The following is a 288358-nucleotide window of genomic DNA, read 5'->3' as shown; positions in this document are numbered from 1 at the left end:
TGGAGCCTTATCTGGCCATAGGTAATAAGCCCCATCACCGTTTTCTCCTGACAAGATTGAGGTTTAACCTCTTACATTTCCTACTAGCTGAATCTTTGGACTGGTTCAAGATAGAGGATCTGGGACCATGCCCTTGCGATAATTTCTCGAGGCAAGATACTCTGCATTATGTCATGTTTTGCGACTATTATCTGCAGATTTGCAAGCGTTTTAGTCTCCCAATTTTAAAGGACAAAGGCTTCCTGCACGTTAGGCTGGCCCTTACTTATCTGCAGATGTTAAATAGTCCTTGGGAAACTTTTAACATCACTAGCTTTTTAGCAGCAGCAGTGAGAGCAAGGAAAAGAAGGAAATAATAAGCGTACAGGCTTACGGGCTCTGATCTTTTATTATGTACATTTATTTTATATTTCTGTGATATTTCTCTTTTTATCATTTCTATTTTTTAATATTAGACATATGTGGCATTATATTTTTAATGTGCAATTGTTCCTTTATTTTATAATATGTATCCTATATCAAATTGTCAAATTTTTTGACATTTATTTTTACCTTTGAGGGATTAGTGTAAAATTTGTTTTTTTGTGATGGGTATTTTAACATGCTTTTCTGGTTTTGAATAACCGATTAAAGTGTTTTTGACTGACTTTTTGCAATACATCTTTTAAAATGTTCTAATTCTGTCTAAGATCTCACCTGTCCTTACTTAATTGATTGCAATTTTTCATTATGCTTGGTTGTGCCTTATCTTGTGACATATTGCCTCTTGAAATTGAGGATTAAGACAGTCCATGGCTTACTCACCCGTGGTTGTGCTATTGAGGTATGTTTTGGAGTATAAGAATTTAGGAGTTCCTGACGCCCACAGGTATATAGAAGTCAATACTTTTTCATTTGATACTTTAGGCAATTATATTTTTGCATCACATTACCTTTCTGATTGACACTGTGACATGCAACTGCCACAGGCTACTCCAGAAGAGTCCACCATCTAGACATATAATGCTAGGCACCGAACAATAATTTACATTCTACGGAGTTAACTTTAAAAGATAGTTTTTAAGATTGCTTTGAAAGGTAAGCAAATAAAACTAATGTATAATAGAGGATGACCAGGCCACAGCAGAAAATCAATAATTAAGAAAAGGGAAGCTACTAAGAACACTATAATTATTAAGGGGGAACTCTTCAATTATATCAAGGAACAAAAGGACCAAATGTACAGGCTTACAACATTAAGGTCCGCAATACGAGTTTTGTGGAATTCGGTGTAAGAGTACCGCGGGCCAGAATCTCTGACTCTGGCCGTATCTCCCCATCAAATTCTAGCATCACATGTTCCCTCGCCAAAATGGGGAACAAATGCACAGACTAGGAAATACAGGGTCCTGTTTCCAACATTCTGGGGAGAAATCCACTGACATTTTCTGCCCACTCAGAGTAAATGGAAAGTGTCAACAGGAGAGTCAGTGGGTGGGTGAGGTGAAGGGAAAGCTTGGAGCATAGGTCAGGCTCATCCTGTTGTACAGCTACTTACCCTCTGCATGCGTTCTCTGCTCAATTCAGACTGGCTTTCTCCCAGCTAATCGAATATGTGTGCCTAGGCTCTTGACAGTGGAGGTCAGCAGTGGCACACCGTCTCCCAGGCATCTCTCTTCAGATGCCTGGAGGCTGCAGAAGTCACTGACTTGGCCGTGGCATGGGTTAAATCCTTCCTGATGAAATATGCAGCTTCTGTCTGTATGGCACATTTGCTGCAACAGAGGACCATTGCAAAAATCACAGTTGATGAACAGAATGCAGAACAATGTCATACAATGTCACCCCAGTACAGAGATCTGGGCCTAAATCCATCGTTTTTTTGCACTCCACACCACCCCAGTTCAGACATGGCCATATGCAAATCAGTCTGACCCTGTGCCTCATGGGAACAGTCCAGCCCGAACTGCCAAGCCATGCCTTCCCTGGACCGGAAACAAGCTTCCGAGGAGCGGTTTCTGGCATTCCAGCCGTCTTCAGCCCGGCCTGCTTGAATCCAGTGGTGTGGAGAGCATGGGACTCACGTCTGAGCATACCCATCCCACTCGGGGTGACAAATGCAAAAACCACAGTTGATGGACAGAATGCAGAGCAATGTCATACATTCACCCCAGTACAGAGATCTGGGCCTAAATCCATCGTTTTTTTGCACTCCACACCACCCGAGGTCAGACATGGCCATATGCAAATCAGTCTGACCCTGTGCCTCATGGGAACAGTCCAGCCCGAACTGCCAAGCCATGCCTTCCCTGGACTGGAAACAAGCTGCAAACAATATGCAAATCAGTCTGACCCTGTGCCTCATGGGAACAGTCCAGCTCAAACTGCCAAGCCATGCCTTCCCTGGACCGTAAACAAGCTTCCGAGGGCCGGTTTCTGGCATTCCAGGCATTTTCAGCCCGGCTTGCTTGAATCCAGTGGTGTGGAGAGCATGGGACTCACGTCTGAGCATACCCATCCCACTCGGGGTGACAAATGCAAAAACCACAGTTGATGGACAGAATGCAGAACAATGTCATACATTCACCCCAGTACAGAGATCTGGGCATAAATCCATCGTTTTTTGCACTCCACACCACCCCAGGACCATTGCTATCCCTGCACCTCTTCAGCCTGGATGTTGTATCATTGGCCAGGCTCATCCAATCTAGTTCTATATGTACACCGACAATACCCAGCTGCAGGTTCAGCTCTGTGGAGTTCCATCCCCTAGCATTCAATTCCAACAATGCATACTGAGTATCTGGAGTGGATATTGAATAATTGCTTAAAGCTCAATGTGACAAGAAGACAGAGGTGTTAGTGGTGAAAGGGAGAATAGACCTGTGGACACTTGAGATGGGTGCTTCTTCAGGGACAGCTGACACAGTCCGCATCTTGAATGTAAAAATTCAAGTTATTCAGAGCCAAGCCACACACATGCGTACTGGAGATGATCATGCCCACCTACTTTTTGGCCTCTTGATTCGGCTTCCAAATAAAGAGGGATTCTCATCACGACCTTATGGTGCACTAGGCTATTTACGGTCAATCACCCAAATATATTCACATATGTGTTATTCACGTTTTAGCCTTCTAGAACGTTGTGTTCCTCTGCTACTAATCTCCTGCTTTTAAATCATAGTATTTAGACCTGGGAGAGAGGTTGTAGCTTTTCTTTAATTGCTGCTAAAACATGAAACTCTCTTCAAGTTTATCTATGATCTAAAAATCTAAAACTTAAAGGTGAACCCAAGACTTGGCAGTTCTGCCCGGCTCATTACTCGGATGCTGGTAATGTAAATAGAGCTATCTTGCCATGCACAGTAGACAGATATAGAAGGCAGAGGCGTGTCCCTGGGGTGTGTCGTAACTATTATCGGGCATTCTTCAACATTACACAGACTGACTTTAAACTGGAAAACTGGAGAATAATAATTCTAACTTTTCATCGGAATGTATCGGTTGGTGCCAAAGGAGGGACCAATTCATAAGGCTTATGACTAGTTTTCTGAAGGCGAGTGGAAGGTTTTACATGATTGGCAGAATTAAATTTACAGGAATGTGATGAAGGAAATTTACCAAGTTCTCATTTCACTTGAAGTTCACACTCGCTTTGACATATATTCATAATTGGGATGGCAATAAATGTATCATTAATGGCTTATGCGATATGGACATGATGATTTTACATGATGGCCATTAATTGGCAGACCATAGATACCGACCTCACTTACAGATGAGTGATTAAGCACTAGCTGATAAGGTATTCAGCACAATGAATTGCCTGTGATTGAATATAGCATGTAACTACTGATTAGCCCTGAGGAAGTCAATGTCTTAAAACTAATAAGATGAAACATGTGTATTGAGAAGCATTAGAGAAGTGAGGCCATAAAGAAGACTTATACACACACACACACACACACATGCATGCATGTGCACACACAAACACACACACACACACAGGTATATCAGAGACTTCAAGATTTAGCGCTGAATACGGGTGCGTTTCAGGCAGTGACTGGGAGGGGATCCATCAATCTGAAAACATCTAAAAACGGGTTCGTTTTCTCAGTTGGCGGTATGCCGTGGTTAGGTATCCCTCCTCCGTTAGTTCCCGGTGGCCGTCTGTCGTGAGCGCTAAATCTTGAAGTCTCTGATATACCTAATAGGGCGGAACATAGCGGATAGAACGCGATCTCGCTTCTGACTCCACTGGATATTCCACCCCTACCTACCTACTATTTGTTTTGAATCTAAAAAACTCAGTGTCTCTCTCTAATCCACCCACGTGGAAAATTACCATAACTTCCAGACTATTCTGAACCCACATCCAGAAGTTGAGTCTAAAGCCCTGAAGAGTCGTGTTGACTCAACGGCACACGACGAAACACGTGTCGGCATATTGTGACATTCCTCAAGTCTGGATACAATAAATCTTCACCCTGCTGGGACAAGAAATACACCAAAGAATCTGCTTCTATTCAATTATTGATACTTGTCTATTGTACTCAATTGTGTAACACTTTATTGTAGTTGCGAGAGCACAGCTGTATAATTATCGTATAGTCTCTGACTTTTTAGACGGTTAAGGGTGTTTTTCCGCCTGCTCTTCACGCACTACACAGCAACCACTTTTTGAACTACACACAGTAACGTAGAAATTGAGGTAGTGCGACCTTGGTATCTGAACTTCTAAAAACCCCCAAGCAGTTTACTGAAATGATAATAGAGTTGTAGAATCCTATGTTTGAAATGTATGTGGTGTAGCATTATTACATTTGAGGAAAGATGAAGGATGTAATATGATAATGGGTGGTTAATGTAAATTACATGAGACACGAATACGAAGACAAGCAATGTAAACCAATAGTCCATTGATAATCACATGTGTACTAATCACTTCAACAAATGTAAATGTATTCACTTACTAAATAAAACCAATAAAAAACATATTTTAAAAAAAGTGAGTCTCAGGCGTGCATGGTGCGCGTCGAGGTGCACAGGAGGCGTTGGTGAAGAAAACGCCTGATCGGCGTGTTCATCGGAGATGAAGGGAGTCTCGGACACGCAGGGTGTGTATCGGGGTGAACCGGAGGCGTTGTTGAAGAGCGCCTGGTCATTGAGTGCAATGGAGGAGAAGTGAGGCTCTGCCACGGTGAGCGTGTAGGGGTGCGGCCGAAGGCATTGTTGAAGACCGCCAGGAGATCGGGGCACTGGAATTGGAGTAAGTCTCAGTGAAGCAGTGTGCGTGCTTTGGACTGTGGAGGTGATCGGCTGATCATCGTGTGCACCAGAAGAAAGTGGGTCTCTGCAGCGCGGTGTGCGTGTCTTGGTGCCAACTGAGACCAAAGGAAAGAGTGCCTGGTGAACGTGCACTTGGAGTCGACGTGAAGTCCCATCCGTGTTGTGTGTGTGTCTTCATGCCAGAGGAGACCCAGAGGGTGCTGTGGTGAACGTGCACCCAGAGTAACGTAATCTCAGGGGCGTGGGGTACATGTGCCCTGAGGCTGCCTGAGACCTTCCTAACAGTCGCAGCCCGAACAGGCAGCCCAGGAGGAGCTGAGCTGCCATGCCGAGCCGCTGAGCCCATTGAGAAAGTTCTGCACGGAAGACCCAGTTCGATGAAGAAGGAGAGGAGAGTGGGGTTGTGCCCCCAAGGTAACGTGGATCACTGCCTGGGCAGGGTGTGGGCTCAGAGGGACACTCTTTTGGCCTCTCAGTCCTTCTGGCAACGTTAGCCTTTGCTTCGGCTCAGATTGGGGCCCGTACTGACCAAAGGAGGGGCAGTACTGGGGCCAGAGTGAGAAGCTGTACATTATGTCATCTTTGATACGTGTGGGGGAGCAACTGTTATCGAAGAGGCTGACTGTCGTAATACCCATTGCCAATATTGCTGCTAATGAACTGCCGGACCGTCTTATGGCGCCTGTCAATATTTCTGCATAATGAAGTAGACGATTGTAGAGCTACGCATTGCCTTATTTCTCCATTGCAAAGTACAAGATTGTAGCGGCCCGCATTGCATTATTTCTGTATTGCAAAGTACATGATTGTAGCAGAGCGCATTGCATTATTTCTTAACCCTTTCGATGCTCATGACGAGCTCAGCTCGTCATGATGCACAGTTGAGCTGTGCTGATGACGAGCTGAGCTCGTCATAAATAAAGTAATAAAGCATTTTCCAGCACAGGGGGGGAAAACGCCTAGCAGCCAAGGTGTTAATTGCAAAGTAGGTGATTTGAGTGTGACACATTGCATTATTTCTTCATTGCGCAGTACATGAATGTAGCAGTACACATTGCATTAGTTCTCCCATTGCAAGGTACCAGGGTGTATCGTTACGCATTGTATTATTTCTCCTTTGTCCAGCACAGGATTGTTTTGTTACACAGCGCACTATTGTTGTCCATTGCAACGTGTGTGATTCTAGCATTACGACCAGAATAGCATTTTGAAAGCGGTGGTTGGGATTTGAACCTACCAGCCAGCCGGAACCAATATTATCCTTTATTATATGTTGGCTTTTGTATCATGTGGTCTGATCATATATCTTTTTACATAAAGTTTATACTTATTTTTATCAAACTTGTGTGGAGTCCATTTGTGGTGTTACCAGTGGGTTGCTGTGAGTGTGGTTGTACACACAGTACACTCGTGCCTTGGAGATAGGCCTGGCTGCTCCTCCCAAGCTACTAAGGGGGTGAGAAGGGCTATCTCAAACGGTGTCCTTACTTGACCTAACGTTGAGTGGGGAGCCCTGGGTCTCGCACTTGGTGACAGTAGTGCTGAACTGGGACTCCGGCTTCCAACATTTGGTGGCAGCATCGGGATACAATCCTAACGTAATTGAAATGCGTGTGTGCAAAACCACACAGTAATTGGTGTACATCATAAATTGATAGCAGACCACAACGCAACAACATATTGTTTTGAATTGTTAGTTCTAGTGTTGAGTAACCTTTAAGCCACACATCATGTCTCAGGGGAGTAGCCAGATAGCCGGTGAGGCTGCGGCTGTAGAATTAGAGTTTAACATTGAGGCATTGTTTACCTACAAGGTTGATCCGTTGAGGAAATTCTGCAGAGCTTTGGGATGTCCCATAAGAGTAGTGCCAAGAAGGAGGAGCCGCAAGTAGCCTTGAGGGTCTGTTGGGAAGCCAAAGAGGCTCAGGAGACAGGGGAAGGTGAGGTGGCTGAGGATGACCCAGGGAATAGATTTGGTCCACAGGATTTGCCGGTGGAGGGACCAGCCGCAGGGGCTGTCAGTAGCCATTCAGGGAGGAGTTTTCACCAGAGGAGTTGAGGAAAACCAAAGGGTCAGACTGCATGAGTTGGAGGTGTTAAAACTTAAAACTCAAGCAGAGGAGAGCAGGAACGCTCTTGAGTTGGAAGAGAAACGGATTCTCTTCGCTCATGAGTTAAGCGTGATGGAACTGGACATTAAGGGTAGACAAGCCGAGCCCAGTTTGAATGGTGGCAGCGCACCGCCAGAGCCAGTAGGGAAGGAGTACATTCCAAAGGATTTAGTGCGAGATTACCTGAGGGGTGATGACATTTATGCATGGTTCACGGCATCTGAGATCGCACTAAGGATGAATGAGGTGCTTGAAAAGCATTGGGGGCGGGCCTATGGAAACACTTTGGGCTTCAGGGAGGGACATTCTATCACCTTTAGAGAGGGCGGGAACCCTGACCTACACCAACATGAGGGAGGCTTTATGCCTCATGTATGGGCTCACTCCTTAACAATACCAGCAGAAGTTCAGGACCTCCAAGAAACTAGAATCCCGTGCTTGGGTAGAATGTGTGAATGAGTACACACGGGCACTGGATGGTTGGATGCTGGGTAACAAGGTCAATGATTTTAAGGGCTTATGCAATTTAATCAGTTGGGAGCACTTGAGTAGTCTGTGGGTTCCAGAGCTGCACCAAAATCTATTGGATAGTAAGATGACTGATCCCAGTAAGCTTACTGAGGAGGCGGACCGCTGGACTAGTACCCGGGTCCACAAGGGGTTTGGGAGTACCACTGCTAAGAGTATGCAGAGTCCCTGTTGAAGGTGGGGTAGGACAAGAGTAACCATAAGGAGCCCCTCTAAAGGGCCCCAAGGTATTTCTCACAAGGAAGGGTCCCAGTCCCCGAAGGCCAAGAGGGCCTGGGCCTTCAAGGGCAAGAAGGAGCCCCAAGTTCTTCCTACGTATTACTTCTGTGAAGAAGTGGGTCATATTTCCCCTAAATGCACCAAAAAGTCATCTGCACCCACTGGTGCTCCTACACCTGGTTTAGTGAGTGTAGCGTTGGGGGAGGAATTTAGTCCTTGGAATGGGGAGGAACAAGCAGTTATGATCCTGGTCTCCTTAGAAGATCGAGAGATGGTCAAGGAAATCCCTCCACCTGAGAACACAAAAAAGTACAGGCAGGGGGTGACCATCAATGGACGGAGTGTCTGGCTTTAAGAATGATGGTGATCCTAAAGTTAAGGGTCTAGTTACTTCCTTTCCCTAAGTGCAATTAACCTTTAAATAAATGCTTGCTGTATATTTAAATTTTTTTCCATGTTAGAGCTGAGTCAAGTAAACGGCAGCCCAGTGCTGCTGCTGCCTAAGGGGCCACATGTAAAGTTCAGGAGGGCCGCATGCAGCCCCCGGGCCGTACTTTGAATATCACTGGCCTCGCTCTAGGTAATGTAACAGGGCCCCTGGTTCTACGCTAAGCCTGAGCTCCATCATTTGGCCTCATGTGTTATCTCATGGTCCATTTATTGGGTTCTCTAGAGAATGAACCTAACCTTGTGCCTCCAGCTCACAATCCATTCAAATGCCCCATTTTTGCCTCGGTAATCTAACAGCAAACAGTGATTTGGGAGGACCAGGGCCAAGAGAGTTCCTGGAGGCGAAAGCGCTTTCTCTATCCAGGAGCTCGGACACACGTCTATGTTCTGAAATCCTTGTTTGATGAATCGACCAGCTTTCACTCCACAAAGAACACAGATCACTCCTTGTTGGGTGCCTGAAGCCAGACACCAAGATTGATTTCAGAAAATGTTTGCTTTTATTTATTCTGTATAGTTTTGTTTCATAGGAATTGCTATGCAGTCTCAGCCATACATATCCAAGAGCTACAACACCAGAGATACCACTCTGTACTCCCTACCCTTTCAAAGTACGAGCAAGGGAGTCTCCATGTGTAGGTCTGACTTGGCAGTGCCTCTGTCTACATTACCTATTGTTACCAATTCTTTCTAATATAGTTATAGTGGGTTATGGCACTACCCAGAGCGTCATTTTTCGATCCCCTTTATGCTATTGGCTGAATGAAGTGTCATTCGGCCTCCTACGAAGCGCTTACATTGCAATGTACTGGGGACTATTTTGCAACCCAAAAGTACTCTGAATCCTCACACAATGAATTAACTTATAGATGTAATATGTACAAAAAAATCTCATTTTATTTCCTTTCAACACTGCACGAGGCTTTTCAAAATGTTTTCCTCGAGATTCCAAATGCGGGCCAGCACTTGCAGCTTTGCAGATGCTTGTTAAGTACCAACAGCAGAATTAGCCTTTAAATAGCCCCTTTGAGCTGTGCTCCTTGACGCCCTTCTATGGTCAACTGACAGCTCACCTCCAATACTTAGACTCAGGTCACCATATTGAATTATTAAACAAAGAATCAAAAGCGGGAGTGAAGAGGTAGTGCTAAAAAGCACTTCGGTGGGCGCACCCTCCTCCAGTTAATGGTATAAATAAACAACAAGGTCCACCTCTAGAAGGTATTCTGTGAGCAAAAGTATATCAGGCATACACAGTATTTGTTAAAATACCCCTCATACACCAAAAGGGCCCTTGGTGTGATTCTTCATCATCCGGGTCTTCCTGCCCCGCTGCGGGACGGGGCCTGCTACGACTAGCGACCACGCTGGAGCACTTAGATATTGTAAGTGCTATGTGAAGTTTATTGAGTGAGTGTGAGTAGGGTCAGGAGTGATATAGAAAAGTGAGATTTAAAAGAATACCTGGACTGAAATTTATGACATTTTTTATTTCAGTTTTTAGAGAGCAACCCTGGCCCACGTGCATAAGAGAGTTTTACAATTGAATCTGACTATGATATTTTTTTTCTTTTTAGAGACAGGAGCAATACATGATTTTATCCAGAATCACAGGAAGTTGACATGAAGCCAGGATCTGACCCTGGTTCCCGATGTTGTAAACTCAGCAGCCACAGTCAGGACACTTCTCCTCCCTTTGCTTTGCTGCTCACAGCTGGTGGAGCCCTGGGAGGATGTCCAGAATCAGTGTATTACATGGGCAGGTAGTGTCAGGTACTGAGTGCCTGCACTTCTGTGATTTGAAGGGGAGAGTAGATGCACTTCCCAGCAGGGGTGCAATACTTAAAACGGAAGAATACCGGCACTTCTGAGTAGCAAACAGGTACCCTAGCATAGTAAGTACCTGCACTTCTATATTCCCATTTCAACCCTGCTCTAGGATGATGTTTCAATAGATGCATCACCAACCCCTTAATAAAAATACCTTACAGCACCACTACAGTTAAATGAGAAGCACAGTTGCTGCACCACATTGGCTTGGGCCTAAGTGATAGATTCCGTGCACTTCCCTGGATCCCAGTCATGGAGTGTTATTCCAAGAAGAGCAGGTTTATACCGTTGCTTTTGATGTTAGAAAACAGAGCACACCTTCTGTGACACTGTCAGAGCATCTGTAAGGGCTGCTCATATGGATTCACTACATGGCCACTTGTACCACTACTTCGATCAAAATTGGAGAACTGCTATTCCTGGTTATTGTAGCTGTTAGAAATTGAGGTTTCTGGTTGGCAGAGTATACACCCTGTCCAAGCAGGAGCCACAAACCTAATCAGGGTAAGTCAAATACACAATCTAAATTAACCTGTGCTCACCCTCTGGTAGGTTGGCACAGAGAGGTCCAGCTTAACTTTGAGGCAATTTGTAAAGTATTCGTGCAACATTACAGTAACTCAGAGAAACCCCACAAAAAGATTCCACACCAGTTTAGAAAAATAGAAAATATATATCTGAGTACAACAAGTCCCAACAAACATTCAATAAGTAGAAGTCGAGATATGAATTTTTACAAGATTAAATCCCAAAACAGGTCTTTGAAGTCAATAGAGTTAGAAGGTTACTTGATGGCACGCTAGACTGAGGTAAATCCAAAGTTCAGGCCGACCACAATGGAGGGAAGGCCGGCTACAGAACTTAAACAGGTCCTGCTGAAGAAATACCTGGGCTGGCGCAAGTGTTGACGTCGAGAGCCTGATGCGTCGTCGTCAAGCCGCGCAAAGGGGTTCCCTTGTCATTGTTGAGCTTTATTGAACTGCAGGCACTGTGTCGTTGTCAATCGATTTCGGAGATAGGCTCGCTGTCGTCTTCGAGCCACGTCTTCAGTAGAAACACTGTTGTCATGCAGCTGCAGCATCAGCATCGATTGCCGATGCATCAGCACCAATCGACTCAAATTAGCAGAAGCGTTGATGTAGAAAAGCTGCAAAACTCACTTCCGAGGCCCTAGGACTGGAGTTGATACCTCAGGCGAGAGAGAACTCACAGTTGGCGGACTCAAGCAGCTTGAGCAGGATTGAGGGAAGTCTTTTATGGCCTGTACTTCTCAAGGACAGGAGAAAAATCAGCAAGCACTTAGAGAATCTGGGTGCACGAATTTTAGAGAACAGGACCTGCTCACTCTCCTGCAAAAGCAGCAGGCCAACACAGCAAAGCAAGTACCAAAGTGGCAGTCCCTCCTGTAACACAGCAATCAGCAGGCCAACTCAGCAAAGTGGCAGTCCCTCCTACAGCACAGCAGCTCTTCTTACAGGCAAAATGCCCTTGGTTTGAGCAAAGTTCTGATTTAGTGGTGGCAGGGTTCTAGTACTTATACCCAAATATGCCCTTGAAGTGGGGAAGGCTTCAAAGAGGCCCACCTTTCCTGTACTGGCTCCAGACTCACAGCAGGGGGTATGCAGCTCTTTGTGTGGGGACAGGCACAGCCCAATTCAGGTGCAAGTATACAGGCCTTGGGCACACACAGTGCACTTTATTAGGGACTTATAAGTAAATGAAATATGCCAATTGTGGACAAGCCAATGTTACCATGATTTCAGTACAGAGCATAGGCACATTAGCACTAGTTAGCAGTGGTAAAGTGCACAGAATCCTAAAGCCAACAAAAACGAATTAAGCAAAAAGAGGAGGTGGAAGGTAAAACATTTGGGGTTGACCCTGCAGAAAAGGCCATTTCCAGCAATATATGTGAGTAAAACCTAGGCCGTGAAACAATGAGGTGAACAATAAACCTATACCAGTCGTATAAGGAACAATCAAGGGAATACAAATTTACATAAAAAACATGTTTTTAATTGTCATATTAAAAATCATATAGAAACTGAACAAAACATCAGACTATATGATAACACATATATACACAAAATTAGTGTGACTTGAATGCACAATTTGAATTCTGATGGAGGAGAAAACTCCCCACATCAGAATTACAAAGTTGGCCCTCATTTGTGCACCAATAAGTACAGGTACAACTGGCATCTTTAATTCCAGGAAGTGAAATTATGCATGTAATTACACTGCTGTTATATAAGTATTTCACTAAGGAGCAAGGCCTTTGTCTCTTCTCTTCTCCTACAATTATTGTTTACATTATGTGTTATAATAGGCACACAAGAAACATCTTGACCTCTGCCAGTAAATAGTTAATTTAATTGTTCAAAATGTCCAATGGGTTTTGGGCATCCAAACAAAGAACATATTAAAAAAGTTTAAGATTTGTAAAGCGCCGCTCACAAACTTATCGAACATGATAAACAGTGCTGCGAGAATATTAAGCGCCTATCTGCCTGCCCATACTGAAAGGCCAGCAGGTTAGCAACTTGTGAATGAAGACAGCACTACAAAGCTGATCCCTTAGGTCTTGCTTTATCTCTAGAGGTTTATTGTGAACACAACACAAATCAAACTAGAGTGCAGCCAGCCACACAAACTACCGACAGTGCAGTGCTTGTACTGGGCCTTTTCTGCAGCCAGACACACATGCTCACCAACTCTCTAGGCCTGGCCATTTCCAGGACTTCCTGTCTTTAAATCTACTCACAACTAAACAACGATCTAGATAATGATACACAAATGGGCAAGAAATATCCAGATTCGAGCCTGAGCAAGGGGTTCACTGCGACCATCCTGAAGCAGCACAGATTAGTCCAGTTGCACACCAAGGAGAGGTAGTTTTCGCAAGGCTCCCTGCAATTTTACTTGTCAAAAAGAATCAGCCACACTTCAAAATAAGGGCCTGGGTGAAGTTTTAAACCAGCCCACTCCATAGTAATGAGAGAGAGAGAGAGAGAGAGAGAGAGAGAGACAGAGCGGGAGAGTGAGTGGGAGTGAGAGAGAAAGAGAGAGAGAGAGAGAGAGAGAGAGAGAGAGAGCGAGAGAGAGAGAGAGAGGTAGAGAGAGAAAGAGAGAGAGAGTATAGCGAGAGAGATATACTCTCTCTATGTACTTGTGGCTATGGGAATACTGATAAGGCATTACCACTTGACAAACAATTTGAACTCAACTCGCAATTAACCTCATCATCTGTTATTGTCCTGCGTCAGCTTACTCAGTCTTAGGTTGGTCTTTAGTGATTGGCTCATCAAATGCGAAACAAATATTGAGCTGCCATAAACATGCTGATCAACAATGTGGTGGAGCCAATCTTTTTATACTTCTTTTTTTCGGATATCTGGAGTGCACCTAGCATAGCAGTTATATCATTTTAATAAAACAATGGATGTACTTTGCATGAATTATGCTTGTCTGCTGGAAACTTAATGTGACGCACCTGTAATTTTGGTTAAAACTAAGATTTTTGGTTTTATATCATGCTCATCACTGCATCAACCACAATAATGGACCCAGTAAAATAAATCATTGTAATAGTTCCTACAGTATTGTTAGACCTGGCATCCTTGGCGTGGTTTTCCCTGACTTTTTGCCTCTACCTCTTGTGTTTTTGATGCTGTGGTGGATTTCATTTTTGCAGGTTCCGATGCTTTGGGCACTTTGCCACTGCTGATCAGTGTAAAAGAGCAAGTGCTCCCTGTGTAAATTATGAATGTAATTGGTTCTCCCTGATTGGCATATTTGATTTACTAGTAGGTCCCCAGTAAAGAGACATAAGTGTGCCAGGGCTGGTAAATAAAATTCTACACATGAGTAGCCCTGAAAAGGTGTCTCAGGCCTGCCACTGCAGTGCCTACGTGCAGTTTTTTAACTGCCATGTCGACTTGGAAAGTGCACCCACTTGCCAGGCCCTAACCTTCCCTTTCCTACATATCAGACACCCCTATGGAAGGCCCAAGGTCCCCCCCTGGGCAGGGTGCAGTGTATGTGAAAGGTAGGACATGTACTGAGGTGTGTAACATGTCCTGATAGTGAATTGCTGCTACTTTCATTTTTCACTGTTGCAAGGATACCTGTTCCCATAGGGCAGAATGGGGAATTTCTAAATAACATATTATAAACATAACTGCCCCTGGTAACAAGGTAGGAAAATAAAGTTTAGTATGCCTGAGCTCAGAATGTTCAGATACATTTTTTAGTAAGGGTGATTTTAACATTGTATGTTTGAAAATACCACTTTTAGAAAGTAAGTATTTTTTTGTTTAACCTTCCAGTATGCCGATGCTGAGATGTGGATTGCCTGTCTGGGTTTGGACTGTCAGGGGCTGGGGAGGAGCAGTGGCTTCAGAAAACCTGATGAGGCAGGGCTGGGCTGAATAGACCTGGGCTGCATTTAGAGTAGTGGGAGGAGATTTCCTTTCACCTGAATGGGCCTGGTCTGCCTTCCACAATGCTGTCTCCACCTCCTACCTGGAGGCTCAACCAGAGAGGACAGAACTGGTTTTGGCTGGGTACATGGCTTCTCTGCTACCAGAGAACAAAGGATTTTGTAGTATAAATATTGGGGCCCAAACCCCAGAATTTTTGATCATTCCTGGAATTCAAGAGGACCCTTTGCCAAGGAGAAGAGCTGGAGAAACTGCCTTTGCTGTGTGTCTGGGGTTGACCTGCAATTGCTGTTTCTAGGAAAGGAGAAGGACTTTGCTGTTTGCTGTTTCCCCTGCTTGAAGAAGATCTCTAAGGGCCTATGTGTGCTGGCTTCCTGTTCTGAAGTCTCAGGGACACAAACACTTCACCCCCAGCTCCCCTGAACTTTGATGTTGTGAGTTCTGTCCTGCGTAGAGGTGTGTGTGCCAGTTTTGGGCCTCTGGAGGTTGTTGCAGCTGTTTGGGAGCTGGAAGAGAGAAAAAATGTGAAGAACTGCTAAAATCAATGCCTAGCTCTTCTTGCGGCTGTTTTCTTGACGCATCTCCACGGCGCGAGAAGAATTTCCACGCATCACCGTGCCACTGCGAAAACCGTCGCAGCGCCTGTCGCCGCTGCACGAACCGACGCATCGATGGATTGCGGCTGAAGAGGACCGATGCAGCGCCACCTGACGCCATCGCATCCATCGCCGACGCACCCCAAAGATCCCCATATCATACCTGTGCAGCATGCTTTGCAGATGCATCACCTGCAAACCAGAACCAGCCCGAAGAATCGACACATCACTCTCCATACAGACCAGAACCGACCATAACCGATGCAACTTGTCCTGCGGACTGTAGAACTGTCACATTGCCTTCCTCAGGTCTCAGGAGTGTCACATCTCTTTGTTTTCCGAATTTGCAGCTGTTTGGCTTGGGAACTTTTGACGCATCTACAGGTACTTTGGTGAAACGTCACAAATCCATAGATTTCTATGGAACAAGTTCTTGAACCCTTTTGCAAGTCATATTTTTTGACTGTGTATGTTGGATTTTTGTCATTTTGAATAGATAAAGATACTCTATCTCTATTTTTCTAAACTGGTGTGGTGTCCATCTGTGGTATTATAACTGTGTTACTGTGAGTGTTGGTACTAATACTTTACAGATTGCCTTTGGGATAAGCCTGTCTGCTTGTGCCAAGCTACCAAAGGGGTGACTAGGGGTTATCTAAAGTGTGTATCTTCCTTACTCTAACTAGACACAAGGGTCCCTATTTGGACAAAGGTACCTACCTCTGCAAACTATAGACCCCGATTTCTAACAAGTATGAGCTGTCATGCAACAAAACACATTGAAGTGCCACAGTTGCAGTGCTTAATTTGTGCCGGTGCTTTCCGGTGCTTAGCACCAGCACTTTTCTCTCAGGGCAGGGTCTATGTCTCCGGGACACTGGTTGAGATCCCCAATGCTTGTTGGCAACCGCATTGGAATTTTCATGGTCCGTTTTCTGTTTCCTACATGGTCCATCCCGCTAATTTGTCTCTGCCTCGGTCGGAAGCGGAAGTTGAGTTGCAGTTGAACCGAGGCCAGGGTCAAGAGATGTTCTGCTGTTGGACACTGTGCTCGTTCGGGCCGAGCTAACGAGTTTGTTTTGAATGATGGGAGAGAGGGAAGAGGCATAAAGTTACTGAGGCGGTGTGATTTTTGCTGCCTTCCTGCACTGTGAGTACTCTGCAAACGCCGAGATGTTTTTCAAAGGTGGGAACTGCCGCTCTGTTATGCGACGCTTCAATATAGTGCAACATTAGTGAAAGCTGTAGTTGATTTAAAATGAGGACGAGGTTTCCCTTTACCATTAACACGCTTCATAACGCTCCAATAGCATACAGTGGAGTATGGTAACAACGTAAGGAAAAGAGCTGGGCTGCAGTTTGAATAATGTTAACCATGTATTTAAATTCAGGGGCATGGGAAAGCAATAAAGTTAAATTCACGTTTCGCAGTAGTACTTCATAAATCTTGCTGCAAGGCTGTATGGAAATCCGGGGTGGGGTGTTTGCGGGACCTCTTGGACCTGCCCTGGGTGTGCACGCTAACTAATGAGAGGCCAGTGAGCTCGAGGTGGCCAATGAGCCGAAAACGTGGTTTTCATTTCAGTTATAACGCTGTTCCAGCTGGAGGCTTCCTGTGTGCTTTTTTGTTTTCTTGTGTTTTTCTGGCCTCACACTCCATGTGTGGATCTACCTCGATGTGCCCTGATTAATTTAAGTGCAAAGACCCTAAGCTAGTGTTAAAGTTTAAGGTATAGCTGTGAAGCAATAAATCAATAAGTTCTTTGTTTTCTTTTGTGTGGCTTCCAGTTTAAACACTTACACTGTAATGAGATAACGCTGGGAAATTCTACCTTCACTGGTCTTTCTCCATCTCGCCCGAGCAAAGGGTTGGAATGAAGTTCTGATTCCTGATCTGGGCCGGCTTTTACCATCAATGACGTGGGGCCCAAATCCACCAATTTAAAAACGAGTGCACATAGCTGTCTCAGTAAAAGTCCTGCACACAACAACATTCCTCTTGATTTCAGTGATTCATATTAAGCTACTTTAAAATATATTTCTTACTTGCCGAAGGTGCTGTTTGACACCCCCTTTAAACCCCCTCCCATCTCCCTCTTACCCTCTGCTGCCACGCACCAGCACTGCTCTGTTCTAATCCTGTCTCATGCTCAACACATTCTGCAATTGTAAGCAAATCATTGTATTCTCCATGGTTGCGATACTACTGCAATTACAGCCTGATTCCTTTCCTACAGGTTCTACTGCCCCACATACATTTCTATTTATACCTCATGTTTGGGAAGCTAAAACTACAATAGGTGTTCTCTGTACAGTGTTTCATTGCTCTTTGAAATTGGGCTTCTCTTAGTATCAAGCAAAACAAAATAAGCACTAACAAAACCAATAGGTTGGACTTTTAAATTGTGTAAGCACAAATGCATGCAAGCACACAATATTGATTTGCATATTAAACACATGTTGAAGCAGACAGACCAATGTCTCTACAAAAATGCATGCATATACAACCAACCAAAAGAAAAAGGGTACACTATCAGCCCAGTATGCAAGTAGTGCCCCCATGACTTGAAGCAGCAAAGTTCCTTCGAAGTGAAGTACCAGAGCGCGGTATAACAGGAAAGTGCTTATATGAAGTGCCAGGTCTTCAGCTTTTTGCAACACTCAAGAAGTGGGGATCTGGCTGTGATGTGTTGAGCAATGTGGGTGGGGCCAATAAAGGAAGTGGGTGGAGTCAGTGGATGAAGTGGGTGGAGCCGGGAGAGTGGGTTTGGCCTCCTACAAAAAATGTGAGCACCAGCACTTAATATTTTACAAATTAAGCACTGCACAGCTAGTACCTGTGCAGAAAGAAACTCTCGAATCCCACCAGTCTTTCCAATTTGAGACCCATCTCCCTCTTCCTCTGTTTGAGTAAAATTGCCGAGAAAATAGTTAATGCACAACTGAATGAGTTTCTGGAAAATACAAACATCCTACACCCCAAGCAATCTGGTTTCAGACCGGGACATTCAACAGTCAGTACTGCTCCATACAACAGACACCCTTAAGTTCGCTCTGGACCAGGGCAAGGAGGCAGTACTGATTCTGTTGGACCTCTCCGAGGCTTTCGATACTGTCTCCCATTACATCCGGTTAGATAGATTGAAGCACGTCGGAATAAACAGCAAAGCTCTCACCTGGATAACATCATTCTTGGATAAGAGAAATCAGATTGTTACACTCGGCAGCTACAAATCTGAAGGAAAACTGCTTTCCTCGGGGGTCCCTCAGGGATCCGCTCTGAGCCCGACCCTCTTTACCCTGTACATGTCCCCTCTTCTCTCGCTAGTTGATTCCTTTAATATTGAAGCAATTGCTTACGCAGATGATACGCAATTGATCCTCACCCTAGATAAAAACTCCACCGCAGCAGAAGAAAAATTCCACCTCTGCCTTACCGCGGTAATGAAGTGGATGGAATCAAATCATCTCAGATGCAATAGCTCAAAAACGGAAATCATGTTGTTCGGAAAAGCCAACGCTTTCAAACCCACCCTATGGTGGCCCTCTAATTCAGACTCCCCGCCCACCACAGTAGACACCGCCAAAAAACTAGGTATTAAATTCGATCCCACACTTTCCTTTCATAAACAGGCACTTACTATTGCAGGCATGTGCTTTCAAACTATAAAAACCCTAAGAAAATTCTTTGACCTACTTCCTCTGCACGCTAGGAAGACCGTGGCAGTGGCCCTGGTCTTGTCACACTTGGACTACTGCAACAGCCTGTATGCAGGAACAAAAAAGACGGTGGTAAAAAGACTGCAAGTAGTCGCAAGGCTGGTACTTGGGCTCCCAAAGCGCTCTCTCTCAGCTGAAGTACTAAAGATTCTCCACTGGCTGCCTATCCACAAAAGGATCTTGTTCAAAGTCCTAACCATTACTTATAAAGCCATAAACGAAACTGGCCCACAATACCTGAGAGGCAAAATTAGGCCCTACAAAACCAAACGAACCTTGCGGTCCACATCAGAAAATGTACTCACCATCCCCAACTTCAAAATGAAAACCCGGGGAAGCAAAACCCTGGCAGCACTTGGTACAAAGGCCTGGAACTCCCTGCCTACTCAACTAAGGCACACCCACGATGAACCCACTTTTAGGAAGCTTCTAAACCGTGGATCTTTGGTACTCCAGATCATCTAATACTGTCGCTAATATGATCCTTTCCACCAACCTCTTGCTGCTCTCCCTCTCTCTCCCCCTCCCCCTCCCCCCTGTCAATCCTTCTCCTGATGTCCTAAAAGCGCCAAGATGCTCCCTGGAGTGAACGTTGCGCTATACAAAACCCCTTTCATTCATTCATTCATACCTACGGTGTAACCTCTTCTGTGTGTGAGTCTGAATATTGCTGCTGTTGCCACATGTCCTATATGAGTTTTTGTGCTTTTTGTCTTAATAGAAATATCTCTGCTGCTGGCTATGCTATATTTGTGTTTTTACATCACTGAAGCATGAAAAAATATTTTCACTACACAGAAACCAAAATGATTTTTGTCAATGTCTACTCCTTTTCAATTTGTCCTTTTGCTTAACATATGGTAAGCACCATTATCACTCATAAATCTATTTTGGATTGTAAATTACATTTGATTCCCCTAATTGGAAGATACACCATGTAGTATCTTTATATAAGATAGTACACATTTCGGTAGAATTAATACACAACATAGGTTAAACATATTATTGATCTTCCAATTCTCCATCAATATCACTACTTTGATAACATCTCTCTATCTCCTCAGTGCATACAGCTCCAGGCCCTTACATACTCTACAGTAGTCACTGCAGAGTATGTGTGGGCACCAAGGGGTATTCACTGTAGTGTATTTGGTATCTGGCAGCGCTATTTCATAGTGCAATATGCATCCTCTCATCCATTTTTCGGATGCAAGGGTGCATTTTGTGCTACTCAAATAGCGCTAAATGCCCACTCCACCCCATCGTGGAACTCCATGGAATCTCACTGACTTTTAATGTAATTCCGCGGAATTCCGAGGAAACAATTTCCACAAATTTCACCCACTCCTACTTTCTACCTTTGCCACTGTTTTCTTACCTTTCTCTGCCTCCTTGTTTGTCCCTTTTCTGCCCAGTCTGTCTCTTACTGTAGGCCAAAGCGTGATGAGGCCAAAACTGAGTCTGAGTACCAAAGCACTCCTTAGCAACCAGTAGTACAAATTAAGCAGTGATGCGGGGTTCAGACTTCGGCTCTGAAAACCTAGCACGTAAATGTGATGTGCTAGCATAGCACCTAGTATGATTCCAAGGCTCTACGAACGGAAGAAAGGGCAATACATATTTGTGGAACGAAGAGTAACCAATGATTCAGCCATGCAGAATACACTCCTCTTACAGTTCTGATCAGACTGACAGAAGTCAGATCGGAGGAACCAGGCTTCTTCTCAGACTGGGAGGAGTCAGGGATGATGGCAACTGAAGTAAGAGAATGGGAGGAATCATGGATCTTGTCAGACTGAAGGACGAAAAATGAGAGGAATGCAGGAATCAGTGATCTCGTCAAACTGAAGGATCTTGTCAGACTTAAGGAGGTCAGAGTGCAGGAATCAGGGACAAGACATATGGCAAAAAATATAGAATAGGGAACAATATTGCAATAACCGAAATCTGGAATATAGAAACATCAGCGTACAGGAACAACTCTGGGACGAGTGAGCTTCAAATTATTCAAATACCTTCAACCAAATTCCAATTTAGGGTATTACCCACAAAACTCGTAGAACTCCATGTGCCACCAGAGTCGGTGCAGCCTGATGAAGACAAGATCCAGGCTTTAGTGTGCCTGCCGGCTCCACAAATTCGTATGGATTTACTAGTAATCGGGGCAGCAGATCCCTTGCGTGTAGGGCTCTCCTGGGGAAACGCCTTTGCAAAGATCCACATCAGTATTACATTCTTTGATATTGCCAAGAAAGCCAACATTGAGAGTAGTGGATAAATGTATGATATAAGACAACTACCCTTTCAGACTTCATAAAGACCATTGTCCAGCATAGAGAAAAAGTGCAGTCTGCGTGGAAAGAGCCTCTAGCAACTGTGTCCATTAAAAGCAACTTCCAATAATAACTTAACCATAATATATTCCTCTAGCATGGTCTTAGCATGGCCTACAAAAGAGATGCAAAATGGACTGTTGACATAAATATATATCAGAGGAAAGAGGATTGGAGGATCCAGTATGGGTTGTAAAACTTACTTTACCCAACAACTTAATTATTGCACGTCTATTTAATCCCTTACATCATTGATGCCCAATTTAGGCCGGGTCCAAGCCAGATTTTCAAGATGACCATTGACTATGTAAATTAGTTCAATGTAAATAATTTGTATGTAAATCAAAATCTAACATGGATCCGCCTTTAAACCTATCACATGCTGCAACGCATGGCCTGAAACTAGGGAGAGTTGTTGTGTCTGGAAGGGGGTTCGAGGGTTAGAAAGAGCCACAGTAACATGCAAACAACCTTGCATAAAACGTCCAGTACTTCTCATGGCTTCCTACGCTCTTATCATTATATGTCTATACAGAGTAGAAGCAAACGGCGACCTTGTGCAAGACTGCGCGGGCAGCCGATATCTGTTAGCGCATCTACAGGCTGCAGGGTAATGCACTCTTGTTAGTCCTAGTGGCATGTCCGTTGCTTCTCTGGTTTCCATAGAAACAAGTCAATATTGCCCGTCAGACGCATGTCGTGCTCATTTACAGGTCAATTGCATTTTCCTTTCACCCGCGCCGCCAACCTGAAGTGAATTTCTAGGATGCTTGAATTAGCGTCGCAACGCTGTTGTTACGGAGTGGCTGCTCCTGGCATCGATCACCTGGGTGTTGAGGGGGGGGAGTCGAACTGCTCGTGGCCGGCCCAGCTTGCAGCCTCTGCCCTTGTGTTTCAATGGTGGTATTACAGTTTACATTGTCCCCCAATTGTTTTAACTAATCATTCACTGACTTTGACTTACGTCTGGTCTATCACTGTCGATGATCAGGATCTTTTGGTGACGATTCCGAATTTAACCAAGCAGTCTGATAGGTGACCCGAGTACGAGCCATGAGCAGTAGTAGGCGGGCACTAAACATGAGGTGTGCCGTATCGTGTGTGTGACGCGTCCACGTTCTGCTGCGTGAATGTGACGCGTGCCTCTCAGCCAATCCAGACGTTGCTCCAGCAACACCAGGATTGGTTTGAGCAGGGGATACTCCCCGTTCAGTAGAAGACCGGGGGCTGCAGCATGAAGCAACCCTCGCTCTCCTTATGTGCAGGCTAGTGCTCATGTTCGGGCCGGTCGGAAAAATGACCAGCCCAAAACTGAACATGTACACTATTACTGCTGCACTTAGTGCGTTAGACCCAACATCACCACTCTTAGTGCTGCCACATCCCCTTCAGCGTCCTGATTGCTCCGGCGTGACCGGTCGACTGGCCGGGCCGCCCGGAATTCAAGTCAATATACTGCTTAGAAATTTGAATGAAGCAGAAGCAGTTAAGTTTACTTTACTGTATTAACCATGTCGGTGAATGGGGCCATGTGCATTAGTGGGGCAACGCCACAGTGCCCCAATGGACGCACCGCCACTGAATGAGGCCATAGATGGAGTTGCAGAAGCGGGGGCATGGTCCTGGTGGTTTGTAGGTGAGGGTGCTGCTGATGGTGTTTTTAGTTGTCTGTGTGGAGTTGGAAGTTGAGATGCTCCATTATCAGGATCGAGTCATCTGAGGAGGTTGTGCAGCAGATGGTGTCCTTGTAGATGATGGAAGTTCCACCTCAGTGTGTGTTGCTTTGGTCTCAGTGTGGTATCTTGTAACCTTTGGGGGTGGCGATGGTGATGTTCGGTGCAGAGGCAGGGTTCAGCAGGGTCTCTGTAAGGAAGATCCTGGGAGGGGCGCTGGAAGGCAGGAGGCGGGATCAGCGGGAAAGCGGGTGGCGGGGCAGGCTGGCTCACTGCACAGGAAAATAAACTCACGACATACAGTGAAATGACAATGCTCGGACTAAAATAACAAGGCACAGTAGCAATGAAAGACTATAAAAAGAAAAACACAAGTTACAAAAATACGAGTGCTCAGACTAAAATGACAGGCACAGAAGCAATAGCATTGAAAGGCTGGAAAAAGAAGTTTGCAAGCTACAAAAATATCAGGGCTCAGACTAAAATAACAAGCACAGAAACAATGGCAATGAAAGGTTGGAAAAGGAAAGTCACGAGTTACAAGAATACCGGGGCTGAAACTAAAATAACAGGCACAGAAACAATAGCAATGAATGGCTGGAAAAAAAAGTCACGAGTTACAAAAATAACGGGGCTCAGTCTAAATAACAGGCACAGGAACAATAGAAAATGACACAAACAGAGAGCAAACCACGGAGGATAAGCACTAAGCTTAAAGCAGTGGATGGCTGGGGACGGGGTGGAACAAGGACCTGGGGAGGGGGTCGCACTGCGGTCTCCATAGTAGGTCCTGGGAGATGGAGAGGTGCTGGGAGAAGGGAAGCGGGAGGCGGGATCAGCGGGAATGCAGGCAGCTGCACAGTCTAAAGAAACTCACAAGGTAGAGTGAAATCATATCACTGAAGGTCAAATATTTCCTACATGAAGGTGGATCATTTGTCCTCTTTTCCATGTCTGCATCCCATCCCCTTGCTTCTGCACAAATGAAGTTCAGGTCATGTATGGTCATGTATTGCTTCATGAGACTCACTGCTGCCCTATGATGTTTCCACTCCATGATTTATTTTATTCAGCGTCGGGTGCTTGATGCTTGCAGACTCTACTTCCCTCTTTGCTCTACAAATACAAAGTGGAACAATGCTTAGGAAGATTGACATTGGCTTGGATGCATCCCTACCCTGGTGCCCTCTCTGCACTCCATTACTTACCTCTTGATGGGGTTTGATTGGCATGAGACTACTCAGAGATTTTTTTTCTCCTTCCTGTTCTCCTGTTCAGTCTCATAACTTCTTCCAGAGTACAGAGCTGCATGTGCATATTCCAGCGCTGGGGGAACTCCAAGGGTTACCTTAGTAGACACAGGCATACAGAACCTGTTTAGTAGCTCTTGACAGCTCTGGATACAAATGTGTCTTGTTGCACACAGGCTTCAAGGACACTTTCAGGTCCCCTGTTTCTCTCTGTTCACTAGTTCTTATTTTCATAATGTGAGCAGCACTTACTCCAGGCCCAGGTGGGGAATTCATATGTGTGCCCCTGCATCCTCATCTTCCTGCATGCAGTGACAGACGACTGCCAGCAACAAGGGTGACACGTAGTAAACGCAAACAACAAGGCATGAAAGCAATATGCAAAAAAGTGAAACCATCAAATCTGAAAACAAAAAAAGAGTGGCCCTCTTAAAAATAAAGCAACGCTTTACTGTGTGCTTCGAAGTATTTTCCAGCTACTAAAGTTGCATTCAATGACAGTAACAGTTGAGAAGAACATAAAAAGTACTCAGACTGAAGAACTAATTAAAAAGACTGACTGCAGAGTGGCAGAGGATGGTTGAATTATTTGTGAGGAGAAGAAGCTCTCTTTTCATACTGACCCTGGTATTATACCCAATCGATGTTACCTGAGCTGCTTGCTTCTGCCTCGTGGGATCCAGGGCACAGGCTCTGAGAGCAGCCGCGGCTACCGTGAATGAGTGCGATGCTGTTCACAACTCACCCACGCCGCTGCCACCTCAGCAGCATCATCTCACTCTAGGCGTTTGCCATTCACCGCGGCCCCGCCCACACCTGGCCTCTCTGACAGCTTCCACCTGCCTCCCACAGGGGGCTCCTCCCCTGGCTCCTTCGCATCCAGCAACATTCCTCTATGCATCCTGCCACTCACCCTGAAAACACCCGAGGCAGGCATAACTGACGCCATCTGATGCTACCTTATGCCCAGAGGCCTGCCTGCTGCATGCATCAACCCGCCCTCCACTGCTCAGTCAGTGCCTGAATAGTATATTAATGGTCATCAGCGTGTGACGTGATCGCTACTACTAGACTCATCTTATGCTGCAATATTGTGTACCTCATGCAGAGATTTTCACATCTGAACTGCACAATTAGAATATATTTCCCATATTTTCAATTGCTTTGCATTTCATAGATTGTTCTTTTTTTGGCGCAGGGGGAATCAGACGGCCAGTGCTAAAGTGCATGTGCAGCAGTACCACCCTTGCTGCCAATGTAACTTCGTAGAGACTCGTTGTAGGTCTTTCATAGTTTCATCATTTCAGAACCAAAGTACTTTCAATCTTCTATACTAGAAGCCACGGTTGTTGCGTATTTGTTATGCAACTAACAACCATTGACAACGCCAATACTACTGGCTTGTTGTAGGTCACTGTTTCTTGTATTATATATCTGGATGCAATGACAGAAGCAGCCAATTACCTCTCGGGCAGTACACTTCGCTAAGCACAGATTTTTAGCTTACTTTTTAAGCCACGCCCTAATTACATCTGCCATGGATCCAAAAACAGAAAATAACACTTTTGTTGTCTTTTTGACATTTTTGTTTTCACAGTGCGCTTTGGGAATAAAAGATTCGAACTATGAAAAAAACAAAAAAAACGAAATAAAGCAAGTCAGAGTGTTCTCAAAAAGGCTAGATTGAACTTATTCACACCCAAACATATTGGCGCTACCTTACAGAGTTTGCCAGTGAAGCAGTACTTTTTGATTTCTTGTCTTTTTTTGAACAGCATTGTTTTCCCGGGTGGGGAAGTGCACCAATTTTTGGGTACTGCATTGACTGATTGATGGGTGGATTGGTAGCCATGTTCTTCCTGCTTAAATTTCACATGCTTTACTTTACTTTTTCCAGGATGTTGGTACTTTTTATTTAGGCAGGATATTGTTTTTTTGTCTAGTGTGTAATTTGAATAGATTTGCAAGTATATTATGGTTTTAAAAACACTGGCTACCACCTTCTTCGCCTCTAGCAATTTTCAGAAACAATGAAAATGTCATGATAACGCTAATGGTTAATGTTTTTCCTAGAGAGAGATCAGAGATTTGTCTAGTGGAAGTTTTGACTCATGGAAAGGTAGCACAGAAGGTTAATGTGCCTGCTGCAAAGAACATGTACCTGATGCAGATCACAAAATGCACATAATGTAACTAGGTCAGTGAGTTCACTGCTTTTGTCAGAGAGATCCTTTTGTTACTTGCAGTTTGTAAGGTAAAATCCTAACATAGAACAGTGAGCTATTAACTGTCATCTAAGAGCTGCATGCAAACTGCAAGGTAAAAATTAGAGCGTTATGTCTTTTTCCCCTAGTCTTTGTTTGATTATCCTAATGTTTCAAAAACAAATAGTTATATTTTTATTTTCAGCACCTGGTAAAGCCTGACAAGCATTACCTAATTTTTAGGCAATTTTTGGGCAAAGAACAAAAGGCCCTAACCTCCTTTGCAGTTTTTTCACCCCGGCTACAACCCAGCAAACACCAGCGTTAAAGGTAAGGAAACTGATGCTATCTTTTTTTACATTGGAGTTAGGGCTATGTATATGGTCACTCTACATGGTGGTTGGGGTGGGTGCACATTTTGAACATTGTACCCTCAGTGGATGGAATTTACTAATAGCCTTAGCCTTGTGCTTTGGGCAATACCGGTTATGGAAGACACGATCTATCCCCTGCCTTGTAAAAGGCCCTCAAGCAGTGTCTGTTTGTGTACCTTCAGCAACCAGTATGGCACACAGAGGCAACAGGCAGTAAGGCTGTATTTTTTCCAGTCATGTTGTGCAAAGGGGAGCCGTTGGAGATATATTTTGCGATAATGCACAAGATATTTGTATTTATACTGAAATTTGATATTATTGCACCAAACCTTATACATTGTACTTTGATTATTGACAGGGTTCTTTATTATTGTTAAGCCAGCATCGGCATTAATACAGTAGAACAGCTACTTGCAAGGTCATTCTTTGGACGGACACTTGAAGAGAAACTAAATATAAAGCAATTAGGACCTGATTGGCCTGACCTAAAACTACAACAAATTGCCCAGGACAGAGGAAAGAATTAAAAACATACGTTCTCAAACACCTGGTACACAAAAGTTGATTGGCTTACAGGGTGCGCATTTAAAAATTCTCTGTTCTGCTTCCCCCGCTTGCTGTTTGGTGGTGACATTCCTTGGACAAAACAAGGAGTAATAGACTTGAAGCACTTGTCTGACAAAATAAAAAAGCCTGCACACACAAGAAACCATATGGAAATCCTGACGAGACTGGGAATGTTGGGAGACACACCGATTAAGCACCACATAAACGACGCATACGAAAAAAACAATACAGAAACACAATGAAGCAGTTGATAGGAATAGACACATATTATCAAAAATAATTGATTTCATTAGTTTCTGTGGTGCTTTCGAACTGGCAATGCAAGGTCATGATGCATCTGAAAGTTCCTCAAATCTTGGAATATTCAGAGGCCTTGTGTATTTATTAGCAAGCATAGACAATAAAATGGAAGCAAATTTAGCAAGTGCTACAGTCTTTAAGGGCACCTCTAAAATGATACAAAATGAACTCCTTGAGTGTATGCTAGAAATTATGAGAAGCCATATTGTCCAAGAGGTGCGAAACCCATACTTTGAGGCTATTCAGGCTGATGACACTACTGATGTGGCCACAAAAAAAAGCAGTCCGTATTAGTCTTTCGGTACCTTGACAATGACAGTAAAGTTGTGGAGAGGTTCTCTGGTTTCACACATTTTAAGACACTCTAGTGCAGAAACCATTACTTCAGCTATACTGCTTGAACTGAACTTCATTTTTCCAGAGCTGCCTCCAAAAAAAATGTAGAGCACAAAGCTATGATGGTGCATCCCTAATGAGTGGAATCCTTTGTGGAGTACAAAAAGGAATTTGAGATGTGTACCCTAATGCTCATTATGCGCGCTGTTACGCCCAAAAAACGTAATCTTATTATGCAACAGGCAGTATCAGAGAGCTCTGAGACACTCACTTTCTTTCTAGATTTAGGAGGCCTAGCAGCATTCTTCTCATGTTCCCCCAAGAGACCGGAAGTACTTCAGGAGATTGTGGACAAAAGGCTTCCAAGGGGACCCTCAACTCGTTGGAACTTTACCATACTTACAATCAACCTAATATATCAACAAAGGGAGGACCTTGAGAAATGTTTTAAGGCCATAGAAGCAAATGAATACTTTGATTACAAAAGTCAGAATGAAGCCTGTGCCTTTGCTAGAACACTACAAGACAGAAAGTTTCAGTTTGTTCTGTTTTTATTTCATGAAATAATGTTTTATGTCGACATATTATACAACCATGACAATCACGAGCCATAGATACTGTCTCTGTGCAAAGAGATGTTTGTCACCAGCATGAGCAAAGTGAGCGATGGGGTTGACAATTTAGACAGCAAACTGTCAAAGGTTTCTACTTTTTCAAACCGCAGAAAAAAACATCAGCAGTCTGGTCCGAATTGCAAAGGAGATATGTGACATTATAATTGTACATGCACAAGAACGTTTTTCTTTCACAAAACATTTGGTGAGTGCCGCATTATTGCAAAGTGAACACTTTTAAAATATGATCAATCCTTCCCTGAGCAAGCTCTGAATGAGGCTGTGGAAGCTTATCCTATGCTCAACAAAGAGGGCCTGATAACTGAGGTGACTGTACTGTACGGAAAGTGTGTATACCGGAAGTCCAATGGTGCCATTTCTTTGCTGGCTTTAATTCAGAAACTTATGCCCACATGCATCATTGAGAATTGCATTCGCAAACGGTGCGAATCGCAATTTCCGGCCGTTTGCAAGTGCAATTCTCAAATTTGGGATGCATCATGCTTTTCGCAATTTTAGGAATCGCAACCATGTTGCGATTGCATTTAAGAAATCGCAATTTGGGATTTCTTAAATGCAATGCATGATCATTTTTAATTTGCGAATTCGCAAATAGGAAGGGGTAAATTAGCATGAAGTTGACCTTCATGCTAATTTGCGAAAACTTTCAAAAATGCACAAAAATGCAATTTTGAAAGTTTTATGTTACACACACACATGTCCTTGGGACATGTGTGTCTGAAACTTGCACTTAAGTTACATTTCAGGGGTGTAGGGGGGGTCCTTTGGACCCCCCTCTGCACCCTTGAAAATGCATTCACAAATTGCGATTCGCAAAATGCTAATCGCAATTCGTGAATGCCTTCCCATTCATTCCTATGGGCCTCTTGGCCCATAGGAATCAATGGGAAGGGATTCCTTAATTGCGATTCACAAATTGTGAATCGCAATTAAGGAATTTTTAGAAATAACAAATAAAAATGCGATTTTTTGATGCATAGCAATTTGCGATTTCTTAATTGCGATTCCTTAATTTTCGTAATTAAGAAATCGCAAAGGCTAACTTTGATGCATGTGGCCGTTAATGTGGAAAAGTCACTTACAGAGACAGTGGCTTTACTAAAAATAATCCTTACCACTCCTATGACAACAGCAGAGTCGGAAAAATGTTTTTCCACTTTAAACAGAATTAAGACATTCCTGAGGAACACAATGATTCAGGGAAGGCTCAATGCTTTAGCAATGCTCTCTATTGAGAGTGACCTAGTTAAAAGAACTGAAGTGTGATCAGTTGAAAACTGATAACATCCCTTAGGGCACTCCAGATTATGGTGAAATCCTCCTCTGTTATTCAAAAATACTTTCAATGGTTTTTTGAAGAGTTTATTTTCTCCTTTTTGAGTATAAACACTGTATATCCAAAGATCAATAAAGTTTCCTTTGAAAACATGTATTCGATTCCATTTCATACATGATCAAATCAGCTCCAATGCATTTCGGGCTATGCCCTTCGTCGGGGAGCATTGGTGTATTCAATGGAAGATAGCATGGTCGGCAAGCTCGCGGGAATGTTGATTCCACAGCAAGTATTTCCAGGTATGGTGTAATTTGCACTTTACAAAATGCCGACAAAGTAGACATTACAGAAAGAAAGGCATTCTAAATCCCATGCCGATCTTGGCATTTTGTTAACATTGTCCGCTGCACCATAAGAACCAGTCTCATAAACAAATGTTATCATCTGTAAAATTAATTGGCTGGCCGCTTTAAAATGCAGCATTTCTGAGCAAAAACAAGCAGAGGGAGAGAAATTGTGTATTTAGAAAAGGTCTTTTAAATTAAATAGTAGCATGCCAGGAGGCTCCTAAGGTAGAGAGCCAGGGAACTGGGCTGGAATTTAAGGGGATCTAAACAGTGCAACCTACTTCAACTCCTTGTACATTTAAAAATCAGTTACAAGTACTAAGATCATATGCTGCCTTCTGAGACTTGCTCTTGTCACATGGACGAAAAACTCGCCCTTACAGAACATGAAGTTACATGTGGGGAGGAAATGATAGTAGAGGCGCTCCCTTGCCCAATCATTTTGTATATCCATCAGTCAGCCAGCCCTAGGATATTATCGGGCCTCTGACAAATATTTATAAGGCAGGTGGTCGGTCCTCCTTTGGTCTGACTGCAGACCAATTTCACTGTTTGGAAGACCTCAGGTGATCAGTTCTTCAAAATAGTACAATACGGAGTACGGAGAGACAGTGGGCTTTGGTACAAACCCTGTTCGTGTCTACATTATGTCTTTCATGCTAAGGGCCTGCGCTTCAGATTTATTGGCATGTGAAATCCGACCGATGGTTGCCAGAAGCTGCGCTTGAGTCACATAGTTTGTGTTTGATAGCAGGATGCTATGAAATCCTCTGTAGATCTATTTTGCTGCCCTGCCTTTCTGAAATTAAAAAAGAGTGCATACTTGTAGCATGCGCTTTTATCAGCACTGACATGGAGAGCTGTCTGTAATTCTATGTCAGGACCGGAGGCTTCGGATTATGCCATTCTTTCATCGCATCATTCTCTACAGCAGCAAGAAAAAATATAACACAACTACTTTTCCGATGAACATTTGGGGGAAAGAATAAAGTCAAACATGAGTCCTATTACAGTGTCCATGTACAGGTGTCTCCCATCATGCTCTACTGTACTTGTCTCCTCCTCTTTCTTCGCTGCTCGCAGCAAGTTAAGTTGGTTTTTTCCTTCTCTCCTGGGTTTTGGGTTTCTGTGTGGTACCTTTGGCCTTTGGGCCGGGTGTCGGGTTCTGTTTTTTCTCCACAGATTCCCTTGATTGGTCGCTGGATGCCTAGTGCGCTCCTTACGCGATCTTTGCCCAGTCGTGTGCGGTGCGGTGGCGCGGCCACCAGGGGCCGGTGTCTCGTTTGCTGAAGGGGCGCTCCCAGAAGCTTCTCGAGGGTTCTGGCGCGCTCCTGTCACCAACGGACCCGTGCCAGACCTCCCGGCTCTGACACCCTGCGGGGTCGCAATTAGGTTTTCCCTTGCTTCTGAACGCCCTTTGGGTTGTACTTTTGGCGAACACCCTACGGGGTCGTAAGTGTGCTGTGGGACCGCTTTGCCGGGAGGTGCCCCGAGACTCTGTGGGCTGCAGCGTTCCCAGGGCTCTGCCCGTTCATTGTGCGCCGCTGGCCACCCATATCGCTGGGACTCCCCAGACTATAGAGCACCCTGAGGAGGGTCATTGTCTTGCCTGCCGCTCCCGTTGCTAGAGTCTAATTTACCTCGCTATGCAGGGGAACGCGGACAATTATCCGGAGGAGGACCCTCTGGGCTATGTCCCGTTGGACGAGGACTTTTATCAGGCAGTCGACGATTCCATCTACCGCGCGGTCGACCAGGCTATGGTCCCCCTGGAGCAACGTCTTTCGGCACGCCTGGACGAGGCCTATGCCAAGTTTGCCGCCTTGCTTCCGGCGCCCGTCCCGGCCTCCGGGCCTGATTCGTCCCCTAACCCGCCTCCTCCCAAGAAGCCTTGCACTGAGGGGGTTGATTCGGCGGCTTTTGACAGGGTGAAGAGTGCCTTCAAGGCCCTGGAGGACGCACAAGCTCCTGCCCCTCTTCCTTCGGAGGCTCCGCCGCTTTCTCCACCTGCGATGTCTCCGGACCCGCAGCGTGACGACGACGAATCCCCGGATTCGGAGGAGGAGGCCTGTTCTTCCAGGTCGTGGCTCCCTTCTCAACCATCGTCCTCCGCAGGTCCGTCGGACATGCTGGACCCAGACGATATCGTCCATCCCCGTTCCTCGGAGTGGGTCCCGTGCGAAAAGGTGGCCCGATACGTCGCTAATAAACTGCGCAAGCCGGTGGACAAGGATGCTAGGAGCTGCCTGCGCGCGGAGTGTCCCCGGCCGTCGTTGGATGGCAAAGTGGCCATGACCCCGGACATCGATCCGAAGATGGCGACCTTACTACAGAAATTTGTCAAGGATCCGCGGAAGGGTATCGACAGGTCATGGCGCACTTGCCAGGACAAGCTTCTGGATGCTGTCGGGCCCTTTACCAAGATCCTGGATATGGCTGAGGAGGCCGAGGTGTCGGGTGATGCGATTTCCCCTGAAGTCCTTTCCAACTGGGCCCAGAGGGCCATTATTTTCCTTGGCAACGCCAACTGCGCCCTCTCGACGGAGCGGAGGCGCTCCCTGTTGATCAAGGTGGATCCCAAGCTGGGCCACCTCGCCTCGTCGGAGGCGGGTGCTGTAGCCCAGGGGGGCTTGTTTGGTGACCCGTTCATCAAGGAACTGGGAAAGTTCGTGGCGACCTTCACGTCCCTGCATCGTGCCCAGTCCAATATCAAAAAGGTTTTTTCGCCCCGGGTTTTCGACAAGGCCGGACGAGGCAGGGGCCGCTCGTTCGGCCGGGACGCCAGCTCGGACCGAGGTCAAGGCTCCGGACGTGGCCAGTACCAGGACAGGGCCAAGTTCAATAATTTCTACCCCACCAGAGGGCAAAGGTTCGGAGGTAGTGGTGGTCAGCGTGGCCAACAGCAGGGCGGTGGCCGAGGTGAGTGTTCTGCCTTCCGCGAGTTTGAGAGTGGGGGGGCGCTTGGCGCAGTTTCTTCCTGCATGGGCCTCCCTTACCAGCGATGCTTGGGTGCTGCAGACGGTTCAGGGCTTCCAAATGGAGTTCCATGGCCGTCCGTGTCAGCTACAACGTCCTCGCCCCATCACCTTTTCCCAGCGCGATGCGGCTTTGGTGAGCGAAGAGGTCGCTGCCCTCCTCCAAAAAGGGGCGATTTGTTGCGCTTGCGAACACCCCTCAGGTTTTATAAGCAATCTTTTCTTAGTAGACAAGGTCGACGGGGGCAGTCGCCCCGTGATCAATCTAAAAGAGTTCAACGAGTGGTTGGTGTATCGGCATTTCAAAATGGAGGGGATACATCTGCTGCGCGACGTCTTGCGACAGTCCGACTGGATGGTCAGGCTGGACTTGAAAGACGCTTATCTGACGATTCCCATTTTTCCACCTCATCGGCGTTTCCTCCAATTCGGGTGGGACGGCCAGGTTTACGAGTTTACTACTCTTCCTTTCGGGCTCTCCTCGGCTCCGTGGTGCTTCACAAAGGTGTTGCGGCCGGTGGTGGAGGCCTTGCGGGCTCAGGGAGTCAGGATGATAGTCTACCTAGACGACATGCTGCTCATGGATCAGTGCCCCGAGAGGCTGCGGTCACAGTTGTAGTCTGCGGTCAACCTTTTGCAGGGCCTGGGGTTCGTAATCAACGAGAAGAAGTCTCTCTTGGTCCCCATGCAATGCGCTACATTCCTCGGTTTCACCATAGACTCGGTGGCGGCCACCTTGAGCCTGCCGGCCAGGAAGATGGCGCGGATCAGACACGAGTTGCGTCAAACCCTAGCGAAGCAGATGATTTCTTTGCGCCACCTGGCGAGACTAGTGGGCCTGTTGTCCTCTTTGATCCAGGCTATCTTTCCGGGGCCCCTTCATTACCGCGCCATGCAGCGGGTAAAGGCGTACCACCTGCGGAGGGGCCTGACGTACTCTCAACTAATTCCCTTGTCGGAGGACGTGAGGGACGAAATGCGGTGGTAGCTTACGCACATGGAGGCCTGGAATGGCCGTGCGATTTTCGGTTCCGCCCCAGATATCGTGATAGAGTCGGACGCCAGCCGTTCCGGCTTGGGGGCGCGGTGCGGAGACTTCTCCACGGGCAGCGCTTGGTCTGCTCGCGAACAGTCCTTGCATATCAACTGCTTGGAGTTGCTAGCGGGCTCCTTCGCTGTACAATGTTGGACCAAGGACAGAGTGCAATCCTGCGTCCTTCTGAGGATGGACAACGTGTCGGCGGTCCGTTATATCAACCACCTGGGCGGCACCAGGTCCAAAATGTTAGCGGACCTGGCCAGGGATTTCTGGCACTTTTGTCTGGACCGCCAGGTTTCGGTTACGGCAGAGTATTTGCCGGGTCGTCAGAACGAGGTGGCCGATTGGCACTCGAGGAATATTCTGGACGCCAGCGTGTGGAAGCTGGACCCTACCCTGTTTGCGGAACTCTCGGACCTTTGGGGCCCGTTTTCGGTGGACCTGTTCGCGTCCCGCTTGGACCACCAGCTCCCGCGGTATTTCAGTTGGCGCCCCGACCCTCTGGCGGAGGCGACGGATGCGTTCCTCCAAGACTGGTCGGGGGTACAGGGCTATGCGTTTCCACCGTTCTCAATGATAACGCGGGTGTCAGCGTTGTTACGCCGCCAGTCGGCACAGGTGGTGATGATCACTCTGTGGTGGAGGTCGCAAGTTTGGTTTCCGGTTCTTCTGGAACTTTCTTGGGATTCTCCGATCCTACTCCCCCAGTCTCCCCACATTCTGCTGAATCCGGAGGGGGCTTCCCACAGGCTAGTCCTGGAAGGCTCGTTGCGCCTGATGGCGTGGAGGCTCTCCGGCGACGCTGGTCGTCGCCTGGCCTTTCGAGAACGGCAGAGGACTTGCTCTCCAAGGCTTGGGCCGACAGCACGACCAAACGCTACAGATCGGCTTGGCTCCGGTGGAGCCGTTGGTGTGTGCGACGGCGTTTGGATCCCGTGGGGGCACCTGTAGTGCGTGTCTTGAATTTCCTGGCGGAACTGTCTGATCAGGGCCTGGCCTATCGATCGATCAATACGTTCCGGTCGGCGGTGTCTGCGGGGCACGACCTGGTTCAAGGGTCCCCGGTCAGTGAACACCCTTTAGTCTGTAGGCTCTTACGGGGTATACGGCTTGCCTTGCCACCGGAGCCTCGGTATTCAGCCCTGTGGGATGTGAACAGGGTGCTGAATTTGTTCCTCTCCTGGCAACCGAACAGGTTTTTAACGCGTAAGGAGTTGACGGCTAAGTTGGCCATGTTGTTGTGCCTGGTGTCCTGCAGGCTTGTCTCGGATGTGCGGGCGTTGGATATAACGGCCAGGGTTTTTTCTCCTGAAGGTGTTTCCTTTACCGTCAGCAGACGGACCAAAACGCATACTAGGGTCATTTCGTACCCGGCTTTTCAGGACTCCCCTAAGCTGTGCGTGGTGCAGTGCCTCCGTGCTTATGAGGATATGACAGAAGATACTCGCCCTCCGGGCGAGCGGCAGCTGCTTATTGCCCTGCGTAAACCGTATAAGGCAGTTACTTCACCGACGATCGCCCGCTGGGTGCGTTGGATCATGCAGGAGGCGGGGATTGATACTAAACAGTTTGGGGCTCACTCTACGCGAGGTGCCATGGCGTCTAAAGCTTTTGCCCTTGGGGCTCGGTTGGAGGATCTGATGCGAGCGGCCGATTGGTCCTCGGACTCCACGTTTAAGAGGTTCTATTTCAAGCCAGGTATTGATGTGGCCAGATTGGTGGTCGATAAGCTTTGAACTGGCATAATCCGAAGCCTCCGGTCCTGACATAGAATGCGAATTTGCCTAGCCTTGGTGCTGGTGAGTTCCAATTCTATTAAGGACTCGGAGGCGAGGATTATCCCCCCCAGTGACTTCATGGAAGTGTACCCTCCCCGTATGCAATGTAAGTAAAGCGTTTATGTTCTTTTTCGAATGTGCGCTTATGGCTCTGAGGTGTACTGCTCTTCCTGTTTTTACAGCTGACATTCTGTTGCTATAGGATGGATCTGATAGTGTGTTCTTTTGCAGGCGCAGATAATTCTAAACAAGAAGCGTGAGTGGACGGATGTTCTGGCTTCGCGCGAAGAAAGAGGAGGAGACAAGTACAGTAGAGCATGATGGGAGACACCTGTACATGGACACTGTAATAGGACTCATGTTTGACTTTATTCTTTCCCCCAAATGTTCATGGGAAAAGTAGTTGTGTTATATTTTTTCTTGCTGCTGTAGAGAATAAAGCGATGAAAGAATGGCATAATCCTCGCCTCCGAGTCCTTAATAGAATTGGAACTTACCAGCACCAAGGCTAGGCAAATTCGCATTCTCCTTTCGAACTTAGTACACATGGCCCAAAACTCACCACAGTGTGCACTTGCTGCTGTGCACTTAGAAGCTGCCAGCACTCTAATTGCGTGGCACAGGACCTGGCAGCATTACGAGGAGCATCTGGGCAGCAGACATAGCAGGACATGCTGAACCCAGTCAGCACAAGGTGATGCAACACAATGTGACTAGCCCATCATCCCTCAAAAATCAGGTAAGTGGAACAAATCATTTGGCGCTGGGAGGGCCATTGCTGATTTTGTAATTTGTGTGTTTGCCTTGAAAATGAGGACTGTGCATTTTTGTAGTGTTTTCATTGCGACAGATAGTTTGCACTAGCTCCGCTGTAGGATATAAGAAGTCCTCATTTGTTAGAAGAAATAGCCAGAAGAAATAGCAGATACCTGAATAGAAGGCCTTTTCTAATCTACAAGTTGCTTTTGACTTTACCAAATTAAAAAGAATAGCTATCGAGAACCCTACCCAAAGAATGCTTTTAAAAACGATACTCTCATCCAGAATCACAAGTGTATGCACTTTGTGATTTAAAATGTGAATGGCAGTGGGCTGAAGCAGGTTAGTTAATAGAAGGAAAGTGTTTGTGTGTTTGAATTTCACATATTTGCTGCATTGTCTCTGCAAGTATGTCCTTTCATTTCCATTAAATTCAATAACTAGATGAATGAACACAACAGCTGAAACTGATTGATCTAATCATACATGCCAGTTGATTAAAGGGTCCAAAAGCAACATGAGCAATAGTTTGCTGCGGAAACCATTGTCCGTCTACTTAATTAAATCCACCTATGGCAAAGTTCCACCCCTGACCCACTACACTGTATGTAATTGGCTTATTATGAGATGGAGGGATTCACTTTTTTGAAAAAAGATTTATCATTTAGGAGCTAAATTAAAAGAGTCATATGACATTTTTGTTCTTCCACCACTGTTGCCTCTTGAGAACAAAAGAGTCACACATGTTGTGCACATAATTCGGTGCACACTTGTTAAAATTTTGAATTTTTAGGATACACTACAGGAAGACATGTGCAAAGAAGCCTGAAGAGGACAAGTTGTAAAAAGAAGCCATAATTTAAAAATATTACATTGTTTCTATCTTCACATGGAGTTAATTTGTGATGTATGTAGGAGAGTAGGGTCTGCAATCCTATGATCACCCAGATTTTTTGCTTTTGTTTCACTGGTTTACGACTTTCTCTGGCTGTGGGCCTGCTAATCAGACCCACAGCCTGGCTGTTCTCTTTCTAAATTACGATATGTACCCTAGGTGCATTTACCAATTGGTACTGGGCCACCTTATCAGACCCCGTAACGCAGGGCATAGGTGTACCCAGGGCCGCCAGGGGCTGCAGCATGTATTATGCCACCCCTGGCTGGCCTCTTAAATTTGACACAACTGGCTGCACGACAGCTGGGGCGAAGACGTGTAACCACCCTTCGCTTTAGGTATAGTAGCTCTATATCTAACCATACAATGGACACCCGAGTTCCTATCAGTCACTCCTATGGCAGGCCTTAACAATCCTGAAGGCAGAGTGCGTGGGCTCGTGTGAGCTAGGTTCAGGCCCGAGCCGAGCCCGGTTGCAGCTTGCGGAAACAAGACCCAATGGCTGTTCCATGATAACGCGTACCACATCGGTAACTTCGGTGTCGCGTTATCAAGACATGTCGAGTAAGGTGTCATACGAATCGGGATGCTGCCCTCTCACCAACCCTGGCGACGAGGTTAACATTCCGCCCTTCTAGAGGGACACGACATGTACGTAACTGTGAACCCCGGTTAGAGTTAACGAAAGCCTCAGCTCCACAAAATGGATGCTGCCACCACAGACACGAGTCTGACCTCCTGCTGCTGGGAGTCCTTCCAGCGAGGAGCGCTTGGACAAAGGGTTTCCTGTCGAGGGCGCTGTTCGCACCGTCCCAGACAGGGTTTGTGTATTCTGGGTAGGTAGGGCTTTGGCGAGAAGGTGACTGCGGAGTGGCACCCCGGTGCTCACTACGCATCTGCCGGTTAGAACCAGTTCCAGGGGCGACAGCCCTGGCCTGGGGAAAGCCCGGCAGGGGAGAGGGGCGTAACTACCCCCCTTCCTGGTTCCACCCTTAGGGCAGGACCTAGTCATGTACCCACCCCTTTCCTTTAGGATAAAGGCCGGAGCGGGGACCCTTCCAAATTAGATCATCTTTGAATCAAGAACTACTTTCTACGAAAGGACACTCAAGACTCTTCTCAAGATTTCTCCCTTGTGGCTAAGGAGTAGTCACCCTGCATCAGCAGGCACCATCTAAGAACTCTGCGGTTTGCTGCAAGTCCTTCCTCAAGGATCCGACGGCCCAGCTCGACGAGAACCGGCTTCCCTGGCACCTCTGACCTCTACCCACGTCATCAGCTCAGCTGTGATCTGTGGGTGCGACGAGACCTCGAGGGACCGGCCATCATCAGAACCTGCACGCTCTTAAAAACCAGCACGACCATCGAGGTAACTCTCTGGTGAGTGCTCTGGGGTCCGAGAAGCCCCGACCCTGAGCCGCTCTAGCACCAAAGTGCAGTCTCCCAGCATCTCCACGATCTGCGTGGGGCCCTTCTGCTCGCTGCTCAGCACGTTGTCTGGTCACTCGCCGCTGGCTTGTGCCCTTCTGTGACGACATCCGAGAATCATCACTGCTGGTCTGGTTGCTCCAGACTGGCCCTTGCTTCCATCTTTGCGAGAAGCACCCCGGACCCTCCTGGTCCACTCAAGACGCCATCTTAGGCCCACCCCGTGGCCCTGAGATCTGCCAAGGCTTGTTGCCCCATCCTGGGCCCAGCGACGCCGACAGCATCATCCTTCGTGGGACAGCTCGCACCTCCACCGTGGTCGCCGACAACGCCTCCTGGTCCGTGAGACTGCAGAGCCTAGCGTCGCCCACTCACCTAGTCGAGGTGACGGCCAACCGGTGCCTTCCTGGTACCCTCTGACTACTGGCTAGTAGTACGAACTTGGTCCCCTCTGCTTTCAGGTTTCATCAATCTCCGATCCAGGCTTGGATCTCTACGAACTATTCAGCACTGGTCGCCGGCCAGCAACTCCTTCCTTCCGGCTCCTGGCTCGTCAGCGAAGACCCCGACGCCTGTAAGACTTGTGCAGCCGCAGCCCTCGTGGCTAGGTAACTCGGCATTTCGGTGCCTGCATAGCCTCCTTACTCTAGGGTCCCGAGTCCCTCGCTTCCGACTTGCCTTATCGGGTCCGCCCGAGACCTTAACCTTTCCGTGTCCTCGGACACTTGTTTTAAACTGTGCACTTGAAGTATTTGCCAAAGAGATTTGGTTTGTGCTTAGTACCCTGTCCTCATAAAGAGTACAGGGCTGTTGTGATTCTTAATAAATATCCTGTTTATTTTCATAACACTTGTGTGGTGTCCTTTCACTGGGTATTCAAGGGGTACATGTGTGGTAAACAGCTGGCTTAACACGCCCTCTCGAGTCTTTAGCCTTAGACTGCTCGTATCCACGCTACTAGGATAGCTGGTCTATAGGTTGACTTACAACCAAACACCATAAGGGTCGTTGGAACGATACATAGCGGTCGCTAGAATAGCGAACGTTGCATATCGGGCCAACTTCTCACATTGGTGAGCAGCGGTTGGGATTTGAGCTTGCTGTTGTTTTACCACACGTATCCTAAGAATATCTTGTTGAAAGATCGCACAAGTACTGTTAGTACATATAACTAAAGCTTAGAATACTCTGAGTTCTACTGAACCAGCTGTTGTAGCTCCTCAAGGCTTAGCACACCTTGGCTACAACTCTTAGCAAGGGTACAGTAGGTAAACACGTAGTGTAGGTAGGTGCATCACTTACACCACACTAGAAACAGTATGTCGGACAAAGGAGGAAAATCTGGGTCTCCCCTTATGTCAGTTGACCCTCCACAGGTCATCCCTTCAGGATATACTGTGCTGAGCTTCAAGGAGTTAAGACGACTGTGTCACTCCAGGAAGATTCAGCAGGGGTCTAACCCCACAACGTCCTTTCTGATTGGTCTCTTGGAGACTTATGATGCCAGAAGAGCTGAGAAACTGCGTAGCTCTTCTAATCCAGAAGGAGACATGCCTCCCCTCGAGGGAACCCGGGACGATCCTGACCTCATCCACCTCGCAACTGAGAACGAAGATGTGGAGGAGGATGAGGATGAGGATCTCTCTGGGGATGAGGCAGATAAGGGACAGGTAGAAGTCGTCAGACTAAGCAGGTCCAACTTAAGCAAACATGATAGCGGTACTGGGGGACCCCTGGGGCCACTATCAGGTCAGCTTAACATTGGGAATGGACGAGCCAGATCTCTGTCAAGAGGCTCTGGCAGATCCCTTCAAACCAATGGCTCTCACAACTCGTCTCAGAGAGGGATGACGTCCCCCCAGAGGAGAGTGTACGAAGCTAAGGAAAGGGCAGCTAATCTAAGGATCGAAAGGGAAGAACTTGCCCTGGCCAAAGAAAGGCTTGCCTTTGCAAGAGAGCAACAGTTAAGTGGGGTAGTCCCCACTGGTGGCAGCAATGTACCTAGTAATAGGGAAAAGAGTTTCGATACGAAACACCTTGGTAAGATAGTGCCCCCCTTTAAACAAGGGGACGACATCCACAAATGGATTACTGCTTTGGAGAGGGCCTGCACTGTGCAGGGCGTTCCCCAGAGTCAGTGGGCAGCTATCTTGTGGCTCTCCTTTGAAGGAAAAGGAAGAGACAAGCTCCTCACCACAAGGGTGGAGGATGCTAACAATTACCAAATCTTGAAAAATACACTCGTTGAAGGGTTCGGCCTAACCACTGAGCAGTACAGGGTGCTGTTCAGGGATACCCAGAAAACGCAGTCTCAAGATTGGTCTGATTTTGTCGATTGTGCCACTAAGGCTTTTGAGGGCTGGTTGCTGGGCAGTAAGGTTACTGATTACGAAGGATTGTATAATTTGATGATGAGAGAGCAAATTTTAAACAATTGTCAGAACCAGTTGTTGCATCAGCATCTTGTCGACTCGGATCTGACCTCTCCCCAAGAATTGGGAAAGAAGGCAGACAGATGGGTTCGTACAAGAGTTAAACAGAACCAGGGCCAGAATCAAGGTGGTCAGAAGAAAGCAGACCAGAAGGGTAAAGATTCTAAAGGGGAACAAAGTGACCAGAAGTCTTCGACAGGTCCCCAACAACCCAAAGAGGGTGGGGGTCAGGCTCCCCAAAAGAAGAAAGAAGGCCAATCCAAAAGATGGTGCCAGTACTGTAAAAGTAAATCTCACTGGTTTAGTGAGTGCACCAAGAAAGGAGGAGGGCAGACTCCTGCCACTGCAGCCCCTAAGGCACCTGTGCCCCCTAGTACAGTCAGCAGTGGTAGTGCGCCTCCCAAGGGTTTAGTAGGGTTAACCCTGGGTTCTGAGGGGCGTGACAACTTAGTTGGCACACTCACTCAGGCTGTCCTTGTCAGTACAGGGGACCTGGACGTGTCCCCTGACGTAAGCCCCAATTCTTTGGGCAAATACCGACAGACGCCTTTCATAAATGGAAAGATGGCTCAGGCCTATAGGGACACTTGTGCCAGCGTCACCATGGTGACGCCTAACTTTGTGGACCCTGGACAGATCATGCCAGGTACAGAATTCCTGGTGACCAATGCAAGCAATGTCACTACCAATCACAGTATGGCAATTGTAGCTTTCTCCTGGGGAGGGGTAACTGGCCAAAAGAAGGTTGTAGTTAGTCCAGACCTCCCAGTGGATTGTTTGTTGGGCAATGATTTGGAGTCGTCACAATGGTCAGAAGTGGAGCACCGGATTCACATGGAAATGTTAGGTTTGCCAGCACATGTGTTCGCTGTGACTAGGTCACAGGTCAGGAAATGCCCCACTGAACAGGTGCTGGATCCTGGAACAACGGACCAGACACCTCCCAAGAAAAAGAGCAGTAGGGTTAAGGCTGCGCCTTCCCCCTTGCCCCAGGTCGAGGATCAAGTCTCAGAGGAGGCTGACCTACAGGAATTGCGGGAAACTGAGCCTAGGGAATTCAAACTTGATCAAGTTGAATTCTTGGGTTCAGGGGGACCCTCAAGGGAAGACCTGGGGAAGGACCAGTTAGACTGCCCTTCTCTTGAACCCCTCAGACAGCAGGCTGCTGCTGAGGCTGCTGGGAACGCCACAGGTACCCACAAGGTATACTGGGAAGATGGACTCCTGTACACTGAGTCAAGAGACCCCAAGCCTGGCATGACCAGGAGGCTGGTTGTACCCTTGTCTCAGCGTGGTTTCCTACTTACCTTGGCCCACGAGATTCCCTTAGCAGGTCACTTGGGCCAGACGAAAACGTGGGACAGGCTTGTCTCACACTTTCACTGGCCTCACATGAACGAAGATACCAAGGAGTTTTGCCGCTCCTGTGTCACTTGCCAAGCCAGTGGTAAGTCAGGTGGCACGACAAAGGCCCCCCTTATACCAATGCCTGTGGTGGGGGTACCCTTTGAACGGGTGGGGATCGACATCGTCGGTCCCATGGAACCACCTACAGCATCAGGGCACAAGTTTATACTGGTGGTAGTGGATCATGCCACCAGGTATCCTGAAGCTATTCCCCTTAGGACCACTACAGCACCTGTTGTGGCAAGAGCCCTAGTTGGAGTGTTCTCCAGAGTGGGCTTCCCTAAGGAGGTCGTCTCCGACAGAGGTGCAAACTTTATGTCGAGCTACTTAACTGCTATGTGGAAGGAATGTGGTGTTAACTACAAGTTCACTACACCCTATCACCCACAATGCAATGGGCTTGTTGAGAGATTCAACAGGACCCTAAAAGGGATGATTCATGGACTACCGGAAAAGCTTCGGCGTAGATGGGACGTCCTGATCCCCTGCCTCTTGTTCGCCTACAGAGAAGTCCCACAGAAGGGGGTTGGCTACAGCCCTTTTGAACTTTTGTACGGGCATCCTGTAAGGGGACCCCTGTGTTTGGTGAAGGAAGGATGGGAGAGACATCTCAAAAAGCCTGCAACCAACATAGTGGACTATGTGCTTGGCCTCCGCTCGCGGATGGCTGAATACATGGAAAAGGCATCTGAAAACCTTAAGGCCAGCCAAGAACTCCAAAAAGCTTGGCATGACCAAAAGGCTGTCTTGACTGTTTACCAGCCCGGACTGAAGGTGTGGGTGTTGGAGCCAGTGGCCCCAGCAGCACTCAAGGACAAATGGTCCGGGCCCTACACCATCCTGGAGAAAAAGGGAGAGGTCACCTACCTGGTCGACCTGGGAACTCCCCGGAGCCCCCACAGGGTGCTTCATGTCAACAGGCTAAAAGCATATGTCGACAGGAAGGACATGAGTTTGCTCATGGCCCTAGATGAGGGACAGGAGGAGGAGAGTGACCCTCTCCCCGACCTGCTCACTCAGAATCCTGACGATGGATCGGTAGATGGTGTTGTCTTTTGTGGCAGCCTCTCCGAACATCAACAGAGCGACTGTAAACAGGTTCTTCAGTCGTTCAGACATATGTTTTCTCTAACACCCAGCCAGGCCGATTGGTGCACCCATGAGGTTGACACTGGTGACAGCTTGCCCGTTAAGAGTAAAATCTACCGGCAGCCTGATCACGTTAGAGACTGCATCAAGAGTGAAGTGCAGAAAATGTTGGAGCTGGGAGTCATTGAACCCTCGGATAGCCCTTGGGCTAGTCCCGTAGTTCTAGTGCCGAAACCTCACACCCAGGGTGGTAAGAGAGAGATGAGGTTCTGCGTAGACTACAGGGGTCTCAATGCAGTCACTAAGACTGATGCCCACCCAATACCGAGGGCAGACGAGCTTATCGATAGATTGGCCTCGGCCAACTACTTAAGTACGTTTGACCTAACAGCTGGGTATTGGCAAATCAGGTTAGCTGAGGACGCCAAGCCTAAAACCGCATTTTCAACCCCTGGTGGGCATTATCAGTTCGTGGTGATGCCCTTTGGTCTGAAGAATGCACCTGCCACCTTCCAAAGGTTGGTGAATCAAGTCCTTACTGGGCTGGATGACTTCTGTGCGGCGTATCTTGACGATATTGCTGTCTTTAGCTCCACCTGGGAGGATCACCTGGTCCACCTGCGGAAAGCGTTAGAGGCCCTGCAAGCAGCAGGCCTCACTATCAAGGCCACCAAGTGCCAGATAGGGCAGACACAGGTTGTATACCTGGGCCACCTTGTAGGTGGAGGCCAGGTTCAGCCACTGGAGAGCAAGATACAGTCAATCAGGGACTGGGCTCCTCCAACCACCCAGACTCAGGTTCGAGCTTTCTTGGGCCTGACTGGATACTACCGGAAGTTTGTCAGGAACTATGGTTCCATTGTGACACCATTAAACGAACTGACAAGTAAGAAAATGCCAAAAAAGGTTCAGTGGACAGCGAGCTGTCAAAAAGCATTCGATGACCTAAAGCAGGCCATGTGCACGGCGCCTATCCTCAAGAGTCCGGACTACTCCAAACCATTCATTGTCCAAACAGATGCTTCTGAGTTGGGTGTGGGAGCTGTTCTTTCTCAACTGAATTTTGATGGTCAAGACCAGCCCATTGCTTTTATAAGCAGAAGGCTGACCCCTAGAGAGAAGAATTGGTCAGCTATTGAGAGGGAGGCCTTTGCTGTGGTTTGGGCCCTGAAGAAGCTGAGGCCATACTTGTTTGGCACTCACTTCAAGATTCAGACCGACCATAAGCCCCTCTTGTGGCTAAATCAGATGAAGGGTGAAAACCCCAAACTGCTTAGGTGGTCCATTTCCCTACAGGGGATGGACTTTACAGTGGAACATAGACCTGGTACTGATCATGGCAATGCCGATGGGCTCTCCAGATATTTCCACTTAGAACAAGAAGACTCACCTGGTCAAGGTTAGCTTATTGTTCCGACGTTTGGGGGGGGGTCATGTAGGAGAGTAGGGTCTGCAATCCTATGATCACCCAGATTTTTTGCTTTTGTTTCACTGGTTTACGACTTTCTCTGGCTGTGGGCCTGCTAATCAGACCCACAGCCTGGCTGTTCTCTTTCTAAATTACGATATGTACCCTAGGTGCATTTACCAATTGGTACTGGGCCACCTTATCAGACCCCGTAACGCAGGGCATAGGTGTACCCAGGGCCGCCAGGGGCTGCAGCATGTATTATGCCACCCCTGGCTGGCCTCTTAAATTTGACACAACTGGCTGCACGACAGCTGGGGCGAAGACGTGTAACCACCCTTCGCTTTAGGTATAGTAGCTCTATATCTAACCATACAATGGACACCCGAGTTCCTATCAGTCACTCCTATGGCAGGCCTTAACAATCCTGAAGGCAGAGTGCGTGGGCTCATGTGAGCTAGGTTCAGGCCCGAGCCGAGCCCGGTTGCAGCTTGCGGAAACAAGACCCAATGGCTGTTCCATGATAACGCGTACCACATCGGTAACTTCGGTGTCGCGTTATCAAGACATGTCGAGTAAGGTGTCATACGAATCGGGATGCTGCCCTCTCACCAACCCTGGCGACGAGGTTAACATTCCGCGCTTCTAGAGGGACACGACATGTACGTAACTGTGAACCCCGGTTAGAGTTAACGAAAGCCTCAGCTCCACAAAATGGATGCTGCCACCACAGACACGAGTCTGACCTCCTGCTGCTGGGAGTCCTTCCAGCGAGGAGCGCTTGGACAAAGGGTTTCCTGTCGAGGGCGCTGTTCGCACCGTCCCAGACAGGGTTTGTGTATTCTGGGTAGGTAGGGCTTTGGCGAGAAGGTGACTGCGGAGTGGCACCCCGGTGCTCACTACGCATCTGCCGGTTAGAACCAGTTCCAGGGGCGACAGCCCTGGCCTGGGGAAAGCCCGGCAGGGGAGAGGGGCGTAACTACCCCCCTTCCTGGTTCCACCCTTAGGGCAGGACCTAGTCATGTACCCACCCCTTTCCTTTAGGATAAGGCCGGAGCGGGGACCCTTCCAAATTAGATCATCTTTGAATCAAGAACTACTTTCTACGAAAGGACACTCAAGACTCTTCTCAAGATTTCTCCCTTGTGGCTAAGGAGTAGTCACCCTGCATCAGCAGGCACCATCTAAGAACTCTGCGGTTTGCTTCAAGTCCTTCCTCAAGGATCCGACGGCCCAGCTCGACGAGAACCGGCTTCCCTGGCACCTCTGACCTCTACCCACGTCATCAGCTCAGCTGTGATCTGTGGGTGCGACGAGACCTCGAGGGACCGGCCATCATCAGAACCTGCACGCTCTTAAAAACCAGCACGACCATCGAGGTAACTCTCTGGTGAGTGCTCTGGGGTCCGAGAAGCCCCGACCCTGAGCCGCTCTAGCACCAAAGTGCAGTCTCCCAGCATCTCCACGATCTGCGTGGGGCCCTTCTGCTCGCTGCTCAGCACGTTGTCTGGTCACTCGCCGCTGGCTTGTGCCCTTCTGTGACGACATCCGAGAATCATCACTGCTGGTCTGGTTGCTCCAGACTGGCCCTTGCTTCCATCTTTGCGAGAAGCACCCCGGACCCTCCTGGTCCACTCAAGACGCCATCTTAGGCCCACCCCGTGGCCCTGAGATCTGCCAAGGCTTGTTGCCCCATCCTGGGCCCAGCGACGCCGACAGCATCATCCTTCGTGGGACAGCTCGCACCTCCACCGTGGTCGCCGACAACGCCTCCTGGTCCGTGAGACTGCAGAGCCTAGCGTCGCCCACTCACCTAGTCGAGGTGACGGCCAACCGGTGCCTTCCTGGTACCCTCTGACTACTGGCTAGTAGTACGAACTTGGTCCCCTCTGCTTTCAGGTTTCATCAATCTCCGATCCAGGCTTGGATCTCTACGAACTATTCAGCACTGGTCGCCGGCCAGCAACTCCTTCCTTCCGGCTCCTGGCTCGTCAGCGAAGACCCCGACGCCTGTAAGACTTGTGCAGCCGCAGCCCTCGTGGCTAGGTAACTCGGCATTTCGGTGCCTGCATAGCCTCCTTACTCTAGGGTCCCGAGTCCCTCGCTTCCGACTTGCCTTATCGGGTCCGCCCGAGACCTTAACCTTTCCGTGTCCTCGGACACTTGTTTTAAACTGTGCACTTGAAGTATTTGCTAAAGAGATTTGGTTTGTGCTTAGTACCCTGTCCTCATAAAGAGTACAGGGCTGTTGTGATTCTTAATAAATATCCTGTTTATTTTCATAACACTTGTGTGGTGTCCTTTCACTGGGTATTCAAGGGGTACATGTGTGGTAAACAGCTGGCTTAACACGCCCTCTCGAGTCTTTAGCCTTAGACTGCTCGTATCCACGCTACTAGGATAGCTGGTCTATAGGTTGACTTACAACCAAACACCATAAGGGTCGTTGGAACGATACATAGCGGTCGCTAGAATAGCGAACGTTGCATATCGGGCCAACTTCTCACAATGTATTTTTCAATTCTCAAGTCAATGGGAGTGGATGAATTATTGAGGTTGTGAGTGAACGTGTTGGCAGAGCACACTTTAGAGATCCTGGCTCCAGATGCAACAATCTCTTTTGGGGGCGACTACTCCAAGCTTGAGGGGGTGGAGGGACCGCCATGTTCACATACACTCTGAAAAAAGGAGTCCTTAAAACTAACAATGGCACTTGCTTTCAAAATGCATGCACAAATGCTGTGCCCTCAAGCTTTCCACTCAGTGATTTGGTGTCCTGAATCGCTATTGTTTGTCTTGGACAGCACAGCTATGCATTGATGAGATAAGCCCAGAATGATATAGCCCTGTCATCACTCAACTTTACATAATGAATTACTGTATATTTAATAAAGCAGAGGTGTACTCTTTTATTGCTTTTCCTCAGTATTCGCTGTTCTTCCTACCCTTCACACAGTACTCCTTCCCATCTCTCCATTCTTCCTTCACTTTCTGCCCTACGTCCATGTTTCTTCTTAATCGCCACCTCCCATCATTAACTGCTTTTCATTTTTCACCTTCTCATCTTTCACTTGCACTCTCTTTCCACACAATCCCCGCAGTCTGGTCTTCTTCCCTTTTTCCTCTTTCCTTTTTTCATTCTCATCCTGTTTCACTCCAATCTTTTAGTCCCCATCTCTGCTTTCCTCACTTCTCTTCACATTCTTTGTCTACCCTATTTATCTTTGCCTTCAGACCTCTCCTCCTTCGTCACTCTCTCTTTTATGTTTTTTCTTCTTGCACATTTTTTATATTCACTCCAGGAATCAGTGTTTGTTCTCAGGGTCATAACTTTAAATCTTGGTGTGGCAACTCAGTCTTTCATCTTCATGAGGTCAATAACATTTGTGTCGTTGAACTGGAGCACAGTATTTTAAATTTATTGTCAATGCTTTCTTTGGTGAATATGTGCTTTACAAACAAAAATGGTATGTTAAAGACACAAATGTACATCAATCTTTTTTTTTTGTTGCAATATTGCACTGCCATTATTTTCTCTGTACCTTGTTGACTCAGTACCTTTCATACTCGTATTGGTTCCCCTGACCTCCTTTCTTTCCTTTGTCGCATCTTTTTTCTTTTCCTTTTTTCTCTCCCTCAGCACCTCCAGCCATGCCTCCTTTCCCCACTTGTTTCTTACTTCCTCACACCCTCATTCCATTCATCCTTCCTTACACCCTCATTCATTCCCCATCCTTCCTCCCTTGGTGCATTTAATCCTTCTTCCTCCATTAATTCCGTACTTTCTTTTTTCCTGCTCCTTCCTTCATCCCTTCTTTAATTTCTTCTTTTCTTATCCCTAACCTTTCCTTCTGCGTTTCTTCCTCCTTTCTATCAACATAAGACTGTGGAGTCGATCACATGCACCAGTAGTTCCACTGAACTACCTTTCCTTGACCTAAACATCAGGCCGGAAAATGGGAAACTCACTACCACCACCTTCTATAAACCTACAGCGAGAAACTCCCTACTAAGATTTGACAGCTTTCACCCCAGGCATCTGAGGGAAAACTTGCCCTACGGGCAATTTTTACGCATCAGACGTAACTGCAGCAACATCAAGGACTATAAACTGCAATCCAATGATCTGGTACATAAGCTTAGGGACCGCGGATACCCATCAAGGATAATAAACAAAACCTGCAAAAGAGCTAGGAACCAAAACAGGGAAGCACTCCTCGAAACCTTTGAGAAACCACAGGAAGAACCAGTCCTCACCTGTGTGACAACTTATAATACAGCATCTAACCAAGTAGCCAACATCATACAACGCAACTGGAAAATTATAAACTCCGGTACCAGGAAATGGGAAAAACCCCGCTTTGCATATAAAAGGGCCACCAACCTACGTGACCAATTGGTGAATACCAAACCGCGAATTGACACCCGGAACAAAGACAACACCATCGTCAATGCTTGGGGCCTACCTAAAGTCACCGGCCACCAACCCTGCAACAACTGCAGTGTATGCCACTTAACATCGCCTTCCAAGACATTGAACCTGGAACCGGGCAAAACCTGGACACAAAAGGAGTTCACCAACTGCAACTCCACCAACCTAGTATATTTGATAACCTGCAGATGCGGCTTGCGATACATTGGCATGACGACCCGAAAAGTACGCACAAGGATGACTGAACACAGGAGCACAATAAGGTGTGGGAAAAATATAAGTAGGTTGACAGACCACTTCCTGACCCACAACCACACACCCAATGACTTTTCATGGACTGTCATTGAAAAGTTTGACAACTCAATAAACGAAAAACTCCTCTTACAGAAGGAACAACGCTGGATATATCGATTATCCACACATACCAATGGCCTTAACGATGCCATACCATGGAACACCTTAGCTGTGTAAAAATGGATCTGTCCCCACCATGTGACCCTACATAGTGGAATGTATACTGTGCCACAAGACCCCTACATGAGCGTCCCCTTTACTGTCCGTTTCTTTCTCATCCTCCGTGCACATTGTGCACTTATGATTACATTAACTCCCACATGTGTGTGCAAAAATTATAACCCCCCACACGCTGACACCGTCAAACCCTGAACCCTGATAATTTATCCGCACAATGGCCTATCATCACCACCAGAATACCGTAGGCATTACCCATGTGGTTACCCATAACGCTTGCAATACGCAATATTGCCCACGTGACATTTGCCATTTATGCGTAACCTCAACCGGGATAATATCAGAGATACGCATGCGTCTAAATACTTAGCGCATGCGCACAGGGACCGGTCAAAAAACTCTAGCGCGATCAACTGCGCAAGCGCGACTCACTGCGCATGCGCCTCAACGTGCACTGATCCCCCGCACAGGCGCAATAACTACCTACCATGACATGGCGCGCTGTGCGCACCCCTCCCTCTCTGTCTACCTTTTTACCTCCACTCAGGTGAACCGCATTTAGCAACTAGTATAAATGAGAATCTAGGCGGCCCATTCATTTCAAACCGGGCGCCGCGGAAGGACGAATAGGTCCAAGGAGGAACCAGACCGAACTACTCGTGAGTAAACAAGACCACTATACCTACAATGGGGTAAGCACCAATTCTCTTTCCCTACAGGTTAGATAGCCTTGTACAACCTTTTATTCCCACAGGGCCTTTTTCTCTGCCAGGCGACCCATGAGGCTTTGTACCAGAAAACACAGAATGAGGACCCAGTATCTATTCTTACCTACACCTCACCTTGTGATTTCGTTTTTTTAGCCCACCACCCCTCACTAATGGTTTCATTAAACCCTCACAAGGTTCATGCAGTAGTCATGAGCCCACACTAGCCGTATATAGGTCGCACACCACCTTATAAGTCGGCTATCAGTGGCTTAAAAGATATACCACTCTAACATGACTCTCCCCTGTATGTCCTGTCTCTGTCTTTTGTGTTTTATGTAGCAAAGCTTGAGGGAATCCCCCTCTAACAGTTACAGCGCCTTAGCGTGCGCAACGCATAATAAAGAAAATAACACAAACACTTAATATAGTTTATTATAATTTATTTTGCACCTTTTTCACTAATCCTATCGGTCCTGAGGAAAGCCAGCTTAGAATATAAAGGCGCTGGCTGAAACATGTAGACCACACTGGACGTTGGAGGTCATCATAACACTCCTAATTACGTCCTCTTGCCTTTTTAACCTGCTAACAGAGACCCAGTTTATTAAAACTTGTTAACCCTCGGGTGCTGGGACCTTCTGTATAGCATTTTAAACTTCACTAATCTCACTCCTTCACTGCACACTCAGCAATATACCAGCTCCGCAGTCACCTGGCGTTGCAGCACACCCGGAGCACATTCGGTGCCACTGTGGTGGGCCCGATGATGAAGCATGCCACCGACTAGGTTGGTGGGTGAGGGCTTTTTAAGGAAAACAGTGTTTCTCCTTACCACTATTGTCTGACGTACTTGAGTCTTCTATACTCTCCCTAAAATTAGCTAGTCCCTATTGATTTATATAGAATGTACAGATCACCATGAAACGGCTAGCAACTCCAGTGCCTTGAGACCCTCCTGGGTGATTTGCCGGACTTTATAAATCCTTGACTGATTTATTCAGCGGTAAAACAAGGATCACCCAGGGTTCCTCTATCTTCATATGGCAATCTTTTATGATGAACTGTACAATTGGAGATCACAACGTGTAATAAAAAGTGCATAATTACTTTTACATGTGAATGGTGGTCCAAGACATCCATCTTGTTCTCATGAGGTAAAGCTGATAGTCAAAAGAGTAAGTTAAACCAGAGAAGCAAAACATAGTAATTTAATATTAATCATAAATGAAGGTACACATAGAAATGTATCACTGTTAAAATACATGAACCTTGGGAGGAGTGTCAACCAGTGTTTAAGCTGGTGGTTGCAGATTGGGCCCACTGGCACTCATTATTGGGGAGCAGCTCTTATTTTCCCTCAGCAAACCTTGGCCCAGAGGAAGGGAGGGAAAACACAAAAGGGAGGGAGAGATACAGAGAAAATCAGAGATAAAGAGAAAGCAGGGATAAAAAAGTTCCTGCAAGACTGTGATAAAAAGGCATGTAGTGTCTGGTGGTGTATGAAAGAGGCAAAAGGTAGAATCCAGACTATGAGATCTTGGCATTCCACACCCCAACCTTTGATAGTGCTGGAAGCCGACTTCTCAGCAAAACTCTGAACCCCATCACTTATACTTTTACAAATTAAGCACTGGTTTTTAACAATTAACAGCACAATGCAATATTTAGTATACCTGTAAAACATTTTTAAAAAAGGAATGTACATAGAATTTACATTTCATTTTAACCATCAAGGAGAGAGTTTTTGGGGCAGTCACGCAACCCCTCATTATGCTGTTTTGCAATGAACAATTAATAGAGTTATACTTATAACATTTCTGTGCTTAGGTGGGCTCCTTTATTAGTCCAATTTTTAAAGATCTTTTTCTTAAATTTGGAGATGAAATGCTCACCTAATTTCAATGTCTGTTACTGAGAAAAAGGTGTGGGATTCTAACACGCTAACATTACCACATGATAGGCTTCAAATCATTTTAATGTTGTCACCTAAATAGTAAGATTGTTATTTTTTTTGTATCTCAATTTTTTATTGGTCTTTTTCACACTTCCCAAGCATGCAATATATACAAAAATGTGCTGAAGCTGAAATATCATCAATATCACAAAGACATTACTGTTGTTAAAGGAAAAAAATAATACAATTCTCCACCAGATCGAGGGGACACGGCAAGAAGAGGCCCCTGTTTGGATAGGGAGGGCAAATTAAGGAAAACTGGATAATAAGGGGTATAGTGGCGGGGTAAGAAACAGGTAGAGCCGGTTCCCCCCTGCCGACACCCAGTAAGCCCTCTCCCATTCCAAACGGTCCCAAGGATCAGAAACAGTAGGAAAATCAGAGACTGACAGTACCTTTGTGTCTAATTATGTATGTGGTAATTACAGAGGTAGGACATCAACCTGACCAGGTGTGGTACGCCCCTTTATTGTCTGGATTGGCGAGAGTAACTGGTATCTCAATTGCATGTCACCATGAAAAGTTTCTCTGTTGGATGTGCCATTTAACCTCCCAGGGAGGTGTAGTAACTGAAAGTCTAAATATTGGCATTCCAGATCTTGTGCAGTCAGGCCGCCTCTCTCCTAGGGCAACTTCACCATTCTCAGGTCCACCTTTAGGCGAGCGCCTGCCCAAATCAGCGAGGTAACAATCTACTCAATTCTCAAAAGAACTTCATGGTTGACCAGCAGAAGAATGTCTGAAAAATGTAAAGACAACGCTGAAGCACCACCAGTTTTTTTAGCACCACTCTAACCAGCATCGAGAGGGGCATCATTGAACAAAATGTTATGGATTCTCATATGGCTGAGAAATCATTCCTCCAAATCAGTCACTGGTATGTACAAGTGTTGCGTGCCATAAGCCCAGATACCTGAGGTTACTCGTGCATCACTGTAGTCCAACCTGAGGAAGTGCCCCTGGGCCGCCTCCTGCAAATGCCTATGGGTGAACAAATGGGTTTTATTCCAATTCGGATGGAGTCTCGAGAGGGCTCAGAATTCTTCCAGGACATCTAATGTGGGTTAGCTCCGTCAGATACCACTAGAGCACTATTGGCATACCATGACCAGTGTTCCAGCAGTTGATATATATCCCAGTGTATCATGTGAAATCTCAACATGCCAGCCAGGGCATCAAGGAGTAGGGCAAACCGTAGTGGTGACAAGCCCCTGCGGGTTCCACATCCCTCCCAGCACTCGTATTACCAATGTCACCTTGCCTGTTTTGACTCCTGCCTGTGGTTTGGAAGACAGCAGTTTTGATCTAGCTTAGCATATATGGGGAAAAGAATATCACTCTGGGTCTGGAACATGAACCCCCAGCACACCGTATCCCAGGGTTTTTCAATGTTGAGTGAGGCTATTGAGTAGGTCACACCCACCTCCCCTAGATAACACTGGATGCGGGCCGGCCAGCGAAGATATTGTGTTCTGTCTTGAAACACATTCAGACTGATCTAGATGAATGAGATCTGTGATGACTGTTAATAGTCTTTTAGTACGTGCAGGCTCTAATATCTTTCTTTCGACCATTATCATGGAAAGCGAACAAAATAACCCACACTGGTCTGGGCCCTCTGGGTCCTTACCAGGTTTAGGCACCATTATGATTAGAGCCGCCCTCATTGATTCTGGAAGGCAGCCCTTGTCTAAGGACTCCATGCACAACTCCAACAATTTTTTCATAAGAGTACCATTGTGTGCCTAATATAGTTTAATAGGGAACGTGTCTATTCCTGGGGTCTTCCTCCTTTTAATTTAGCTCAGAGAGGTCAGCAGATTATCCTGATTCTTGGGGATAACTAGTGTCCCCTAATTCTCCTGCGTAAACCTCGGCAGTTCCGTCGTAGCCAAAGTTTTCTAGCAACTACAGGTCAGCGGCTCCATGTGGTGAGTAAAGTGTTTCCAGATAATCTTTAAAAACGGTGTTACTTGTCTGTTGTGAGGTTTCTATACTTCATTGCTATTTTTTCTACCCAGGATAAGGTTCCTTGGGGCTTCTTTTCTTAGGACCAGGCTAACATTCACCTCGTCCTGTCACATTCCCAGTTGAATTTCTATTTAAAGAAGCAATATGAGAACTTGTGCAGGAACCTGTGGAGTTTTTGTGTAATACCTCGTAGGTCAGAGCAGAGTTCAGGGCTATGAACCTTCTCTTGGTCAAGTTTATCTATTGTGCTTTCACCTTCAAGTATGTCTGCTTTTAGTTTTATGCTGACTCCATATATCTTCCCTATACAAATTTCCTACTTGTATAATTTCATGGCCTCCCATTCCACTGCTATAGTTGACGTTGTGCCCCAGTTGTTTTGGAGATAACCCTTCAGGCAGACCCTAGTTCACCACTGAAACCTGCGCCTATGAATGCCTCTGCTTTAATGTCCATGTAGGGATCTGAGGCTTGTGCCTATTTCAGGTGTATAAGAAGGAGGCGAGTGATCAAACAACTGTACCCGGTATTTCGAGTGTGTCCATCTGCCCAATAGGGTGCACTAACAAATATGTGGTCAGTTCTGCTCTAGGTGTCATGCGTCACTAGAAAGTCTGGTCTGGGGTGGTGGGCTCTCCAAGGATCGAAGAGCTCTATCTTGTCCATGGTTTCATCGAGGTGCCTCAGGAGAAATGTCAATAATGTAGCGTGTCAAGGGGCCCAAGGGAGGAAGGACTCGACCATGAGCTAGCCATCTTCCATCACGGTTACCCTTGTTTCCTCCAGGTTTTCCTAACCGATGTAGCTGTGGCTCGTTGCACCATTTTTCCGCTGCGTCACATTGGTTTTCACTCTGCCGCCTCTCACAGTAGACTCCTTTGTGTGTCTCGGCCCTCGCCACGTGGCTATTCAGTCAGAAGCCATTTCAGGCGGCGAGAAGAAATTCCATTTTCTTTAATGATTTTTAACTTCGCTCGGAAGAGTAGCATGTACTTCAACCCTGCCTCAAGAATTCTGAGCTTCACACCATAAAAGGACTTCCTCTCACACTTCTCGAGGCAACTGTACTTCGGGTTTTTTATTGTAAGGCCTAAAGGAGTACACCACTCGTGAGATGGCACCTTATGTAAATACAGTCCACATATTGCTGATTGTAGGTCAAACAGAGCCCTACTATTAATCCACCATTCAGAGAATTAAATCACAATTACTAGATTAATACCATGAGATGACAGTACCTTTTCTGATTATATTGATTTTTATATCTATTTAGACACTGAAACAGAGTCTGGCTGTGGACTCTACAAGTGGTCTAGTAGGTATCGTAACATTTGCATTTTAAAACCTCACCCTTTGATGGTCCCATTCAACCACATAACAAGTCTTAGCCAATAGAGCTATGTTATTTGTGTGTAGGGTTAGAAGGGCCAAAAAGTACATTATTTTGTAAGGATAATTTATTTTACATAAAAGCAACACGCAATGTTACCCGTACAGAAATTAAGGATTAAGTCATTCTAGACTTGCCCACACCAATGTAAAATGTAAATCCATATTTGTAAAGCATGAACTACTCACCCTTACGGGTCTCAAGGCGCGGGGGCCGTCTTGGAAATTGAGTGAGCTATTGCCCAGAGTCTCATGGTGCTGAGCTGAGCTGCCACTAGAACCAGGGATCAAACCGTGAACCTTGTGCTCCGAAGTCTTCTGCCCTGGCCGCTGCACCACACCTCTCCACTCCACTCCAATGTTAATACTATAAACGTTTTCTATACAAATAAATGGATACTTTGCGATAGATAATAGGGAAGCATATACAAAGGCATCCTGTTGTGATCCTATAAATCATTGACCACCGGTCTTACCACCTCATATTTCCCTAAATTCTTCCTTCTCCGGTCTGCATTTGCTTATGTTTGGACAGCAGCATCAAACCTGCTGGACAGTTTTCTGAGGAAATCATCCTTTGTTCCTACACTTGGACAATCTGCCTCTTTGCTCCCCTCAAAGCACAATGTTCAAGTCCAGGTGATGTTATCAGGAGCATATTTTAATAATGCAACAACCAGTTTATATGTAATTCATTTTTTATTTCTGATAGCGCAGTTAAGCCATTATGTGATATATGAAAAATGTGGTAGTCGCCAAATCAATGGTGTGTGATGATGGTACTAATTTACCAGTGAATCAGTGGCACGAGGGGACTTGTTCCTGTGTCCTCCTGTGGTGTGTGTGATTCTAACTCTACCAGGTGGCAACAAGGGACAGAAAGGTATACTGGATGGAAATCCAGTCACTTTTTGCCCATCATTTTATTAAGATGGAAAGGGTGCAGTACCTTTGATATTGCAGCCTCTTGTGCTAAATAAACTACCCTGGTCTGCTCCCAATGCTTTGATTATTGTACAAAACCACGGTGGTCAAGGTTAAGTTGGGTAATTCTGGGGCCTTTAAAAAGCAGACTGAAACAACCAAAGGGTGCAAGTGGGCAGCAGGCTTTCACTAAAGTACCCATTACTCAGAATTCCAAACTCTGAGCAAACTCCGGTTTGCACAGGGATCAGAATCTCTCCCTTACTCAGGAGCTAATTATCATTTCATTGGCAGTAGACTCGTTCACTCACAGAAACCATGGCCTTGCCTATTTTCAACTCTCAATGCATTGGTTACAATTGGCATTCTATAAGGCAAGCACCAATCTATTTGTTGGGGTTTATTTGTTTTAAGGTGTTGACTAAAGAAACTTTTAGGATACAAATGGTGTCTGAAAGATGAGCATCTCCTGGAGGCCCCATTGACACAACAGAATAAGTGTTTATGAGTCTTTTAATCCGAACAGAAAGCAAAGAGATTGACTAAAAAGATTAAAGATAGAAGAAAATATGGACAAACTATTGCGAGTGTGTTGGCTGCCCAAGTCCAAAGAGATCATAGGAATTGATTAGAAGTATAATATTAGGGGGGCGCCCGACGAGTATGGCGGCGTGTTCCTGAGGCTCCTGCTGCCAGCTTGGCAAATCACGTCAAAAGACCACCTCACGCGAAGCTTTTCATCGGAATGTGAGCCTAATAAGCGTCTCATCTTGACAAGACCCTGACTGCTGATTCTATCGCTGCCCTTCCCGTATATTCAACTCTTAAGTGCCCAGGTATGGGAAAGCTCACTCGCGGCAGCCATTTTATCGCATTTCATCTTGTCACAGGTTTCTGCCTTCAGTTATATGTGGCAGTTATGCTTGTCCCGCTTGCTGCTTTTCACCCACGAAATGCGCAACTCACCTGAAGATTGTTTTTAACGGAGACTGTTTTCACCAGACACCCTTGTCGAGAAACATTGCTTCTTTTTAATTAGCTCCATGCATTGTAAGGAGATTTCATTGCAACTGGCATTTTGTACTCTCAGTGCTTAAGGAGAATTGCTTTTTTGTTTACATAGAGCTACTTTACCATAATCTTCCCTATGTTTCTCCTCTCAGCTGCTAGAGCACAGGCATATTTCAACAAACAATTGCCCAGATATGAATCAGCTTAATCATGCCCACTATTTTGTGGATTTTCATCGCGTTACAGATATTTGCCTTTAGCCATAAGAGGCAGATATGCTTTCCTGCTTATTGTCTCTCACATATGAAATACTTAACTTGCCTGAAGCTTGCTTCTAACAATCATATTTTTGAAGAAATACTGGTTTCAGTCCTGTTTGATTCCATGATCCCTGTAAGGATTTTACTGTGTCTTTCACCTTGGGTATTCAATGCACACAGAGGTATGGTTTCTTATGCCTTATCATGACGCGCATTTACTACCAACACCCACTACAAGCTTTGCCATCTATATACCCCTACTCCACCATAGTTTTCTCTATATTTTTCTTTTTAGCGGCTAGACAACAGGAACATTCTGAAGTCTGCTTACTTTTGTCATCATAACCCTGGATATGAAAGGATTTTCATATTTTTGTGCATTGCAAGGTAATACAACAGTGCACAGGTTGGAAGACTCTATTTCAAAGGTTGCTCTCACAATTTATTGGCTATTAGTCTGCTGACTTGGCTTCTACATCATTCTCAACTGTCGTGTTATGGGCAGAACGAAAGGTACTTTCTGTAACACTCCTAAGTCAAAACTTTCTTATATCAAAAATTCAAAGATCTTCTTAGAATTTTTGAAACTAGAAGACTCAGATTTGCTTTTGTCAGAAAGTAATAACATAACAATGGATCCCACACCAATATTGCCAGGAAAGCCCAATGTTAAGCGCCTGAAAAAAAAGATCCTCTTTCACCGCCCAAACCGTACTCCCCAGTATCTATGGAACTTTTGTTACAGGAGATAAGAGCTCTTAGACTTTGTCGAAGAAACAAACTCCAAACTCCAAATTCTCTCAGACAACTGGTCGCAACTTGACATTAGACTCACGGCCGTTGAGCAGAACGTCTCCTCCCTCTCTGATGCCACCAAGAGTGTCACATCCTTGCATTCCCAGGTATCGTCTCTTCAAAAGCAGGTTGAGGACCTTGAAAATCATAACAGAAGAAACAACATACGCATTTATGGGCTGAAGGAGGGGACCGAAGGCGCAGATCCCATTGGCTTCTTTAAATCTTTTCTTCCTAAGGTGCTTAACTAACCGTACGACACCATGTTGGATATACAGCACGCGCACAGGCTCGGCCGAGTTTCTTCTAATACTTCTTCCACACAACGTCCATGAGGAGTCATCCTATGCTTTCTTGAATATACTGACTTATTGAAAGTTCTGTCAGACGCCAAAGCCATCCAACGAATTTCTTGGTCTGGTTCCACATTGTTCTTTGCACAGGACTACTCCAGGGCCACAGCAGCAAGACGCAAAGCTTTCCTTAATCTGAGACCTGAACTTCGCTCCATGGGAGCCAGATATGGTTTGTATCCCCCATGTCTATTTAATGTTATGTACAATAACAAAACAACATCATATGAGGATCCTGTACGTCTACAAAGTTTCATCAATGCTCACCCTACGTCTCATATGGACTCCTCAGGTTCTTCTTCTCCCCACATTACTTGACTTTCCTGAAATTCTTATATGATGGATTTTAGTTACTATAATTATTACTTTACTGTTGTCATCTGTTGTACGCAGTATTAGCTTACTTATACCAGTTCACTAGGTTTTTTGATGTTTATATTACTTCATCCCTAGTTTTTCTCCCCTCTTCCTTACTCACTTCATGTTCATTCTCTTTAATATGTTAGTAATTATGTTATTCTTTGCTTTTTACAGCTGAATTACTTCATGGCGTGATGTTCTTCCGGTTCGGCTCAGCCTCTCCCAGATGTTTTGTCTACTCCATGTGGTTCCTCCCACCCTCGCATCCTTGTTTCGTTTCTGTAGTTATGTTATTTGTTTGTTTTCATGTTTTGTGTTTAGTTCTATACTTTTTCTCTGTCTTATTTTTTCTCTTATTTCCCGCATATGGTTTCTTCACTTTCCCACTTCGCCTTATCTTCTTCACTGCACATTACTATCCATCATTATATTATCTATCCTTTCTAATTCCTTCCTTCTTTATCAGCTAAACATTACATTTACTGTCTCTCATATAGTTTTCCTCACTTTCCGTTCCTGTCTATGCTTACCTATCTTTTATGCCTTCCTATGCATCGATCTCATTTCATTCCTTCTCTCCTAACTCCTTTCTCTTATTGCGCTACAATGTTTCTGCAGTGAATTTGACCTCAATATTACTAGTTTTAATTATTCAATTTTTTCGATTTTTTCACCTTATTGAATTGGACTACTGTTTTACTTTGTTATTTCCATTTTCTCTACGTGTTTTATGTCACTTAAATTAGTTTCATGGAACATTAGGAGATTAAATTCTCCTATTAAGAGACAGAGGGTTTTGACCCACCTGGCTAAATTAAATGCTGATATTGTCTTTTTACAAGAAACACACCTCACTGAAACTGAATCTTTGAAATTAAAAAGAGGTTGGGTGGGTGAGGCTTATTTTTCTCCTGGGGATGGTAAATGCAACAGAGTTGTAATACTTTGCCGCAAATCCCTACCAGTTACGCTTATTTCGCAGGAATCAGATGCTGAAGGGAGGTGGCTTTTTGTTAAATTGTCCCTAAAGAGATTCCAGTTTCTTTTCTAAACGTTTATGCACCCACAGGTGGAGACATCTGCTCTGGCCTACTTTAGCTAAACAACTCTCTCATCGCATTGAAGATAATTTAATAATGGCCGGAGATTGTAACCAAGTGTTTGACCCTTTTATAGATAGGAATTCCAAAGTTCCTTTTATCCCCAATAAATCACATAAGTCTTTCACCCATACTATTGCTCAACATAAATTGCTCGATGCCTGGCACCATTGCAATCCAATGACTAGAGAATAATCCTTCTATTCCCCAACTGATCACACTCAGTCACAAATGGATTATGTTTTTGTTTCCCATAACATTTCGCAATCTCTCACGCACACAGAAATTGGCCATATTCTTCTATCAGATCATGCCCCTGTTTCAATTGGCTTTGATGTATTACCCAGAAATAAAGCCCCTAGACGATGGTGTTTTAATAACGCCCTCCTCCGAGACCCCAAATTTACTGCTTCCTTTGCATCCTTTTTCATTGATTACTTTGAGAGAAACCATAGAGAGTCCCTATCACTCTCGACTATTTGGTATGCTTTTAAGGCTTGGGCAAAAGATTTTATTATAGGTTTTGTCGCTAAAAAGCGCAAAATGGAGGTGTCTGAGGCCATCAAGGAGGTTCTGGACTCTGGAGGCAAAGCCATGCTTGTCATGCTTGATCTGTCGGCGGCCTTTGACACCGTCCCCCATGAGGGGCTCCTCGCCAGACTTTATCACATCGGTCTGAGGGGGACGGTGCTCAGCTGGTTTACATCTTTTTTAGCTGGCCGCCGACAAACGGTCTGGGCCTCTGCTAGCTCGGCTGAGATGCCACCATTGGGAGTCGGTGTTCCACAGGGCTCTGTGTTGAGCCCGACTCTTTTTAACATCTTTATGACCCCTTTGGCGGCACTGGTGGAGTCTTTTGGGGCCCAGATCGTTTCTTACGCTGATGACACCCAGCTCCTCTTCACGTGTAGGACGGGTGAGGATTTCGATGGTGAGAGCATACGTGATTGTCTCGGGCTGTCTTCAACTGGTTTCAGCGGAACAGCCTTAAATGCAACTCTGACAAGTCAGAGGTGCTGTTCTTTGGCTGTCCCTCAGACCCCGATTGGAAGGCATGGTGGCCGATTGACATGTTTTCCCCCCAGCACAGCATCCCAGTTGGTAAAAAAATCTGGGAGTCTAGATCGATAATGGTCTGACATTGAGATCTCAGATTTTCGGTCTTATGGGCACATGTTTCGCCATTCTTAAGATGCTCCGGAAATTTCTCCCTCTGCTCACAGAAGAGCATAGGAGGATCACGGTTCAAGCCCTGATTGGCTCCAGGTTGGACTACGCCAACGTCCTCTATCTGGGCCTTCCGGACTACCTGGTGCAGCGGCTGCAGGTCGTGCAGAATTCTGCTGCGCGCGCAATTTTTGGCCTTCGCGGGCGAGCCAGAGTGTCCGGTCTCCTGCAGTCGCTCCACTGGCTGCCTATCCGGAAGCGGATAGTTTTCAAGGCGCTGACCCTGGCTCATAAAGCGCTATTTGGCACAGGAGCAAAATATCTTCAGTGCAGGCTTGCTTTTTACCGACCGGCCAGATCCTTTGCGATCTGAATCTCTGGCTCTCGCAGTGGTTCCCCAAGTGAAGAGGGTGTGTATTGGGGGGCGCTCCTTTAGTTTGAGGGCACCACAGCTGTGGAACACTCTGCCTCTGGCCTTACGGAACACTGCTAATCTTCTGTTGTTTAGGAAGGGACTGAAAACTTGGCTTTTTACCCTTTAGTTTATGTCACTTAGCTGTTTAGGATGCTTTTAATTGTTATGTTTTCTGTTCAATGAGCTGCCAATCTAAAGCGCCGGGACACTCCACTGGAGTAGCTGTGCGCTATACATATAAATTGTAACATAACATAACATAACATAACAAAATTGCACGCAATTTTACCACAGATCTACTTCATGACATTAAGAAACACTCATATAATACAACCCGCTCGGAGGAAAGTTTAAAGGCCCTCATTAATGCTGAAATGCAATTTAACAAGAAATCAACAGAGGACACCTCACTTTACTTATTAAAATCCAGTGCAAAATTCTACGGAGGTAAAAATAAAGCAGGTCAAATTTTAGCCAACTATTTAAAGATTCGTCATAACAAATTAAACATTGAGTCTGTCTTTGACGACCATTCGGTCTTAAAATTTAAAGATGCTGATATTTTAAATGAATTCTCCCTCATCTATAAGTCTTTATACTCGTCAGAAACTCAACCCACAACCCACGGACCACTCCTTATCACAATTCTTTAAAAAAATCCAGAAACCTCATCAGGCCCCACCGGACCTAACTCCGTTAGAATCTGATCTTACTCAGTATGAACTCCAAACTACTCTTCAAGCCCTTAAAAAGGACAAAGCACCTGGTCCATATGGTTTCACGGCTGAATTTTATATTTACTTCTCTACATTTTTAATTCCCAAATTACATTCACTTATACATTTTTTTAACTCCTAGAATAGATCCTCTGGCTCATTTTCGGAAGCTCATATCTGTCTTATCCCCAAAGAAGGAAAAGATTCTAAGAATTGTAAAAACTACATACCCATTTTGCTGCTTAACATTGATTACAACATTTTTTCTAAAGCTTTGGCGATACGTTTAGATTCTTATTTACCTCATTTGTTGGGAAAAGAACAATCCAGCTTTGTCAAAGGGCGAGTCATTACAGACAACACACGGCTCTTTTTCGATGTTTTGTCCAAATCCTCACATCTCAACCATTCTTTGGCAGCAATTGGGTTGGATGCCGAAAAGGGTTTTGACAGAGTTGAGTGGAAATATCTATTCTACGCTCTTAAATGGTTTGGATTTGGCCCGAATTTTACGACTTTATTATCTCTCCTCTACTCCAATCCTCGTGCCAACGGTTTAATTTCACAATTTTTTAATTTATGGTGAGGAGTGCGTCAAGATTGTCCTATTTCTCCCTTCATATTTAATTTGGCCCTAGAACTATTTTTATCCAAATTATGTCAAAACCCAAGTATTTATGGTTTTCAAGCATCAAATGTACATATCAAACTTGCAGCTTACGTCGATGATGTATTGCTCTTCATGTCCAGACCAGAAGAGTCTATTCCGGCTATCTTAGTGGAGGTGAAGTCCTACTCCCTTATATCTGGATACATACGATAAATGTGAAATATTGCCCTTAACAAAACACACTTTTAGCTCAGATTTTGAAGCTTCTCTTTTCAAATGGAGCCCAAATCATATTAAATATTTAGGTCTACACTTCACATCTTCAATATCACGCCTCCACGTAGCACCTGGGCTTCCTGTTCCTTGCTCCTCCCCCCCATTCAGCTCCTCGAGGGTGATGGCGTTGGAGGCGATCTACGGCGTTCTCAGTGGTGCCTGCGATGTCCTTGCAGACTGAAGTGCAGGATATGCGCCTGGGTCTCTGACGCGCTGTAACTACGGTGGTACAGGTCGTTGTGGAGATGCGGAGGTAGCGAAACTACAAAGGAACTACAAAGGAACGACCTGCTTTCCTAAAAGATAGATGCCCTCAATGCAGTCACTTGGAAAAGTGCTTGCCGTGCGTCTATCGAACAGAGACATTCTAGCTAAAATTAAGCCGTTAGACGTTTTCAGAGGTGCTCACATCATTGGAAGTAATGCGATAGTCGGCAGCATCGATAATAAGAAGTGTTGAACCTGGTATTGAGCACGCTGAGCACGGTATCTTTATTGGCTGTTCCTGGAAGAACGTTTTTTCATTTTCAGCGCTGCAGAGACTTAAGGCTTTTTCAGAGGCTGGGTTTGGAGATATTGTAATCACGGAGTGGAGTAGCAAGCATTCAAGAGTCGGTGGAAGGACTCGAACTTTAGAAGGATGACTGATTAATTTGGTGCTCTACAGCTCCTACAGCTGATTAAGATCGTGTTTTATCTGCCGCTTCACTGATATAACTGAGCACAATGTCGATTTTGTGGTGTGATTAAAAAAAAAACTACAAGTCCCAGCATTCCTAGGGATCTGAGAGGTTATTGGACCTTTTCATTTTGAATACTCTGCCCCGCTACTTCCACTATACAGTTTTGTGCTGAAACTGCGGTGCGGTCAAGGCATCGAATAGCTGGGGTCCTGCCAGCGATTGGAAATATTGTGAATTACAGTAAATCACAAGTCCTAACATTTCTGACGCCCTGGCTTTCCTTGGTATCTAATACACTGACTCTGCTCTGGTTAAGGATTGAAGGTCAGAGACTTTGAGGTGAGAATACTTCGCCTTGTTTTCTGATTATGGGCAAGCAATTGACGGCTAGGACCAGGGCGATAAAAAGACGTCAACAACTGAAAGATAAATCAGAAAAAGCTAAACTGGCAGGATCTACTACAGAGAAGGAAAACTCTTCTGCTGAAAATTCTGAGAGCTCTGGAGAGGGCGAAAACAATCTTCCAAGTGATAATATAACACAGGCTCATCAAAAAGATTCCAGTAACTCCATTACTAGCAAGGGGAAGGAGGTGACAGAGGTATTAGAGCTGCCCGTGGTTGGAATGGATATGGCTGTGTCAAGTTTAGTAGTTAAATCACAAGGACTGGTACAAGGTGCGAATTCTACAATGGCACATGATCCGCAGGTACCTAAAGATGCCCTAGCACTTTCTACTCCTAAGGTCTCTAAACAATTTCCGTTATTCGAGCGAAAGAGCATAGGGCATATTACTTCTAATACTAATACTAATACCAATACAGTCGGGACCCGGGCAACTTCCCCAACCCCCCTAAACCTTACAGATTTAATGACATCAACCAGTGAAGCAGTCAATTTAATAGACTCTCCGTCTTTAGATATAAAAACTGCAGTGAATGAAGTCTCAACTCTTTCTTCTACGGTTGTTCCCTCTGCTGTATCTTCTATCTTGCCACAATCTAAATCGAATGACGATGCTATGGCATATGCAATGGCACAGAGCCCGATTTTGGAGATGGATACGAAGACTACTGGGGACTTCCAAATCTCAGTGAAAGAAATGTTAAACCTGATACTAGGAGAAATAAGAGAGATGAAGCAATTTCAAAAGGCTGAATTGGCAGTAATTAGTAATCGCTTGGATAAAATTGAAGACTCAATGGCTTCTTTTACAACTCGATTTCAAGAATCAGAGACTAGAATTTCAGGGCTGGAGGACAATATGACTACTATGCAGAAGGAAGTGCCAACTATTTGTAAATCTTCAAAAGCCTTTGAAATTAAACTGGACGAGTTAGAAAATTGTAATAGAATGTTGAACCTTCGAGTTGTAGGCGTGCCAGAGAATATTGAAGGATCGGACATGATGCAATGGATTACTTCCTTCTTTTCTCGAGAGGTAATCCCTGAGTTCAAGGGAGACCTAACAATTACACGCGCGCACCGAGTTCCAGCTCCTCCATTTCCTAACTCCCCATTTCCTCGGACAAAGAAACAATCTTATCACAGGCCCTTAAGCAAAGACAATTTCATGCCAATCCAACTACTAAATGTCGGATTTTCTCCGATATGTCAGCTGCTGCTGCTAGACGGAGAAAAGACTTTGTAAAGATCTTGCAATTATTCAAAGAAAAGGGTGTCCAAGCTTCAATGGCACAGCAGGCAAAGTTAAAAGTTCTGATAAAAGGCAAATTTTACTTGTTCACTGATGTTGATGAGGCACGTGAGATGCTTAACCAGTTGCGGAGTTAAGCCCAAATAAGACATTGATGTAACTAGACATGATCGTGGGGGGGAGGGTAGGTGAGGAATAGGGGGATTACAGGGGTTAGGGGCGTAACAACAAGGCGCCTCCATGAGAAGGGTGAGTGTCAGGTGGCCAGCGTGGGGAGGAGATGTAGTGCAGGGCCACAGGGCTAGGTGCTGGAGGGGAGCACCTGAAGTAGGGTGTGGGGTGGGGGGAGGGAAAAAAGGAAAAAATTGAAGTTCTTGTTGGATTTTGATGGAAAAATAAGTTGGCAAGTTGTGTGTTCTAATGAATTATCAATGATTTATATATATGTCCATTGGGGGGCTTAGAGTGATTTCCTTCAACGTTAATGGGCTGAATAATAAAAAAAATGCGAGCAATTGAGCTCTGGATTATGTCAGAACGACCAGCTGTTGTAATGCTCCAAGAAACTCATATTTCTACTGCCAAAATTAACTCTTTTTCTATGTTTAAAACCTGGTCGTTATATAGAGGGTTTTCATGCGCTCAAGAATCTAAAAGTGGGGTCGCCATTTTTTTAAATCAGAATTTAGATGCAGAAATTGTCCAGTTTGAAGATGGAGGGGCAGGACGGTGGTGCTGGGTCATGCGTTTAATAAAAGATAGGAAAAGACCAATTACTTTTGTCAGTTTTTATGCCCCAGTGGAAGACCGTGCCCCAATCTATGATGAGTTATTTCAATCTTTGTTGTTAGTTAGGGGGGATATAGTGATAGGAGGTGACTTTAATATCCTTATGGATATAAGATTAGACTCCACTGGCGTGTCGAGGAAACAATCTAAACCAAAATCAGGAAGGTTCATTATGCAGAATATATCTTTATTGGATCTCTGTGACCCATGGCGTACTAAATTTCCACAGAAAAAAGAATTCACGTGTTGGTCTGGGAGACATAGATCCTCGTCTCGATTAGATTTTTTTCTGGTTTCAAGGTTATTGAAATTTTCCTACCAAAAACTTTTTCACAATGGTTTTTCAGACCAAGCAATGTTTTTAATTGAATTCGAATTAGGCAAAGAAATTAAGTCATCTAAAAGATGGATATTTAATAAAAATGTATCTGCAGGACAATAATTGGATCTCTTTCTTAAAAACTGAAATTACTGAGTTTATAGCACGTAATTTAGACACCGCCCCACTCCATATTGTATGGGACTTATAAAAAGCTTTTATTTGTGGTATTATAATTAGTAAAGATGCAGAAGAATGGCGTACTATCAAACAAACTAAGACCTCGCTTTATCAAAAAATCCATTCACTTACTCTGCTGCGCCAAGTTAATCCTACCAGTTATGTACAAAAAAGATTAAATGAGGCTAAACGTGAACTTAATACGTTTCTTTTTACACAGAGTGAACAGCAATTCTGGATAAAATCTCAGAGGATTTACGAGGAAAGTAATTTTTCTGGGAAACTCCTCACATGGCAGGCAAAAGAGCAAGTTGCCGCAAAATTAATCCACTCTTTAGAGTGTCCTGTCACTCAAGTTGAAGTATCACAGACGGATGCTATTGGCGCTATTATGTTGTCCCACTATAAACAGATTTACAGTCAACAGCAAATAATAGATCACTCCAGGCTCTCAAATTTTTTATCCAGATATAATATGCCCTCCCTAACTCAGGCAGATAGTGATTCAATGCAGCGTTTATTTTCTAAATCAGAACTAGAATTAGTGGTTAAGAATTTACCAATTGGTAAAGCATGTGGCCCGGATGGCTTTCTGGCTGAATTCTTTAAGAGCTTCTTTAGCGCGTTTTCTGATTTATCATTACAAATATTTAATTATATGTTACTGGGTGGCCAAGTTTCGGATTCTTTTGGGGAGGGGACTGTTGTTAGTTTTCCAAAGAAAGGTAAAGATTCAAAAGACCCTAACTCGTACAGGCCTATCACATTACTTAATACCGATTATAAGATCCTCACTAAATTACTTGCAATACGTTTTAATTCGATCGCAACGGATCTTATTCACTTTGATCAGAATGGCTTTGTGGCAGGCCGCCAGTTAGTGACCAACACCCATTTTCTCACGGAAGCGCTAGATTATTTTCAGGTTAGAAAAATCCTGGCTTTAATTTTCTTATTAGACGCAGAGAAAGCTTTTGATTTAGTGGTGTGAACAACTTTATTTGCTATTTTAAAACACTTTGGTATCCCTTCACAAATTATTAGTTTAATTCAAAATGTATACACGAGTGCCAGAGCGAATATAATGATTAATTCTGTTATGGGAGGCACAGTATCGGTCCAACGGGGCACTAGGCAGGGTTGCCCCTTATCCCCTATCCTTTTTGCTTTCTTTATTGAACCGTTAGCCACAGCTATTCATGAATCTGTAAATATCCCTCCACCGATTACATCTATGGCAAAAATTCAACTCTATGCCGATGATATTATGTTGATAATTAAGACGGATATCCAATCTCAAACTGCTGTTTTACAGCTTTTTGAAGGATTCGAGGCCTTAGAAGGTTACCGAATTAATAAAAAAAGACTGAAATATTAGTGTGTGGTGAGGGGGAGGTGGATTTACATGCGGATTTAGTTGGTTGTATTAATTTAAGACCGAAACGGTATTTAGGAGTTATGTTTTCTACCCTAGTATCCGATTTAGTTAAGCTGAACTTTGACCCACTTTTACGAAATGTACAATCCTTATTCACTAGATGGGATTCACTACCATTTACTATTATGGGACGGGTGGCACTTATAAAGATGTCTGTTCTTCCACTATTTAATTTTTTATTTTCAGCTATTCTGTGCTTTTAATAGTAGCTTTTTCTCAAAAGTAGAATCATTATTTTCAAGCTTTATATGGGCTAAAAAACGCCCTAGGATAGCAATGAAGACACTTTACGTGGATATCGAACTGGGAGGCTTATCTGTTCCTAACCTTAAAGATTATTACAGTGGATATTTCGCCCAATATTTAGATCGATTTAAATCAGGAACGCAGAGTTCAAAATTATTTATCAATTTCTTTTTTGACCAAATTAGTCAAGAGGTACAAACCCCAGTTCCTTTACACATCCCTAAATCGCCAAAACTCACTCAATATAAAATGATGTATTGGTTCTTTAAACGTCGCGACGTTCTTCTAAAAAGGTATTCTATCCCGCAGTTCAATTCTAGAACTCCTCTAAGGAATGCTCTCATTTTTATGGGAATCAAAATCGGAGCAGATATTGTTTTTCAATGGGAGCGGGCTGGGTTTAGCACTCGATCAGATTTTTTAAGAGAAGGGGCCTGGTTGTTACCAGGAGAGATGCACCAATTAATTTCAGGGAATTTTATGTTATCAAATTCATATGTTTCGATTTTCAAAGTACTGGGACAAGTTGAGTCAAGAATGATTGACTCTCCTTGTCAGTTGTGGGACGATTTGTTTTTGATTCCTCAGAGTAAGAAGCCAGGAGCATGGAAACGTTATTTAGCTCAACATATTGAAATAGATCTCAGTACAAGAGTCATTAAAAAATGGCAGGAACAAGAAAATCATGTTCTGACTATGAATACCTGGAAATGAATAAATAAATTGAATTTTAGTGTTCCTCGAGGTTCTAATTGGAGGAGAATGTTCTTTTTTAGTAAATGGCTCGTATATCGAACTCCTGCCGTCATTTCTAAAATGTATGTGAATGTTAGTGCCATCTGTTTTAGATGTCAGCAATACAGTCCCGCTAATTGGTCCCATACTACAGCTCACTGTGTTAAAATTGTACCTTTTTGGAATGAGATTTTCGAATATTTACAAACGTATTGTGGGAATCAGACTGCTTATAACGTAAAATTAATACTTTATGGATATGATTCTGATCTTCGATTGTTAGAACAGATGGTTAAACTATTTTTTATTGTGATGGCAGTAGCGAGGTCTTTGGTACTCCAGAATTGGAAATTAACACAAGCTCCTACGTTTCATTCCTGGCTTCAGAAAATGAGAAATGTTAGAATAAGTGAATTTCGTTATGCACAGCGAATTGGGGGGATAAGGAAATTTGACAAAATTTGGAAATCGTATTTTGAGTAATATTGGAAATTGTATTCTGTAAACTATGATTTTGCATTTCTTGGTTGTCAATATACGCATTTTCGTTTTACTAACTGATAGTATGACACAAGAACTTCAATAATAAAAAGTTAAAAAAATATATATATCAGAAACAGTAGCATTATGTATGAACAAAATATATTCAAAAGATTTCGGACTTGACTTCTAAATGGCATCCCCTTTATTTATCCTGGTGGTGTCGATTAGACACCATAAAGATGAAGCTATCGCCCATAATCTTATACACTATTTCTAATATCCCAGTTCCAATCACGACTACATTTTGAAAGAAAATGTATTCTGTTTTTTCCTCTTTTCTGTGGAGTGATAACAAATATTGAATGTCTTTGCTAAAACTAATACGCCCTAAATCGGAAGGTGGAGTTAATTTTCTAGATTTCCAGGCTTATCAGAAGGCTTTTTTGTTACGTCAGGCCTCTCTATGGCTACTTGATTCCACAGATGAATGCCCTCTCGGGACTTTAACAGAACGTCTTTTTTTTATCCCCGTACTCATTTCACGAATATCTTTCCTTTAAGCGTAAACCGCAATCCATATTGTTGTATTTATATCTAGGACCCTAATTCGATATTCCCGATTTATGCCCTTGTGAGGTTATAATCAATAATATCCTGATAAAGGCATAGGAATCAGATCCATATTCAGTAATAGCCCATGCAGTCCAAAGCACAGCATGGCTACTCCCATCGACTCCTAGAAAGCACAACGCGTTCTTTAAACAAACCAAGCCTCCAGCAGCCCTGAAAATCCCCCCCCCTGCTTTTGTTTTGATTTGAACAAGAACTCCTGGAGTCCAGCAAGAACTGTTAGTTCTTGGTGACGTCTTATGTCCAACCTTACGTCAAACCCGGCACCTTTCAGGTAGAAAATACCAACAGTTGCCTTAAGCAAACACACGGTGGTTTGGAGCAGAGCGGCCATCTAATTGCCCGAGAGCCCAGCTGATGCGAGAGCCCACGGAAGCCGCCCCTCCCATTTGACGCACTGAGAGAGACGCTGTCTTTTTCTCCAGCCGAGAAAATCCAGCTCAGGTGTTTCCAGCCTTCCCTTGCAGGTTACTGGGATATCGAGTCCTGAGGAAAGAGATACCAGACCTCCCACATTCTATTACCAAGGTACAGAGCTGACTAAACCCTTAAGAGAATTCTTGATGCAGATTCTTGGCAAAATAATCTTAACCAACTTAACTTAAACTGCTACTTACTCATCCCTTCCCAAGTATTAGGCTTAGGTCAGGTACACCGGGGTAGGTTTAGTTAGAAGCACCAGTTGAGTAGGTTTAGTCAATGTATGTATTGGATTGAAGGAGATACAAGCCCTCCAACATTCTATTCCAGAGGTATGGTGTTGACTAAACCTTTAGAGAGAATTCTTGAAGCAAACCTTGGCAAAACCAACTTAACTAAAACTGCTACTCACTTACTTCCTCCCACGTATTAGGCTTAGGTCAGGTACACTGGGGTAGGCGTAGTTAGAAGCACCAGTTGAGTACGTTAGCTAAATGTATATATGAATGTATATATGTTTTATTCATTTTAAACCATTGTATGGCTAAGAAACCATATCAATGCTTTTACAGAATTATTTAGCAATACTCATTTTACTGTACGTACTTTTTATAATAACAAGTCTTGCAATTGTGGCAATACATTTCTCTTGTACGAGAAGAAAGACTGTTCAATAAATAATACCTTTTTATTGAAAACGCCCGTCTCTCCATTCTCTACATATTGTGAAAGTAATCTGCACAACAACTGACTGAGTAAAATAACTGTCTATTGTTTCACACGACTCTAGAGATTGACTCTTATCTGAGGAGCAAAGTTGTCATGTTGCACGGTTGTTGGAAAACTGAATCCCTTCTTGTCTGTACCAGGGTAGCTGATCACTTCCTATTCAGTCAAGAAAGTTTCCAGTGACCTCTGAGCTAGTTGGTAACAAACCCAATTAAGTTTAGCATAGTCAGTAGAGGCCTGGAAGATCCGCACTTCTACGTCGATACTACTGTTTATGTTATTCCAATGCGCAGGGCCTATTGGGAAAATAGGAACTACACTACATGGCGCCCAAACGTTTGGTAAGGCGATAAACTAACGCAAGACGTTAGAGTAACTCAGTCGTGCATATTTCACACAGACCCCTTTCTCCCGTAAATACTCCAATAGACGTCTGGAGTGGGTGAAAGGTTAAAATCCGCCCGGCCTTAGTAGGAAGAGATTCCTATGTAAAGCTCTGGTTTATTCAACGTTGTAGGATACAGTGTTCCAAAATATTGTGCACCTAATCTTTGTCTCCTTGGAGACCTGCTCTGCAAAACCTGCATTTATAAAATGTCAGTAGAAAACAACGGAGCTGATGCCGCAGTAAATGTGACTCAGCAGGGTCCCGATAGTACAGGGACTACTGAACCGGGTGAAATAATCATCCCGGCACATTTAAGAAAATCTATAACGTCAAAACTTATAGAAAATGGACTGACCACACAAGGTGGCACAGTCGTCTTTGTGATAGAGGCACACGAATATCGGCAGACAGAGGTATTCTATTCATGGATAAAATGATCATATTACCAGGCTCGGTCCACTAGGTAGACCAGGAGCAACGTGGCCGGTTCTAGCCAGCTACACACCACATCCGGACATTGATAAAATGTCTAGAGAAGAACTTTTAGCACAGCTAAAAACATTAATTAAAATACATAGGCAATTAGTCCAATATGTAATGCGGACTGCTACAGTCCAATCAGCTGTTAATGTACCACAGCTGACCCCTCATCAGGGGAACACTAATAAAATTACACCACAGAACATACAGTCATGTCTTTGTAAAACACCCATAAAACAGGAACAAATTCCTTTCTGGTTAGCGCAGAAAATTACTCAAATAGAGGCAGTATTTCCGAATACTACCCCTATTGAGAATCTGCCTTCCTATGGGGGTCGCAACACACGTGGAGGACTGTGACACTTAGGGTACAGTCTTTGCTTCCATTTACACAAAAACACATGGTGTTCCGTCTATGGCGGTAATACCAGAAGTGCTAAAACAGATTCAAAATGAATACGGTCCAGAACCTGCTTTAACTCTCGGTATGAAATTACTGAAAGACTTCAAGCAGGTCTCGGCTATATTATTAGCCAACATAAAAGGAGAAGCAGCATCTGTGGCGATCCGCCGGAAGTTGAAGGAAACAGATATAACAGATCAACCAATTGAGCTTGCCAGAATCATAGAAAAATGCTATGAAGAACTAGGTAGAGACAGCTTGGGTGGAAAACCAGTAAAGCCCCAACTGCTCGAAAATCCTGAAAAAATATTTATTAAAAATAATTCAAACACTCCTAAAAAGAGCTGGGATGGAAATAAACAATCCACTCCCAAAGAAAAAGTTTTCCAGTCCAGAGGAAGGTCTCCTCGACGGAGGGAAAGAACTCCGACTCGAGAACACCAGTCTCCCCAGAGGGAGCCCTCTGAAAAAAGATATAACCTTAGAAATAGGGATAATTTGAAGAAACCTGATAGATATCAAAGTATTGATACACGTCCCTCTCGATCTTTTTCGCAGAAATCGGAAAGAAGAGGACGGTCAGACCCAGGAGAGCACACCAAGTCCAAAGACAAGGAACCTGCTCAGAGTAAAAAATCTCAATTTCCAAGAAAGAAGGTAGCCAGTATTAGAGTAATCGAACATGCCGAGAATACTGAGGACACAGTTGAAAAATGGGGAGTGGGCACAGACAATGCTAGACAGTGCAGCCGAAATCAGTATAGCCCGCAAGATCCTGATGAGTCATCTGGAGACAGTGGACACGAATGAATACATTCAGGTTGACACTGCTGACACCAGAGTTAGCGAGCCCCATAAGATATACGAAATAACACTGCGTATAGAGGGTGATAAGACATGGAAAATAAGGGGTCTATTTTGGGATAAACTCTCAAAAGTCTATGATATTCTGTTAGCTGAAAAAGATTGGCCCCCAGAGTTTGTCAGGGAGTGCCCTCGTGGCGAAGAAATGATTATGCCTGCCTTCTGGAATCACATTCCGATTCACAAAAAATATACTTATGCAAGGAAATGGGCAGTAGCCCAGGCACCGGCATTATATAAAAATCATGTAGGATGGAATGAGGACTCTCCTCCTCACAAAATCCAGTTAAAAAGTCAACCAACTGCACAAAGGCAGTATCCCATTAAGCAAGAAGCTAAAAAACAGGTCAGGGAGATTTTAGATCAACTTGAATACCAGGGGGTGATTGAAACATGCACCTCTCAAATGAACAATCCTTTGTTTCCTGTCTCCAAACCAGACAATTCATATCGTCTAGTTTTGGACTACAGACACCTTAATGCATGTTGCAAAACATTTGCAGTACAAAATTCGCATAGTGCTGCACTAATGAATAACATAGTTAGGAAAAAATATAAAACGACATTAGACATATCAAATGGTTTCTTTTGTCAAAACATTGCACCAGAAAGCAGATACTAGACCGCTTTCTCAGTAATGGGGTCTCAGAAAAATTTCTGTAGGCTCCCACAGGGATTCAAGAACAGCCCATGACTATTCTCAGCTAGAGTAACAGAGTTACTACAAATATATGATGATGAGGCATTATCTTACGTAGATGATATCTATCTCACAGACAACGACTTGGAGACTCACTTGAAAAGAGTGAACACCATAATACTTGGGTTCGCTGCAGAAGGTTACAAATTCAACTTTAAAAAGTCTTCGAATTGTCCATCTGACAGTACTATTCTTAGGATACGAATTATCAAGTGAAGGAAAAAGCCTAGCGGACAACTTCTTAGAGAAGTGCGCTGTACTCCAAGCTCCAAAAACGCTGAAGAACTTACAATCGATTCTAGGCTTCCTGAATTTCGGTAGAACTTACATTCTAAATTACGCGGAGAGGGTTAAACCTCTCTACGAACTAATTAAACCTGATTTTAAACCAATCACCTGGACTCAAAAACACACAGAAATTTTGAGATCACTGCAAACAGACATGTTAGCAAAAACAAAATTAGATACATGTGACAATACATGCAACCTTGTAATCCGAGTCATCCCAGGAAGATGCGGATACACGTACCTGACCTCTAATGAGGGAGAAAAGGTACCAATTTCAATTAAATCTCACTTGTACACACAAGCAGAAAAAACATTCAGTCTCACAGAAAATACTGTGAAAGCAGTAGAAACTGCATTAGCGAATGAACGAGAACTAGCACATGGTAAAAGGATTAATAACCTCAAGGCGGAATCCACCTTCGAGGCGCTGTTCAGCCCAGTAAACCTGCCTACAGTGTCACTGGATCCGAAATGGATACAGTATGTAGATTCTCTAGGAGCGGAAGATGTGAAATACTATTTCGCCCCACAATTCAAAAAACGGAATGATTTAGAATATGAAGAAGAATATTCTCTGCCAATCGAACTTCTGCCTCTCCCACAGTACGCCTGTATAATCTATACAGATAGATTTGTACAGCATTTCAACGTAGAGAACAAATCCTACAATGCAGCCTGTGCGATTGTTAAAGGTCGTTGGCTGTGCGATAAATTCAGACCGAAAATAACAAAAACTGAATCAGTAAGAAACTGTTCGGCTCAGAGAGCTGAAATCAGATGTTTAAAGATGGCGCTTGAAAATGCAGAACGCGAATTCCCGACACTAATCGTGTGCGATTCTCATTTTTGCGTCAATTCTTACAATAATAAGTTGCAGAGCTGGATTGGAAACGATTACAAAGATGACACAGGTGCCACAATAAAGCATAAAATGCTCTGGAAACAGGTAGTTCTTTTACAGAAAGAACTACAAAAGACTCACGTGATACACACTCTGAGTCATCAACGTGATGGCGTTCACGTTGCAGGGAATTCTTTGGCTAATACAGCCATAGCGGAAGCAACTAAACCGGCTTCCGTAGCCACAATAAATCGTGCAGAAAAACACATAGACGGGGTAACTATGCTGGCAGTCAAAACGTCCGTAAAAGGCGACTGTGCAGCACTACCCGTGAACTATCCACTCAATTATGCATACGTAATCGATGCAAACTCCGTTCCTTTTGCTCGAATCCCTGGAGTGGGGGATAGGGTAATTCCAAACATGAAGCGGAGAGGTTTCCTATTACAGGAAGCACATATGGGGTTGGGTCTGAGACACCAAACAATCAGGGACTCTCTGAGAGAATTAGAATCAGAGTACTGGTGGCTGGAAATGAGTGAAGGAATTCATGAGTTTGCAAAAAACTGTGAAGACTGCAACAGAGATCGCAGTGGAGAACCGGCCAGTGTAGTGTCAGAAGCCCTAATAGAAAGCATAAGGCGATCTATCCGCGCAATCAAAAAAGAGAAACGCGTCCCATTGTACATCATTAAGGCTAAACACACTTAAAAAATGACGCCAGAACGGTTATAAAAGATCTGCGAGTCTTTATCGGCACATACGCAATTGCCATGTTCCATTCTGACCAGGGTGCTGCTTTCAGCTCTCGAGCTTATAAGGAGGCCATGGCCAGCATGGGAGTTGGGTTGCGGTATTCTTGTCCGTCACACCCCGAAGGGAACAGTGTGGTAGAAAGAAAAAACCGGGACATAAAGCAATCTATAACAGCGAAGGTATTAGGTTCGGGTGCTGGGTGGGTCAAACATTTAATAAGTGTCCAGTTAAGTCTTACCAACTTGCCAAGAAATTCTCTAAAAGGTTTCAGCCCATACGAACTATTGTTCGGAACTAGAATGCAAATTCAGGACTTAGATAGTCAGGTATCAGTGGTTGACGATAAGAAAACAGACTTTGACATCAAAGACCGTTTGGCTGTTTTACAGGACTTGAATGAAACTAGAAAATCCTTAAGCAACATAAAGTTAAAGCAACAGCCAGCTACCACTGATGAGGCACCACCAGCACCAGCCCCAGTAAGGCCTGTCTGGATTCCAAAGATTGGGGATCTAGTCAGAGGAGAAATAGCGGTGAAGAAGGAATTTGGGCCTTCTTACAGAAAAGCAGTACCTGTCTTAGCAATCAACGGAACAAGATCAGTAATACTACCGCCCCTTGCTGGTAAAAAGGAGAACAGAGTTGTATCAATCGACCTGGTAAAACCACAAGCATGTGGCCTATAATCAACAGTAGGCCCAGTGGATTCCCAAGAAACAACAGAATACCCAAACTTGCAACAATCCAAGAGGTTCAAACTGAAAGACTAATCACATTCGATCAGCCTGCAGTGCACAGAGAGGGACTACGCAATAATGCCATGGAACTCGTGCCTCTTGAAACTCAGATTGAAACAGTTTGTCAAGAAACACCAGTCTACAATGATGTGGCATCAGAATGTGCTACCGAAAGACAAATTGAAAGAACAATTCCAACAAATGACAGAACTGCCTCTGGCTACTTCATCAACTTCGACAACTTTTCCGAGGATCAAAGCAACTCCGAAGTGATGCCAGAAACAAAAAAGACTTTTAAAGAAAAAGCAACGGAACTCTTTTATCAACTGAAGGAAATGTACCTTATTTCTCCATGGTTAGAGTTCTGGTTCGGTCTAGGTGTATTTTTCCTCCTGCTTTGGCTCATCATGGTACTTTGTTTGGGAAAATTCATTGAGGGAAAATATAGTACAATGGACACAGTAAGTCAGAACATCAACTTAGTCCTCAAACCACACAGATCATCCCACGTGAAGAAAAGAGAACTGTCAACAGTAAATGTCACAGCCATTCCAATACCCGGTGGGGTAGTATGGGAGATAACTGACTATGAAATATATGGTCCGGTCGAAATCCTGAAGTATCCTCATCAATTCAAGGTTTCCTTAAGTGACTTTGTAAAACCTAGTACATTCTCTGATGATTGGGATTTTGAAAGTATGAATAATATGATGTCTGATTTAGTAATGTCAGCTAAATTCACAGAACATGATTATTTACAAGGTTCGTCTAGTTATGAACAGATGTTCTGCTTCACACACTATGGTGATCATTACTTGCATAAATCTGCACAGCCTAGAAATGTTTTTAAGTATAACCAATGGGAACATTGTGCTACACCACCTAAAAGCAGTTCTAAAACATTCTTTGAGAAATTCAAGTACTTCTCAGGGTTTAACACCAGTGATGCAGAAACGTTTTATTATAAACTGATAGATAAAACAGGATTGAAAACAATGCTGACAAATACTAAATTGATATATTCAGAAGCATTTTATGAAAAAATGATGACATTTGGTTTTGATTATTGGAAAAATAACATTGAAACAAAAACCATCTGGGGTACAAAAGAGTGGCAGGTACAAGGCCTAGAAGCTTTATTCAGAGCCTGCATGATCCCAGAAAAAATGATGTTTTTAAATGACACAATTCACCAAACATCCTGTCTTGGCCTAGCTAAGATTAAAGACCTTAACAAACCGTCTATTCCAAAGCCAATACCTGAGAATACAACAACAGATATTGAGATAGACGTATCTAAAATTTTACATTTAAACAGAACACATCCTGATTGGAAAAAGTGATTAATCTGGCCTCCTGACACAAACAACTGTCAAGATAGATTCCTGAACAAAACACCGGGGTTAACAATGTCCAGACAAGACCCTAGATACTCCCAGAGACAACATCCAGGGATAGTAACAACATACAGTGTAGGGAAACTCTGCCTCGAATGGCTAGGATCATCCACACTGGCAGAAATTAAGCAACACTTATCTTTACTTAAAGATGGTGCTGATTTGCGCGATTTCATTCTGGGACCACGCAAACCGCGTCAAAAGCGTTTCATAGCGACCAGTATATATGCGGTATACAACGAGGCTTGGAAAGTCACACAAATTGAAACAGCTGAAAAAATACGAGAAATTGATCGTATTAATTTGGAAAAATCACTTTCTGTAGTGGACAATGGGTTAATGACTCTGTCCTCCAGAATATATTCATTGGACAGTATTGTATCATCTGCCTTTGATATTATAGACAGAGACTTGCTAATGTTACAGCATGGCCCGTCACAATTGCGTTCTATTGTACAGTTAGGCTGGACGCTGCAAAATCTTCGTTCAGGCTATGTGCCTTGGCGTTTAATCAACACCACGTCATTGTTTTCCATTTTTAACCTTACTGATAAACAAATCAGCTTGGCACAGAAAGGAGCAGACTATACAATCCTGAGCATCGAAAAACTTGAGAGATTACCTTTGACAATGTCAGAAAGTCCTGTCATTGAATGGATAATACACGGGATTATCACAATTCCGATAACAACTTTCCGATTTAAAAATTGCCTTGAATACATACCTACTGGCCAGTATGAACGATTGGGTAAAAGATATATTAAGTCAACATGGAAATTACCATATACACACATATGCTATAGTGACAGCAACAAAAATGTATTTCTTAGTGGTGAAAACTGTAAACGTTCACTAAGCGGTATACTTTTGTGCCAGGGTATTAATTTACACGGAGCCTGTGAAGGAAATTCTAACAACCTTTCATGCCACCAACATGTCACACCTGCAACGCAGATGGAGCCTTTCTTTATGCAACTCGCAAATGGGAGTTACATTCTAATAACGGATCACAGCTGTTGTGGCCTTTTGCCAGGAAAAGCCGATCTCGTAAGCGTAACTTCCATGGTCAAATGCTGTATGCAAGCATTGTTTCCGAGCGGCCCTGAAGACATAGAGACTCCCATCTGGCCTTGTTTGAATTTCTCTTCTATACGAATTGATACTTTAAGCAGAATGAAGTCTGTGCTTTTGCAGACAACAGTGCCCATCACGTCATCAAAAGAGACGTATGATCTCCTAGTTGCAAGGACGGCTACGGAGATACATGACCTTTTATCAACAACTTGCCCCGTGCATTTCACAGAAATGCTTAGCCAACTCCTTAACATGTCTAGTGCCACAGGCATCCCAGGCATATTTAAGACGATTTTTACGGTACTGCTAACACCATTCAAAGCAATTCTGGGAATCATTCCCAATTTTGTCCATTCAGTCTTTGGCGGCATACCCCTATTTTTGGGACTTGTAGCAGACATTTTATTTTTGACCCTCCTGCTCCGATATGGCAAGCCAAAGCTCAGACATGACTCCTACGAGGATGGAAGAAACAATCCTAGCAGTGCGCTACCGGGACAGAATAACTAGAGCCCTTGGATTGGCCAGGCTGAGAGATCTAAACATGACCTGGTTTCTTTCATTCAGACCTCTAAGGCAAACCTGCATCTTACCTGTGCTACGATGTATGCTATGCGGAGATGAATGCGTGTTGAACACCTGTCTTGCACTTCCATCAGCAGTACCAATGGATATCGATACTTTGCTCAGTCCTGTAACGGCTCACGCATTGTGTTGTCCCCAGCGGCTACCAATCCTGATGACGGCATTCGTTGAAACTCCTGTACTACGACTAGGTGGTAACAGTGGAGCGAGTGACAAAAGCAACATCACCCAGGTACGACCTTCTGTGAGCATTGCTGACCCAGACTTTGATGATAGCAATCATTCTCAAACCTGCCAAGTTACAGCACTATCAAACTTGGTCGAACTGTCACCTGATTTTGTAGACCAATTTTTTGAGAGCCTGTCTGATATGATGTTCTCCCCTGAACAGAAACAATAACTTTTGAAAAGCATTCCGACACACAGCGTTCCCATGAACTCTGAATTCGGCCTTCAGTTTTGATCAACAAAAACTGCTGAAAAGCGTTGGAACTCTATTCCCCCGTTCAACAAACAATTTTTTTGAATTGAACACTTTAAAAAAAAAAATGTTCACCTTTTTCTTGCACGAAAATTCTTTGCTTAAAGTAGACCTATTCATAAAGAACAGAAGCTTCTACTTCTATTTTTAGATAAATCTAGAGACATAATAACTTTACACCAGCCTCTAGCACATTTTACGGCAATGCATTTATATGTGATGAAATTATCTCGCCTTTTCTTTTCTGTATTAAGAGATATTTCATGTGTAATTTTTTCGCAAAATCGTTCATTGATTACATATGCTATAATTTTGAATGATTTCTATGCTTAAAGACGTACAGTACCAAAATTGCCACGTATTTCAGATACGCCATTTCAAATGCATATATGTATTTTGGGGTGGGTAATGTTACACATGCATCTTTTGCTATAGTTTTAGTAAATTGATGGACATAAATTCGTGGAGTGGGTGTCGCGTTCTAATCTAGGACCCTGATCGATACTGTGACCTTATGCCCCTATACAGCTATAATCCCTTTCTACCCCTATATTGGCATAACTGATCAAATGCAATATTCAGAAACTCGTCTCTGGCCTCACACGAACAGAGCCACATTTCAGAATCGCTTCCTCTGCAACTTCCTTTGCAGCTCATTAGTGCAAATGACACAGCAGAAGCTACTATCTAAGATTCCTAGATTACACTCCGAGTTCTTCAACAAGATAAAAACTCAGCAACCTGGGAAAGCCCCGCTTGCTATGTTTTGATTAGTAATAGAACTCTAATGAGCACTGAGAGACGATCACTTCCTAGTGACATCTTTATTGACGTCTTATGTCCAAAAACTTACGTCAAACCAGGCACCTTTCAGGTATAAATATTACCAACGTTGCCTTAAGCAAACGCTGCTGCCTCGCTGATGATACCATCGCTACTATCGCTACTGCTATCGCTGCTAACGAGCGAACGATGGTGTGGTGCACATAGGAGCTGAACAGCTGTCCCCCTGCAAGAGCCCAGCAGATGCAAGCTGCCCGCGGACGCTGCCCCTCCTCCTCCTCTTTGACGTGCTGAGAGAGACGCTGTCTTTTCTCCTGCCGAGAAAATCCAGCTCCGGCGTTTCCAGCCTACTCCTGCGAGTGACTGGGATATCGAGTCCTGAAGGAGATACAAGCCCTCCAACATTCTATTCCAGAGGTATGGTGTTGACTAAACCCTTAGAGAGAATTCTTGAAGCAAACCTTGGCAAAACCAACTTAACTAAAACTGCTACTTACTTACTCCCTCCCAAGTATTAGGCTTAGGTCGGGTACATTGGGGTAGGCGTAGTTAGAAGCACCAGTTGAGTACGTTAACTAAATGTATATATGAATGTATATATGTTTTATTCATTTTAAACCATTGTATGGCTAAGAAACCATATCAATGCTTTTACAGTATTATTTCGCAATACTCATTTTACTGTACGTACTTTTTATAATAACAAGTCTTGCAATTGTGGCAATACATTTCTCTTGTACGAGAAGAAAGACTGTTCAATAAATAATACCTTTTTATTGAAAACGCCCGTCTCTCCATTCTCTACATATTGTGAAAGTAATCTGCACAACAACTGACTGAGTAAAATAACTGTCTATTGTTTCGCACGACTCTAGAGATTGACTCTTATCTGAAGAGCAAAGTTGTCATGTTGCACGCTTGTTGGAAAACTGAATCCCTTCTTGTCTGTACCAGGGAAGCTGATCACTTCCTATTCAGTCAAGAAAGTTTCCAGTGACCTCTGAGCTAGTTGGTAACAAAATTAAGTTTAGCATAGTCAGTAGAGGCCTGGAAGATCCGTACTTCTACGTCGATACTACTGTTTATGTTATTCCAATGCGCAGGGCCTATTGGGAAAATAGGAACTACACTACAAGACCTGTCATTGAATGGATAATACATGGAACGATTACAATTCCGATAACAACTTTCCAGTTTAAATACTGTCAAGAGTATATACCTGTAGGTTAGTATGAAAGGTTGGGTAAAGAATACATCAAATCAACCTGGGATTTACCTTATACTCACAGATCTTATAGTGAAGGGAACAAGAAGGTATTTCTTAGTGGTAAAAATTGTAAAAAATCACTAAGCGGTACACTTCTGTGTCAAGGTATTAATTTGCATGGAGCCTGCGAAGGGTCTTCAAATAACCTTTCATGTCACCTGCATGGCACGCCTGCAAAACAGATTGAGCCATTTTTTAGACCACTTTCTAACGGCAGTTACGTTTTAATAAGTGACCACAGCTGTTGTGGCATGCTGCCAGGAAAAGCCTATCTGACAACTGTAACTTCCAGGGCCATTTGCTGTATGCAAGTATTGTATCCACACAGCAATCCAGATATGGGGGCTGCGTTATGGCCTCGGTTGAATATCTCTTCTATTCGAATTGATACTTTAAGCAGAATGAAGTCTATTCTTTTACAGACAACTGTGCCGTTAACGCCATTAAAAGAAATGTATGATCTGCAAGTGGCAAGGACATCAGCAGAGATACATTCCCTTTTATCGACAAATTGCCCCGTGCATTTCGTAGAAATACTAAGCCAAATCTTAAACATGTCTGATACCAGTGGCATCGCACAAGTATTTAAGACAATTTTTTCGGGACTGGTAGCACCCTTTGAAACAGTTCTGGGCATCTTACCGAATTTTGTCCATTCTGTCTTTGGCGGCCTACCCTTGATCTTGGGACTCGTGGCAGGAATTTTATTTTTGCTTCTTCTGCACCGATATGGCAAGCCAATACACAGACAAGACTCTAGCAACGATGGAAGAAACGATCCTAGCAATACGATACCGAGACCGTATCACTAAGGTCCTCGGATTGGTCCGGCTAAGAGATCTGAGTACAACCTGGTTTCTTTCATTCAGACCGATCTGGCAAGATTGCATCATACCTGTGCTTCGATGTCTGCTATGCGGAGAAGAATGCGTGTTGGACATCTGTCTTACACTGCAATCAGCAGTACCAATGGATATCGATACTTTGCTAGGTCCTGTAACGACTCATGCATTGTGTTGTCCCCAGCGGCTACCGATTCTGATGACGGCATTCATTGAGACTTCCCCACAACAAATAGGTGGCGGTGAAGTATGAGAGGAAAGCAGCACCAAACAGGTACAGCCTTCTGTGTGCATTGCTGATCCAACCATCGATGATAGCAATCACGCAGAGAACTGCACAGTTGCAGTATTTTCGAACTTGGTCGAACTTTCACCTGATGTGGTAGACCAATTTTTTGCGGGTCTGTCTGAAATAATATTCTCTCCAATCAACGAGAATAACTGTTAATAAAAATAATGAGCACACAGCGTTCCCTGAACTCTGAATTCGGCCATCAGTTTTTTTAAACAAAGCTCCAAAAAATATTTGGAACTCATTTTCCCCTGAAAGCGAAATTATTTTGGCCCATTTTTCAAAATATTTACTTTTTTCTTTTGGCACATGATACTCTGCTTAAAGTAGAACTATTCTTAGAGAACAGAGCTTCTATTTTTAGGATACTAGAGACAATATTTTACCTTAGCCTCCAGCACATATACAGCAATTTGTATAAAAATGTGATGAAATGGTCTCAACCTTCTTTTCTGTATTTAGAGCCATTTCATGTGTAGTTTTCGCAATTCATTCAGCTGATAGATATATGCATTTATCTGAATGACAACACTGCTTGAAAAGCGTACAGTACTATCACAAAATTTCGTGTATTTACCTTATACCATTTCAAATGCAAAATATGTATTTTGGGGTGGGTCGGAAAACACACATGCATCATTGAATGTTCTCTATTGCTTAGTTTTTTAGTAACAATGGACATCAATCCGTGGAGTGGGTGTTGTGTTTATATCTAGGACCCTAATTTGATATTTCCCGATTTATGCCCTTGTGAGGTTATAATCAATAATATCCTGATAAAGGTATAAGAAGCAGATCCATATTCAGTAATAGCCCATGCAGTCCAAAGCACTGGCAAGGCTACTCCCATCGACTCCTGGAAAGCACAACACGTTCTTTAAACAAACCAAGCCTCCAGCAGCCCGGGAAATTCCCCCCCTGCTTTTGTTTTGATTTGAACAAGAACTCCTGGAGTCCAGCAAGAACTGTTAGTTCTTGGTGACGTCTTATGTCCAACCTTACGTCAAACCCGGCACCTTTCAGGTATAAAATACCAACAGTTGCCTTAAGCAAACACACAGTGGTTTGGAGCAGAGCGGCCATCTACTTGCCCGAGAGCCCAGCTGATGCGAGAGCCCACGGAAGCCGCCCCTCCCGTTTGATGCACTGAGAGAGACGCTGTCTTTTTCTCCAGCCGAGAAAATCCAGCTCCGGTGTTTCCAGCCTACCCTTGCAGGTTACTGGGATATCGAGTCCTGAGGAAAGAGATACCAGACCTCCCACATTCTATTACCAAGGTACGGAGCTGACTAAACCCTTAAGAGAATTCTTGATGCAGATTCTTGGCAAAATAATCTTAACCAACTTAACTTAAACTGCTACTTACTCATCCCTTCCCAAGTATTAGGCTTAGGTCAGGTACACCGGGGTAGGCTTAGTTAGAAGCACCAGTTGAGTATGTTTAGTCAATGTATTTATGTATGTATATATTTTATCCATTTTAAAGTAACATATGGCTAAGAAACCATATCAGTGCTTTTACAGTATTATTTCCTAATACTACTTTTACTGTACGCACTTTACTTTACTTTAAGTATTACAATTGTGGCAATTCATTTCTCTTGCATGAGAAGGAAGACTTCTCAATAAATAACACCTTTTTATTGAAAATGCCCGTCTCTCTATTTCTCTGCATTCCGGTGAAACTAAGTATGCACTGCTGACTGAGTGAAATAGTTGTCTATTGTTTTCACACGACTCTAGAGATACACTCTTATTCTGAGGGAGCAAAGTAGTCATGTTTATGCGGTTGTCGGAAACTGAATCCCTTCTTTTCTGAGCCAGGGGTGCTTGTCCCTCCCTATTCATTCAAGAAAGTTTCCAGTGACCTCTGAGCTAGCTGGCGCAAACCTAAATTAAGTTGAACATAGTCAGTAGAGACCTAGATGACCTCAGTCCTACGTCTACACTGCTGTTTATGTTATTCCAATGCGCAGAGCCTATTGGGAAAATAAGAACTACACTACAATATCATCTCCTATAATAAAATATACTTCCAGATTACTCAATTCATCTTCTCTTTCTACACACATCACCAAGGACTCTTTCCTATACTCAACAATTTGGCATAACAAAAACCTACTGATCCAAAACAAACCTTTTTATTGGAGGACTTGGAGAAACAAAGGTCTAATATGGATCTATCAATTATTTTCAGAGTCAGACTTTTTGCCCTTTACCACCCTTATGCAAGTATTCAATCTACCGGCCTCCTTTATCTATAAATACAACATACTTAAAAAAGCTGTGCTGGAGACTTATTCCCACTTTCCTACTACACACAATACTTCCACTAATCCAGAACCCCCCCAACGACTTCACACCATATTACGGACCACACCTAAAGCCTCTTCTATTTACAAACACTTGCAAGGCATTGACACTGATAGACAGAAAACAAAAACCGAAGAGTCATGGGAACGAGACTTCACTACATGTTGACCCCCTTCTCTCGGGGAAGGTATATGGTCTAAAATACGGAAATCCTCAAGGGCAGCAAACACCACCCAGACATTATTCTTTGTCTATAATAGACTTTTATTCACACCAGCTATGCTATGTAAGAGATGTTCAACTGTCCTAGATATTTGCTGGACTTGCTTTTCCCCCAACACTGACCTATTTTATATGTTATTTATATGCCTGCAAGTACACAGCTTTTGGAAGCAAGTATGGTCCCAAATTAACTCAATATTCAATACTTCGTTTTCTTTTTCTTTCATTCATTTTTTCTTAGGCAGTCTTTCTTCCATCTGGGACAATGCTTCACTTATTGTCAAAATTATTGATTTATCATTAGCGATTGCCTTTCAACAAATCACCATTAATTGGAAAGACTTTTCAAATATTTCCTATAAGGCTTGGTGGTATACTGTTTGTCTTATTCACAGGTTTGATACTGCCTTTGTGTATCCTATTCACATGATTACGAAACGTGCTGGCCTATGGTCGCCTATCACTTTGTATATTGATGCTAGTGCTAGACGTTGCTCTTTATTGAAACCCTCTCCACAGGAAGTTCTCAAGCGACCTTGATTACCCTAAGGTTCCATTAGTTTCTTTCGTGTACCTTGATTGCATATGTGTCTCGCATATTTTTCTTTTCTCTTTTCAATTTTGTATTAATGGTCCAGTTCTTTTATTCTCCCTGTGGTAAGCTGGAAATGTATTGATATGATATTTACAGTGTGCACTTTGTATGGACTCCTTTGTATGGGCTTTCCTGGGTTTTTAATCTTTCATTGGATTTAGATTTTAACAGGTATTCATTATTGCATACCAAAAGAAACATGTCCCAGCTCTGGAGAAAGACCCCGCAGACTGTAAAAATCACCATAAAATACAAGGCCTGATTTAGACTTCAGAGTACATTATTGACTCCGGATGAACCTCTTATTACCTCTCAATGTAAAGAAACATGATGATACCATCTGTCAAACTGTTTAATGGTTTTTTTGTATTTTCAAAAACAAAATACCAAAGTGTGAAATACAAACAATAATGCCCCCCAACACCGAAGGAGCTGTCTCTCATGGCGTTGGCTTCATTTTGGACTTTTCATTGACCCTTACCTTCAGGTTTTACCCAGTGAGGAAGGACAGTGAAAACTGGCCTTTCAACAATTAACTCTAAATCATGCACACAGCCAAATAGCCAAACCTCTGATGCCCTTACTCTGTCAGGCCATCGCATGAGTATGTCAGTGACAGAGAAGGAGTAGTCTCCTTTGACGACATACTTAAGTTTCACCAGTCTGTGAGTCCGGCGAGCAGACCATCAGTGTGGTGGAGAGGGTACGTTCTCTGCCAATCTCTAAATCCGCTCCTTAATTTTAACCAGTTTATCTGAATTAGTGTCCCCAATTCAAGGTGACTCATCATCAGACTTCAAAGTCAGTTTAAGCAGTATTAGATACCAATCAGACAGTTCAGTTTGATTGCCTTCTTTGTTTTAAAACTAGGGGTGAGGTCTACGACTTGCACCCATTTGTGCAATTTCAATCCCCATATGGAGATCAGTGGAATGTGAGGGAACTTCCAACAGATGGCAATTGGTTTCTTAACAGTTACATAACCAATGTGTATAAAACAGGTAACTGCCATGCCAGACTGGGGTCTCGGCATTCCAGCAAATTTTCCATGAAGTAAACTTTGCCTGCTCATCCACTCTATGTTATGGTGATGTAATTTATTATAGTTCACGAGTTGCCCCCAAAGTGGGATCTTGGCATTATGGGCAGAACCAGGCAGAAAAAGAGCACTAAATTAAAATAAAACTGTCTTGAGCAGTTTCCAAAATTTGAGATGGTCAGTAGAAGTGCAGATGGTATAAGGTAAGTTATTCCAATAGAATGGGGCCAGGTAAGAGAAAAACCTGCATACGCATCTTGTCAGTCGGCTACGGGGGATTGTGAGTAAAGCTTTGTCCATAGATCTCAAATTCCTGATTGGGCAGTAGTATTTGAGCTTCTGAAGTAAGCAGCTGGGACCTTGACTCATTAAGGATTTGTGCATGAAGAAACAGATTTTAAAGATTATTTTTTTCCTGATTGGTAACCAGTGTAAGTCTCTCAGCAGAGGTGCAGAAGCAGAGCCAGAAGGGAGGTTACAAACAAATCATGCTAATGTGTTTTGTACTACTTGCAATTTGGACATTAATGTCTCATTTGCTGAAGCAAGTAGCACATTTCTATTATCTAGTTTGCTAATAATTAGTGCATAGACTTGAGTTTTCCTTGCAGAGAGAGGAAGAAAATGAAATGCTTTACTCAGCAGGCACACCGTATTGAAGCAGGTTCCAGTAGTGGATATAACGTTTTTTTTTATAGATAAGGATTGATACATTTTAATACCAATATTCTTGGCTATCTGCCTGGTAGTAGGAGCTGTACCTAATTCTAGAGGCCACCATTCAGAGGACCAGAGTTGTTGGCCCTTGCTACCCAGGACTGGTTTCTGGATTCGCCCTAAGTTGGCAGGTTATGCTCAGACGTGAGTCCCTTGCTCACTTTGCCACTGGATTCAAGCAAACCCGGCTGAAGACGGCTGTAATGCCAGAAACCGGTCCTGGGAAGCTTGATTCCGGTCCAGGGAAGACATGGCTTGGCAGTTCGGGCTGGACTGTTCCCATGAGGCACAGGGTCAGACTGATTTGCATATGACCATGTCTGGACTGGGGTGGCAGAGTGAGCTAAAGAACGGTGATGGATTAAATCCAGATCAGTTGACTGGGGTGAGTGTTTGTATTGTCAACTCTCCGTCCATCATCCCCTTTGGTTTTTCTTTGTTCGCCCTAAGTTGGCAGGGTATGCTCAGACATGAGTCCGTTGCTCACTTTGCCACTGGATTTAAGCAAGCCCGGCTGAAGACGGCTGTAATGCCAGAAACCGGTCCTGGGAAGCTTGATTCCGGTGCAGGAAAGACATGGCTTGGCAGTTCGGGCTGGACTGTTCCCATGAGGCACAGGGTCAGACTGATTTGCATATGGCCATGTCTGAACTGGGGTGGCGGAGTGAGCTAAAGAACGGTGATGGTTTAAACCCAGATCAGTTGACTGGGGGTGAGTGTTTGTATTGTCAACGTTCCGTCCATTATCCCCTTTGGTTTTTCCTCACACATAGTAACCCTACAGGAAACCCACTTGTTAGCCCCTGAGGTCTCCAAGTTACAAGGCGAATGGCGGGGCCAAATGTTAAACACTATTTTTTGGTCTATGCCAGGTGGGTGATGGTTTGGATAAAGGCATGAGCCCTCTTTGAGGTAGAAGTCACTAAAATTGAGATCGAAAGCCAATAGGTCTTGGTAAGGGGTCGCTAGAAGGGAGGTCTATGGTTTTGGGAGTAATCTGTGTTCCGAATGTGGGTCAAAGTGGCTTCTGGTCCTCTCTGTCCATGTGCTTGCAAGACTGGTCTTCAGTCCCATAGGTATTGGAGGGGAAGGCAGGACTTCAGTTGTGTGTTGCATACATTTCTAGATCACTAATCCCCCCTTTCCCCATAGTCCCCAGCCAGAAAGTCCTCAAGAGCGCTTCAGGCCTGGTTGGAAGCCATCCACTTGGACATTTGGTGCATGAAATGTCTGCTTCGTAGAGATTACACCTTCTACTCTCAGGTGCACTTCAAGCCCTTCAAGGATAGATATATTTCTTGCCACTACTGACTTTCATACAAACTTAATTATCCACATCTTACTACAGAAGGACACTGTTAGACCATAAAACTCTGTATATCACACTAACTTGGAGAGACAAAGTTTCAATTCCGTTCTAGAGCATGAAGCCGACTCTACTGGAATATGTTGCTTTTCACCACTCCTTAAGGGAACATGTAATCTCCTTTTCTGATGACAATGAAGGCTCACCTTCATCCCCCATATTAGAGTGGGAGCCATTTAAGATGGTCACTAGAGGGTTTTGCATTGCATCTGTTGTAGGAGTACAAATGGTGCTCGCTGGGGAGTAAGCTTGAGTGCAAACTGCCATGAGGTCCATAGAACAATTGCTACCTACACACCAAGACAAAGCAATCAATCTTCAATTGGTGAGGTGCTCCTTTTTTGACTGGGTAGAAAAGTTGGGCTGCTTCGATTATTCTACCTATCAAGCCAAAACCCATAATGAAGGAGAAAGGGTGGGTCAACTTTTTTGCACACTTGGCTAAGCTATTGCCCTCAAACTCTGTTCAACTTCATTTGGTTCCCATAGTGTGGGAAGTACTGATCACCCATCATGACATTTTTCTCTTATTAGATGGTCTGATATTGACCTTTTGCTGCTTCTCCTACAGCACCAATTGATAACTTTCACAATTCCTTTCCTGTGCCCCAAATCTCAGCAACAGCTAGGCAGGATCTTCACCTCCCACTGACATTGCAGGAGCATAGACCCATCTTCCACATCCTGCCTTGGGGGAAGACACTGGGATCCAATGGGCTCCCATCAGAATTTTACAGTTTCTTTGCACCCCAATTGGCGCCTTGTTTGCTTGCTGTCTACTCTTCATCCTTTAAATTGGGCTATCTTCCACAATCATTGAACAAAGCTATTATTTCCACAATGTTAAAACATCACAAAGGCCCTAATGATATGTCCTCCTACTGATCCCTATTGATCTTGAATGCTGACTTCAGAATCCTACATAAAAATACTCGCTAATCGTCTGCTTCTGAATATACCACTCTAATCCACACAGTCCAATCAGGGTTTATTCCCAGGAGGAACACCTCCCCTAAACTTAGGAGACTCTGGGATGTTATGACCAGTTCAGGGGAGACTTTCCCTTATGTGATTTGGAAAAAGCCTTTTATATCCCTCAATGATGCATGCAGAATACATGTAGAAGGTGCAATGTGGGATGGGGGTGAACCCTGCCTGACAAACTTAGATATGAGTCCTACATGCAATTCCAACAGCCAGTGTGGGAATGCTTCAAGGCATCACATACTTGTTTGTGGTAGGCAAAGGTACCTGTCAGAGATGCCCCCTATCTCCGTTGTTATTTATGATCGCAATGGAACAACCACTGGCCATGAAGCTGGGGAAAATGGGAGGACAATGGAGTATTAGGAGTCGTGTCACAATTCATGTGGCTTCCCTGTACGCCAATGATATTGTTTTACATTAAAGATGATCAATTGGACCTTGCTCCTATGGCACTTCTCGTTAATGAATTTGCAGAAATCTCTGGCTTGCGGGTTAACTGGTCTAAATCCTGTGTACTCCCCCTTCGGGCAGGATGTGTCATCCTGACGCCGGCCCCTTCGAACCATCAGTTGCTAAAAGAAGTGGTGTTGTTTATATACTTCGGGGGTCAATGTGTACCACTCAGCAGCCGATCTGAAACTTGGGGGGTCCACCCGGGTCACTAAAGTTACAAGTTACATTTTGGTTGACATTGGCCTTATAAGTCATAGGCCTGATAGCTCTGATCAACATAATAGTACTCCTGCGTTTGCTATACTTTTTTGTTAACCTTCCTCTGGCACTTCCCCTGTCCTTTCTTAAGGACTTTACAAGCTACTGGCGAATTTTATTTAGAGTTAAGGGCGTCGGTGAGTTTTGATTTCTACTATTAAACTTCTAGATGTTGTGGGGGGATTAAGACTCCAGGATTTGAGCAGTACTATCTGGCAGCACAATTTCAATGGCCTGCTTACTGGTTGGCAGATCACTCTCTCCACAAAACTGACCTCTCTCCAAGAGACTTTGGGGCATATTCTCAAGAAGCCATTGCCGAGTTAACAGCACTTTATCGCAGCCATAGTCGCGATAAATTTATCAACCCATTCACAAGTTGGTACTAACAGCTCATAGCACCAGTTAACCTGCGATAGCAGCCGCAAAAAATATCGCCACAGAGGGCCCCCACACCTATCGCTAATGAGATGCAGAGTAGGCGTTCCTTAGCAATAAGCCGCAACAACGCCACTCCGCAACATTCTCAACGATCAGCCACATCGGCAATAAGATCCCAAAACAGGAGATAAGGCTTGTTAGCAGCAGGAAACTAACACCTGCTCTGACCTGGTGTAAAGTCGGACCACAGCCTGCACCACAAACGGGTACCCAGCCCTGAGCCACACCTGAAAAAAAACAGATGCCATGGAGTCACTCATCATACACGCCGGCCACCCAAGAGGGCCACAACACTCACCACCACCACAACCAGGACACCCCCACCCCAGGGGCACCCCCCCTCTGCACAAAGACATGCCACTTCGACTACACAGAATCATGTACTAAACATTCCGGCTTATGACCCGGTTACATGCATGTGTCAACACACAAATGAGCATCACACATTCACCTTCGAAGCAACAAATGAAAATTTATTAAAACAAATACAGAACAGAAATGAAGACACATGGCGGTACCCCTCGGGACACTCCGTAGGTCAAAGCCTGCAAGACAAATACCATGATGAGAACGTGTGTCCTGCACACATCAAGGGACAGAGATAGAGCGAAGGAGAGAGAGACAGGGAGAGAGAGATAGACAGACAGAGAGGGGGAGAGAGAAATAGATAGACAGAGAGGGGGAGAGAGACACAGAGAAAAGAAGAGAGGGACAGGGAGAGAGAGTGCCAACACTGTGCACCCAGGCCACACTGCTCACCTGCTGCCACCGGTGTGTCTCCAACCACGTACCGTTACGTAGTGGAGTCCACCAGGTCCCACATTTGAACAAGCCCCTTCTTTGGAAACAGAGTCCAGACACATGAATGGCAAAGTACATACAATTGCGCACAACATCATCGTCTGTCCGCCCCTGCGCACCCAGGCAGCTGCACCCAGCCCTGCGCACCCAGGCAGCTGCACCCAGCCCTGCGCACCCACCGGTGTGTCTCCAACCACGTACCGTTACGTAGTGGAGTCCACCAGGTCCCACATTTGAACAAGCCCCTTCTTTGGAAACAGAGTCCAGACACATGAATGGCAAAGTACATACAATTGCGCACAACATCATCGTCTGTCCGCCCCTGCGCACCCAGGCAGCTGCACCCAGCCCTGCGCACCCAGGCAGCTGCACCCAGCCCTGCGCACCCAGGCAGCTGCACCCCAGCCCCCGCGCACCCAGGCAGCTGCACCCTAGCCCCTGCACGCCCAGGCAGCTGCATCCCAGCCCCTCCCACCGCCCAGCTGTGCATGCCCGCCCCTGCGCATCCAGCCCTCACTGCTCACCTGCCGCCACCGGCGTGTAGAAATGAAGGCCCACCATGTGCCGGTACAAGTCCCAAGCCTGGGGCCCGCGGACATGGCACCCTCCATATCATGCAGCTCCACTCCGCGGGCGCCAGGTCTCACATTTGGTACTGGGCCTTGATTTCTCCATGGCAGAGGACATAGCAGTGCACCCCTCATCATCGCAGGCTGCACACCCGCTCACCCTCATGGGTGCCACTAACTCTGTGATCCAGGAGGTGACGCCACATAGCAGTAGGGCCGCGCTGCCCGCTGGCTCAGGCCTACACTGCGGTCCAGCAGGGCACACAAAACCTGAGCCATCCAGACTGCCGGGACAGGGCATCATTGCGGGCTTCACACCCGCTCAGCACTTAAGGTGCCCCTACCTCAGTGCACCGAAAGTCACCGTCCCATGGCGTTGTACCTGTGCCGGCCGCAGTGTATCCGGCACCACCAAGTCTGTGCCCCGCAAGTCATGGACCCTCTATGAATGGGTATTGTGGTGCAGACGCCATCATGTTACCTCCAGGCCTGCGGAATGGGATGTCTTAGTCCCTTTGGCCCCCATGCCTACATACATACCACACGGATACACCCCGAGAGAGGTTGGAAATGGCGTTATGCACGTGCGCACGTCCCTTTTTCTTGGCAGGGTCACATGTGCTGTGACACTTGAGCTGGATGGTTGTGTTGTGGGTGTAAACCAGCTGTAAGGAAGTGGATGTGGCATGCTGACAACTAGACCTGTGAACAGCAGATCACTACAGGGGAGACCTGACACACGTAGCATTGTCGTCGTCCCCTGTGAACGTAAGCGTAGTGGGCTGGCCTGGCATATGCCAATCCAGCATGAGAGTTTGAACAATGAATCTGGGGCTCTGGGCCTGGTTCCGTACGGGGCTGGACAAGAAAGGAACAAATGCGCGTGTCCCAGTTGTTACCTTGGGGCCACCCGGACAACATTCGGCAATGTGTTGCCCTGTGACCGAAGTCCAACAACATGAGCCACATGGATGTAGGGGGAATTCACTCATCCTACATTCATCAATACTACCACACATGAAAGATCATAGACACAACACATCTGTCTAATTCGAAATGTTTAATGCCCATTCAGTGGAATGTTGCACCTGGAGCAGTACAGGGCCATGCAAGCCCCACTGACTGGCCTATGGAGGGCCAGCCAGAGTTCTTTAGGGAATGACAAGTCCAAAGGACGAGGAAGAGTTCAGTCAGATTGCTGTGTCATTGGCGATCAAACAGAATATGTCAGTCAATTGCAAGGTCCAAGGTGAGTGTCGCAGAGTGCATCGGGAGACAGTGGAAGGTGAGGATGCAGAGGGCAGAATCAAGCTGAAACCAGCCATATGGCTGAGATGAATGCGACTGCGTCCTTCTTACCACGATGGTGCTTTCATCTGCCTCTTTGTCCCCTGCTGTACCATGTGCCTCACGTGTGGGTGGTGCTGGCCTTTCTCCTGTGTGGCAATGACACTTCAGAGGGCGGAGATGTGGATGTAGTGGTAGCAGCAGCATGAATTAGCACCAGGCCTTTTGGCAGCAATTCCATGCGGATGGTTTTGAGGTCATTGAGCAACCCAGCTACCACTCGCTGGTGTGCAGCCGTGGCAGCCGCTCTTTCCGCATTTGCCCACTCCATGGTCTTTCTGAGCTTCTGCATGTTTCCAACCTCACGGGCGAGCTCAATGGAGCCCTCTGAGTAGTCAGTCGCTCTCGTCTCTGAGTCAGGACTTTGGCGATGTCAGCCATGGTTCGTTGGAGAGCATGGAGCGGACTGTGGGTGTCCGTTAGGGACTTGAGTGGGTCCTGATGGGACTGAGACACCCACGTTTGGTATCTAGTTTGTTTGCCATGAGGTCGAAGCCCACCCGCACATGTTCAGCCAGCTGCTCCTGGCATCCCAACACATGGCATTGGAAGGCCATGTGCTCTTTGTGGAGGTCCTAGGAGCCAGCCATGGTAGTGGTTGCTGCCTGCTGTGTGGTCTGTGCAGAGGGTGGGGTGTCCTCGTTTCAGCTGGGCTTTCCTGCTCCTGAAGGTGGGTTGACATAGCTGTCAATGAACTCTTGGAGGGCGTTGGAGTCGAAGCAGTGATGGTCCTCTTCATCCTCAGAGAAGAGAGGGTTGGGCTGCTCTGCAGGAGGTGTTGATTGTTCCTCAGCAATGTGAAGAGGAAATGCAGTTTAACAGTGTGTTCACTTGTGTGTTGTCGCATTGTACATGTTTATATAGAGACTGCATGTGTGCATAATGGCTGTTTGGGAGGAGCTGCCTATTTGCTGGGGGACAGTGGACATTTCGACAACAGACATGTTTGTATTCGTACTTGTACATTGTCGTCTCATTTTTCCCTGCAATGCCACTCATGCTTGACCAGTGTCTACACCCAGTAGGGACCAATTGTGCCCTGTGTTCTGTTGTGGAGGTGTTGCAGTTCGTGCCACATTATTGTAAGTGTTGCTGTGCTCTGCATGTTATGTGTGTGTACTGCATTTCGTTGGTGTGGCCCCTGCTGCTCTGTTTTGCTGCTCCTCATCCCTTTCCTGCAATGTGCCTTTGCCTTCTGTGCTTATACAGTGCTGAGATGTGTCATACTTGGGTACATTGGTCTCTTGCTGGGTGTTGGGGGTCTAGGGCATGGGTTGTCTGCAGATGTGCTCTACTTAATTGTGTATGTGTGCCATTGTGGCCCTCTCCCCCCCGTCCCCCGAGTCTCTGGTCGTTACTCACCCTGTTGTGTCCGGTCATGTTGAGCACTGTCAGATCCCATAACTCCAGTCACCGTTGCCCCACTGATGACTGTGGACACCATTTCCTCCATGTTGTCCAGCTCCTCTTGTAGCTAAGGACTCCCATGTCCAGTCTGCATTGATGCCTTCTGGCTGTTGGCGAGTTTCAGCTTGGTTTTGCGCTTGACGTCATTCCAGCACCTCTTGACCTACTCCATTGTCCTCTTCAGCACTCCAACTACATTCACCTTGTCCACGATGAACTGCCATAGTTAATTTTTTTTTGCCAATGACACAGTGGAGGTGACGAACAGTTGTTGATGGTGTTCGACCACCTCCATTATCAGGATCTTGTTTTCCTGTGGACTGAAGAGCTTCTTCCTATTCTTCTTCTCCCTAACCTTCCCTGACCCAGAGGTCCCAGACAGGTCCTTCGGGGACTTGTGGGGTTCTGGTTCTCCTCCGTCTTTGCTCCAGCAACGCCCATTGTGCTTCACTGTTGTTTGCCATTTGTTTGTTAGTTTTTTTTCCTACTTTTATGTGATCTGAATGTTGTTCATTGGGGTGTGACTTGCAGGCCTGTAGCTGGTTGAGAATGCTTGGTTAACACAATGTAAATTTCCTGCGATACACTGCGATGTTGGAAGTTGCGTTGAGTAACTTTTCTCACACATTCTTGAGAATATGCCCCTTTCACTGGAGAAGTTTGAATTAGATGGTTCTGTCCTCGAAAAGCCCCTTTGTTATTATTTACTGCACTAGATTTCCTTCACTGTTCGATAATGATTTTCAAACATGTGTCCCCATAACCCCCCTGCAATAACTCTTATAGGATTGCCAACCAGTAGCGAGGGTATTGGTCTGAACCACTTAGAGGTATGGGTGGATTGTGGCATCTCCATGGTAGCCGATTTATTCAGTGCCAGGGAACTGCGTCCGTTCAAGTCCTTTATGACAGAGTTTTTAATACCCCTGGCCATTTCCTTACCTATGTTCAAATTAAACAATCACTTCACATTTTTTTCGACTCCCGAGTTCAGAACCACTCACCCACGTGGTGACCAAAGTGCTATATACTGGGGAAACTGTAGTATACTGGTCCATTGGATTTACAAGGCCCTCCTCCAGCACTCAGACCAATATAGGGGGGTCTCCAAGCGAAGTCGGAGGAGGACGTAGCTAGTCCATTCCATGACTCAGAGTGGTAGCAAATACTACGCTACCCTCATAAGGTCTCTGATACTCGCGTTTTTGAATATATTTAGTTTCATATTTTAAATAAAGCATTCCTTACCCCAGACCTCATTTGTAGGATATATCTGGGACTGTCTTCCCTCTGCCCCATTTGGTCGTGTGGGTCGCTTGCTGGTTATTGGGCATGGATTAGCGACTTGCTGTCCCAGGTTACAGAGTGGAAGTTGAATAGTTCTCTGGATTCTGGAAGTGATAGTGCTGGGCCTCTTCCTCCATTCGGTCTCGAGCAGAGCCTCAACTAGCTAAAGGACTCAGCACAATAAACCGAAAGAGCCGGACACCACTGATGGTCCAGACTTGGGTTAAAGTGGCGCTTCCCTGGTTGTCTTTGTGACAATTCACCGTATTCCACGTGCTCAACACTATAAGGATGGCTTGGGCAACAGGCATTTAGTCCGTTTTTAATGTAAATTAAATTAATAAATGACTATTGTATTGTTCATGTATAAATTAGACAGACAGCACCAGCATGTGGCAAACTATCATAAGTGCCGGTGTTGACAGCAAAGTGCCTGTGCACTGCATTGGAACCCACCAGCTCAAATTAAGCACTGCAAGCATCTATATAAGGAAGAGAGGGCTGGGGTGCGGAAATACCGCAATGCCCACAATTGGGATACTTTACTGAAAACTTTTACAGATTGGACGCAAGATGACGCGCCTCCTCTGTAATTAATCCCCCTGGCATTTAACATCAATGCTGGATACACCGTACCTATATTGTTGTTCTAACATATTCAATCTCTTTATCTTGCATACCTTGTTATACAATTTAAATCGGACAGTTGCCAGAAGACCAGGAGACGAAGTTTTGACATCACAACATACTGTGGCCTACACACGTGGGAGTAGTGGGAAGGTGGGCTGACTCAGAACAGACGAGATGCTCCGTTGGTTTGGGGGGAGAATATAGAATTATTTGAGAATTCTATATTAGAAGAAACGTCAGTTTGCTGCAGAATGTAATATCCCTATGTTCTAACATATTAAGTTACTTTAGTAGATTTAATATGTACTGCTTGCTAAAACATACTAGCAACAAAAAGACATCTAAAAGAAAGGATCAAACCTGAATGTAACCAGTGCTGGAAAGTAAGGGGATCCACCAAATCCCGGTTCCAGGAGCTAATTTTGGGCTAGAGCCACAGGGAAACATGCTGAATTTGTTCTGGTGTAATTTTCAGACCTGTGTCTTACAGTTTGCATACAGCCGATTCATGCCAGTAAATAGATTGCTGTGCTATATTAGAAGTACTGAAACTTATGAAGTGGAATTAACAAAATGATCTCTGTGTCAAACGTAGTAGCCTACTTACCAATCTACTCAAAATACAAATCTGTGATCTGCATGTTGTACATTGGAATTTGAAGCAGGCTCATTAACCCTTTATGCTACTTTATGTGTCAAAGCTGTGACTGGACAAAACGCTGAACTCTCCAAGAGCTGCGTTAACAACTAGAGTTCTCTAAACATCATTGTAAGCCCCTCAAAATTGCTAGGCACACAAGGAGGTGTCCGAACCCTGTAGGAATTTAAAAAATGTAGCCCCTTTGGGACCAATTACGTAAGTTAGAGTAGATTTGCTGTCACATATGTCCTTTTTGAAGAAGATTTTTTAAAATAAATGTATAAAACTGCCGGACTTTGTTTTTCAAGCTCTGCACCTCGTGGCTCCACCACTTTTTTTCTGCCACAGCTTTACACAATTTTTATGGTATTTGTGTGTAATTCTAGCACTGTATGTAACTGAAGGCACGTGTTACAATCTTTACAGTGATCACAGTGGTACTTTAAAGAGAGCCACTTACAAAGGCTTTCAGTTCCTCTGGACTTCAAGCTTTGTGCCAAGAAATGTGCCACCGTTCCTGAAAATACAGTTAAAATGAATTATACCTTTTACATGCACTTTACTATCCAAAATTGCCTAATTCGTGGCACAGCATAGGTTCAGTTATGAAGCTAAGCATTCTTTCAGGAATGACTGTTAACGTTTGTTTTGATGGAAGTGAAGCATGTCCTAACGTCCATACTAATGAGACAAACTGTAGCAGTGTTAACAATGCATGTTATTCTGGTTGCCTGGGAAACAGGACTCAGATGGTAGCTGAGGTTGCGGGTGAACCAGGATGGAAGGGCCCGGTGGTTTTAACCATTTACAGGTGATTGCAAAACCCAGAACGTATTACAGATATGGAGATGAATAGTTTGTGCATAAAGCTTGTTGTAGTTTGTATTTGATAGGGCTAGATTCCTCTTTACAAATTTACTCCTGAACCCTTGGTAAATGAATCTTTGTTGCCTGCTTAGAATTGTAGAGAGGGGAGATAACTCATTAGCAAGACAGCAACCTTAAAGAACCATGGGGCTTATCTACAAGCCCCTTGCGCCACTTTTGCGTCACTTTTAACATGGGAAAAGTGACGCAAAAGTAGAGCGAGGGTCTTGTAAATCTGCCCCCATGAATCTGAAAAATCACAGACTCCGAATTCCAATTTAGTGGGTTTAGCACAAGGCCAAAAATAACTGGTCATACAGACACCTCAAGACGAGGTTGTAGAAGTACATTGGAACTACTATAAATCCAAACCTACGGGCGACATTAAAGCACTTTAGCATGAAAAGGATGACAAATTCCTGAATCAGAAAGCAAGCAATGATTGTCCCCATGACAAGATCAGTCTTCATTTCGGATTAATGAGTGAAAAAACGTAGTCCATCCCTACTTAGCATTCACCAGGCAAGATCAAGAAAAGATGTTGGTGCGTGAAGACTTCCTAAGAAGTGATCTCACAGGTCAAGTAGCCAAAGCTACAGAGTTTGTTCTAAGATGCTCCTTCCCTCTGCATTGATCTCCTCACCTCCTCTCCTGACTCAACCCCTGGGGCACTGTTCTTAATTCAAAACGGAAAACACAAGACACGCCCATTACCTGCATCTGGATCACCTCATCCTTCTGGGCACTTCTCATAGGTGATTTTCCATTTAGTTTCGATACTCCCAGCTCCTGGCTCGATGACCTTGATTCCCAGGCCTCCTCCAGTGAGAAAGAACACGTCTCCCAATGATCTGCATTCCTTGCATAAAAGTATCTTCTGCTCCCGAGCCTAAAACAAAAGGAGTTATTCTAACTAACAAAGAAGACTTTCTCCACCTGCAACAGAAACGTGAGAACAGAACAAATCCAACAATCACATGAAATGTATCTTTTTACCCCTCTACGAGAGTCGTCAGGGAGAACACATTTCAGGCCTACAGAAATCGGCCAAGATAAGAATGAAGCACATAGGCCCTGCAAAATCCATATAAATTAACATTTTATTTAAGCATTCCTAAATCATCATGTTACATAAACATACCAAATGCGCAAATCACAGTGAGCAGTCTAGGATTTATACACATTTAATCTCAAGTTGCCACATCCGTGTACAACTTCATTCTGGTGCACATTCCATTATATTATAAATTAGCAACTTTGTAAATCAATTGCAACAAATGCTAAGGGTTACATTATTCAAAACACGACTGACACGTGTATTTCTTTACATGGCACGTAATAATTCTATCATATCACTTTAACGTTATTACCAAATACATTCTAATGACCAAATGTTAACACAACAAAGGAATAAATGAAGGTGCAGACTATTAGTGATTATGATGCACCCCTACAAATGAAAGTGCACCATCATGCTCCATCATATGTAAGATGCCTTTTAGGTTATAAATATTTAGAACCTATAAGTTTGCATGAGAATAAGTGGTTGCAGTTACCATCTCGTGCCAGTCGCCTGCTGGTGTTTACATATTGTTTCTTGAATGGTTGTTCAAGTTTCTCCCGCAGTTGGATGTTGGTCGCCTCTGTCTTCGGTCCGCCTTCGTCACTTCAACGCTACATGTAGCATCTTCGTAAAGATACAAAGAAAAAAGAAAGGCACAGGACCTATGACAAAATATCACAACCAGAATTCTTCTTCTTCTATGCCCATATAACCACTCGAGAACAAGTCGTCTCTGTTCTCCAGTCTCAGATCCAAACCCGCTCTTGTATACTTTTTAACATTCTAAGACGTTTTGTAATAAACCAAAATGCCTATAAAATGTTGGTAGAATTTAAAAAGACATAGGTGCAGATTTACAATAACTGGCGCATCCCCAGGGATGTACAAGTTATTGTGCGTCAAAAATGGACAGATGCGTGACGCATCTGTGCCGTGAAGGCGAAGCATTGCTGGAGTTGCGTCACAAGCGTGACGCAGCTCCAACAAGGCTCTGGGGTGCCCTATCTTTCAAATGGTGCGTTAATCCTTACGCCTGCTTCAAGCAGGCGCAGGGTTTTGATGCAGCATGGGCTCAAAAGTGACTGAGTGAAATCTTGCAGACTTCTCTCAGCCACGTTTAGGAGGCGTTCCTGTGCCGGAACGCCCCCCCCCCCCCTCCCCCTGTGCAGGAACGCCTACTTCTGGTGCAGGGCTTTACAAAGTGATGCATCTCCCAGATGCGTCACGTTGTAAATACCCCGCAGCATGGCGCTGGTTTTGCACCGCCGTTGTGTCACAACAGTGACGCAACAGTGGCTGAAAAGAGGTACAAGGGGCTTGTAAATCTGCCCCATAACATCTACAAGCATAAAAAAATACGAATGCACAAGACATCTGTGACTGGGTCCACATGCGTGGCCACGAAAACACAATGAGAAACTAGGTATCCTATGGGAGAAATATACCCTGCATAGATATGCTTGCAAATGTTTTTGGAGGGTGCCATCTAGGACTTAAAGTGCTTAGTGGCCAAGGTCCAAGAAACCACCAGCAGTTCAGTTTTACCTGCCTGATGTGTCTATGTGCAAAGGTGCTGGTCGTGTTGTCAGCCTTGAGCGCTATTTTAATGTTGCCTCAATAGGTTTTGGGCCCTTGCCTGTCACGTATACTTGGGCCTCCCACACGAGTGAGGCACCATTTTTGTCGAGAGACCCAGGGGAATGCTGGGTGGTAGGAAATTTGTGTTAGCCCGGTGATGCCACAACTTTTCCACACAGAAATGTGTGAAAAAAGTGATTTTTTCAGCTAATATTGAGGTTTGCAGGGGATTCTGTGTAAGGAAACATTGGGGGATCCACGCAAGCCATACCTCCCTGGATTCCCCGGGTGTCTAGTTTTAAAAAACGTGTGGGTTTTCTGGGTTTCCCTAGATGATCGCCGAGCACAGGGCCAAAACCCAGGTGACCCCCCTAGCAAAACCAGGTTGGTTGGTGAGAGGAAATTTTAATGTTGCCTCAATATGTTTTGGGCCCTATCGCAGGTACTTGGGCCTCCCACATGGGTGAGGCACCATTTTTATCGGGAGATTTGGGGAACGCTGGGTGTCAGGAAATTTATGTCAGCCCGGTGATGCCACAACTTTTCCATACAAAAATGTGTGAAAAAAGAGATTTTTTCAGCTAAAATTGAGGTTTGCAGGGGATTCGGGGTAAGGAAAAGTTGGGGGATCCATGCAAGCCATACCTCCCTTGAATTCCATGGGTGTCTAGTTTTCAGAAATGTGCGGGTTTGGTTGGTTTTCCTAGATGGCAGCTGAGCATGGGGCTAAAAACACAGGTGACCCTCCTTGCAAAACCAGGTTGTTTGGTGAGAGGCATGTAACCCGTACCTCCCCGGAAACCTGTCTAGTTTTCAGAAATGTGTGGGTTTGGTAAGTTTCCCTAGATGGAGTCAAGCACGGGCCAAAAACCCAGGTGACGCCCCTCGCAAAACCAGGTCATTTTGAGATAGGCAATTTTGATGTTGCCTCAATACGTTTTGGGCCCTGGCCTGTCATGCGTACTTGGGCCTCCCACACGAGTTAGGCACCATTTTTATCAGGAGACCCGGGGGAACGCTGGGTGATAGGAAAGGAAATTTATGTCAGCCCAGTCAGAGGCGCAACTTGAGCGAAATTTCAGGGGGGGGGCTAAGAAATTTTTTTGGGGGGAGGCTGCTGAACCTTTATTCAGTAGGCAGAGTGGAGCGGCAGGGCCTCCAACAAGGGTTAAAACAACAGCAAGGCCTAATTAACATTCAAATGGTCTTTTAAAGACCTGTGAAACGTTCTCGTGTGGCTGTGTGTGTGCCCAATATCTGTCTCATCCCGGGCTGCCACACACGACGGGGGGGCTGAAGCCCGGTGAGTCCAATGGGTGTTGCGCACCTGAGCCCAGTGATGCCACAACGTTTTCACACAAAAATGTGTGAAAAAAGTGTTTTTTCAGCTAAAATTGAGGTTTGCAGGGGATTCTGGGTAAGGAAACGTTGGGGGATCCATGCAAGCCATACCTCCCTGGAATTCCATGGGTGTCTAGTTTTCAGAAATGTGCGGGTTTGGTTGGTTTTTCTAGAGGGCAGCTGAGCACAGGGCCAAAAACACAGGTGACCCTCCTTGCAAAACCAGGTTGTTTGGTGAGAGGCAATTTTTATGTTGCCTCAATATTTTTTGGGCCCTTGCCTGTCGCAGCCACTTGGGCCGCCCACACAAGTGAGGCACTATTTTTATCGGGAGAACTGGGGGAACGCTGGGTGGTAGGAAATTTGTGTCAGTCCGGTGATGCCACAACTTTTCCACATCAATATGTGTGAAAAAAATTATTTTTCGCTAAAATTGAGGTTTGCAGGAGATTCTGGATAAGGAAACGTTGGGGGATCCATGCAAGCCATACCTCCTTAGAATCCCCTAGGTGTCTAGTTTTCAGAAATATGTGGGTTTGGTAGGTTTCCATAGATGGCGCCGAGCATGGGGCCAAAAACCCAGGTGACCCCGCTTGCAAAACCAGGTTTTTTGAGATAGGCAATTTTAATGTTGCCTCAATACGTTTTGGGCCCTTGCTTGTCGCGTGTACTTGGGCCTCCCACACGAGTGAGACACCATTTTTATCGGGAGACCCAGGGAAATGCTGGGTGGTAGGAAATTTGTGTAAGCCCGGTCATGCCACAATTTTCCCACACAAAAATATGTGGAAAAAGTGGCTTTTCAGCTAAATTTGAGGTTTGCATTGGATTCTGGGTAATTTTCGAGTAAAGTTATAATCCTTTCATGAAACCTTGATACAAGGACCTTTCTGGAACCCAGAGGACATCTCTCAGTGTTGAGAGTGCAACCCTTTCATTTCAGTCAATTACGCCTCCAGGCAGAAGGCGATACTCTGGAGATCCACACAAACTCAAAAGCCTTATATAAAAAAACGCTGTGCGCCCGGCAAAAAATCCTTCATTTATATTCTGGGTAAGAAAACATTGGGAGATCCACGCAAGCCATACCTCTCTGGAATTCTCCGGGTGTCTACTTTTCAGAAATGTGTGGGTTTGGTAGGTTACCCTAGGTGGGGGCAGAGCTAGGGTTCAAAAACCACATTTAGGCACTTTTCCAAAAAAGGGTCATTTTTCACTGTGAAATTGTGGTGTGTCCACTTTGAGTTTTGTGCCGTTTCCTGTCGCAGGCACTAGGCCGATGGACACAAGTGAGGTACCTTTTTTTCTCATAAGACATTGGGGAATGCGGGGTGGCTGGAAATTTGCGGATGTACACAGATTCCAGAACTTTCCACCACAGAAATGTGAGGAACATGTGTTTTGTATGACAATTGTTTAGGTTTGCAAGGGATTCTGGGTAACAGAACTTGGTGAAAGGCAGTCAAGTCACCACATCCTGGATTTCTCTGGGTGTCATTTTTCAAAAAAGTATAGGTTTGCTAGGTTTCCCTAGGTGCCGGGAGAGCTAGGGTGCAAAAACTACAGCTAGGCACTTTGCCAAACAAATTGAAATTGTGTGGTGTCCACGTTGCGTTTTGCGCCGTTTCATGTCGCGGGCACTACGCCTAACCACGCAAGTGAGTTACCTTTTTTCTCGGAAGACTTTGGGGAACGCGGGGTGGGTGGAAATTTGTGAATCCACGCAGATTACAGAAATTTCCAACACAGAAATGTGAGGGAAATGTGGTTTTTGTGACAGTTTTTTAGGTTTGGGAGGTATTCTGGGTAACAGTACTTGGTGAGAGGCAGACAAGTCACCCCATCCTGGATTTCCCTGGGTGTCTATTTTTCAGAAATGTATAGGTTTGCTAGGTTTCCCTAGGTGCCGACAGTGCTAGGGTTAAAAAAACAAAATCAATGTGGAGGGAGAGAGGAATTTGTGATCTAACCAATTTCCTCAAATTATATACTTATGATCAGGGGGGAAGGATCACTTGTCCTGCATAACTTTGGGTATGCCGTAACTGTTCCGAGTAGTCCCAATGTTAACCCTCATGCACGTGCTGGTAATGGTGTGGTATAGAGCGGTATATCTTATTCTCCGCCGTCCCTTGCACGTGTGTGCATAATCATCGGGTTGTTTTTATGCAACCTCCATCCAGGAGGCATTACCCATTGTTAAAAACAGTAGTGATAAGTGATGGTGAGGTGAAGTGATAAAAAAGTCTCTTTTAATCAGAAAAATTATTTATTCGTTCTGTATTCAGAGGCAATGAAATTAAAATAATGTCGGTGAACTTGAGTTATTATGACTCGTTCACACTATGTGAAAAGGTCGACATGTTTCAGCCCTGCATTATGCCTGGTAGGTCATGTGGGCTTTCTTCAGGACCGTGACGTGAAATAGAGACCTCTCACGTCTCAATTTGTAGTGAGAAAAGAGAATTTAAATTGTGGAACAAAGCATTATGTTGCTCCAAGTGGGAGGTCAAAAGTACCTGCAAAAAGAGGAGACATTGTAGACAAAGGGTAAAGGTAAAGGGAAACATACAAGACTATACGTCTGGTGAAATGTACCAGGAACACATAAATCGCACTTTGGCGTAGCAACTAAAAAATGGCAATACTTTGCACTGACTACCCCACTCAAAGAATAGGGTCGACTATCTCTTAATTGGCATGGAATTGTTTGGTTCTGTTTAGTTTGGTGAATATGGCAAGTGGTGGGAGTTGTGGTGAGGGTGGTATAAGATTATCGGTGCCGGTATGCAAGCATATTGGTGTGGTGATCTTACATCCGTTCACTCTTGACCAAGCATGTTAGTGTCATTCAGCAGCGCGATCAGATTGTGCTGCTTTACCTCAAGATTTTAAACACTGGAACATGTTATTTTCTCTGTACACAGTAACATACCTATGTTCTTGGCTGTAATAAGCCTCTTCGGTATCTGGGTGGGTCAGGGAGGCACGCTACAATGGTAAACATTCAATCAGAACATGGTGTTCTATTACATTAATACTTTACGGTTTCGTAGCGTTGTGGTCCTCGTGGTACCTCTGGCTCTCCATTCACTCCTTGTGCTGACTCTGCCACCTCAGTCCCGGAATACGTGAGACGTTTCCGGGTGGGTGGTTTTATAGGTAGCTCAGTCAGGGGAAGGGTAGAAAGACTATGGAAACTGATTGGATTTTGTTGTTTTACATATTATCATCCATTGTAAATAGTACCCCAAGGTATGTTATCATTTAGACCGTTGACATCGGTACCCAATCTGTGCACCCACCGCTGCTCTTTTTCAAAGAGGATTTTTTCTGCATTATGGTCTTTATTATGTAGTGTTTCTAAAATTACCCACTGTAGATCTTTCACAGTGTGGCCAGTTTCCAGGTAGTGGCTGGACATCTTGGTGGTCGCCTTTTTACATTTCACATTGCTGCGATGTTCACACAGTCGTTGCTTGACTTTCCTGCATGTCATTCCTATGTAGTTTTTCTTGCAGGGGCATGTGATCATGTAGATGGCATGACTGGTGTTGCAGTTGGTGTGATGCAAAATTCTCCATTTGAAGTTTGGGAGTAGTTGTATCTCTTTTGTTGCTTTTGTGAGGGGACAAACAGAACACGATCCGCATGGGTAATGGCCAGTTACTGGGCTCCTGTCCAGTGGTGAGTTAACTGTTGGTGGTTGTTTTGCAGTGAGTGGTCTGGTATGGACCAAGATGTCCTTTAAGTTACGGGTTCTTTTGTTGGCAAAACGTGGTTTTGGCCATTGGATGTTCCCCGAAGTTATGATCCTCCAGTTTTTATTGACTATCTTTTTTAGTCTGTTACTTGCTGGGCCATATGTGGTCACACAGGTTGTGATATCAATTTCTGGTTCTTTTGGTGTGGATTCTAAGAGACTTTCTCGAGGCTGGTTGCGTGTTCTTTTTTTGCATTTTTCGATGATTCTTTTGGGGTAATACCTCTCTTCCAATTTTTCGCTCAGCTCATTGGCTTGTTCTTTGTACTCTGTCAATTTGCTGCAATTTCGTCGCAGTCTCAGAAATTGGCTGAAAGGGAGGTTTTGTCTTAGAGGTTTCGGGTGAAAGCTCTGGTAGGAGAGTAAGCTGTTTTTGGAAGTAGGTTTAGAATAAGTTTTTGTCTGCAGAGTCGAATCCTCTGAATAGATGGTGATGTCAAGGAAGTCAATTTGTTTGTTGTTGGCTGTATAGGTGAATTTTAGCCATTCATCCCGGGTATTAATCCAGGTGTGGAAGTTGATGAGACTAGACATGTCTCCTTCCCAGATGAGGATCACATCATCGATGTAACGACGCCAGAACAGGATCTGTTGTTGGAATGGGTTGACTGGATTGTTAATGTGTGTTTCCTCAAATTGGCTCACGTAGAGCCCCGCCACACTCGGCGCAAATGTACTTCCCATGGAAGTTCCATGACATTGTTGAAACATTGTGTCGTTATATTTAAAGTAGTTTTCAGTCAGAGCCAACCTGCAGCACTCGAGAACAAAATGTCTCGGGGTCTTATGGTCCCAGTCAATGTTGAAAACAATGGTCTCTAATGTTTCCAGTGTTTTTTCTTGGGGTAGGCTTGTGTAGAGGCTTTCTACGTCAAGTCCTACGAGTATCATGTTGTCCTCTGAATAGGCAAAATTCTGGAGCAGATTCAGAAGGTCCCTGGTGTCCTTCAGGTAGGTAGGAGTCCTTTGGACTATTGGTTTGAGATATTGGTCTGCAAACTGCGATAATGGTTCTAGGACAGAACCTATTCCCGACACAATGGGTCTACCTGGCGGTGGGGTGCGTGGTTTGTGTATTTTTGGAAGGGAATAGAAATAAGGTATTCTCGGGTTGCTGGTCTCCAAAAATTGAGCCTCTTTTTTCGAGATCCAGTTATTTGTCTCAGCTTCTGTTACCATTAAGGTTATGGTCTTCTGTAGTCTGGGTGTTGGATCGACATCTATTCGCTTGTAGAACTTTTGGTCTGAAAGTAATTCTTTGCATTGTCGATCATAGCCATCTTTTGAGAGGAGTACTACTCCGCCCCCTTTGTCCGCTTGCTTTATGACGATATTCTCATCGTCCTTTAGTTCTCTCAATGCCTGTTGTTTCGCTCTCGACAGATTTTGGAATGGTTTTTCTGTATTGTCTTTTAAACCATCGATTTCCTTCATGACCGCTTGTTCGAATGTGACAATTTCATTTGGCACTTGTGAATTCAGAGGACAGAAGGTGGACTTCTTCCTTAAGTTGGTATCTCCATCCGGGTGTTGGGTGGGTTGGTTACTGAAGAAGGCTTTGAGTTTAAGTTTTCTGCAGAATTCAGCAATCTCGCATTTCATCTTGAAAGTGTCAAGGTTAGGTGTTGGGACATATCCAAGACCTTTATTGAGTACTTCCTCTTGATTTTTCGTTAGTACCTTATCTGTAAGGTTTACGACGAGGGAGTTGTGTTGGTTCCTGTTTTGCCTCTGGTTACGCTCCTGGTTTGGACCTGGCGTGTTTGGTCTTGCCAAGTTACCCCTTTCTGTTTCGGGCCCCGACTGTTCTGGCCTCTCCCTAAAAAAGGCGGCCCTTGTTGGTAGTTACCCCTCATTGGTTGTTGCATCTGTTGTGGTGGGCCTTGGAAGTATGGATCTACCCACCCTTGGAAGTGGGGATTGAACTGGGGAAATGGCATCATGGGCGGATTCATTGAGAACTGCGGGGTACGCCAGTAGTTTCTGCCCCTCCGGTTGCCTCTTTTATTGCGGAACCTCCCTCGTTGGTTATTGGAGAAATCGTCTCCACTGCAGTCAGAACCGTCTGTAGAAGAATCGCTGTTGGAACTGTTGTTAGACGCATTATCGTTGGGTTTGAAGTCCTTGTGACTATAAGGATGTATGCGTTCTAGAGAGAACTTTTTCAGTTCTTTCCCTAGTTTCTGTAGTTTCTGCTGGGTCAAGAACTCTTGAGATTGGCTCATCTCTTTGTTGATTTCCTCCAGTCGTTGCTTGTACACGGTAACGTGTACCATGTTATTGAGTTTAGTCTCAATGATCTGGATTTTTATAGTCAATTCGTCTGATCTTAGTTGTTGTTTTTATTATTAGTACAAGGTAATCCCTTGTACACTTCCACGAAATTGCTGACCAGTCTTTGCGTAACGCTAGATCTTTTAAAAAGATACGTGGTGCATTCGTCACCCATAGTCCTTTGGGCGCGGCATTCACTCTGAGGTATTCGGTCATTATGATCCCGTGTACTGCTGTTCTCACTTGTTCTTTTTTTAGTTCAGAAAGTTCCTACCAATCATCATTATTGGCCAATGTTTGAGTTAGGTCCTTATCAAGGAGACGTGGTCGTGCTAGTATCTCATCAATTTCTTCTGTTGAGTAACTCAATCCTAAGTTGTCAGCCATGTTGATGCCCTACAGGTCCGAGGGGATCACTGGTAGCAACTTAATATTTCTTCCCACAGCTCTGCGCTGCTAGCGAACAAAATCAATGTGGAGGGAGAGAGGATTTTGTGATCCAACCAATTTCCTCGAATTATATACTTATGATCAGGGGGGAAGGATCACTTGTCCTGCATAACTTTGGGTATGCCGTAACTGTTCCGAGTAGTCCCAATGTTAACCCTCATGCACGTGCTGGTAATGGTGTGGTATAGAGCGGTATATCTTATTCTCCGCCGTCCCTTGCACGTGTGTGCATAATCATCGGGTTGTTTTTATGCAACCTCCATCCAGGAGGCATTACCCATTGTTAAAAACAGTAGTGATAAGTGATGGTGAGGTGAAGTGATAAAAAAGTCTCTTTTAATCAGAAAAATTATTTATTCGTTCTGTATTCAGAGGCAATGAAATTAAAATAATGTCGGTGAACTTGAGTTATTATGACTCGTTCACACTATGTGAAAAGGTCGACATGTTTCAGCCCTGCATTATGCCTGGTAGGTCATGTGGGCTTTCTTCAGGACCGTGACGTGAAATAGAGACCTCTCACGTCTCTATTTGTGGTGAGAAAAGAGAATTTAAATTGTGGAACAAAGCATTATGTTGCTCCAAGTGGGAGGTCAAAAGTACCTGCAAAAAGAGGAGACATTGTAGACAAAGGGTAAAGGTAAAGGGAAACATACAAGACTATACGTCTGGTGAAATGTACCAGGAACACATAAATCGCACTTTGGCGTAGCAACTAAAAAATGGCAATACTTTGCACTGACTACCCCACTCAAAGAATAGGGTCGACTATCTCTTAATTGGCATGGAATTGTTTGGTTCTCTTTAGTTTGGTGAATATGGCAAGTGGTGGTAGTTGTGGTGAGGGTGGTATAAGATTATCGGTGCCGGTATGCAAGCATATTGGTGTGGTGATCTTACATCCGTTCACTCTTGACCAAGCATGTTAGTGTCATTCAGCAGCGTGATCAGATTGTGCTGCTTTACCTCAAGATTTTAAACACTGGAACATGTTATTTTCTCTGTACACAGTAACATACCTATGTTCTTGGCTGTAATAAGCCTCTTCGGTATCTGGGTGGGTCAGGGAGGCACGCTGCAATGGTAAACATTCAATCAGAACATGGTGTTATATTACATTAATACTTTACGGTTTCGTAGCGTTGTGGTCCTCGTGGTACCTCTGGCTCTCCATTCACTCCTTGTGCTGACTCTGCCACCTCAGTCCCGGAATACGTGAGACGTTTCCGGGTGGGTGGTTTTATAGGTAGCTCAGTCAGGGGAAGGGTAGAAAGACTATGGAAACTGATTGGATTTTGTTGTTTTACATATTATCATCCATTGTAAATAGTACCCCAAGGTATGTTATCATTTAGACCGTTGACATCGGTACCCAATCTGTGCACCCACCGCTGCTCTTTTTCAAAGAGGATTTTTTCTGCATTATGGTCTTTATTATGTAGTGTTTCTAAAATTACCCACTGTAGATCTTTCACAGTGTGGCCAGTTTCCAGGTAGTGGCTGGACATCTTGGTGGTCGCCTTTTTACATTTCACATTGCTGCGATGTTCACACAGTCGTTGCTTGACTTTCCTGCATGTCATTCCTATGTAGTTTTTCTTGCAAGGGCATGCGATCATGTAGATGGCATGACTGGTGTTGCAGTTGGTGTGATGCAAAATTCTCCATTTGAAGTTTGGGAGTAGTTGTATCTCTTTTGTTGCTTTTGTGAGGGGACAAACAGAACACGATCCGCATGGGTAATGGCCAGTTACTGGGCTCATGTCCAGTGGTGAGTTAACTGGTGGTGGTTGTTTTGCAGTGAGTGGTCTGGTATGGACCAAGATGTCCTTTAAGTTATGGGTTCTTTTGTTGGCAAAACGTGGTTTTGGCCATTGGATGTTCCCCGAAGTTATGATCCTCCAGTTTTTATTGACTATCTTTTTTAGTCTGTTACTTGCTGGGCCATATGTGGTCACACAGGTTGTGATATCAATTTCTGGTTCTTTTGGTGTGGATTCTAAGAGACTTTCTCGAGGCTGGTTGCGTGCTCTTTTTTTGCATTTTTCGATGATTCTTTTGGGGTAATACCCCTCTTCCAATTTTTCGCTCAGCTCATTGGCTTGTTCTTTGTACTCTGTCAATTTGCTGCAATTTCGTCGAAGTCTCAGAAATTGGCTGAAAGGGAGGTTTTCTCTTAGAGGTTTCGGGTGAAAGCTCTGGTAGGAGAGTAAGCTGTTTTTGGAAGTAGGTTTAGAATAAGTTTTTGTCTGCAGAGTCGAATCCTCTGAATAGATGGTGATGTCAAGGAAGTCAATTTGTTTGTTGTTGGCTGTATAGGTGAATTTTAGCCATTCATCCCGGGTATTAATCCAGGTGTGGAAGTTGATGAGACTAGACATGTCTCCTTCCCAGATGAGGATCACATCATCGATGTAACGACGCCAGAACAGGATCTGTTGTTGGAATGGGTTGACTGGATTGTTAATGTGTGTTTCCTCAAATTGGCTCACGTAGAGCCCCGCCACACTCGGCGCAAATGTACTTCCCATGGAAGTTCCATGACATTGTTGAAACATTGTGTCGTTATATTTAAAGTAGTTTTCAGTCAGAGCCAACCTGCAGCACTCGAGAACAAAATGTCTCGGGGTCTTATGGTCCCAGTCAATGTTGAAAACAATGGTCTCTAATGTTTCCAGTGTTTTTTCTTGGGGTAGGCTTGTGTAGAGGCTTTCTACGTCAAGTCCTACGAGTATCATGTTGTCCTCTGAATAGGCAAAATTCTGGAGCAGATTCAGAAGGTCCCTGGTGTCCTTCAGGTAGGTAGGAGTCCTTTGGACTATTGGTTTGAGATATTGGTCTGCAAACTGCGATAATGGTTCTAGGACCGAACCTATTCACGACACAATGGGTCTACCCGGCGGTGGGGTGCGTGGTTTGTGTATTTTTGGAAGGGAATAGAAATAAGGTATTCTCGGGTTGCTGGTCTCCAAAAATTGAGCCTCTTTTTTCGAGATCCAGTTATTTGTCTCAGCTTCTGTTACCATTAAGGTTATGGTCTTCTGTAGTCTGGGTGTTGGATCGACATCTATTCGCTTGTAGAACTTTTGGTCTGAAAGTAATTCTTTGCATTGTCGATCATAGCCATCTTTTGAGAGGAGTACTACTCCGCCCCCTTTGTCCGCTTGCTTTATGACGATATTCTCATCGTCCTTTAGTTCTCTCAATGCCTGTTGTTCCGCTCTCGACAGATTTTGGAATGGTTTTTCTGTATTGTCTTTTAAACCATCGATTTCCTTCATGACCGCTTGTTCGAATGTGACAATTTCATTTGGCACTTGTGAATTCAGAGGACAGAAGGTGGACTTCTTCCTTAAGTTGGTATTTCCATCCGGGTGTTGGGTGGGTTGGTGACTGAAGAAGGCTTTGAGTTTAAGTTTTCTGCAGAATTCAGCAATCTCGCATTTCATCTTGAAAGTGTCAAGGTTAGGTGTTGGGACATATCCAAGACCTTTATTGAGTACTTCCTCTTGATTTTTCGTTAGTACCTTATCTGTAAGGTTTACGACGAGGGAGTTGTGTTGGTTCCTGTTTTGCCTCTGGTTACGCTCCTGGTTTGGACCTGGCGTGTTTGGTCTTGCCAAGTTACCCCTTTCTGTTTCGGGCCCGACTGTTCTGGCCTCTCCCTAAAAAAGGCGGCCCTTGTTGGTAGTTACCCCTCATTGGTTGTTGCATCTGTTGTGGTGGGCCTTGGAAGTATGGATCTACCCACCCTTGGAAGTGGGGATTGAACTGGGGAAATGGCATCATGGGCGGATTCATTGAGAACTGCGGGGTACGCCAGTAGTTTCTGCCCCTCCGGTTGCCTCTTTTATTGCGGAACCTCCCTCGTTGGTTATTGGAGAAATCGTCTCCACTCCAGTCAGAACCGTCTGTAGAAGAATCGCTGTTGGAACTGTTGTTAGACGCATTATCGTTGGGTTGAAGTCCTTGTGACTATAAGGATGTATGCGTTCTAGAGAGAACTTTTTCAGTTCTTTCCCTAGTTTCTGTAGTTTCTGCTGGGTCAAGAACTCTTGAGATTGGCTCATCTCTTTGTTGATTTCCTTCAGTCGTTGCTTGTACACGGTAACGTGTACCATGTTATTGAGTTTAGTCTCAATGATCTGGATTTTTATAGTCAATTCGTCTGTGATCTTAGTTGCTGTTTTTATTATTAGTACAAGGTAATCCCTTGTACACTTCCACGAAATTGCTGACCAGTCTTTGCGAAACGCTAGATCTTTTAAAAAGATACGTGGTGCATTCGTCACCCATAGTCCTTTGGGCGCGGCATTCACTCTGAGGTATTCGGTCATTATGATCCCGTGTACTGCTGTTCTCACTTGTTCTTTTTTTAGTTCAGAAAGATCCTCCCAATCATCATTATTGGCCAATGTTTGAGTTAGGTCCTTATCAAGGAGACGTGGTTGTGCTAGTATCTCATCAATTTCTTCTGTTGAGTAACTCAATCCTAAGTTGTCAGCCATGTTGATGCCCTACAGGTCCGAGGGGATCACTGGTAGCAACTTAATATTTCTTCCCACTGCTCTGCGCTGCTAGCGAACAAAATCAATGTGGAGGGAGAGAGGAATTTGTGATCCAACCAATTTCCTCGAATTATATACTTATGATCAGGGGGGAAGGATCACTTGTCCTGCATAACTTTGGGTATGCCGTAACTGTTCCGAGTAGTCCCAATGTTAACCCTCATGCACGTGCTGGTAATGGTGTGGTATAGAGCGGTATATCTTATTCTCCGCCGTCCCTTGCACGTGTGTGCATAATCATCGGGTTGTTTTTATGCAACCTCCATCCAGGAGGCATTACCCATTGTTAAAAGCAGTAGTGATAAGTGATGGTGAGGTGAAGTGATAAAAAAGTCTCTTTTAATCAGAAAAATTATTTATTCGTTCTGTATTCAGAGGCAATGAAATTAAAATAATGTCGGTGAACTTGAGTTATTATGACTCGTTCACACTATGTGAAAAGGTTGACATGTTTCAGCCCTGCATTATGCCTGGTAGGTCATGTGGGCTTTCTTCAGGACCGTGACGTGAAATAGAGACCTCTCACGTCTCTATTTGTGGTGAGAAAAGAGAATTTAAATTGTGGAACAAAGCATTATGTTGCTCCAAGTGGGAGGTCAAAAGTACCTGCAAAAAGAGGAGACATTGTAGACAAAGGGTAAAGGTAAAGGGAAACATACAAGACTATACGTCTGGTGAAATGTACCAGGAACACATAAATCGCACTTTGGCGTAGCAACTAAAAAATGGCAATACTTTGCACTGGCTACCCCACTCAAAGAATAGGGTCGACTATCTCTTAATTGGCATGGAATTGTTTGGTTCTGTTTAGTTTGGTGAATATGGCAAGTGGTGGGAGTTGTGGTGAGGGTGGTATAAGATTATCGGTGCCAGTATGAAAGCATATTGGTGTGGTGATCTTACATCCGTTCACTCTTGACCAAGCATGTTAGTGTCATTCAGCAGCGCGATCAGATTGTGCTGCTTTACCTCAAGATTTTAAACACTGGAACATGTTATTTTCTCTGTACACAGTAACATACCTATGTTCTTGGCTGTAATAAGCCTCTTCGGTATCTGGGTGGGTCAGGGAGGCACGCTACAATGGTAAACATGCAATCAGAACATGGTGTTATATTACATTAATACTTTACGGTTTCGTAGCGTTTTGGTCCTCGTGGTACCTCTGGCTCTCCATTCACTCCTTGTGCTGACTCTGCCACCTCAGTCCCGGAATACGTGAGACGTTTCCGGGTGGGTGGTTTTATAGGTAGCTCAGTCAGGGGAATGGTAGAAAGACTATGGAAACTGATTGGATTTTGTTGTTTTACATATTATCATCCATTGTAAATAGTACCCCAAGGTATGTTATCATTTAGACCGTTGACATCGGTACCCAATCTGTGCACCCACCGCTGCTCTTTTTCAAAGAGGATTTTTTCTGCATTATGGTCTTTATTATGTAGTGTTTCTAAAATTACCCACTGTAGATCTTTCACAGTGTGGCCAGTTTCCAGGTAGTGGCTGGACATCTTGGTGGTCGCCTTTTTACATTTCACATTGCTGCGATGTTCACACAGTCGTTGCTTGACTTTCCTGCATGTCATTCCTATGTAGCTTTTCTTGCAGGGGCATGTGATCATGTAGATGGCATGACTGGTGTTGCAGTTGGTGTGATGCAAAATTCTCCATTTGAAGTTTGGGAGTAGTTGTATCTCTTTTGTTGCTTTTGTGAGGGGACAAATAGAACACGATCCGCATGGGTAATGGCCAGTTACTGGGCTCATGTCCAGTGGTGAGTTAACTGGTGGTGGTTGTTTTGCAGTGAGTGGTCTGGTATGGACCAAGATGTCCTTTAAGTTACGGGTTCTTTTGTTGGCAAAACGTGGTTTTGGCCATTGGATGTTCCCCGAAGTTATGATCCTCCAGTTTTTATTGACTATCTTTTTTAGTCTGTTACTTTCTGGGCCATATGTGGTCACACAGGTTGTGATATCAATTTCTGGTTCTTTTGGTGTGGATTCTAAGAGACTTTCTCGAGGCTGGTTGCGTGCTCTTTTTTTGCATTTTTCGATGATTCTTTTGGGGTAATACCTCTCTTCCAATTTTTCGCTCAGCTCATTGGCTTGTTCTTTGTACTCTGTCAATTTGCTGCAATTTCGTCGAAGTCTCAGAAATTGGCTGAAAGGGAGGTTTTCTCTTAGAGGTTTCGGGTGAAAGCTCTGGTAGGAGAGTAAGCTGTTTTTGGAAGTAGGTTTAGAATAAGTTTTTGTCTGCAAAGTCGAATCCTCTGAATAGATGGTGATGTCAAGGAAGTCAATTTGTTTGTTGTTGGCTGTATAGGTGAATTTTAGCCATTCATCCCGGGTATTAATCCAGGTGTGGAAGTTGATGAGACTAGACATGTCTCCTTCCCAGATGAGGATCACATCATCGATGTAACGACGCCAGAACAGGATCTGTTGTTGGAATGGGTTGACTGGATTGTTAATGTGTGTTTCCTCAAATTGGCTCACGTAGAGCCCCGCCACACTCGGCGCAAATGTACTTCCCATGGAAGTTCCATGACATTGTTGAAACATTGTGTCGTTATATTTAAAGTAGTTTTCAGTCAGAGCCAACCTGCAGCACTTGAGAACAAAATGTCTCGGGGTCTTATGGTCCCAGTCAATGTTGAAAACAATGGTCTCTAATGTTTCCAGTGTTTTTTCTTGGGGTAGGCTTGTGTAGAGGCTTTCTACGTCAAGTCCTACGAGTATCATGTTGTCCTCTGAATAGGCAAAATTCTGGAGCAGATTCAGAAGGTCCCTGGTGTCCTTCAGGTAGGTAGGAGTCCTTTGGACTATTGGTTTGAGATATTGGTCTGCAAACTGCGATAATGGTTCTAGGACCGAACCTATTCCCGACACAATGGGTCTACCCGGCGTGGGGTGCGTGGTTTGTGTATTTTTGGAAGGGAATAGAAATAAGGTATTCTCGGGTTGCTGGTCTCCAAAAATGGAGCCTCTTTTTTCGAGATCCAGTTATTTGTCTCAGCTTCTGTTACCATTAAGGTTATGGTCTTCTGTAGTCTGGGTGTTGGATCGACATCTATTCGCTTGTAGAACTTTTGGTCTGAAAGTAATTCTATGCATTGTCGATCATAGCCATCTTTTGAGAGGAGTACTACTCCGCCCCCTTTGTCCGCTTGCTTTATGACGATATTCTCATCGTCCTTTAGTTCTCTCAATGCCTGTTGTTCCGCTCTCGACAGATTTTGGAATGGCTTTTCTGTATTGTCTTTTAAACCATCGATTTCCTTCATGACCGCTTGTTCGAATGTGACAATTTCATTTGGCACTTGTGAATTCAGAGGACAGAAGGTGGACTTCTTCCTTAAGTTGGTATCTCCATCCGGGTGTTGGGTGGGTTGGTTACTGAAGAAGGCTTTGAGTTTAAGTTTTCTGCAGAATTCAGCAATCTCGCATTTCATCTTGAAAGTGTCAAGGTTAGGTGTTGGGACATATCCAAGACCTTTATTGAGTACTTCCTCTTGATTTTTCGTTAGTACCTTATCTGTAAGGTTTACGACGAGGGAGTTGTGTTGGTTCCTGTTTTGCCTCTGGTTACGCTCCTGGTTTGGACCTGGCGTGTTTGGTCTTGCCAAGTTACCCCTTTCTGTTTCGGGCCCCGACTGTTCTGGCCTCTCCCTAAAAAAGGCGGCCCTTGTTGGTAGTTACCCCTCATTGGTTGTTGCATCTGTTGTGGTGGGCCTTGGAAGTATGGATCTACCCACCCTTGGAAGTGGGGATTGAACTGGGGAAATGGCATCATGGGCGGATTCATTGAGAACTGCGGGGTACGCCAGTAGTTTCTGCCCCTCCGGTTGCCTCTTTTATTGCGGAACCTCCCTCGTTGGTTATTGGAGAAATCGTCTCCACTCCAGTCAGAACCGTCTGTAGAAGAATCGCTGTTGGAACTGTTGTTAGACGCATTATCGTTGGGTTTGAAGTCCTTGTGACTATAAGGATGTATGCGTTCTAGAGAGAACTTTTTCAGTTCTTTCCCTAGTTTCTGTAGTTTCTGCTGGGTCAAGAACTCTTGAGATTGGCTCATCTCTTTGTTGATTTCCTCCAGTCGTTGCTTGTACACGGTAACGTGTACCATGTTATTGAGTTTAGTCTCAATGATCTGGATTTTTATAGTCAATTCGTCTGTGATCTTAGTTGCTGTTTTTATTATTAGTACAAGGTAATCCCTTGTACACTTCCACGAAATTGCTGACCAGTCTTTGCGAAACGCTAGATCTTTTAAAAAGATACGTGGTGCATTCGTCACCCATAGTCCTTTGGGCGCGGCATTCACTCTGAGGTATTCGGTCATTATGATCCCGTGTACTGCTGTTCTCACTTGTTCTTTTTTTAGTTCAGAAAGATCCTCCCAATCATCATTATTGGCCAATGTTTGAGTTAGGTCCTTATCAAGGAGACGTGGTTGTGCTAGTATCTCATCAATTTCTTCTGTTGAGTAACTCAATCCTAAGTTGTCAGCCATTTTGATGCCCTACAGGTCCGAGGGGATCACTGGTAGCAACTTAATATTTCTTCCCACTGCTCTGCGCTGCTAGCGAACAAAATCAATGTGGAGGGAGAGAGGAATTTGTGATCCAACCAATTTCCTCGAATTATATACTTATGATCAGGGGGGAAGGATCACTTGTCCTGCATAACTTTGGGTATGCCGTAACTGTTCCGAGTAGTCCCAATGTTAACCCTCATGCACGTGCTGGTAATGGTGTGGTATAGAGCGGTATATCTTATTCTCCGCCGTCCCTTGCACGTGTGTGCATAATCATCGGGTTGTTTTTATGCAACCTCCATCCAGGAGGCATTACCCATTGTTAAAAGCAGTAGTGATAAGTGATGGTGAGGTGAAGTGATAAAGTCTCTTTTAATCAGAAAAATTATTTATTCGTTCTGTATTCAGAGGCAATGAAATTAAAATAATGTCGGTGAACTTGAGTTATTATGACTCGTTCACACTATGTGAAAAGGTCGACATGTTTCAGCCCTGCATTATGCCTGGTAGGTCATGTGGGCTTTCTTCAGGACCGTGACGTGAAATAGAGACCTCTCACGTCTCTATTTGTGGTGAGAAAAGAGAATTTAAATTGTGGAACAAAGCATTATGTTGCTCCAAGTGGGAGGTCAAAAGTACCTGCAAAAAGAGGAGACATTGTAGACAAAGGGTAAAGGTAAAGGGAAACATACAAGACTATACGTCTGGTGAAATGTACCAGGAACACATAAATCGCACTTTGGCGTAGCAACTAAAAAATGGCAATACTTTGCACTGGCTACCCCACTCAAAGAATAGGGTCGACTATCTCTTAATTGGCATGGAATTGTTTGGTTCTGTTTAGTTTGGTGAATATGGCAAGTGGTGGGAGTTGTGGTGAGGGTGGTATAAGATTATCGGTGCCGGTATGCAAGCATATTGGTGTGGTGATCTTACATCCGTTCACTCTTGACCAAGCATGTTAGTGTCATTCAGCAGCGCGATCAGATTGTGCTGCTTTACCTCAAGATTTTAAACACTGGAACATGTTATTTTCTCTGTACACAGTAACATACCTATGTTCTTGGCTGTAATAAGCCTCTTCGGTATCTGGGTGGGTCAGGGAGGCACGCTACAATGGTAAACATGCAATCAGAACATGGTGTTATATTACAATAATACTTTACGGTTTCGTAGCGTTTTGGTCCTCGTGGTACCTCTGGCTCTCCATTCACTCCTTGTGCTGACTCTGCCACCTCAGTCCCGGAATACGTGAGACGTTTCCGGGTGGGTGGTTTTATAGGTAGCTCAGTCAGGGGAATGGTAGAAAGACTATGGAAACTGATTGGATTTTGTTGTTTTACATATTATCATCCATTGTAAATAGTACCCCAAGGTATGTTATCATTTAGACCGTTGACATCGGTACCCAATCTGTGCACCCACCGCTGCTCTTTTTCAAAGAGGATTTTTTCTGCATTATGGTCTTTATTATGTAGTGTTTCTAAAATTACCCACTGTAGATCTTTCACAGTGTGGCCAGTTTCCAGGTAGTGGCTGGACATCTTGGTGGTCGCCTTTTTACATTTCACATTGCTGCGATGTTCACACAGTCGTTGCTTGACTTTCCTGCATGTCATTCCTATGTAGCTTTTCTTGCAGGGGCATGTGATCATGTAGATGGCATGACTGGTGTTGCAGTTGGTGTGATGCAAAATTCTCCATTTGAAGTTTGGGAGTAGTTGTATCTCTTTTGTTGCTTTTGTGAGGGGACAAATAGAACACGATCCGCATGGGTAATGGCCAGTTACTGGGCTCATGTCCAGTGGTGAGTTAACTGGTGGTGGTTGTTTTGCAGTGAGTGGTCTGGTATGGACCAAGATGTCCTTTAAGTTACGGGTTCTTTTGTTGGCAAAACGTGGTTTTGGCCATTGGATGTTCCCCGAAGTTATGATCCTCCAGTTTTTATTGACTATCTTTTTTAGTCTGTTACTTTCTGGGCCATATGTGGTCACACAGGTTGTGATATCAATTTCTGGTTCTTTTGGTGTGGATTCTAAGAGACTTTCTCGAGGCTGGTTGCGTGCTCTTTTTTTGCATTTTTCGATGATTCTTTCGGGGTAATACCTCTCTTCCAATTTTTCGCTCAGCTCATTGGCTTGTTCTTTGTACTCTGTCAATTTGCTGCAATTTCGTCGAAGTCTCAGAAATTGGCTGAAAGGGAGGTTTTCTCTTAGAGGTTTCGGGTGAAAGCTCTGGTAGGAGAGTAAGCTGTTTTTGGAAGTAGGTTTAGAATAAGTTTTTGTCTGCAGAGTCGAATCCTCTGAATAGATGGTGATGTCAAGGAAGTCAATTTGTTTGTTGTTGGCTGTATAGGTGAATTTTAGCCATTCATCCGGGTATTAATCCAGGTGTGGAAGTTGATGAGACTAGACATGTCTCCTTCCCAGATGAGGATCACATCATCGATGTAACGACGCCAGAACAGGATCTGTTGTTGGAATGGGTTGACTGGATTGTTAATGTGTGTTTCCTCAAATTGGCTCACGTAGAGCCCCGCCACACTCGGCGCAAATGTACTTCCCATGGAAGTTCCATGACATTGTTGAAACATTGTGTCGTTATATTTAAAGTAGTTTTCAGTCAGAGCCAACCTGCAGCACTCGAGAACAAAATGTCTCGGGGTCTTATGGTCCCAGTCAATGTTGAAAACAATGGTCTCTAATGTTTCCAGTGTTTTTTCTTGGGGTAGGCTTGTGTAGAGGCTTTCTACGTCAAGTCCTACGAGTATCATGTTGTCCTCTGAATAGGCAAAATTCTGGAGCAGATTCAGAAGGTCCCTGGTGTCCTTCAGGTAGGTAGGAGTCCTTTGGACTATTGGTTTGAGATATTGGTCTGCAAACTGCGATAATGGTTCTAGGACCGAACCTATTCCCGACACAATGGGTCTACCCGGCGTGGGGTGCGTGGTTTGTGTATTTTTGGAAGGGAATAGAAATAAGGTATTCTCGGGTTGCTGGTCTCCAAAAATGGAGCCTCTTTTTTCGAGATCCAGTTATTTGTCTCAGCTTCTGTTACCATCAAGGTTATGGTCTTCTGTAGTCTGGGTGTTGGATCGACATCTATTCGCTTGTAGAACTTTTGGTCTGAAAGTAATTCTTTGCATTGTCGATCATAGCCATCTTTTGAGAGGAGTACTACTCCGCCCCCTTTGTCCGCTTGCTTTATGACGATATTCTCATCGTCCTTTAGTTCTCTCAATGCCTGTTGTTCCGCTCTCGACAGATTTTGGAATGGCTTTTCTGTATTGTCTTTTAAACCATCGATTTCCTTCATGACCGCTTGTTCGAATGTGACAATTTCATTTGGCACTTGTGAATTCAGAGGACAGAAGGTGGACTTCTTCCTTAAGTTGGTATCTCCATCCGGGTGTTGGTTGGGTTGGTTACTGAAGAAGGCTTTGAGTTTAAGTTTTCTGCAGAATTCAGCAATCTCGCATTTCATCTTGAAAGTGTCAAGGTTAGGTGTTGGGACATATCCAAGACCTTTATTGAGTACTTCCTCTTGATTTTTCGTTAGTACCTTATCTGTAAGGTTTACGACGAGGGAGTTGTGTTGGTTCCTGTTTTGCCTCTGGTTACGCTCCTGGTTTGGACCTGGCGTGTTTGGTCTTGCCAAGTTACCCCTTTCTGTTTCGGGCCCCGACTGTTCTGGCCTCTCCCTAAAAAAGGCGGCCCTTGTTGGTAGTTACCCCTCATTGGTTGTTGCATCTGTTGTGGTGGGCCTTGGAAGTATGGATCTACCCACCCTTGGAAGTGGGGATTGAACTGGGGAAATGGCATCATGGGCGGATTCATTGAGAACTGCGGGGTACGCCAGTAGTTTCTGCCCCTCCGGTTGCCTCTTTTATTGCGGAACCTCCCTCGTTGGTTATTGGAGAAATCGTCTCCACTCCAGTCAGAACCGTCTGTAGAAGAATCGCTGTTGGAACTGTTGTTAGACGCATTATCGTTGGGTTTGAAGTCCTTGTGACTATAAGGATGTATGCGTTCTAGAGAGAACTTTCTCAGTTCTTTCCCTAGTTTCTGTAGTTTCTGCTGGGTCAAGAACTCTTGAGATTGGCTCATCTCTTTGTTGATTTCCTCCAGTCGTTGCTTTACACGGTAACGTGTACCATGTTATTGAGTTTAGTCTCAATGATCTGGATTTTTATAGTCAATTCGTCTGTGATCTTAGTTGCTGTTTTTATTATTAGTACAAGGTAATCCCTTGTACACTTCCACGAAATTGCTGACCAGTCTTTGCGAAACGCTAGATCTTTTAAGAAGATACGTGGTGCATTCGTCACCCATAGTCCTTTGGGCGCGGCATTCACTCTGAGGTATTCGGTCATTATGATCCCGTGTACTGCTGTTCTCACTTGTTCTTTTTTTAGTTCAGAAAGTTCCTCCCAATCATCATTATTGGCCAATGTTTGAGTTAGGTCCTTATCAAGGAGTAGACGTGGTCGTGCTAGTATCTCATCAATTTCTTCTGTTGAGTAACTCAATCCTAAGTTGTCAGCCATGTTGATGCCCTACAGGTCCGAGGGGATCACTGGTAGCAATTTAATATTTCTTCCCACAGCTCTGCGCTGCTAGCGAACAAAATCAATGTGGAGGGAGAGAGGAATTTGTGATCCAACCAATTTCCTCGAATTATATACTTATGATCAGGGGGAAGGTTCACTTGTCCTGCATAACTTTGGGTATGCCGTAACTGTTCCGAGTAGTCCCAATGTTAACCCTCATGCACGTGCTGGTAATGGTGTGGTATAGAGCGGTATATCTTATTCTCCGCCGTCCTTTGCACGTGTGTGCATAATCATCGGGTTGTTTTTATGCAACCTCCATCCAGGAGGCATTACCCATTGTTAAAAACAGTAGTGATAAGTGATGGTGAGGTGAAGTGATAAAAAAGTCTCTTTTATTCAGAAAAATTATTTATTCGTTCTGTATTCAGAGGCAATGAAATTAAAATAATGTCGGTGAACTTGACTTATTATGACTCGTTCACACTATGTGAAAAGGTCGACATGTTTCAGCCCTGCATTATGCCTGGTAGGTCATGTGGGCTTTCTTCAGGACCGTGACGTGAAATAGAGACCTCTCACGTCTCTATTTGTGGTGCGAAAAAAGAGAATTTAAATTGTGGAACAAAGCATTATGTTGCTCCAAGTGGGAGGTCAAAAGTACCTGCAAAAAGAGGAGACATTGTAGACAAAGGGTAAAGGTAAAGGGAAACATACAAGACTATACGTCTGGTGAAATGTACCAGGAACACATAAATCGCACTTTGGCGTAGCAACTAAAAAATGGCAATACTTTGCACTGACTACCCCACTCAAAGAATAGGGTCGACTATCTCTTAATTGGCATGGAATTGTTTGGTTCTGTTTAGTTTGGTGAATATGGCAAGTGGTGGGAGTTGTGGTGAGGGTGGTATAAGATTATCGGTGCCGGTATGCAAGCATATTGGTGTGGTGATCTTACATCCGTTCACTCTTGACCAAGCATGTTAGTGTCATTCAGCAGCGCGATCAGATTGTGCTGCTTTACCTCAAGATTTTAAACACTGGAACATGTTATTTTCTCTGTACACAGTAACATACCTATGTTCTTGGCTGTAATAAGCCTCTTCGGTATCTGGGTGGGTCAGGGAGGCACGCTACAATGGTAAACATGCAATCAGAACATGGTGTTATATTACATTAATACTTTACGGTTTCGTAGCGTTTTGGTCCTCGTGGTACCTCTGGCTCTCCATTCACTCCTTGTGCTGACTCTGCCACCTCAGTCCCGGAATACGTGAGACGTTTCCGGGTGGGTGGTTTTATAGGTAGCTCAGTCAGGGGAATGGTAGAAAGACTATGGAAACTGATTGGATTTTGTTGTTTTACATATTATCATCCATTGTAAATAGTACCCCAAGGTATGTTATCATTTAGACCGTTGACATCGGTACCCAATCTGTGCACCCACCGCTGCTCTTTTTCAAAGAGGATTTTTTCTGCATTATGGTCTTTATTATGTAGTGTTTCTAAAATTACCCACTGTAGATCTTTCACAGTGTGGCCAGTTTCCAGGTAGTGGCTGGACATCTTGGTGGTCGCCTTTTTACATTTCACATTGCTGCGATGTTCACACAGTCGTTGCTTGACTTTCCTGCATGTCATTCCTATGTAGCTTTTCTTGCAGGGGCATGTGATCATGTAGATGGCATGACTGGTGTTGCAGTTGGTGTGATGCAAAATTCTCCATTTGAAGTTTGGGAGTAGTTGTATCTCTTTTGTTGCTTTTGTGAGGGGACAAATAGAACACGATCCGCATGGGTAATGGCCAGTTACTGGGCTCATGTCCAGTGGTGAGTTAACTGGTGGTGGTTGTTTTGCAGTGAGTGGTCTGGTATGGACCAAGATGTCCTTTAAGTTACGGGTTCTTTTGTTGGCAAAACGTGGTTTTGGCCATTGGATGTTCCCCGAAGTTATGATCCTCCAGTTTTTATTGACTATCTTTTTTAGTCTGTTACTTTCTGGGCCATATGTGGTCACACAGGTTGTGATATCAATTTCTGGTTCTTTTGGTGTGGATTCTAAGAGACTTTCTCGAGGCTGGTTGCGTGCTCTTTTTTTGCATTTTTCGATGATTCTTTCGGGGTAATACCTCTCTTCCAATTTTTCGCTCAGCTCATTGGCTTGTTCTTTGTACTCTGTCAATTTGCTGCAATTTCGTCGAAGTCTCAGAAATTGGCTGAAAGGGAGGTTTTCTCTTAGAGGTTTCGGGTGAAAGCTCTGGTAGGAGAGTAAGCTGTTTTTGGAAGTAGGTTTAGAATAAGTTTTTGTCTGCAGAGTCGAATCCTCTGAATAGATGGTGATGTCAAGGAAGTCAATTTGTTTGTTGTTGGCTGTATAGGTGAATTTTAGCCATTCATCCGGGTATTAATCCAGGTGTGGAAGTTGATGAGACTAGACATGTCTCCTTCCCAGATGAGGATCACATCATCGATGTAACGACGCCAGAACAGGATCTGTTGTTGGAATGGGTTGACTGGATTGTTAATGTGTGTTTCCTCAAATTGGCTCACGTAGAGCCCCGCCACACTCGGCGCAAATGTACTTCCCATGGAAGTTCCATGACATTGTTGAAACATTGTGTCGTTATATTTAAAGTAGTTTTCAGTCAGAGCCAACCTGCAGCACTCGAGAACAAAATGTCTCGGGGTCTTATGGTCCCAGTCAATGTTGAAAACAATGGTCTCTAATGTTTCCAGTGTTTTTTCTTGGGGTAGGCTTGTGTAGAGGCTTTCTACGTCAAGTCCTACGAGTATCATGTTGTCCTCTGAATAGGCAAAATTCTGGAGCAGATTCAGAAGGTCCCTGGTGTCCTTCAGGTAGGTAGGAGTCCTTTGGACTATTGGTTTGAGATATTGGTCTGCAAACTGCGATAATGGTTCTAGGACCGAACCTATTCCCGACACAATGGGTCTACCCGGCGTGGGGTGCGTGGTTTGTGTATTTTTGGAAGGGAATAGAAATAAGGTATTCTCGGGTTGCTGGTCTCCAAAAATGGAGCCTCTTTTTTCGAGATCCAGTTATTTGTCTCAGCTTCTGTTACCATCAAGGTTATGGTCTTCTGTAGTCTGGGTGTTGGATCGACATCTATTCGCTTGTAAACTTTTGGTCTGAAAGTAATTCTTTGCATTGTCGATCATAGCCATCTTTTGAGAGGAGTACTACTCCGCCCCCTTTGTCCGCTTGCTTTATGACGATATTCTCATCGTCCTTTAGTTCTCTCAATGCCTGTTGTTCCGCTCTCGACAGATTTTGGAATGGCTTTTCTGTATTGTCTTTTAAACCATCGATTTCCTTCATGACCGCTTGTTCGAATGTGACAATTTCATTTGGCACTTGTGAATTCAGAGGACAGAAGGTGGACTTCTTCCTTAAGTTGGTATCTCCATCCGGGTGTTGGTTGGGTTGGTTACTGAAGAAGGCTTTGAGTTTAAGTTTTCTGCAGAATTCAGCAATCTCGCATTTCATCTTGAAAGTGTCAAGGTTAGGTGTTGGGACATATCCAAGACCTTTATTGAGTACTTCCTCTTGATTTTTCGTTAGTACCTTATCTGTAAGGTTTACGACGAGGGAGTTGTGTTGGTTCCTGTTTTGCCTCTGGTTACGCTCCTGGTTTGGACCTGGCGTGTTTGGTCTTGCCAAGTTACCCCTTTCTGTTTCGGGCCCCGACTGTTCTGGCCTCTCCCTAAAAAAGGCGGCCCTTGTTGGTAGTTACCCCTCATTGGTTGTTGCATCTGTTGTGGTGGGCCTTGGAAGTATGGATCTACCCACCCTTGGAAGTGGGGATTGAACTGGGGAAATGGCATCATGGGCGGATTCATTGAGAACTGCGGGGTACGCCAGTAGTTTCTGCCCCTCCGGTTGCCTCTTTTATTGCGGAACCTCCCTCGTTGGTTATTGGAGAAATCGTCTCCACTCCAGTCAGAACCGTCTGTAGAAGAATCGCTGTTGGAACTGTTGTTAGACGCATTATCGTTGGGTTTGAAGTCCTTGTGACTATAAGGATGTATGCGTTCTAGAGAGAACTTTCTCAGTTCTTTCCCTAGTTTCTGTAGTTTCTGCTGGGTCAAGAACTCTTGAGATTGGCTCATCTCTTTGTTGATTTCCTCCAGTCGTTGCTTTACACGGTAACATGTACCATGTTATTGAGTTTAGTCTCAATGATCTGGATTTTTATAGTCAATTCGTCTGTGATCTTAGTTGCTGTTTTTATTATTAGTACAAGGTAATCCCTTGTACACTTCCACGAAATTGCTGACCAGTCTTTGCGAAACGCTAGATCTTTTAAGAAGATACGTGGTGCATTCGTCACCCATAGTCCTTTGGGCGCGGCATTCACTCTGAGGTATTCGGTCATTATGATCCCGTGTACTGCTGTTCTCACTTGTTCTTTTTTTAGTTCAGAAAGTTCCTCCCAATCATCATTATTGGCCAATGTTTGAGTTAGGTCCTTATCAAGGAGTAGACGTGGTCGTGCTAGTATCTCATCAATTTCTTCTGTTGAGTAACTCAATCCTAAGTTGTCAGCCATGTTGATGCCCTACAGGTCCGAGGGGATCACTGGTAGCAATTTAATATTTCTTCCCACAGCTCTGCGCTGCTAGCGAACAAAATCAATGTGGAGGGAGAGAGGAATTTGTGATCCAACCAATTTCCTCGAATTATATACTTATGATCAGGGGGAAGGTTCACTTGTCCTGCATAACTTTGGGTATGCCGTAACTGTTCCGAGTAGTCCCAATGTTAACCCTCATGCACGTGCTGGTAATGGTGTGGTATAGAGCGGTATATCTTATTCTCCGCCGTCCTTTGCACGTGTGTGCATAATCATCGGGTTGTTTTTATGCAACCTCCATCCAGGAGGCATTACCCATTGTTAAAAACAGTAGTGATAAGTGATGGTGAGGTGAAGTGATAAAAAAGTCTCTTTTATTCAGAAAAATTATTTATTCGTTCTGTATTCAGAGGCAATGAAATTAAAATAATGTCGGTGAACTTGAGTTATTATGACTCGTTCACACTATGTGAAAAGGTCGACATGTTTCAGCCCTGCATTATGCCTGGTAGGTCATGTGGGCTTTCTTCAGGACCGTGACGTGAAATAGAGACCTCTCACGTCTCTATTTGTGGTGCGAAAAAAGAGAATTTAAATTGTGGAACAAAGCATTATGTTGCTCCAAGTGGGAGGTCAAAAGTACCTGCAAAAAGAGGAGACATTGTAGACAAAGGGTAAAGGTAAAGGGAAACATACAAGACTATACGTCTGGTGAAATGTACCAGGAACACATAAATCGCACTTTGGCGTAGCAACTAAAAAATGGCAATACTTTGCACTGACTACCCCACTCAAAGAATAGGGTCGACTATCTCTTAATTGGCATGGAATTGTTTGGTTCTGTTTAGTTTGGTGAATATGGCAAGTGGTGGGAGTTGTGGTGAGGGTGGTATAAGATTATCGGTGCCGGTATGCAAGCATATTGGTGTGGTGATCTTACATCCGTTCACTCTTGACCAAGCATGTTAGTGTCATTCAGCAGCGCGATCAGATTGTGCTGCTTTACCTCAAGATTTTAAACACTGGAACATGTTATTTTCTCTGTACACAGTAACATACCTATGTTCTTGGCTGTAATAAGCCTCTTCGGTATCTGGGTGGGTCAGGGAGGCACGCTACAATGGTAAACATTCAATCAGAACATGGTGTTCTATTACATTAATACTTTACGGTTTCGTAGCGTTGTGGTCCTCGTGGTACCTCTGGCTCTCCATTCACTCCTTGTGCTGACTCTGCCACCTCAGTCCCGGAATACGTGAGACGTTTCCGGGTGGGTGGTTTTATAGGTAGCTCAGTCAGGGGAAGGGTAGAAAGACTATGGAAACTGATTGGATTTTGTTGTTTTACATATTATCATCTATTGTAAATAGTACCCCAAGGTATGTTATCATTTAGACCGTTGACATCGGTACCCAATCTGTGCACCCACCGCTGCTCTTTTTCAAAGAGGATTTTTTCTGCATTATGGTCTTTATTATGTAGTGTTTCTAAAATTACCCACTGTAGATCTTTCACAGTGTGGCCAGTTTCCAGGTAGTGGCTGGACATCTTGGTGGTCGCCTTTTTACATTTCACATTGCTGCGATGTTCACACAGTCGTTGCTTGACTTTCCTGCATGTCATTCCTATGTAGTTTTTCTTGCAGGGGCATGTGAACATGTAGATGGCATGACTGGTGTTGTAGTTGGTGTGATGCAAAATTCTCCATTTGAAGTTTGGGAGTAGTTGTATCTCTTTTGTTGCTTTTGTGAGGGGACAAACAGAACACGATCCGCATGGGTAATGGCCAGTTACTGGGCTCATGTCCAGTGGTGAGTTAACTGGTGGTGGTTGTTTTGCAGTGAGTGGTCTGGTATGGACCAAGATGTCCTTTAAGTTACGGGTTCTTTTGTTGGCAAAACGTGGTTTTGGCCATTGGATGTTCCCCGAAGTTATGATCCTCCAGTTTTTATTGACTATCTTTTTTAGTCTGTTACTTGCTGGGCCATATGTGGTCACACAGGTTGTGATATCAATTTCTGGTTCTTTTGGTGTGGATTCTAAGAGACTTTCTCGAGGCTGGTTGCGTGCTCTTTTTTTGCATTTTTCGATGATTCTTTTTGGGTAATACCTCTCTTCCAATTTTTCGCTCAGCTCATTGGCTTGTTCTTTGTACTCTGTCAATTTGCTGCAATTTCGTCGAAGTCTCAGAAATTGGCTGAAAGGGAGGTTTTCTCTTAGAGGTTTCGTGTGAAAGCTCTGGTAGGAGAGTAAGCTGTTTTTGGAAGTAGGTTTAGAATAAGTTTTTGTCTGCAGAGTCGAATCCTCTGAATAGATGGTGATGTCAAGGAAGTCAATTTGTTTGTTGTTGGCTGTATAGGTGAATTTTAGCCATTCATCCCGGGTATTAATCCAGGTGTGGAAGTTGATGAGACTAGACATGTCTCCTTCCCAGATGAGGATCACATCATCGATGTAACGACGCCAGAACAGGATCTGTTGCTGGAATGGGTTGACTGGATTGTTAATGTGTGTTTCCTCAAATTGGGTCACGTAGAGCCCCGCCACACTCGGCGCAAATGTACTTCCCATGGAAGTTCCATGACATTGTTGAAACATTGTGTCGTTATATTTAAAGTAGTTTTCAGTCAGAGCCAACCTGCAGCACTCGAGAACAAAATGTCTCGGGGTCTTATGGTCCCAGTCAATGTTGAAAACAATGGTCTCTAATGTTTCCAGTGTTTTTTCTTGGGGTAGGCTTGTGTAGAGGCTTTCTACGTCAAGTCCTACGAGTATCATGTTGTCCTCTGAATAGGCAAAATTCTGGAGCAGATTCAGAAGGTCCCTGGTGTCCTTCAGGTAGGTAGGAGTCCTTTGGACTATTGGTTTGAGATATTGGTCTGCAAACTGCGATAATGGTTCTAGGACCGAACCTATTCCCGACACAATGGGTCTACCCGGCGTGGGGTGCGTGGTTTGTGTATTTTTGGAAGGGAATAGAAATAAGGTATTCTCGGGTTGCTGGTCTCCAAAAATTGAGCCTCTTTTTTCGAGATCCAGTTATTTGTCTCAGCTTCTGTTACCATTAAGGTTATGGTCTTCTGTAGTCTGGGTGTTGGATCGACATCTATTCGCTTGTAGAACTTTTGGTCTGAAAGTAATTCTTTGCATTGTCGATCATAGCCATCTTTTGAGAGGAGTACTACTCCGCCCCCTTTGTCCGCTTGCTTTATGACGATATTCTCATCGTCCTTTAGTTCTCTCAATGCCTGTTGTTACGCTCTCGACAGATTTTGGAATGGTTTTTCTGTATTGTCTTTTAAACCATCGATTTCCTTCATGACCGCTTGTTCGAATGTGACAATTTCATTTGGCACTTGTGAATTCAGAGGACAGAAGGTGGACTTCTTCCTTAAGTTGGTATCTCCATCCGGGTGTTGGGTGGGTTGGTTACTGAAGAAGGCTTTGAGTTTAAGTTTTCTGCAGAATTCAGCAATCTCGCATTTCATCTTGAAAGTGTCAAGGTTAGGTGTTGGGACATATCCAAGACCTTTATTGAGTACTTCCTCTTGATTTTTCGTTAGTACCTTATCTGTAAGGTTTACGACGAGGGAGTTGTGTTGGTTTCTGTTTTGCCTCTGGTTACGCTCCTGGTTTGGACCTGGCGTGTTTGGTCTTGCCAAGTTACCCCTTTCTGTTTTGGGCCCCGACTGTTCTGGCCTCTCCCTAAAAAAGGCGGCCCTTGTTGGTAGTTACCCCTCATTGGTTGTTGCATCTGTTGTGGTGGGCCTTGGAAGTATGGATCTACCCACCCTTGGAAGTGGGGATTGAACTGGGGAAATGGCATCATGGGCGGATTCATTGAGAACTGCGGGGTACGCCAGTAGTTTCTGCCCCTCCGGTTGCCTCTTTTATTGCGGAACCTCCCTCGTTGGTTATTGGAGAAATCGTCTCCACTCCAGTCAGAACCGTCTGTAGAAGAATCGCTGTTGGAACTGTTGTTAGACGCATTATCGTTGGGTTTGAAGTCCTTGTGACTATAAGGATGTATGCGTTCTAGAGAGAACTTTTTCAGTTCTTTCCCTAGTTTCTGTAGTTTCTGCTGGGTCAAGAACTCTTGAGATTGGCTCATCTCTTTGTTGATTTCCTCCAGTCGTTGCTTGTACACGGTAACGTGTACCATGTTATTGAGTTTAGTCTCAATGATCTGGATTTTTATAGTCAATTCGTCTGTGATCTTAGTTGCTGTTTTTATTATTAGTACAAGGTAATCCCTTGTACACTTCCACGAAATTGCTGACCAGTCTTTGCGAAACGCTAGATCTTTTAAAAAGATACGTGGTGCATTCGTCACCCATAGTCCTTTGGGCGCGGCATTCACTCTGAGGTATTCGGTCATTATGATCCCATGTACTGCTGTTCTCACTTGTTCTTTTTTTAGTTCAGAAAGTTCCTCCCAATCATCATTATTGGCCAATGTTTGAGTTAGGTCCTTATCAAGGAGACGTGGTCGTGCTAGTATCTAATCAATTTCTTCTGTTGAGTAACTCAATCCTAAGTTGTCAGCCATGTTGATGCCCTACAGGTCCGAGGGGATCACTGGTAGCAACTTAATATTTCTTCCCACAGCTCTGCGCTGCTAGCGAACAAAATCAATGTGGAGGGAGAGAGGAATTTGTGATCCAACCAATTTCCTCGAATTATATACTTATGATCAGGGGGGAAGGATCACTTGTCCTGCATAACTTTGGGTATGCCGTAACTGTTCCGAGTAGTCCCAATGTTAACCCTCATGCACGTGCTGGTAATGGTGTGGTATAGAGCGGTATATCTTATTCTCCGCCGTCCCTTGCACGTGAGTGCATAATCATCGGGTTGTTTTTATGCAACCTCCATCCAGGAGGCATTACCCATTGTTAAAAACAGTAGTGATAAGTGATGGTGAGGTGAAGTGATAAAAAAGTCTCTTTTAATCAGAAAAATTATTTATTCGTTCTGTATTCAGAGGCATTGAAATTAAAATAATGTCGGTGAACTTGAGTTATTATGACTCGTTCACACTATGTGAAAAGGTCGACATGTTTCAGCCCTGCATTATGCCTGGTAGGTCATGTGGGCTTTCTTCAGGACCGTGACGTGAAATAGAGACCTCTCACGTCTCTATTTGTGGTGAGAAAAGAGAATTTAAATTGTGGAACAAAGCATTATGTTGCTCCAAGTGGGAGGTCAAAAGTACCTGCAAAAAGAGGAGACATTGTAGACAAAGGGTAAAGGTAAAGGGAAACATACAAGACTATACGTCTGGTGAAATGTACCAGGAACACATAAATCGCACTTTGGCGTAGCAACTAAAAAATGGCAATACTTTGCACTGACTACCCCACTCAAAGAATAGGGTCGACTATCTCTTAATTGGCATGGAATTGTTTGGTTCTGTTTAGTTTGGTGAATATGGCAAGTGGTGGGAGTTGTGGTGAGGGTGGTATAAGATTATCGGTGCCGGTATGCAAGCATATTGGTGTGGTGATCTTACATCCGTTCACTCTTGACCAAGCATGTTAGTGTCATTCAGCAGCCCGATCAGATTGTGCTGCTTTACCTCAAGATTTTAAACACTGGAACATGTTATTTTCTCTGTACACAGTAACATACCTATGTTCTTGGCTGTAATAAGCCTCTTCGGTATCTGGGTGGGTCAGGGAGGCACGCTACAATGGTAAACATTCAATCAGAACATGGTGTTATATTACATTAATACTTTACGGTTTCGTAGCGTTGTGGTCCTCGTGGTACCTCTGGCTCTCCATTCACTCCTTGTGCTGACTCTGCCACCTCAGTCCCGGAATACGTGAGACGTTTCCGGGTGGGTGGTTTTATAGGTAGCTCAGTCAGGGGAAGGGTAGAAAGACTATGGAAACTGATTGGATTTTGTTGTTTTACATATTATCATCCATTGTAAATAGTACCCCAAGGTATGTTATCATTTAGACCGTTGACATCGGTACCCAATCTGTGCACCCACCGCTGCTCTTTTTCAAAGAGGATTTTTTCTGCATTATGGTCTTTATTATGTAGTGTTTCTAAAATTACCCACTGTAGATCTTTCACAGTGTGGCCAGTTTCCAGGTAGTGGCTGGACATCTTGGTGGTCGCCTTTTTACATTTCACATTGCTGCGATGTTCACACAGTCGTTGCTTGACTTTCCTGCATGTCATTCCTATGTAGCTTTTCTTGCAGGGGCATGTGATCATGTAGATGGCATGACTGGTGTTGCAGTTGGTGTGATGCAAAATTCTCCATTTGAAGTTTGGGAGTAGTTGTATCTCTTTTGTTGCTTTTGTGAGGGGACAAACAGAACACGATCCGCATGGGTAATGGCCAGTTACTGGGCTCATGTCCAGTGGTGAGTTAACTGGTGGTGGTTGTTTTGCAGTGAGTGGTCTGGTATGGACCAAGATGTCCTTTAAGTTACGGGTTCTTTTGTTGGCAAAACGTGGTTTTGGCCATTGGATGTTCCCCGAAGTTATGATCCTCCAGTTTTTATTGACTATCTTTTTTAGTCTGTTACTTGCTGGGCCATATGTGGTCACACAGGTTGTGATATCAATTTCTGGTTCTTTTGGTGTGGATTCTAAGAGACTTTCTCGAGGCTGGTTGCGTGCTCTTTTTTTGCATTTTTCGATGATTCTTTTGGGGTAATACCTCTCTTCCAATTTTTCGCTCAGCTCATTGGCTTGTTCTTTGTACTGTGTCAATTTGCTGCAATTTCGTTGAAGTCTCAGAAATTGGCTGAAAGGGAGGTTTTCTCTTAGAGGTTTCGGGTGAAAGCTCTGGTAGGAGAGTAAGCTGTTTTTGGAAGTAGGTTTAGAATAAGTTTTTGTTGCAGAGTCGAATCCTCTGAATAGATGGTGATGTCAAGGAAGTCAATTTGTTTGTTGTTGGCTGTATAGGTGAATTTTAGCCATTCATCCCGGGTATTAATCCAGGTGTGGAAGTTGATGAGACTAGACATGTCTCCTTCCCAGATGAGGATCACATCATCGATGTAACGACGCCAGAACAGGATCTGTTGTTGGAATGGGTTGACTGGATTGTTAATGTGTGTTTCCTCAAATTGGCTCACGTAGAGCCCCGCCACACTCGGCGCAAATGTACTTCCCATGGAAGTTCCATGACATTGTTGAAACATTGTGTCGTTATATTTAAAGTAGTTTTCAGTCAGAGCCAACCTGCAGCACTCGAGAACAAAATGTCTCGGGGTCTTATGGTCCCAGTCAATGTTGAAAACAATGGTCTCTAATGTTTCCAGTGTTTTTTCTTGGGGTAGGCTTGTGTAGAGGCTTTCTACGTCAAGTCCTACGAGTATCATGTTGTCCTCTGAATAGGCAAAATTCTGGAGCAGATTCAGAAGGTCCCTGGTGTCCTTCAGGTAGGTAGGAGTCCTTTGGACTATTGGTTTGAGATATTGGTCTGCAAACTGCGATAATGGTTCTAGGACCGAACCTATTCCCGACACAATGGGTCTACCCGGCGTGGAAGGCGTGGAAGGGAATAGAAATAAGGTATTCTCGGGTTGCTGGTCTCCAAAAATTGAGCCTCTTTTTTCGAGATCCAGTTATTTGTCTCAGCTTCTGTTACCATTAAGGTTATGGTCTTCTGTAGTCTGGGTGTTGGATCGACATCTATTCGCTTGTAGAACTTTTGGTCTGAAAGTAATTCTTTGCATTGTCGATCATAGCCATCTTTTGAGAGGAGTACTACTCCGCCCCCTTTGTCCGCTTGCTTTATGACGATATTCTCATCGTCCTTTAGTTCTCTCAATGCCTGTTGTTCCGCTCTCGACAGATTTTGGAATGGTTTTTCTGTATTGTCTTTTAAACTATCGATTTCCTTCATGACCGCTTGTTCGAATGTGACAATTTCATTTGGCACTTGTGAATTCAGAGGACAGAAGGTGGACTTCTTCCTTAAGTTGGTATCTCCATCCGGGTGTTGGGTGGGTTGGTTACTGAAGAAGGCTTTGAGTTTAAGTTTTCTGCAGAATTCAGCAATCTCGCATTTCATCTTAAAAGTGTCAAGTTTAGGTGTTGGGACATATCCAAGACCTTTATTGAGTACTTCCTCTTGATTTTTCGTTAGTACCTTATCTGTAAGGTTTACGACGAGGGAGTTGTGTTGGTTCCTGTTTTGCCTCTGGTTACGCTCCTGGTTTGGACCTGGCGTGTTTGGTCTTGCCAAGTTACCCCTTTCTGTTTCGGGCCCCGACTGTTCTGGCCTCTCCCTAAAAAAGGCGGCCCTTGTTGGTAGTTACCCCTCATTGGTTGTTGCATCTGTTGTGGTGGGCCTTGGAAGTATGGATCTACCCACCCTTGGAAGTGGGGATTGAACTGGGGAAATGGCATCATGGGCGGATTCATTGAGAACTGTGGGGTACGCCAGTAGTTTCTGCCCCTCCGGTTGCCTCTTTTATTGCGGAACCTCCCTCGTTGGTTATTGGAGAAATCGTCTCCACTCCAGTCAGAACCGTCTGTAGAAGAATCGCTGTTGGAACTGTTGTTAGACGCATTATCGTTGGGTTTGAAGTCCTTGTGACTATAAGGATGTATGCGTTCTAGAGAGAACTTTTTCAGTTCTTTCCCTAGTTTCTGTAGTTTCTGCTGGGTCAAGAACTCTTGAGATTGGCTCATCTCTTTGTTGATTTCCTCCAGTCGTTGCTTGTACACGGTAACGTGTACCATGTTATTGAGTTTAGTCTCAATGATCTGGATTTTTATAGTCAATTCGTCTGTGATCTTAGTTGCTGTTTTTATTATTAGTACAAGGTAATCCCTTGTACACTTCCACGAAATTGCTGACCAGTCTTTGCGAAACGCTAGATCTTTTAAGAAGATACGTGGTGCATTCGTCACCCATAGTCCTTTGGGCGTGGCATTCACTCTGAGGTATTCGGTCATTATGATCCTGTGTACTGCTGTTCTCACTTGTTCTTTTTTTAGTTCAGAAAGTTCCTCCCAATCATCATTATTGGCCAATGTTTGAGTTAGGTCCTTATCAAGGAGTAGACGTGGTCGTGCTAGTATCTCATCAATTTCTTCTGTTGAGTAACTCAATCCTAAGTTGTCAGCCATGTTGATGCCCTACAGGTCCGAGGGGATCACTGGTAGCAACTTAATATTTCTTCCCACAGCTCTGCGCTGCTAGCGAACAAAATCAATGTGGAGGGAGAGAGGAATTTGTGATCCAACCAATTTCCTCGAATTATATACTTATGATCAGGGGGGAAGGTTCACTTGTCCTGCATAACTTTGGGTATGCCGTAACTGTTCCGAGTAGTCCCAATGTTAACCCTCATGCACGTGCTGGTAATGGTGTGGTATAGAGCGGTATATCTTATTCTCCGCCGTCCTTTGCACGTGTGTGCATAATCATCGGGTTGTTTTTATGCAACCTCCATCCAGGAGGCATTACCCATTGTTAAAAACAGTAGTGATAAGTGATGGTGAGGTGAAGTGATAAAAAAGTCTCTTTTAATCAGAAAAATTATTTATTCGTTCTGTATTCAGAGGCAATGAAATTAAAATAATGTCGGTGAACTTGAGTTATTATGACTCGTTCACACTATGTGAAAAGGTCGACATGTTTCAGCCCTGCATTATGCCTGGTAGGTCAAGTGGGCTTTCTTCAGGACCGTGACGTGAAATAGAGACCTCTCACGTCTCTATTTGTGGTGCGAAAAGAGAATTTAAATTGTGGAACAAAGCATTATGTTGCTCCAAGTGGGAGGTCAAAAGTACCTGCAAAAAGAGGAGACATTGTAGACAAAGGGTAAAGGTGAAGGGAAACATACAAGACTATACGTCTGGTGAAATGTACCAGGAACACATAAATCGCACTTTGGCGTAGCAACTAAAAAATGGCAATACTTTGCACTGACTACCCCACTCAAAGAATAGGGTCGACTATCTCTTAATTGGCATGGAATTGTTTGGTTCTGTTTAGTTTGGTGAATATGGCAAGTGGTGGGAGTTGTGGTGAGGGTGGTATAAGATTATCGGTGCCGGTATGCAAGCATATTGGTGTGGTGATCTTACATCCGTTCACTCTTGACCAAGCATGTTAGTGTCATTCAGCAGCGCGATCAGATTGTGCTGCTTTACCTCAAGATTTTAAACACTGGAACATGTTATTTTCTCTTTACACAGTAACATACCTATGTTCTTGGCTGTAATAAGCCTCTTCGGTATCTGGGTGGGTCAGGGAGGCACGCTACAATGGTAAACATTCAATCAGAACATGGTGTTCTATTACATTAATACTTTACGGTTTCGTAGCGTTGTGGTCCTCGTGGTACCTCTGGCTCTCCATTCACTCCTTGTGCTGACTCTGCCACCTCAGTCCCGGAATACGTGAGACGTTTCCGGGTGGGTGGTTTTATAGGTAGCTCAGTCAGGGGAAGGGTAGAAAGACTATGGAAACTGATTGGATTTTGTTGTTTTACATATTATCATCCATTGTAAATAGTACCCCAAGGTATGTTATCATTTAGACCGTTGACATCGGTACCCAATCTGTGCACCCACCGCTGCTCTTTTTCAAAGAGGATTTTTTCTGCATTATGGTCTTTATTATGTAGTGTTTCTAAAATTACCCACTGTAGATCTTTCACAGTGTGGCCAGTTTCCAGGTAGTGGCTGGACATCTTGGTGGTCGCCTTTTTACATTTCACATTGCTGCGATGTTCACACAGTCGTTGCTTGACTTTCCTGCATGTCATTCCTATGTAGTTTTTCTTGCAGGGGCATGTGATCATGTAGATGGCATGACTGGTGTTGCAGTTGGTGTGATGCAAAATTCTCCATTTGAAGTTTGGGAGTAGTTGTATCTCTTTTGTTGCTTTTGTGAGGGGACAAATAGAACACGATCCGCATGGGTAATGGCCAGTTACTGGGCTCATGTCCAGTGGTGAGTTAACTGGTGGTGGTTGTTTTGCAGTGAGTGGTCTGGTATGGACCAAGATGTCCTTTAAGTTACGGGTTCTTTTGTTGGCAAAACGTGGTTTTGGCCATTGGATGTTCCCCGAAGTTATGATCCTCCAGTTTTTATTGACTATCTTTTTTAGTCTGTTACTTGCTGGGCCATATGTGGTCACACAGGTTGTGATATCAATTTCTGGTTCTTTTGGTGTGGATTCTAAGAGACTTTCTCGAGGCTGGTTGCGTGCTCTTTTTTTGCATTTTTCGATGATTCTTTTGGGGTAATACCTTGTGAGAAGTTGGCCTGGTATATAATGCTCACTAGTTCTAGTGATCACTTTGTACCATGCCAAGCAACCCTTATGATGATGGTTGTAATTCAACCTTGTAGACCAGTTATCCTAGTGGTAACGTGGACAAAGCAGTCTTAGGCTAAACTCTGAAAGGCATGTGAAGCCAGCTGTTATACCATACACAACCCCCTTGAATACCAAATGAAAGGGACACCACACAGATATATATTGAAAATATATATTGATTTATTAACTATAAAATCCCCTGGACTCTTTATGAGCACAGAAGCACAAGCGTTAAATCACAAGACAGTTTAAAATACACAAAAGTTGCACAATATGGATGAGCCCTAGGGGCCACCTAAACCATATACTAAATAAGTGGTATAAGGGATACCAGGAGGAAAGTGGAGAGGCCTAGGGCCTTGGGAATCGCTGGAGCTATTCGAGACTGGAGTTAACTAAGTCGGGAGAGGCCCACGGGACTCGGGTGCAGTGTTCAAAGTGCACGCACTTTCCAATACAAAGTCTATGGTGCGTAAAAAGTACAAAGTTAGAAAGTTAGGAACCTTCCGAGTGACCTACGGAGCTGAAACTTAAAACACAGGCCCTTGGGATGTGTACCAGTGCAGGAGCACCGGCGGAGCTGAGTTACCTCACCCACAGGAAGCGGGTGCACAGGGTCGAAGTTGTGTCGGGTTTCGTCACGCTGGTCGATGGTGCTTGGAGCTGAAGATGCTGCAGGCGGCTCGATGAGAAGAGTTCCGGTGGATCCAAGGGTGGATCTGAAGAGTTGAAGACCTGAAAGCAGAGGGGACAGTGTTCAAAGTCACTAGCCAGTGACTACCGTGGAACCAGATTGGAACCAGGCGATGTCGGGTGCAAACAGGCGTTGTCGGGTAGCTTCTTTCTGCAGCCACGTGGATACCCGGGGTCGAGGACGTCCAGGAGTCGGTCACGAGCTGTCCCACGTAGGCTTCTCGCTGTTGGCGGTGTCGGCGACCTGATCGGAGCAAACAGGCCTTGGCAAATGCAAGCCACGCAGAAGTTGAAAGATGCTGTTCACTCGGACCAGCAAGGTCAGAGCGAGTGCTCCTTTTCACAGGAGCTTGGGTAGGTCTGGAGCAACCAGACCTGCTGTTTAAATCTTCGGGTTCGTCGCCAAGATGGCCGCTGGCCGCGTGGCTAGTGGCCGGGATGGCGCGTCGAGTGGCACAGTGCAAAAGGGCCCCACGCAGATCGTGGAGATGCTGGGGGGCTGATCTTCGGTGCAAGGGCTGCTCGGTGGTGGGGGTTCTCAGTCCCCAAAGCACAACGTCGAGGATGCCTCAGAAGCTGCGCAGTCAGCTTTACGAGTGTCTTCCAAGAGGTCCGGTCCCACGTCACTCGGTGCCTCCACGGGTCCCTTCTTTGCAGGGACTGTGGATCGGGCTCTGAGAGGTCTGGGAATCTGGTTCTTGTCGGGCTCTGGGCTCGGGCTCCGGCGGGAGGCGGCGGCAAAGCAGACGTCGAGTTGCTGGTTGGTGCCTGTGTTCACAGGGTGGTCACTCCTTGGCCACAAGGGAGATTCTTCTTCAGTCTTCTGTGCAGCAGAATGTCGAAGTCCAGTCTTCTTCTTAGTTTTAAGTTGATTTCGGGATGATCTGCTGTGCAATGGCACTGCTCCCTCTCTTATTCCCAATCTGAGGGGTGGATCACCTACTAGGTCCCTCCCCTATGGGTGGGACCAGGAAGGGGGGTGGTTACACCCCCTCTCCTTTGTCCAGCTCCTCGCCAGGACTGGGGCTGGAAAGCCCCCGAACCGGTTTGGGCTGGCTTATGCACAGGGACACCTTGTGTGCCCCAGGCATGTCTCAATCTATTCAGCCCTGTCCTACCCAATACACAAAACCCTGTCTGGGGTGGTGCTCGCACCTCCCCAGGCAGGAAACCCTTTGTCCAGGCCCTCCTCGCTGGAAGGACTCCCAGCAGCAGGAGGTCAGACATGTGTCTGTGGTGGCAGCATCCATTTTGTGATGCTGAGGCTCTGGTTAACTTTAACCGGGGTTAAGGCTACACACATGTCGTGTCCCTCTAGAAGGGTGGAATGCTATCCCCATCGCCAGAACTGGCGAGGGGATAGTATTCCAATTCGTATGACACCTTACTCGACATGTTTTGATAAAGCCAAACCAAAGATAGCATATAACCGCGAGGATTATAATGCACTTAAGAGTATATGGTATGGCAATATCCCAGAACAGCTTAGGGATTGGTTCCCGACAGCTGCAGACAGGCTCAGCTCATGCTAGAGCACCATCTCACATGTAACCATGCACTCTGCCCCCAGGATTGCAGGGGCCTTCCATAGGAATGGCTTACAGGTTAACATGTGTCCAGTTTAAGGTTAGATATAGGGATACTATATCTAAGTAAGAGGTGATTACACCAACTTACCCCAGCTGAGTGATCAGCCAGTTGTGTCAAATCTGGAGGCCAGGCCAGGGGTGGCACAAGACGTGCTGCAGCCCCTGGTAGGCCTTGGATGCACCTATGCCCTGGGTACCTAGGGTACACTGTTACAGGGGCCTATAAGGTGAACCAGTTCCAATTATGTTATGCACCTAGGGTACATGGAGTCCATTTTAAGGAGAGAGCAATCAGCCTGGGGCCCTGAATAGCAGGATCCCAGGCCAACTAAGTCAAAAACCAGCTAAACACCAGGCAAAAAGTTTGGGGGTAACCATAGTCAGATATCCACCTTCCTACATAACCCCCCCCCAAACGAAAGGAGATAAGGCTATCCTTGACCAGGTAAGCCTATATTGCCTAAGTGGCCATATAAGGAAGTACCAGCTCTGGCTTGGTAACCCCCTGTTTCATGGTCCACTAAGCAATCCCTCACCCTAAGGGTATCTGAGGGTCTCCACCATAGGGAATCTCTACCTGTGGTGTGTCTTTGCAAAGTCAAAGGCTGGTGTTGGGATGGAGTACTGAAGTGAGTTTCCTCTGTAGGGCTCAGCTTCCTCCAATCACTCTCCACCATGTGTGCCTTTCTTTCTTTGACTGAGTTGCACTGTGCTCTCAGGGTCAACCTCTGGCTACCTAAAGCTGGAGGCTGAGTCCCTCTGTTTGGCTTACTGGAGGGACAGTTCAGGTTTGGGCCCTTAGGGTCCCAGGTTTGGCTGTGCCCAACAATATCCATCTGGGGGAGGTCCCTAACTACTTTTAAGGGGGATCCCTCAGGAGTTTTTAAAGTTTGCACCTCACTAGGGCTACTAGTTTCGGTGCCCCTAATCTGTTGATGGGGGTGCTTTATTTGACAGGGGGCCCTTTGGGTCTCACTGTCCTTCTTGTCCTCTGCAGCCCTGGGCTGAGTAAGGCAAGGTAGAGAGGGGCAGGTTACCTGCTTCAGACTGGGTCCCACCTGAGAAGGGTCCACTGCCATCAGAGGCTCTGTTAGGCCAGGCCTAACAACCTCTGGGACAGTTCCTTCATCAGGGGTAAGATCAGTTCCCTGAGGAGGCTGATCCTTTCCTAAAGTCTGGTGGGAGGGAGATTTCTCTTCCTCCTCAATGCTCTCTGTTTGGGTGGAGTGATCCATCATTTTAGGCTTCACTACCCATGTATCAGTTTGAGTTTGGGCTGTGGCCATCACAGCCCCACCAACCTTTTCAGGAGGAGACTCAGTTTGGGTATGGGCTGTTACTAGTACAGCCCTGCTACTCTTTCCAGGAGGGAAGTTATCTAAAGATGGGGCTGAGGTTTGCTCAGCCCTCCCAACCTTTTCAGGAAGGACATCTTGAATTGGGGCTGTAGCCATTACAGCCCCACTAACCTTTCCATGGAGATTTACCATTCTAGAATGGGTTTGCTGTTCAACCTCAGCCCAGGCTGAGATTTCCAAATCATTACCCAGTAGGCAATCTACAGGCAAGTTTGCTGACACTGCCACTCTCTTTGGGCCAGTGACACCTCCCCAGCTAAGATTGACTACTGCCATGGGATGATTGGTTTCTATGCCATCAATGTTTGTCACCTGATATCTGGCATCAGGTAAAAGTTGCCTTGAGGGGACTAGACATTCAGCCACCATGGTGATGCTAGCCCCTGTGTCTCTGAAGGCCTCAACTTTCAAGCCATTGATGAGGGGCTCCTGTCTATACTTGCTCAAAGTGTTTGGGCAAGCAGTGAAATTGGCAAACCCCATGCCAGTCTCATAGACAAGAGTATCTGAGTTAGGGGACCTGGATAGGCCAGAGTCCACCTGTCCTCCAAAAGTAAACCCACCCAAATTCTTGGGGGTGCTCCCACCACCTGGGGGACCACTGCTAACAGTGACAGGAGGTGTTGGAGCCTTACCTGGAGGTATATTCTCCTTATTGCCATTCTTGGGACAACAGCTATCTGTTTTGTAATGCCCCACCTGTTTACAGGTATGACAATAAGGCTTTTTCTGGGTTGTAGAAGTGTCTTGGGACCCACCCCCATTCTTGGAGTTTTGGGGCCCTGGGGAAGTCTTTTCCTTACTTTTATCCCCACCCTTCTCTTGAGGCTTGGTAGTCTCTTTCTTTTGGTCACCACCCTGGTTCTTAGGCCTGATCCTGGTTCTGACCCATTTGTCTGCCCTCCTACCCAATTCTTGTGGGGAGGTCAGATCAGAGTCAACCAGGTGCTGATGTAGAAGCTGATTTTGACAATTACTTAAGATTTGCTCTCTCATAATTAAATTATACAATCCTGTATAGTCAGTAACCTTACTTCCCAGCAACCAGCCCTCCAGAGCCTTAGTGGCACATTCAACAAATTCAGACCAGTCCTGAGTCTGTGTCTTCTGGGTATCTCTGAACATTAACCTGTACTGTTCAGTGGTTAAGCCTAACCCATCAATTAGAGCACTCTTCAGGACCATGTAGTTTCTAGAATCCCCATCACTAACTGTGAGGAGTCTGTCTCGGCCTCTACCTTCAAAGGAGAGCCACAAGATTGCTGCCCACTGCTCCTGAGGGATCTGCTGTACTCTGCAGGCTCTCTCCATTGCAGTTATCCATTTATGGATGTCATCCCCAGCTTTGTAGGGGGGCACAATCTTACTCAGGTTTCTTGTATCAAAGGACCTGTCTTTATCCTTCTGGATATTGCTGCCACCAGTGGATCCTAATCCACTCTCTCTAGGCTGTCTTGCTCTAGCAAGTTTCTCTTGGGCCAGGGCAATTTCTAACTCTTGTCTCTGGACTCTCAATTCAGCCTCTCTAATTTGAGATTCTCTCAATTTGGTCTCATGTTCCCTTCTCTGAGGGCTAGTCATCACCTTTCTGGAGTGACCATGAGAACCTCTAGAAGCATGGGAGTTGTCAGAGTCACCTGAGTGAGTCCTTCTCCTCCTGGGCTTCTGGTTAAGTCCACCTGGGGGTCTGAATGGGTTGTTACCTGATTCATTCCCAAGTAAGCTTAAGTTAGCCTGGTTCAGTCTACTGACCAGCACCTGACTATTTCTGTCATCATCTGACTCACTGCTTTCCACCTCCTCCTCTTCTTCCTCTTCCTCTACATCTACCTGAGGAGCTCCAGTGGTGGAGGCTTCCTCATCTACCAGGATGATAGGGGCAGGGGTGTCTACAGTGTCATCCTCTGAAGGATGGCCTCCTTCAGCATTCCCGGTGGGGTTTGCTTTAGAGGTCTTTAGAGCCTCAGACTGATCCAAGAGCTCTCTTAGGTGGTCTGTAGTAGGGGAAGGCCCTGTCTTCAGACCCCTTAAGACACAAAGCTGTCTTAATTCCTTAAAAGGAAAAATAGCAAACTGGGATGGTGCCCTTGGAGGGTCACTCTCAACAGGAGTAAGTCCACTGGACCCCTCTGTTCCAGACATTGCTCTAGTGTGGGTGGATGTGTTGCAATCTACCTACACTGGTGTTTACCTACTAAACCTATCTAGTAGTTGTAGCTAGGGTGTGCTACTCCCTTTGCTCTACAACAACTAAGTTCAGTAGAACTTAAGTATACTAGTCTTGTTTTATATGTACCTAGCAGGTACCTGTGTGATCTTTCAGATGATAATCTCAAAGATTGTAATGGTAAAACAACAGCAAGCTCAGATCCCAATCCGCTGCTCACCAATGTGAGAAGTTGGCCTGGTATATAATGCTCACTAGTTCTAGTGATCACTTTGTACCATGCCAAGCAACCCTTATGATGATGGTTGTAATTCAACCTTGTAGACCAGTTATCCTAGTGGTAACGTGGACAAAGCAGTCTTAGGCTAAACTCTGAAAGGCATGTGAAGCCAGCTGTTATACCATACACAACCCCCTTGAATACCAAATGAAAGGGACACCACACAGATATATATTGAAAATATATATTGATTTATTAACTATAAAATCCCCTGGACTCTTTATGAGCACAGAAGCACAAGCGTTAAATCACAAGACAGTTTAAAATACACAAAAGTTGCACAATATGGATGAGCCCTAGGGGCCACCTAAACCATATACTAAATAAGTGGTATAAGGGATACCAGGAGGAAAGTGGAGAGGCCTAGGGCCTTGGGAATCGCTGGAGCTATTCGAGACTGGAGTTAACTAAGTCGGGAGAGGCCCACGGGACTCGGGTGCAGTGTTCAAAGTGCACGCACTTTCCAATACAAAGTCTATGGTGCGTAAAAAGTACAAAGTTAGAAAGTTAGGAACCTTCCGAGTGACCTACGGAGCTGAAACTTAAAACACAGGCCCTTGGGATGTGTACCAGTGCAGGAGCACCGGCGGAGCTGAGTTACCTCACCCACAGGAAGCGGGTGCACAGGGTCGAAGTTGTGTCGGGTTTCGTCACGCTGGTCGATGGTGCTTGGAGCTGAAGATGCTGCAGGCGGCTCGATGAGAAGAGTTCCGGTGGATCCAAGGGTGGATCTGAAGAGTTGAAGACCTGAAAGCAGAGGGGACAGTGTTCAAAGTCACTAGCCAGTGACTACCGTGGAACCAGATTGGAACCAGGCGATGTCGGGTGCAAACAGGCGTTGTCGGGTAGCTTCTTTCTGCAGCCACGTGGATACCCGGGGTCGAGGACGTCCAGGAGTCGGTCACGAGCTGTCCCACGTAGGCTTCTCGCTGTTGGCGGTGTCGGCGACCTGATCGGAGCAAACAGGCCTTGGCAAATGCAAGCCACGCAGAAGTTGAAAGATGCTGTTCACTCGGACCAGCAAGGTCAGAGCGAGTGCTCCTTTTCACAGGAGCTTGGGTAGGTCTGGAGCAACCAGACCTGCTGTTTAAATCTTCGGGTTCGTCGCCAAGATGGCCGCTGGCCGCGTGGCTAGTGGCCGGGATGGCGCGTCGAGTGGCACAGTGCAAAAGGGCCCCACGCAGATCGTGGAGATGCTGGGGGGCTGATCTTCGGTGCAAGGGCTGCTCGGTGGTGGGGGTTCTCAGTCCCCAAAGCACAACGTCGAGGATGCCTCAGAAGCTGCGCAGTCAGCTTTACGAGTGTCTTCCAAGAGGTCCGGTCCCACGTCACTCGGTGCCTCCACGGGTCCCTTCTTTGCAGGGACTGTGGATCGGGCTCTGAGAGGTCTGGGAATCTGGTTCTTGTCGGGCTCTGGGCTCGGGCTCCGGCGGGAGGCGGCGGCAAAGCAGACGTCGAGTTGCTGGTTGGTGCCTGTGTTCACAGGGTGGTCACTCCTTGGCCACAAGGGAGATTCTTCTTCAGTCTTCTGTGCAGCAGAATGTCGAAGTCCAGTCTTCTTCTTAGTTTTAAGTTGATTTCGGGATGATCTGCTGTGCAATGGCACTGCTCCCTCTCTTATTCCCAATCTGAGGGGTGGATCACCTACTAGGTCCCTCCCCTATGGGTGGGACCAGGAAGGGGGGTGGTTACACCCCCTCTCCTTTGTCCAGCTCCTCGCCAGGACTGGGGCTGGAAAGCCCCCGAACCGGTTTGGGCTGGCTTATGCACAGGGACACCTTGTGTGCCCCAGGCATGTCTCAATCTATTCAGCCCTGTCCTACCCAATACACAAAACCCTGTCTGGGGTGGTGCTCGCACCTCCCCAGGCAGGAAACCCTTTGTCCAGGCCCTCCTCGCTGGAAGGACTCCCAGCAGCAGGAGGTCAGACATGTGTCTGTGGTGGCAGCATCCATTTTGTGATGCTGAGGCTCTGGTTAACTTTAACCGGGGTTAAGGCTACACACATGTCGTGTCCCTCTAGAAGGGTGGAATGCTATCCCCATCGCCAGAACTGGCGAGGGGATAGTATTCCAATTCGTATGACACCTTACTCGACATGTTTTGATAAAGCCAAACCAAAGATAGCATATAACCGCGAGGATTATAATGCACTTAAGAGTATATGGTATGGCAATATCCCAGAACAGCTTAGGGATTGGTTCCCGACAGCTGCAGACAGGCTCAGCTCATGCTAGAGCACCATCTCACATGTAACCATGCACTCTGCCCCCAGGATTGCAGGGGCCTTCCATAGGAATGGCTTACAGGTTAACATGTGTCCAGTTTAAGGTTAGATATAGGGATACTATATCTAAGTAAGAGGTGATTACACCAACTTACCCCAGCTGAGTGATCAGCCAGTTGTGTCAAATCTGGAGGCCAGGCCAGGGGTGGCACAAGACGTGCTGCAGCCCCTGGTAGGCCTTGGATGCACCTATGCCCTGGGTACCTAGGGTACACTGTTACAGGGGCCTATAAGGTGAACCAGTTCCAATTATGTTATGCACCTAGGGTACATGGAGTCCATTTTAAGGAGAGAGCAATCAGCCTGGGGCCCTGAATAGCAGGATCCCAGGCCAACTAAGTCAAAAACCAGCTAAACACCAGGCAAAAAGTTTGGGGGTAACCATAGTCAGATATCCACCTTCCTACATACCTCTCTTCCAATTTTTCGCTCAGCTCATTGGCTTGTTCTTTGTACTCTGTCAATTTGCTGCAATTTCGTCGAAGTCTCAGAAATTGGCTGAAAGGGAGGTTTTCTCTTAGAGGTTTCGGGTGAAAGCTCTGGTAGGAGAGTACGCTGTTTTTGGAAGTAGGTTTAGAATAGGTTTTTGTCTGCAGAGTCAAATCCTCTGAATAGATGGTGATGTCAAGGAAGTCAATTTGTTTGTTGTTGGCTGTATAGGTGAATTTTAGCCATTCATCCCGGGTATTAATCCAGGTGTGGAAGTTGATGAGACTAGACATGTCTCCTTCCCAGATGAGGATCACATCATCGATGTAACGACGCCAGAACAGGATCTGTTGCTGGAATGGGTTGACTGGATTGTTAATGTGTGTTTCCTCAAATTGGGTCACGTAGAGCCCCGCCACACTCGGCGCAAATGTACTTCCCATGGAAGTTCCATGACATTGTTGAAACATTGTGTCGTTATATTTAAAGTAGTTTTCAGTCAGAGCCAACCTGCAGCACTCGAGAACAAAATGTCTCGGGGTCTTATGGTCCCAGTCAATGTTGAAAACAATGGTCTCTAATGTTTCCAGTGTTTTTTCTTGGGATAGGCTTGTGTAGAGGCTTTCTACGTCAAGTCCTACGAGTATCATGTTGTCCTCTGAATAGGCAAAATTCTGGAGCAGATTCAGAAGGTCCCTGGTGTCCTTCAGGTAGGTAGGAGTCCTTTGGACTATTGGTTTGAGATATTGGTCTGCAAACTGCGATAATGGTTCTAGGACCGAACCTATTCCCGACACAATGGGTCTACCCGGTGGTGGGGTGCGTGGTTTGTGTATTTTTGGAAGGGAAAAGAAATAAGGTATTCTCGGGTTGCTGGTCTCCAAAAATTGAGCCTCTTTTTTCGAGATCCAGTTATTTGTCTCAGCTTCTGTTACCATTAAGGTTATGGTCTTCTGTAGTCTGGGTGTTGGATCGACATCTATTCGCTTGTAGAACTTTTGGTCTGAAAGTAATTCTTTGCATTGTCGATCATAGCCATCTTTTGAGAGGAGTACTACTCCGCCCCCTTTGCCCGCTTGCTTTATGACGATATTCTCATCGTCCTTTAGTTCTCTCAATGCCTGTTGTTCCGCTCTCTACAGATTTTGGAATGGTTTTTCTGTATTGTCTTTTAAACCATCGATTTCCTTCATGACCGCTTGTTCGAATGTGACAATTTCATTTGGCACTTGTGAATTCAGAGGACAGAAGGTGGACTTCTTCCTTAAGTTGGTATCTCCATCCGGGTGTTGGGTGGGTTGGTTACTGAAGAAGGCTTTGAGTTTAAGTTTTCTGCAGAATTCAGCAATCTCGCATTTCATCTTGAAAGTGTCAAGGTTAGGTGTTGGGACATATCCAAGACCTTTATTGAGTACTTCCTCTTGATTTTTCGTTAGTACCTTATCTGTAAGGTTTACGACGAGGGAGTTGTGTTGGTTCCTGTTTTGCCTCTGGTTACGCTCCTGGTTTGGACCTGGCGTGTTTGGTCTTGCCAAGTTACCCCTTTCTGTTTCGGGCCCCGACTGTTCTGGCCTCTCCCTAAAAAAGGCGGCCCTTGTTGGTAGTTACCCCTCATTGGTTGTTGCATCTGTTGTGGTGGGCCTTGGAAGTATGGATCTACCCACCCTTGGAAGTGGGGATTGAACTGGGGAAATGGCATCATGGGCGGATTCATTGAGAACTGCGGGGTACGCCAGTAGTTTCTGCCCCTCCGGTTGCCTCTTTTATTGCGGAACCTCCCTCGTTGGTTATTGGAGAAATCGTCTCCACTCCAGTCAGAACCGTCTGTAGAAGAATCGCTGTTGGAACTGTTGTTAGACGCATTATCGTTGGGTTTGAAGTCCTTGTGACTATAAGGATGTATGCGTTCTAGAGAGAACTTTTTCAGTTCTTTCCCTAGTTTCTGTAGTTTCTGCTGGGTCAAGAACTCTTGAGATTGGCTCATCTCTTTGTTGATTTCCTCCAGTCGTTGCTTGTACATGGTAACGTGTACCATGTTATTGAATTTAGTCTCAATGATCTGGATTTTTATAGTCAATTCGTCTGTGATCTTAGTTGCTGTTTTTATTATTAGTACAAGGTAATCCCTTGTACACTTCCACAAAATTGCTGACCAGTCTTTGCGAAACGCTAGATCTTTTAAGAAGATACGTGGTGCATTCGTCACCCTTAGTCCTTTGGGTGCGGCATTCACTCTGAGGTATTCGGTCATTATGATCCCGTGTACTGCTGTTCTCACTTGTTTTTTTTTTAGTTCAGAAAGTTCCTCCCAATCATCATTATTTGCCAATGTTTGAGTTAGGTCCTTATCAAGGAGTAGACGTGGTCGTGCTAGTATCTCATCAATTTCTTCTGTTGAGTAACTCAATCCTAAGTTGTCAGCCATGTTGATGCCCTACAGGTCCGAGGGGATCACTGGTAGCAACTTAATATTTCTTCCCACAGCTCTGCGCTGCTAGCGAACAAAATCAATGTGGAGGGAGAGAGGAATTTGTCTACAACTAGGCACTTTGCCAAAAAAGGGTCCTTTCACACTGTGAAATTGTGGTGTGACCACATGGCGTTTTGTGCCGTTTCCTGTCGTGGGCACTAGGCCTACCCACACAAGTGAGGTACCATTTTTTTAATAAGACTTTGGGGAAGCCGGGGTGGGCGCAAATGTGTGGATCCACGCAGATTCCAGAACTTTCAACCACAGAAATGTGAGGAAAATGTGTTTGACAATTTGTTATGTTTGCATGGGATTCTGGGTAACAGAACCTGGTGAGAGGCAGTCAAGTCACCCCATACTAGATTTGTCTGGGTATCTAGTTTTTAAAAATGTATAGGTTTGCTAGGTTTCCCTAGGTGCCGGCAGAACTAGGGTTAAAAAATTAGAGCTAGGCACTTTGCCAAAAAAGGGTAATTTTTCACAGTAAAATTGTGGTGTGTCCCCGTTGCGTTTTGCACCGTTTCCTGTCGTGGGCAATAGGCATACCCACACAAGTGAGGTACCATTTTTCTCTGGAGACTTTGGTAAACGCGGGGTTGGTGAAAATTTGCAGATCCACACAGATTCCAGAACTTTCCACCACACAAATGTGAGGAAAATGTGTTTTTTCGACAACTATTTAGGTTTGCAAAGGGATTCTGGGTAACAGAACTAGGTGAGAGGCAGTAAAGTCACACCATCCTGGATTCCCCTGTGTGTCTAGTTTTCAAAAATGTATAGGTTTTCTAGGTTTCCCTTGGTGCCGGCAGAGCTATGGTTAAAAAACTACAGCTAGGCACTTTGCCAAAAAAAGGGCCATTTTTCACTGTGAAATTGTGGTGTGTCCACGTTGCGTTTTGCGCCGTTTCATGTCGCGGGCACTAGGCCTACCCATGCAAGTGAGATACCATTTTTCTCGGAAGACTTTGGGAAACGCGGGGTTGGTAGAAATTTGTGGATCCACATACGTTCCAGAACTTTACACCACAGAAATGTGAGGAAAATATGGTTTTGTTTACAGTTGTTTAGGTTTGCAAGGGATTCTGGTTAACAGGACCTGGTGGGACCCAGTCAAGTCACCCCATCCTGGATTTTCCTGGTTGTCTAGTTTTCAAAAATGTATAGGTTTGCTAGGTTTCCCTAGGTGCCGGCAGAGCTAGGGTTCAAAAACTGCAGTTAGGCACTTTTCCAAAAAAGGGTAATTTCTCACTGTGAAATTGTGATGTGTCCACATTGCATTTTGTGCCGTTTCATGTCGCAGGCACTAAGCCTACCCACTAAGTATGGCCGCAAAATCCGCTCCACTCACGTAATTTGTGAATTTTCAGCAATTTCGCGATTCGCGAATCTCGCGAAATTGCCCAAAAATTTGCAAATTCGCGAGCGGGCTGATTTTTTTTTTGGCCCACAGGAAGCACAGTTAAGGCAGGTGCTCGAGGTGAAGCTAACTTTTTAGAATGGCGCCGGCTAGCTGCCAGAATGCTTGCTGGCGCCATTCTAAAATGGTTACAAAGTTAGTTTCAACTCGGGCACCTGCCTTAACTCTGTAAGTGCTTCCTGTGGGCCAAAAATGAAACCTCAACAGGAAACACTTACAGATATAAATAAAGCAGGTGCCCGAGTTGAAGCTCAAATTCAGTAACGTTTTAATCAGCCCAAAACATTTGTGAGCACGGTCGAGGCTGGGCAAGTGTGCTTTAACCCCATATCTGCCGTCGAAAATAATCTGTAATACCCGAGGGAGGTCTTTGCATCACTGAGTTTCTCGAGCACAATCCCCGTTCCTGTGACCAGGAGGCTGCTTTCTCCTCACCTGCTGCCCTGCTCGCTCTCTGACCCTTCATACACAAGAGGCATGTTGACACGCATAGAAGCCCCGCACTACACACTAGCGGTATTAAACGTCTTCCCACCCTTTCCCAACTATGATGGACAGCTCACTCAAGGGACCTCGGCGCCTTTTGGCGCTGTGGCAAAGTTACAGGCACACATGGTCAGTGGAGACAAATCTTCTGGCCCTATGCAGCTGCTGTGTAGGAAAAGCACTATCATTTACCCAGCGAGGTATCACTTACTGGATTAGCCAGTATAAAGTACTCCAGTTGAGTAGAGGTACTGCACAAAACGGTGACATCTTCGTGGATAACTATGCAGGGCAAGATTCATTCTGGCACGAGGCTCCTATCACAAAAATTAAACCTCAACAGGAAGCACTTACAGATATAAATAAAGCAGGTGCTTGAGTTGAAGCTCAAATTCAGTAATATTTTAATCAGCCCAAAACATTAGTAAGCAAGGTCGAGGCTGGGCAAGTGTGCTTTAACCCCATATCTGCCATCGAAAATTATCTGTAATACCCTAGGGAGGTCTTTGCATCCCTGAGTTTCTCTAGCGCAATCCCCGTTCATGTGACCAGGAGGCTGCTTTCTCCTCACCTGCTGCCCTGCTCGCTCTCTGATCCTTTATGCACAAGAGGCATGTTGACACACATAGAAGCCCCGCACCATACACTAGCGGTATCAAACGTCTTCCCGCCCTTTCCCAGCTATGATGGACAGCTCACTCAAGGGACCTCAGCGCCTTTTGGCGCTGTGGCAAAGTTACAGGCACACATGGTCAGTGGAGACAAATCTTCTGGCCCTACCCAGATGCAGTGTAGGAAAAGCACTATCATTTACCCAACGAGGTAGCACTTACTGAATTAGCTAGTAGAAAGTACTACCGTTGAGTAGAGGTATTGCACAAAACGGTGGCATCTGTCATGCTCCGACTACCCTCCGACGCTGTACCTTTAATTGCATTCACTATTTAAGACACTAAGAACAACAGAACGCTTTACGTTCTTGCGTCTAGCTCCTTTCGTTGTGGGTTCCATCCCAACTTGTTTTGCCTGACTTCCGGTTTTCGATTGCTTCATGTCATTTCCTGTGCGTTTCTTGCCCTCTTGCCGAAGGAGTTGTGTTCGCTTCTTTCCTTTTGTGCATTATCGGCGGTATCGCTGTTGAGTGACGTCTTTCCCACAGACGTCCTCCTTTGCGGTTGTTACCGCATTTGCTTCGTTACTCCTCTTCCCCCTTTCCTTGAGCCCCGCCCGGCGGCCGGGTTCTTCCCCGCCATCCGGCTGGGTTCAGCTTCCACTCTCATTCCCCTGTCCTTAAGTGCCCCGCCCGGCGGCCGGGTATTATTCTCCGCCAACCGGCTGGGCGCCCGAACTACTACCTTAGTTAGTTAGATTTTTCCTCGTTCCCCCTATTTTCCTGGTGCTTCGCCCGGCGGCCGGGATTGGTTCCCCGCCATCCGTCAGAGCACTGCCATTGAATATATTACTCCTCACTGGTTGCTGTTTTTTTCCGGTGCAACTCTTCACTCCACCTGTTCCTGGGCCATCTATACATTACTTCTGGTGTTCTAGTGTGGACCAGAATTTGGTGCATATTCAGGCGACTCCTCGCAGAATCATGGTAACAGCGCTGTGCGCTGTCTTTTCATTATATATATTTGATAATGACCTGGCGTGCAGACCTGAAGGTATTTCCTGTCTAACAGATATTATTGCAAGATACATGATATTGGCTGAAGCTCATATCTACAGTAATCTCCCAGGTTACTTCCAGAACATAAAGAGTGAAAATTACCCTTTAGATTTTGATACTCACCAGCATAGAGTGGGAAGGAGGTATTTACTTTTTTCTTGTCTTATTTACAATAGAAACAACGAACACCTAATTCTACCCTACTATATGTTCTACCATCCAGAAAATCTAGTGTGGTATGTAGTGGTATTATATGTGTTATAGACATGGTGCACATTAATGTTGTGGTTGGCAAAAATAGACAGTAACACTTTTATTCCTTTCAAGCCTACCTGTTATCCAGCATCCATTCAGAAGTGCACAGTCAAGCTCTATTGTTTTCCCCACCTTTCCTTGTTTTGTTTCCCTGTTTTCCCCTGGCGAGCCATTCGATACGCTAGTGTTTGATAGAGTCGGAACGGCGTAGGGGAAGGCTGAGGACTACTCTTCAGATTCCTGACACTCCTGCGGAACCTGATTGGAACCATGCCAGAATCTTAGTGGATCACTATGCAGGGCAGGATTCATTCTGGCACGAGGCTCCTGTCACAAAAATTAAACCTCAACAGGAAGCACTTACAGATATAAATAAAGCAGGTGCCCGAGTTGAAGTTCAAATTCAGTAACGTTTTAATCAGTCCAAAACATTAGTGAGCACGGTCGAGGCTGGGCAAGTGTGCTTTAACCCCATATCTGCAGTCGAAAATTAGCTGTAATACTCGAGGGAGGTCTTTGAATCCATGAGTTTCTCGAGCACAATCCCTGTGTAGTTCCTGTGACCAGGAGGCTGCTTTCTCCTCACCTGCTGCCCTGCTCGCTCTCTGACCATTTATACACAAGAGGCATGTTGACACGCATAGAAGCCCGGCACCACACACTAGCGGCATCAAACGTCTACCATCCCTTTCCCAGCTATGATGGACAGCTCACTCAAGGAACCTCTGCGCCTTTTGGCGCTGTGGCAAAGTTACATTTGCAAAAACAACAGGTGATGGACCGAATGAGGATCAATGTCACACATTCAACCCAGTCAAAAGATCTGGGTCCTAATCCATCGTTTTTTTGCACTCCACACCACCCTGGGTTAGACAATGGCGATATGCAAATCAGCTCTGACCCTGTGCCCCATGGGAACAGTCCAGTCCGAACTACAAAAGCCATGTCCTTCCCAGAACGGAATCAAGCATCCGAGGACCGGACCGGTTTCGAGGTAACACCTCTCATCAGCCCGGCTAGCTTGACTCCAGTGGTGTGGAGTGCCTGGGACCCACGTCTGGGCATCCCCAGTACACTTATAGCGAGTTTGCAAAAACAACAGGTGATGGACCGAATGAGGATCAATGTCACACATTCAACCCAGTCAAAAGATCTGGGTCCTAATCCATCGTTTTTTTGCACTCCACACCACCCTGGGTTAGACAATGGCGATATGCAAATCAGCTCTGACCCTGTGCCCCATGGGAACAGTCCAGTCCGAACTACAAAAGCCATGTCCTTCCCAGAACGGAATCAAGCATCCGAGGACCGGACCGGTTTCGAGGTAACACCTCTCATCAGCCCGGCTAGCTTGACTCCAGTGGTGTGGAGTGCCTGGGACCCACGCCTGGGCATCCCCAGTACACTTATAGCGAGTTTGCAAAAACAACAGGCGATGGACCGAATGAGGATCAATGTCACACATTCAACCCAGTCAAAAGATCTGGGTCCTAATCCATCGTTTTTTTGCACTCCACACCACCCTGGGTTAGACAATGGCGATATGCAAATCAGCTCTGACCCTGTGCCCCATGGGAACAGTCCAGTCTGAACTACAAAAGCCATGTCCTTCCCAGAACGGAATCAAGCATCCGAGGACCGGACCGGTTTCGAGGTAACACCTCTCATCAGCCCGGCTAGCTTGACTCCAGTGGTGTGGAGTGCCTGGGACCCACGTCTGGGCATCCCCAGTACACTTATAGCGAGTTTGCAAAAACAACAGGTGATGGACCGAATGAGGATCAATGTCACACATTCAACCCAGTCAAAAGATCTGGGTCCTAATCCATCGTTTTTTTGCACTCCACACCACCCTGGGTTAGACAATGGCGATATGCAAATCAGCTCTGACCCTGTGCCCCATGGGAACAGTCCAGTCCGAACTACAAAAGCCATGTCCTTCCCAGAACGGAATCAAGCATCCGAGGACCGGACCGGTTTCGAGGTAACACCTCTCATCAGCCCGGCTAGCTTGACTCCAGTGGTGTGGAGTGCCTGGGACCCACGTCTGGGCATCCCCAGTACACTTATAGCGAGTTTGCAAAAACAACAGGTGATGGACCGAATGAGGATCAATGTCACACATTCAACCCAGTCAAAAGATCTGGGTCCTAATCCATCGTTTTTTTGCACTCCACACCACCCTGGGTTAGACAATGGCGATATGCAAATCAGCTCTGACCCTGTGCCCCATGGGAACAGTCCAGTTCGAACTACAAAAGCCATGTCCTTTCCAGAACGGAATCAAGCATCCGAGGACCGGACCGGTTTCGAGGTAACACCTCTCATCAGCCCGGCTAGCTTGACTCCAGTGGTGTGGAGTGCCTGGGACCCACGTCTGGGCATCCCCAGTACACTTATAGCGAGTTTGCAAAAACAACAGGTGATGGACCGAATGAGGATCAATGTCACACATTCAACCCAGTCAAAAGATCTGGGTCCTAATCCATCGTTTTTTTGCACTCCACACCACCCTGGGTTAGACAATGGCGATATGCAAATCAGCTCTGACCCTGTGCCCCATGGGAACAGTCCAGTCCGAACTACAAAAGCCATGTCCTTCCCAGAACGGAATCAAGCATCCGAGGACCGGACCGGTTTCGAGGTAACACCTCTCATCAGCCCGGCTAGCTTGACTCCAGTGGTGTGGAGTGCCTGGGACCCACGTCTGGGCATCCCCAGTACACTTATAGCGAGTTTGCAAAAACAACAGGTGATGGACCGAATGAGGATCAATGTCACACATTCAACACAGTCAAAAGATCTGGGTCCTAATCCATCGTTTTTTTGCACTCCACACCACCCTGGGTTAGACAATGGCGATATGCAAATCAGCTCTGACCCTGTGCCCCATGGGAACAGTCCAGTCCGAACTACAAAAGCCATGTCCTTCCCAGAACGGAATCAAGCATCCGAGGACCGGACCGGTTTCGAGGTAACACCTCTCATCAGCCCGGCTAGCTTGACTCCAGTGGTGTGGAGTGCCTGGGACCCACGTCTGGGCATCCCCAGTACACTTATAGCGAGTTTGCAAAAACAACAGGTGATGGACCGAATGAGGATCAATGTCACACATTCAACCCAGTCAAAAGATCTGGGTCCTAATCCATCGTTTTTTTGCACTCCACACCACCCTGGGTTAGACAATGGCGATATGCAAATCAGCTCTGACCCTGTGCCCCATGGGAACAGTCCAGTCCGAACTACAAAAGCCATGTCCTTCCCAGAACGGAATCAAGCATCCGAGGACCGGACCGGTTTCGAGGTAACACCTCTCATCAGCCCGGCTAGCTTGACTCCAGTGGTGTGGAGTGCCTGGGACCCACGTCTGGGCATCCCCAGTACACTTATAGCGAGTTTGCAAAAACAACAGGTGATGGACCGAATGAGGATCAATGTCACACATTCAACCCAGTCAAAAGATCTGGGTCCTAATCCATCGTTTTTTTGCACTCCACACCACCCTGGGTTAGACAATGGCGATATGCAAATCAGCTCTGACCCTGTGCCCCATGGGAACAGTCCAGTCCGAACTACAAAAGCCATGTCCTTCCCAGAACGGAATCAAGCATCCGAGGACCGGACCGGTTTCGAGGTAACACCTCTCATCAGCCCGGCTAGCTTGACTCCAGTGGTGTGGAGTGCCTGGGACCCACGTCTGGGCATCCCCAGTACACTTCTAGCGAGTTTGCAAAAACAACAGGTGATGGACCGAATGAGGATCAATGTCACACATTCAACCCAGTCAAAAGATCTGGGTCCTAATCCATCGTTTTTTTGCACTCCACACCACCCTGGGTTAGACAATGGCGATATGCAAATCAGCTCTGACCCTGTGCCCCATGGGAACAGTCCAGTCCGAACTACAAAAGCCATGTCCTTCCCAGAACGGAATCAAGCATCCGAGGACCGGACCGGTTTCGAGGTAACACCTCTCATCAGCCCGGCTAGCTTGACTCCAGTGGTGTGGAGTGCCTGGGACCCATGTCTGGGCATCCCCAGTACACTTATAGCGAGTTTGCAAAAACAACAGGTGATGGACCGAATGAGGATCAATGTCACACATTCAACCCAGTCAAAAGATCTGGGTCCTAATCCATCGTTTTTTTGCACTCCACACCACCCTGGGTTAGACAATGGCGATATGCAAATCAGCTCTGACCCTGTGCTCCATGGGAACAGTCCAGTCCGAACTACAAAAGCCATGTCCTTCCCAGAACGGAATCAAGCATCCGAGGACCGGACCGGTTTCGAGGTAACACCTCTCATCAGCCCGGCTAGCTTGACTCCAGTGGTGTGGAGTGCCTGGGACCCACGTCTGGGCATCCCCAGTACACTTATAGCGAGTTTGCAAAAACAACAGGTGATGGACCGAATGAGGATCAATGTCACACATTCAACCCAGTCAAAAGATCTGGGTCCTAATCCATCGTTTTTTTGCACTCCACACCACCCTGGGTTAGACAATGGCGATATGCAAATCAGCTCTGACCCTGTGCCCCATGGGAACAGTCCAGTCCGAACTACAAAAGCCATGTCCTTCCCAGAACGGAATCAAGCATCCGAGGACCGGACCGGTTTCGAGGTAACACCTCTCATCAGCCCGGCTAGCTTGACTCCAGTGGTGTGGAGTGCCTGGGACCCACGTCTGGGCATCCCCAGTACACTTATAGCGAGTTTGCAAAAACAACAGGTGATGGACCGAATGAGGATCAATGTCACACATTCAACCCAGTCAAAAGATCTGGGTCCTAATCCATCGTTTTTTTGCACTCCACACCACCCTGGGTTAGACAATGGCGATATGCAAATCAGCTCTGACCCTGTGCCCCATGGGAACAGTCCAGTCCGAACTACAAAAGCCATGTCCTTCCCAGAACGGAATCAAGCATCCGAGGACCGGACCGGTTTCGAGGTAACACCTCTCATCAGCCCGGCTAGCTTGACTCCAGTGGTGTGGAGTGCCTGGGACCCACATCTGGGCATCCCCAGTACACTTATAGCGAGTTTGCAAAAACAACAGGTGATGGACCGAATGAGGATCAATGTCACACATTCAACCCAGTCAAAAGATCTGGGTCCTAATCCATCGTTTTTTTGCACTCCACACCACCCTGGGTTAGACAATGGCGATATGCAAATCAGCTCTGACCCTGTGCCCCATGGGAACAGTCCAGTCCGAACTACAAAAGCCATGTCCTTCCCAGAACGGAATCAAGCATCCGAGGACCGGACCGGTTTCGAGGTAACACCTCTCATCAGCCCGGCTAGCTTGACTCCAGTGGTGTGGAGTGCCTGGGACCCACGTCTGGGCATCCCCAGTACACTTATAGCGAGTTTGCAAAAACAACAGGTGATGGACCGAATGAGGATCAATGTCACACATTCAACCCAGTCAAAAGATCTGGGTCCTAATCCATCGTTTTTTTGCACTCCACACCACCCTGGGTTAGACAATGGCGATATGCAAATCAGCTCTGACCCTGTGCCCCATGGGAACAGTCCAGTCCGACCTACAAAAGCCATGTCCTTCCCAGAACGGAATCAAGCATCCGAGGACCGGACCGGTTTCGAGGTAACACCTCTCATCAGCCCGGCTAGCTTGACTCCAGTGGTGTGGAGTGCCTGGGACCCACGTCTGGGCATCCCCAGTACACTTATAGGATTTGGGCCCAGATCTTTTGACTGGGGGAGTGTGTGACATTGATCCACATTCAGTCCATCACTTGTTGTTTTTGCAATTGCCGCCCTAAGTGCGCTGGGGATGCCCAGACGTGGGTCCCAGGCACTCCACACCACTTGGAGTCAAGCTAGCCGGGCTGATGAGAGGTGTGACCTCGAAACCGGTCCGGTCCTCGGATGCTTGATTCCGTTCTGGGAAGGACATGGCTTTTGTAGTTCGGACTGGACTGTTCCCATGGGGCAACAGGGTCAGAGCTGATTTGCATATCGCCATTGTCTAACCCAGGGTGGTGTGGAGTGCAAAAAAACGATGGATTTGGGCCCAGATCTTTTGACTGGGGTAGTGTGTGACATTGATCCACATTCAGTCCATCACTTGTTGTTTTTGCAATTGCCGCCCTAAGTGCGCTGGGGATGCCCAGACGTGGGTCCCAGGCACTCCACACCACTTGGAGTCAAGCTAGCCGGGCTGATGAGAGGTGTGACCTCGAAACCGGTCCGGTCCTCGGATGCTTGATTCCGTTCTGGGAAGGACATGGCTTTTGTAGTTCGGACTGGACTGTTCCCATGGGGCAACAGGGTCAGAGCTGATTTGCATATCGCCACTGTCTAACCCAGGGTGGTGTGGAGTGCAAAAAAACGATGGATTTGGGCCCAGATCTTTTGACTGGGGGACTGTGTGACATTGATCCACATTCAGTCCATCACTTGTTGTTTTTGCAATTGCCGCCCTAAGTGCGCTGGGGATGCCCAGACGTGGGTCCCAGGCACTCCACACCACTTGGAGTCAAGCTAGCCGGGCTGATGAGAGGTGTGACCTCGAAACCGGTCCGGTCCTCGGATGCTTGATTCGGTTCTGGGAAGGACATGGCTTTTGTAGTTCGGACTGGACTGTTCCCATGGGGCAACAGGGTCAGAGCTGATTTGCATATCGCCATTGTCTAACCCAGGGTGGTGTGGAGTGCAAAAAAACGATGGATTTGGGCCCAGATCTTTTGACTGGGGGAGTGTGTGACATTGATCCACATTCAGTCCATCACTTGTTGTTTTTGCAATTGCCGCCCTAAGTGCGCTGGGGATGCCCAGACGTGGGTCCCAGGCACTCCACACCACTTGGAGTCAAGCTAGCCGGGCTGATGAGAGGTGTGACCTCGAAACCGGTCCGGTCCTCGGATGCTTGATTCCGTTCTGGGAAGGACATGGCTTTTGTAGTTCGGACTGGACTGTTCCCATGGGGCAACAGGGTCAGAGCTGATTTGCATATCGCCATTGTCTAACCCAGGGTGGTGTGGAGTGCAAAAAAACGATGGATTTGGGCCCAGATCTTTTGACTGGGGGAGTGTGTGACAATGATCCACATTCAGTCCATCACTTGTTGTTTTTGCAATTGCCGCCCTAAGTGCGCTGGGGATGCCCAGACGTGGGTCCCAGGCACTCCACACCACTTGAAGTCAAGCTAGCCGGGCTGATGAGAGGTGTGACCTCGAAACCGGTCCGGTCCTCGGATGCTTGATTCCGTTCTGGGAAGGACATGGCTTTTGTAGTTCGGACTGGACTGTTCCCATGGGGCAACAGGGTCAGAGCTGATTTGCATATCGCCATTGTCTAACCCAGGGTGGTGTGGAGTGCAAAAAAACGATGGATTTGGGCCCAGATCTTTTGACTGGGGGAGTGTGTGACATTGATCCACATTCAGTCCATCACTTGTTGTTTTTGCAATTGCCGCCCTAAGTGCGCTGGGGATGCCCAGACATGGGTCCCAGGCACTCCACACCACTTGGAGTCAAGCTAGCCGGGCTGATGAGAGGTGTGACCTCGAAACCGGTCCGGTCCTCGGATGCTTGATTCCGTTCTGGGAAGGACATGGCTTTTGTAGTTCGGACTGGACTGTTCCCATGGGGCAACAGGGTCAGAGCTGATTTGCATATCGCCATTGTCTAACCCAGGGTGGTGTGGAGTGCAAAAAAACGATGGATTTGGGCCCAGATCTTTTGACTGGGGGAGTGTGTGACATTGATCCACATTCAGTCCATCACTTGTTGTTTTTGCAATTGCCGCCCTAAGTGCGCTGGGGATGCCCAGACGTGGGTCCCAGGCACTCCACACCACTTGGAGTCAAGCTAGCCGGGCTGATGAGAGGTGTGACCTCGAAACCGGTCCGGTCCTCGGATGCTTGATTCCGTTCTGGGAAGGACATGGCTTTTGTAGTTCGGACTGGACTGTTCCCATGGGGCAACAGGGTCAGAGCTGATTTGCATATCGCCATTGTCTAACCCAGGGTGGTGTGGAGTGCAAAAAAACGATGGATTTGGGCCCAGATCTTTTGACTGGGGGAGTGTGTGACATTGATCCACATTCAGTCCATCACTTGTTGTTTTTGCAGTGGCAAAGTTACAGGCACACATGGTCAGTGGAGACAAATGTTCTGGCCCTACGCATCTGCAGTTTAGGAAAAGCACTATCATTTACCCAACAAGGTAGCACTTACTGGATTAGCCAGAAGAAAGTGCTCCACTTGAGTAGAGGTATTGCACAAAACGGTGGCATCTTCGTGGATAACTATGCAGGGCAGGATTCATTCTGGCACGAGGCTCCTGTCACAAAAATTAAACTTCAACAGGGAGCACTTACAGATATAAATAAAGCAGGTGCCCGAGTTGAAGCTCAAATTCAGTAATGTTTTAATCAGCCCAAAACATTAGTGAGCACGGTCGAGGCGGGGCAAGTGTGCTTTAACCCCATATCTGCCGTCGAAAATTATCTGTAATACCCAAGAGAGGTCTTTGCATCACTGAGTTTCTCGAGCGCAATCCCTGTTACTGTGACCAGGAGGCTGCTTTCTCCTCACCTGCTGCCCTGTTCGCTCTTTGACCCTTTATACACAAGAGGCATGTTGACACGCATAGAAGCCCCGCACCACACACTAGCGGAATCAAACGTCTTCCCGCCCTTTCCCAACTATGATGGACAGCTCACCCAAGGGACCTCAGCGCCTTTTGGCACTGTGGCAAAGTTATAGGCACACATGGTCAGTGGAGACAAATCTTCTGGCCCTAGAGAGCTGCAGTGTAGGAAAAGCACTATCATTTACCCAATGAGGTAGCACTTACTGGATTAGCCAGTAGAAAGTACTCCCGTTGAGTAGAGGTATTGCACAAAACGGTGGCATCTTCGTGGATAACTATGCAGGGTAGGATTCAATCTGGCACAAGGCTCCTGTCACAAAAATTAAACCTCAACAGGAAGCACTTACAGATATAAATAAAGCAGGTGCCCGAGTTGAAGCTCAAATTCAGTAATGTTTTAATCAGCCCAAAACATTAGTGAGCACGGTCGAGGCGGGGCAAGTGTGCTTTAACCCCATATCTGCCGTCGAAAATTATCTGTAATACCCAAGAGAGATCTTTGCATCACTGAGTTTCTCGAGCGCAATCCCTGGTACTGTGACCAGGAGGCTGCTTTCTCCTCACCTGCTGCCCTGTTCGCTCTCTGACCCTTTATACACAAGAGGCATGTTGACATGCATAGAAGCCCCGCACCACACACTAGCGGAATCAAACGTCTTCCCGCCCTTTCCCAACTATGATGGACAGCTCACCCAAGGGACCTCAGCGCCTTTTGGCGCTGTGGCAAAGTTATAGGCACACATGGTCAGTGGAGACAAATCTTCTGGCCCTACACAGCTGCAGTGTAGGAAAAGCACTATAATTTTCCCAATGAGGTTGCACTTACTGGATTAGCCAGTAGAAAGTAGTCCCGTTGAGTAGAGGTATTGCACAAAACTGTGGCATCTTCGTGGATAACTATGCAGGGTAGGATTCATTCTTGCACAAGGCTCCTGTCACAAAAATTAAACCTCAACAGGAAGCACTTACAGATATAAATAAAGAAGGAGCCTGAGTTGAGGCTCAAATTCAGTAACATTTTAATCAGCCCAAAACATTAGTGAGCACGGTCGAGGCTGGGCAAGTGTGCTTTAACCCCATATCTGCCATCAAAAATTATCTGTAATACCCTAGGGAGGTCGTTGCATCCCTGAGTTTCTCGAGCGCAATCCCCGTTCCTGTGACCAGGAGGCTGCTTTCCCCTCACCTGCTGCCCTGCTCGCTCTCTGACCCTTTATACACAAGAGGCATGTTGACACGCATAGAAGCCCCGCACCACGCACTAGCGGTATCAAATGTCTTCAAGCCCTTTCCCAGCTATGATGGACAGCTCACTCAAGGGACCTCGGTGCTTTTTGGCGCTGTGGCAAAGTTACAGGCACACATGGTCATTGGAGACAAATCTTCTGGCCCTACACAGCTGCAGTGTAGGAAAAGCACTATCATTTACCCAACGAGGTAGCACTTACTGGATTAGTCAGTAGAAAGTGCTCCCGTTGAGTAGAGGTATTGCACAAAACGGTGGCATCTTCGTGGATAACTATGCAGGGCAGGATTCATTCTGGCATGAGGCTCCTGTCACAAAAATTAAACCGCAACAGGAAGCACTTACAGATATAAATAAAGCAGGTGCCCGAGTTGAAGCTCAAATTCATTAATGTTTTAATCAGCCCAAAACATTAGTGAGCACGGTCGAGGCGGGGCAAGTGTGCTTTAAACCCATATCTGTTGTCGAAAATTAGCTGTCATACTGGAGGGAGGTCTTTGAATCCGTGAGTTTCTTGAGCACAATGCCCATGTAGTTCCTGTGACCAGGAGGCTGCTTTCTCCTCACCTGCTGCCCTGCTCGCTCTCTGACCCTTTATACACAAGAGGCATGTTGACACGCATAGAATCCCGGCACCACACACTAGCGGTATCAAACGTCTTCCCGCCCTTTATTAGCTATGATGGACCGCTCATGGACCTCTCACTCAAGGGACCTCAGCGACTTTTGGCGCTGTGGCAAAGTTATAGGTACACATGGTCAGTGGAGACAAATCTTCTAGCCCTACGCATCTGCAGTTTAGGAAAAGCACTATCATTTACCCAACGAGGTAGCACTTACTGGATTAGCCAGTAGAAAGTATTCCAGTTGAGTAGAGGTATTGCACAAAACAGTGGCATATACGTGGATAACTATGCAGGGCAGGATTAATTCTGGCACGAGGCTCCTGTCACAAAAATTAAACCTCAACAGGAAGCACTTACAGATATAAATAAAGTAGGTGCCCAAGTTGAAGCTCAAATTCAGTAATTTTTTAATCAGCCCAAAACATTAGTGAGCACGGTCGAGGCGGGGCAAGTGTGCTTTAAACCCATATATGTTGTCTAAAATTTGCTGTAATACCCGAGGGAGGTCTTTGCATCACTGAGTTTTTCGAGCGCAATCCCCGTTCCTGTGACCCGGAGGCTGCTTTCTCCTCACCTGCTGCCCTGCTCGCTCTCTGATTCTTTATACACAAGAGGCATGTGAACACGCATAGAAGCCCCGCACCACACACTAGCGGTATCAAACATCTTCCCGCCCTTTCCCAATCCCAACTATGATGGACAGCTCACTCAAGGGACCTCTGCGCATTTTGGCGTGATGGCAAAGTTACAGGCACACATGGTCAATGGAGACAAATTTTCTGGCCCTTTACGCAGATGCAGTGTAGGTAAAGCACTATACATTTACCCAATGAGGTAGCACTTACTGAGCCAGTAGAAAGTACTCCAGTTGAGTAGATTGAAATCACAAAAAAATCTGTGATTTCGCTGGAAAATATGCGAATTCGCAGACTTTTTCGGGATTTCGCGCGAATTCGCAGACCGCGGATCCGTAAAATTCGCCCATGCTTATTACCCATACAAGTGAGGTACCATTTTTTTGGAAGACTTTGGGGAAAAAGGGGTTGGTGGAAATTTGTGGATCCACACAGATTCCAGAACTTTCCACCACAGAAATGTGAGGAAAATATGTTTTTTTTTTTAGAAATATTTAGGTTTGCAAAGGGATTCTGAGTAACAGAACCGGGTGAGAGGCAGTAAAGTCACCCCATCCTGGATTACCCTGTGTGTCTTGTTTTTAAAAATGTATAGGTTTCCTAGGTTTCCCTAGGTGCCGGCAGAGCTAGGGTTCAAAAACTACAGCGAGGCACTTTGCCAAAAAAGGGTCATTTTTTACTGCGAAATTGTGGTGTGTCCACGTTGCGTTTTGTGCCATTTCATGTCGTGGGCACTAGGCCTACCCACACAAGTGAGGTACCATTTTTATCGGAAGACTTTGGGAGACGTAGGGTGGGAGCAAATTTGTTGATCCACGCAGATTCCAGAACTTTCCACCACAGAAATATAAGGAAAATGTGTTTTTTTTACAATTTGTTAGGTTTGCAAGGGATTCGGGTTACAGAACCTGGCGAGAGGCAGTCAAGTCACCCCATCCTAGATTTGTCCAGGTGTCTAGTTTTTAAAAATGTATAGGTTTGCTAGGTTTCCATAGGTGCCGGCAGACTAGGGATCAAAAACTAGAGCTAGGCACTTTACCAAAAAAGGGTAATTTTTCACTGTAAAATTGTGGTGTGTCCAGGTTACATTTTGCGCCGTTTCCTGTCGTGGGAAATAGGCCTACCCACACAAGTGAGGTACCATTTTTCCCTGGAGTCTTTGTTGAACACGGGGTTGGTGAAAATTTGTCGATCCACGCAGATTCCAGAACTTTCCACCACAGAAATGTTTTTTTACAATTATTTAGGTTTGCAAAGGGATTCTGGGTAACAGAACTGGGTGAGAGGCAGTAAAGTCACCCCAGCCTGTATTCCCCTGTGTGTCTAGTTTTAAAAAATGTATAGGTTTACTAGGTTTCCCAAGGTGCCAGCAGAGCTAGGGTTAAAAAAAATACAGCGAGTCACTTTGCCAAAAAAGGGCCATTTTTCACTGTGAAATTGTGGTGTGTCCACGTTGCGTTTTGTGCCATTTCATGTCGCGGGCACTAGGCCTACCCATGCAAGTGAGGTACCATTTTTTCAGAAGACTTTGGGGAATGCGGGGTGTGTGCAAATTTGTGTATCCACGTAGATTCCAAAACTTTCCACCACAGAAATGTAATGAAAATGTGCTTTGTTTGACTATTGTTAAGGTTTGCAAAGGATTCTGGGTAACAGAACCTGGTAGGAGCCAGTCAAGTCACCCCATACTGGATTTCCCTGGGTGTCTAGTTTTCAAAAATGTATAGGTTTGCTAGGTTTCCCTAGGTGTCGGCAGAGCTAGAGTGCAAAAACTACTGCTAGGCACTTTGCCAAAAAAGGGTACTTTTTCACTGTTAAATTGAGATGTGTCCGCGTTACGTTTTGCGCTGTTTCCTGTCGCGGGCACTAGGCCTACCCACACAAGTGAGGTACTAATTTTCTCGGAGGACTTTGGGAAACATGGGTTGGGTGGGAATTTGTGGATCCACGCAGATTCCAGAACTTTCCACCACAGAAATGTGAGAAAAATGTGTTTTTGTTACTTTTGTTAGGTTTGCAAGGGATTCTGTGTAACAGAACCTGGTGAGAGCCAGTCAAATCACCCCATACTAGATTTCCTTGGGTGTCTAGTTTTCAAAAATGTATAGGTTTGCTAGGTTTCCCTAGGAGCTGGCAGAGCAAGTGTTCAAAAACTAAAGCTAGGCACTTTGCAAAAAAAGGGTAATTTTTCATTGTAAAAATGTGGTGCATTTACGTTGTGTTTGAGACGTTTCCTGTTGTGGGCAGTATGCCTACCCACACAAGTGAGGTATCATTTTTATTGGGAGACGTAGGGTAATTCAGATTTGTAAAGCAACTGTTATTACCCATTGACTTCCAATGCATTTCTGCCTTCCAAATGAAAGACCATGTGTAAAAAAGAAGTCATTTTGAAAAAAGAAAGATCATTCTCATACTAGTATGTGTGTTCCCAATTTTGGAAATGTGCAAATATCTACTGTTTCTAAACTCTATATTTGGTTCCCATTTCAGAAATACATAGGTGTCTTTCATACCAATTTTTCCATGCATAAATTTTCCAAGAATAATTGCTATATACCATGTACATAATAAAAAACCAGTGCAAGTCACTGCTCACTTTTTGGCTCTGGGTTTGTCAGGTTCTTGGTGAACCTACAAGTCCTATATATCCCCACAACCAGTAAGGTCCTGCAATGTAACAGTACATTGCTTTGAAAGAGTTGTCATAGTTAGAAGAAGTTACAGGTAAAAACGTTGACACAAAAGGCTGTTTTTTTCAACTAATTTTCAATTTTTCTTATATTTAACTGTTAGTTTCTATAAAGAAACTTTGAAGGATCTACACAAATGACCCCTGAATTTAGAATATTGTCTACTTTACTTAAATGTATTACTTTCCAGGATCCATTATTGCTTTCATACCCATTTCTACAATTAACTGGAAGGAGGTTGAAAGCACAAAAATAGCAAAAATAGGCTATGTCCCAGAAAAATGCCAAAACGTTGTAAAAAATGTTGGTTTTCTGACAAAAGTCTGTCATTCCCTAAAATCTGGGAAAATGGTGATTTCAGCCCCATAAACCCTTTTTTGGTATAATTTTCATTTGCAGCACTTTGTTCCCATTTTTCCCCAAAAATCAAAATATAGTTGTATTTTGGCTAATTTCTGGGTCCCCTCCAGGGGAATCCACAAACCCTGAGTACCTTTAGAATCCCCATGATGTTGGAAGAAAAGGATGCAAATTTGGCAAGGATACCTTATGTGGTCAAAAAGTTACAGGGGCCTAAGCGCGAACTACCCCAAATAGCCAAAAAAGGCTCAGCACAGGGGCAGGAAAGGCCTAGCAGCGAAGGGGTTAAAATGTGCATGTCAGGCTCATTGCAGTATGGCCAGTCAAAGAGACATGCACATTTTAAACTTTAGCGCACAGCTTCCGTCTACCACTCTGCAGCACTGGCTACACACTGTCTTGACACTCAGTTAGGAACGATGAGGCCGCTGAAAAAAAGTTATGAATAAACTTTATTACCATCTTACTTTTTAGCTCTGACCTGGGGCTTTCTTTGTGGGGTGACGCTCCTCCGCTCAAATGAAGGAGTCGCCCCTGTGCCCTAGGGCACTAAGGCATGCTGCAGAGGTGACTTACTTATAGTATATGCAGCGTACTTTTGCAGGGCACACATGGAGTGTGCCATGTCGTGTTTTCAAAATGGTTTTCACCATTTCATGCAACCTACAATGGCAGTCTGCATGCAGTTTTTGTGTGGGTCGCTTTGGGTGGCATAATATATGCTGCAGCCCATAGGAACCCTCTTTAGTACCCATACCCTGGGTACCAGGGTTACCATTTACTAGGGACTTACAGGGGCTCTAAAGTCCTTGTATTACAAATAGACATTTACCTTGCTTTTAGTCAAAAAGCATCAGTGCTAGGGCAATAAGTGGGGGTGACTATTTTATAAAACGGCAATATATGCACAATCCCACATATTTATAATATTACGTTTGTGTGGAACAATTTCCTTCAATTCTGTTTAGGTTGGTTGAAAGTACGGCAGGCCTACCAACTCATCAAGGGTGGTGGACCTGTAGTGGATGGGATGCCGCCAATGAGTGACCACCAGTGAGTAGGTGGGGAATTCAATGCGATGAGTCAGTGGTTCCCTCACCTCTAAATGTGGAACGAGAACCATCAGTGTGGCAGAGTAAGAGCACTGTCAGTGTTCAAGTTTACAGATGAGCTCCAGCTCCACCAAACTCTAAATACCTTCCCTGTTGTTTTTCAGGTACATTACCTTCGGAGTCCCTGAATTATTGTACCACCATCAGGGTAAGTCTACCCTTCCTATGGTTGAGAAAAGGACAATTTACGATGATCTTTGATTTGGGTCATTAGTGCTTTCCTGACTAGGGTGCTTTAAAACATCGGCGTAGGAAATGTGGGGGATGTAGGGAATCTCCTGCATACTTCTACTGTTTGCAGGCCATTGGAAAATGAGAGCACTACCTTTGATAGTCCTGCTTTTGGCCTTCTGACCTGCCACCAGTCAGGGTCGGATTGAGAAGCAGCATATTCGGCTGGCAGCCAAGGACAAATTCCTGAGGCCAGATGTGGGTTGCTGTTATTTTGCCAAAGTTGTGGCAGGCTCCAGACCTAGAACAGACTATTGGTACACCTTGTCCCATCCTGTCCATAGGGCACAACAGAGAGGCCGCTGCCACAGGGAGACACTGCTTCTGAGTAGTAGAGTTCACACCTCCCTGGCAAAGGGAAGTGGTGGGGTCTATTGAAGGAGCCCTTGTTTGATCCCTCAACTGGGTGGCTACCCCCAAATTCACAGTAGTCAGGTGAGGCACATTTTCTATGATAACAATCTCAAATACAGCGGCTGATCTCTTTGTCGAGGAGCTGGTACTTAATCATCTGAAGCCCAAAGGTCTGAGCAATTTCTTTACCGTCGAGAGAGCGCACAGAGTTCCCGGAGGTAGGCCGCGTGTCGATGCCCCGCCTCGACCTTTGCTCGCTAGAATCTTTAATTTTAGAGACAGAGATGCGGTCCTCCAGGCCTCCAGATCTATGGGCCCCTTGAAATATGAAAACTCATCCATCAGTTTTTTCCCGGACTTCACACAAGCGGTCCAGAAGCAGAAAATGAGCTTTATGGGAATTAAGCGGAAGCTTCGTGACCAGGGACTCAAGTACGCCATGCTATACCCGGCCAAGCTGAGAATTGAACATAATGAGAAGGCTTATTTCTTTGATACGCCGGAGGTTGCAGCGGACTTGTTGGACACTTTAACTGCTCAGCATGAACCCCAGAGACAAAGTGGAGGCGAAGGAGGGGGCTCGCATGAACAAGAATAAGTACTCTTGATGTTGGGAACCGGGGAGCAACTGGGGATGGACTACTTCAGTGTTCTCTCTGATGAAAATGTTTTTGACACAGTGAATATGAGGTCCAACGGGCTATCGGTGGGTCTCTTCCCTCCTCAGATTTCTCTTTTTTGGGTAGATTAGTTTAGATGTGGGGATGACAGGAACACTGCAAGTTGGGGAGACTAGAAAGTCATACGCAGAGGTGCAGGGATGGGGGTATTGCAACAGAGTTTTGGTGGGAGGGGGGGTGGGGTGTTCTTTTTTTTGTTCTGTTTTTATGTTCTTTGTTTTTTCCCAAGGCATCGTAATCCGAGATTGTTTATTGGTGTTGCAAGGACTAGAGGGGGGTTGGACCTTCTTCATGTTTTATGATGGGGGTAGAGGGTTGCGAGTTCTGAGTTGGAACGTGAATGGGTTGAGGGATAAAATCAAGCGCAGTGTTGTCTTGCAATTCCTTAAAAGACATTCTCCCGATGTTGTACTACTCCAGGAAACGCATTTGGTGGGTAATGCATATAGGGCGATGCACAGGAAAGGCTACCGGATGGTTGCGCATGCCGGATTTACTTCGGGGTCCCGAGGAGTTGGTATACTTCTTAGAAACTCTCTCCCATTTGTAGTTGACTCCGTAATTGCGGATGAGAGGGGTCGATATATAATAATGTCGGGTCGTTGGGAGGGATACACTCTCTCCTTTGTCTCGATTTATGTCCCCACTGGCATGCAGGCCCCCACCTTTGTAGACCTTGGTAAGATCGTTCTAGACCTCCTTAGTGGCTTGTTGATACAGGGTGGGGATTTCAATGCTGTGGTTTCCGGCGCCATTGACAGGTTTCTGCCCCGAGATGTGGGACGGACGCAGAAATGGCTACCTGAATTTTTAGAGACTCTGGGTTTGGTGGATAGCTGGAGATTGTTTCATCCTACTCAGCGACAATATACCTTCCTCTCTGGTGCCCATGGTAGCCTCTCCCGATCGATTATGCCCTAGTGCCGGCAGCCCAGGCGTCGTATATTACTGAAGTGAAGCATCTAGCTAAGGGCATTTCTGATCACTCGCCGCTCTGGTTCAAGTTTGAGATGAACCTGGGTTCCGGTGGTAGGCTCGCCCCCATTAACCTGTGGCACTTTCGTAATCCTAAAATTCGCAAGGAATTGTTACGAACGTTAGAGTACTATTTTCAGGAGAATGAGGGATCGGTCTCCTCCTCGATTTCGCTGTGGGAGGCCTTTAAGACGGTGATTAGGGGTCAAGCCTTGTCCCTTATCGCTGGAGTCAACAAACAGAAGGAGAAAGAGGTGATTAGGGTTGAATCAGAGATAGCAAATATCGAAAATGAAATAGAACAGGAAGTAACCCGGTCTAGGTTACATGTTTTGAAACTTAAGCAGCTTGAGTACAGGACGCTGGTCACAGACAGTGCTAAAGCCTTGAGCCACGAACAACAAGGGCATCTTTATGATGTTGGGATAAGGCTGGTAAACTGATTGCTTGGTTGGATAGGAAGGACAGAGCAGATCGAGTGGTTCCTGAGATTGAAACGAAGGAAGGTACTAACGTTACAGAGTTACAGACCCACAGGGGATAATAGATGTTTTTGCAGATCATTTTTGTTAAGTTTATACTTCCGTCTCGGATAGACCGGAGGAGGATTCGCATCTACTGTTGAGGGATATTCAACTTCCTTGTTTGTCGGAGGAGGATCGCGACCTCATGGATGGTAAGCTTACCGCTGATGAGATTGCCTTGGCAGTGCGTTTTTTAAATTCGGTCGAAAGCAATGGGTCCTAATGGTCCCCCGATCGAGTTGTATAAACTTAGACCAGATAAGATTGCCTCCTACTTGAAGGATATGTTTTTGGAAGTTCGAGACTGTAGAGTGTTGCCCCGAGACCAGAGAGTGGCCTCGATAGTAGTGATACCTAAGGAGGGGAAGCCGAGAACCAGGTGCGCTTCTTATAGACCGATCTCGTTGCTGAACTCGGAACCAAAGATATTGGCTAAAGTGTTGTTGAATAGGTTGGTCAAGGTCATCAGTGGATTAGTACATCCTGATCAATCTGGATTTATCCCGCATAGGAATACGGCATTAAATCTAAGGCGCTTGCATGGAGTTCTGGCCAGGGCGCATACATTGCGAGAACCGGCCATATTAGTGTCTTAAGACGCGACAATGGCCTTTGATACGGTAGAATGGCCATATCTCTGGGCTGTGTTGGCTAAATGTGGTTTTGATCCTGAGTTTATTAACTGGGTGCGCTTGTTGTACACTGAGCCTTTTGCGCAGGTTGTTGTGAACAATCGTGCCTCTGTGCCATTTTGTCTTGGGCGGGGCACTAGACAGGGGTGCCCGCTTTCCCCTCTTTTGTTTTCACTGGCTCTTGAGCCCCTAGTGGCTTGGATCCGTTGGGAGCCTTCGATAAAGGGTATTTGTTGGTCCACTCAGTTCGAAGATCGTGTTTCCTTATACGCTGATGCTATATTGCTTTATATGACTTCTCCCAGGAAATCCCTTAATGTTGTTTGTGATGTCTTGGCCTCGTATGGTAGGAATTCAGGATTGGTAATAAATTGGGCAAAGTCCTATCTTTATGTTTTATGCAGTGATGCCCCTGTGCTCCCTCGTAATTGTCCTATTCAGATAGCTCATAACGGGTTTAAATATCTCGGGATCTATGTTTCAATGGATCCCACACTTCGATTTGACATGAATCTCCTTCCTCCATTGGCTCGGCTGAAAAGTGATGTAGCTGGCTGGAAGAAACTTCCATTGTCCCTATTAGGGCGAGCGGCCCTTTTTAAAATGATGTCCCTATCCCGATTTCTTTATGCCCTCCAGAATACCTTGGATGTGGTGCCATCTAGCTATTTTCGAGAAGTAGAGAGACTGCAGCGTAGCCTACTTTGGGATGGCAGACCACGTATAGCGTTGGCCAAGTTGACGCTACCATGGTACGACGGAGGTATTGCCCTCCCAGATATTAAGAGATACTATTGGGCGTCACAGTTGGGAGCTATAAACCATGGTACCTACGGATCCAATATGGATCCGGGCTATGCTATGGACAAATGGCTGCTCCCTGGCGGTGATTACAGTAGAGCGCTGTACACCAAAACTGTGGGGAAAGGTCTGACTGGACCCACCAGAGTTGCTGTTCGCATATGGCATGACGCTCTTTGTTCACTGGGATGGAAAGACGGTCTTACTTTGGCTATTTGGTTCGGATAAGTTGGGCAGTTTGTGGAATTCAAAGGGTTTTGATCGATGGAATTTGATAGGGATCACCACTGTGGGGAATGTTTGGGTGAAGGGAAGAGTTAAATCATTTACTGAACTGCAAGCTGAATATGAACTGAGTGGGACAGAGTACTTTCGCTATGTGCAGGTGCGACATGCATTGAGGTCGGTGTTCCCTGATGGGGAGGAGATACCGGAAGCATCCCCATTAGAGGATGGAATACTGGATGGACATCTACCAGATAGCACCATTTCTCTTCTTTATAAAAAGTTAATAAATAATAGAGCAGATCTCCTAGTAGACTTATGGGATAAGTGGACGCAGGAGGGTATCGAAATTGATGATGAGGATTGGCAATCAGCAATTTCTTCCCTTAAGGAATTGGCGATCCCGGCAAGATTGAGGCTTGTTCAATTGAAAATACTGCACAGGGTCTATGTCACTGTTCCGCGTCTGGTTAAAATGGGTTTAACGAGGGATGGTTTGTGTAAACGTGGTTGCGGCCAGTTGGGGACGTTTCTTCATATCCTGTGGGAATGCCGATATATGATAGACTACTGGAACAGTGTCCATAATGTCATGCAGGAGGTGACAGGGGTGGCTCTCTTGCCGGAAGCTAGGAGATGTATATTGAACATTTGGGAGCCTAAGGACCTGAACATTGCACAAACTCGATGGGTCACTCTAGGTGCTATGATTGCTAAGCGGAACATAGCACAGCAGTGGGGAGCGGCTAGGCCGCCTACGCTGGAAGGATGGATAGAAAGTATGGACTGGTGTATGTTCCGTGAAAAAACTGTTTATCTGGCACTGGGTCGCCCTAGAAAGTGGAACAACATTTGGGGATCCTGGAACCAATACAGAGGAAATATATGTGTACCACCTGTAACGATTGTTTTTGATACTCCTCCTTCCCCAGGACCCTTACATGTTAATTTGCCTGATATTTGTGCTCTATGCCCCCCCCCCCACTGATTTTTTTTTTCTGTATCATGTGTCAAAGCTGTTACTGACCCTCCTCTGCAAAGTGTAACAATGTCTTTTTTTGATGCCTTGTTTTAATAAAAATAAATATTAAAAAAACAATCTCAAATACAGATGGAGTTAATCGCTCTCTGTTCTTGTGTGTGCATAGGATCGGACTGGCTTCTAGGGCAATCTGGCAGTGCCAGAAGGGCTGGTCCAATAGGTCAGTGTGGGGATTGTTTTTTGACTCTTTGTGGCTTGTTTTGTGGTGTAGTGGGCTGGTATTTACTGTGATTTCCCTGATATTACCACAAACATTGTCAGGAGCAAGGACACATGCATGCAGTTTTCCATGCCAGTTCAGTCTGACCCCAATTTGCAAATGCGGGCCACTTTTAAGCTACTTGATTTGCTAATGGGGTCTCTCTTTAATTTTGGTGCCCAAGCCTATTTTCTGTTCCAGTCTGATCCTGCCTCCAGTACTTATGACCATCTTGCAGGTCACACAATAAGGCTGCTGCCACGAAGATAATACTGACAGGGACACCAATGCAATGTTGTGCATACAAAAACTATGGAAACTGTGATTCTGAGTACAATTGGGGAAGGGTCAGAGATGTGACTATAAAAGTCTCCCCACAATTTTGTCAGCACTAGAGAAAGCCAGAAACTTTCTCCTCTAACCTTCCCTGGTCCTCGCTTTGAATTTCACCAGAACCATTAAGGGGCTGGCATTTGTATCTGCACAAGCACAAGGCTAGCCCTACTGCTCTTCAACACACTTTGAAAGGTACAAGCAGATGGGGCCAAACTACCTCACTTTTTCCCAACACACCATATTGCCATGAAACACTGTCCCCTCCTTTCCCGAGTGCTACATGATGCATGGACTTCACTACCCCACTCCATATGTAGCAGACTTGTGAGCAGCATGAGGTGCTGCCTTCTCTGACTGCCCCAGTCTATGAGAGAAAATGCCATGGAAAGGAGGAGAAGATATATCTCTTTCAAGGCTCCCAGGTCCAAGTAAGACTTGGGCACCTTTTAAGGGTATCTCTCTACCTCACCTCTGCCTCTCTGCTTTCAGCCATATTTAGTAAATTTTTTGGTACTCTTCCAACAAGTCTTTTAAACCTCTTCATCATACTTTGGAACATTATAGTTGAATTATCAGCGTGCCGTCAGGTGAGTAAGATGTATTCTTCTAACCATAAATCCAGTCAGGGGAGCTACCTGCCTTCAGAATACATGTCTCTACGTATATCAACCTTCATATGTGAAGCACTTCCTACCACCTTCTCATGGCTTCATAGAACAGAAAATCATAGAGGTTACTATCATACCAACTAAGTAGCCCTCATTTTGTGGACCTTTGAATGATGAAAAGCAGATCCTGCAAAGATTCGAACCTGTGACCTCCATGATGTGTTTGGCCTTTGGCAGCAGATGCCTTGACTCCCCGAGCTATGTACCATGGGTTGGGTTTGATAAAACTGTATCTGGTTTGTATGAAAAATATTTTATTTTAGTGTCAGAGTTTTACTTCAAAACTCGGTGATAGTCCAGGTTTACCAGAGCCTGCAGCGTGAAGACCAGAGGCATTTTGTATTGGGGCCAATGAAAAGTGAGGCTGGCCGGATCCCCCCTCCCCCAGTAATGTAGTGTCTCCCAGGCCCATGCTTTCCAAGCTGAGCTATAGCACTGGTAGAAGTCTTTGTCTGTACTCTTTCGTTACTACTACTAGTTAATGCCAACCATGTCATAGCGAATTTGGCAAATAATGTAACGGCATAATCGAGGTATTTACAAAAGATAAATCAGAAATAATGCTAGCAGACAAGCATTCGTCCAGTGCGTCTGTCTCTAAAGAGAGAGTTCTCGTGGAAGTGTAGCGTGTATATTACGGTAGAATCCTAATCGCGACACCCACAACTAATTGAGACATTAGCTGGATACTTCTATCCGCAGGAAAAGTCATATCGTCAACCTGAAAATGCGTCTTTTGATGTTTTAACCAGACAGGATGGAGGAATCGTCTGATTCAGTGCAAGCTTAAGAGGAGGGCTCGGCTCGGCCCTCCGAGGGTGAAGGAGGCAGGGATAGCAAAGGTCAGGTGTGTCTTCCTGCCTGTATGATTCAAGAGACGCCTCGAGGTAAAGGTCACCTGTCAGCTTGGTCCAATCCTGACCTCATCTGGGCTGCCAGAGAAAATGCTGTGATATTCAGTGCAACTGAACAATACAAATTGTTTCGTGAAGTTACATTAAGATTAGCTGAAAATGCCATGGTTTGGAGTTGGACACTGATCGGGATGGACCTGCGAGCTTGTAATGCACGACAGCGGAGGACAGTACTCAGTGGTATTGTAGCTCTGAGTGTACACTGTAACATGGACTCTTCAGTCCCTCTCCTTCTGCTGCCAACAGGTCAGTGTCAGTAGGACTGTTAAAAAGTGATACACTTAGGCCTTTTCCCAGATCCGTCGGTTTCCAGGGGCCACAAGACCATGAGCTGAACTATTTCCTTGAGGCGCTATCCTTAGCCTGAAACTGATGGTTTAGCTTCCCAGGCCCCCTTGACTCTGCAGTGTAACTTCAGTGAGAAACCACGGTCTAAATCCTCTGGGATGTTTGGAGTTTCAGATAGATACTAATAAAATGAACAACTAAGGGTATTACTTGAAAAGAAATAACACTTGATAAAACACCATAGAAATACACACCCTGATTCATGAAGCAAAATTGCGCCCGCAATAGCTGCGAAAATGCTATCGCGGGCGCAATTCCCAAAATCGGAATTCACCATCAAAAATACGAATTCGCAAACACAGATATGCGAAATCGCTAAAATATTCGCAGAATGCCGGCAGGATACCAATTGCGAATCGGAAATAGCGAGAAAGCACGGATTCTGCGAAAATAATAGCGAAATCGCACATTCCTCGCAATCGGTATTCATCAAATATCGCTATTAGCGAAAAAGCCAAAAATCGCATTTTGCGAGACGCAATTTAAGGAGAACCCAAAGCAGGTGGTAACCATCAAACCCATTGGAAATTTTTTTTTGAAAAACCGTTGGCCAATCAGTAACTGGTGCAGGCCTGATAAAACACACTTAAGGGGAAGCAGCAACAGCAGAAGGAGTCTCACAATGCCAGGAATGTACATGGTGGTCAGGCGGCGAAGGCTACAGCGAGCAGCAAGGAGGAGACGCAGAATCCAGGAGAGGATATTCCGCCAGCGGGTCACCCTGCTGGGCCAGACCAGAGAGCAAATATACGCAAAGAACCGGCTGAATGGGGCTATGATCATCAAGCTTATACAGGACCTTGACCCCCTGATGCAGCACCCAACAAGGCGGACCAATGCCGTCCCAACACATGTCCAGGTATTGTGTAGCCTGCACCTTCTGGCCTCTGGGAGCTTCCAGGGGATAGTTGCGGTAGCTGGGGGGATATCCCAGCCCACCATGTCCCGCTGCCTACGTAGTTTCCTTGACGCAATGCTGACCCAGCTACACCAGCACATCAAATTTCCCACCAGCCAACAGGAATTTGATGAGACCAAGCTACAATTCTACAATGTTGCCCGTTTCCCACACGTGATAGGATGCATTGACTGTACCCACGTCCACATTTGCACACCTGCTGGAAGGGAGTACGTGTACCGCAATCGCAAGTCCTACCACTCCCTCAACATCCAGATGGTCTGCAATGCAAAGACATACATCACGGACATAGTGGCACAGTACCCGGGGAGTACACATGACTCATTCATATTCCGCCACAGCGGCCTCCACACACAACTGGTCAGGGGAGACTTCGGGGAAGGACACCTACTTGGTAAGTACACTTTGCCCACAATGTCACATTGCGAATGACTAGCTGCGCTGCACAGGCACTCACCCTCTGCTCCTCTCATTCAGGTGACAGTGAGTATGCCCTGCGTGAATACCTCCTCACCCCATACCTCAACCCTGCTACACCACAGCAACGGCGTTACACCGTATCACACATACGCACAAGGAATTGCATAGAGAGAACATTTGGCCTACTGAAGAGCAGATTCCGCATACTTCAAAAGACAGGTGGGGCCATGTACTACAGTCCTGAAGTGTGCTGCCGCATTGTGGCTGTGTGTGCTATCCTACACAACATTGCTACCAAGCGCCGGATACCTGTCGACATCTCTGGCAGTGAATCGGAAGGGGACGACCGGCCACCTGCACATGCGCGCCATGCACGCGGGGAGAACCCAGCTGAAGGCCACAGACGCCGCAACCACATCACAATGAACAGTTTCTAGTGCACCCTCTACCCTCACCCCACAAATCACAAATGCATGCAAAATGTAATAATGACACAACGCCAATGTGTGCTGCAAAATTAAATATTATTGTTTCATTCACAATAATGGTACCACTTTAAATGTTGTCATTGCTAAAAGCATTTCAGCATACTGCTGTGTGAAAGGACAGGGCAGGCTTATACTCAGCCTGTGCCTGAAATAGTCATATGAAGTCAAGTGCGCCTCCTGCGCGTACCACCCAAGCGCCTCTGCGGCTCATCCTCATCCAAAGCACGTGTACCTGCTGTGGGCCTGGTGCTGCGCCTGAGTGCCCCTACTTGTGAGGCAGAGTGGCTGCTCATGCTCGATGTCCCCTCACTGACATCATCACCCCCAACAGTGGCAGGTAGAACAGGAGGGTGTAGTGCTGTCACAGCAGTGGTCAGGTGCTCAAGGACCCTGGCCACATCCTCGCAGCACTGGATGAGCTGCTGCTGCGCAAGGGACCGCCCCGATAACTGTGATGTGGCATTGCCTATAACATAATTGGACCTGGTGTAGGCCGCCAGCCGGGTCAATAGCTGACGGTGGCGCCGGCGTGCTGCGTTGCGCTGAGATGTAATTGCTGCAGTGTTGGCCTCCATGGCTGCAGTCATGCGGGCCATTACCTCCCCCACACCTGCCATGGCCGCCGTCATGCGGTCCATCCGGTCCCCCACTCCGGCCACATTGCGCCCAATGTTGTACAGCTGTAGCTGTATGGCACATTGCCGGCGTGCCTGCAGCTGATGTATACGCAGCATGCGTCTTTCCACACTCATTCGCGCAAGCCGCTGTCCATTCCCCCTCCTGCTAATAGCTGCATTGGTCTGCAGGCGAGACCTGCCACGCCTGCTCTGCTGGCCTGACACAGTGGCTGGCCGCTGTGTTGCCGCTGTCGCGGGCCCTGATGTAGAAGCACCAGCTGCTGGTGGTGTCACAGCAGGCGTTGCTGGTGCGGCAGGGGCTGGAGGCACACTGGTAGTGGGCCTGGCTGCGGCAGTAGTAGTTGCGGCTGAGGCTGGGGGCACACTAGTTGTGGGCCTGGCTGCGGCTGTAGTTGTTGCGGCTGAGGCTGGGGGCACACTAGTTGTGGGCCTGGCTGCGGCTGTAGTTGTTGCGGCTGAGGCTGGGGGCACACTAGTTGTGGGCCTGGCTGCGGCAGTGGTTGCTGCGCCAGACGCAGGAGGCACACTGCTGGTGGACCTGGCTGCTGGTGTTGTTGCTGCGTCAGGGGCTGGTGCCTGTGTATGTGGCGGCACCTCCTCCTCATCCTGGGCCTCCTCATCTATTTGCAGCCTCTCGCTATCGCTGCTGTCTGCGCCACCTGTGAGGGTAAGTGGACGTTCATTAGTTGCATGTATCTGTCACACGTGCAGTTGCTACATTCATGCTGGGTGACATTCCCTGACTGGCTATGGCTTTGCGTACTTTGGAACCTGTCTGGCTGCATTGTGGTACTTCTACATTGTGGCCACACTACATGTCCCACAATGCTTCAGGGCATTACCTGATGTGCAACAATGGCATGACTATGGAACATTATGGGAGGCTATATGGTCATGGACATTCATAGGGGACAGGGTCGCAGTCGCATGCCACTTACCTTGGATGTCTTGGGTGGGGCGGGATGAGTCCAGACGAGTCACTCCAATGCACGCCTCCCTCTCCAGCGTGTCTTCTACTTGGTCCTCCAAGGCTGTGTTTGGAGGGACTGTAGGTCCTCCCCCTCCAGTGCCCGATGCCTCTCCAAGCCGCTCAGCCACCTTCTCTTTGGCACGACCTCGGAGGTCGTACCAGCGTTTTTTTAGTTCGTCCAGTGACCTATCAGCCGCACCCAGAGAGTTCACCGTGGACGCTATTCCCTGCCAGATCCTCCGTTTTTCCTGCTCCGGCACCCTCCTAGAGTCCTTGCCAAACAGTTTGGAGTGGTTGGCCACCACCCCTTCTATCAAATGCTCCAGCTCCTGCTCGGAAAATTGTAACTTTCTCTTCTGCTCTGTGGTGTTGCTGGGCCCAGGAACTGCATCCTCAGACATTGCAGCACTGTAGTTTCAGAGTTGGAATCCAAACAGAATAGCAGGAGCTCTCCCAGTTGCTGACTCGAGGTCTGCCTCACTGTGGTGAATGGGGGTGGGAACTGGCTGCTTCCTGGTTGTGATGTCATCACTGTGCTCGAAATGCGACTTTCCGTTTTCTCGATCTCGCGATTTTGCGATCTCGCAATTAGCGATATCGCTATTTGCGATATCGCTATTTGCGATATCGCAATCCCGACACGGATGTAGCGGGAAATAGCGATTTTTCTGCGATTATCGATAATCGCAAACGGCTTTTGCGGCCGCGTGCGATTCGCTTTTTTTTATCGCTAAACATCATAAATTCCGATCTGCGATTTCTCAATAGCGATTCGCAATTTTTCGCTGTTTGAGAATCGCAGATTCCGGTTTTCATGAATCAGGCTGACAGTACCGTAACAAATTGAGAATATCATGGTAATCTCAAGTCTTTCGCCAAAACCATTCAAGAGAGTTTTGTTCTGTGTCCTGTAGTGTAGTTCCTATTTTCCCAATAGGCCCTGCGCATTGGAATAACATAAACAGTAGTATCGACGTAGAAGTGCGGATCTTCCAGGCCTCCACTGACTATGCTAAACTTAATTGGGTTTGTTACCAACTAGCTCAGAGGTCACTGGAAACTTTCTTGACTGAATAGGAAGTGATCAGCTTCCCTGGCACAGCCAAGAAGGGATTCAGTTTTCCAACAACCGTGCAACATGACAACTTTGCTCCTCAGATAAGAGTCAATCTCTAGGGTCGTGTGAAACATTAGACAGTTATTTTACTCAGTCAGTGGTTGTGCAGTTTACTTTCACAATATGTAGAGAATAGAGAGACGGGCGTTTTCAATAAAGGGTAACATTTATTGAACAGTCTTTCTTCTCGTACAAGAGAAATGAATTGCCACAATTGCAAAACTTGTTATTATAAAAAGTACGTACAGTAAGATGAGTATTGCGAAATAATACTGTAAAAGCATTGATATGGTTTCTTAGCCATACAATGGTTTAAAATGAATAAAACATATATACATTCATATATACATTAGGCTAAAATACTCAACTGGTGCTTCTAACTACGCCTACCCCAGTGTACCTGACCTAAGCCTAATACTTGGGAGGGGAGTAAGTAAGTAGCTTTAAGTTAAGTTGGTTTTGCCAAGGTTTGCTTCAAGAATTCTCTCTAAGGGTTTAGTCAACACCAATCCTCTGGAATAGAATGATGGAGGTCTGGTATCTTCTTCAGGGGGTCGATATCCCAGTCACCTGCAAGGGTAGACTAGAAACGCCAGAGCTGGATTTCTCTGCAGGAGAAAAGACAGCGTCTCTCTCAGCGCGTCGAGGAAGAGGAGGAGGGGCAGCGTCCGCGGGCAGCTTGCATCTGCTGGGCTCTTTTGCAGGGGGACGGCTGTTCAGCTCCTAAGTTCACCACACCATCGTTCGCTCGTTAGCAGCGATAGCAGTAGCGATAGCAGCTATGGTATCATCAGCATAACAGCAGCTTTGTCAGCAGCGATGGCATTGAGGCAGCTAGTGTTTGCTTAAGGCAACGTTGGTAATATTTATACATGAAAGGTGCCTTGTTTGACGTACGTTTTTGGACATAAGACATCAATAAAGATGTCACTAGGAAGTGATCGTCTATCAGTGCTCATTAGAGTTCTATTACTAATCAAAACATAGCAAGCGGGGCTTTCCCAGGTTGCTGAGTTTTTATCTTGTTGAAGAACTCGGAGTGTTAATCTAGGAATCTTAGATAGTAACTTCTGCTATGTCATTGCACTAATTGGCTGCAAAGGAAGTGGCAGAGAAAGCGATTCTGAAGTGTGGCTCTGTTCGTGTGAGGCCAGAGACAAGTTTCTGAATATTGCATTTGATCAGTTATGCCAATATAGGGAATAAATGGATTTATAGCCGTATAAGGGCATAAGGTCACAGTATCGATCAGGGTCCTAGATTAGAACGCTACACCCACTCCACGAATTCATGTCCATCAAATTACTAAAACTAGAGCAATAAGATGCAGTTGTAACATTGCCCACCCCAAAATACATATATGCATTTGAAATAGGCGTATTTGTAATACGTGAAAATTTAGGTACTGTACGTTTTTGAAGCATAGAAATCATTCAAAAATTATAGCATATGAAATCAATGAACGATTCTGCAAAAGAATTACACATGAAAATATCTCTGAATACAGAAAGGAAGGGCGAGATAATTTCATCACATATAAATGCATTGCAGTAAAATGTGCTAGAGGCTGGTGTAATCATGTCTCTAGATGTATTTAAAAATAGAAGTAGAAGCTTCTGTTCTCTATGAATAGTTCTACTTTAAGCAAAGAATTTTTCGTGCCAGAAAAAGGGTGAATATTTGTCTGGAACAAGCTTTATTTCGATATATTGATCATATCTTAAAAAGCATTACAATACAAAAAGAACATTAAAATACAATACATTATAACATTATGTTCCTTAATTAAAAATGTACCAATTAGCCATTTGTTAAAAGCATGCAAATTGACAATAAGACAAGTGCAATATAGGTTTAAGGGAGACTCAGTTGCCTAGGGAATCTAATAAAAACATGCAAATTGACAATAGAAGAAGAACAATATATATTAGGGGAGACTCAATTGCCTAGAGGATCTAACCCGCTACGCCCAACCCAAAAGTTTTGCCAAGCAGCAAGCAAACAGAGGGCGGGGTTCCGATTTTAAAATACGTAAGGCCTCCAAGTGGAATCTAGTACAGAGACTCCTACAGAGTGGCTTCAACCAGACACGGCGCGGGCTGCATATGCTGGGCACTCAAACATTAGGTGGGCAACTGTCTCGTATCTGTTGTCACAAAAAGGGCAATATGGTGTAGTTTGCACCGGTGGCTTCCAGCTTGCAGTCAGCTCCCCTAATGGCAATAGGCCCACCCTGAATTTAAAATATAGTGCCCTGTCCCAAGGTTTAGAGATCATATCTAGATATGGTTCTCTAAGTGGCAACTCCTTGATCATCAGAAATTCTGCAGTGGATCTACATAATTTAGAGTTACTGTTTCTAACATCCACCACCCAAGACCAATATAGCTTCTTTAGGGTCTGCTTGGGCGGGGCAGTTCTGTTAACCCAGGCGTCTTCAAGGCCCAGGTCATAAAGAAGCCGCTTAACTTCTTTAAGCCAACGGACCTTGTGCCAGCCACAAGTTCCCTTAGGCCATCAGCATAGCTGGACAGTTCTGGTACCCTCCATATTCTTGCCCATAAGAGTAGGGGACGTAGCCTCGCCTGCTCACTTATTGGGCTAGTGCCCACATCTAAGAGGAGTGGAAGAGAAGGTGTGCTATGCGGTAGGCCCATGAGGTCTTTGTGGAATTTGTTTTCCGAGTGCATCAGAAGGTCTGCTTTCTGCACACCCCACAGTTCTGACCCATACAGAGCCGCGCTCACCCCCCTTGCCCTGTAGATGTCCAATACAGGACCAATTGGTTTAAGGGACGAAGCACGTTGTTCCTTCAACAGGGCCCCTGCCACCCTCTTGTGGGTCAGCAAAGTCTTTTGATGGTGGGCTTTCCAGCTCATGGTGTCTCAGAGGCGGATACCTAAATAATCGAACTCTTTTACCCTTTCTAGTGGGACTGAGTCCAAGGAAGGGGGGATGACAGTTTTCCTTGGGGGGTTTAGGACCAAGAATTTAGTCTTACCCACATTAATAGTAAGACCCCTAGAGTCACAAAATTCCTTAAAGCTAGAGAGTAAGTATTGGAGGCCTGCTGGAGTTTTTGAGATCAGGAGGGTGTCGTTTGCAAATAGGAGGGTAGGAATTTTCCTGCCGGCCAGGGAAGGTGCATCTGCCGGATGTTTAAGGAGATGCTCCACCACTCCATTAACATATAGTGAAAACAGAGTGGGGGCTAGCACGCAACCCTGGCGGACACCCCTATTTACAGGGATACGTGGTGTTTTTTGGCCCTGATCACCCCACCTGATCTGTGCAAAGTTACTCTTGTGTAGCTTAATGAGCATATTAAGTAGGTAAGAGGGAATTCCCAAGGCCTCAAGGACACTCCACAGTTGGGCACGTGGGACCAGGTCAAAGGCAGTCCGTAAGTCTATGAATGCAAGGTACAGACTGCCCTTGCCCAGTACAACCACTTTCCAGTATAACATTAGTAATCGGAATGTCTGTTCGATGGTCCCCACTCCGGATCTAAAGCCAGCCTGGAAGTCTGACAGTACTTGATTTTCTTCAGCCCACTGTAAGACCCTGCCTAGGACTACCTTGCCAGCTACCTTTTGGGTGGAATCTAACAAGCTGATTGGGCGATAGTTAGCGGGGTCATCCCGACTCCCTTTTTTGAAAATCGGGACGACCTCCGCGCCCCTCCAGGAATCTGGCAGACACCCACCCAACATTGCCTTATTCAGAAGTAAAGCAATGAGTCTGCTCCACTCTTCTGGATTGGCCCGAATTAGGTCCCCTGGGATGCCATCAGGTCCCGCCGCCTTGTTGGCAACCAGACACTTAATTGCCCCCTCAACTTCCTTGGCAACAAAGAAATTGTCCTCATTTTGGAGAGCAATACACTCATGGTGTGGCAGATCCGTCAGACTGTCTGAAGGACCCCCGGATGGTGAGTAGAGCTGGGAAAAGTGGGCAAACCACGCCTCCCCGGTGATGTTACATGTCAATAGAGAATCAGCGGGTTTATCCCTAGCTCTCAGCAATTCCCAAAAGGCCTTCGAGTCTTTTTTGGAGCTAGCCATCATCAGATCATTCCAAAAATTGGTTTCATAGGCACCCCTGGCCATTGTTAACGCTTTTTTATAGCCTTTCCTAGCAAGACTGATGTGACCAGGAACCTTAGATTTCACTGCTTTGATAAGTTCGCGTTTTGCAGCGTAACAGGTAGGAGAATACCAACAAGAGCTGCTCTTAGATGCACCTCCTTTCTTGACCCTGGCTCCTGCTCGCTGGGCAGTGAACAGCTCACCTAATGCTTTGGTTGTTTCTACAAAAACTTTGGAGACATCAGATTTACTAAAATCCAGGGAGTCTAACCGCAGCTTCACGGTTGACATTATAGTTTTTGCTAGAGCCATCTTCCCCTCATCCGCGGCAACATTTCAACCGCCTACCACAATTCGAGGAACCTAGTTCATGTGATGATTTCCATATGTGTGGAGGTGGGGTTGGGAACATGCCTTGCCAAGGGGGAGTGAGTGTCAAGGCCAATGGATTGTGATCACTATCAGAAGTTGGCAGGACCTCCATATCCTGAAGATGTGCCCAAAGCCTGTGGTTCAACAATATATAATCGATCCGTGAGGTATTCCCTACCCTGTTATAAGTGTGTGCTCCTTGGGTGTCAGACTTGGATCTGCCATTGGTTGCCCTAAGGCCATATTCCATACAGAGGGCATTAATGTCCATGGCACTCTGGGTCTATTTTTTAATCGGTTTGAGAGATAGCAAGGGGATACCTCTCCTAGCATCATCTTCCCAGGTATCTAAGATATCCTCACAGGCTAGTGGTTCAAAGGAGCAATTGAGGTCTCCCGCCAGTATAACAAAGGAGTCTGCATTGCAGGATCCAAGCTCCTCCTCAATTCCTGTTAGAGATAACATAGAAGCACCACCCCTTGCCCCCCTTAGGTAGAGGTTAAAGACTTCTAGCTTTTTCCCCCCGTGACATTTGATTGATAATCTCTGCAGATCGAGTGATTTTGTGGGGGTGTGCCTTATAGTTAGCCCCAATGCAATACTAACCCAAATCAAAAGGCCGGCCGAAGGGCGACCTTTGCTACCAGATGGTTGAGATGCAGGCACAAAGTAGGTTGTATAACCCACCCTGTGCCAGGGTTCCAGGCACCAGGTTTCTTGCAGAAGACATATCCCAAAGGATTCCACAAAGGAATTCCAATCGGGGATGTCGATGTTGCGTGTAAGTCCTGCTACATTCCAACTGAGAACCCTCAACGGTGGATTTCCTACGGCCCTCAGCCCCAGTGCGGGGGCAGATGAAGGGGGATCAGATACAAGGGTAAGCCTTCTTGACCCGTGAGGCAGCACTATAGCCTCAGCATCAGCCCCCAATAGAGTTTGAGTGTCCCCCCCCCTAACAGGAACAGTTGCCCGGGTGTCATGATTGCTAACAGCATTGTTCCTCTTGCTGGTTAGCAGGGCCGGTGACCTTGATATTAGGGAGGACTGTAGAAAGGTATCTATTTCATGGGCTGCCTTGGTGCTAGAAATACTCAATACCCCCCGTTCTGCCAAAGCATCCACAGTTAATTGACCAAGAGGATAGTGAGCAGCTAAGCTAAGATCTAAGTTATTAATCATTGGCCCATCTGTAGCCATTTCTGGTCCTAATGAGGGGCTGCTGCCACTAGGTTTGATCGCTACGGATGTTAGGTCGGGTGCCGCTAAAGACATGTAAACCTTAGCATTAGGTGAAAAACCCAGAGGCATGGAAAGTCAATCTACCTCTACAAGACAACCAAACCTATTGGATATTGGCGCCCCAAGCCACCTTCTATTTAGGCCTTTCCATTTGTCGCTTGCCCCCCCACGAGCCTGATATGGCACCGATGTCCATTCCCCCCCAGAATTTAAATTAGTGTGGGGGGGTAAAAGAAGGTTAAGGGTCTGGCTACAATGGAAGAATTTTCCCCATAAGTAGACCACGAGCATATGTGGTGGGCCGTGTGTGGATCATCAAAAGACACAAAAATACAGTCACCTGGAGTAGATTTACGAGAAGGACCTATCCAAGGAACTCTACGCACCATTAGGATTCTACTTCTCAAGTGGTTGGGGATCTGTCTATTCACATTAAGCCAGTGGATAACCTTATTCTTCAGGGACCAGTGGTTTTCTTGGTGGTTGCTCTCAATTTCCGGTACACCTGTGAGTACCACCACATAGGGCTTTGCATCTGGGGGGAGGTCTATGTAGTCCCCGCGAAAGTTGCTTATATTTTGTGGCCCCTGGGGGATAGGAAAATTAGCCTTGTTGTCATTCAGCCTTGGGGCAGCTTCTACTTTGTGATCTATGGGAGGTTGTGGGGTAGGGTGTTTCGGTGGCTTTGGTGGAGGTTTGGAGGCTTTGTGGTCATAGCCCTTTGTGCGTGGTTTGGGTACTGGCCTGCTAAGGGACGGTACTGGAGGGATAGAGGTTGGTATTAGTGCAACTGGGTTATCGTCTAGTGCGCTAGTGTTTTCCTGGTCCCGCAGACTAAGAGTTGCTAATGTTAAGATACTCTTTTCCACCTCTAAGAGATGGTTTTCAATGCGTGTGAGTCTTAAGTCCAGGGGGGATAACAGCTTTTTTAGGGTTTCCCAAACTATTTATATAAAATCCACATCATTTCCCTCTGGCTCATCTAACTGGGTCCCGATGTCCTCTATTACTGTGTTCTCCTTGGAGATATCCAAGGTAGCGCGGTTCTCATCTTCACCGGGGGGCAACTGCACAGGAAAGGCAGACCTACCTTCAGCAGTGTGTATAGGCAGATTGCTAATTTTAAGATGATGAGCCCTGGCGACTTTAGCCTTTTTACGTGAGTAGGCAGATCTTGTGTTGCGTTTTCTTTTGTGTGCTGTACCCTTAGTGTTAATGCTTGGGGTGTTCTCATGGGTCTCAGTGATCTGTGGAGTATTGGCATTCCGATGGCCCTGGGCTGAGTCAGAAATGATCACGGGTGGGTTCTGACTAGAGTGCTGTTGGGTGGGGCATAGGGTTAAAGTTGGCACAGGGGACGTAACTAAAGTGTGGTGGACAACAGCCTGCGTTGTAATGTGTCGCGGGTTAGGCAATCGCTCCGGGGTTATTGCAGACGCTATATGACCCAAAGATGACTTTTTGGACCTGGCAATATCCTGAGACAGTCTTCTGGCTGCCTCCAGGTCTAAGGAAACACGTTTTTGCATTTTAGTGATTTCCTTGTCTATAGCAATGTTAGTTCTTGTTATGAAGTCGTCGAGGGTCCCGTTTTGCTTCTTCCCTCCCTTAGCAACCCTACTACGGGTTACCCGTGTGCACATATTGCTATCAGAATATACACAACAGCAACTACAATGGGAGATAGCAAGAGGATGGTACCAATGGCACAAGAGAAGGCGAAAGGGATGGGGCCCAGTCCAGTCTCTTCAGTCCTCGAACGGCCTCAAACGGCCCGCCCTTTGCCCGGGCTTAGCCCCGGGCGCTCCCGCGCAGCGTGACCAGGTGGGGTTATGTAGGGTCCTTGTGAGAGGGGAGGGGCGTGCAGGGAGAGCGGCCCAGGTGTTGGCTGTTGGGTCTGGCGGGCGCTCCTGGGACTTGCAGTCCTGCGCCCGCCCTCGCTCGCAGCCCTGCACGAAACTGCCTCCACTAGCTCCACCTCTCTCAAGGGCGGCTGCCTCCACACGCGACTCCCGATGAAGCAGGCAGAGGCTCCCACACGAAGCGGGACCCGCAAAGCGGGTTCCACGAGCAGCAGCAGTGAAGAAGAGTTTCTGTGGCTCTGTGACCCGGCGTGAGCACAAATAAGAGTGTCCCAACAATCTTCCTGGATCTGAGGTTTTTAAAGAAGGTGAGGGTGGGGAGGGGCGTGCAGGGAGAGCGGCCCAGGTGTTGGCTGTTGGGTCTGGCGGGCGCTCCTGGGACTTGCAGTCCTGCACCTGCCCTCGCTCGCAGCCCTGCACGAAACTGCCTCCACTAGCTCCGCCTCTATCAAGGGCGGCTGCCTCCACACGCGACTCCCGATGAAGCAGGCAGAGGCTCCCACACGAAGCGGGACCCGCGAAGCGGGTTCCGCGAGCAGCAGCAGTGAAGAAGAGTTTCTGTGGCTCTGTGAGCCGGCGTGAGCACAAGGAAGAGTGTCCCAACAATCTTCCTGGATCTGAGGTTTTTAAAGAAGGTGAGGGTGGGGAGGGGCGTGCAGGGAGAGCGGCCCAGGTGTTGGCTGTTGGGTCTGGCGGGCGCTCCTGGGACTTGCAGTCCTGCGCCCGCCCTCGCTCGCAGCCCTGCACGAAACTGCCTCCACTAGCTCCGCCTCTCTCATGGGGCGGCTGCCTCCACACGCGACTCCCGATGAAGCAGGCAGAGGCTCCCACACGAAGCGGGACCCGCGAAGCGGGTTCCGCGAGCAGCAGCAGTGAAGAAGAGTTTCTGTGGCTCTGTGACCCGGCGTGAGCACAAGTAAGAGTGTCCCAACAATCTTCCTGGATCTGAGGTTTTTAAAGAAGGTGAGGGTGGGGAGGGGCGTGCAGGGAGAGCGGCCCAGGTGTTGGCTGTTGGGTCTGGCGGGCGCTCCTGGGACTTGCAGTCCTGCACCCGCCCTCGCTCGCAGCCCTGCACGAAACTGCCTCCACTAGCTCCGCCTCTCTCAAGGGCGGCTGCCTCCACACGCGACTCCCGATGAAGCAGGCAGAGGCTCCCACACGAAGCGGGACCCGCGAAGCGGGTTCCGCGAGCAGCAGCAGTGAAGAAGAGTTTCTGTGGCTCTGTGAGCCGGCGTGAGCACAAGTAAGAGTGTCCCAACAATCTTCCTGGATCTGAGGTTTTTAAAGAAGGTGAGGGTGGGGAGGGGCGTGCAGGGAGAGCGGCCCAGGGGTAGGCTGTTGGGTCTGGTGGGCGCTCCTGGGACTTGCTGTGCTGCGCCCGCCCTCGCTCGCAGCCCTGCAGGAAACTGCCTCCACTAGCTCCGCCTCCCTCAAGGGCGGCTGCCTCCACATGCGACTCCCGATGAAGCAGGCAGAGGCTCCCACACGAAGCGGGACCCGCGAAGCGGGTTCCACGAGCAGCAGCAGTGAAGCAGTGAAGAAGAGTTTCTGTGGCTCTGTGAGCCGGCGTGAGCACAAGAAAGAGTGTTAAAAAGTGTTCAATTCAAAAGAATTATTGCTTGAACGGGGAAAGAGTTCCAACGCTTTTAGCAGTTTTTGTTGATCAAAACTGAAGGCCGAATTCAGAGTTCATGGGAACGCTGTGTGTCGGAATGCTTCTCTAAAGTTATTGTTTCTGTTCGGGTGAGAACATCGTATCAGACAGGCTCTCAAAGAATTGGTCTACAAAATCAGGTGACAGTTCGACCAAATTCGATAGTGCTGTAACTTGGCAGGTGTGAGAATGATTGCTGTCATCAAAGGCTGGATCAGCACTGCTCACAGAAGGTCGTACCTGGGTGATGTTGCTTTTGTCACTCACTCCACTGTTACCACCTAGTCGTAGCACAGGAGTCTCAACGAATGCCGTCATCAGGATTGGTAGCCGCTGGGGACAACACAATGCGTGAGCCGTTATCGGACTGAGCAAAGTATCGATATCCATTGGTACTGCTGATGGAAGTGCAAGACAGGTGTCTAACACGCACTCATCTCCGCATCGAAGTACAGGTAAGATGCAGTTTTGCCATATCGGTCTGAATAAAAGGAACCAGGTCATGTTTAGATCTCTCAGCCTGGCCAATCCAAGGACTCTAGTTATTCTGTCCCGGTAGCGGATTGCTAGGATTGTTTCTTCCATTCCCATAGGAGTCATGTCTGAGCTGTGGCTTGCCATATCGAAGCAGGAGGGTCAAAAATAAAATCCCTGCTACAAGTCCCAAAAATAGGGGTATGCCGCCAAAAACAGAGTGGACAAAATTTGGAACGATTCCCAGAATTGCTTGAAATGGTGTTAGCAGTCCCGTAAAAATCGTCTTAAATATGCCTGGGATGCCTGTGGCACTAGACATGTTAAGGAGTTGGCTCAACATTTCTACGAAATGCACGGGGCAATTTGTTGATAAAAGGTCATGAACCTCCGTAGCTGTCCTTGCAACTAGGAGATCATACGTCTCTTTTGATGACGTGATGGGCACTGTTGTCTGCAAAAGCACAGACTTCATTTTGCTTAAAGTATCAATTCGTATAGAAGAGAAATGCAGACGAGGCCAGATGGGAGTCTCTATGTCTCCAGGCCCGCTCGGGAACAATGCTTGCATACAGCATTTGACCATGGAAGTTACGCTTACGAGATACGCTTTTCCTGGCAAAAGGCCACAACATCTGTGATCCGTTCTTAGAATGTAACTCCCATTCGCGAGTTGCATAAAGAAGGGCTCTATCTGCGTTGCAGGTGTGACAAGCTGGTGGCATGAAAGGTTGTTAGAATTACCTTCACAGGCTCCATGTAAATTAATACCCTGGCACAAAAGTATACCGCTTAGTGAACGTTTACAGTTTTCACCACTAAGAAATACATTTTTGTCGCTGTCACTATAGCATGAATGTGTGTATGGTAATTTCCATGCTGACTTAACATATCCTTTACCCAGTTGTTCATACTGGCCAGTAGGTATGTATTCAAGGCACTTTTTAAATCGGAAAGTTGTTATCGGAATAGTGATAATTCCGTGTATTATCCATTCAATGACAGGACTTTCTGACATTGTCAATGGTAATCTCTCAAGTTTTTCGATGCTCAGGATTGTATAATCTGCTCCTTTCTGTGCCAAGCTGATTTGTTTATCAGTAAGGTTAAAAATGGAAAACAATGACGTTGTGTTGATTAAACGCCAAGGCACATAGCCTGAACGAAGATTTTGCAGCGTCCAGCCTAATTGTACAATAGAACGTAATTGGAACTGGCCATGCTGTAACATTAGCAAGTCTCTGTCTATTATATCAAAGGCAGAGGATACAATATTGTCCAACGAATACATTCTGGAGGACAGAGTCATTAACCCATTGTCCACTACAGAAAGTGATTTTTCCAAATTAATACGATCAATTTCTTGTATTTTTTCTGCCGTTTCAATTTGTTTGACTTTCCAAGCCTCGTTGTACGCAGCATAGATGCTGGCCGCTATGAAACGCTTTTGACGCTGTTTGCGTAGTCCCATAATAATATCGCGCAAATCAGCACCATCTTTAAGTAAAGATAAGTGTTGCTTAATTTCAGCCAGTGTGTATGATCCTAGCCATTCGAGGCAGAGTTTCCCTACACTGTATGTTGTTACTATCCCTGGATGTTGTCTCTGGGAGTATCTAGGGTCTTGTCTGGTCATTTTTAACCCCTGTGTTTTATTCAGAAATCTATCTTGACAGTTGTTTGTGTCAGTAGGCCAGATTAACCACTTTTTCCAATCAGGATGTGTTCTGTTAAAATGTAAAATTTTAGTTACGTCTATCTCAATATCTGTTGTTGCATTATCAGGTATTGGCTTCGGAATAGACGTTTTGTTTAGGTCTTTGATCTTAGCTAGGCCAAGACAGGATGTTTGGTGAATTGTGTCATTTAAAAACATCATTTGTTCTGGTATCATGCAGGTTCTGAATAGTGCTTCTAGGCCTTGTACCTGCCAATCTTTCGTACCCCAAATGGTTTTTGTTTCAATGTTATTTTTCCAATAATCAAAACCAAATGTCATCATTTTTTCATAAAATGCTTCTGAATATATTAATTTAGTGTTTGTCAGCATTGTTTTCATTCCTGTTTTATCTAATAGTTTGTAATAAAACGTTTCTGCATCACTGGTGTTAAACCCTGAGAAGTACTTGAATTTCTCAAAGAATGTTTTAGAACTGCTTTTAGGTGGTGTAGCACAATGTTCCCATTGGTTATACTTAAAAACATTTCTAGACTGTGCAGACTTATGCAAGTAATGATCGCCATAATGTGTAAAACAGAGCATCTGTTCATAACTAGACGATCCTTGTAAATAATCATGTTCTGTGAATCTAGCTGACATTACTAAATCAGACATCATGTCATTAATACTGTTAAAGTCCCAATCATCAGAGAATGTACTAGTTTTTACAAAGTCACTTAAGGAAACCTTCAGTTGATGAGGATACTTCAGGATCTCGACCGGACCATAGATCTCATAGTCAGTTTTCTCCCATACTACCCCACCGGGTATTGGAATGGCTGTGACATTTACTGTTGACAGTTCTCTTTTCTTCACATGGGATGATCTGTGTGGTTTGAGGACTAAGTTGATGTTCTGACTTGCTGTGTCCATTGTACTATATTTTCCCTCAATGAATTTTCCCAAACAAAGTACCATGATGAGCCAAAGTAGGAGGAAAAATACACCTAGACCGAACCAGAACTCTAACCAAGGGGAAATAAGGTAGATTTCCTTCAGTTGATGAAAGAGTTCAGTTGCTTTTTCTTTAAAAGTCTTTTTTGTTTCTGGCATCACTTCGGGGTTACTTTGATCCTCGGAAAAGTTGTTGAAGTCGATGAAATAACCAGAGGCAGTTCTGTCAATTGTTGGGATTGTTCTTTCAATCTGTCTTTCGGTAGCACTTTCTGATGCCACATCATTGTAGACTGGTGTTTCTTGACGAACTGTTTCAATCTGTGTCTCAAGAGGCACGAGTTCCATGGCATTATTGCATAGTCCTTCTCTGTGCACTGCAGGCTGATCGAATGTGATTAGTCTTTCAGTTTGAACCTCTTGGATTGTTGCAAGTTTGGGTATTTTGTTGTTTCTTGGGAGTCCACTGGGCCTACTGTTGATTATAGGCCACATGCTTGTGGTTTTACCAGGTCGATAGATACAACTCTGTTCTCCTTTTTACAAACAAGGGGCGGTAGTACTACTGATCTTGTTCCGGTGACTGCCAAAACAGGTACTGCTTTTCTGTAAGAAGGCCCAAATTCCTTCTTCACCGCTATTTTTTCTCTGACTAGATCCCCAATGTTTGGAATCCAGACAGGCCTTGCTGGGGCTGTTGCTTGTGGTGCCTCGTCAGTGGTATCTGGCTGTTGCTTTAACTTTGTTGCTTAAGGATTTTCTTGTTTCTTTCAAGTCCTGTAAAACAGCCAAACGATCTTTGATGTTAAAGTCTGTTTTCTTATCTTGTACCACTGATACTTGACTATCTAAGTCCTGAACTCTCATTCTTGTGCCAAACAATAGTTCGTATGGGCTGAAACCTTTTAGAGAATTTCTTGGCAAATTATTAAGACTGATTTGGACACGTATTAGATGTTTGACCCACCCAGCACCCGAACCTAATACCTTCGCTGTTATAGATCGCTTTATGTCTCGGTTTTTTCTTTCTACCACACTATTCCCTTCGGGGTGTGACGGACAAGAATACCGCAACCCAACTCCCATGCTGGCCATTGCCTCCCTATAAGCTTGAGAGCTAAAAGTAGGACCCTGGTCAGAATGGAACATGGCAATTGCGTATGTGCCGATAAAGACTCGCAGATCTTTTATAAACGCTCTGGCGTCAGCCGAGCGCTGGGGCCACATCCATATGAACCTCGTACAGGAATCCACTGCTACCATGATATATCTATAGTTGCCGTCCCTTTGTAGGGGACCACAGTGGTCCAGGTAAACACATGCAAATGGTTTATCCGAGATGAGAAGGGGTGTCTGCGCTGGTCGTTTTACTGTTGATACTTTTATCCTTTGGCATATTTCGCATTCTAATACAAACTTTTTAGTTTGTATTCTCATGCGAGGCCACCAATATCTCTGTTTTAATAGTGATATTGTTGCGGAAACGCCAGCGTGTGCAGAGGCAAGCCCTTGTGTGCCGCTTTGATTAGTCCTAACCTGTGTTCCATGTTTGGAATTACTCTATCCCCCACTCCAGGGATTCGAGCAAAAGGAACATTGTTTGTATCTGTCGAATATAAGTACTTTTCTAGAAAGCCTTTTGGGAGTGTTTCCTTATCATCCTTTACTGACGTACTGACAGCTTGTAGAATATCGCTGTCTATTTTTGTTTGTGACCGAGTTATCGCAGCTACGGAAGCCGTTTGCACAGCTGCCTTCCAGCTTCATCAGCCAATGAATTCCCTGCAACGTGAACGCCATCACATTGATGACTCAGAGTGTGTATCACGTGAGTCTTTTGTAGTTCTTTCTGTAAAAGAACTACCTGTTTCCAGAGCAATTTATGCTTTATTGTGGCACCTGTGTCATCTTTGTAATCATTTTCAATCCAGCTCTGCAACTTATTGTTGTAAGAGTTGACGCATAAATGAGAATCGCACACGATTAGTGTGGGGAATTCACGTTCTGCATTTTCGAGCGCCATCTTTAAAGATCTGATTGCAGCTCTCTGAGCCGAACAGTTTCTTACTGATTCAGTTTTGTTACTTTCGGTCTGAATTTACCGCACAGCCAACGACCTTTAACAATCGCACATGGTGCATCGTAGGATTTGCTCTCTACGTTGAAATGCTGTACAAATCTTTCTGTATAGATTATACAGGCGTACTGTGGGAGAGGCAGAAGTTCGATTGGCAGAGGATATTCTTCTTCATATTCTAAATCATTCAGTTCTTCGAATTGCGGGGCAAAATAGTACATCACATCTTCCGCTCCAAGAGAATCTACATACTGTATCCATTTCGGATCCAGTGACACTGTAGGCAGGTTTACTGGGCTGAATAGCGCCTCGAAGGCGGATTCCGCTGTGAGGATATTAATCCGTTTGCCCTGTGCTAGTTCCTGTTCATTGGCTAATGCAATTTGCACTGCTTTCACAGTATTTTCTGTGTGACTGAATGTCTTTTCTACTTGTGTGTACAAGTGAGATTTAATTGAAATTGGTACCTTTTCTCCCTCATTAGAGGTCAGGTATGTGAATCCGCATCTTCCTGGGATGACTCAGATTACAAGATCGCGTGTGTCGTCACATGTATCTAATTTTGTTTTTGCTAACATGTCTGTTTGCAGTGATCTCAAAATTTCTGTGTGTTTCTGAGTCCAATTGATTTGTTTAAAATCAGGTTTGATTAGTTCGTAGAGAGGTTTAACCCTCTCCGCGTAATTTAGAATGTAAGTTCTTCCGAAATTCAGAAAGCCTAGTATGGATTGTAAATTCTTCAGCGTTTTTGGAGCTTGGAGTACAGCGCACTTCTCTAAGAAGTTGTCCGCTAGGCTTTTTCCTTCACTTGATAATTCGTATCCTAAGAATAATACTGTCAGATGGGCAATTCGAGACTTTTTAAAGTTGAATTTGTAACCCTCTGCTGCGAACCCAAGTATAATGGTGTTCACTCTTTTCAAGTGAGTATCCAAGTCGTCGTCTGTGAGATAGATATCATCTACGTAAGATAATGCCTCATCATCATATATTTGTAGTAACTCTGTTACTCTAGCTGAGAATAGTTCTGGGCTGTTCTCGAACCACTGTGGGAGCCTACAGAAATTTTTCTGAGACCCCATTACGGAGAAAGCGGTCAAATACCTGCTTTCTGGTGCAATGTTTTGACAAAAGAAACCATTAGATATGTCTAATGTCGTTTTATATTTTTTCCTAACTATGTTGTTCATTAGTGCAGCACTATGCGAGTTTTGTACTGCAAACGTTTTGCAACATGCATTAAGGTGTCTGTAGTCCAAAACTAGACTATATGAATTTTCTGGTTTGGAGACAGGAAACAAAGGATTGTTCATTTGAGAGGTGCATGTTTCAATCACCCCCTGGTATTCAAGTTGATCTAAGATCTCCCTGACTTGTTTTTTAGCTTCTTGCTTAGTAGGATACTGCCTTTGGGCAGTTGGTTCATTTTTTAACTGGATTTTGTGAGGAGGTGAGTCCTCATCCCATCCTACATGATTTTTATATAATGCCGGTGCCTGGGCTACTGCCCATTTCCTTGCATAAGTATATTTTTTGTGAATCGGAATGTGATTCGAGAAGGCAGGCATAATAATTTCTTCGCCACTAGGGCACTCCCTTACAAACTCTGGGGGGCAATCTTTTTCAGCTAACAGAATATCATAGCCTTTTGAGAGTTTTTCCCAAAATAGACCCTTTATTTTCCTAGTCTTATCACCCTCTATACGCAATGTTATTTCGTATATCTTATGGGGCTCGCTAAGTCTGGTGTCGGCAGTTTCAACCTGAATGTATTCATTCGTGTCCACTGTCTCCAGATGACTCATCAAGATCTTGCGGGCTATAGTGATTTCTGCTGCACTGTCCAACATTGTCTGTGCCCACTCCCCGTTTTTCAACTGTGTCCTCAGTATTCTCGGCATGGTTGATTACTCTAATACTGGCTACCTTCTTTTTTGGAAATTGAGATTTTTCACTCTGAGCAGGTTCCTTGTCTTTGGACTTGGCGTGCTCTCCTGGGTCTGACCGTCCTCTTCTTTCCGATTTCTGCGAAAAAGATCGAGAGGGACGTGTATCAATACTTTGATATCTATCAGGTTTTTTCAAATTATCCCTATTTCTAAGGTTATATCTTTTCTCAGAGGGCTCCCTCTGGGGGGACTGGTGTTCTCGAGTCGGAGTTCTTTCCCTCCGCCGAGGAGACCTTCCTCTGGACTGGAAAACTTTTTCTTTGGGAGTGGATTGTTTATTTCCATCCCAGCTCTTTTTAGGAGTGTTTGAATTATTTTTAATAAATAATTTTTCAGGATTTTCGAGCAGTTGGGGCTTTACTGGTTTTCCACCCAAGCTGTCTCTACCTAATTCTTCATAGCATTTTTCTATGATTCTGGCAAGCTCAATTGGCTGATCTGTTATATCTGTTTCCTTCAACTTCTGGTGGATCGCCACAGATGCTGCTTCTCCCTTTATATTGGCTAATAATATAGCCGAGACCTGCTTGAATTCTTTCAGTAATTTCATACCAAGAGTTAAAGCAGGTTCTGGACCGTATTCATTTTGAATCTGTCTTAGTACATCTGGTATTACCGCCATAGACGGAACACCATGTGTTTTTGTGTAAATGGAAGCAAAGACTGTACCCCAAGTGTCACAGTCCTCTATGTGTGGTGCGATTTCCATAGGAAGGCAGATGGTCAAGATTCTGTGTTTCTCGATAGGGGTAGTATCCGGAAATACTGCCTCTATTTTAGTGGGATTTCAATCTCCTCAAAAGGAGCGTATTCATCCGGTGGAACTCCTACTACATAGTAGTGGAACTCGTGTTTGCCGCTGGAAATTTTATCCATGAATAGAATACTTCTGTCTGCCGATATTTGTGTGCCTCTATCACGAAGACGACTGTGCCACCTTGTGTGGTCAGTCCGATTTCTATAAGTTTTAACGTTATAGATTTTCTTAAATGTGCCGGGATGATTATTGCACCCGGTTCAGTAGTAGTGTCGGGACCCTGCTGAGTCGCATTTACTGCGGCCCCAGTGGTTCCGTTTTCTCCTGGCATTGTATAAATGCAGGTTTTGCAGAGCAGGTCTCCAAGGAGACAAAGATTAGGTGCACAATATTTTGGAACACTGTATCCTTCAACGTTGAATAAATCAGAGCTTTACATAGGAATCTCTTCCTACTGAGTTTGGGCAGATTTTAACCTTTCACCCACTCCAGACGTCTATTGGAGTATTTACGGGAGAAAGGGGTCTGTGTGAAATATGCACGACTGAGTTAATCTAACGTCTTGCGTTAGTTTATCGGCTTACCAAACGTGGGGCGCCATGTAGTGTAGTTCCTATTTTCCCAATAGGCCCTGCGCATTGGAATAACATAAACAGTAGTATCGACGTAGAAGTGCGGATCTTCCTGGCCTCCACTGACTATGCTAAACTTAATTGGGTTTGTTACCAACTAGCTCAGAGGTCACTGGAAACTTTCTTGACTGAATAGGAAGTGATCAGCTTCCCTGGCACAGCCAAGAAGGGATTCAGTTTTCCAACAACCGTGCAACATGACAACTTTGCTTCTCAGATAAGAGTCAATCTCTAGGGTCTTGTGAAACAATAGACAGTTATTTTACTCAGTCAGTGGTTGTGCAGTTTACTTTCACAATATGTAGAGAATAGAGAGACGGGCGTTTTCAATAAAGGGTAACATTTATTGAACAGTCAAGAGAAATGAATTGCCACAATTGCAAGACTTGTTATTATAAAAAGTACGTACAGTAAGATGAGTATTGCAAAATAATACTGTAAAAGCATTGATATGGTTTCTTAGCCATACAATGGTTTAAAATGAATAAAACATATATACATTCATATATACATTAGGCTAAAATACTCAACTGGTGCTTCTAACTACGCCTACCCCAGTGTACCTGACCTAAGCCTAATACTTGGGAGGGGAGTAAGTAAGTAGCTTTAAGTTAAGTTGGTTTTGCCAAGGTTTGCTTCAAGAATTCTCTCTAAGGGTTTAGTCAACACCATACCTCTGGAACAGAATGATGGAGGTCTGGTATCTCCTTCAAGGGGTCGATATCCCAGTCACCCGCAAGAGTAGACTAGAAACGCCGGAGCTGGATTTCTCTGCAGGAGAAAAGACAGCGTCTCTCTCAGCGCGTCGAGGAAGAGGGGCAGCGTCCACGGGCAGCTTGCATCTGCTGGGCTCTTTTGCAGGGGGACCGCTGTTCAGCTCCTAAGTTCACCACACCATTGTTCGCTCGTTAGCAGCGATAGCAGTAGCGATAGCAGCTATGGTATCATCAGCATAACAGCAGCTTCGTCAGCAGCGATGGCATTGAGGCAGCTAGCGTTTGCTTAAGGCAACGTTGGTAATATTTATACCTGAAAGGCGCCTTGTTTGACGTAAGTTTTTGGACATAAGACGTCATTAAAGATGTCACTAGGAAGTGATCATCTATCAGTGCTCATTAGAGTTCTATTACTAATCAAAACATAGCAAGTGGGGCTTTCCCAGGTTGCTGACTTTTTATATTGTTGAAGAACTCGGAGTGTTAATCTAGGAATCTTAGATAGTAACTTCTGCTATGTCATTGCACTAATTGGCTGCAAAGGAAGTGGCAGAGAAAGCGATTCTGAAGTGTGGCTCTGTTCGTGTGAGGCCAGAGACGAGTTTCTGAATATTGCATTTGATCAGTTATGCCAATATAGGGAATAAATGGATTTATAGCCGTATAGGGGCATAAGGTCACAGTATCGATCAGGGTCCTAGATTAGAACGCTACAGTCCGTCTTCTGTGGTTCCCAGTATGGTTTGGTAGTGGTTCGCAGTTAGCTCTGTGAACCTTTTCTGATAGTGAACAATGTGCAATGTTATCTTCTAAGAGTCTGAATCCTTCGTGAATTGCTTTGAATACTAGAGTCCATTGGCAGTTTTGGCCTAAGTGTATTTATTTTACATTTGTTAGGAAGCAGTCAAATTTGTAAAGCCTGGGATGATCAACACTGGCCCTATTCATACACTTAGGAAGCATTTTCATATATTTTTGGCAGAGAGATCCCAATCAGTGTGGATGGCCCCTCGTGCCTCGAACACAAGGCATTGAATTTGAGTGTACTCCAGGGTTCAGCATTGAACCCTACATTATTCAATGTGTTATGCTGATTGAATTGCTTGGCGTACATATTGTTTCGTTTTCTGATGATGCACAGCTTTTTTTTACATTAGATCACAAATCTGCCAATGCTATCAACAATTTGAAAACGTTTTGGGTGCTGTATTTCAGTGGATGCATTTCAGCAGTCTCCAATGCAGAAGACATAAAACATTCAATCTGTGTGGATATGGGATTAGACTGTTGTGAGAAATTGGGTTGTTAACGTTTTGAATAATTTGTTTCAGGCACCAGCAAAAAGGCCACAGAAGCCGTTGGGGCCTGCAGCGAGGCCAGCAAGGACATCTGAAAGTACGGGGCCACTGGCGAGGCGGACTACAACTATTCTGGCACCTTCCTTGGAGCCTGGTAAGGCCGCAGGTGCAAAGGCGAAGCCCTTAATGGTGTCAATCGGTATAGGGGGGGGAGGAGGGGCAGAAGGAAGGAAGGGGTATGTAAAGTAAAGGGAAGTAAGTCATGGACATTTGGGTGGGCACAAGTGAGAAAGGAGACACAAAGGGGACTAAAGTAGAAGGTTGCTCAAACACAGAGAAGTCGACTGAAGACAGTGAGAAAAAAGGGAATAAGAAAGAAGGGCCAGAGAGTAAAGCACTGAAAATAAAGAAACTCCCATACATGGGTGTGACGAAACCTTTAGGGACACGTTTGATGCTGGCAATGAAGCAGCACATTTGGAAAGGTGAATATGTTGAAATGCTTAAACTGCTGCATAGGGCAGTGAGGTCCAAGAAGAGTTCCAAAGATTAAGAGTATGAATTGGCCAAAGGGCCGAGGGTCCCATTGACGATAGAGAACTGGCCAGCAGCGTTCTGGATATACGCAAGCGTATGTTTTGAGAAATACCTAGAGCCCTGCGTGGTGGTATTTAAATACATGGATGTCATCAGGAAGGCACAAATCACGGGGGGGATACGCATGGGGCCAGTATAATGAGTAATTTAGAGTGCGCCTAGCATGGGACCCCAAAGCTAAATGGGGACACAGACTTGTGGCTGCATACGATGGGAGCGGCTACAGGGGGGGGTAGACCATCTTTACGGCAGTAGTCTGCCTATTGTTTACCGGCCCTTTCAGGGGAGACCCACCTGGGGAGGTGTGGGGGGTACAGGGAAGAGTCAGACAGGAACAGGGGGGGCTTGCTGAGATGTTAACAAAGGGTTGTGCACATGCGAGTTCTGTAAGTTTCACCACGAATTCTCAAAATGTGGAGGGCCACAATCACTGATCAACTGCTTTGGGGCAGGGACGGTTATCAGCAGGGAGGTCAGCAATGGCACCAGGCAGGAGGTAATGCTTGGGGCACCAACAACAGTTTTTAGGTGCTCGGAGAATTAAGGGAACCCAAGGGCTTGGGCTAAAAGCTCGTACTCTGGTTAAACTGGAGGAAGTGGAGGCAGGGCTGTGGGTTTATGAAGATCAAGGGGCAGCACAGGTTCTGAAAGATGGTTTTAGATGGGGGTTTCGTTTGGGGTACACGGGTCCAAAACATAGTAGAAGGGCAGAGAATTTGCAATCAGCCACTGAACATAAACAGATAGTAAAAGAAAAACTAGATAAGGAGGTGAGGGAGGGGCGGATGGCAGGGCCTCTCTAGGACTGGCCCACGGAGAACGTAATCATTTCTACCATTGGGGTGGTGCCAAAAAAGGAGCCAGGGCAATACAGACTGATACAGCATTTGTCATGGCCAGAAGGGATGTCATTCAATGGCTTTATTGATGAGGGGGCATACACGGTATCCTATTCATCAGTTGACGTGGCCATATCACTGATAGTGAAGGCATGCACAGCTGCACCAATGTCAAATGTGATATAATGTAAAAAAGAGAAAATGTCGGAATTGTTGCGGGCCATGTTATCCCGGTAGAAAGTCAAAGTCAAAGAGATACAGGTCCTTTTAGGTCATCTCAACTTTGCTTGCAGAGTAGTGAAGGCAGGGAGGACATTCTGTAGGAGATTGGGGCGAGCGATGTCAAGACATTTACCTCACCATCACCTTCGGGTGAAGGAGGACTTGAGGATGTGGAAAGTGTTTTTGCAGTCCGTCAATGGGGTTCTGCTGGCAAAGGAAGAAGACCTAACATGGGATGTGCAAATATTTTCCGATACAGCAGGCAGCATGTGTTTTGGCTTGTTCTGGCAAGCAAGGTAGTGCGTAGAGTAATGGCCTGCACATTGGGAGGACAGTGGCAGGAGCATAGCTTTCCTGGAATTTTTTCCCTTAGTGGTAGCAGTAACACTGTGGGGGGGTTGAATTAGCTCATGAGAAAGTTATTTTCCGGGTAGACAACAGGGTAGTGACGGAACTAGTAAATCACTGGTTCGCAAGAGATGAGCAGGTTTTTAAATTGCTAAGAGTATTTGTGTTGGACTGCTTAAGACACAATGTAGCTTTTAGGGCACTACACGTTCCGGGCGTGGTCAATGACATAGCAGATGCTTCGTCTCGTTCACAGTGGGGGAGATTCTGTGGGCTAGCCAAGGATGGCGACAGGACCCCGACGAAAATGCTGCCGCATTTGTGGTACATAGGCAACGTAGGATGCTACAATTGGTGGTAGGGTCATTAGCGGAATCCACCCAGGTGGCTTACAGTTTAGCATGGAAGGGGTTTCTGCGGTCAGGCGCCCAGTAGCGTACTCAGACATGGCAGCGGGCTGAAGATGTCATTCAATTTATATTGGACCTCATTGACAAAGGTTTGTCGAGGGTCACAATTTCCAGGAGGCTAGCAGGTATTGCTTTAATGGGTAAGCTACTATGGGGCTGCCCGCCAGTGGCAGGGGAACCAACATTTTAGAAGATTGGGCAAGGGAGCAAGGATCAGAGAGAAGTCTTAGGAAGCCGCTGTCTGGGCAGATGCTGAGGCAGGTATTGGTGGTACTGCCAAAGACATTTAAGGATAATTAAGAGACGTGGATGTTCTTCTGGCCTTTAGAGTATCGGAACTCCTGAGTAATAAAAGTGGAGGGGTAGTTTTTTGGCAAGATGTGGTTCCACACAGGATGGGGGTTCAAATATGGTTGGGCTGGTCCAAAACAGAACAGAGGGGGCTAGGAAAATGGGTCAGATTACAGGCAATAGAACCTCCATCGACCTGCCTGCTTAGGTGGGCATCACAATGGTTCCGCTAGTCAGAAAGGTCGGCAGGCTGGTATTCAAACATGTGAAAGGGGACAGAGTAACTGTGTATCAGCTACTGGCAATCTTGTGTAAGCTTTGCACCACATCGGAGCAGGTTTTGGGCCACACGCCTTCCACATTGGGACAGCATCAAAGATGAGTAACAGAGGTTGGGGGCAAGAAGATATTATGCGTTTAGTCCGCTATGTGAGAAGGGGGTGCGCGCACGGTGAATAGCAATGTATAAAACAGATGCTAACCTTTCTCATTTCAGGTTCTGTGTTCGGCCCTTAGGCGGATCAGAGATTACTATTTGGGTCGTGGGGCACTCGTTCGTAAAATGGACTAGAGTGCAGGTGCATCAGAGCTACTTCAGTCAAAACTAACAAACATCTGTTTAAAGTTGTGTGGAGGGGCAAAGGGGGCATGTTTTGGAAGGAGTTGGTCCCTTGTTTAAATAGAATGATGGTGGGTGGCAGGTGCCCCAATATTTTGGTGTTACACCTGGGAAAAAACGACCTATGCAAAGAAAAAGGTGTGGTTTTGATGCAGAGCATGAAAAGAGACTTTGCTTTGATTAAGGAGCAGTGGGCAGGTTGTTTTGTTTTGTGGACTGAGTTTTTGCCGCGTCAGGTGTGGAAAGGAGCTGTCAATTCAGGTGCTTTTGATAGGGCAAGGTGGAAGGTGAATACTGAAATGGCATGTTTTTGTAGGGTGTTGGGTTTTGATGCTGGAGAATTTTTCAGGGACGATGACGTACACCTGTCCAAGATGTGCATGGATTTATACCTTTTGGAGGTCAGAGAGGTTTTAGCCAGGACTTTGAATGTGCAGAGGCACACGGGCAGAGGGCCCGTTGAGTAAACCAGGAGAGGGGGGCAGAAAATGGGTCGTGGGCATTCTCCTTTTCTGGGTTGGGGGGTTTCAACCCGTTTACTGCGGCCGTTATTTTTGCGCAGTGCGGGCGTTCCATAGAGGTGGGCGGGGCTGCATCGCCCGTTGAACGTTCGCAGCACCAGCCAGGTAGTGCTCCAAACGTTCAGCGGCCGACGGCAGCACTGATTGGGTTAAAAGTTTGCCAGGGTTGGCAGATGTTTTTGGTTAGCGTTGAAAGTTGGGCGCATGGGCAGTAAAAGGGTAGGCAGGTAGTTTAAGGTTCAGTTGTAGAAGTTTGGTTATTTACAGTTTAAGAAAGGCCGACTTAGGATATTGGTTTAATAGAAGTGTATATTTTAACTGCAATACTTTGTAATGCTGTTAATATGTTAATGGCAGGGTGGGGGCATGTTGAGATGATCAGATGTGCGGGCCGGGGTCAGGTGTCAGATAACGGATTTATCGGATTTATAACGAGTTGTAATGCAGTTGCCAGAATTGGGATTGTAATGTGTACCTGTTTCAATAATGCAGCCTTTTTCACACACACAAATGGTTTCTAGTCTGGTCTGCCCCCCTCCCTCCCAATCGCAGGGCATTCTCATCATGGTGTGTTTTTGAGCTTTCTCTTGCACTATTCGAAATGTGCACTTGATGACAGGGACAGATTTGCACTACGGGCAGTTGGGCATCGGCTGAAGGGCCGGCGTGTCAGTGCCCTCTGTGGGCCGTTATCTTTCCTTTCCCAGCCCACAGAAGGCACTGGGGAGGGAGAGTAAAGCAGCATCGCTGGGAGGCCGTGTGATATGATACTCTTGAGTGACGATCATCTGTGGCCTCTGCCTGACTACCTGCCTTGCCAAGCTATTGCCCTGATGGTGGGCTGGGGAGCAGATGAATGGAGAATCAGCCTCCCTGAGGACCAGGTGTTGCTCAGGCCATTGATCCATTCACACTTCATCCCAGAAACAGTGTCTGCTTTTTTACACCTTGCCACAGTACTTCTTATTCAGAGCATGGTGGGTGGAGGATGGTGGGTTTATGATGTGGCCTCGCTGTGGGGGCAAGGTGAAGTCATGACTTGGGCCATCTTCACATCAGCCCCCTCACCTATGGACGGCCAAGCAGCTGTGTTTAATGCCTAATCCCCTCCACTGCCAGACCAATGACCTGAGGGAGTGGAGGGCTGGGGGGGGCTTGAGAAATGTAGTTATTCAAGGGGGCCTGGCACTTGTTCTTTTGCTCTGCTAATCGAGATCTGTGGAGGGGTGAATATTAAGTAAATTAAGGGGCCTCACTGTTCTACTGCTCATGGTGTAGGCCATTTTCACCTGGGCACCATAGCCCTTCCCAAGAACAATATCTTCACATTTACATGCCTTGAGTGTGCATAGGCATATGTTGCCTGAAGGTCAGAGTTGCAGCGATGAGGGATCAGGTTCGAGTCCCGGCATCTGCTCTCAACATCCTGTGATTCTGGGCAAATCACTCCATCTCGCAGGCCCTTAAATAAAAAACCTGATCTTGTGCACTGTAATTGGTGCTAATGAATAGCACTCAAGTAACCTTGAGCTGAGTTTGCAGGATATAAAACTGTCAAAAAGAAGAAAAATAAAAAAAACAAGCCTTGACAATGCCAATAGGTCTCGCATTTGAAAGTGTTAGAAGTAGTGGCGTTGTAAATGACAATGTGTTTTCACTCATGTATACGGTGTGGATGTATGTGGTGTGGTGTGGGATTATGTGGTTTGGATTTTAATGAGTTGTAAAATCATGTGGTGTACAATTATGTGGCATGGTGTGCAGTGGAATTATGTGGCTAGTAATTATGGGATTTTGAGTGTAGTGAAACTATGTAGAGTGGGATTGTGTGTCATAGAGTGTAAATATGTGGAATTATATTTTGGGTTGTGTAGTGATATGTTGTGCCGCTTAATTGTGTGGTGTGTTGTTGAATTTTGTGGCATGATGTGGTCTTGTGTGGATTGGATGTCTTTGAAGTGTTGCGTACATGTGTTGTTGAGTTGAATTATGTGGTGTGTTGCTGAATTGTGTGGAATGATAATGTGTGGAGTGGAATTGTGATGCCTGGAACTGTGTGGCGCTGAGTGAAATTATGCGGATTACAATTATGGGGTATGATGTGGAGTGTATTTATGTATAATGTTGCTATGTGGCATTAAATTACCTTAAAGGCCACGTTGCCTTTCTGATACCAGCAAAGCAGATGTAAAAATGCGAAAACATAAATAAGAGTGAGGGCTGCCTTTCATCCCACAGAAACGCATGCCTAATTACATATTGTATTTGCATTTATATAGCGCTTACTACCTCTGAAGATGAGTTGAAACGCTCTATTATGAGTAGCAAGTTACTCTTGAACCTAAGATTAGAGGTCAATAAGTTAGTAATCTTTTTTCTTTGTACATTAGTTGTGCATCTTTGCAGTTGTACTATACAGCGCTGATATCTTCTCGTCCGGACCGATACCAGCGGCATCAAAGATGTGCACATCATTACCGGAGACATTGCTGTACTGTCCTGAAAAATCTGCATCTACAAAGGGTGATTCAGGGAGCTACAATACACTCCAATTATTGTGGGGGTGCAGAGACACCATCCAGGTGTACCCCATGAGAGCACTATTCTGGCCTGCAATGCTGTCTGTACAGATACCATGAAGGGATTTGTACTAGGAAAGCAGTAGTGTTTTGTACCAGTGCCATTTCATCTACATTGGAAGGATGAACATTTGAGCTGACTCCAGGTTCCAACTCCCACAAAGTGTGTTTAACCCACTGAGCAATGATCCGAAGTGAGAAGGCGGAAGAGGTCAACAGGTGTTCTCTCAGGAGGGTACTATCTACGTTGACATTTGGCCACCTCAGAGTAGAGTCATTGAATGATAAGGATAGGACACTTCTTGACCTACTCCTAACAGCAGCAGTTAAGATCATACTAAACAACTAGAAAGACACGCGAAAAGCATCTTTCAAGTGTTGGTTGTACTGGTTTCTCTAACCAACATTGCTCTCCAGGGCTCACCATGGAAACCCCCCCTTAGAAACATGTGGGATAGCTGTGATGTATTCTTTAATTCACACAAACCGCCATGAATTACAACAGAGGCTTGACAAACTAGGCCCTTACACAGGATGCTCTCACAGTTGATCGCTGTACTACATTAATAGAGAAATACTGTCAAACATACTATAGTCCAATGGATGTATACCGGTATTTATATTTCTATATATTCTGATTTATTGTAATTTCTGTATTACCCCTCACTGATTATGTTTTTTACATTTCTGTTTGATGGTGGTTACCTAGATGGCTATAACAACCATAAGTCAATCTAAACATGTATCTGACATTATACCCAGACTGCATTGCCCACATTGTCATATTGCCACCTCAATCTGAATAATCACTGTATTTGTCTTTAGTGTCCTTATTGTGTATATTCTTATACCCTTTCATTTGTATTATTGTGTGTTTTGCTTTTTCTGAAAACAACCAATAAACATTTTTTTTTTAAATAAAAAAAAGAAATACAATTCCATGTAGTGTGAAGTTCTTTTTATAAGGTTGAGCAGCTGTTGGCAATTGTGGCCCACAGAACGTGCTTCAGATTTGGTGCTACAGCATGTGCTTTTACAAATGGAGGGCATGTGAAGAATTGTGAGGGATTTTTACTCAGATGGAATATTTAAACCAATATCACTAGTGTTGGACCTGTCAGCCTTGGGGTGGTCTTCCCCTACCTTTTTGCCCTGGCGCCTACCATTTTCACTGTACCTTTTTGTTGGAGCCAGGACTCTGGGTGCCTCACTACTGCTATACAGTGCTGAGGTGCAGGTGCTCTCCCCTAAAACCTTGTGACACTGGCATATCTGCCACCAGCCCCTGCTACTGCAGTAAGGCTTAACTCTCCATAGGCTAGCATTGGGAACCCCCCTTATGGGATAATTTCTGACAGGGACCTAATAACCTTTCATGTTTGGTCTTGTTGGACTCGGGCGAGGAACCCTTTCTAATGATAAATGGGGTTTGGGCACTACTACGCTAGGGATCCCACTTTTAGAAAGAGGACCTTCTCCTGCCTACACTTAGATTGGGCACTGCAGACTACCCTCTCCCCTCTGCATACTGATAGCTGCCTGGGTTGGGAGGCGGGAGTGGTGATTCACACCTTCTCCCCTTGGATGGGCTGTGATGGGCTGCCCACTGTAGCCTTAACGGCCTGTCTCTCGTCACGGTGACTGCTAGGTCAGGGAAGGCAGGGAACATCCCAGAACTCCCTGGACTCTTCCAGAAGCCCCTGCCCTCAGACCCTTCCAGAGACTTCTACCACTTTCTAGACCCTATACTGAAAGATAAAGATATGTAAGGGAGGGTCCTGGCCTCACTTCTTTGTTACACTGCTGGACCGTAAAGAACCCCTGCTGGAGTGAGGACTGCTGCACCGGGAAAGATTGCCAATTGGAAGGAGGCTGACTGCTCCAAGGAACTGCTGCCCCTACCTACTGAGCCGCCCTACTGCCTGCTGATCCTGCCCTGCCATCAGAGTGTCTCCACCGTTTTCTGACTGCTCCCCCCATCCCCGGTTGCTGGGGGTTCATAAGGACAGTAAGCAATTGCAGGACTGCCTCTGACATTGTGCATGTTGATCTGTAACCCACTGGAGAGTTGCCTGTTTTATAAAGAACGTTTTGCCTTCAAAACTGTTCTTCACACCGCGTGCCTGTGGCTGTGCACAACGTGAGACTTGCCCCGTGAATAGAACTCGCTGAGGTCTCCAATGCGGGAGGGAGCTGACCTCCAGTGAAATTGCCCCTGATCTCAACCGCGCCAAAACCTCTGTGGGAATCACCGCCGCAGGCCCGGGCTTCAGGCATACATAGACTGTCCCTGGAATCACCGCCGCTGGCCCGGGCTCCACAAAGCGTGCATGGTATGTCAAATTCGTCGCCACTAGGAGCCTGAGTGCGCTGTGTAGCCTGAACCCGAGCGCTGTGAAGAGAAAGCGCTGTGGGCAGGAGTCACCACTGGGACTCGGGTGGAAAGCGTATCAAGATCACCCCCGTAACGTTGTGAGCGGGTGATTCAGGATCAGATTGCCCACAAATTAACCGCCTGGGAGCTGAGGGAAGACGGCGAGGATTTCCCCTGTGACGACAGAGGCCCGCCGTGCTAGGATTGGGCGCTGGCGGAGGGTTGCCTGGCAACTGAGACGCGTCACCGCAGCTATAGGAGTCGAGGGGAAAAGCTGTGCGCATTCCAGAGAGGGCTCTGTGCAGCTTAATTGCGGGGTAGGCGTGCCCGGAACCCAGAGAAGCCCTCGGTGGATGCCAGCCTCGCCTTCGCCCCCCCCCACCCACCCAGGTAAAAGTCTGCGCTACGCGGCTGTGAGGAAAGGAGTTTGGAGGACTGCCGGAAATGGTACACTACACTGAGTAAGTCACGCACTGCCTTTGGTACACTCTCATCGTGGGCCTGGCGGGGACAACAGCAATTGAACTGCAGGACTGGAGTTCGTGTGGGCGGTAGCAGGAAGACCGGGGCACATCTATGACAGCGGAGCTCTTCCTCTTCCCCAGTGTCCATCACGGCACGCATCCCGCTGTAGGGGCACTGCGGTAATCGGAAGTTCACTAACTCGATCAGGAGGTTGAGGGACATATTCCCCCCACATTTCTGCACAACGGGGTTCTGCCCTCAGTTGAAGAGATCCCTAACTGTTAACGTGCAGCGGGCGCGTGGGAATACAGGACTTTCAGGCTGACATCACAGTCGGGCCCAATGTGTGTCATCTAGACCCAAAACCAGCAGCGTGAGATGCTCTACACGCTTGAGACATCACCCACATTAAGAGACCTTAGTGCTCTCAGCCTATAATTTGTTTTCCCACCGGACTCTCCCCACCATCTTAGCTTGTACTGGCAATCTGGACTACCAAAATTGTTGACTGTTTTTCCTCAGGACAAACCTGACAATTGAGAGCTCCTGATTCCTGTGGAATGTATTTTTATTGCTAAGCTTACCTGAAATACAGATAAAGACATTTTTATCTTCATAATTCATTGGTATAGTGCCTTTTGTGCATGTTTTACTGTATACTGTGGGCGTGTGTTGCACAAATACTTTACACATTGCCTCTAAAGTTAAGCCTTCCCGCTTTGCACCAGGCTACCCTGTCGGAAGCGGTGGTCCCTACTTGGACTAGGGTGCATTCCCCAGCCAACTAGAGACCCCGGTTCTAACAACTAGTTTTCTGCAGGTCACTTGAACTATGATTCTGAGAACAGAGTGTGTTTATTGCTTCTTTTGAATTCTGTGTGGCATTTGGTACATATTCTCTTTGGAAAAGTAATGAAGGTTCACTTTGCAGGTTTACATGTGTTTGTCTATGACCATAAAGTATGACCTACATCTCTTACACTTATTATCTACTTACCTCTTCCTCATTCTATATCTATGTATATTTTCTTCTGACTACCCGATCTTTCTGTATTTATCTTATGTATCTCCCCATCACACCTATCACTTTCTGGTTTCAATCAATCAATCAGTGACACTTATAAAGCGCGCTACATACCCGTAGGGTCTCAAGGCGCTGGGGGGGGGGGGGGGGGGGCCGCTACTGCTCGAACAGCCAGGTCTTCAGCTTCTTCCTGAAGGAGAGGTGGTCTTGGGTCAGGCGCAGGTCGGACGGGAGGGAGTTCCAGGTCTTGGCGGCCAGGTAGGAGAAGGACCTTCCTCCTGTAGTCGCTCTTCGGATGCGGGGGACGGCGGCGAGGGCGTGGTTGGATGATCGGAGGTGGCGTTTGGGAGCGTAGAAGTTGACTCGGCTGTTGAGGTAGCTCGGGCCTTGGTCGTGTAGGGCTTTGTGTGCGTGGGTGAGGAGGCGGAAGGTGATTCTCTTGTTGACGGGGAGCCAGTGAAGGTCTCTCAGATGTCCGGAGATGTGGCTGGATCGTGGGATGTCGAGGATGAGTCTGGCTGAGGCGTTTTGGATCCGCTGGAGTCTCTTCTGGAGCTTGGCGGTGGTCCCGGCGTAGAGGGCGTTGCCGTAGTCCAGTCGGCTGGTGACGAGGGCCTGGGTGACGGTCTTCCTGGTCTCTGTGGGGATCCACCAGAAGATCTTCCGTAGCATGCGTAGGATGTTGAAGCACGCCGAGGAGACGCTGTTGACTTGCCTGGTCATGGAGAGGGAGGAGTCCAGGATGAAGCCCAGGTTTCGTGCATGGTCTGTCGGTTTGGGTGCGGTGCCCAGGGCGGGAGGCCACCAGGAGTCGTCCCAGGCGGAGGGTGAGGAGCCCAGGATGAGGACCTCCGTCTTGTCCGAGTTCAGTTTCAGGCGGCTGGTCGTCATCCACTCGGCTACCTCTTTCATCCCTTCGTGCAGGTTGGCTCTGGCGGCGGCGGGTCGTTGGTCAGGGAGAGGATCAGCTGGGTGTCGTCGGCGTAGGAGATTATGCTGAGGTGGTGTTTGCGTACGATGGCCGCGAGGGGGCTCATGTAGACGTTGAAGAGGGTGGGGCTCAGGGATGATCCTTGGGGGACGCCGCAGATGACTTCGGAGGCCTCTGACTTGTACGGTGGTAGGCGGACTCTCTGTGTTCTTCCGTCGAGGAAGGAGATGATCCATTCCAGCGCCTTGTCCTGGATTCCGATGTTGATGAGGCGCCGTACTAGGGTGCGGTGGCAGACCGTGTCGAATGCCGCGGAGAGGTCTAGGAGGATGAGGGCCGCTGTTTCTCCATTGTCCATCAAGGCTCGGATGTCATCGGTGGCGGCGATGAGGGCGGTCTCGGTGATGTGTTTGGCTCGGAAGCCGGACTGTGAGGGGTCGAGGGATCCGTTCGTCTCGAGGAAGGCGGCCATCTGCTTGTTGACGGTCTTCTCGATGACTTTGGCTGGAAACGGGAGAAGCGAGATGGGGCGGTAGTTCTTGAGGTCGGTGGGGTCTGCTGTTGGTTTCTTGAGTAGAGCGCTGAGTTCGGCGTGTTTCCAGCTTTCAGGGAAGATGGCGGTGTCGAAGGAGGTGTTGATGATGTCTCGCAGGTGGGGTGCGATGACAGCGTCGGCCTTGTTGAAGACGTGGTGAGGGCAGGGGTCGGTCGGTGATCCGGAGTGGATGGAGTTCATCGTGCGGATGGTGTCTTCGGTGCTGATCGGGGTCCAGGCGTGGAGGGTGGTGGTGGGGGGGGGGTGGCTGGTCGGTCGTGGTGTGCGTTGGTTGGTTGTTGAAACTGCTGTGTATGTCCGTGATCTTGTTGTGGATGTCCGTGATCTTGTTGTGGTTTCTGGTTCTACTTCACCTCTCTTATTACACTGCCTCTTTACCGCTCTGTTCACCTCCTCTTTTCCCCAGCCCCCAGTTGGTAGTGCCCAGCAGAACTGGGGATCCCTGTCTAACTGGAGTAGTGCACATAAAAAAAGAGGGTATGTGAGACAAAAGGTACTTACGTTCAAGGAAAAGTGCAAAATTTGTGAGGGAGCTAGATTTCATTTCTTTTTAGTGTTTTGCAAAATGTTTTTATAGCTGATATGCAAAAATGTATTTCTTTACTTTTTGTTATTGGAGGTTCAATTCTCCAAGACAGATGTTCAGAGCTGCTCTTCCTTCTACTGTTCTATCCAGAGATTCCAGTCTTAGCCTGTCCATTTGGCGTTGTACTAGATTTCTGATTCATTTGATGATCAGGGCCAAGGACATAGCTGGTTGGGAAAGAGCATCTAACTACATTGTGCAGGGCGTTAAAACTGCAAGTAAGTACTCAGTTTTCAGAACTGCAGTGCTCCTACTCTTTACCAATGTTACTGCTTCTATAAGTTTTAAAATGCTTAATTTACCAAACATTACACTCCAAATGAGAGCTCTGAGAGTAACCATATGGTGTTTCATGAAAGTGCACACCCTGCGAAAGTGGGCCACTTTTTTTGGCAGTGCCCCCGGCCAAATTGTGATCCCAATCCGACCCTGCTTGAGGACTACAATGTGCACCCTCACGGTTGCCCGTGATGTGAAATTCCATGTTAAGGTCACGGGGCTCATTGATATTTGCACTCTCATGGGACTTTGCATCACTGTCCCACAATGCACCAAGCAAGAGCGCACAAGGGTTTATTTTCAGGCTGTCTGGCTCTGCGTTGGGCCCCACCGTAAATAAGATGGGAGCGCCCTCTAGCTTTCAGGCACAGTGTGTTCCATTCGTCAGCCCCACACTTACACTCTTTTTTCTGTTGGTTACAACATCGTTTTAGCACAAAAATATGACCCACTCCTTTCATATCTCCGAAAACAAAACGCTCATCGGTCTACTTTCTACGTCCCGTCAGCGTCCGAGCTGCGTCATCCTCTTTGCGACAGCAAGCTCCGGTTGACAAGGCCCCAACACGGCTCGGTCACGTTTAATCGTATTTTCATGATCGAAATGAGATCCCGCTGCGGGCTTAGGTGGCAAGTGACCCGGAGGAGATTCAAAGGAGTGATGTCCTGTAATTACGAAGATTGGCACCTGAGCTGTGGCGCAGCTGTGGGCTGGCGGCCCCTCGGATCAGAGCTCATTATTACAGCGCGCCCGAGGCGGCCGAAGCCCACCACCCCATCTCACCGCGGTGGGCGCCACAACAGCGCGTTATAATCTAAACGAGCCCCTCTGAATCCCAGGACAGTTGCCGCTTTTCAAGCAGCCACAATCTTATTTCCTCTCTTCGCGGCACTGTACGGGAATGGGGGTGGACGGCGTCTTGCACTAACCGGAGCATATAAATCACAGCTCAGCCAGATCGAGGAATGAGCTTCAGGGAGACGTGGGAGAGAGAATGAACCTTGCTTTTTGCGTTATCCCCCTCCCCCCTCCCGCTCCTGGCTATCCCCCTGGGAAATCTTCCCCGTGCATTAATGCTGTGGCCTGCCAAGTAATTCCGAGCTGGGATCAGAAAAAAACCCTCCAGTTCATCAGTATTCTGAACAAGTCGCGCTCCCACATAATAGGCCTGAAACCTCTCGGAGTTAAAGGAGAAAGCGCAGGGTTGTTCCTGTTTAATAAAACACACACACAGTAGTCTGCGCCACATGTCCCTTTGTGATATGATTTGCCAATACATTGTTCATTTTCATTCTTGCTATCACTAAACAGTCGTTTTATGTTCTCATAAACTCAAATCGTAATCAGTTTATAGTCTGAAGAACCATGAAGAAATTGAGCTGGCCCTGGCAGGATTCGAACCTGTAACATGTAAATTCAATGCGCATTTTTGATGAATTTTATTACCAAAGTGAGATACATTTATAATAACTCTCTTGACACCCCGCCAACATCAGAGTCTTGAAATGCACCAACGCTGACCTGGTGTCACCAGAGATGTCACAATAAAAATTCACACTCTGTGTAGAACTGCTGTGTTGCTTTAACAATATCTCTGTGGTGCCTCCTGGAGGCCAGCTGAGTCACAGCTGATTGGAGCAGAACACATCAGAGGTACAAGAGTAGCATTCCATGACATGGACATTCCATGCCAAGGACATGGAATGCCTTGGTTTCAAGCTATAACAGGGTCAGGAAGTGCCAGGACTGGTCTGAAAGAACAGTGAATGGGCAATTTTTCTGGCTTTGTAGGCCTGTTTTATGGTCTTATGGAGTTTTTTTTTTACTGTTGATTGCCCCGATATTACATTGCCTAGAGGTGGGCTATTCAACAAATTAACTGGGAGAGCCGAAACAGAGCTGAGCTGAAGATCTGGCGCAGCTCTAAAAGCCATACTCGAGTCCAGCCTTGAAAATGTTTGGCACATAAACTGTGCAACAAATGCTGTATATATAAAAATATAATAATGGCTCTCCAAATTAGAAAAAGTGTATTTCTGTATTATGGAGTATTAGGTCATCAGATTATATCACTGCATTGAGAGACATTTATTTACATTTAATAATAAAATTATTTAAAATGACAGTTTTTAAACTGTACTTAAAAATATCCATGTCCCCACCATGACAAAAATGGCATTACTGAATTAGGAGCCAAGTGAGTTGTCATGTGCACCCTACCTATATGTGTCCTAGATTCTTACATAGAGCAACATTATAGTGTCTTTAAATCAGACAAGATAGGTGCTTGTAAAGCACACACTATGTACTCACATATTTGAAAGTGCTCTCAAATACAATAAGGAACAAGCATTTGCAATGCAATAGGTATAGCATTCTTGAGAGTTTAAGCTATTGGCATTGTAAAAAACAATGCCTTTTATTTATCTGTTTTGATAACACATAACTAAAAGGCATTATCATTTACAATGCCAATAGCTCAAACTCTTGTAAATGCAAGACCTTGGCCGCCATTGTTCCGAGCTGCTGAAAGTTAAGTCAAGTTAGAGACTCTTGTATAGCGCACACATCACCGCTAGGACTCATGGCGCTTGCAGAGGCTCCGGCAGCCTAGACTAGGTCCTAAAGTTGCAGGAAAGTACGTCATGCCCGTAGTAGGAGAAACGTGTTAAAGAAAATAGTGCTAACAAAGTATATACATGCAAAAATAACAATTGATGGACAAAATGCAGAACAATGTCATACATTCACCCCAGTACAGCGATCTGGGCCTAAATCCATAGTTTTTCTGCTCCCAATGCCATTCTAGTTTGCACTCAATGGGAACACTCCAGCCGGATGTATGACGTGACAACGCATACTGTTACCACGCATACCTTTACAACGCGGTATTTACAACGAATACCGTTACAACGCATAGCGCTTAGAGGTGCTGGATAGTGGTAAGTATAATTTTATATTCCAACTCCAGTCCCCGTGGACACTAGGGAAGGTGTTGGATATAAAATTATACTTATTCCCTATCCTAGAGCGCCCCCCAGCGCAATGCGTTGTAATGGTATGCGTGGTAATGCCTGCGTTCTAATGGTAGTGCGTTGTAAAAATTCAGTTGTAAACGTTGTATACCCTCCAGCCTGAACTGCCAGGCCAGGTCCTCCCAGGACTGGAAACAAGCATCCTAGGACAGGTTTAGGGGTTGAGCACAGGACCTACGATTGGGCAAACCCATCCCACTCGGGGTGACAAATGCAAATAGAACAATTGATGGACAGATTGCAGAACAATGTCATACATTCTCCCCAGTACAAAGATCTGGGCCTGATCCCATCGTTTTTTTTTGCTCCCCATGCCATTCCAGTTTGAACCCAGCCATATGCAAATCAGTCTTGACTCTGCACCCAGTAGTCCAGCCTGAACTGCCATGCAAGGTCTGCCCTGGACTGGAAACAAGCATCCTAGGACCGCGGAGCTCGCAGAGTGCAGAAAACTCTGCTTCGCGTAGTGCAGCGGAGTTTTTCCCCATGTGCACTTGCGAACGGTAAGTTGGTGAGTGCGAGCTGCAGCTCAGGTAGAATTTCTACCCGAGCGGCAGGAAGATCAGCACAGACTGCAGTTCACACTGCACTCCGCCACTTACGAAACTCTGCAACATTTTTTGTCACTTCGCGAACTACATGCTCTCTACACGGGTTGGTGTGTTCCCAGAGTGGGAAATGCGTGTGCTCTTAGTCTCAGCTTTGGTGTAATGTATGAGACATCATCTTCATCAGAATAGATCCAGGGTTTGTAAGTCCGAGTGTGAGAGGGCTGTGTCTTCTCCTTTATTGTAGTTCCTGTGCCAGGGTCAGCGTGTGATATGTGTCTTTTGGGTCAGCGCAGTCCTCCCAATGCTGGTGTTTTCCTAGCCCTCTGCCTGTGAAGGCAACTGGAGCAGTCAACATCCCTAACATTACATGGTATTGTTATTTATACAGCGCTTACATTCCACTTGCAAGACCTAAAGTGAGTTTCTGAGTGGTCCGGCTGTATCATTTGTGTAGCGCTTCATACCCTCTGAGAGGCCATCAAGGTCTCCAATGTGCATCGAGGTCCTTGATTCTGAGTATGTGAGAATATAGGGTGTAAGAATAGATGGAGCTGCGCAGGCTGGCACGTACATACTGTGGATAACACCGCTGATGTGCATCAGTAGAGACCATTAGAGACCATTATGCTCGATGGAGCTCACCCATTAGCTCCAGAAGAGCTAAACCGCCTTTTAGGCCTTGTTGAACCACCAGGGCGCATTATATGAAGTCTCCCCAAGTGACAGAGCAGAGCACCCACTACAGGCACGTTGAACCACCCCAAGGCTGTGAGGATACCTATACCTGCCGACTGCGGCGTTCCAGAAGGATCTGGGGGTGCGAAGAGTGGGGGAACTAGAATCCTGCCATTTATACAAACCCTCCTTTCCATGAAAGCTAATGGTTTTGGGAGGGTGAGAATATTTTGGTTCAGAGCAGATTCCATGCCCACAGAGTGGAGGTTCAGGCCCCGCCATATCAGCTATGTTACTCTCATTCTTTTAATGGAAGCGAAATAGGACTCTAATAACCAGAATGCATTACGGCATCACACAATACTCTGAGCCTGGAACCAATAGCTGTAATGACCCGGAGGGAGGTGGTCATCTTTCCTGCCACTCAGGGATTCCAGGGCAGGCTGGCCGGTGCCAGGGCCCTGCCTTTCAGCTACTGGGCTGGTTCTCCAGTTGTATACCTCCAGATGCGCTGACGCATAGGAACCCTAACTTGACAACGTGACACACGCTCCAGTAATCATGTTAATGGCTCCTAGAATTTAGAACTGTCTTCTAATTACACTGCGACCACATGGGGAACATATTCAAAACACAGCTTTTAAGCAATTAACTGAAATTAACATTGTCTCTGTTTTTAACGGATTAATTGAAAGTACGAATGCCCACGCATTTCGTGAATCTATTGAGATGTCATCACTAAAAGCCATGTGCCTTTAAATGCAGACGTTAGTTCGTGCTTTGTAAAAGTGTATAGCTCCCCCTGTGAGCCTTGCCACATCATCTATATGCAAAGATGTTAGGTTAAAATGCTGAGCCGTGTTAAACATGCCCCAAAAGATGTTCAGCACGTCCACGCCTGAGCTGAGCTTCATTTAAAGTGACCCCACTAAGAAAAGTGCAGGAACCTAGAAATAAAACTGCATTTGTTGGGCACGTGTAACATAGACTACAGATCTTGTCATATCGGTAGGGCATGTATATATCAACCTATACATAGATTGACAAGCAGAACATCAAATTCTGATCACATATTTGAATGTCAAATGCAAACACTGGAAAAACCCTTCAAAGCTGTTCCAACCGCTGAGCCTTCATGAAGCAAATCTTGGCTGCATTTTGTAATGCTTACTGCGGACTGTGTTTAAAAGGGGTGGGTGGTAAAAGTGTAATTCCTCCTTTTTAACAAAGTAAGGGGCATATTATCAAGATTGGCGTTAAAAATTATCGCCGGTTTAGCGGCAGAAAACTGCTGCTAAAGCGGCGATAATGGGCTTGCTAATATGCCCTTGAGAATTTCAGTAGAAGTCCATGTTCTGGTGTGAGCATGGGCTTCCATTGGGATTCTCCAGGGCATATTATCGCTGCTTTAGCTGCAGTTTTCTGCCGCTAAACCCGCAATAATTTTAACGCACTTCTTGATAATATGCCCCTCAGATTCTTACTATACTATTTGTGTCGTAAGATATTAAGCGCTCATAATGTGGCCCTTTAGCTGCCCATGTTTTGCAACGTTAGAAGTGGAGGAGTCACTCTCCTGACTGAACTTTGTGCATTACATGTAATTTAGTGTCTTGAATGCACATTCTCAGTAGCAGTGGTGCCTGCCTCCCAGAAGCCACACACAGTAGTTGACTCAAAGATAGGGTAGGCAACCTGAGACCTGAGATACTGAGTAAGTTAGCCTTACATTCGGGAGAAAGGGTCATCCCACCGAGTCCAGCAGTCTCTTGTGTTGACTGGCTGCATGATGAGTTGAAGAGACTGCATCGCCCAGCTACCCGGTGCTGCTTACCAGCGATAAGCCTTGAAAGATGCCGCATGGTAAATGCAGGGGCAGTTCGTGCAGAGATTCTGGTTGACAATAAGTGAATGAGTGAATCTGACTGAGCAGGGCCATGAACTCCTCTGACTAAACGTCTGCGCCAGTTACACAGCTGAATGCTGCATGCATTGCTGGCCTGGGGTATCAATAATACTGCGCTAGTGCTCAATCAGCCGCAGTGCATTTGTCACAGATTGTTGGCATGTTTTCATTAGTTAAACTTCTGTACAGAATAGCGTCCTAACTTCCTAAGTTTGTGAAGGTTAGTAAAGCCACCAAGAGAATGAACAACTCTGCAGCTTTAAAGTAGAACATGTGAAACCGGTCTGTAAGATCATGATTACCACGAACATCTCCATCTAGTTTAAGGCGTGAGGCCTTTTCTTTCATGGATCCTACGCAACTTTCTGACGAGAATGTGCATTATATTTCCTCACTGTGGTCATCAAATCTGAACACATTGAATAGGAAGCAAGAAATGCACAATTTTTTGCATTCATCTACTTCACAGATTATCTGTGCTCCTGCAATGTAGTATTGGACCCCATAACATGACTTCATGGTTGAGGATGTGCCCAACAGCGTGTTCTCGCAAATCACAAAGGACCCGATTATCAAAGATTTGTTTCACTAAGTAAGCATGCCTCACTCCTAGAAGTGACACTGTGGTGGAGAGTAATTACAACCAGTAAAAGTTTTCCCAATCTGGCCACTATATAATTGCTGATATTTTATGATTTCCAGAATAGTGCATTTCATGGTATTTCCAAGTAAGTCTAGAGACTTAACAAATGGAAAAAGAAGAGAAATACACTGTCCTGATAGCGGTATAACACGGCACCTAAGAGGATCTTTCCACATGGAGAACGAAGACCGCAGCAATATATGAGATACTGGAAATGGAGGTGAATTCTGGAGTAAAAAGCGAACATTTTGGCTGGATCATTGCTGAGTGTACCATAAGAGAAGTGCATGAAAGTGATCTATTAGATTGAATTGCATGGGCACTTTCATAGCACCTTGAATACCTCTTTCCAAGACTAACACACTATTTTGGGTGTTCAAGTTACATTCATTTGTACAGTACTTTTTGCCCTGGTGATGTGGTGAAGAACTGACATTTTCATCGGGTTCCTGGGAATCCTTCTGAGTGCCTGGTTGAAAGAACCTTCTTTATGGATTTGCTTACATAGGTGAGTTTGTGTGTGGGATGGGCAGAATCATTTCTGGAAACTGCTCTTGATGTGCATCAGAAGTAATGAGTGGATTCTATTCAGTAACAACTGAAGATGTAACTATAGGAAGCAATGTTAAAACCACCATAGAGTAATTAAGACAAGTCAGTCTACGCAGGAGCTGCAGCCGAGCAACCGGTGGGAGGCACTGATGATCCACCAAGGACTATTAAGTGGAGTCTACATAGGAGTGACAGGATAAGCAGCCAAGGCAGATCGTGTCTAGGACTTCTAAAGGAGCAACCCGTTGGAGGTGATGTTAAACCACAGAGAATTAATTAGGTGGAGTCTTCCGAAGAACTTCAGAGGAGCAACCCTTTGGGGATACTTAATCCACGAGGAGTAATTATGTAGAGGTCTCCTCGTGAGAGGAAGATGAGTAATCCATTAGAAGCATTTTAAAACCACTATAGAGCAATAGACAGAGCCAAAACTAAAGGAGCAGACGAGCAACCCTTTGGAGGCACTGTTAAACCACCAAGGAGTAATTCAGTAGAGTCTACCCATGACTGGCAGATGGCAAGGCACTGGAGACACTGTTAAACCACCAAGCAGTAATTGTAGCACCTACTCATTACCAGAAGATAAGCAACCCATTGGAGGCTCTGTTAAACCACTAAGAATTAATTAAGTGGAATCTACCCATGAGTGGTAGATGAGAAACACATTGCCGTCCCTGTAAATCACCAAGGAAAAATTAGGTTGAGCCTATTCAAGAGCAGTATATGAGCTACCAATTGAAAACACTGCTAAATCACCAAGATGTAATTAAGTGGAATCTTCCCAGGAGTGGTAGATGAGAAACACATTAAGGGCCCTGTAAGTCACCAAGGAGTAATGAAGTAGAGCCTATTCAAGAGCAGTAGATGAGCAACCCATTGAAAGCACTGTTAAACTAACAAACAGTATTATGAAATTTCCAACCAGCAACGAAAGCAATGCAACCCTTTGAAAGCTCTGTTAAAACCACCTATAATAATAAGGCACGGGCTACCAAAGATTGACAACCCATTGTTGCAGGGATTCGGCTCCTACACAGAACTGTGCACAGAGACTTGGGACCTCAGTGAATTAGGGTGTGCCAAGTCTCTGTGAACAGTTATGTGTAGGAGCAGAATCCCTGCAACATGGCGCCCAACATGGTGTGCCATGTTGCAGGGATTCTGCTCCTACACAGAACCGTGCACAGAGACTTGGGACATCAGTGAATTAGGGTGTGCCAGAACTCACCTTAGAACCCAAAATCCCCTACCAGACTAGCATCAGTGTCACATTGGCTCTTCCAAAATACCAATGATTAGACAACCGAGAACATGCGACTTAGGTTACCTCAGGCAATGTGGAAAACACGAACACTCTTTCGTTATACTCTCATACCAGTCCAAAACAGGGAGTAAAAAGAGACACGAGCAAGTTTGAAATATTTATTTCTAACGCCGTATTCTCATGCGCAGCATTTTAGCTAATACAAGCAGACATATTATTAGAAACAAGATTGTCATCATAGTTACTATTTCATAAAATACAAAGGGAGAAAGGATGTTATAATGCTAAATGGAAACAGGTTTAAAATATACTTATATTTCACCCTCCCTTGCTAGTAGGTTATTTTATAACTACAGAAGGTCTCTTGGGATTACATAGGTGGCCCCATACCTCTTGTATTAGCAGAAGTGTATCACATCAAATTGTGCACAAGCTCTCAGCATACAAATGTTCTCCAAGTGTGTGTGATCATGCCTGCGCAGTGCATTATTAAACGCGCCAATATCAGAGGTGGCCACAGCTGCATATGTGTTATGTCTAGAACGTGCGCTGATCAGTCCGAACAACAACCACAGTGTTGAAATAACCTTGAAGGCCTCGGCACTCACTGTTCAGACTAAGCTTACCAAGCAAGGCTACTAATTTAGAAAAACACCTTATTCTTGTGTGAAGCAAAACACTCTGCTAAACTCTAAACACTTAATAAAGTTAGTGCGGTATGCAAAAGGCAGCAGAAACGAAAAATGTTGTTTAAACTTATAATAAACTCATGTAAACCTAACACTGTGTGAATGCAAGACTTAGCCCCACGACACTATTGGAATCACTGTTAACCATCTAGAAGTAAATAAGTGGAGTCAACCCAGGAGCGGAAGATAATCAACCCATTGGAGGCATTGTTAAACTAACAAAGAGTATTAAGTGGTGTCTAACTAGGTGCGGCAGGCTATGCAACCCTTTACAAGCACTGCTAAGGGAGAAATTAGGTAGAGTCTACCCAGGTGCAGCAGATGTGCAACCCATTAAATGCCCTGTCAAACCACCAAGGAGTAGTGAGTGGAATCTACACCTAAGTGCCATATGAACACCACACTGAAGGCACTGCTAAACGAACACGAGGCAAGCAGGAGCTACTGGGCCCAGCCATAGGAGCTGAGGCCTTTTGCGCCTGAAGTCTCGGTACATGGCCTGCTATGGATCCTGAACAACCTGGTCAAGTAGCCCTTCAATACTTGACTTTTAGTCGTATCATGGGTCGAACAGTCAGTGGCCTCCGGAGGGCGGAGAGGGTGGGTAAACACAGGGGGGTTAACTCGGGCTCACAACTCAAAATACGTGCAGAAGCAGCAATAAATGGCTGACCAGTCAAATACTTACATTTATGAAAAAAAAAGTATTTTATTTTACCGCTACCACCATAAAGGGGAATACAACATTCACAAACTAATTCCACAGTCCCCTGAGGTCAGTGTTTCTTAGGTGGTTCCCTGAGTCCCACTCCCTCCTAGTTCTATTGGTAGTAGTTATTCCCCATTCCTATAGGCAACATACAGGTGAAGCCCCCCAAGTCTGTACAAAAGTCAGACGTGTTCCAGTGCCGAAGCCCTATCTAGCAAGGAAATTCCCCTGGAGACAATTGTCCAGACATCATTCTTACCTGCATCTGCAGGATCAAAGTGGCCAGCATCCCTGAGCATACCCCTTCTGCGGGTGACAGAGCTGCAACAGCTGTCTTCGTTACGTTCTTTGCAGGTGGCCTAGGTGGGCTGGGCTCTGCACACTTCAAATCCCTGGCACGCCACCTTGCAGCCGCAGCGACTAGAAGTTCTTAGTAGTTCCTCCAAGCTGGGTAAGTTCTTTGGTCCTTTCCATTGAGGGGGGATGGAGAGGTAGAGCAAAAGCCATGACACTGATCCTCAATCATGGTGCAGGCCAGTAGGGGTCCACACTGTAGCCTCTCTCTTCCAGTGATGAAACCGACCAAGTCACATTTCTTGCTTGATTACAGTGGCCACCTTTGACATTCAGGTCACCATCTTGGCACAAGCAGACAGGATTATCTCAGAGGCAGTGTGTAAAGCATTTGAGAACACATACAGTAATACAGTGAAAACACTACAAATGGACACCATACCAGTTTAGAAAAATAAGTAATCTTTATCTAAACCAAACAAGACCAAAACGACAAAAATCCACAAAACGGTTATCAAGATATCCTTTTACAAAATTGGGATAGATGAAAATTCTCAAAGTACAGCCCCGGCCACAAAGTGCGCAGTATCAGGCGTGGATTCAAACAGACCCCCAAAAGACAGTACCTTGGAAACGATGAAAGCAAAGAGGCTGCACGGCGTCAGGGAGGTGATGCTTCGTTGGCGCTGAGCTGCATCAGTACCTTACGACCCCAGGGGAGGTGAAGCCTCCGTTCCTTACTGCGATGCAGGAGAGGTGAGATGTCGGTTCCTTACTGTGTCAAGGAGGTGACGTCACGGTGTCAGCGAGGTGTCGGTTGCATACGACGGTGCGGTGTCGATGGATTCGGGAGTCACCCACGTCAAGTATCGGCTCCACGTTGATGAAGCACTGGCATCGGTGAAGTAGGGGATGCAGCGTGAGTCGGGACGGTGCGTCATGAACATCACGAGCTGTGTCCTTGGCTCCGGTGCAGGCAGAGGCCTCAGTGAAGGCTTTGGAGTTGATGCGGCACAGCGTCAGCAGGCTTTGGGCCTACGGTGCAAATTGGGGTGGTGCGTCGTGCTCTTCACGAGCGGTGCACATGGCTTCAGTGCAGGCATTGCTCGCCAGCATTGGTGTTGCAATTTCCTTCTGTGACAGCTGAAACAACAGTTCCAGATGCAGAGAGACAGAAGAATGAAGTCTTTGTGTCCACAAGACTTCATAAAAGGAGGCAAGCTCTATTTCAAGCCCTTGAAGATCTTCCTCAAGGAGGGTGCACAGCAAACAGCAAAGTCCTTCTCCTTTCCTTGGCAGCAAGTAGCCACTGCAGGCCAACACCGACAGCAAAACCGCACCTCACCTTCTCCGGCTCTTTTTCTTGGCAAATGTTCCTCTTGATTCCCAGAAGTGATCTAAAGTTCTGGAGTCTGGGCCCCAATATTTATACTTCAAAATCCTTTGTTCTCTTGTTGCAGAGAAGCTGTGTGTTCAGTCAAAACCCGTTCTTTCCTCCTGGTGCAGCTTCCTGGCAGGAGGTGGAGACAGTAGAAGGCAGACCAGCCTCATTCAGTTGAAAGGAAATCTCCTCCCCCTAATCTAAATGCAGCCAGGTCTATTCAGCTCAGCCCTGACTCATCAGACTCTCGGGAGCCACTCCACTTCCCCAGCCCCTGACACTCCAAACCCAGACAGTCAATCCACATACCAGCAGAGGCACACTGGATGACTAAGCAAGAAGATACATACTTTCTAAAAGTGGTATTTTCAAACACAAAATGTAAAAATCACCCTCACTAAACATGCATTTTAATATTCTGAGTTCAGGCATACTAAACTTTATTTTCCTACTTTGTTCCCAAGATGTTATAAACAAACTCTCCATTCTAGCCTATGGGAACAGGTAGCCTTGTAATAGTAAAAAACGAAATTAGCAGTAATTCACTATCAGAATATGCTACACACACTTCGGGCATATCCTACCTTTCACATACACTGCACCATGCCCACAGGGGTACATTGGGCCTACCTTAGGGGTGATTAACATGTAAGAAAAGGGAAGGGTAGGGCCTGGCAAGTGGGTGCACTTGCCAAGTCGACATGGCAGCACCAGACTGCACACAGGCTCTGCAATGCCAGGCCTGACTTACATTTACAGGCTGCTTATGTGGGTGGATACAGTAATGCAGCCCACTAGCAGCATTTGATTTACAGGCCCTGGGCACACACAGTGCACTGTACTAGGGACTAACTAGTAAATCAAATATGCCAATCATGGAATCACCAATCCATAACAACAATTTACAAAAGGAGCACTTGCACTTTGGCACTGAACAGCAGGGGCAAAGTGCCCAAAGCATCTAGACCATCAAAACGAAGTACAACACACAGCAAAAACACAGGAGGAAAAAGGCAAAAATACATGGGAAACCCACGCCAATGATGCCAGGTCTAAGACACATGTTGCACTGCATCCTTCATTTATTGTACACTTTGCAGGCGAACATAGACCCAGCACATGCGCACACCATACACGCACTACACAGCACTATATCCTTCATTAACTCTATCCCTCACAGTCACACATACACCCAGCACATGCACATAACAAGTACGCACTGCACAGTACTGCATTAGGCCTGTATTATACCATTCAGAGGCGCACATACACGCAGCACATGTACATCACACGCACTGCGCAGCATGACGCACCAAATCAATTTAGGCCAAGGGTGTGTAAAGCACACAGCACACAGCACCAGAACTTTAAATAAATCGCTCAAATGACATGAGTAAAAAGGACATCTTCTATCCTACTGATCACTACACGGTATGCTGCCACCAAAGGGCTTGTGCTTTTTAATTCCTGGTAAAAGTAGTGACCTTTCACCACTATGAGGGTAGTGTTTTCGGGCCCCCTACCAATCCAATAAGACCCCAATCCGTGAGACAGGCCTATGTTATGAAGCACACACATGATGCATGTTTTCATGACATAAAAAATTGGCATTAGCAATTCAGACATTGGTTCCGCTGCAGAGGCTGACATCCATTAAATTGCAGGGTACTTTTCCATCCCAACAATGCTCAAAACACAATTATACCGAAGAACAAGTTGAGATCACAGAAAAGATTTGGTGAAATAAACAAACCTTTAGAAAATGACCAGTCGAGAAGTGTAATAAAATATCTTAATCGAGACACTTCTAAAATACCCAGGGCTTAATTTGAGGCAGTGGTTTCTAGTGCTCGGCACCGGCACTTAATTGTTGACACCAGCACTTATGATAGTCTGCCACATGGTGGCACTGTTCATCTAATGTAGAGATGAGCACAACAATGCAAAATACATTAAAAAGTACTAATACCTGCAGCCCAAGCCATTCCTATAGCTTTGGGGGCCCGCAATAGTCCTTATTGTCACACTAGTAGGAGTGTGATGGTTAGTAGTTGTGTTAGTACTGTCATTGACAGCACTTGCAGAGGCAATGGGGAGTGCAAGCTACAGTGCCTTCCTGGGGAGGGTTCTGGCAGTTATTGTTTTACAAATTTAGGACTAGAAATACTCAAAATGAATAAATATTATTCTACACCACGTGCACTTAGTAATATTACAAGAGAGGTGTCCTTTAATTATTCCGAAGCAATATCATGTTTTTTCATGCTTTTTGGCAAGTTACCTTCATTTTTCATGCCTGCTTATGTGTGAAGAACTATTTTATGTAAATTACTTTCATGTTTCCCCATTAAGGTTACCTTAATGGGCGATTAAATAAAAATAGACACTAACCATTCTCCCTTGCTCCCAGAGTTAAGCACAGGCTGAAGAGATCAATAGGGGCATAGCTGGATGGGAGGTGTTTGGGGTGTGACACCCCCTTAAAAAATGCATTCTTGACATGTAAGCTGGGTCTGAGGACCCTGAGTCAGGTCTGCTATGTCTGAGGCAGTTTTTATTGTCATCTTGATCTCACTATGAAGTTAAAACCTGTTCATGTTTTTGGACCAGGAACGTCAATATATTTAGATCCAGATTTACAAAGATTAGCCATCACATTTTGATGGGTCTTCTGCAAAATTCTTTTTTGATATTTACAAACCGACGCAAATGTAAATTGGAAATCTGTATGGACTATCCTACTTTTACCATCCTCTGTGATTTTAATTTTAATTTAGAATGTTTGGAGGATAAAAATACAGACCTGCTCATAGATAATATTAAAAATGTTGACCTTAAAAAACTAGTTCATCAATCCACTCATTCTGCCGGTCATGGATTGGATGGTATTTTTCCCAATTATTTAAACATTAGGATTGATAAACCACTACCTCTGATCTGGATGGATCATAAAGCTATACTGTTTAAATTTAAGATCCCTATTCTCCTAATTGACCAAACCAGAAATCGAGTGGTGAGTTGTAAGAGGGCATGGAGGAAAACTGATACTATGAAACTTGATAGTTTATTAAAAAAAATCACTACCAGTAGTTAATGAGGAGTTGGAACAAGCCTCAATAATATATGATTCATGGATTAATGGTGCAGTGTCCCAACTAGTCCACAGAAAAAGAAGCATAACATAACGGAAAATGCCCTCTGCACCATGGTTCTCACAAGATTTTAGGGACCTTAAGAAAAAATGTAGACACCAGGAGCAGATATGGAGATGGCAGTACAACCAAGAGTATAAGCTAAACTATAAAAATCTCATAAAGGAGTATAAAAATCTAAAACAAGTTATTTCACAGACAAAGTAAAAGCAGCTAGCAATTCCTCAAGGGAATTATTTAGAATAGTGAAAGTCCTCTCTATTTTCGAAGATAAAAACAAGGTGACACCTAGTCAAGAATTTTGCGATCAAGTGGCTAACTTTTTCTTTAACAAAGTTAACACAATCTCTCAGGATTTCCACGGTCAACTTAGTGGTCGAAGTCACATTCCTGGTACTATCAGTGATACTGATACTTTAAACCAAAAAGGCTCTGCTCCTGAACCAGTTCTACTCTCGTTCACTCTTCTTATGTAGAACAAATGGTTTCTCTTTTAAAAACGATTAAGTCAGGATCTCCGACTGATCTCTCTGGAGGTACTCTATCCTGTCTCAGACACAGCCGCTGCTCACCTCAGGAGGATCATAAATAAAAAATCGGATTTGGGCTATTTCCTGACAACATGGAAGAAAGCATCTATCTTACCCTTGATTAAAAAAGCATCTTTGGAATCTTCTGAAGTGAAAAATGATAGGCCTATTTCTCAATTACCATTACCAGCAAAAATATTGGAGAAAACGATGAATAAAGAGGTAATCTCCTTTTTTGATTCCAATAATCTTTTTGAGTCCACACTGTGAGAAGTTGGCCTGGTATATAATGCTCACTAATTCTAGTGATCACTTTGTACCATGCCAAGCAACCCTTATGATGATTGGTTGTAAGTCAACCTTATAGACCAGTTATCCTAGTGGTAACGTGGACAAAGCAGTCTTAGGCTAAACTCTGAAAGGCATGTGAAGCCAGCTGTATTACCATACACAACCCCCTTGAATACCAAATGAAAGGACACCACACAGATATATATTGAATATATATATATAGATTTATTAACTAAAAGTATCCCCTGGACTCTTTATGAGCACAGAAGCACAAGCGTTAAAAACAAGACAGTTTAAAATACACAAAAGTTGCACAATATGGATGAGCCCTAGGGGCCACCTAAACCATATACTAAGAAAGTGGTATAAGAGATACCAATCTGAAAGGAAACAGGCCTAGGGCCTTGGGAATCGCTGGAGCTGATCAGGACTAGCAGTGACTAAGTCAGGACAGGCCCGCGGGACTTGGGTGCAGTGTTTAAAGTGCACGCACTCACCAATGCAAAGTCTATGGTGCGTAAAAAGTACAAAGTTAGTTAGTTCGGAACCTTCCGAGTGACCTAGAAAGCTGAAACTTGAGACACAGGCCCTAGAGATGTGTACCAGTGTAGGAACACTGGCGGAGCTGAGTTACCTCACCCACAGGAAGCGGGTGCATAGGGTCGAAGTTGTGTCGGGTTTCGTCACGCAGGTCGATGGTGCTTGGAGCTGAAGATGCTGCAGGCGGCTCGATGTGAAGAGTTCCGGTGGATCCAAGGGTGGATCTGAAGTTGTGAAGACCTGAAAGCAGAGGGGACAATGTTCAAAGTCACTAGCCAGTGACTACCGTGGAACCAGATTGGAACCAGGCGATGTCGGGGGCAAACAGGCATTGAGGTTTAGCTTCTCTCTGCAGCCACGTGGACACCGGGGGTCGAGGACGTCCAGAAGTCGGTCACGAGCTGTCCCACGCAGGCTTCTCGCTGTTGGCGGTATCGGCAACTTGATCGGAGCAAACAGGCTTTGGCTAATGCAAGCCATGCAGGAATCAAAAAAGGCTAACCACTTGGACCAGCAAGGTTAGAGCGGGTGCTCCTTTTCACAGGAGCTAGGGCAAGTCTGGAGCAACCAGACCCATAGTGTAGTTTTTTGGTTTCGTCACTAAGATGGCCGCTGACCACGTGGCTAGTAGCCGGGATGGCGCGTCAAGTGGCACAATGCAAAAGGGCCCCACGCAGATTGTGGGGATGCTGGAGGGCTCTTCTTCGGTGCAAAGGCTGCTCGGTGGTGGGGGTTCTCAATTCCCAAAGCACAACATCGAGGATGCCTCTGTTGCTGCGCAGTCAGCTTTTCGGGTGTCTTCCAAGAGGTCCGGTCCAAAATCACTCGGTGCCTCTACGGGTCCCTTCTTTGCAGGGACTGTGGATCGGGCTGTGAGAGGTCTGGGAGTCTGGGTCTTGTCAGGCTCTGGACTCGGGCTCCGGCGGGAGGCAGCGGCAAAGCAGACGTCGATTCGCTGGTTGGTGCCTGTGTTCACAGGGTGGCCACTCCTAGGCCACAAGGGAGATTCTCTTCAGTCTTCTGTGCAGCAGAATGTCGAAGTCAAGTCTTCTTCTTTGTTTAAAGTTGATTTCAGGATGATCTGCTATGCTATGGCACTGCTCCCACTCTTATTCCCAATCTGAGGGGCGGATCACCTACTAGGTCCCTCCTCTGGGTGGAACCAGGAAGGGGGGCGGTTACACCCCCTTTCCTTTGTCCAGCTCCTCGCCAGGCCTGGGTCTGGAAAGTCCCAGGACCGGTTTGGACTGGCTTATGCACGGGGACACCTTGTGTGCCCCGGGCATGTCTCAATCTATTCATCCCTGTCCTACCCAATACACAAAACCCTGTCTGGGGTGGTGCTCGCACCTCCCAAGGCAGGAAACCCTTTGTCCAAGCCTCCCTCGCTGGAAGGACTCCCAGCAGCAGGAGGTCAGACTTGTGTCTGTGGTGGCAGCATCCATTTTGTGATGCTGAGGCTCTGGTTAACTTTAACCGGGGTTAAGGCTACACACATGTCGTGTCCCTCTAGAAGGGTGGAATGCCATCCCCGTCGACAGAACTGTCAAGGGGATAGTATTCCAATTTGTATGACACCTTACTCGACATGTTTTGATAAAGCCAAACCAAAGATAGCATATAACCACGAGGATTATAATGCACTTAAGAGTATATGGTATGGCAATATCCCGGAACAGCTTAGGGAGTGGTTCCCGACAGCTGCAGACAGGCTCAGCTCATGCTAGAGCACCATCTCACATATTTCCACGCACTCTGCCTCCAGGATTGATGAGGCCTTCCATAGGAGTGGCTGATAGGAACATATGTGTCCAGTTTAGGGTTAGATATAGGGATACTATATCTAAGTAAGAGGTGATTACACCAACTTACCCCAGCTGAGTGATCAGCCAGTTGTGTCAAATATGGAGGCCAGGCCAGGGGTGGCACAATGCATGCTGCAGCCCCTGGTAGGCCTTGGCTACACCTATGCCCTGGGTACCTATGGTACTCTGTTACAGGGGCCTATAAGGTGAACCAATTCCAATTGTGTTATGCACCTAAGGTACATGGAGTCCATTTTAAGCAGAGAGCAATCAGCCTGGGGCCCTGAATAGCAGGATCCCAGGCCAACTATGTCAAAAACCGGCTACCACCATAAAGGGGAATACAACATTCACAAACTAATTCCACAGTCCCCTGAGGTCAGTGTTTCTTAGGTGGTTCCCTGAGTCCCACTCCCTCCTAGTTCTATTGGTAGTAGTTATTCCCCATTCCTATAGGCAACATACAGGTGAAGCCCCCCAAGTCTGTACAAAAGTCAGACGTGTTCCAGTGCCGAAGCCCTATCTAGCAAGGAAATTCCCCTGGAGACAATTGTCCAGAAATCATTCTTACCTGCATCTGCAGGATCAAAGTGGCCAGCATCCCTGAGCATACCCCTTCTGCGGGTGACAGAGCTGCAACAGCTGTCTTCGTTACGTTCTTTGCAGGTGGCCTAGGTGGGCTGGGCTCTGCACACTTCAAATCCCTGGCACGCCACCTTGCAGCCGCAGCGACTAGAAGTTCTTAGTAGTTCCTCCAAGCTGGGTAAGTTCTTTGGTCCTTTCCATTGAGGGGGGATGGAGAGGTAGAGCAAAAGCCATGACACTGATCCTCAATCATGGTGCAGGCCAGTAGGGGTCCACACTGTAGCCTCTCTCTTCCAGTGATGAAACCGACCAAGTCACATTTCTTGCTTGATTACAGTGGCCACCTTTGACATTCAGGTCACCATCTTGGCACAAGCAGACAGGATTATCTCAGAGGCAGTGTTTAAAGCATTTGAGAACACATACAGTAATACAGTGAAAACACTACAAATGGACACCATACCAGTTTAGAAAAATAAGTAATCTTTATCTAAACCAAACAAGACCAAAACGACAAAAATCCACAAAACGGTTATCAAGATATCCTTTTACAAAATTGGGATACATGAAAATTCTCAAAGCACAGCCCCGGCCACAAAGTGCGCAGTATCAGGCGTGGATTCAAACAGACCCCCAAAAGACAGTACCTTGGAAACGATGAAAGCAAAGAGGCTGCACGGCGTCAGGGAGGTGATGCTTCGTTGGCGCTGAGCTGCATCAGTACCTTACGACCCCAGGGGAGGTGAAGCCTCGGTTCCTTACTGCGATGCAGGAGAGGTGAGATGTCGGTTCCTTACTGTGTCAAGGAGGTGACGTCACGGTGTCAGCGAGGTGTCGGTTGCATACGACGGTGCGGTGTCGATGGATTCGGGAGTCACCCACGTCAAGTATCGGCTCCACGTTGATGAAGCACTGGCATCGGTGAAGTAGGGGATGCAGCGTGAGTCGGGACGGTGCGTCATGAACATCACGAGCTGTGTCCTTGGCTCCAGTGCAGGCAGAGGCCTCAGTGAAGGCTTTGGAGTTGATGCGGCACAGCGTCAGCAGGCTTTGGGCCTACGGTGCAAATTGGGGTGGTGCGTCGTGCTCTTCACGAGCGGTGCACATGGCTTCAGTGCAGGCATTGCTCGCCAGCATTGGTGTTGCAATTTCCTTCTGTGACAGCTGAAACAACAGTTCCAGATGCAGAGAGACAGAAGAATGAAGTCTTTGTGTCCACAAGACTTCATAAAAGGAGGCAAGCTCTATTTCAAGCCCTTGAAGATCTTCCTCAAGGAGGGTGCACAGCAAACAGCAAAGTCCTTCTCCTTTCCTTGGCAGCAAGTAGCCACTGCAGGCCAACACCGACAGCAAAACCGCACCTCACCTTCTCCGGCTCTTTTTCTTGGCAAATGTTCCTCTTGATTCCCAGAAGTGATCTAAAGTTCTGGAGTCTGGGCCCCAATATTTATACTTCAAAATCCTTTGTTCTCTTGTTGCAGAGAAGCTGTGTGTTCAGTCAAAACCCGTTCTTTCCTCCTGGTGCAGCTTCCTGGCAGGAGGTGGAGACAGTAGAAGGCAGACCAGCCTCATTCAGTTGAAAGGTAATCTCCTCCCCCTAATCTAAATGCAGCCAGGTCTATTCAGCCCAGCCCTGACTCATCAGACTCTCGGGAGCCACTCCACTTCCCCAGCCCCTGACACTCCAAACCCAGACAGTCAATCCACATACCAGCAGAGGCACACTGGATGACTAAGCAAGAAGATACATACTTTCTAAAAGTGGTATTTTCAAACACAAAATGTAAAAATCACCCTCACTAAACATGCATTTTAATATTCTGAGTTCAGGCATACTAAACTTTATTTTCCTACTTTGTTCCCAAGATGTTATAAACAAACTCTCCATTCTAGCCTATGGGAACAGGTAGCCTTGTAATAGTAAAAAACGAAATTAGCAGTAATTCACTATCAGAATATGCTACACACACTTCGGGCATATCCTACCTTTCACATACACTGCACCATGCCCACAGGGGTACATTGGGCCTACCTTAGGGGTGATTAACATGTAAGAAAAGGGAAGGGTAGGGCCTGGCAAGTGGGTGCACTTGCCAAGTCGACATGGCAGCACCAGACTGCACACAGGCTCTGCAATGCCAGGCCTGACATTTACAGGCTGCTTATGTGGGTGGATACAGTAATGCAGCCCACTAGCAGCATTTGATTTACAGGCCCTGGGCACACACAGTGCACTGTACTAGGGACTAACTAGTAAATCAAATATGCCAATCATGGAATCACCAATCCATAACAACAATTTACAAAAGGAGCACTTGCACTTTGGCACTGAACAGCAGGGGCAAAGTGCCCAAAGCATCTAGACCATCAAAACGAAGTACAACACACAGCAAAAACACAGGAGGAAAAAGGCAAAAATACATGGGAAACCCACGCCAATGATGCCAGGTCTAAGACACATGTTGCACTGCATCCTTCATTTATTGTACACTTTGCAGGCGAACATAGACCCAGCACATGCGCACACCATACACGCACTACACAGCACTATATCCTTCATTAACTCTATCCCTCACAGTCACACATACACCCAGCACATGCACATAACAAGTACGCACTGCACAGTACTGCATTAGGCCTGTATTATACCATTCAGAGGCGCACATACACGCAGCACATGTACATCACACGCACTGCGCAGCATGACGCACCAAATCAATTTAGGCCAAGGGTGTGTAAGGCACACAGCACACAGCACCAGAACTTTAAATAAATCGCTCAAATGACATGAGTAAAAAGGACATCTTCTATCCTACTGATCACTACACGGTATGCTGCCACCAAAGGGCTTGTGCTTTTTAATTCCTGGTAAAAGTAGTGACCTTTCACCACTATGAGGGTAGTGTTTTCGGGCCCCCTACCAATCCAATAAGACCCCAATCCGTGAGACAGGCCTATGTTATGAAGCACACACATGATGCATGTTTTCATGACATAAAAAATTGGCATTAGCAATTCAGACATTGGTTCCGCTGCAGAGGCTGACATCCATTAAATTGCAGGGTACTTTTCCATCCCAACAATGCTCAAAACACAATTATACCGAAGAACAAGTTGAGATCACAGAAAAGATTTGGTGAAATAAACAAACCTTTAGAAAATGACCAGTCGAGAAGTGTAATAAAATATCTTAATCGAGACACTTCTAAAATACCCAGGGCTTAATTTGAGGCAGTGGTTTCTAGTGCTCGGCACCGGCACTTAATTGTTGACACCAGCACTTATGATAGTCTGCCACATGGTGGCACTGTTCATCTAATGTAGAGATGAACATAACAATGCAAAATACATTAAAAAGTACTAATACCTGCAGCCCAAGCCATTCCTATAGCTTTGGGGGCCCGCAATAGTCCTTATTGTCACACTAGTAGGAGTGTGATGGTTAGTAGTTGTGTTAGTACTGTCATTGACAGCACTTGCAGAGGCAATGGGGAGTGCAAGCTACAGTGCCTTCCTGGGGAGGGTTCTGGCAGTTATTGTTTTACAAATTTAGGACTAGAAATACTCAAAATGAATAAATATTATTCTACACCACGTGCACTTAGTAATATTACAAGAGAGGTGTCCCTTAATTATTCCGAAGCAATATCATGTTTTTTCATGCTTTTTGGCAAGTTACCTTCATTTTTCATGCCTGCTTATGTGTGAAGAACTATTTTATGTAAATTACTTTCATGTTTCCCCATTAAGGTTACCTTAATGGGCGATTAAATAAAAATAGACACTAACCATTCTCCCTTGCTCCCAGAGTTAAGCACAGGCTGAAGAGATCAATAGAGGCATAGCTGGATGGGAGGTGTTTGGGGTGTGACACCCTCTTAATAAATGCATTCTTGACATGTAAGCTGGGTCTGAGGACCCTGAGTCAGGTCTGCTATGTCTGTGGCAGTTTTTATTGTCATCTTGATCTCACTATGAAGTTAAAACCTGTTCATGTTTTTGGACCAGGAACGTCAATATATTTAGATCCAGATTTACAAAGATTAGCCATCACTTTTTGATGGGTCTTCTGCAAAATTCTTTTTTGATATTTACAAACCGACGCAAATGTAAATTGGAAATCTGTATGGACTATCCTACTTTTACCATCCTCTGTGATTTTAATTTTAATTTAGAATGTTTGGAGGATAAAAATACAGACCTGCTCATAGATAATATTAAAAATGTTGACCTTAAAAAACTAGTTCATCAATCCACTCATTCTGCCGGTCATGGATTGGATGGTATTTTTCCCAATTATTTAAACATTAGGATTGATAAACCACTACCTCTGATCTGGATGGATCATAAAGCTATACTGTTTAAATTTAAGATCCCTATTCTCCTAATTGACCAAACCAGAAATCGAGTGGTGAGTTGTAAGAGGGCATGGAGGAAAACTGATACTATGAAACTTGATAGTTTATTAAAAAAATCACTACCAGTAGTTAATGAGGAGTTGGAACAAGCCTCAATAATATATGATTCATGGATTAATGGTGCAGTGTCCCAACTAGTCCACAGAAAAAGAAGCATAACATAACGGAAAATGCCCTCTGCACCATGGTTCTCACAAGATTTTAGGGACCTTAAGAAAAAATGTAGACACCAGGAGCAGATATGGAGATGGCAGTACAACCAAGAGTATAAGCTAAACTATAAAAATCTCATAAAGGAGTATAAAAATCTAAAACAAGTTATTTCACAGACAAAGTAAAAGCAGCTAGCAATTCCTCAAGGGAATTATTTAGAATAGTGAAAGTCCTCTCTATTTTCGAAGATAAAAACAAGGTGACACCTAGTCAAGAATTTTGCGATCAAGTGGCTAACTTTTTCTTTAACAAAGTTAACACAATCTCTCAGGATTTCCACGGTCAACTTAGTGGTCGAAGTCACATTCCTGGTACTATCAGTGATACTGATACTTTAAACCAAAAAGGCTCTGCTCCTGAACCAGTTCTACTCTCGTTCACTCTTCTTATGTAGAACAAATGGTTTCTCTTTTAAAAACGATTAAGTCAGGATCTCCGACTGATCTCTCTGGAGGTACTCTATCCTGTCTCAGACACAGCCGCTGCTCACCTCAGGAGGATCATAAATAAAAAATCGGATTTGGGCTATTTCCTGACAACATGGAAGAAAGCATCTATCTTACCCTTGATTAAAAAAGCATCTTTGGAATCTTCTGAAGTGAAAAATGATAGGCCTATTTCTCAATTACCATTACCAGCAAAAATATTGGAGAAAGCGATGAATAAAGAGATAATCTCCTTTTTTGATTCCAATAATCTTTTTGAGTCCACACTGTGAGAAGTTGGCCTGGTATATAATGCTCACTAATTCTAGTGATCACTTTGTACCATGCCAAGCAACCCTTATGATGATTGGTTGTAAGTCAACCTTATAGACCAGTTATCCTAGTGGTAACGTGGACAAAGCAGTCTTAGGCTAAACTCTGAAAGGCATGTGAAGCCAGCTGTATTACCATACACAACCCCCTTGAATACCAAATGAAAGGACACCACACAGATATATATTGAATATATATATAGATTTATTAACTAAAAGTATCCCCTGGACTCTTTATGAGCACAGAAGCACAAGCGTTAAAAACAAGACAGTTTAAAATACACAAAAGTTGCACAATATGGATGAGCCCTAGGGGCCACCTAAACCATATACTAAGAAAGTGGTATAAGAGATACCAATCTGAAAGGAAACAGGCCTAGGGCCTTGGGAATCGCTGGAGCTGATCAGGACTAGCAGTGACTAAGTCAGGACAGGCCCGCGGGACTTGGGTGCAGTGTTTAAAGTGCACGCACTCACCAATGCAAAGTCTATGGTGCGTAAAAAGTACAAAGTTAGTTAGTTCGGAACCTTCCGAGTGACCTAGAAAGCTGAAACTTGAGACACAGGCCCTAGAGATGAGTACCAGTGTAGGAACTCCGGCGGAGCTGAGTTACCTCACCCACAGGAAGCGGGTGCATAGGGTCGAAGTTGTGTCGGGTTTCGTCACGCAGGTCGATGGTGCTTGGAGCTGAAGATGCTGCAGGCGGCTCGATGTGAAGAGTTCCGGTGGATCCAAGGGTGGATCTGAAGTTGTGAAGACCTGAAAGCAGAGGGGACAATGTTCAAAGTCACTAGCCAGTGACTACCGTGGAACCAGATTGGAACCAGGCGATGTCGGGGGCAAACAGGCATTGAGGTGTAGCTTCTCTCTGCAGCCACGTGGACACCGGGGGTCGAGGACGTCCAGAAGTCGGTCACGAGCTGTCCCACGCAGGCTTCTCGCTGTTGGCGGTATCGGCAACTTGATCGGAGCAAACAGGCTTTGGCTAATGCAAGCCATGCAGGAATCAAAAAAGGCTAACCACTTGGACCAGCAAGGTTAGAGCGGGTGCTCCTTTTCACAGGAGCTAGGGCAAGTCTGGAGCAACCAGACCCATAGTGTAGTTTTTTGGTTTCGTCACTAAGATGGCCGCTGACCACGTGGCTAGTAGCCGGGATGGCGCGTCAAGTGGCACAATGCAAAAGGGCCCCACGCAGATTGTGGGGATGCTGGAGGGCTCTTCTTCGGTGCAAAGGCTGCTCGGTGGTGGGGGTTCTCAATTCCCAAAGCACAACATCGAGGATGCCTCTGTTGCTGCGCAGTCAGCTTTTCGGGTGTCTTCCAAGAGGTCCGGTCCCACATCACTCGGTGCCTCTACGGGTCCCTTCTTTGCAGGGACTGTGGATCGGGCTGTGAGAGGTCTGGGAGTCTGGGTCTTGTCAGGCTCTGGGCTCGGGCTCCGGCGGGAGGCAGCGGCAAAGCAGACGTCGATTCGCTGGTTGGTGCCTGTGTTCACAGGGTGGCCACTCCTAGGCCACAAGGGAGATTCTCTTCAGTCTTCTGTGCAGCAGAATGTCGAAGTCCAGTCTTCTTCTTTGTTTAAAGTTGATTTCAGGATGATCTGCTATGCTATGGCACTGCTCCCACTCTTATTCCCAATCTGAGGGGCGGATCACCTACTAGGTCCCTCCTCTGGGTGGAACCAGGAAGGGGGGCGGTTACACCCCCTTTCCTTTGTCCAGCTCCTCGCCAGGCCTGGGTCTGGAAAGTCCCAGGACCGGTTTGGACTGGCTTATGCACGGGGACACCTTGTGTGCCCCGGGCATGTCTCAATCTATTCAGCCCTGTCCTACCCAATACACAAAACCCTGTCTGGGGTGGTGCTCGCACCTCCCAAGGCAGGAAACCCTTTGTCCAAGCCTCCCTCGCTGGAAGGACTCCCAGCAGCAGGAGGTCAGACTTGTGTCTGTGGTGGCAGCATCCATTTTGTGATGCTGAGGCTCTGGTTAACTTTAACCGGGGTTAAGGCTACACACATGTCGTGTCCCTCTAGAAGGGTGGAATGCCATCCCCATCGACAGAACTGTCAAGGGGATAGTATTCCAATTTGTATGACACCTTACTCGACATGTTTTGATAAAGCCAAACCAAAGATAGCATATAACCACGAGGATTATAATGCACTTAAGAGTATATGGTATGGCAATATCCCGGAACAGCTTAGGGAGTGGTTCCCGACAGCTGCAGACAGGCTCAGCTCATGCTAGAGCACCATCTCACATATTTCCACGCACTCTGCCTCCAGGATTGATGAGGCCTTCCATAGGAGTGGCTGATAGGAACATATGTGTCCAGTTTAGGGTTAGATATAGGGATACTATATCTAAGTAAGAGGTGATTACACCAACTTACCCCAGCTGAGTGATCAGCCAGTTGTGTCAAATATGGAGGCCAGGCCAGGGGTGGCACAATGCATGCTGCAGCCCCTGGTAGGCCTTGGCTACACCTATGCCCTGGGTACCTATGGTACTCTGTTACAGGGGCCTATAAGGTGAACCAATTCCAATTGCGTTATGCACCTAAGGTACATGGAGTCCATTTTAAGCAGAGAGCAATCAGCCTGGGGCCCTGAATAGCAGGATCCCAGGCCAACTATGTCAAAAACCGGCTAAACTCCAGGCAAAAAGTTTGGGGGTAACCATAGTCAGATATCCACCTTCCTACACACACAACACGGTTTATCTTCTTAACAGTGCAGATCTCACAATTTTCCAACATGTAGCTACAGATACTTGCCAATTATGTTGGATATCTTCCTCCGGCAGTACTCCTCTCCAGACCTCACCTGGAATTTTGTCATCTTTCTCCCCTTCCTGAATCAGGGCCCAGTACCATTGTGCTATTTCCTTTTTTTGGATCCTGTTGCCCTGCATCCTTTCTTCTGCTCTTCCTATTCCTTCTTAGCTATCCTTTACATTTCTAACCCAACTAGCCAATTGGTAATACTTAAATCGTGCGATTGTGCCTTTTGTTTTTTCACTCAATTCTTCCCATTCTATAACAGTATTCCCAGTTTTTATATCTCCCCATCTTGTACAGTTGCTTTCCCTCAAAGGGATCACTAGCTTGTCTTTTAAACATTCGGGTGTTCCAGGGGAGTCCCAAATTGGTGCATATTTACTGCAATATGGGATTTTAAGAGATCTTCTCATTTTATACCCGAGCAAGGCTGCTGCCTTCAGTGTTTTTAGCTTTATATTTTTTAAAGTACTTCAGGTGTCCAAACTTGTACAGGTAATGACTTCCTTCTTTGTCGACTGTCGCTTTTAAATGATCCAGGAGTGATTCGAATTCCCCTAACATTGACCTGGTGTACTTAAACTGGAAGGCTCTGCAATATTGTATTATGTCCGGGCTGGCAATACCTCCTTGCGCCTTGTTCCTCCTTATCTTCTTCCAGGCTAGCCTGGCTCCTTTCGCGTTCCAGATAAAGCTGTTTAGCTCTCGTTGTATTTTCTTTGACTTATCCTCTTTAAATTCCAGTGGGATAGTACTAAAAAGATAGGTACATTTCTGGAGTATAGCCATCTTTATTATGTTCGATCTTCCCAAAAAAGAGAGCGGCAGGCCCCCCAGGCTTTGAGCAGTTGTTTTACTTCTTTATGGTTCTCTCAAGATTCAAAGTTGCAATTTCTTCTATGTCCTTCATGAGGTCTATTCCCAGATATTTTATTTCGTTTTTAACTCTAGGATCTTGAAACAAATTGTTCCATTGAAGGATCTCTGTCTTTGATTGATTCACTAGGTACCCTGATACATTCCCAAATGTTCTCACTATTTCCTCTACCTTTGGCAGAAATACCTGAAGGTTGCTAGTAAATATCAAGTCATCCCCAAACAAAGCAACCTTCTTCTCCGATCCCTGGTGCATAAATGGTGCTATTTCCTTTTCCTTCCTCAGCAACTCTGCTAGGGGTTCTATATATAGGTAGAACAATATAGGAGATAGCGGGCATTTCTGCTTTGTACCCCTTTGTGTCATTATTTTTCCTGTTAGTGACTCATTTACTAACACCTTATCCGAGGGATTTGTATAAATGTGTTTGATTGCACTCATAAAGGACACTCCTAAGTTAAATTTAGCAAGAGTTGCATTTAAAAAAGCCCAACTCTATCAAAGGCTTTAGCAGCATCCAGGGTTAAGATTAACAAAGGTGTTTTATGATACGCGGACAGATCAATTGCGCTTATAAGCTCTTGAGTAAACTCCTGTATATGCCTGCCCTTGATAAAGCCTTTTTGGTCTGTATGTACTACTGTCCCCACCACCTTTCCTAATCTTTTGGCTAAAATCTGAGTGTATACCTTGTAGTCTATGTTCAGGAGTGAGATTGGTCTAGAGGATTCACATTTTGAAGGGTTCTTTCCTGGTTTAAGTAAAAGGCAGATAATTGCTTCATTCCATGAGGCTGGGAGGAATCCTTTCTCTTTAAATACTTCATTTAGAAGGGCCGCCAGTGACGATGCCAATGCTTCACGAAGATGAACATGTAACTCGTTTGGGAGGGCATCATGACCTGCTGCCTTACCTTTTATGAGACCCTTCAGAGTGTCTCGTACTTCCTCTTTGCTCACAAGCTGATTTATTTCCGCCCTTTGCTCATGTGAAAGTTTTTTCATAGGGACTTCCTCCAAAAACGCTTCAATCTGCTGTTCAGTAACCACCGTTTCTACTGTGTATAAGTTATTCATTCTTTAAAAAGATCTTACCATTAGAATATAGGTAAACAGTAATCATTGCGGTGGTATTATCAAGGATTAATTATTGTAATGCACTGTTTGTAGGATGTCAAGCACGTCTATTTAATAAACTTTAGACTCTGCAAAATTTGGCAGTGAGAGTTCTGTTGAAGTTACCAAAATTTTGCTCAGTTTCTACATCCATCAGGGAATTTCATTGGCTTCCAATTAGGGAGCGGATCCAGTTCAAAGCCTTTGCAGGGTGCATAAGGGTTTGCACCATTACGGACCGCTCTTTCTCCAGGACATTTTTCACTGATACATTCCCCCACATACTTTAAAATCTAGTACAGCTAACAAACTACAAATTCCCAGAATAAAGAAAGTTCATCGGGGAGGAAGAAGTTTTCTCTATATGGCAGTAAAATGGTGGAATCTATTGCCGAATCACCTACGAACTCAACCAAACATTTTTAAATTTAGGAAGGATCTAAATTCCTGTTTTTTCTCCTTGGACCAGCGGGCTGGTGCTCCTTACAAGATGGGTTCACTCTGGTTTTCAGATTATTGACAATATTGAGAGTTCTTGGCATTAGCGCCAAGATGCCCATTTTTGGGTAATAGTGTGCCCTATAAAACTATTTAACATTAACATTTCTGTGAAGATACAGTGGCATCCCGCTCTCTTCAGTTGCCTCAATGCAGCGCAGCAACTTTTCTTACTTCTTTCTAAATATGCCACTCAGTGACTGAAAGAAGTACCAAATCTGCACCCAAAGAAGTACTCCTGGAATGGTTGCAAATTTACTACCTTTTTAGAATTTAGATTGGCAGTAGTAGGCTTGGAAAATGATGCCAGTCTCAAGTTTTCAAGAATACTACTGGCAATCAAACACCCAAAAGATGATGGGACAAAGGCTTGCACATAGTGTAAGCACTGGCAGTCCCTCTGGGTAGAATTCCAAACCACTGTTTTTCACCAACTGTGCCACCCTAGACAGAGGACTTGATTTAATATTTAGCGGACAGAGTAAACACAAAGAGGGTGGAGGATTTTATTGCCCTTACTCTGCCTGCCAAATTTAGGGATGTGTACCACCTAGGAAGTCATCTCTATACATGGGCAAGAGCCGCCATCATGGCGGTTTCTCTCACAGTAGGAAAAGTTTAACGGTTGGCTCTGTCAAACATGACGGCTGGCCGTGAACTTTTCCAAAGGTATTTATTTTTCAAAAACAAACTCCCAAATGTAGGAATTTGTTTTTGAAAAATATAAAACCTAATGACCCCCACACCAGGTTTCTTTCATGGGGCGGGGGTCATCTTTCTAGTTTCACTGTTGCTCATGCCCAGCATATACCTGAGGTGACAGACATTTAAAAAAATGCCATCTGTCTGTCCACTCTAAACGGGACAGACAGCTTACTTCTGATGACAAATACTCCATCGGGCCATCGAAGGAAGTTTTACACTGACAGAGTACATTTTATTCCATTGGCATAAAACTTGCCCTACTCAAAATCTTGTATTTAGACATTGAGAGCAGCGGACAGAACACTCCATCCCATTGCAACAGAGTACCTGTCCATCAAACTGTTAATCAGCCCCAGAGGCCGACATAATGCAAATCAGTACCTACCCTGCTCTTCATGGGAACTCTCCAATATGAACCTTGGCCACCTCACACATTCACCGTGTGGCCCACTGCTTTCTTAAATGCAAATACAACAGTTGATAGACCCGAAATGTGACTTACAAGCTGCAGGCATAGAGCATATGCTATACTCATGCCCGATGTTGTCTACTTACTGGAAGGGGATAATGGATGTTTTTAGGGACAAACACATTAATACTCCACCTATCACAGCACATTTGGTTTTACTGGACATTCAAGATACTCTAAATCAACATTCAGATTTAATATCTATTGTATTTGCTTGTGCCAGGTTAGTGCTAGCAAGATCATGGATATCAAAAGAAATCCCGACTGTAATGGATTGGTGGACTTTAATAAACAAAATTAATGTGATGGAAATCTCTCTAGCCAGACTCAGAGGCCCTAGGGCCCTGTTAAAGAAAGAAAATATTTGGCGAACCTTTTTTGATTTATGATACTTGTTCTTCATTGCTTCTCTGACTATCTTGTACTATCTGAGGTCAAGTGAATATTGTCTTACTTTTTTACTTTCTGTTCTTAATATTATGTTCAAGTTGTTCCTCTGGCTATCGATGAAAATTGGAAAGTGTAAATGTACTTCTTTTTTTTCATTTCTTTGTTTCATATGTATATACATCTTATATTTTGTAAACTGTGTTACGTTTATACTCTTGCAATAATAAAAATATTCAAAAAAAAAAAAAACCATGAACTTACAAACATAAAAAAAAAAAACATTCACCCCAGTACAGAGATCTGGGCCTAAATCCATCGATTTTTTTGCACGCCACACCACCGCAGTTCAGACATGGCCATATGCAAATCAGTCTGACCCTGTGCCTCATGGGAAGAGTCCAGCCCGAACTGCCAAGCCATGTCTTTCCTGGACCGGAATCAAGCATCCTAGGACCGGTTTCTGGCTATCAGCCATCTTCAGCCAGGATAGCTTGACTCCAGTGGTGTGGAGAGCATGGGACTCACGTCTGAGCATACCCATCCCAATCGGGGTGACAAATCCAAAAACAACAGTTGATGGCCAGAATGAAGAACAATGTCATACATTCACCCCAGTACAGAGATCTGGGCCTAAATCCATTGTTTTTTGCACTCCACACCACCCTGGGTTCAGACATGGCCATATGCAAATCAGCCTTGACCCTGTGCCTCATGGGAACAGTCCAGCCCGAACTGCCAAGCCATGTCTTTCCTGGACCGGAATCAAGCATCCTAGGACCGGTTTCTGGCTATCGGCCGTCTTCAGCCAGGATAGCTTGACTCCAGTGGTGTGGAGAGCATGGGACTCACGTCTGAGCATACCCATCCCACTCGGGGTGACACATGCAAAAACAACAGTTGATGGACAGAATGCAGAACAATGTCATACATTCACCCCAATAAAGAGATTTGGGCCTAAATCCATTGATTTTTTTGCACTCCACACCACCGCAGTTCAGACATGGCCATATGCAAATCAGCCTTGACCCTGTGCCTCATGTGAACAGTCCAGGCTGAACTGCCAAGCCATGTCTTTCCTGGACCGGAATCAAGCATCCTAGGACCGGTTTCTGGCTAACAGCCGTCTTCAGCCAATATAGCTTGACTCCAGTAGTGTGGAGAGCATGGGACTCACGTCTGAGCATACCCATCCCACTCGGGTGAATGTATGACATTGTTCTGCATTCTGTCCATCAACTGTTGTTTTTCCACTGCTTTTTTAGTTATGAAATTTGAGATTCACCTCGCTCGAATCAAAGTGACTAAGCTACACACCTGGAGATCAAGATAGTGGCTGGTGACCAAGGGCCATTTTTGTAACATTGCCTCATTTTATAAACGGCTCAGGCAATGGACAGCGCTCCTGTGGATGTCAATTCTCTTGAATGCTTCATGAATCAATTACTATTAAGAAGGCGTATTCCAAGCTCAAAGCGCATATAGGAAAATGCTGTCCGCAAAAATCTTTGGAAGTGGGACAGCCAAGGAGAGGATGATAGCCTGAAGAGAGGACTGAGGGTGCAGAGGGCAAAAAGGACAGTCTGCTGAGAAAAAAATTATTCAGTGACGCTGCAAGAAAGAAAAGAGAGGAGAAAAGAAGGAGGTATTCAACGAAAAGAGGGACAGAGCAGGGAAAGAGTGAAAGTTAACCTGAATTGGAGGAGTCAACACAAAGAGATAAACTGGTCAGGGGAAGTTAGAGCATGAGGAAAGAGGTAGGACTGAGCGACAAAGGCAGCACAGAATGACTGCATGGTAAGAGGGAATAGAGAGTAAATATACATGAGGCATAACAGCCTGAGGACAGGGAAGGAAAACGGCACAAAGGATGAAAGGACATTTTGTGGAAAGGACACAAAGATCCTCTTGTAGGAAGGGGTGGCTAGGATTTAGAAACCAGACAGTAAACTAGTTTAAACATGTTTGTGGCTAGTCTGCCTAAAAAAAAGAGCAAACTAAAAACATTGGATTGCGCTGTCTGAACTCGTTTGCTGAGAAGCACTTGAGAGATAATTACCCAACAATGCATCATGATCCTAAGCGTTTGGAGGTGGGTGTAGTTGGGTCATGTGAGTATGTTGTCATAGAGATGCAGAGCACACTATGCTTGGGATGGATGTTTGTGTTACTTTGTCTTTTAAATTGGCAGTCTCCCATCCCCTGTGACCATAGCTCAGAAGAACAATTGAGCATTGATCCCTACAGCATTTGCATCTACGAGCACCTATTTGTTAGTTAACTGAACACTTGTCAAAATACCATGTCTGACACGTTTACCAGTACTCCTGAAAAATTCATACAGTGACTTGCCTAGCTTTGTATATTCAACAAGATGGACAACAAAGAGTTGTTCTAAACAATTCTTGACTTTTTGTTTTTGTTCCATATCTACTTTAAGTTGGAAGGTTTGTTTTTTAGGATAAAATGCCCTAATTACTTAAGTTCAAATCTATTTTATGGTCACAAAGGCTCAAAATCATAAAAAGCAGAGTCCGTGCAGCTGTAAAATAGCTTTTGGGTATATTTGAAACCCAAATTGCGATTTGGTAACTTGTTACCTAATCGCAAAATAGGTTTGCGACAGCAAAACGAACCGCAAATTGGGAGTGTTTATGTTTAGGACATATATTCCATTTGCAATTCCTTATGGTATGTTCCAATGGTCTGAAACCGTAATTGTGGTAAAAAGTCATTGATGAGAAGGGAAACAACCTTTACAACGCAACTTTTACAACGCACTACCTTTACAACGAAACTTTTACAACGCAACATCCATTACAATGCATGCATTTACAACGCAACCATTACAACGCATGACACTACAACGCACACCACTACAACGCATGCCATTACAACGCAGTCATTACAACGCATATCACTACAACGCATAGCATTACAACACATAATACCCTTACACTATCCAACACTTACCCTACTGTTGCACCCCATGGAGTTAGAATAGTAACTTTAACCCCTACACTATCCAACACTTACCCTACTGTTGCACCCCCTGGAGTTAGAATAGTAATTTTTACCCCTACACTATCCAATACTTACCTTACATGCAATGTAATGTTATGCGTTATAATGGTATGCGTTGGAAATGTAGTATGCGTTGTAGTGGAATGTGTTGTAAAGGTAGTTTCAAAGAATTCGTTGTAATGGCATGCGTTGTAATGGTATGCATTGTAATGGATGTTGCGGTGTAAAAAATGCGTTGTAAAGGTAGGCGTTGTAAAAGTATGCGTTGTAACGTCATACATCCTGATGAGAAACCAATACCTCAAAGGAGGTGGTGACATACTTTAAAATGGGAATGGGTACCCTTTGTCAATGTTATAAAAAACATTTTCTTGGAGTAGGCAGTGGTCCCTGGGACCACTGCTTACTGATAAAAATATGTTTTAGAACGTTTTCTTTTTCCTTTAAAGGCAACAGGCTGTGTTAAAAAAAAATGGCTTTATTTAAAAGCAATCACAGGTTTGGTGATCTGCTGACCCAAGCAGGCCACCATCCCTGTGATGGCAGCGATTCATAGTGGGTCGCAATTTACGACCTACCTCATGAAAATTACGAATTGGAACTTTGTGAACCAACATGTTTGAACACATGCCAGTTCGCAAAACAAGCACCGCATTCGGTAACAGTCAGTGGGCAAATAGAGACCTCTTTTACCAAATGAGTTGTATAAACATAAGGCTCAATCTTAATTACTCTTAGTGCTACTCTTGCTCATTATAGTCATCACTCATAGGGATAACCCCATCTTGAGACAGGAAATAACATCAACATGATGAAAATGTAAGCCCTGCCCACCCTATTGGGTGCACCAACTGGGCTGACATTCCCAGCATCCTCCCTAGATACCCAAGGCACCTCCAAAGGAAGGAGCAGTCAAAAGGGCAGGCAGGAGGGACATAATAGCTGGAGAAGGAAGAGTAGGATTAAGAGTTAGGATAAGGCGTGGTAAAGGAATGGATAGGTTTTGCTTGTTTGATATTATGTACTTGTAGCTGGATGATGCATTTGTGGTATGTGTAATTCTAAATACATCATGGGAGTCTTATGTTATAATTAACATATACAAACCACCTGTAGGAGGTTGGCTTAGTATATGGTACACACTTAAAGGGGTGATGCACCTTGTACTAATCCAGGCAACTCTGATGGTAATTTTAGTGGTCTTACATAACCTTGAAAAGCTCTCAAAGTGGTAGCTGTGGAGAGCAGCCTTCTTGCTTATCTTGAAGGCGTGTAACACAGCTTGTTTAAACACATTTAATGAATAGTGTAGATTAGATTAAAAAAAACACACAGGGTTTATGAAAAATGTGTCTATTTATCAAGCAACACAATCACTATTACTTGATATATCTCTTTTCCAGAGATATCAACAATGCACATGAAAATACTAACCTTGTGCGGAGTTCGTGGAGTTGCACTACGTGAAGCTAAGCGAAGCTACAGGTAGCTACGCGAAGTGCAAAACAAACTCTCTTGCACTACGCGGAGCTCCGCGAGCGGCAGAGTATAGTAGAAAAATGCTGTTCGCGGTGATTGCACAGTGCTGGATGCTTGTCCGCATTGTGCAATCATTGCGAACAGCACGACGCACAGCACAAGCTTACCTTTTTTGCCGCTTGAGTAGATTTTTACCCGAGCAGCAGCTTTCTCAACGCGAACGGGCAGTTTCTCAACGCGAGTGGTCGTGAGCATACGCCACCACTCGCAATGAGAAACCTGACCCCCGCATTGAGAAATCTCGCTGGGAGGTAGTGTTTCCTCACTCGCGCTCGCCAACTTGACAATGGTGAATGCGAGCGAGGAAAAAAAACTTTGCTCCGCTGTGCAAAGCGGAGTTTTTCGGAACTCCACGAGCTTCGCGTAACATGGAGTGAGGGAAACTCCGGCCTAGAAAATACTTCAAAGATTTCAGGTAAGTAGCAGTCAAAACGTACTGATACCAGGCAAATAGTGTGGGCAATGATAAAAGAATGATCCTACTTTCCTACACCACTTTTTTCTCATTACTATAGATCACATGTACAAAGAAATATATAGATACCAACATAGGTAATGATATAAATAAATGTAATTCATGACTAGGGAGATTCTGTATTAAATTTTTATTATTGTTGTGCATGAAAAAGGTATCACATTTCCATGCCCTTCTCTGTCATAGAACCGATGAGCCCTGAAACATCTTATTAATTTAGTACTCATTGTGGCTCCAAAGAGTATATTTTAACTGCAGAGCAGACCACTTTTACCACTCTTACTTCTTACAGAAAGTGTTCATATGTTCTCATTTCCTTTTATTCCCTTTGTAACGCACAATTTGTACTCAGTGTGGTAAGGTGTTTTAGGTCTATGTCGAATTAACTAAGCCATCAGTTTAGTCCTGTATGTAGGGATGAAGAAGAGCCATTGATTTATTTTGGCACCTTTATGTTTGGGTGATGCTACATTTGAGAAAGTATATGTGCTGGGCCGAAATAGTTTCTTAGAACCCTACTTGCAGACTGCCCAAGGTCTGGCTCATGAATACCATGGCTTCCTCCTCATGGGTGATGGAGCGCGATGCTGCTCTTTAAATTGTAGTGGTGCAGTATATTCACAAGTAGTCTGCACCTACATTTATTCAGTTGTCCTGTTAACAATTGGTCATTAGGGTGTGTTCTGTAATAACCTGTGAAAGTGAGATGTTATTACCATTACGTGCTATGTAACAAAATAGCGTGGCAGATGTGTTTTGAATACTGTAGCCTTTTTGTATTTGCCTAACGAAATTGCTCATTTATAGTGTAATGCTTAGAGATAAACGTGCACCAGAATAAAGTTGAACACGGATGTGGCAATTCGAATTTAAATGTGTAAAAGTTATAAGCTACTTTTAATGATTTGCGTATTCAGATGTGCTCATGTAACATGATGATTTAGAAATCATTAAGGAAAACTGTCAAGTTACATCTATCCTCGTAGACCTTATGTGCTTCATTCTTATGTTGTCCGATTTCTGTAGGCCTAAAATGTACACTCCCTGACAGCTCTAGTAGTGGGGAAAGGAGATGAATTTCATGTGTATGTTGGATTTGTTCTGATCTCACTTTTTTGTTGCAGGTGGATGATGTCGTCTTTGTTAGTTAGAATAATGTCTTTTGTTTTAGTAGTTAGGCTCAGGGAAGAGAGGATACTTTTGGGTAAGAATGCTGATAATTAGGAGCTGGTTGTCAAAAGGTTCTCGATTCAGCTTCCTCGGGAGCAGAAGATATTTCTCCTATCCTCTTCGTCAGTACCCCAAACCAAGTCTCACTTAAATGTTCCTTGGTTTCAGATACTAGCCAAAGGGGAAAGGGGAATGGGAAATAAAGAGAGACTCCGCCTGTTCTGGTGCATCTTGGTATTTTCTCCTACCCTACTTCTGGTTTGAATGATGAGACACCTGTAACAATTAGCATACAAATTATTAGGGACAAACCTCATTTAAACTTTTTTCAAAACACTTTTATTCTAGCCTTCGATTTAATTTTACCTTTTTACCCTTGGAGGAATTCCTCTCTCTGATGAACTTCATTAATCCCTGGATAATATTTGAGTTGAAAGTCTATTTCAGGCAATTATGTATGATTTTCAGAATGATAGTTCTGCAGCAGTTATTTCTTTTATAGTTCCCATGTTGTACGTCGCTATATATATATATATATATATATATATATATATATATATATATATATATATATATATATATATATATATATATATATATATATATATATATATATATATATATATATATATATATATATATATATATATATATATATATATTACCTACTGGCGGTCGCCAGTAGGTAGTTATAGTTAGGATCTACTTTCCATAGGAAATCCGCAACATTCTATTGGGAATAACTTTGGCGCCGGTGGACGAATCTTTGCGGATTTCTCAAAATAGGTGGCCCGCTCCGCTCCGGTCCTTCCCTGAAAGTTTGGGGGGGATTCGTCAAGCGGGGGCCGAGATAAAAGTGGGGTCCCAAAACGTGTTTTCCCCATGGTAATTTCCATAGGGCGGTCGAACTCTGAATGGATTTGCACCAAACTTGGCAAAATTGTAGGGACTGGTAGCCCGATGTGCCTTTGCTATGTCTAAAGATATGTGCTCCAGTGGTTTTTACGAAAAATAACTTTGAAAAAATATATATTGGGCTACATTGGGCTATATATATGTTAGAGCCCAAATGTAGCCCAATGTAGCCCAATGTAGCCCAATGTAGCCCAAAGATGGCCACCAGAGACAAAAAAAAACAAATGTAGCCCAAATATCAGCCAGATGTAGCCCAACTATAGCCCAATGACAGAATGTCCCAGAGTGTTCTAAAGAACAACTAGAGCGCTAACAGACTTACTTATGACAAAAGTATGGCACACCTGAAGTCATCTTGATTGGAATAAAGTGTTAACACTTAAAACATTTAATTTGCAAAGGAGCAAAATTAGGGGGTTCATTTTGCCATAGAAATTATGATTAGTGCTGAAGAAAGAAAAATTAGGGCACATTTTGAGTGACTTCTCAAATTCTCTTAGATTTCATTAAAAAATTTCTGATATGCAATCTCCCAGAAGGCCACCAGAGACAAAAGAGCCCAAATGTAGCCCAAATATCAGCCAGATGTAGCCCAAGTATAGCCCAATGACAGAATGTCCCAGAGTGTTCTAAAGAACAACTAGAGCGCTAACAGTCCTACTTATTACAAAGGTATGGCACACCTGAAGCCATCTTGATTGGAATAAAGTGGTAACACTTAATACATTTAATTTGAAAAGGAACAAAATGAGGGGTTTCATTTTGCCATAGAAATTATATATATATATACCTACAACTCCAGGGGACCGCGATGGGCACGTGCTTCGCCCCCAGCTACGCAAACCTTTTTGTGGGGTGGTGGGAGAAGCACGTGGCCTGGGCGGGGGACAATGACAGGTGGATGAGTAATATCATCCTGTGGACCCGCTACATCGATGATTTGTTTTTGGTGTGGCGGGGTCCACAGAATGAGGCTGAGGAATATATTGCTGAATTAAACAGAAACAATTTGAACCTCAGTTTCACAAGCAACATCAGCAAGAGTGAGGTGTTCTACTTGGACCTTCGGGTCTATGTAGAAAATGATTCAATACAAACCGCGGTTTATAGAAAACCAACCGCGGGCAATACTATATTGCACTCACGCAGCTATCATCCCCGTGGTGTCATAAATAACATCCCCCTGGGAGAGTTTTTGCGAATAAAACGCGACTGCTCAACTGTACAGGAGTTCGAAAAAGCAAAGGAACAGTCCAAAAGAAGATTCTCACAGAGAGGATATGGGAAAGGGATTTTGGATCGAGCCGAAATGAGAAGCAACTTAGTGGGGAGAAAAGACCTGCTAACTGACAAACCCAGATCCCTAAATTCAAAGATTAGATTGATCACTGATTACTCAGAGAAGTCACCAGAAATTTTTAACATAATGCGGAAAAATTGGAAAATCTTAAAATCTTAAAATCAGACTCTGTAATCGGAAAATCCCTATCTGATTATCCTCTCATTACATATACAAAGGGGAATTCCTTTAAAGATCATCTAGTGAACAGTCACTATGAGAAGAAGAAAAAGAAAAAAACAACTGTTTCAGGCTTCTATCCTTGTATGAAGTGCAAGGCCTGTAGAAACTCGAAAAAAGTCAAGGAATATCAAATTCCAGGAAAGAAAACAAAGAATAAGATACCAAAATTGCTAAACTGTAACTCTGAACTATACTGTGTACTGCTTGATATGTCCCCGTGGGAAGAAATATATAGGGAGTACAGTGAAACCCACCAAATTAAGGGTCCTTGAACACATGAGGGCAATCACCTCGAAGGATCGAAGCTACCCAGTAGCTCGTCATTTCGAGCAGGCACACAACAGTAACAGCAATCTGTTGACCTATTTCATTCTGGATCAACTAGTCAGAACAGAGAGAGGGGGTAACTGGGTGAAAAAACTGAGAACCCTAGAATCAAGATTCATCATCCAGTTACAGACCAAGACCCCGGGTGGGATGAATAATGAGGAAGAGATGTGGAATCACATCTAAAAAACTTCATCCGGGCCCCAGCTTTGTTTTGTTTTCTTAGAAACTTGGAAGAATAGACTAATATATGTTTCTTTAAAAATCAGTGATGCCTGCCCCACCACCCTATATTTTGAAAAATCATTTATGTTCATGGTAAATCACAAGGACAATTCCAAAAAGGTGTTTGTTCGAATGCATAATATGAATAATGATATGCCCATTCAGGGCTTGATTGTACTTCATTTCTACAATGTGGATTGTTCCATAATGTGCCATGAAACTGTGAACCTCTCGTGAGGGCTCATAAAGGAACCGCAATGAGCCTCACAATTCAAAGGCACTACCCGCATAGGCGCCACAAAATGTAAATATGCAGCATAAGGTACAGCGAACTCCTAAAGATTTAATTTTGAGAAAGAATTTCAAATGTGATATACACTTAACCCACATTTTGAACTATATGATGGTATCTAATGTATTATGAATGACGATTATTATTTTCGTTTTAGCCATTATAAGATGGCCGCCACAGGAGTAATGATGGAATTACAAGTTATGTGCCTTCTTTTATGTTTATGCATATTCTTTTGGAAAGACGTGACATATGGTCACCATGGTTTTATTTAAAAAATGGTAAAAACAAACGTCAGTTTACACTGACGAAGGCGGCAACGCCGAAACCCATTTGTAAGCTGACTTTACCTGCAGAAAGGTTCTGTAATAAAATACCTGGCGAACCCACGCTGTATTGGCTTTGAGTGCTCTTATTGGATTGAAAATCCCGAGGACTGGGGGATTTTTGCGTTGTTTATATATATATATATATATATATATATATATATATATATATATATATATATATATATATATATATATATATATATATATATATATATATATATATATTTATTTTTTTTTCACTGAAAAAACCATAGGTTTCACACCAGTTATAGTTAGGAATTAGCATTTAAAAAAACCTATGAAATTCACTGAAAAAACCATAGGTTTCACACCAGTTATAGTTAGGAATTAGCATTTAAAAAACCTATTAAATTCACTGAAAAAAACCATAGGTTTTACACCAGTTATAGTTAGGGATTAGCATTTAAAAAACCTATTAAATTCACTGAAAAAACCATAGGTTTCACACCAGTTTTAGTTAGCTGGAAATTTTACAGACATAAAACCATTGAAATTCCATGTTATAGTTAGTTGGACTCACTATAACTTGCGCGCCTGCAATGCACTGCTGATGACGTCACATATTACATCACTCATGACATGGTCAGTGACATCACTCATGACATCGACAGCTGTCGATCGTGGTATCTTACAACGCAGGTTTTACAACGCAAGTTGTTTCAACGACTTGCGCTGGAGGGCGCTGGACTAAGGGACCCTACGATTTAATATTCCAGCACCAGTGTACGTACAGTAGGGAAGGTGTTGGATAGTAAATCGTACTATTCCTTATCTTACAACTCCATCCAGCGCAAGTCGTTGAAACGACTTGCGCTGTAAAACCCGCGTTGTAAACCTACCGCAGTGAAACTCCTACGTAATAAAGGTCGTCTCCTGAGTATTTGTAGTATACCCAAAAGGAGAACAGGTCTCTCGCCCAGGAGACTCTAATGGGGAGGGCGATGCGCTTGCCAGCAGTGCCTACAGCCTTGATAAACATCACAGATGATTTGATCCTTCATTATTGCAAAGGACTGGCTGACGTGGTCCGTTCTGTGTCTCACCAGGTTGAAGCTGTGACTACACCGACCTTGAAGGATCTGTGCCGTGACTTGAGCCCAGGTGACTGGGTGCTCGTTCGCAAGCACGTGAGGAAGAGCAGTTTTTGTGCTTGCTGGAGAGGTCCATATCAAGGGATTCTGGTGGCAAATACAGCCCAGGTAGTGACACTGAGGGAGATGGTAACGTTGTGAGTGGAGAAGTGTGGCTCACTGGTTAGAGCAGGCAGACCCTGAAGCAGAGGTCAGACCCGGGACCAGGGTTCAATTCCAGACGCGGCAGGGTCTTGAGCTCAAATGTCCATGGACTCGATAATTCTCGCTTCGGTGCCTGACCTAATCAAGGGTTCACACTCTGCAACTCTGGGCATTAAGCTTGCTTAATCTCCACAACAGCCCCCCACGGCGGGATGCCTGGCTTTCACCTTGGGGATGCCCTGTAGGGGCTATCTCACAGAGAAAAGCCCGGACGGGTTCCCAAGGCAAGCGCGGAGATACCCCTTCGGGGGTCGATTCAGGCGCTATATAAGAAACATAATAATAATAATAATAATAACAGAGTCAGACTCAGCTGAAAGAACTGGTGTGCGAGGTGGTCTGGTGCAGCAAAGAAGAGCAGAACCTGCAAGTGAAACGTGGCCTGTGAGACAGAGAAGGCTAAACTTGAGACTGGCATCTGAAAGAGCTCTTGTTCCAGTGTCTGAAATGTCTGAGTCAGAGCCGAGTGATGCAGAACAAGCACAAGAAAGCCAGAGGAGGTCGAGAAGAGCAAGAGTGCCCTGTCAGAGGTACGCTGCCCCAGAGTGGACTTATCTGATCGCAGATGCCAGGAGCAGTGGGGACCGGATAGTCTGAGGCCTTCACGATTGATAGCAGAACCCCAGAACTGAAAAATGATTTTGAGCTAGTAGTCCCTGGACAGGAGATCGAGGGGGTGCGGACAGCGACTGTACCAAGACCTCCGATGTTTAGCAGAGTGCAAGTTTTGATTTTGCGATATTTGTACTTTCCAAATTTTGGATACCAGCCACCAGCACAGATATTGCAGCTGTTTGTTTGGAGATTCTACAACGTGTCATTATCGAAATTGGATCTGAGCTTATAAGAGACTGTTGATTGAACTGTGAATTGTAAATAAAGCTTGCTTTAAAGAGAAGATGACCTAGGTCTCACACGCTATTAGCAAGTCATTAGGAACAAGAACATATTTAGGGACTTTCCGTAAAAGAAGAGAAGAAAGAGGGCTTTGGAAGTTTTTTTTGAACAGTGTAAATAAGGTGCAACTAACTGTGAATCAATGCCCAGAACTCCAACGAACTGTGTGTTGCTTGGTTGAACAGCGATCTGAGAAAGAGAAAGTGACTTTTTGTTGATCCTCTTGCTGCTCTAAACCGACAATTTAAAAAATGGAGTCTGGAAATTCGAGCCGTAGGTCTAAGTGTGTGATAGGTACACTCATAGTAGGAGTGATCACAGTGATAGCAGTAGTTATTATTGTGTCTGCAAATATGTCACATCAAGCTGAGGCAGTTGCTCCGCCTACCTAGGTCGGCCACCAGGTCAGAGTGGCAAGTTGATTCAAGCCTGGAGTAAAACTGGTGCTGCCTCCACATCTAAATGGAGTGGGGAAACTACTTGCTTGACGGATCAGGTGAACCAGCAATTTATGACCGTTCAGCCACTGAGCCAAACTCCGAATGAGCACCAAAATCTTTTGTCCTTAGCTAATGAAACATTTCCCCTATCATGATCCCATTTTCTGCAGTGTGCAGTGCAGAAAGTGTCTGTGCATTTCTTTTTCACCTTTTCAGCTCATACATTAACTCGGACAATCTGCATATAATGATTCCTGTTTGCATTTTCACCTGTCCTGGGAAATGAGTGTAGGAATCTTTTTGTCTCCAACTTCAGTTAAGGTTCTGCATGCTTTCGGTTGGAAGGACAAAAGTCCCCAGCAACCTGTACATTGTTACATTCTCTGTTATACTCTTGTTAGTTCCTTAAAGAGTTACCCTGTCTCTTAGCCTTTTGGAAACAGTTTGTGGAACCCCTGATTCAGACCATGAAAACTGTGTTTGGCACTTCTCTGGAACATTCCGTGGCATGTTTTGAGATGGGGAAATCCTACCTTGGTCTCCACACCATTTTGTCTCTTCTGAGTAGCCTCCCTTGGCTACCTCTTTACATATCTTAGCTGGTGGCATGTTTTTGGAACTGAATAGCCTCACCAATGGAACATGCTTTCCAGCCTCCAACTGCGTATTATGTTCAGGGGTTTGGGCACCTGGTTCCTTTGTTTTCAAATTATTTTTTAAGGCATGTTCGCAACCATATGCATCAGTTTTGCAGCATTGTCAGGAAACATTGGACTATTGAATAGGGTAGATGGTTTTTGATCACTACCAGTGCATGTCTTGTTATGGTTTCCATTTGCCATTCACAATTTTTTTTATTTTTAGTAGTAAGAGTTGTTGCAAGATGAAGGATGAGTTCTGCACAGAGAAAACAATAAGGGCAGCCCCACCCCAACCTATACATCATACTCTTTCCCTGTTCTTTGTTTTAAGGGCCAGAAATAGGAAATACAAAAAGTGACATATTTATGAGCTGTTATGTCACGTTTGTACCACACAGCGTGGGACATGTGCGACGCAAACCTTAATTGCGATTTATGAAGCCATGCAAGGCTACTATCTGTGGCCATGAGATACACCTTCCCTGGAGAGGTGTAACAAGGAGAAATATCTTTATTTCTCCTCATTACTTCCTCTTTCTATGTGTGCTGTATTTTGCAGCACACATAGATAGAGGAATATGCCTCTCGGGATGGTTGTTGTGCAGGAAAATGCCCCTTCCTGCACAAAAACAATCCTGCATGCAACGGAGGCACTCTTGCACCCATGTGCAAGGGTGCCTATGTTGGGGCTAGGCTGCCAAAAGGCGGCAGCATAGAGGAAAAGGCCGGAATGTGCTGTATTCTTTTAAATACAGCATTTTCCTGCCCTTTCCCTGTCACACAGTGCAGTGCAGCACGTTGACGTGCTGCCCTGCACTGTGTGACAATGTCATACATCTGCCACATGGATGACATCTGGTGATTGCACATCATCATCTTCATATAGGCAGTGGTTATAGTAGTGTATTCTGGGAAGATGACAAGCTGTGCCATTTCTAGAAGCTCCTCTGAAGATTTAACCATTGAAGTCAGCCTCGATGGGCATGTACAGAAATGCAAAATCAGCACCTTAAAGCCCTCTTTATCTGTCAACAGAAACAGGAGGAGGGCTCTTTCAGGAAGCTTTTGTTACAAGTGCAAGCAGTAGTGGCTCCTCTGCTATAGCGTAAGAGCATCGCCCCACTGCTTTTAAGCAATGTGAAGAAGAAACATAAAATGATAATAACTTTAAGTTATTATAATGTTATGCTTCATGTCCTACTGCTTTGTGGGCGGGTGGTGGGTCGGGCTGCTCTGCTCTCGGAACAGGAGAGCAGTGGTTTGCCCATTCCTAAGTGCGCTATGATTGTTTGGTCAATGATCTTGGGCCCCCCAAACCAGTCATGCGCACTTTCCCCATTCACCATGCAGGCTTCCTTACAGCCTGCATGGAGGATATGCCCACCCCTCCAGCCCCAACTCAGCGGAGCATTGCAGCGTTTTGATTGGCTTAGGGGAGGGAGCCTGCCTGCCTGCTTCCTGTTCCTTGAGTCAGAGACCGGAGAGCAGGAGCAGAGACCCCCCAGCCTCTCCTCATGACACCTGTGCCTGCCCCCACACCCACAAACCATGCTAGTCCCATCTGAGTACAGTGGTCCAACACCTTGCTAGATTGTGAAATAGCTGGATGGAGAAAGATTGGTGTGATTCAGAGCAAGCACTTGATACCTGTGGGCATGCACCCGATTCTGTGATCACACTTTGGTCTGACCTGTTTTATCATCAAGCTTGGTCCCAAGCGAGAGAGGAGTTGCTCTATGGCTCCCAGGTCTCAAGATACCTCCATTTTAAGGGGCCAGAAGAAGCTAACCCTAGGATGGGAGATTGGGTTAAATTCCCAGCTAAAGCAATTCAATGACCCAAACACAGAGACACTCTCCCTTTGCTTTGCAGCGTATTGACTAGGAACAGTCCTACTCGATCTCTCTGCTTATTTTAACATGGTCAATGTTAGACCTGGCGCCCTTGGCGTAGTTTTCTCCATAACGTTTTGCCTTCCATCCTCCTGTTTTTCTGACTTCATTTTTGCTGCCTTTAGCACTCTGCATACTTGACCACTTGATCACTGCTAATCAGTTCTAAACTGCATGTACTCACTCCTTAAAACATGGTAACATTGGTTAATCCCCAATTGGTATATTTAGTTTACTTGTCAGTCCCTAGTAAAGTGGTACTACGTGTACCCAGGACCTGTAAATTACATGCTACCAGTGGGCCAACAGCACTGGTTGTGCCACCCACTCATGTAGCCCTTTAAACATGTCTCAGGTCGGCCACTGCAGCCTGTGTGTGCAGTTTGAAGCTGCCATTTCAACCTGGCAAAATAAAACATTTGCCAGGCCCAAACCTTCCTTTTAATAAACGTATTTTCCCCTAAGGTTGGATATTTACCTTTAATTTTTACATGTCCTGGTAGTGAAAAACTCTTAAATCTGTTTTTCACTTTTGCAAAGCCTGCCACTCCCATAGGATAACATTGGGGCTACCTTATTACATTTAATAAGCTGTCATTTCCAAATGGGAACAGGGTATCAGTTCATGATTGGTGTTTTTTTATTCCACGTAATAAAGGTCTTCTCCTGAGTATTTTTAGTATCCACAATAGGAGAACAGGTCTATCGCCCCACGAGATCCTAATGGGGAGGGCGATGTGCTTGCCAGCAGTGCCTACAGCCTTGATAAACATCACAGATGATTTGATCCTTGATTATTGCAAAGGACTGGCTGACGTGGTCAGATCTGTGTCTCACAAGGTTGAAGCTGTGACTACACCGACCTTGAAGGATCTGTGCCGTGACTTGTGCCCGGGTGACTGGGTGCTCGTTCGCAAGCACGTGAGAAAGAGCAGTTTTGATGCTTGCTGGAGAGGTCCATATCAAGGGATTGTGGTGGCAAATACAGCCCAGGTAGTGACTCTGAGGGAAATGGTAATGTTGTGAGTGGTACAGAGTCAGACTCAGCTTAAAGAACTGGTGCCCAAGGTGGTCGGGTGCAGCAAAGAAGAGCAGAACCTGCAAGTGAAATGCGGCCTGTGAGACAGAGAAGGCTAAACTTGAGACTGGCATCTGAAAGAGCTCTTGCTCCAGTGTCTGAAACGTCTGAGTCAGAGCCAAGTGATGCATAACAAGTATAAAGAAAGCCAGAGGAGGTTGAGAAGAGCAAGAGTGCCCTGTCAGAGGTACGCTGCCCCAGAGTGGACTTATCTGATCGCAGATGCCAGGAGCAGTGGGGACTGGACAGACTGAGGCCTTCACGATTGATAGCAGAACCCCGGAACTGAAAAATTATATTGAGCTAGTAGTCCCTGGACATGAGATCGAGGGGGTGGGGACAGCGACTGTACCAAGACCTACGATTTTGAGCAGAGTGCAAGTTTTGATTTTGCTATATTTGTACTTTCCAACTTTTGGATACCAGCCACCAGCACAGGATATTGCAGCTGCTCGTTTGGAGATTCTACAGCGTGTCATTATCGAAATTGGATCTGAGCTGATAAGAGACTGTTGATTGAACTGTGAATTGTAAATAAAGCTTGCTTTAAAGAGAAGATAACCTAGGTCTCACACGCTATTAGCAAGTCATTAGGACCAAGAACATATTTAGGTAATTTCTGTAAAAGAGGAGAAGAAAGATGGCTTTGAAAGTCTTTTTGAACAGTGTAAATAAGGTGCAACTAACTGTGAATCAATGTCCAGAACTCCAACGAACTGTGTGTTGCTTGGTTGAACAGCGATCTGAGAAAGAGAAAGTGACTTTTTGTTGATCCTCTTGCTGCTCTAAACCGTCAATTTAAAAAATGGAGTCTGGAAATTCGAGCCCTAGTTAGTGTGATAGGTACACTCATAGTAGGAGTGATCACAGTGATAGCAGTAGTTATTATTGTGTCTGCAAGTATGTCACGTGAAGCTGAGGCAGTTGCTCCGCCTACCTAGGTCGGCCACCAGGTCAGAGTGGCAAGCAGATTCAAGCCTGGAGTAAAACTGGTGCTGCCTCCACATCTAAATGGAGTGGGGAAACTACTTGCTTGACGGATCAGGTGAACCAGCAATTTATGGCTGTTCAGCTAGTGAGCCAAACTCCAAATGAGCACCAAAATCTTTTGTCCTCAGCTAATGAAACATTTCCCCTATCATGATCCCATTTTCTGCAGTGTGCAGTGCAGAAAGTGTCTGTGCATTTCTTTTTCACCTTTTCAGCTCATACATTAACTCGGACAATCTGCATATAAGGATTCCTGTTTGCATTTTCACCTGTCCTGGGAAATGAGTGTAGGAATCTTTTTGTCTCCAACTTCAGTTAAGGTTCTGCATGCTTTCGGTTGGAAGGACAAAAGTCCCCAGCAACCTGTACATTGTTACATTCTCTGTTATACTCTTGTTAGTTCCTTAAAGAGTTACCCTGTCTCTTAGCCTTTTGGAAACAGTTTGTGGAACCCCTGATTCAGACCATGAAAACTGTGTTTGGCACTTCTCTGGAACATTCCGTGGCATGTTTTGAGATGGGGAAATCCTACCTTGGTCTCCACACCATTTTGTCTCTTCTGAGTAGCCTCCCTTGGCTACCTCTTTACATATCTTAGCTAGTGGCATGTTTTTGGAACTGAATAGCCTCACCAATGGAACATGCTTGCCAGCCTCCAACTGCGTATTATGTTCAGGGGTTTGGGCACCTGTTTCCTTTGTTTTCAAATTATTTTTTACGGCATGTTCGCAACCATATGCATCAGTTTTGCAGCATTGTCAGGAAACATTGGACTATTGAATAGGGTAGATGGTTTGTGATCACTACCAGTGCATGTCTTGTTATGGTTTCCATTTGCCATTCACAATTTTTATTTTTTTTAGTAGTAAGAGTTGTTGCAAGATGCAGGATGAGTTCTGCACAGAGAAAACAATAAGGGCAACCCCACCCCAACCTATACATCATACTTCTTCCCTGTTCTTTGTTTTAAGGGCCAGAAATAGGAAATACAAAAAGTGACATATTTATGAGCTGTTATGTCACGTTTGTACCACGCAGCGTGGGACATGTGCGACGCAAACCTTAATTGCGATTTATGAAGCCATGCAAGGCTACTTTGTGTGGCCATGAGATACACCTTCCCTGGAGAGGTGTAACAAGGAGAAATATCTTTATTTCTCCTCATTACTTCCTCTTTCTATGTGTGCTGTATTTTGCAGCACACATAGATAGAGGAATATGCCTCTCGGGATGGTTGTTGTGCAGGAAAATGCCCCTTCCTGCACAAAAACAATCCTGCATGCAACGGAGGCACTCTTGCACCCATGTGCAAGGGTGCCTATGTTGGGGCTAGGCTGCCAAAAGGCGGAAGCACAGAGGAAAAGGCCGGAATGTGCTGTATTCTTTTAAATACAGCATATTCCTGCCCTTTCCCTGTCACACAGTGCAGTGCAGCACGTTGACGTGCTGCTCTGCACTGTGTGACAATGTCATACATCTGCCACATGTATGACATCTGGTGATTGTACATCATCATCTTCATATAGGCAGTGGTTATAGTAGTGTATTCTGGGAAGACGACAAGCTGTGCCATTTCTAGAAGCTCCTCTGAAGATTTAACCATTGAAGTCAGCCTCGATGGGCATGTACAGAAATGCAAAATCGGCACCTTGAAGCCCTCTTTATCTGTCAACAGAAACAGGAGGAGGGCTCTTTCAGGAAGCTTTTGTTACAAGTGCAAGCAGTAGTGGCTCCACCGCTATAGCGTAAGAGCATCGCCCCACTGTTTTTAAGCAGTGTGAAGAAGAAACATAAAATGATAATAACTTTAAGTTATTATAACTTTATGCTTCATGTCCTAGTGCTTTGCGGGTGGGTGGTGGGTCGGGCTGCTCTGCTCTCGGAACAGGAGAGCAGTGGTTTGCCCATTCCTAAGTGCGCTATGATTGTTTGGTCAATGATCTTGGGCCCCCCAAACCAGTCATGCGCACTTTCCCCATTCACCATGCAGGCTTCCTTACAGCCTGCATGGAGGATATGCCCACCCCTCCAGCCCCACCCAAGCTGAGCATTGCAGCGTTGTGATTGGCTTAGGGGAGGGAGCCTGGCTGCCTGCTTCCTGTTCCTGGAGTCAGAGACAGGAGAGCAGGAGCAGAGACCGGGGAACCAGCCTAAAGGTAAGTTTATGTTCCCCCCACGCGACACCCCCGTAACACCCCCCCCAGCCGTCCTCATGACACCTGTGCCTGCCCCCACACCCACAAGCCATGCTAGCCCCATCTGAGTACAGTGGTCGAACACCTTGCTAGATTGTGAAATAGCTGGATGGAGAAAGATTGGTGTGATTCAGAGCAAGCACTTGATATCTGTGGGCATGCACCCGATTCTGTGGATCACACTTTGGTCTGACCTGCTTTATCATCAAGCTTGGTCCCAAGTGAGAGAGGAGTTGCTCTATGGCTCCCAGGTCTCAAGATACCTCCATTTTAAGGGGCCGGAAGAAGCTAACTCTAGGATGGGAGATTGGGTTAAATTCCCAGCTAAAGCAATTCAATGACCCAAACACAGAGACACTCTCCCTTTGCTTTGCAGCGTATTGACTAGTAAAAGTCGTACTCGACCTCTCTGCTTATTTTGACATGGTCAATGTTAGACCTGGCGCCCTTGGCGTAGTTTTCTCCATAACGTTTTGCCTTCCATCCTCCTGTTTTTCTGACTTCATTTTTGCTGCCTTTAGCACTCTGCATACTTGACCACTTGATCACTGCTAATCAGTGCTAAACTGCATGTACTCACTCCTTAAAACATGGTAACATTGGTTTATCCCCAATTGGCATATTTAGTTTACTTGTCAGTCCCTAGTAAAGTAGTACTACGTGTACCCAGGACCTGTAAATTAAATGCTACCAGTGGGCCAACAGCACTGGTTGTGCCACCCACTCATGTAGCCCTTTAAACATGTCTCAGGTCGGCCACTGCAGCCTGTGTGTGCAGTTTGAAACTGCCATTTCAACCTGGCAAAATAAAACATTTGCCAGGCCCAAACCTTCCTTTTAATAAATAAATTTTCCCGTAAGGTTGGATATTTACCTTTAATTTTTACATGTCCTGGTAGTGAAAAACTCTTACATATGTTTTTCACTTTTGCAAAGCCTGCCACTCCCATAGGATAACATTGGGGCTACCTTATTACATTTAATAAGCTGTCATTTCGAAATGGGAACAGGGAATCAGTTCATGATTAGTGTTTTTGGAATTGTAATGAAAAATCCTATCTCATAGTAAAGTCTGATTTTGAATTACAATTTTGAAAATGCCACTTTTAGAAAGTTGGCATTTTCCTGCCTTAGCCATTTGGTGGCTGCAGCCTGTCTCACCGGATTGGGTGTATTTGGTAGTTGGACTTTTTATATTCCTCCCAGACAGCCACACACTATAGAGAGCTTAGGTGTGTCTGGGTGAGCCATCACTGGCAGGATGGGAGGGCAGACATGGGCACAGTTTACGTACACTTAAATAGGCTGTATCCTGGCTCCCCACAAAGAGCTGCATACCCCCTGTAGTTAGTATGGACGCAAGCCAGGGAAGCCAGGATGCCTGTGGACTTCAAAGCGAAATCTCTAAAAGCTTCTCCCACTTCAAAGGAAGAACCAGGTATAAATATTGGACCTCAGATACCAACTCTTCAGTACACTTCTGTATCCATGGAGACTACCAGGAAGAAGGACAGTTGTGCTGCTGAAAGGACTGCTGCCCTACTGAACTACCACCTTGCTGGACTGTTGCCTTACTGGAATGCTGCCCTGCTGCCCTCCTGTCTGAGTAAAAGGGATTAGAACTGCACCTGAACCCATGACTCCCTGATTAATTCGAAGGGCTGGTCTGCTGATCTCATGTTCAGAGCCACAGGGACATAGCAGGCTCACAACCACATGAACCAGCACTTAGTTCCAGCTGGAGCAAGCCCCGACCCCCAGGTCCTGGACCCTTGGTCTGGCCTAAGAGACGCTGAAGTGAAGTTTTTGGGCTCTTCGTGTACGTGCCCATTGGCACCAAAACCTTGTCATTCACACAGCCCGCCAATCGGAAGTTCTGTCAGCCTAACCCCATCGCACTACAGAATAGACCACTAGTGGAGAACGCCTTCGCAAAGCACTGGCCAGACCATTTGTGAAGACAACAGGATCTTTGCGCTACAGAGACACCCATTTGTTACACCAGGCTTGCTGTTTGCTCTACATCAATGACCGTCCGCGACGTTTCCAATGCTCCTTGCAGCCCACTCCCTTACAGATGGGACTTTTTTCACTGGACCGAAATGGTAACTTTTCAGTGGAACTAACCTGGTCCCTGTATCTCAGTGGGATTAAACTTGTGACTTACTCCCAGTCTCGCACAACCAGATAGCTGCAAGTGGCACTGTGGCCTTTTTGACACTATTATCACTTACAGCTATTTAAATTGCATATCTCCCGATCTATTGATTGGATGTTTGTTATTTTGGCCTTGTTATATTTATTAAAATCTACTCTATTTCTCAAATTTAGTGTGGGATCCTTTTTTCTGTTGGGTTTTCTTTTTATTGCTGTTTGTAGTGCTGCACAAATGCTTTATACATTGCCTCTAGGTAACGCCTGATTGCCTTTGTGCCAAGCTACCAATTGGTTGAGCACAGGTTAATTTGGGATTTGCTTGTGACTTCACCCTGACAAGGATTGTGGTTGCTGCTTGAGTAGGGTTTCACCGGCCCCCCAACCAATAACCCAATTTCTTACAACCACCTACATTGAGCTGCACCTTTACTGCTCATCTACGTCTACCCAGATAGTCAAGTAGGCTTCGAGGCTCAACTTTCCATTGCAGACTAATGGCCTTTATTAAGGTTTTCTGAAATGGTAGGAGTGCGACCCGGCGGTCATTCGGCACAGGAGCATGGCGGACAACCGTCGCTCATTTTCCCCTTCAGTCTCTGCCATGAGATGCATGCGAGGCAAAGCAGAAATGTGCAGAAAAAATGTCAAATGGCCCCTATGCACAGGGAAAAAGCTTTTTGAGCAACAAAAGTAAATGGCTCTGACTCATAGGGAGCCTTTTCTCTGTGCATCAGGCCATTTACATTTGGTTTAGAAATTGTCTAATTGTTTGTTTTCTCCGAACAAAAATGTTTGCTGAGGGGGCTCTTTAAACACAGCACCTGCTCAGTAAACCTCAGTGCTGCTAAGAGGCCGGGCTGTGACTCCTTTCACGTCAGAGATCCCAGCCAAGCAGATGGGAATATCTGGCTGCATCCGACAGTACTCCAGTAGGGTATTGGTGTTGTCCCTCCACAGACTTAGCAGGACAGCTGGAGGCCCACCAAAGGCAATATAAGGACAACATTTTTATATGTACCAAAACTGTGGATGCAACAAGTGGTCGCAAAGTGTGTACAAAGTTGAGTACTAAATTATTTTGCAAACCTACGTAACTACTAATAGGTTGGTTTGTAAAGCAACAATTTGGAGAGGGTGGCAGAATGACCTGCTTAGTGAATATTAGGTATGGGCGGATTTTGCGGATCCACGATCCGCGGATTTTGCGGATTTGCGGATCGTAGATCCTCAAAATCGGCGGATTTGCGGATTTGCGGATCCGCGGATTTGCCCTGCTGAATGAGTCACTTCATTTCAGCTTCAACTAGTTTCAGCGGCCATGTGTGTGTTACTATGCAATCGCCCGAGGGGCGCAGGGTTCCCTTGGGTGAGCTGTCCATCATAGTGGGTCAATGGTGGGAAGACGGTGCACACTGCGAGTGTGTGGGGGGGGGGGCTTCCAAGCCCAAAGTCAGGCGCCCCCGAAGGGCGCAGGGGTCCCTTGAGTAAGCTGTCCATGATAGTGGGTGAATGGCGGGAAGACTGTGCAAACCGCGAGTGTGTGGGCGGGGCCAAACGGGCAGGGCTTCCATGCGAGTTCACATGCTTTTTGTGTGTATAAAAGGTCAGAGAAAGATCAGTTCAGCAGATGAAGAGAAAGAAGCTCCTGGTCACAGGAACAGCACGGGTATTGCGCTCGTGAAAGTCAAGGATGCAAAGGCCTCTATTCAGCATCACAGCTGATTTTCCACGGTAGATTTGGGAAGAAGGCACACCTGCCTCGACGACGCTCACGATTGTTTTTGGGCTGATAAATGAGTCACTGAAGTCACAGGAAGGGCATGTTGTAAATATTTTACGATGGCGCCGGCAAGCTGCCAGCGCCATCCTAAAATACTTACTAAATTAGCTTCAACAGGAAGCTCTAATAGATAAAATTGGCTAGTGTAGTTCCATAATTTCTGTAGTACTTTGCAAGCTTAATTATAAATAATGGTATTTTCTTTCTTGTAGGTTTAATTTGGGTGATGCTGATCAGTTGCACGTCAAACCTTACACTGATGGTTTGACTATATCAAATAGTAAGTACATTTTAGTATATACGCTTAGTTAATGGAAACCATTGCATAAGATACAGTCATTGAAAGATTTAAAATATAGAAGACAATAAAATTGAATCACTGCTGTCACATGCATATGGGACGTTAAGACCATGGTTGCGTATATCAAATAGAGTTGGCACGGGCCAAGACAGGAAGGCAATCAGCTGGGCATTGGTTTCTGACTCTAAGTATGTTGTTTTTACAGCATTGAGACCAAGACCGTTTGTTTTGCATCCAATCTTAAATTTTACTTAGGCTGCTCGGGATGGTGTCACTGATGTTTTGGGTTGCACGCGCATATATCCCTGAACAAATCTTTCCCAAAAGAAGTCTTATATGAGACAGTCAACGTACTCAAGACTCCTCACTCACGCCTCACTCACTAATTTTTCGATATTATTTCAAATATATTATTCACTCCTACACACTTAATCATTACCTCGATTATGTCTTCTGATTCTCAGAAACAATTATCTCTGAGCTGTTCGGAGTGATTTTGAGCATGGGTGGGAGTGGGAATTACTGTACCAAACCCTCATGTCATTTGTATTTCCATTCTTTAGTTAGTAGGGACGTTTTTTGATCGAACCACACTAATTACTAACTGCATGTAGTTTTGCATATAATTGTAAAAATGTATTACTTTTGGTTAGTAACAAATGAGATTCAAAACACCAAATGTCTACATATTCCAAAGAAAACAATACTATGACGAGCATTTGCACATAACTGTATAATACTATCAGATTCCTTAATCTTTTTTTTGGAGAGAGAAGGAACTCAACAGTACATGTGTTAATTCTCTGGAATAAACATTGCAAATGAATCTGTGCCATAAGGTGATGTCCTTCTAGGCCTTCCTGGAATAAGGGGCATTACATGAGTGCACTGCTCTTCATGCACTCTTTATCCCACATTAGATGCTTGCTATATATATATCGTTTCTTCGATATGTTGGTTGCATAAGTAGCTCAGTCGAGGACCCGTTTTAATGCCCCCCCTGGGCACACAGTTGCCTGCAGCAGCATTACTTTAGGAAACATTCACAGGTAGTCAAACTCTACTCTTAAACGCCCATCTGGAGCATCGACAGACAAAAGCTTGAAGGAATTGTGAGACCTCACCTTTGCCTTATGGCTTTTATAACAATTTGCACTGCTGGCATCGGTGCCTCTTAAACACATTATCATACACACTTGTGCAGAGGTTCCTCAAGCACACTTAAAACACAAACATTTCAGAATACCACTATACCTTTAGTGGGACCCTCCTAGTAAGATTAAACTCAGCAGGCCCCCCGCCACATTGGGCTGTCCCCTCCAGTCATTTGTAAATAGCAGTGCATCCAGTGCAGCTGGGCAGTTCCAAGCTTCAGTGAAGGCACTGAGGGTCATATTTATCAAGAGGTTGCATCACTTCTGCCCCACACAACATGGTGCAAAAGCGATGCAATCCCATGGATGTTATTTATCAAGCCATGCCATGCCCCCTGTGTGGCCCTGAGTGGCTTGATGATTCCAGATTATGCAACACAGTGCAAATCACTGTGATGTGTTACGCTGCCCCAGGGAGGAGTTCCATGGATGTTGTGTCGGTGTTCTCATGGGACACCCACGGATATTGAGCCAGTCCTAGATTTACCGTAGCTGGTAGAACTGGGAATGTGCCGAAATACTACGCCTTCTCAGGGGAGGTGTAACAAGGACAAATATCTTAATTTCTCCTGTTTTTTTCAGCTTTTTTCAGCACATATAGAAAGAGGAAAATGCGTCGTGATTGGTTTTGTGAAGGAAGGCGCCCCTTCATGCACAAAAGCAATCCTGCTTACAACGCAGTCACTCTTTCACCATGGTTCAAGAGTGCCTGCGTTGGCGATAAGCAGCACAATGTGCGCCAGTGCTGGGAAAAGGCATGAATGTACCGTAATGATCAAAACGATGCATTCCTGTCCTTTACCAGTAATACAGCACAATTGCTGTGCTGAACTTCACTGCGTTACATTTCTATAAATACGACCTGAATCTTTGCCAGGCGAGTGCCATGATGTAACACCGCTTGGCAAGTTTGTTTTTTTCTGAAAACAAACTCCCAAGTGGGAATTGTTAATTTTTATAAAACTAAAAACAAAGGCTCTGAAGAGCTGTGCGTTTTCTCACTGTACGTGAGGGCCATTGTGTGTTTTTGCTTCCCAGGTAGGGTGACCAGAGGACTTGTCTTTCGCCAGACAGTCAAGGTTTTCATAGGTCTGCCCCAGTGGCCAGTGCTTTTCAAACATTTAAATACATGTCTGAGAAGATGGCTGAGTGAAGCTGAGTAATTAATAGCATTGAAACATTGAATTCTATGGCAGGACCGGAGGCTTCGAATTATGCCTTCTTCCTTCGCTTTATTACTACACAGCAGCAAGAAAGACAAAACAAAACTACATTTCCCATGAACACTTGGGAAAGCAAACAGTCTTTTCGTGAGTCCTTCGTCTCTGTCCGCAGTCTGGCCAGCTCCTATCATGCCCTGCTGCTGTTTCCTCTTCCTCTTTCTTCGCTGTTCTGCAGCAAGATAAGTGTTTTTTCTCTTCTCTCCTGGGTTTTGGGGGTGATTCTTGTGCTGTTTTGAAGATTTGGTCAGCGCTTGGTGGTTTCCTTTCTGCAGATTCCCCCTGATAATCACAGGACGCTCTGGCGCTCCTAACGCAATTTTTGGCCCAGTGTAAGGCACGGTGTGGTCCTCCCACCGCTAGGGGGCGAGTTCTCCTCTCTGTGGTCAGCGCGACTGTGAGGCGTTTTCACAGCGTTTTTTTGTGCTGCCCACGGAGAGTCTGTCCTGCCTCCTGCCACCCGGTCTGACACCCTGAGGGGTTGAGTTTTCCTCCCTTTCTGCAAACTAAACGCCCTGGTGGGTCAGTATTTTTGTGCCTGAACACCCTGAGGGGTCGCAATTTGCACCAGCCTTGAGTGGTGCGGTAGGGCGCTTTACCGAGTGGTGCCCTGTGACAGTGAGGACTGAAGCATCTCCTGGGCTTGTCCCTCTTATTGTGTGTCTGCGTGCCACCCACATTTGCCTGGGCCCCCTCCTAGCCTAAATTGGTGCCCGTGCGGGTGCAACTTTGATTTCTGCTGCCTCCAGCTCTTGTGCCTGCAGAGCCTAACTTAACTCATATTGCAGGGGGAGCATGACCAGTACCCAGAGGAGGACCCCCTTAACTACGTTCCCTGGGACGACGACTTTTATCAGGCAGTAGACGATTCTATTTACAAGTCCGTAGACCAGGCCATGGTTCCCCTAGAGCAATGCCTTACTGCAAGGTTAGATGAAGCTTACGCGAAGCTGGCAGCTCTTATTCCCACCCAAACCCCTGCGCCCTCTCCTGCCCCTCCCCCCAGTAAGAAGCAGTGCACTGAGGGGGTAGACTCGGAGGCTTTTGTGCGAGTTAAAATCGCATTTTTGGAGCATGAGACTCCCCAGTCTGTCCCAATGCCCCAAGCGGATAACTTTCTGCTGACCCCTAGGACTGCATCCCCGAAGCCTCGGGATGATGGGTATTCCCCGGATACTGATGAGGAGGCCTGCTCCTCTAGGTCCTGACTCCCTTCCCAGGCTCCAGCCTTGGCTGGGCCATCTGACATGTTGGACCCGGACGATATCGTCCATCCTCGCTCTTCGGACTGGGTGCATGGGGACAAAGTGGCCCAGAATGTTGCAGGCCATCTGCGCAAGCCAGTCGATAAGGACGGTCGCAGCTGCCTTAGGGTGGAGTGCCCACGCCCCACCTTAGAAGGTAAGGTGGCGTTAACTCCCGATATTGACCCAAAAATTGTGATATTCCAAGCGAAATTTGTTAGAGACCCTAGGAAGGGTATAGACCGTTCATTGGCGTCACTGCCAAGACAAACTGCTGGATGCAGTAGGCCCTATGACCAAAATTTTGGATATGGCCGAAGAGGCTAAGGTGTCGGGGGACCTTATTTCTCCAGAGGTTCTCTCCAATTGGGCGCACCGGGCCATTGTGTTCCTAGGGAACGCCAACTGCGCTCTCTCAACGGAGAGGCGGCGGTCGTTCCTTATCAAGATCAACCCTAAACTGGGTGATCTTGCCTGTTCAGAGGCTGGGACTGTGGCGCAAGGAGGCCTGTTCGGGGACCCCTTTGTCAAGGAGCTCGGCAAGTTTGTGGCAACATTTACTTCCCTGGACAGGGCACAGTCCAACATCAAAAAGGTTTTTGCCCTATGGGTTTTTGAAAGGGCCGAACGTGGCAGGGGCTGCTCGTTCGGCCATGGCAATAACTCCGATCGGGGCAAGGCTCCTGCCGATGGCAGTTCCAAGACAACCCCCCGCTTCAACAACTTCTACCCGACGCGAGGACAGCGGTTCCGTGGTCGAGGCAGCCAGAGAGGACAGCAACAGGGTGCTGGAAGAGGTTAGTATGATGCCCTCTGCAACCTTGCGGGTAGGGGGCGCTTGGCGCAGTTTTTTCCGGCTTAGGTTTCCCTCACAAGCGATGCTTGGGTGCTGCAGACGGTCCAGGGCTTCCAACTGGAGTTTCATGGCTGTCCCTGTCAGCTGTATCACCCCCGCCCCATTACTTTCTCGTAGCGAGATGCAGACATGGTGCGCAAAGAGGTTTGCGCCCTCCTCCAAAAAGGGGTGGTTTGTTGCTCGCTTGAACACCCTGGGGGTTTTCTCATCAATCTCGGCGGCCAGTCATCAACTTGAAGGAATTCAAAATGGAGGGTATACACCTCTTGCAGGATGTGTTGCGTCCGCCGGATTGGATGATCAGGTTAGACCTAACGGACACGTACCTAACAGTACCAATCTTTCCACCACATCGGCGTTTCCTCCAGTTCCAGGTGGGAGAGTCAGGTTTACGAATTCACCGCACTCCCTTTCGGGCTCTCTTCCACTCCATGGTGCTTCACAAAGGTGCTTCAGCCGGTTGTGGAGTTTCTGCGGGCGCGAGGTTTGAGAATGATCATCTACCTGGGCGATATGCTGTTCATGGACCAGTGTCCCAAGCGGCTGTCAGCCCAGCTGCAAGTTGCAGTCAACCTCCTTCAGGGACTGAGCTTCGTTATCAACAAGAAGAAGTCCCTTTTGGTTCGCGTTCAGCAGGCAACCTTTTTGGGGTTCAGCATAGACTTAGTGTCTTCCACCTTAAGTCTTCCCGCCAAGAAGATGGCGAACATCAGGCACGAGTTGCACCAGACTTTGGCGAAGCCTCAGATATCTCTCCGGCAGTTGGCACGGTTGGTAGGTCTCCTGTCGTCCTCAATTCAGGCCATATTCCCCAGGCCCCTTCATTATCGGGCCATGCAGCGTCTGAAAGCGTTTCACCTAACGTACTCTCAACTGATTCCGTTGTCCGAGGAAGTGAGAGACGAAATGCAGTGGTGGCACACGAACATGGAGGCTTGGAATGGCCATGTAATTTTCGGGTCAGCCCCGGACATAGTCATCGAGTCGGACGCCAGTCGCTCCGGCTGGGGGGCCAGGTGCGGGAATTTTTCCACAGGTAGCGCCTGGTCCATTCACGAGCAGTCGTTGCACATCAACTGCTTGGAATTGGTAGCAGGGTCCTTTGCTGTTCAATGCTGGACAAAGGACAGGGTGCAGTCGTGTGTCCTCCTCAGGATGGACAATGTCTCGGCGGTCCGGTATATCAACCACCTGGGAGGTACCAGATCCAAGATGCTAGCGGACCTTGCGAGGGAGTTCTGGCATTTTTGCCTGGATCATCAGGTATCGGTCACGGCAGAGTATCTGCCGGGTCAGTAGAACGAGGAGGCCGATTGGCACTCCCGGCACCTTCTGGATGCCAGCATATGGAAGCCTGACCCTCATGTCTTCTCCCTGCTATCGGAGAGGTGGGGTCCTTTCTCGGTGGATCTGTTTGCGTTGCGTTTAGACCATCAACTCCCGAGATTCTTCAGTTGGCGCTCAGATCCATTGGTGGAAGCAACGGATGCTTTTCTCCAGAATTGGTTGGGCAAGCAGGGGTATGCTTCCCCCCGTTTTCAATGATAACGCGAGTATCAGCGTTGCTATGGAGCTAGTTGGCGGAAGTAGTGTTGATCACGCCAGGGTGGAGTTCTCAAGTTTGGTTTCCGGTTCTACTGGAACTTTCTTGGGATTTTCCAATCCTACTCCCCCACTCTCCTCACGTTCTGTTCAATCCAGACCTAGTTCCCCACCGGCTAGTCCAGGAGGGGTCGCTGAGGCTCATGGCCTGGAGGATCTCCAGCGTCGCTGGTCGCTGCCAGGCCTTTCGGGAAAGGCAGAGGACCTGCTCTCCAAGGCATGGGCAGATAGCACGACGGAGAGGTACAGGTCAGCCTGGCATAGATGGCGTAGTTGATGTGTGCGATGGGGTTTCTATCCCGTGGGGGCAGATGTAGTCCACGTGCTTAATTTATTAGCGTGTTTTGCGTGAGGAGGGACTGGCCTATCGGTCAATCAACACCTTCCGTTCGGCAATCTCAGCTGATAATGTGTTAGTGCAGGGTTCCCCGATGGGGGAGCACCCTCTGGTGTGCAGGCTCCTGAGAGGAATACGCCTCTTGTAGCCCCCGGAGCCACGTTACTCAGTCCTCTGGGACGTGAACAGAGTTTTGAATTTCTTTCTCTCCTGGCAGCCGAATTGGTTTCTTTCTCATAAGGCAGTGACTGCCAAGTTGGCTATGCTTTTGATCCTGGTTTCCTGCAGGCGGGTGTTGGATGTGCGAGCCCTAGACATTTCTTCCAGAGTCTTTTTCCCCGGAAGGGGTGTCTTTCACAGTGAGTAGACGGACTAAGTCCAACACAAGAGTTATTTCATATCCGGCTTTTCCGATTTCCCCTAAACTGTGCGTTGTGCAGTGTCTCCGTGTTTACGAAGACATTACCAAAGATACCCGGCCTCCGGGTGAGAGACAGCTTCTCATTGCATTACGTAAACCGTACAAGGTGGTTTCATCCCCAACAATTGCTAGATGGGTGCGTTGAGTAAGGCAGGAGGCGGGGATTGATACTAAACAGTTTGGTGCTCATTCAGCAAGAGGGGCGATGGCCTCTAAAGCGTTCGCCCTAGGAGCGAGATTGGAGGATCTGATGCGGGCGGCCAATTGGTCCTCAGATTCCACCTTTAAGAGGTTTTACTTTAAACCTGTGTTGGAGGTGGCAAGGCTAGTTGTCAACAAGCTTTTAACTGGCATATTCCGAAGCCTCCAGTCCTGCCATAGAATGAAAATTCGCCTAGCCTTCGAACTGGTAAGTTTCAATTCTATTAAGGACTCGGAGGCGAGGATTATCCCCCTAAATTACTTCACGGAAGTGGACCCTCCCCGTACGGAATGTAAGTAAAATGTTCATGTGTTTTTCTGCTTGTTTATGGTGGTTGGTGTTTGCTCTGTTTTCTCTACATGTGACATGTTGGCTCATTGAGGTCCTGCATCTGACATTACCTATTTTGCAGGAAACGATGGTCCCAAACAGAATGCGTGAGAATGCAACTTCAGGGGCTTTGCGCAAAGAAAGAGGAAGATGATGGGAGCTGGCCAGAGTGCGGACAGATACCAAGGACTGTTTGCTTTCCCAAGTGTTCATGGGAAATGTGGTTTTGTTTTGTCTTTCTTGCTGCTGTGTAGTAATAAAGCGAAGTAAGAAGGCATAATCCTCGCCTCCGAGTCCTTAATAGAATTGAAACTTACCAGCACAAAGGCTAGGCAGATTTTGATACGTCTTCACTTCCACGGACACCGTTAAACCTCTGCTGCCTCCAACCTGAGCTGTGTTGCAGGGTTGAAGGCAGCAGGCACAGGCTTCCAGTCTCATTGGGAACACAAATTCAGAGCGTTCAGTCCAATCCTGACACTGCTTTCAGCAGCATGAGAGCAACGCCAGGATTGGCCACAGTGGAGTCTGGGAGCCTGTGCCTGCAGAGAAGAGGAGCAGCAGAGCGTGATGCGACCTGCTGAAGGTAAGTTATTTTTAATTTTTTTTTAAAAAAGTGTCCTTTGTCTTCTCTCGTCCCTGGACCTCTCTTCCCTGCCTCACCACTCTTCAACACAACTGTTCTTTAGTTATCCTTCTATGTTTAGCCAATCTTGGTTTTTGCTTTTGAAACTCTGGTCACTCTATTTTCAGGACGTGCATGGCAGCTCTGGGGAGGGGAAATGAGTGCCCACCTTAAACAGGTCAGGCCAAGTGCCTGTCTGACCTACAGCTCTGCGGCAGAGTAACAGCCAAGTTACAGGTTTATGCCTGTTAAGACAGCTGAAGCTCTGCTGGTGTAAACACAACATTCCACCACTGCACTCCCTAAGTCTAACCAGAGCAGATAAACTGCAAATTTGGTGTGGCGGTACCACTACCAATTTACAGTGGTGCATCCCCTTGGCCAAAATCTAAGTGTCCATCTAGTTTGATAATGTAGAGCACACTATTCGATTTTTTTTATTATACTGGCCCATTTCAGAAGTTTCCCTGCCACTGCCAGGATAAAGAACACGCCTTATTTATTATGCCTTTGGTGTGAGCAGGAGGATTTTGTGCTTGACTTGAGCTTTCAATTTTACATGTAGATCTTACCTATTCAAATATTTGGTGGGTTTTAGGAGCTCATTGAGCACATAAACAGGCTGGAACTGCATCAGCAAAAAGTGAATGGGAAACTGTGAGTTTCTTGCAGACACATTCGCCTCAACGAAAACTATTAGGTTCTAATTATGCTAGGGCCAGCGAATGCAGCTGAGCCCCTGGTGTTCCTAGAAACCCCATTAGCTGAAGAGCAAAGGCTGATTGTGTCTCACAAATTCATTACTTAAACCCAGCCATCATTTTGTTCTGTCATGTTAATGGATGGTGTGGCTATTTTAAATGAATAAAGTCAAACACAAGCTACAGACCGCGCGCAGAAGAGGTTTGTCGCAGTTTAGTTTTTCCAGAATAATCTTTCATACTGGCAGCAATGATCTGCAGCATGTTTGGAAATACATTTGAGTTCAATCCGTTGCTTTACCCTGACACCCAGGGAATTATTAACAGGCCTCTTTTTGTAATGCTCCAATGGCGCCGATTACAAACTCATTTACGAGGTCTCACACAGCCACTATGCTTAGCGTTGAATAGCCTCATAGATATGGAGTAAGGTAAGGCAGCGCAACTCGCTTAGCTGCCTGGGAGGAATTCCGTGGATATTGCGGTGGGTTTTACCATGCAACACCCATGGATTTTGATGCTGCCCTATATTTACAAGAGCATGAAAACCTGGGCAAGTGCCAAATCCTGTAAAAAGGAGAAATTCCTTTATTTCTCCTCATTAATTTCTCTTTCTGGTTCTGCAGCACTCGTAGCAAGAGGAAAACGCCCCTTAGGATTTTGTCTGTGCAGGAAGGTGCCCCTTCCTGCACAAAAACAATCCTGCCGACAACACAGACACTGCATTGGTGCAAGGCATCAGAGACTGTGCCAGCGCAAGTAGAAAGGACAGGAATGCACTGTTTTGCAAAAATAGGGAGCATTCCTACCCTTTCACTTTGGCATAAGGTAGCACAGAAAGGTGACTTGCAGCTCTGGCCCACGCCAAATCCCCGTAAATAAGGGCCTCAGTTTTTTCTTGGAGAAACAATAATTTTTCTCTGCTGTTCAGTTAAATCAGTTGTGTCTGATTTGCTCGTATTTACAGGCTGTGCCTCATGGCCATGATGGAGACTCTTAAAGACGCTGTGGTGAGGAGAATTCACAACCCTCGGGGGCCTGCTCAGTCCAATGCTTTTACAGATCTGTAAAGGGAGTGTGTATAAATGACATTTTAGTGGCTGCTCACCAGATCCTACAGGGACATAACATATGTTGCATTACACTCTGCTCCAGTCACATGTGACTAAATCCAGAAACTGCAGTAAGCAGTGGCTTAGCTTAGTCAGTATAATTCAGGGGCGGGGGATGTGAATTTCAAATTTCCCAACTAAATAAGCAGTGGGCCACAGAGTAAATGTGTGAGGGGACCAAGGTTCTGAATGTAGTGTTCCCATGAGGAGTGGGGTCAGTACTGAGTTGCATCGGGTGGGTCTCTGGGGCTGAGTTACAGTTTGGTGGACAGGAATTCTGTTTCAACAGTGTACCCTGTCCACCAATTTTAAGGTCCACCCACTTGATTTGGAGTAGAATAGACTACAAGTTTTATGCTAATGGAGTAAAATGGACTCTGGCAGACTACATTTTCCTTCAATGGTCCGATGGAGTAGGAGTCATTGGAAATAAACCATCCGACTCTCTGCCCCCATTTAGAGTGGACAGTCAGATGGCATTTTTGTTAATGTCTGTCACAGGAGATATATTCTTTTGGTGAGCAACAGAAAAAAAAGAATAACTCACCCCCACACCACAGGAGAAACCTTTTTCCAAAAACTAACTCCTACGTTGGGAGTAGGTTTTTGAAAAAAAAACTGAATAAGTTTAACAGCCAGCCATCATGTTTGACTGAGCTATCCGTTCAACTTTTCCCACATTGACAGAAATCGCCATAACCGCCATTCCTGCCAATGTACAGAAATATCCACATACTACATTTGGTGGGCGGAGTAAAGGCAGTAAAGATCTCTGCCACTCTGTCTACATTTACTCTGTCTGCTAAATCCTAAATCGGGTAATCTGTCTACAGTGGCACAGTGGGTGGAAAGCAATGGTTTGGAATGATACCCAAGCACTGCCAGTGGTTCGACTTTTTGCAAGCATTCGTCTCGTCACCTTTTGGGTGTTTGATTGCCAATAGTATGTCTAAAAACCTTAGACTGGCATCATTTTCATAGCCTACTCCTGCCAACGTGAACTCTAAAAAGTAGTACATTCGCATCCACTCAAGGAGCACTTCTGTGGGTGCAGATTTGCTACAATTTTGGTAAACCAGCCACAAAGGGGCATATTTAGAAAGAAGTGGTGCGACGCATTGAAGAGCAAAGTTACAGCTTTGCATTGAATTACCTGAAGAGAGCAGAACTGCACTAGCTGTGCACAGTAATGGTGCAGTTCTACTCTCTCTAAGCACTGACACACTTTGTACTGCCTAGCACCAATGCAAGCACCCTTGCGTCATAATGCAAGGAGTGACTGCGTCATAGTCACAATAATATTTGTGCAGGAAGGGGTACCTTTCTGCATAAAAAGCTGTCCTTGGAAGATTTTTCCTCTTGGCATGCATGTTGCAGAATGCAGCACACATGAGAACTAGAGATATTTCTCCTCGTTACTCCAGCCTGAGTCATGCACACCATTTTGGCACAAACCTTTTCTAAATATGGGTTTGTGTTAAAATCCATAAATGGATGCATGGGAATTTCCATGAACCACCCATGAAATGCTTACCTAATGCAAAGTAACGCAAGCATGCGTTGCATTACTTTTTCCTGCAAACCCACACAACTCATCAAAAAGTGACACTAAATGTTTGTAAATCTGTGTCTAAATATATTGACATTCCTGATCCAAAAACACAAACAAGTTAAAACTTCATTGTGACATCAAGAGAACAAGAAAGACTGACACAGTCTTGACCGATTGAGGGCCCTCAGATCTGCTGCCCAGGCTCCAGTGCCAGTGCGTTCTCCCTAAAACTGAGATTTGTGAATTGGTGACCCGAATTGGCAAAGGACTTTAACCCCCTTATCAGTCCCTAGTACATGGTACCAGTGGTACCCAGGGCATGGGTGTTAAAGGGGTCACCAGGGCCTGAAGGACTGTTTGTGCCACCCTGAGTGACCCAAGTAAACTACTCCTAGTCGGCCTTCCACTGAGACTCTAGAAGCAGTATTTTTAATATATACCTGTCACCACTAAGGAAGGCCTCCTGATACCAGGAGGCAGGATGCATTATATTAAAGGTGTGGACATGTAAGTCAAAGCCTATATGTCCCTATAGTGGCCTTTACCATTAAAGGCTACTGTAAGTGATAGATGGTCCTTAGGATAACATGGGCTGACACCCAATCATACCAGAGGTTGGTAGCTCCATTATGGTAGCACCTAAATATTTTGTGGGTGGTATCAACAATGTGCCTCATCACCCCTTATGTGAATCTCATGTTGAGGACGACCTGACAAGCACCCAGTTGACTACTTTAGAGTTTGCCTACGTAGTTTCCTCAGACTTTCCTGTTCTCTGGCTGCAACCCACACTTGCTACTGCCAAGATAGGAATCTGACACCCTGCTAAGAAGTGTGAACTCTGCCAAGAGTCAAAAACAATGGCCTGGATGTGACGGAGGTTGCACCTTCCTCCCTGAAAAGATGGCTATTGAAGTGGCATATCAAGGCGATGAGCTTCAAAGGCTGCCTGACTTGTGATATGCAACCATGCTGCCTCCCAAAGGAGGAAACATTCCTCTCCCTGCCCTCAAGCACCTTTGCACTCAAGCAGGAGGGAACATTAGGTATTCAGAAGGTGTACACCCCAGAAGGCTAGCCACACCCTTAGGGTCGGCTGCCTGGTCTGTACAGCTAAGGAAGACTTCTGCCATCTTTAAAAGTGGTATAATAGTGGGTTCTGGGTGGAAAAGATGACCTACATCCCTGAACGTGGTCACCTCAGGGGCGGATTAGCAGCTGGGGCTAGTAGCCCATTGGTCAATTGCACTTTCATCCCTAATGCCGTTAAATTAAGGATTTATGTTTTCTTCTAAAATTCATAACTCACGTTATGTGTATCTGATCTAGTTTGTTTTAGTGTCTAAATTAATATATTAATCTGCTTTACTTTTATAAATTAGTTTCAGACTTTTATCGAATCGTGTCAATTTCTTAATGAAAATGTTGGTTTTCTGAAATGCTTAACACATGTTCCTCTAAAGCATGACTTCTCTTTGCCACACTGCCAGGACTGTGCAAAGGATTCATTATTGGAAATCCAAGGGCCATCTCAGGGGTATTGTGAAAGTGTTGCATGGTGAAGCCTACATAATAATCCACCGTCCTACAGGTACTCTTCTTGGAAGGTTCATTCTCTGTTGGCAACCTAGTTTCCACCAGCCACGTACTCGAAGATGGCTTTTTTTTCCATGCCTCCTGCCAACTCTTCTGCACTCTTCACCTAACACTTTATTTGTAATTAAAAAACCTATTTCATTGGGTCATGCTAATTTGCCAATGTCATGTAACCCATGTCATTAGGTAATGCCAAATGGTGTGTGTTTCTAAAGAATACTGAGTCCACAGAACCTGTAAGCTAGGCATGTGTATTTATTTAACAGTATCTCAATCACAAAAGACATGCTTAGACGTCATATCCCACAGTAGACAAGACCGTAGCGGTGGAAGGTAACAGTAACTTTCTCAGCATCCATTCATGCACTCATAAATTCAATTGCTGACCCATTCTCACATTCACCATGTCACATAACCAAGCACACAAACTTGGCAATCAAAGAAGAAACACTTTGACTTATAAAATAGCCAGACCAATTGCTTTTGCTAATGCTGTTTTTATTTTGGACCTCTGGATGTTTTGCCATTGCTGTTTATTGAGATATATTAAAGAAACATCTGCTTCATGCACTATGCTAAAATGGTAATGCATAAGGGCAATGCATTCCCATTGGACATAGGCAGCTGTTGCTGTGAGTCATTGGTTGGCACCCCATGTGGCTACATTCAAATTTGTATCACCCCCTGAAGCAAATAAACTGCAGGTAGGGCCATTTTTAAATTATCATGCAGAGCTTGAAGTAAGACAAGTACATCTGGTCCTAAAAGACTTTAAGGCCAATGGACAAAATAGAACACAGAGACATATGACAGATAATTTGCGTATCACCATAGCTACGGATAGTTATAATAGATTTGATCCAATCAACCTGGATGGGTCAACTTGGCATGAATGTTCTGACACCTTCCTGCACTTAAACAAGCGTAAGAGGTGATGTCCTTGTTCTAGTGTGCTGCAGAATGCAGCACACATGGAAAGAGAAAAAGAACAGAGGAGAAATGAATACATTTCTGCTCGTTGCGCCTCTCTGCTCCTCCCCTGGAGAGGCATAGCATTATGACGCATTTCCAGGTTTACGGTTTCTCGAAAACCTGGAAATTTGTCAGGTTCCATTGGGTGTTGGATTACTCCAGGCAAGGAAGTATCAGGATATAAGTATTTGGGAATGATTTTCACGAAATCTCTCTCCTGGAGTTGGTACACTGGTATAGTATTGATTTATTGTTTGATTAATTAAACTCATTATACTCATTTAATGCCTAACAATAATAATAACATAACCATGAGTTAAAATACCCCTAAAAGCAAAGAAGAGGGACCAAATCACCAAATTGCAAGATTACCTTCCTTGTCAGAAAATAAGTGGAAATCCTTCAGATAACATGTACAAATAGGCTAAAATATATATTATCAGATTGAGTCCTAAGCAATACTTGACCGGAATGTGACTTAGAGAGCCTACTTTTAAGTTAGTTTAATCATAAGTGAAACATTGTTATAAAAGATGATAATATGGACAACTAAGCTTCTCCCTTAGGTATGACCTTATAATCCCATGTGTGAAAGCAGATCCCAACAGTGCATTGTGAGTATACAAACAAATAATCTCAACATTGTCTAACAACAAAATCATAGCCAATTGTGTGGCCAAGGCATTTTGTAAGACCTTGAACTCTATATCTGGTAGTTTAAAACAGTTGATACAAACATGTACAAACGATTCCGAAAAATTGTGTGAACTTGCCACAGTGCATAACGCTAAATTATTCTCATTATCAGCCCTGAGATGACACGTCATTACTGATCAGTAGAACATACAAAACATTCATAAACCTTATGCAAATTTGCTAAAGTATAGGGCTAAGTGATTCTCTTTGTTTAACTTTCAAAGGACTTAAAACTCAAAAAATATCATTCAAGGCCCTTATGAATACCTAATTGGTGGACTAACAACAAATAATCAACAGTATTCCCTTGTATAAAGACAAATCTACTTAAAATAAAATAAAAAATCCAGACTCAGCCAAAAACTTAACAAAACAACAAGCGAGTGGAATAGAATTGCTAATAAACAACATAATAAGTGTCTGTTGACACATCCTTACTCCAACTTCTAAAAATAAATAAAGGTTTGAGCACATTTTGACAAGCTCTCTATAAGCTTGGGCAAGTGCAATCTATGCAATGATGTCTCCTGTGAATAACTACAAAGCCTACAGCTAACTGGACAATTTCGAAGTTCCATCCTTTTTGGATAAACACCTAGTCATAATCTCAGGGATGCATCTGAAGGAACCGGCCCGATTAGGATCACCCGGGTCACTAATGACCACCCCTCAGCCTTCCATATTAAGGGCCATATGTAGGTGGCCAAATACCGGTCGGTAACGGCCGATTTCGGTCATTACCGACCGGTATTTGTACTTTCAGATGTAGGGGGCCAGAAAATTACAGATTCTGTATATTTACCGAATCGGTAAATTTACCGAAATGGTAAATTACTGATTCGGTAAATGTACAGAATCGGTAATATGGGTTGTAGGTGGCACTGGAAACAGTGCCACAGGCCCTTAGCAATTCGTTATTTACCATGAAATACAATGGCATGGTAAATAAGGAATTTCTGTGTACATGCACATCTGTGCATGTACACCTGTGCCATGTGGCACACATACATGCCCTAAGGGCATGTATGTGTGTGTCACATGGCACACAAGCCAGAATCAGGGGTGCAATAGGGTGTCAAACACCCTGTCCCCCTTGACAATTCAGTAAATTTACTGAATCGGTATTTACCGATTCGGTAATTGGCATTGATTCCTATGGGCCTCAAGGCCTCAAGGCCCATAGGAATCAATGGCAATTACCGAATCGGTAAATACCGTTACGGTAATTACGAATCATAACGATTCGGTAATTGATACCGAAGAATTACCTACATGGCATTTACCGATTTGTAACTATCGAATCGGTAAAATTCGGTATTTACGATTCGGTAAATGCCATTTACCTACATATGGCCCTTAATGAAGAGTTGGTCAGACAGTAGAGAATACAAACCAATAACTGTTTATTCATATACAGTCAGAGTGGCGCCCAGTCTGCTCAGTCACTAGGAGTGCTGCAGAGGGACTGACATCAACAAGCATAAAGATACATTATGTACATTTCGTAAGTGGGCTAAAACACACCCACAGTGGAATTTTCCAAGCATGTGCAGCTGGACAGTGAAATACAAAAAAAATAAGTTTTGATTCTCATATCTCACACTACCTAATACAACCCAAGGTCATTTCACCCTGTACCCGCCACCAGAAAAGTGGGAGAGGGCCTCTATCTAGTTGGAAAGGTATGCACTAATATGAACAGTCTATTCATTAGTGAAGCAAAACCTAACACTGCATAACAGAGGCCTTTTCCCAGAAATAGCAAAGGATTAGTTTTGTTCGTAGTTCACCATGGCATCTGAATAGAAAATAGGACCGCAAATGCTAACTTTACATAGGCAATGCAGAAACACAAATATTTCTATTCTAACAGACCCTCCTTTTAGCATGAGCTAAAACATTTTCTAGCAACAACAAGGAGAACGTAAAACTGAGAAAACAGGAATTTTATAAGCATTTCATGTCCTCTGTATCGAGAAAGGGGACTGTAAGGAGGGAAGAAGTCTAGAAAACGCCCTCATCTATGTTCATGAGTCCGTCTTTCTCTTTCTTTTTTTTTTTACTTTCTTTTTTGTTTTTGAATCTTTACAGCAGTGCAAGTCACCAGTAATTCACAGTATCACTTGAGAGACATACAGTATTGCAAACATACCCATACCATATCGAAACATGCTCCCTTTTGTCGTATTACCAGCTTATCCACCCATACCAACCCATTTCCTCGGTCAACTATGTTTGTCATGAAACAACGTCCTTGTATACAATAACCCCAATAAGCGCACAGCAGTTATACAGTCTCGTGCACCACAGTCTGTCATCATAGATGAGGTGCTGTCATGGTCTTGGCATATAGCAGCCTAACACGTGGTAACCAATTCCCACATTCACATTGCAGATTCTCTGTTTTCTTGCTCATTGGTTATTGGATGTGTCAGTAAGTATGTCTGGAGTGGGGCCCATATATCCCTTGGGCGTGATTTGGTCGGTAGCAGTTCGGCATATAGACATGTCTGATCTTGTCATAAAATCATATCTCCAATCCAATCTTTAAATTTAGGTGCCCTCCCACGACCCCACCGACATACAGCATAAGGCCAAAGGACACAAATGAGCGGTGTTTTGCCTGTATTTGTTTAGCATTTCCAAGTATTGCAACCAAGGAGGTGTTCGGGTGACTAGAAACCATAAGCTCTAGGGCAGTGAGTATAGTGTGCCACTACTCTTGCACGCCTGGACATTCCCAGGCAAGATGAAGGAAGTCAGCCGCTTCTGCCTTACACCTGGCACATCTACCGTATCCCGGCGCCCAACCTTATGTAGTTTTAATGGGATGTTATAGCAATGCTGCAAGAATTTGTAGTGAGTGGTACATAGGTGGACGTTCAATAAGATTTGCTCTGTTTGTTTACAGCAAAAATTGCATTGCCCATCTGTGAGTGGCTGTCTTAATTCCGCCGACCTTTTCTCCTTGGCCGCACATGTGGGATATGTAGCATCTGCATAAATGCAATGGTATAGAGTGGACACTAGATGTGAGGCTGTAGGTGCTCGTAGTACTTGGTGCAATGGTGCGAGTATTGCATGCTCCACTGGATACTCTGGTGTACAGTCTCCCAT

This window comes from Lissotriton vulgaris, chromosome 2_1 (genome assembly GCF_964263255.1).
Source record: "Lissotriton vulgaris chromosome 2_1, aLisVul1.2, whole genome shotgun sequence".
Classification (NCBI taxonomy): domain Eukaryota; kingdom Metazoa; phylum Chordata; class Amphibia; order Caudata; family Salamandridae; genus Lissotriton; species Lissotriton vulgaris.
The sequence above is the reverse complement of the archived record's forward strand: the minus strand, read 5'-3'. Positions refer to the sequence as shown.